The sequence below is a fragment of the Myotis yumanensis genome, unplaced genomic scaffold (assembly GCF_028538775.1).
Source record: "Myotis yumanensis isolate MYYU_CA2020_CCGP unplaced genomic scaffold, mMyoYum1.0.hap1 SCAF_4, whole genome shotgun sequence".
NCBI lineage: Eukaryota > Metazoa > Chordata > Mammalia > Chiroptera > Vespertilionidae > Myotis > Myotis yumanensis.
Window position 1 is genome coordinate 68,208,079 of NW_027223755.1, and position 288,358 is coordinate 68,496,436.

The following is a 288,358-nucleotide window of genomic DNA, read 5'->3' on the forward strand; positions in this document are numbered from 1 at the left end:
AAACCCATGGCTTGAAGCACAGGTGGGAAATCAGTGTTGGGGAATTCATTCTTTTGACAAATATTTATTCAGCACCAACTATCCTAATACTGGATCCACACACTTCTGTGTCCCGTGTTGTTCTTCCTAAAGCGTCCTAGCCAATCTAAAACTCGAAGCTAAGGATTCACAGCCATAGCCAGGGCACTATCTGATACCATTATCTTATTTCTCCCATACTTACCTTCTGCGTTAACACATGATAAGTCAAAAGCAAGAAGACAATTTAAAAATGTAAAAATCTGAACTTTTTAGGTAGAACTTTAAAATAGTTCCTGATCCCATTATCACATAGATTTCAGGGCAATATCGTCCGACCCAGGTGAGCTCACATGCCTGCAATGGTGCTGGGAGCAGGAGCACCCCAGCGCATCTGCCGTCCAATGATGGAGGACTCAGGGCATCAGACTCCAGTGATTGTTTCCAGCATAATGTCCAAGCGTTGGGCACTCTGGGAGAGGCCTGTGTTTGAAAAGATCACAGTTTGTTTACCTCTTTCCTGGCTCAATGTCCACCGGCAGCTCTGAAGGTCTCTGTCTCCGGCTCCATATCCGTTGGCAGAGTCTGGAGTCTGTGGGCCCATGTGTGAGTCCTGGCTCAGTTGCTCACCAGCTTTCCCAGATTTCCATTTTCCATCTATAATAAAAGGTTCCTGAGAGGATTAAATTAAGTGCTGAGCCTGAAACACAGAGTAGAGTACCTGGCACCAGACAGATTTCTGAAAACAATACCTCTTTTGCAGTCCTTGCCTTTTCCCTTCCTCCCTGTGGAAGGTAGATGGCTTATTATTCTCTACTCTTCGGCCCTCGCAGTGTGCTGTTTGCTCTATGACACTGATGTTCCTTTCACTAGAGGCAGAATATATTTTTCTGCTCCACTGATGTTGGGCTTGGCTACTTGGTTTGATTCGGGCTTGGCCATGTGGCTTGCTTTGGCCATTGGGATATTAGCAGATAGGACATGGGTGGAGGCTCGGAATGTGTTTTTGTGGTTGAGCTCATTCACTTGCACTCCCACTTTTTACCATGAGAACAACATGCCTCAAAAAGCTGCTGGGCCGCGGAGAGTGAGCGATGTGGAGGAGCCCTGGGCCCAGCCTGCAGCTCGGCGTGGAGGCCAGCTGAGCCCAGCCTCGTGCAGCTGAACCCCAGCTGATCTTCCGATGCAAGAGGGAGAGATAAATGCTTATGACTGCATGCCTCTGAGTTTATGTAACATCGTTGTGGCAATAGCTAACAGATAACTGCATTATAGTTTTCACACTCCATAAAAATGCCGCATATATTAAATAGCAGAGAAAGTAACTGTTCCGGGGAAGCAGCAGAACAAAGTGAGTCACTGGTGCACGGAAGGGACCAGAGTGTGATTCTTTTGCCGAGCCCTGAAACCGTTCTGTGGTGTCACGTCCTGAGACTTCCCCTCCATCTCAATTTGTGGGTGGGAGATTTCATGTCCAAATGAAACTACTTGGAGGCGGCACTGTTTCCTTTAAGAGAGTCATGCTAGGATTATGGTTTCTCTGAGAGTAGGGCCAAACTATTTATTGAAAAAAATAAGCACACTTCGTGCAAAACCAGGATGTATGGATTTTAGAAGAAAACCGATTCTTATTGGGTGAGGTTATTAGCTCTTCCAGGATCATAAAGTAGCCTGAGCCATCAATGGTGGAGAAACTAAGGTGTACCCCTATTGTGCATGGGACAGACTCCTTCCTGTCCCTCCACTTTGCAGCCAGCAGCGGAAAGGGGGCACCGCCTTGCACAGCTCTGGGAGACAGTAAGACAGCATTCGCATTGCACCTGCGGACTAGTTTCCCAGGAGGAGGGTTGTGTCCAAGCAGACGGAGGGGGGTGGGCGCGAGACACTGGAAGAAGCAGAGAGAAGAACAGGGCTACAGGACAAGAGGGATGGAGGAGTTCAGGAGGTAGCGTTAGGGGACCTCAGGGCTCCCAGAACAGGCTGGCAGTTTATGTCTGAGCATTTGTGAGCTGATGGGGTGAGTGAGGCCTAGAATTCCAGCCATGCTCCACTCACCAAGCCAGGTGTCCAGGCATGAGGCCGTGTCTGCCTCAAGCACCGTGGAGATGGAGGAGGAGTTTTCTTTATTTCTCTAGTTCCCACAGGAGCACAGCATGAACCAACAGCTGCTCTCGGAGAACAAAGCACTGCCTATGTGGGAAGCTCCTGAAGGCCTACACTCTGAATCTTGTTCTCCCACCCCCAACCTTGTATGGGGCCAGGAACAATGTTAGTTAAATAAAGCCACGCCTTCCGGCTCATCTACTGTGTCTGCCATAGGATACCTTCTTGATCCTTCAGTTAAGTGTCCTGCTGAGTTCAGAGCTGGCTTCTGCTGGGAAGCCAGGGCGGCGGTTCTCACAAAGAGGAAGCACCTGCTTCCTGATCACCTGGCAGCACCCAGCCCGCCCTCCTTGGACTGCTAGAAGGAGTCGACTGCAGAGCACAGACAGTTCCTCAGGCCCGAGGGACTAGGGCGTGCATCTCCGAGTGCCCAGGGCCCCCACTAAGGAGTGAGGGACATCCCCTGTGGGACAGAAGGAAGGGAGGTTCCTGACACTCCCTGGTTACAATTCTACTTCAAAAGCAAAAATAATACTTAGCTTTTAATTTTGTTCAGAGAGCGCCTACCTCTGAGTTTCCTAGCTTTATTTCTCTTTCCTGTGTATTACATTCAGGATAGAGCCAACTTTTGTGCGGCCCTGTGCTTACACAATTTGGAGGGCCTGCTTAATGAAAAAAAATATATATACACTGACAATATGGAGTTAGATGAAATAAAGAAGTGAGTCTTTACTTAGTATGAGACTGGACGAGGTCCTGAAGCTTGGGTTTTATTAGTATCACAGTATTTCTGCCTCAGACCCCAGTTGACTTAATTGTTCCCCCTTTCGTCTAGGAGGGTGATAGGCAGCAGCCAGAGGCTTGCTGACTGGGGGGCGGGGCGGGGGGGGGCAGTGAAAGCCCCCTCCTCTGTTCCCTGTGGGGGATGGCTCCCACTTTATGCTCTGCTGTGCCCAGGCAGGCCGGGCCCTGAGGACGAGGTCACCAGTCCTCAGAGGACACCAGCAAGGGTGTGGGCAGGCTGCTTGGGTGGAGTCATTTTTCTGGACCATAAAAAAGTGGGGTACTCATGCAGAGGTCTCTGCGTGTGTCCAATGTTACCCTCGGGCCTTTGATCCTCCCCTGGAGCGTATTGGTAGAACCACAGGGAGACTGAGATGGTCTGGAAGCACCTACTACCAACTCCTTTTTCTCAAGGAACAGTCCCCCTGCAAGCCTTCCTTTTCTTAAAATGTCCACAGTTTCCATTCTTTTCGGTAAGAAATGGTATTGGGGGGTTTTGTTCTGCTAACTAGTCTAAGAGAATAAAGGGGAGCCCTTCACTGGGCACTGACTCAGCCCTCAGAAAGCACCCGGCACAGCCCAGGGTGGAGAACACAGCCAGCGCTCCTTTTCCAGAGCCCTCGTTTCAGCAAAGGTTGGAGCGGTTGGTCATCCTCTGGTCACGTTTCTCCAGAAGAGCCCGACTGGCCTGGCTGGAGCCATGTGTCCACCTCTTGCTCATGACAGACCGGTCACTTCGATAGCCGTGTCAGGATGGAATAAAATGAGGAGGTGACGTTCTGCAAAGGTTAGAGGAGAGCTGCTGCAGGGTGGGGAAGCGGTGAGGGCGGCACACACACGGAACCTGGACTTGAGGAGTGCAAGCACCTTCTTTAGCAGTGCGTGGCCTGAGGGGGTGCACCGTTTGATTAATTAACAGTGCAAGGAGCGAGGAGACCGGGCAGGGGGTGACTGGTGGAAGGTTGGGCTTCAGGAAAGGCCTGGAACATGGGAAGTGACCAGAGGCAAACCTGGGAGGAGGAGGAGGAGGAGGAGGAGGAGGAGGAGGAGGAGGAGGAGAGGCTGAGCCCCAGAGAGGCATAGAGAGCTTGGGGGGTGAGCGCCAAATGAGACGGGAGAGCTAACAGGAGGAGGATGGGCCCTGATCAGGAAGTGTATGGAGGTCACCGGTGTGTGTAGGGAGAACTCTGACTTTCAGCCTGGAGTTTTTCCTATAACTGAGCACTTGTATATTAGCCATTTTCAAAACTTTACCCAGGCATCCCGGTCCAAAAGGCGTCAGAGAACAAGTACCGAGGAGAGAGCAATTTCATATTTAACAGGGGAGTTTAAAGCTCCGAGGAACATCCCCGCAAGGGGTTGGGGAGAGCTGAGGTGTTGGATGGTCAGAGGCAAAGCTTGCCTGAGCGGTATTTGTGGGGAAGGCCACAGCCAGCTATGAGAGATGGGGTCTCAGGAAGAGCAAAGGGAAAATAAATCACTTCCGGATTTTAGAGGCAAACAAACTCGTGACATCACGCAGCCCTGTGGAAGGACTTATGTACCAAACGGCCGGTCACAGTGAAGGTCAGGATCTGCATGGCCCCAGCCTTGAAGTGAGAGAGGGATTGCAGCCCTCTCTTCCTGCAGGGTTTCTGGCATCATGAATCACTTGTACGTCCAAACTATGGAAAGAGTTCCTTTTCCTATCAGATTCTTCAGGCCCCAAACACATGTAAAGAGCAAATGGAGGACCTCGGGATTCAAAAGGGAGGCTGCTGAGGCTGGTCAGTGAGGGCAGGGATTTGCTTATTGTCAGGGGTGGAGCAGAGGCGAGTGGCCACATCTTTCTTCCTGCAGACGGCATGCGCTGTGGCCTCCAAGCTCCCTCTCTCCCTCACAGTCAGAACAGGTCTGTTCCTGGTCCACACCCCCACAAACCACTGGGCTCTGCCTGAACCTCTGCCCTTGGTCCCAAATCCATTTTGAGCTTCTGAGCCTCGTTCAGCGGTGCTGCCCTTGGCTTTTTATCCCACTAGAAACCTGCTGCACTCATGGGAGAAGGCCAGTTTTATTTTTATTTTTTGCTCTTTTTAACTACACAGAGAAGTAGAAAGTACCTGTGTGTCCTTCACCAAGGATGATATTTTTAGATCGCTCCCACATGCCTCTCTTCTTTTTTTACTTCCCAAACTCCTGTGTTTATTCTTGGAAGCAGCCCCCTGCTGCTGACTTCTCGGTTGTACCTAAGTAGGATCACTGAGCCAGAGTCCCTCGTTACCTGTTTTATGAGGGGGAAGGACACGCAGTTCTGCTTTGCAAAAGGACATTGAGCTCTTATGGAATGCCCTTGTTTCAGCTCTTGGCTGCTCCAGGTGAGGGTTTGTTGACCAATTTTAGACTCTTCATGAGCCCTCTGGGCATGGATTTGAGGATCTTAAGCAAACACACAAAACCCACAGTGATCGGAGTGCATCAGATCTGCTTAGACATCTTTGGTGGTTCTCATGCTAGAGCCCAGATTCTTTAGGCTTATGTAAAAGGCCTTCACGATTTAACTGCAGCCAGATTTTCAGGTCTCTACCTGTTCCACTGTGACTGCATTCTACGCTGCATGCATGCCACCTCACCAAAACCAGCTGGCCAGTTCTCTGCTTTCTTCCCCCATGTTTGGCCCTCAGCTGGGAGTGCTCTTTCCCGCTCCCCCCCCCCGCCCCCCCCCCATCCTCGTCTCTTAGGCACTGGCATCCCTCCCAGCAAAGTTCATGGCTTGATGTTCATCCATCTGGGACACTTACCCAGGTTCATTGTAATTATTTGCTCATGTCTATCTTCCTTGACTGTGAGTTCCCTGAAGAAAGGTGCAGGTTCTTATTCTCTCTTTAAATCCTTAGTATGGAGTCTGGCCAGTAAATATTTGATGAACAAAATGGATAGTTCAGCAAGGGCAACTTTCCCTTAGACACCAGAAAATCAGCACTTTTTTTAATGGACACGTGTCCCTACAGGGCCCAGATGTTTGGGGAGGGACTCACACCTTTTTTCTTTCCCTTGCCTGGCCCCAAAAGGGCCAGAATTCCCAGGAGGTCCCTAATGCCTCTCCTGGTGATCTATTTCCTGTTACCAGCTACAGGGAGCTGTATACCATTGTGTTTTCTTTCTTTTTTTTTTCTCTCTTGGAGGAAGTTTGGTTCTAAGTCAATGCTTTCTGATATAATTATCCTACCAAACCTCCCCCCCCCCCCCTCCGCCTTCTTCTGACATTAGATTTAGAGGTTGTATGGTTCTTTCATATCTGTGCTTTTTATTGACAGCTGTGTCACCTCCTTTTGGAAGCAGGTAGGGTATAAATAATAAATGAGAGATGAACGTATGTTCCATAACAGCCTTGACCGATAAAGCAAGAGGTTTCCCACCCTGTATATGGGGTGTGTGCTTCTGGACCCCCTGGTTTCTCTGTCACAGCATAAGGCAATGACGTCACTGTCCCTGTTTATGTCATTCCTAGCTGGACACAGGAGAGAGCCCTCTGGTTATGTCCTTCTCCAGAGCATCTCTCACAAATTTCAGAGAAGTTTCTGTGCATGCAATGAATTTATTTACCTTTATTGCGGATGGACCACCCTACCAGGTTCTTTGTAGAAGATCCTGACAAAAGGAGGGTGATTAGAAAAATGTTACAACTCAGAGTGACCACCTTTCATAGATCACTAGACACACACACATACACACACACAATTTTGCATACAATTTCAAGGGGGTCCAGAACCCCAGTTTAAAAACCCATTCTCTATAGGATGACTTGGAACGCTCTTCTGGGTCAGGGATGGCTACAACCTAGTCATGGCTATATAATGTGTGGATGAATAAATATGTGATAAATATCAAGGAGGTGTTAAAACAGAATCTTGTGATAATTTTGCTTTATGTGCTTTAAAACCGCCCAACTAAAGAAGCATAGTCCTGATACAAATTAACCAATGGAAGAGAATAAGGAAAAGAATCCAAGTAAACTTGGAAACAATGTGGATGATATCACTCAGGGTTCAATCACAGAAGCAGAACAACTCTCAATGATATAGATGGCAGTTGCCAATACAGGTGATTTGGGCCCAAGAAACATTCAGCAATGTGTGGAGACATTTTTTGTAGCCAAAACTGAGGGGCAGGTGTTACTAATATCTAATGGGTAGAGGCCAGGATGCTGCCAAGAATTCTACAATGCATAGGAGAGCCTCACATGACAAAGAACTATCCAACCCAGATGTTAACAGAGATGAGGTTGAGAAACACTTCTATAAAGTATTTGTTATAGGAAATAGATCTTAAGCAACAGTGGGAGCTTATCGAGAAGTCCGAGCAAGGCTATTGCCTCTGCTGTTAGGGCCTGAGTTGCCACAGAGCAGTCAGGAAAAAAAGCTGACCTGGAGCTGGTGAGGAAAAGGACAAACTGGAAACCATGAAGACAAACTGGAACCTGAGTCTGTCTGTCACCATCTTGACCCGTGGGTGACCTGCGGGAGAAGCTGGTGCCCTGTCCCACAGAGCTGCACCTGGCCCAGGACTCAGAGAAGCTGATGGAGACTTGGTGGAAGCCAAGGAGCTACAGTCCTGGGTGATGCTGCAGCCAGCAATGCCCAAGAACACCTTGTACTGTACAGTGACCTTCCAAGCATAATCTCTGCTGTGTCACTTCCACCTTCTTAATTTTTCTTGTAGCTATTCTAATCTGGAGCATACAGGAAAGGGAGTTTTGGAAAATACAGTTCCAGCTTCGCTAGTTGACACCACACCAATATTATAAGACAGTGGGAAGAATGTCTTACATAGTAAATAGGGTTAGAACAACCTGCATCTGTTTGGAAGACAAGAAGCATAAAGCCTTCCCTAATGCACATATATAAATAAAATGAAGAAAATGGAGAAAATCCATGAAAAAAAGAGAAATAAATCTCTCATTATTTGCAGATGACAGGTACTGTATACTATAGAGAACCCAAAGGACTCCCATCAGAAACTCCTAGAACTGACAAATGAATTCAGTAAAGTAGCAAGATGCCCGGTGGTTTCAGGGAGAAGCTCAGGCATAAGCCAGACATCAGGGGAGTGCAGAGGGGCCCCTCAAAGGCTTCTGTGCTCCACAGGCTCCTGGTGGTGCTGGAGGGTGAGCCTTTCAAAGAGATACTCGCCCAGCCCAGCCGGGGGCCCGCCAGCCTGCGGAGATGAGTCAGGTGTCGCCCATCTTCTTGATGAGTTTCACCTCCTCACCCCGGAAGTGGTTCTCCAGGAAGTCACAGAGCTGAGGGTCAGCGAGGGGAGAACCCAGGGTCTGCAGCTCCAAAGGCCTGGTTCAGGTTCCTCTCCAAGGCCGTGGCGGCTTTCTTGGCCTCCTGCGTTTTGCCCACTCACCTTGGGAAGGCTTCAGCATGTCCTGGAAGAGAATGCGGCCACCTGCTGGTTTTGAATCTCTAAGAGAGGCTGGGCACCCTAAGGAGGGCTTCTCCTCGGCCAACTCAAGGAGGAAGTGGCCACGCCCTCCAGAGCCAGATGGTCGGGGCTGACATGAAGCCCAGAGCGAGGTAGGTGCAGGACGCCCTCCGAGGCAGGTTGGCCAGGCGGTTGACGGCAGCCTCCACTTCAGTGGAATAATTTTTTTTTCTTTTCTCAGTGGAATAATTTTGACAAATCTGGGAGCCCATGGTTGTTTGGCAATATACAGTTAAGGTTGAAAAGCAGTATTGCCTGGTCTCAGAGGCCGAGGATGGCTGAGGTGGTTCCAAGGTGGCGACTGAAGGGGTGTCCCTGGATCTGTTCCGTCGAAACACTGTTGAAGCAAGAGACAGATCCGGGGGACTGCTGGGGGCACCGCCTTTGCCCATTTTTTAATTGGATTGTTTGTTTGTTTTGGTGTTGAGTTATATACTAAATCAGCGGTTCTCAACCTGTGGGTCGCGACCCCTTTGGCGGTCGAACGACCCTTTCACAGGGGTCGCCTAAGACCATCCTGCATATCAGATATTTACATTACGATTCATAACAGTAGCAACATTACAGTTATGAAGTAGCAACGAAAATAATTTTATGGTTGGGTCACAACATGAGGAACTATATTTAAAGGGCCAGAAGGTTGAGAACCACTGTCTAAATTCTTTATAAATATTGGATATTAACCGCTTACCAAATGTAGCATTGGCAACTTTGTCCTCCCATTCAGTGGGTTGTCTTTTCATTTTGTTGATGGTTTCCTTTGCTGTGCAAAAACTTTTTAGTTTGACGTAGTCCCATTTGCTTATTTTTCTTGTTTCCCTTGCCTGAGGAAATAGATAAGAAAAAATATTGCTGTGAGAAATGTCAGAGATTTTACTGCCTGTGTTTTATTCTAGGAGTTCATTATTTCAAGTCTTACATTTAAGTCTTTAATCCATTCCGAGTTTATTCTTATATATGGTGTAAGAGGATGGTCTAGTTTCATTTTTTTTTTTTGCATGTATCTGATTTTCCCAGCACTATTTATTGAATAGACTGTTTTTAGCCCATTGTATGTTCTTATCTCCTTTGTTAAATATTAATTAACCAATAGGCATAGGTTTATTTCTGGGATCTCTATTCTGTTCTATTAATCAATGCTTTTTTTTATGCCAATATAATGCTGTGTTGATTAATATGGCCTTATAGCAGTGATGGCGAATCTATGACACGCGAGTCAGAGGTGACACGCAAACTCATTTTTTTGGTTGATTTTTCTTTGTTAAATGGCATTTAAATATATAAAATAAATATCAAAAATATAAATCTTTGTTTTACTATGGTTGCAAATATCAAAAAATTTCTATATGTGACACGGCACCAGAGTTAAGTTAGGGTTTTTCAAAATGCTGACACACCGAGCTCAAAAGGTTCGCCATCACTGCCTTATAGGATAGTTTGATATCAGGTAGCATGATACCTCCAACTTTGTTCTTCTTTGCCAAGATTGCTATGGATATACAGGTTCTTCTGTGGTTCCATATAAATGTTGGGATTATTTGTTTTAGTCCTGTGAAAAACACCATTGGAATTTTGATAGAAATTGCATTGAGTCTATAGATTGCTTTGGGTAGTATGGAATTTTAATGATGTTAGTATTTCCTACCTATGAACACTGTATATGCTTCCATTTATTTGTATCTTCTTTGCTTTTTTTTCTTCAGTGACCTATAGTTTTTCAAGTGCAAGTCTTTTACCACCTGGGTTAAATTTATTCCTAGGTTTATGTGTTTGTTTGTTTTTTGGTGAAATTGGAAATGGGATTGCTTTCTTAGTTTCCCTTTCTGATATTTCATTATTGGTATATAAAAATGCAACTGATTTATGAATATTAATTTTGTATCCTGTTGCTTTACTGAATTATCTTATCAGTTCTAGTAGTTTTTTGGTGGGGTCCCTAGGGTTCTTTATATACAGTATCACGTCATCTGTAAATAATGAGAGCTTTATTTCTTTTTTTCTAATTTAGACGCCTTTTATTTCTTCCTTTTGTGTAATAGCTGTAGCTAACTTCCAGTACTATGTTGAATAAAAGAGTGGTGAACTCAGACATCCCTATCTTGTTCCTGATCTTAAGCAAAATGCTTTTAGTTTTTCCCCAGTGAGTAAAATGTTAGCTGTGGGCACCTTTATTACGTTGAACTGTGTTCCCTCTATTCCCATTTGCTAAGAGTTTTTTGTGTGTTTTTCTTAAAATCATAAATGGGTGCTGGATTTTATCAAATGCTTTTTATGCATCTACTGTTATGATTTTTATCCTTATTTTGTTTATGTGGTGCATCACACTTACTGATTTGCAGATATTGTATCAACCTTGCATCCCAAGAACAAACCCCAATTGATTATAATGTATGACCTTTTTACTAGTAATGTACTTCTGGATCCAGTGTGCTAATATTTTGTTGAGTATTTTAGCATCCATGTAACTTTTATGTTCTTTCTAGTGTTTTTATCTGGTTTTGGAATTAGGATCATGCTGGCCTTGTAAATGAGCTTGAGAATCGTTCCTCCTTTTGAATTTTTTTGAAATAGTTTGAGGATAGGTGTTACTTTTTGGGGGAATGTTTGGTAAAATTCACCTGTACAGCCATTCTATCCATGACTGCAGTTTGTGGGGAGGATTTTGACCATATTACTGTCTCAATGTCATGGTTGTAATTGGTCTGTTCAGATTTTCTTCTTGATTCAGTCTTGGAAGATTATATGTTTCAAGGAATTTATTCATTTCTTCCAGAATGTCCAGTTTGTAGTGATATAATTGTTCATAATATTTTCTTACAATCCTTTGTATTTCTGTGGTGCCAGTTGTTACTTCTCTTTTAGTACTGATTTTATTTATTTGGATCCTCTCTCTTCTTTTCTTCATGAGTCTGCTTAAAGGTTTATCAATCTTGTTTATCTTTCAACAGACCCAGCTCTTGGTTTCATTGATCTTTTGTATTTTTTTAGACTCTATTTCATTTATTTTCACTCCGATCTTTATTTTCTTCCTTTTACTCACTTTGGGCTTTATTTGTAGTTACTTTTCTAGTTCCTAAGTGTAAGTTTAGATTGTTTATGTGAGATTTTTTTTTTTCTTGAGGTGGACCTGTAATTTTTTCTTTCTTAGGACTGCTTTCTCTGTGTCCCATAGATTTTAGGTTGCTGTGTATTGTCATTTGTCTCAAAGTATCTTGTGATTTCTTCCTTGATCTCATTGCTAACCCATTCATTGTTTTGTAACATATTATTTAGCCTCCAACTGTTTGTGTGTTTTTCAGTTTTTTATTGTGATTGATTTCTAGTTTTATACCATTATGGTCAGAGAAAATGCTTGATATGATTTCAATCTCCTTAAATTTATTGAGACTTGTCTTGTGTCCTAACGTGTGGTCTATTCTATTTTTCAATTTTAACATTAGAGAATGAAAATACATTGAGCACCTATTGAGTCCCATCAACCACGTAAAATGTCATGTTTGTTTAAACCCATTCAGGGCCCGGAGACTGCTTACAGCGCTGTCACTCAGCCTAATGGTCCCACACGCAGAGTGTGGATGTCAGAGCAAGCTTGGCGAACTTGTGTTTACAGTCAGAACGAGCCTTCAGAAAAGCTGAGAAAAATCCAGTACTGCATATGCATGTGTGAAACCTCGGGACCATGTGAGCACCACTGGCAGGGCCCCTGTCCTCATCCCCTGTGACCTTCTATGTGGCAGGCAAGACAGGAGAATGGCTGCCATTTCTTGAGAGCCTAGCTGTGCCAGTAGTTTTCCTTTTTTTTTTTTAAATATATTTTATTGATTTTTTTACAGAGAGGAAGGGAGAGAGATAGAGAGTCAGAAACATCGATGAGAGAGAAGCATCGATCAGCTGCCTCCTGCACATCTCCCACTGGGGATGTGTCCGCAACCCAGGTACATGCCCTTGACCAAAATCGAACCCGGGACCTTTCAGTCCGCAGGTCGACGCTCTATCCACTGAGCCAAACCGGTTTCGGCCAGTAGTTTTCTTAAATGATCTAATTTAAATCTCTCTCTCCAAAAAATTTTTTATATATATATATTTTTTTAATTGATATTTTACAGAGAGGAAGGGAGAAGGATAGAGAGCTAGAAACATCAATGAGAGAGAAACATCGATCAGCCACCTCCTGCACGCCCCCCACTGGGGATGTGCCCGCAACCAAGGTACATGCCCTTGACCGGAATCGAACCCGGGACCCTTGAGTCCGCAGGCCAACTGCTCTATCCACTGAGCCAAACTGGTTCTGGCTCAAAAAAAATTTTTAATGAGGGAGTTGGGGTTCAGAAAGGTTAAGTAATTTTCCTCAATTTAAAAGTGATAAGTATTAAACTCCAAAATCAGACTCTGCTTCCTCCTTCTGTTCTTAAATGACCCTTAAGAAATTCTCAAAAGGGCTGGTAATGCCTGTACCTCCTCTCCATCGGGCCCCTCAGTTACAGATTCCAAAGCTCGGGTTCCAATCCCGAGGCCCAAGGCTGACACGCAGAGAGGCGGGTCAGTCGCCGCCACGTATGAATCGGGAAGTGATGGTCTCTGCCAGGCCAGGCTGCCTTTCTGGAGTGGCCACTTTAGAAGCATGTGCACAGCGTCAGAGGAGTCCCTGGGACTAAACTAAGACTGCGCATCCGAGGCTCAGGGGCCCCTGAGACACAGAGCACCCAGCTTCTTGTCTTTCCTGTTCTGGGTTCCAGGCCCCCATGAGGCCCAGTGAACTCGTGCATCCAGTATATGAGATGACCCCATATCCTGATAACAAACTCCCATTTTACTTAATTCAATCTTGACTATGTGTCATGTTAGTTTGTTCTCAAGTTGTACCCTTTGTCTAGAACAGTGATGGCCAACCTATGACACGCGTGTTAGAGGTGACACGTGAACTCATTTTTTTGGTTGATTTTTCTTTGTTAAATGGCATTTAAATATATAAAATAAATACCAAAAATACAAATCTTTGTTTTACTATGGTTGCAAAGATAAAAAAATTTCTATATGTGACACGGCACCAGAGTTAAGTTAGGGTTTTTCAAAATGCTGACACGCCGAGCTCAAAGGTTCACCATCACTGGTCTAGAAGGACCAGTGCCTCCGCCCCATGATTCACCAATGCTGCGTGCAAACTGCCATTAACCACCATACCTTCTAGAACAGTGGTTCTCAACCTTGGCTGCACATTAGAATCACCTGGGAATCTTTTTAAAATCCTGATTTCTGGGCCTCATCCTCCGGAAATTCTGTTTCTTTGTTACTAATGTTATGGCCTCACCCCATAACAAAGAAACAGAATTTCCGGAGATGAGGCCCAGAAATCAGGATTTTAAAAAGATTCCAAAGTGATTCTAATGTGCAGCCAAGGTTGAGAACCACTGTTCTAGAAGGTCTTCCAGGTGACCCAGCTGAACGATGCCTCCTGGAGCTCCACCTGAGCCAGATGGAAGGCTCATACAGTAGCTTCTACTTCCTGTCTCACCTCTTTGTGTACCAATATGTGCATCCCCCTCAAACGGCACCTACCCAGTCCTTTGTGGATATGAGTATTTAATGTCACTACATCTAGAGCAGCTTCCAGAGCTACATCCTGGGCCTGGTCTTTCCAGAACACCTCCAGGGGACGTCACCTGGGGAAGCATGGGTGCCAACCACTGAGTACAGCCTTCTCCTTCAGACTCCTTTGCTCTAGCTTGGGTCACTTGTCCACTTCTTAGTTAAGGGAAGGGCAAGCAATCTTACTGTATGGGTCCATCAGCATCATAACAAAGGGGGCACTGGTTCTCCAGGAGGAAGATAGGATGCTGTCAAAAAAAGAAGCGAGCAAACATGGCCTTGGATCATTGGCTATTACCCGAGGCTTTTATGTATATCAGCTGTTTATTTTCGCCTATGTCCTTATTATACCAATAAAGCCAATTGCTTTGTTCCCTCTTCGAGTATCCAACAGGCTGCTTTAAAAATTGGAATTCTGCCTTCAAATAAGGTTCTTTATGTTTATTTTAATATAATTCAACCTGCACTAAAAAATGTATAGCATGGGTTGTAGTGTCCCCCCCAGGGCCTGCCATGTCCTTTGGCATCAGCCAGGTCCCACGAAGCCTACAGCTTACCGTCGTGTGCTGGGGTCCAATCCCAGCGGGTCCAGGGATCCCCAAAGGTGTGGACGGAGTCGGCGAAGAATGAATGACATGGAAACTGGTTTCAGTTCATCAGCATAGCGAGGTTCTCCCTCCAGGATCTCCAGCGAAGTTCTGGTTAGGAACTCCAACCAAGTTCTGGTCAGGATCTCCAACCAAGTTCTGGTGCCATGTTCTCTCGCTAGGTTCTCCAGCCAGGTTCTCCAGGTTCTCCAGCCAGGTTCAGTCACCAGGTTCTTTAGCCAGGTTCTATCCAGGTTCTTTTGCCATGTTCTGTCTAGGTTCTCCAGTGAAGTTCTGTAGCCAGGTTCTGTCCAGGATCTTTTGCCATGTTCTCTGGCTAGGTTCTGGTTAGGATCTGATGTTTATTGTCTTGTTACATCCGTATTTATACCAGCCGATTTTAATCCTGTCAATTTCTATTACAAAGGTTAGGGCGTTTCTCATCTCCATTCCAGGGAGTAAAGATTATGTAGCTTAACTACCCGCCTGGCACTTAATTAAGGGGTTGTATCCCCTCCCTAACCTCAGGGAAAGATCCCCACCTGGGGAAACAACCTTTCTCAGAGAGGTGACCTTGGTTAAAACACATGGCACTAAGGAGAGCAAACATATTAAGAACAATATGCTATATATGCCAGGTCCCTTGAAACATATGCTGTGCAGATGTTTCTTTTCTGCAGCGACTGTGTCAAGCAGCAAGGATGGACTGGCTCCCGGCAGTCGTGCATGTCTCTCTGCTTTCGCTGGTTTGGCTTCATAGTTCTTCATTTAGAGAAAAGGCTTCAAATTCTCAGTTCCTCCCCCTTCTTGGACAACTCGTACAGTGTCCCATCAAAAATGGTGGTTATTAAATGTGTTTTGATGACCCTGAAGACTCTTACAGGGATTCTCCTCCTCAAAGACCCCAAACGAGAAACAATGGTTTTGTTTTCAGCTTTAAGAGGTTTCCTCCCAGAATGTCACACTTCCCCAGACTCAGTGGTTGTGAGGAAAGGCAAGTGTATGTGGCCGGCAGGTGCTAGGGGGGTGTCTCCCCCCACTGTCCTTCTGGCCCCTCTGTTTCCTCTGGGGTCTCCCCAGTGCTTTGCACAGAGGTTGGATGAGAGTATCCACGAGTGAGGAACTTCACATGAGCCTGCAGCCCCCTCCCACCCTTGTCCACCCACCAGAAAGATCCCAAACTTCTTTAAACCAACATTTTAATTTTCATCTCCAATTTTTGAATAAAACTTGAAATTTTGACGCCTTATTTATTTAAAAATCAAATTTAACTTCTTCCCACACAGCCCAGATGTTCCTGCACTTTTCCTATTTTGATTTCTTCTTGACGTAAGTGATGAATGGTAGAAATGAGGGCCGGTGGAGGCGTCATTGCGACAACCTCCTGCTCTTTGGAAGGTACTGACCTGCAGATTCCCGACTCTTCCTCCAGATCTCCTTTGCCTCCTCTAGACCCTGGTGAGCGGCATTGAACTTGGGAAATGTGCACGTCTGCTAAATCAGGCACCCTCTGTCAGCCTGCATATGCTGGCACGTCACAGAGACGGATGAATAGCCAAAGTAAAAATAAACCTAGAATAAATGGCATTTGAAGGACTTGAAACAGATTATTTAGATGTGATTTGAAAAAGAGTAGGTTGGCCTTCTTTTTTCTAAATTTCTTAGTTGGGATTTGGGGATTTTTAAAAATAATAGAGCAAAAGATTAAAATTCTATTCTTTAAATTTCTTACTTCAAATTGGCGTAGAGTAGTAAAGGCTCAACTTGGCTCAAATGGCTTTCCTTTGTGTAGAGCGGGCACTCAGTTCACGAAAGGACACTCAGGTTCCTGGGTACATGAAGGCTTGTTCTACCCTCCTAACGCCCACTGCAGGGAGAGGGAGAGGCAGATATTAAACGCCATTAAAAAAAATTAAAAAATTAAAGAAGAGTCCTGGTCCTTACACTACCTCTAGGAGATACCATGTTACAATTTTTTAGTGTTTCCTAGGAAACCAGTTCAGTGTAAAAGCCTATTCTTTATCTTCTGCTCTTTGCAAAATTGTTTGAACCATATCTCATACAAGGTTGCTTCACAGGCAGTTCGAACACCATTTTAAAAACTTAATCTGCACTTTGCTGCACCCATGAAGAAGACGATACACCTTTGTTAGAAGCTTGAATGCTTCAGATTATATTTGCTGAAAACAGATAAGATTATGTCACTATTTCTGAAGCATCTATGAAATCAAATATTGTCTTTTCCCCTCCAAATCATGAGTATGCCCCTCCTCCTGCCCCCACAAAGGACCCAAGTTGCATTAAAAATATCTCCTAATGTCTCCTAAAATAGTTTTAGGAAATTCTTATCAGCACTTACACAACAGAGCATCAATGAAGAGAAAAGTAAATCCGCCCCCAGCCCGCGCCTCTCTCTCTCTCCTATTCTCTCTCCATGTACATGCTTGGTCTCCAGAGCTAATGTGCTTTGTGTCCTCATTGTCATCCCAAGTCAGAATCCCCTCAATGCCCGCTCTTCTCTCTGGGGTCATCTCTAGCTTATATCCCACTGCCATTTCATGTTCAGTTGCTATTGTGGTTTTGCAAATGATTGGGTACTTAAATGTGCACTGGGGTAGGGATCTCATGAAGGTCAAGGTTTGAGAATATTGGAAGGGTTGTTTGATTATTTTTAACACTTGCAGTTTCAGCTACTTTCTCATGTGCGCAAGCCCTTTGGAAAACAGGATGAGCATCTCCGCGGCACTGACGTGGGCGAGCACATATGGAGTATCTGCGGGGTGGGCTGCACACGGCCGTCTGTGTGGTTGGAAGAGTGTCGCTAAGGGATTAGTCTTACTCCTATCCCTTATGTCATTAATCACTTAGCCCCCTACAGTGTTGGCTGTCTCTTGATTTCTGATAGGCTCTCCTTATCATGTTACAAAAAGCATCCCCTATCCCACCTCACATATATGACACCAGATGATTAACAGCACTGGCTGTAGGGTCACCCCAGTGTGCACCCTGGATCCCCCCAGTACTAGCTCAGTGAGTATGGGAAAGTTCTTTAATTTCTCTGTGCTTCAGTGGCTTATCTGTCAAATGGAAATAACAAAGGGTAGGATGCTTGAGAAGATTAAATGAGCTAATGCCAAGGAAACACATGCCCAGTGCCTGGCACCTGGTGAGTGAGTGAGCAATGCTACAGTTACTGGGACAACTACGGCAACTACTGCAGTGGTTTTGTTTCTGTGTGGAGGTGTGTAGAGACTCGGCCTCTACTATCTTATGTTTGATGGCAACTTAGTTTAGCAAATGCTTTATTGTGAACTTACAACTTATCAGGCTCAGTGTAGACTGGACTTATAAAGGTAAAGAAGTACATTCCTGCCCGGGATGTGCCTACAGCCTAATGGAGAAGCAGATCTTTCCACCTGTGGTGCAGATGAGAACCTGTAAGGACTGGCTGCTTTGGGGGAGGATGGGAGGAGAGCACAACTGGCCTGGGAGCTCAGGGAAGGCTTGGTGAGCAAGTTGCATGAGCACTGGTTGATTACATCTTATTTTTGTAAAGTATGTACAGAGGCATATACATATACATACACTGTGTAATAAGATTTACATGTTCCTATGTGCACAGAATGTGGCAGACTGCTGACTTCCTAGAGTATCCATTCCTCCTCCCCTTTTATAAAAATATTTTTTAAATTGATTTCAGAGAAGAAGGGAGAGGGAGATAGAGATAGAAACATCATCAATAGCCGAGACCGGTTTGGCTCAGTGGATAGAGCGTCGGCCTGCGGACTGAAAGGTCCCAGGTTCGATTCCAGTTAAGGGCATGTACCTGGGTTGCGGGCACATCCCTAGTGGGGGATGTGCAGGAGGCAGCTGATCGATGTTTCTCTCTCATCGATGTTTCTGACTCTCTATCTCTCTCCCTTCCTCTCTGTAAAGAATTAATAAAATATATTTAAAAAAAAGAAACATCATCAATGATGAGAGACAATTATTGATCAGCTGCCTCCTGCACGCCCCCTACTGGGGATTGAACCCACAATCCAGGCACATGTCCTAAGAGGAATCAAACCATGACCTCCTGGTTCACAGATCCATGCTCAACCACTGAGCCACACTGGCAGTGCCAACTACGCCCCCCCTCCCTTTTTAAAGTACTAGCTCACTTCTGAGTTTTATAGAGCATGAGCCACTGACGTGTACATTTCCCAGCGTCCCTTGCTACCTGCTATGGCCCTGAGATGATGTTCCTGGTACTTGAGCTAAAGGTTCTGTGCAACAACTAGGATTAACTCTTAAAAATGACTGGGTTGCCCTAGCCGGTTTGGCTCACTGGTTAGAGCATCGGCCTGCAGACTGAAGGGTCCCAGGTTCGATTCCAAACAAGGGCATATGCCTGGTTTGTAAGCTTAATTCCCAGTAGGGGGCATGCAGGAGTTAGCCAATCAATGATTCTCTCTCATCATTGATGTTTCTAGCTCTCTCTCCCTCTCCTTTCCTCTCTGAAATCAATAAACATATAGAAAAAATGACTGGGTATGTTCTACCCACTCTCTCTTTTACTATTATTTTTGACTGAGTAATTGGCACACTTGGAAAAACTGCTTGTATCTGAAGATGGAAGCCATTGAAGATGGCAGACCTGTCCTGCCAACCCTAGGTCATGTGCTTTGGGGCTATTACATGAGAGTGAAATAAGTGCCTATTTTATTTTCAGGTGGCCCAGCTGGCATTACTTTTTCTTCAGAAGTTAGTCTATAGCTCATAGATTACGGTATCATGTAATGAATTAGGAGTCGGGACACCTGCTTCTTGCCCCTAGACCTGTCATGAACTAGAGGAGTGTTCTTGCACAACCTCTCATGTCTTGATTTATTCTTCTCCAAAAGGAAGGAGCTGAACTAGATCTCTTAGCACCATGAGACATATAATAATGACTGTCAGTTATATTTTTTGGTTTAATGCTTTACACTTGCAACAAAGTAGTTTTTCTCTTGGAAGAAACACCACAAACTCCTGGGACAGGAGATAGGGAGAAGATTGGGACTGAGTGGGCAGTCCCTCCTTCCAGGCCAACTGTGGCTGGGACTGGAAATGCTCTGGGCCGGGCCGGGGCAGCCCTGCAGGTGTGCTCTGGAAAATGGCCAGGAAGTCACCAAAGCAGACAGGCAAGCCAAGGGTACTGGGCATCATGTGCTAGTGCGTTGAGGATATGGACAAAGGCAGTGCATGAACTTACAGCTGTGTTCCTTGCAGTGCCTTCTCAGCCCATTCTGCAGGTCAGAGAGTCCTACCCAGAGGCAACGGTTCAGGCCAACCAGACAGGAGTCCTAGGTAGCAGGAGAGGTAGAATTCACAGAGGGCATGACCTCTTCTCCCCAGACTAGCCATCTGGGAATGGAGGAGGAGGGCAGTACTAGAATGTTAGAGCCGCCAGGCCTCCATGCAGGCCTCGTGGGGCTGAGATGGCCACACCAGTGCAAAGAGCCAGAACTCTATCGGGTCAAGCAGGGCTTTTGTTTAACCAGGTCCTACTGACTGCTTTTGTTGGCAGATGAAAGTATTTGGGGGAGAGAAAAAGAGACATGTTCATTATCAGCAGGTTGGGGACTCAAAGTCATTTATTTAACTTGAAGATGTGGAGAACTGGTATCTCTTTTTGATGCCAAGTTGGGATTTTGAGTTTTGCAAGTGCCAGTCAACACTCACCTTGTGTGACTTTTACCTGCTGCTGAGTCTATTTTGCAGACAGGGAAAATGAAGTGCCAGGAGTTGGAATGACTGTCCTACAAGTGGCAAGGCCAGCTCGGGTAGAACCCAACTCGCAAGGTGACAAGCTTCCTTTTAAACTACTTCCCCCCCACCTTTTTATTGAATTTATTGGGTGACACTAGTTAACAAAATTATATAGGTTGTAGGTGCACAATTCCACAAGCCATCGTCAATACACTGTATTGTGTGTTCACCACCCCAAATCAAGTCTTCTTCCATCACCATTAATCCCCTCTATCCCCTCCTCCACCCTCCCCTCCCCCAGTAATCACCACACTGTTGGCCATGTCCATGAGGTTTTTCTTGCTTTTTTTTTGCTCAATCCCTCTACCATCACCCCAACCTCATGAGAAGCAAAAACTCCAAGTCACAAAATTAGCCATGACTTTCTTGAAGAGCCTCTTTGTGGGGCTGGTCTTGGAGCACCTCACCCTCATGTCACCAGCCCCCCACCCCCGCCCCAGCTCTGTCTCTGCCCCACCCCTCCCCGTGCAGGCCCTGCTGCTCTGGCCAGGTAATTAGAGAGGATCTTTTTTGGGTCACTCTTTCCTGAGCATAAAACAAGCCCTTTGGTTTCTCGATGAGAAAGCTGAAAAGATTAAGTGACAAGGAAAAGTTTTTGATCTTGCCATTACAGCCACCTAATTAAAATGAGATGCAGATGCTCCAACACCTAGTAATTTTCACCTCACTTACTTTGGCTCCAATTACAGCCCTTCCCTACTGACTTGCACTGTTTAAATTACAAAGTCAGAAGGAAATATGACTTTTTACCTGCTTCTATTCATACATATAAGTCTAACACATTATCTTTTCTTCCCCCAGCAAGTAATGTGATCACAGGACTTCTCTTCACCCCGGAAATAGAGGGGCGGGGGTAACTCTTTAGTTCTCATATAAAATTAAACACTAATAAGAATTCAAATCACCCAACACCTCTATCAAACTTCAATAATTTTTTCATAAAAAGAAAAATGTATCCTTTCTCCAGAAATGGAAGAGTCGGTTTTCAGAACTATAGCATTTGGCCTTGTCCTGAAATGCACACTTTGGTATAGCAACCTTCCTTTTCAAAGTTAAGAGGTTACTCTTCCACTCTCTGTTCTCAGGAAAGATCTGATAAACTCATTCACTCTCCTGTGTAAGTGACTAACAAAACCTTGAAAACAGAAAAAAAGTTGATGGGTATTGACTCTGACGCCTTTACAGTTAATTGTTGTAAAGGGTGTTACCTTTATTGAGTACATAAGTAAATAGCACTGTGTGGCAGTTGAAATTACTAGTATATATATTTTCCCAAAGTTGGTGACAACTAAGCCTATGTCTTTACTAAAAAAGCATATTTGTATACTGAGGAAAGCAACCAACCAAACATTCTAAGAAGAAGGGCTATGTTTCTCGTCTTCTGAGTAAAATCTGTCTGAGGTTAACTGTCAAGGCAGCAAATGGCAGATGCTGGGTTCTTCCGAGTGCTGGGTGCCCTGTGCAGTGACTGGCCAGGCCACACTGCTCCCAGGCCAGGAGGGAGGCCAGGAGCCCAATCTACAGATGGCCCTGCCTCTCCTGCACCTCACGCACTCAACACCAAATAGCTTCTTAACTCCGGGAGAGCCCATCTGAGGAAGTAGCAACAAGGAACACGGGCAGTTATGTGGAATAGGAATATAGGTACCCACATGCAGACGATGGCTACCTTCTGTCTCCTCTTGGGAGATGGTTCCAGACAATCATCCCACCTTTGACATCAGGGATGAAGTCAAATTGTTTGGTACCCACAGTGCCAAGGTGGCTAATGGGGCTAACAAAGACAGCAGTGTTATTTTTTACCTCCTCCTTTCACGCTTACTTTACCTTGGTCTTCTATGAAGGGAAAGGTGGGCAAATTCTTCGCCCCTCTAGTTCTTCTCTGTCCCCAATTAATCCTGGGTTCTCTTAAATTCCTCTTGTGATCTGTGGCTTGAGTAGGATAAAGAAGCAATAAAAGCCAGGCTTTTCGCCCTTTTCCTTCCTCTGAGGCAGTGGGTGCCAGGGCCCCTGAAGCAGCGGCTGGGTGGGTGTGCCTCCAGGGGGAGGTCAGGCACTTGGCTTCAGCTCTCTCTGCTCCTGCTTTGTTGACAGTCCCTAATAACCCTGCCAGCATCGGGACTTTGCAGACACAGGAAGGAAGAGATGTGTTCTTTAATGATGGAAAAATATTAGAGCACAATACCCTTAAAATAGAACATGTGTGCCTAGCCTTTATTTTGGGGACTTTATTGTTGTAACCTTCTCCCCTGGGAAATGCTGGGGGAGGCCTTTCCCCGATGGTGGAGCAGAGTAATTGTGTAACCTGAGGTGTCCCCGAGAGAGCCTACGGGATGATGTCAACACACAGGGTTCTGAAACAGGACTACATTTTCATGTTGATCAGTGCTCCTTTAGAACCCTCCTCTCCAAACTCCAATTTCTGTAAAATGAGGATAATCCTCCATGTGCTGCCCACCTCACTAGGCAGCTCATATGAGGACCTACCAAAATAATGGACATGACTATGTCCGCAAACTGAAATCCCACTAATGTTGATTGTCATTGTTATTGACAGTGGCAAGCCCTGCCCCTCATGGGTGTACACTTTTCATTTTTTATGAAATAAACCTTAGCCCTGTGGTTGAGATTTATGCTTTTGTGCTGACATGGGCTAGGTGTGCAAAATGTTCAGCATCCACACCAGAGAACTGACACTGTTTGCGAGATCAGCTCACTTTCTCACCACCCTGTGCCATGGAAGGGCAGCTGTCATGAAGAGCAGGCAAAAAAGAGAGCCTTTGGCTCTCAGACGGATTTTCCATCATCTTCCTCATCCCCAGGAAACCCCAGGGAATCCTGCCCGAGTTTCTTTCGTGTGGGCTTCCTGGCATTTGATATCGTGTCCAATGTCCCCTTCAGCTGTCTTTTATTTTTTCTGAAAATCATCCATGAAAAATGCTTCTGATTTCATGGTTCCCCACTTCTTCCCTTCATTCGCATTGCTTTATTTGGACCATTATTGCAACCCGTTAGCAGGGCTGATGACTTGCTCTGGAGATGATGTTAAGGATTCTCAAGGGAGTCTTCATCTGAAGGTGATTAGGAAGAATAAAAACGTTGCTAGCCACCTCAGTCAGCATCGGTGGACTGTCAGGGACCCGTGCCCAGGCTTCCCTGCAGAGACCTTGGTTCCCCTAAAACTGTAGTTTAGGACGGTTCACATTTGATCAGAAAGTACTGACTGGAACACATGTTTTACCAGGAAAAGGGGTGAAAGACGTGGGTTCTGAACACTGTGACATTTTGGGTGTTAGGCACCCAGAGGAGAAAGGCTCCTGAAAGCATTTTTGTGCGTGTGTGTGTGCAGGGATGTTTGCAGAGGGAGATGGGGAACTCCCAGCTACTCAGCTGCCTCTCTTGATTTGCTCCAATTTCATTTCCATTTGCTAGAGGGACATCTGCACATTTTTCTGCCCAGCCAATGTTTAATGCACATCAGTTCAGCCCTAACCCTCTGCTGAGGTCACCCACCCTCCACCTCCAGGCATCCCAGGGGGTTAGAGCTAAGGAGACACAATACTCTAAATGGAATATTGAAGATCCCCATCTGTCTGGCAGTCCCAATCGATAAATGTGAGCCCTTCCTTTCCAATCCTGTATACGTGACACGTCACCACCTGGTTTGAAGACAAGCGTGAGATGTGGGTTTCTAAGGGTTACTGAGTCTAAGCGCCCAGCTGTCACAGTGCTCGGCCAGAACAGGGATTATGCTCTTAATTATGTTATTCTGTTACTAATGGGTTCTTTTAAATTCCCCTCACCCATTCCCCTTAAGCAAAAGCACCAGTGTCTGAAATTGTAGGTGCCTTTCTGACACTTCTACTTCACTTGCTGAACGACTGTTTTTGAAAGAGCTTTTGTTCAGGCAGTCAAACCTAGGCACCATGATTCTGGGGCATCTAATTTGGCTTCTGCCAACTTATGAGGCTGAACGAGACCAGTTTGTGTTTACGAACAGAGCGCTGAAGGAAAGCAAGCAGGTCTGATCCCATGAAACACCTCAACCGTTGGTTGCATTGAGTGGGACAGCTACTCCTTAAAGCCACTAGTTTAAAAACACCCTGCAGAAACCACCGACCCTGTAACAAGCAAGCAGGCAGGCACAATTAAAAAGCTGGGTTGTCTGAGGCACTTCAGCCTGAGCAGGACATCCCTGGGGACCCAACTAACACACAGGCTGCACCTGTTCAGCCTCTGTCACCTCTCCCCAGACCAGAACAAAGCTGACTGCAGCAGAAGCTACCCTACCAAGTATCAGGTTGCACTGCAGGGACTGTCTTCTTCCAGCCAGTGTGATCTGAGCTCCAGCCCACCCTCCCCTCGGCCCAGATGAAGGGATTTGGGATGCCTGAAAGGGGGAGGCGGTGGTGAGGTGGGTAGGAAGGGCTTCCTGTGAGAAAGGATGACTGAGTGAGACGGAGAAGCTGTCTGGGCTGAGGGGGTCTCAGCTTCCCAGCTAGTATTGCTCAAATGAGGTGAATGAATAGGGTGGGTGTCGGGGAGGGGTAAGAGACAGATGAATTGTCTTCGGAAGAGCTGTTCTACCACCAGGTTTAGGATTGTGGGCACATCCCTTCACTCAGAGGACCTCAGCTTCCTCATATTTTATTTACTTTTATTTTTAAAAAATATATTTTTATTGATTTCAGAGAGGAAGGGAGAGGGAGATAGAAACATCAATGATGAGAATCATTGATCAGCTGCCTCCTGCACACTTCCTACTGGGGATCGAGCTGGCAATGCAGGCATGTGTCCTGGCCTGAAACCGAACCATGATCTCCTGGTTCATAGGTCGATGCTCAACCACTGAGCCACACCAGTCGGGCAGCTTCCTCATTTTTTAAAAGAAAGGATTAGAGTAACTGTTGGTCATTCTCTGTTTTACATTTGGGTGTAAGTAGACAGGGCAAACCTTTCAGTTATAGGGACAAGATCTTTCTGGCAAAAGGGGATGATCACAGAGCTGTTTCCTAAAGAATCTTATGTTGGATGGGGAGTTTTCACTTGTGTCCTCCTAATAGCTTGGCATGCCATTGGCACATCACCCAGCAGCCTGCAGTCTCTCCCTGGACCAATCCGTTTTTCACATTGCTGCCAGGTAGCTTTCTAAAGCACAAACACACGTGTTCGCTGCTTCATACACTCCAGAGATGCTCCACTGCCCATCAGCCAAAATCCTAGCACAGGGTAACCAGGCCCCCCTGGTCTTGGCACCGACCCCCTTTCTCAGCCTTGTCCCAGCCAGGCACTCTCAGGCCCTGTTCAAAGCCAGCCAGAACGTTCATTTCCCAAACACAGCACACTTGGTGCTTTTGCACAGGTGATCCCTTCTACCTGGGCTAGCTGTCCAGAAAACTCATTCTGTAAGAACCAGCTCAACGGCAGCATTGTGCCCCAAACTTCTGGGCCACTTCCTCCCAAAGGCAACTACAGAGGCAAGTCAATCTGTCCTTATTCAGGAGGAAGAAGGAACCATATCCTAATCCAGTGGTCAGCAAACTCATTAGTCAACAGAGCCAAATATCAACAGTACAACGATTGAAATTTCTCTTGAGAGCCAAATTTTTTAAACTTAAACTATATAGGTAGGTACATTGTTATTAACTTAATTAGGGTACTCCTAAGGCTTAGGAAGAGCCACACTCAAGGGGCCAAAGAGCCGAATGTGGCTTGCGAGCCAGTTTGCTGACCACGGTCTAATCCATTTTGTACCTGACAGTGCCTGGCCCTATGGGTGGGATTTCAGAAACTCAATTGGAAATGACTTATCAAAGGCGACTAGATGACTACAGGTGTGAACTGAGGCACCATCCCAAAGCTTTCCACACTCAAACTGACCTAAAACATTAAACAAATTAGTTCAGAAGGTCAAAAGTAAACTATTGTAGCTGAGGACTTATTTAAATAACATTTAAAAATATCTCAGAGGGGAAAACCTGACCTAGGCATTTCATAATGCTATTCTGCAAAGTAAAAATCAGGTGCTGCATCCCAGATTACTTCCAACAGTGTCTTCTGGGTTACAAGAGATAAATGCTAACAAGGAGTGAAATCTGGCACCTTCCACCTTATTAATATGTAAAAAGGCTGAAGTCACATCTGTGCAAGGATCTATTTTTAGTGGACTCTACATACTAAAATCCTAGCTTTGATCTCTTAAACTATCAAGCCTACCATAAATGTTTGATGATGAACAAGCCCATAAAAAGAAAATGCATAAAATGAATAGAAGGAGTCAGTGCGTGCTCTGCCTTTTAATTACCGGTGGCTTCTGTACAATCCTGCTCCAGGCTGGGTGCAGGCAGAGAAAACACATCAACAATTTTTTTTTTCTAGAATGGGGAAGGGTATGCGTACTGCAAACAAATGGGTCTAACTGCATTGTTATTCATGCGTTGGAAGCCAAATAGAGATGAAGGAAAGAATGGACTGCTACCCCAAAAGTGTGAAATTTAAAAAGGGGAAAATTAGGAGATAAATAAAAGCATTCAGGACACAAAGGATAATGAACAGTCTTGTTTTATTACTTTAAAGTAATAAAGAGCCTTTTTGCTTGCTTTTTTGTTTTTTTCCCCTTTTTTTCTTTTCTTTTTTACAACATACATTAAGTTGTGAATCAGATGTTAAGGGATGTGGAGATGGAAGGAAAGTTGGTGACATCACAATATTTTTACAACTTTACAACAAATATAAATCTGAGTTTGTTGCATCTACCAGTGTCTAGCAAGGGTGGAAAGCAAAGGCACACTCAGGTTTATGGACCCTCCCCCCACACGGGGTGGGGAAAAAAGAAAAGGCGGAAAAATACTCAAATGCAGAAGACCAGCTCAATACACGTAGGCATAGTAGGGTCAACACTGCAAGTGATGAGTTGTGGGAAGTAGGGGTGTGGGTTGGAATTTTGACACAGGTCTCCATAACACAGCTGAGGCAATGACGTCCACACATGGGGATGAGACGGCGGGCACTGCCCCGTCAATACTCTTGGGAGTCAAGCTTGGGGAAGAAGGGAGCAGGGTAATATACACCCATCACTTTCCTAAGCTCCGCATTTCTAAAGAAAATCTAATGGATAAACCAATATCTTGGTTTCTATCTAAAAAAAGACTTCATGGTTTCAGGGTAGAGTTCACAGAATGTGAGCATTGACTCCACTAACAAAACAAAAATATAAGGACACAAAAACAACAAGGCTTACCCCAAACAACAGCAAAATGGCAAGAGATGTTTGGGACAAAAGGTTGTGCAGGCAACCTTGCCACACACCTAGGTCTCTCTCTGATTATGGAGGCACCGTGTTTTTACCAGCCAACTTGAGATTGCCCCAAATTGTCTTTTTAGAAAGTTTTTCTTTAAAGACAAAACTAACCCCAGATCAAACGGGAAATAAAAAGACAAAGAGACCACCAAATATGTTTAACTGTTTAAAAAACAACAACCAGAAATGCTCACGGTTTACAGTCTGTTGACAAGTCTTTTGTTCATGGTAAACAAAAGTCCCTTCGGTGTGCTTGCGCTAATGAAAACCAAGGGGAAAAACACCCACCCACCCCACCCCCTACAAACCATAACAACAAAAAGATAAAGAAATTTTAAAAAAATTAAAAATCTTTTGCCCCAGTCAAGGTTTTTGCAGCATCCATTGTAGTTGGCCTTGCACTTGGAGTTACTCAATCACAGCAGGGACCAGCCTGCCTGCATCTATTTCCATGTTATTTCTCTGTGTGCATCGCTTGCACGCGCTGAGCACACGGCCTGGAGACTCCTCCCAGATGCCTGCCCAACTGCACACAGCGTATTCTCCGGCCAGTGGACTTGGCAGAAATAAAGACTGGGGCTTTAGTCCTTTTTCTGCTGGCAAATGAGGGTATTACCATGTTGAAATGATCTGAGAATCTAAGGGAAGCGGGGAGCTCTAGAGGGAGAAGGGATTTGCCACCCACAACACTAAGGTCCATGTTTATCAACATGGCCAAAGGGTGGTTGGAGTTGGCACGACTAGAAGGAAGTGTGAACTGGAGGGTGTGCGCCCAGCTTTCCCAGGCTGTGAGATTCTAAGCATCACCACTGCATTCTTCTTCTATCTGCTGGACAGCTAATCCTCCAGAGGACTGGAGGAGGGTGAGGCAAGGGTTAAATAAATATCTGTATTTCAAAAGGAGGGAAAAGTTTATCATAAATGACAGTTTACAAGTGTACACAACTCAGGGTGTAAGGCACAAATTTACATGTGGAAAACAGGCTATTCACAGATGTAGCCCCATGAAAAACCTGTGTGATCAAACCATTAATTTATGCAAGGTAGCAGCCAGCGTATTAATTAGTTCACACCGTTTGTAGATTTTGTTTGCTGTCTCACATGCAAGGCGAAATGAGATGGCGTATCACAAGCTGGTGCCTTCGCAAGAAAGTAGGAACCACTGACAAAGCCATGTTGGCAGCAACGAGACATGGCTGTGCCATTCTAGAAGTTCCTCTCCTGGTTGCTTTAGAAGTTAGGCTCTGGAAGGACTTTTAAACCGATTACTTTTTTGCGTGTTATAGCACAGAGATTTCACCAGCAAATCAACTGGCAGATTTAAATAAATACTCCCCTCTTAACTTTCTCCTTTAGCTAGAGATCAGACAGTCCAAACACAAAGCTCAGATTCCAGCTCCAACTTATTTACTCAGTGAATTTATTGTAAAAATAAAGAAACTCAAATTATTCCAGTTAATGGATTTCACGTTAAATAGTGTAACTTCAAGGGGCTTTCTGAAGAGCTGTTCATAGGGTGGTGTGTGGAAGAGTCCATTCCTTAAGGAAAAACAAAGGGTGAACAATAAATAAAGTTACTTGCGTTAACGGTCACGTTATTTCATTAAAAGAGAGGAGCAGAAATCTATGACATAGGTGCCCAACATGGCATTAACCTGCTAGAACAGAAAGCTGTAACACTGGTGGGCATTTCACAGTATCTGCGCATAGTAAACTTCTGCCATTGTTAAAAGTCTGAGTTAGAATTATCAATGAATTCCTTTGTCTTTTTAACTTGCATGATTTAAAAAAAAAAATCTATTTGTGTTTTGCAAGTTGGAACGCTAGCCTACTTTGGCAGCGCCCTGTGCAGTCACGGACAAAATGCTGCAGTTGCTGTTCACCTCTGTGTGACTGTGTGAGTGTCTGTGTGTGAGTGTGAGTGTGTGTGTGTGTGTGTGTCTCTCTCTCTCTCTGTGTCCGTGCGCACATGTGCACACGTGTGGGGGTGGGTGGGTATGTGCTTTTGGCTCATGTTTGTGATGATAATTTAAGTCTTTCGTGAGTACGACCTGTAGCGGGGAGTGGGGGGAGAGTGAAGGAAGAGAATGGAGGTGAGTCCCGCGTCGCAAACCTTCACCAAACCACGTGGGCCACTTGGCGAGTCCCCCCGAATCCCAGAGGCCCAGCGTCCGGGCGCTGCGCAGCCCTCTTGGTCTGGTGCGCATAGGCAGCGGAGAACCGTGCGGGCGCAGCGCGCCTCGCCTTTCCTGACACCTGACCATCCCCTGGGATTATGTACACGCATCGTTGGGCTTCATGGAGGTGGAAAGGGGGGCAAAGGTAGGTTTGGGGGGTACGTCCGGCTTTAGCGAGGGGGTGCGCTTCAGCCCCGACCTGGTCAATGAATTGTAGGCGTTGAGGCTGGGCTGCCTCGAAACAGTCACTGCCGGACCGGCCGTCTGGGAGCCGTGCACCTGGATGGAGTCCACCCGCTGCGGGGCGGGGGGCGGGTTGTCTCCCCGGCCAAAGCTCTGGTTTCTGGAGAGGTGCGAGGAATTGGAGGAGTTAGTATTGTTTCTTTTGAGAGTGGTGGCCTGGTGGCTTCTGGTGAGCGAGTTCGTGGGGTAGCTCCTCTTATAGTCAAGCCCGTAGGAGGAGGAGTGGTGCATCTCCAGCCGCTTGCTCAGGCCGCTCTGCGACAGGGAGGCTCCCGGGGGGCCCAGGGAGGCCTCCCGCTGGGGCACCTTGGGGGGCAGGCTGTCCAGGTTCTCCACTAGGTTCACCCCGTGGTTGGGACTCTTGCTGCTGAGATGTTCCTTGATGGTCTTATACTCCAGGGTGGCCGCCTGGTCCTCCAGGGCCATCTGGGCCACCTCGCTCATTTTGGGCTGGTCCACGTACTCGTGCTGGTAGCCCTGCTGCGTGATGGGCAGGACCACCACGCTGGGGATGTGGCTGGGGGAGGCCCGGAGGGGCAGGTCCGTGGGGATCACGGGAGAGCCCATGGGGGGCATGTCCTTCGTGCAGGCGTTGATGAGGTTCTGGTTTCTCTCCCACTCGCGGCTGCCGCGGCTGGGCTTGCGCTTCTGCTGCAGCGTCGGCGTGGACTCGGGGGTGGGCAGCGCCGCCAGGTCCAGGTGGTGCTGGTCGGCCTTGATGAGCATCTTGGCCGTGCTGCCGGGCGCGGCGAGCTTGCCGTTGTGCATGAGCGGCGTGAGGATGGCCTCCGGCTTCGGCTCTTTGGACTGGGTGTCCCCGAAGAGGCCGCTGAGCTTGGTGACGCTGCTCATGGAGCCCCTGCGCGAGTGGCTGAGCTCCTCCTTGCGCTGCGCCGAGGACCCGTCCTTGCGCCGGTGATCGCACACGCAATAGACCACGATGCCGGAGAACACGGCCCCCATGACAAACGCCAGGATGACCGCGATGGCCAGGAGTGTGACGGGAACGAGCTGGTCCTGGCCTTTGAGGTAACTCTCGCGAATCACTCCTGCAATAGACATGGCACGTGGCGTTAGGAAAGGAAAGGACACCGCGGAGCTGACTTGTGTGAGGCAGTCACCCTGTTAATGAATAACAGTAATAAGTGACAATGGCACCTCAGCATAACTCGTCTTCCAGGCGCAGCTGCCAAACATGAACTAATCAATCCTTCCCCAAGGCGCCCCCCCCCCCCCCCCAGCATGTAAATAGACTTTATTTGTTGCCTTTGTGTTCTGAAAAGTGCTTCTCCCACTCAAGTACTCGCTGTTTCTACTTGGCTTCACTCCGTGGAATATGGCAGTTTTGTCATTTCCAAAATTCAGCCCTTTCCCCCTCTTCATCTTTTCTCAATCTTCCCCTCATAGAAGTGGGACAAGCGAGATATTTTGAGTCAGGGGTAGAGGCAACAATTCCACCCACGGTAAACGAACAAACTACACAATACTTCAGGCTTCCAGAGTGTTTTCTGATGACTTCCTGGTGGGCACGAGGGCCTCTATCTGGAGAAAAGCTACATTTGTCTGTCGTTCAAGCAACTGGAGGAAAGTGTGTCATTTACAGGGAAAGAAAATAGCTAAAGCCCACAGATTACAAACGTGTGCTGATTTTGCATCACCCCTTCAAACAAACAAACAAAAAACCCCCACGCACACCCAAATTCAGGTAAATATGCTAAATATTTGAGTTAAGCTCTTCCCTTACTTGAACTAAAAGGATAGTTAGAAAAGGAGGGACCATTTGGGGCCCTGAAGTGGGTTTGAGAAGTGTCATGTCTCATTATGAAGGCCGGAGTTTGCTGTCACGGTGAGATTCTTCAGCAGAGCTAATCTCTTCCATTTAATAAAAATTACGTCACTACACCCGTCAATAATCTTACACAACATTAACCAAGACTCTGTGTTTCTGACGAAAGTTGTTGTCCCTGTTCCTACTTAATCAGCCACCAAACAGAGTGATTCGAATCAAATGCAAACACTGAAGCTCTTATTATTTAATGCCAAGTGAGAATACACATCACCATCGTCAGATCTTAAGTGCTTGATGCGGTAGCTAAAAAATAAAACCTCAAATACTTCAATTCCTGCCTCTGGAGAGTGAAAGAACATGAATACATTACAGGCGCCGCTCGCTCCACTCCGGCTGAGGAAATGTAAACATTGTTCCTATTATGGAAACTGATAGTAAGACCGAAAATGTACCTTTCCTGGTCCCAGGAGACACATTTTTCATCTACTAAATCAACTCTTTCTGGAATATGTTTAATGTATTTTCCTGGCAGATATCAGTGGCACAGAATTAGAATGAAATGAAATAAAAATCTCCACTGTTTCCCAAACCCACAGCATGCAACCATTACACTTCTGCTGAAATGCTTTGTTATGTCACAGCTGGGACCGTGAAGAAACGCAGCTTTGTCTTGGGGCTTTTCTGTTAAAATATTTTGACTAGTGGAGTGATGGTTTTAAAACTCAGAAACCTTAGCCTGAGATGATACGTTCTCTTTTCTTTCTAAACCGTCCTCCTCCCCTCAATTTTGACATCACAGTTGGTTGCTGTGGATATGATGGTCCAGTGACAAAGGATTGTGACTTCAGGTGAGGAATACACAGAAGCAGCAAATACCTCTTGCGAAAGATTCTGAGATTAAACAAATGCCCTTGGTAACGAAGGGCAGGGGCGGCAATGCACCCCGGGGAAAGTGTATGTAAGATGGTAACACACTGAATAATTTCCAAATGTGACACTTTTCAAATACTTCTAGATTTAGCTGCATTAACTTTTAAGGGGTAGAAACGGAGAAGCAAAAAGCCAGCAGGAAATTCAGCTATTCCTCACACCTTTTATGTTGTGGAGCTCCCTGAACAGTGGGGTGTCTCTGTGTTCAAATATGTTTTAATACCTAGCCACCAAGGATCTGTGCTAATGAAAATTTCTTCCTTAAATTTGCATTTCCTTGTTGTAATGCTAAAACAGCACTGCTTTTCTTTCCATTTTGATTGTGTATGGGGTTCTGTGGAACATCATTTCTAACCACCTACATATAATGCTACAAAAATGAATAAAATGGACTTAAGTTCCCTCATGGACTTGGTGATGTCAGTGGGGCTAGACACCACTGATGGGGGCATCAGGTAAATTTTTTTTTTTCATAAAAGGGTATTTTATGAATCCCTTTCAGGCGAGCATATCTATGGGGGCTGTGTTTTCCCAATAAATGCATACTCATAATTGGTAGCTATCTACAGTTGCCTTTGGAATGAATATTACAATTTAAATTGCCCTCTCAGCTGAAGAGGAACATGAAAAGAATAAGGTAGAGCAGTCCATCTTTTTCATTCATTGTTTAATTGGGAACACTGCAAAAGTTTCAAGTTTGTTATTGCTTCTTTACTTTCAGCTCCCACTCTTCCTTTCATATCTGAAGGTCCACTTCTTAGACTCGTGGAAACCACTTGTTCTTTCACTGGGAAAAACTTTTTTGAGCGAGTGACTTTGGGTTCAGGTTTTTGGTTGTTAACAAATCAAGTAGGGTCTGACCTTTGAGAAAAATGATGTGTCAGACAGTTCCCCCGTGTCTCGTTTTGTTATGTAAATAGTGCCCTTAAAAACCTTTCTGTATCTCTTCAGCTTTGATATCTACCACGAAGCAGGTGGCTTCCCTCATCTGTTTGTGCAAATTCAGAAACTCCACGCCAAAGTTAGAAACAGTCAGAGATTAAGTTGAAAGTGCAGTCAAGAAGTTAAAAGTTATTTTTGGAAAATGCCTTCTAAACGTGAAGCTTTTTGCCTATATCATGAAAAGGGGCAAAGGGGCATTCATGGAAATGATTAAATTATCTCTGTGCCATTGGAATCTTAGGCCTCTGCTTACTGCTGGGTGACCTCTAGCGAGTGACTTAACGTCTCCGGGCCTCAGTTTTTTCATCTGTAATGTGGGGTTAGCACACCTAACTTTAATGCCTTAGTGGGTTGTTGCAAGATTCAAATGAAATAATGAATAAGAAAGAGCTTAGATGCGATAGTTTGCTGGACAAATCTAAAAGTCAAGCCACCAAAGAGGAGTGGTGGGTTAGTACCTCACGAACGGCTCAAGACCAATAGTCACAGGCTGCTCCATTTGGTTTCATTTGCTATGGATCTCATGGGGGAGAGGGGACAGGCATGTTCTTCCAGCCCCAAACCTTGTGCTGTCCAAATGTTGCCAAAGGATGACATGTTGAGACAACATAAGAAAACTGCCTATTGGTGCTGAATTTAGAAATAAGTAAAACAACAAAAGTGGGCAATGTTCAGCAAAATAGTGATTACAGTTAGATTCCTTGAGGGCAGGGACTGAATTTTATATGGATGTACCACCCTCACCATTCCCAGGGCTCTTAGGCACGTAATAAAGGATTATTAAATAAATAGGTTTGCAGTGCATTGTCGAGACATTTTAAAGTGGACTTCTACACTTGGTGGGTCATCTTTGGAGTGACTATAACCTTGCTTCTTAAGTCACAAAAACATATCTCCAATCATGTAACAGAATATTATCATACCAGCATCCATTAGACAAAAGAAATCTATAAAGCTGCACAGTATTTGTTCAAAATAATGACAAACTATTTTAAAAATGAAAAGAAAATTCATTCTGGGATAATTCCAAGAGATGAGGGTAAATGGGTTATTTGTAACAACTGAGTGTTCAGATAGAAGAATGGAATAATTCGAAACAAATTCATCTGTGCAACCGTCACGGGGCAGCCCTGGGGAAGTGGAAGGACCTTTGTATGGTGGGTGGTAGACTCCCTCCCCATAGAGGGACCCATCGGAGTTGGCTTCTATACCAGTCCCTGGGTTTTTTATGCTCACCCGTTGAAAATGGGACATTAGTAATGAAAACATTTTTTGAAAAATCCTTTGCATTGATTCATTAACCACAAGCTATTTCTCACCAGTCATGAGGTGCTAAATGGTTTATTCTTTCCACCTTCCTACTGCAGGAAGCAAGGCACACAATGGCTTAGTGATTTCTCTGAAATCATGCCTAAATTGGCAGAACTGAGAAAGAATAGAATCTCCACTGTTGGGTTTTTTTTCCTGAGGCGAGAGAGTTTTGAGATGCTGGAAGAAGGTCTCAGAGGAGCAGTTAAAGGGCTTTAGAGGTTGAAGTGATGAAAAGATTATGAACAACCCCACCCTCCAGGCCCTGCAATATGTAATTCAAAATAAGAACAATTATAAGCTGTAAAATAAGAGGCATCTAGCACAGTTCTGATTTTTCCTATGATGACCATGTCTATGCATTTTGAAATTTCAAACATCAAATTCTTTAAGAATGGCTTCTGGCAGCCCTGCTTGCAGGTTCTCTACAACTTCCTGGCCTGCTCGGGGAGCACAGCACCAGGCTCTGAACAGTAACCTCAGGGAAGGTGCACTCCTAACTCGGGACGGGATTGTGATGTTATTGGTGCCTTTACTGTCACTCTCCTGGTATAATCAGGTTTCGACTCCAAGCATCTTCGGAACTGTCTCCAGCAAACATTTGCTGAGCTTGGACTAAGGCACTGTGCTAGGTGCTGGGGAGACAAAGGTGAAGGAGACACAACCCTGAGATCCAGGAGGGGAGAAGGAGGCAGGTGCTCACACTGTAACTACATCCAAAGTGTGAAAGTATCATGAGATACATCGCTTCTACTTCAACATGGGCAAAGGCTTTATATAGGAGGTGGCATTCGAGCTAAGTCTTAAGAATGCATAGGATGTCATCCCGGCGGGGTGGCTCAGTTGGGTGGAGTGTCGTCCCATACATCAAGAGTTGTGGGTTCGATTCCTGGTTAGGGCACATACCTAGGTTGCGGATTTCAATCCCCAGCCCAGCCCATAGGAGAGGCAACTGATAGGTGTTTTTCTCACTCCTCTCTCCGTCTGTCTATCTTTCTCTCTATCTCTCCCTTCTTCTCTCTAAGACCAATGAACACATCCTCAGGTGAGGATTAAAAAAAATGCATAGGTTGTCAGCTGAAGAGAGAAGAATAAGAACAAGGCATGGAGGGAAAAGAGTAATGCTGTACTCATTAGTGGCAAAAGGTCTCAATCCCTTCTGGTCTCTTCTGCCCTAGGTAACCAGAACTGTGCTGCGCTGTGATTCTCCTGGGCTTTCGCACAGGCTGCTCTCTGTCCGGAATATCCTTGCTCACCTTCTCCAAATCCCTCAGACTAGGTCCGCTCTTCCTCCAACAAGTGTCCTGAACTCTTCACTTCTCAATCCTAAAATCATAACTCTATGCTACTTGCTTTATGTTTGTTTTTCTCACCTAGGCTGCTGTAGGAGTGAGAGATTTACCACTGAGTCCCAGGCATAAAAGTGCTCAGTAAATATCTGTTAAATAAGTAGTTTAAGTGAATGAGTATTGTAGAGGGAAAATAAGAGAACTGAACACCATTTGGAAGCAGGCTATGAAAGCCTTGAGTAACTAAAAAAGATATTTAGAAGACATGCCAGTTTTGGAAGGAAAGTTCTTGGTTAATTTGCCTGCAATTTCAAGGGTCTCCTTTCTAGCTTGAATCCATTATTGAAAAACTGGCTTCAAAATGTCAATACCTTTGCATTAAAAGCACAGCTAGTCTACCCGAATCTATTACTACTTTTATTAAAACGGTCTTCAACTATACTTATCCCTTGCATACGACAGAAATAGGTGTAAATGTTATCTGTCCTTTCAAAAAATGAAGCAAAACAAACAAAACCCCCCCCACATAAAATCAATTGCATCTACTACGCTAAACACCAGAAAAGAGCCCATCCATCTGTCCCCAATTACCTGGCTAAGTTTATGAGACCTAGGCAGCCAGTACCTTGAAATGGTTAAGTGCATACGCTCCCCTCAGTGTTCATGGGACGGCCTGATTCAGAGCTGCTGTGATATGATGGATGTGTCTGTCTCCATAGTGAAGTGATTAATAGGCATCTGTGTAAATCGGACTTGGTAGCCACAAAGACAACAAAGCCTCTCTGTATCCTTTAGAAAAATCTGCAAAGGCAGAGAGGAGGATGGACATTTCCTCCACTGCGAGCCAGAGTGGGGTTCCGTGTTGGGTCTGCGAGCTCAGAAAGATGGCAAAACACCAAGGAAAGCCCTGGGGTAGGATCCCCTAAAAATAGACTCTTGATTCTGCTTTATAGTAAGACAAACCTACAATTTCCTTGAAATCCTCATAACAACTTGGTTGAATGGAATCTAACAACCCAGTTTTCCTTGTTTGAAAATCTTATTGCAACAAAATGCCAGGCTTACAGTCCTGCAAGGCGGTATGAATGAACTAACCCTGGGCCAAGCATCATGGCCACTTACCACAGAGGGCCCGCTGTAATCCCCATTAAGGAGAGAAGAAAATACATAGGGGGAGAAACCCGAACTGGAGACAGTTCAGCCTCAAAGCCACACCCCGCCGATGGTGATGACCACACTGAAAGCGCAGTGGGAGCTCTCTGTGGTTATCTGGGCAGGAAGCAGCCTTCTTCTTGTCTTACGGGATAATGTGAACCAGATGGCTTAGGAATAAACTGAAACTCCAGCAGCCATGGAAATGGGCTCAGAGTTTTATAACTCAAACTTTCCCTTTCCTTTTATTTTTGATATTTTCCCCCCTCTGTGCCAACAGGAGGCTGAAGATTAGATGCCGGGAGGAGTCATGGTCTTCAGGTTGATCAAGTTAATGACTGACCGTGCCAACGTAAAAACAGCTTTCTGGCTGCTTAATAACCTCAGCTCAGAAGCTGTTTTTAAAACAATTTACATACTGCACTAGTGCTTACTGTGTGGTTGACTGCGGATGGACCTGCTTCTAGTTCTATCACCTTTGAAACGAATGCATTTTGTTGTTGTTCAAGAATGAGCATGAAACTCATTTGACTTCATATTTTTTTAGGGGAGAAACAGCTTCATTTCCCGCTCTGTGCCAACAGGAGTGCTCAGTTCACTGTTCCTCCTCCGCTCCAGTGTTTTAGGTTTGGCGCTGCCGATGGGCGTGCTACCCCCAGAGCTGGGACTGAGGCTGGACAGGGAGTCATGTTAAGTTAACTTTAAAAGCCAGGTCCTGGGATGTTGGTCTGTGGTGACGTGTTGGAACTGTCACTGTTTTTGTAAAGGTAACGGTTATTTCAGATGGGCAAAGTTTTAGTAATATTTGTATGGCTTAGTTCCCCTCTTTTAGAGGTTTTCTTTCTAATAACACTGGAAACCCAACATCTAACTCATTTCTGAAACCAGACAAAGCATTTCTATTGTCCAGCTTCCTGGTCCCATCTTTTTCCTTTGCTCTCTCACATGGCATCAAAGCTACAAGATGGGGCAGAGGATATCCTTAAAAAAGTGTGAAATTCAGGCAATTCTTTGTATAATTTTCAAGCTTTCTTTTGTTCTTGTTTTTTTTTTCCTTTACAAAGCAAAGATAAAATAAATATGGGGAAACAGATCTGTGGAAAACTCCTAAAACTGACAGCTTAAACTTGCTAGAGATATAGTTCTTAGGACCTAGGTCATAGATGAGGCTAACTGTTAATGGTTTAGAACATAAACTTTGAGGTCATAAAGACCTGGGTTTAAGTCTTGGCTCTATAACTAACTAGCTGCATGACCTTGGGTAAGTTACTGGATCTCTCTAAGTCCCAGTAGTGTTGGCTATGAGATAAGTGTTGTTGGAAGGATTAAATAGATTAAGTAAATGAATGCATATAAAGCACTTGGTGTTGGCAGGACACGTGTTAATGCTCAATTAATAATGTAAGGGAAGTGTTTCTAGAATTTGTGACAAGTTAACTTGCCTTTGACAGGGTCCAAGATAGACTATTTTAATGCAACACTTTGGGAGGGTTCGTGTTAGCCAAGAGTGGAAAATAAGGATTTAAAAATACAGCAAAATCTTGGAGAGTGACTGTAAATAAGATAGTCCATAGCAACTGGGAAATTGTTCTAAATCAGGGCTACTCAGCATCAGCATTACCTGTAACTTGCTAGAACACAATTTCCTAGGTCCTACCCAGAGACAGAATCTCTGGAGTTGGGATTCAGAAATTTGTGTTTTAACAAGGCCTCCAGATGACTCTTACGTTCACAAAAGCTTGAGAAACACGGACATGAATAGTATTTCAGAAAATGCAACTACATCTTTAGTTTTAAAGTCCAACCTCACACACCACTCAGGCAGTATATAAACAGATTTTACATGAATAAATGCAGTCTTGCTTGGTGTTGAAAGTATGAATCTTTGATGGTTCTCATGTATGACAATTTCTTCACTGTGGTTACCTTATTCTGGTAAAGAACACAAAAATTGATGTGGTTGTATTGGAAAGGCAAATCCCTAACACCTCCCCTTGGTACCTGACAGAAGCTTAACATACAGCCTAAAATACTGTGCCACTACTCCTGTAACAGAGCCCAATTCACTAGAGCCCAAAGCTGCTGGGAAAATGCCTGTGGTCTCTTTATCTGTCCTAGTGTGGAGACTCGCAGGGAAATTTTGGCTGCTCTCCATCTCTGTCACAGGGGCCATCAGAGAGGTCCTAAACTAGATCAGCCCTGTCAGGACTGCATCCCAGGGAGAGAAGCAGCAGAATCCCACTATTGAATAAACCAACCTTCTTTAAAGGCCTGCACCTCATCACCTCGAAATCAACTCCACTCAAGCAACACACAACCATCAAACAACATTTCTCCCTATCTCTGCACGATCGGGCAAGAGAATAAGAAACTCAGAAAGATTATTTTTCTTTATATTTCTGGATGGAAGGAGGGACCTGAGTTCATGGTTCATTCCCCACGTTAAGGTCCTGCTTTATAATAATAAAAATGCCTAGCAAAACAGTGCACTCATCGGAGCTCAGTGCCTACAGATCTGCTGAGTTGAACTGAATCTGCAAATCCATAGAATTATATAAGACATTTTAAATTACATTAAATTTCTGCTGTGTGCTTTTAAATCACAGAGTGCAAGACCCATCAGCACTTAGGGTATATTTATTACCTCAACAAATGTCAGATGATTGTGTCCAGTGTTATCTATTATTTATGAATAACAAGAAGCTGTAAGACTAGAAATGACAAGCTTTAATATGTCCAAAAGGTTAGGCATAATGCGGTTTGCTGCCCTATAAATTTCTTGACATCATTTTCCCTCCTAATAAAGCACTGTCAGTGGTGACTACACTGAATTTCCATTATTTCTATGCAGTTCATCATGACTGCCCTGTCTTCAGCGAAGACGTGTAATTGCAGGCACATCTTGGAAAAAGAATGCGTCCTTTAAAGAAATATGAAATTTAAAAATAATTGGAGTGGGAAATTCCTATTATCCCATTAAAAATGAATCTTTTTACAAGGACAGTTTTCAGGCGGTAGACTACCAAGAGCTGAAGAAATATTAATTAAGGATGACAAACCTTCACATTGCTCATAATGAGTTTCCTGACACCGATTAAGATCCCATCTACTGTGCATCCAATATGTTTGAATATCTTCAACTACACCTCATGAGCTTACTTCAGGGCCCCTCAGCGATTTAAGGTGCAGGGGAATTGACAACTGACGCGGTTCACGTGGATCCTGCCAGGCCTTAGGCACAGCCCCTTTGCTTTGCAGGACTTTCCCTATTACTTGCACAGCCTGTACTATCTCCCTGGGACCAGCACAAGAACACAGCTCCTCTGTCCTCTTTTTCTCTGTGGCAACCACATAAATTATGTATTCTGAGTGACTCTTGCAGCTTCCGAGGCCATTCTCATGTATAATGTCAAGACAAGAGAAAATGTCCTTAGGAAATGTCCTGGTTTCCGCTATTTTGCCTTGTTAGACTCCTTTGCCTATGGAGCAGGGAGGTGTGCAAAGTAAAACTTGTAACAAACCTTTTTTTTTTTTTAACTCCAGGAAGTGAGGCTATCAGAAAGTTTTATTACAAAGCTAATGTTATTTTTCCATTAGTATACATGATTCTGAATACGAATGACTTCACAGTTTTACTGTTAGGACAAAACAAATGTTAGATGAACACAGTGCAGTTGAACCAGTTAAAGAGCAAATTTTTAACTCCACCAGATGTTCAGTTAATAAGATCGTGCCTAACCTCGTCCCTGTAGTCCTTGAAAGTTCCATTAGGCTGTCAGAAAACTTTGTCATCGTGGTGTGTGTTTGTGCATAAGATGGGAGAGGATGGAAATAAAGAGCTTTTTCAGGAAAAGAGAGGGAAGGGGCAAAGTGAATTCAAGTCAGTGGTGATATGGCTTAAAAAGGTGGCTGTGGAGTAAAGGTAAAAAGCACCTCTAGAAGGTGAATTGATTTTTTAAAAATACCCTAAAGTTTAAGTTGCTGATTTTAAAAGAAAAAATTCCAACCACCATAATCATAATTTAAGTCCATTTTTTAAAAAAAGAAAAATGGGTGTTAGGTGAAAATAGGTTTAATTAGTTATCTCTAGAAAGAAAATTTAAATACCGGTGTGCAGATTCAGATAGACAGGGAGATGAAACCATTTTCTACATGGCTGACCACTTATTTTCTCTTTTACCCTTTCCACAATAATCTCATCAAGACCTTAGAGAAATTCAGCAAGTTGTCAAGAGGACACAAGATTAATTAGATCAAATCAGCGTCTCTGCCCCAGCTGCTGGAAGAACAATGCCAGCCTCTACATGGGCTTCTAGTCCTCGTCCCTCCTCCCAGCACACAGTCACAGGGAAATCCCCACGTCATCTGTTTGAGAGCCTAGCTCCTGACCTCAGAATATCATTCTCCCCAGTTTTTCAGAGAAAAGTCAGAGGCTGCCAATAAATTCCTTTCCCAGTAGGTGACAAAGAACTATTAATATGGAAAAAATAAATGGTGGCACCCTGGATTATATTACCATCACTTTCTCAGTCTCCTTAGTTTCAGAATCTGTTCTGGATGAAAGTCCGCCATGTGCCGTGCACCCCAGTGCTTTAAAGTGGCAGGGAAGCCCACGGGAAGCTTGCTGTGGCTTCCCCTAGCACAGAGCTTGGAGCTTGGCCAGAGCTCTCCTGGGAAAATGCCAGTGATGTGCAGACCCCTCAGATCCAAAACTGAAGCAAAATTTCATGTCCCACATTTATTGTGTATATGTAATTAGTAACCTAGAGCCTCATGAAATGGAATAATCAATTCAATAACTGTCACCTATCAGTCTCTGGATCTCTGTCTTTCCCTCTCTCCTACCTCCTTTTGTCCCTTTCTTTCCATCCATCTACCTGCCTACAGATAAAGCAAGGACCCCTTAGCACGGGGCTCCGTACTATCATTTCGACCTCAGTTCCCATTCTGGCCCTCTGTATACTTCATCATGTTCATCATAGCATGCTACTTGCCTCTTTATCATTATACTCTGTACTTTAATAGCTTTGTGTCTTGGTCATGTCCCTTATTTAACTTGGAATGTCCTTTCCCTTTTCCCTCAAAACTTTGCAAGACCTTACCTAGTCCTCAACTTGCAATGAGCTGCACCTCCATTTATCCTCTCTCAGCCCTTGGCCGGCCCTTCTTTCCTTTAATTCCTTTACTCTCAGACTTCACTCTGCCTCTTTGGCTAGCCAGGAGGTCATGTGTGTGTATCCCCTGCTACACTGCAAGCTTCCTGGGTGCAGGGCTTATGTGTTGACTTCAGATCAGTGTCCACTGTATCACTCAGCATAAGGCTTATATACAGCACAGACTTGTCGGATGTCTGCTGAGTGTATGAAGAAAGAAATGAAGGAAGGATGCTGTTTTGCTTTAAGTGTTATTGTCACTATTATTAAATTATTATTTTGTAGTGCCTTTTGGATTCCAGTTCATCCCCTTCAGAGCCATGGAAATGAGAAGTGGAAAAACAGAACAGCCACACAAAGAAGGAAAAAAAGATGATTAATATAATAGTTGATTAAAACCTGAGGTTAAATAAAATTAGGAAGAACTAAAAGTTTTAACCATGCCTTTGTTTAGGAATGGTTTGATTTCTGAGCCTCCCTTACTTAAAACTGGCATTTGAAAGCCTGCTTTCAGTGATAATTAAGTTATTATATTTCAAACTTTTAGTGAAAAATTAAATATTTTTCACAGAATTAAATTTTTACTTTAATTCCTCTTATATGGGTTATTCTAAGGGTTAAAGAGCAAGTGTAATCTAGAGATTAGCTCTTACGTTCTCACTGAATAAGTTAACAGGAACCTCTTCAATAGGATTGCCAGGCAGCAACTACATATAAAACACCTGGTTAAATTTCCACTTCAGACAAACAACAATATTTTAGTATAAGTATGTCCCATTTAATATGTGGGACATACTTACACTAAAAAATTATTCATGGTTTACTAAGATTCAAATTTAACTGGGCAGTCTGTATTTTACCTAGCAACCCTACTCTCCTACCCCCCAGTAATGTGCTTCTAATGATTCTTACAAATACTCTTTAGACCCACTCTAAACTTTTGGAGAGTAAAATAGTTTAACAGGTAGTAATAAAAATAATACTAAACCTTTATGGGCCAGGTATAGCATAATTTACAAATGAAAAAAAAATACTAATGAACTGAATTTCAAGAATTGTATTTTATTTTTTCATTATCAGCAACAATAGCCACTTAGATACCAAATTTCTTGTGAACTTTGAAGGCTACCTTTCCTCTAACCCTCAAGAACAGAAATAAATGAACTCTCATTCAAAAGGGTTGTTGGAACAATCGCCATTGATTTCCCATCTCTTGGTATCCTGGGCCCTAGCCATGCATTCGCCTAACTGGTTCAGTTAATGGTCAAATTGTTGGGTGGGAGTCCAGCTTCTTGCCCCTCCCACTAGGTAGTCCTTCTCATCAGACAGAGCCCTTTCTCTGAATTCTCTAAGACTGTCCTGTTCAACCATCACATTTAGAAATGGCTGTGATACGAAGTTTTACTTAAAAAAGCTATGCACACTATCATGGGCTTAGTTGTGTGCGTGCGTGTGTGTGTGTGTGGGTGTTTAAATATATTTTATTGATTTTTTTACAGAGATAAGAGGAGAGGGATAGTTAGAAACATTGATGAGAGAGAAACATCGATCAGCTTCCTCCTGCACACCCCCTACTGGGGATGTGCCTGCAACCAAGGTACATGCCCTTGACCGGAATTGAACCTGGGACCCTTCAGTCCGCAGGCCGGCGCTCTATCCACTGAGCCAAACCAGTTAAAGCTGTGTGTGTTTTTAATTCAAGTTCAGACTGTTAAAAAAAAAAAAAAGGCCTGAGTTTGCCAGCATTTCTACAGCAATTTTAAATATGAACCCTATCCCAAACACCCATCACTTTCTTCTTCCTGTCAAGTGATATATGATGGTTATAATACTGGTGCTACAGGGAAGGACTAAAGAGAAGGGGCTGAAAAACGGTTTCCAAGCCCTGTGTCCTTGATGTGTTTGGCCAAGTTGTCTAATATCTTTTTTTAAAATCTGCTGTGCACAGGTTTGCCTTGTTCACAAAGACAGTGGTGGTCGTAAAAGCTTTTTGGTGCGTTTCCTAGTCTGTGTGTGCTTCATCCGTCTGGCGGGCTGATAGTTCTTGGACAGGAACTATGTCTATCTCTAGTATGGCCTCTACCTCCTTACTGGCATCCAATGCTGTGCTATGGAGCCAGTAATACATTTTGTCTGAGAAGCTTCAGAAAACATTTCTTTTGTAATGGTGATCGTACTGAAGAAATGGCAGAGAAAATCGGATCCAAGTGAAGGAGTCAGGAAAAGAAGGGAAGCTTATGTTCCTTCCTTTATTACTGTCATCAGCAATAGTTTGTTCTGCACAGAAAATTACCTACACATGACTTGATGGGAGCTAAGAAATCACTTTCCTCATCGGGAGAACTGGGATGCTTTAAAATCCCCAACCCATAAGATTTTAAACATTGGAGTTTGTTAACATGGAAGAGCGCTCAGGGCTAGGTTCTATTATCCAATATACTCACTTAAAGGCGGGTTTCTAAGCTTGTTAATGAGGAAAGCTGGGCTCTAATGGTCTGGGACTCAGAATAGGTAAAGTTTGAATGAGAGAAATGGGAAAAAAGGGTCAAGTGTAGGTTATTGCCAGGCCGAGGGATGCACTGTAACACAGGAGTCCTTCCAGATATGGGGAAAGTAGCCCAAGCGCTAAAGGTAAACTCGCCCCCAGGCCACAGTTTGGGTAACAGCTAGCTGCAGTCTACACTTGGCTGCTCGCTGCTGTCTGGAGAAAAATCTCACCAGATGCTTAACAAGCCTGGAATGACTTTTTTTTTTTTTTTTTAGTTTAAATTCATTTTACTCTAAATTCCTCCTTGACCAAACTTTTCATTGCCAGTCACAAAAGCTTAGTAGTTGGAGGAGAAACTGGAAGAGCACTAGATAATGTAATTGGAACGTTTAGAGCCCAGCCAACAGAAGGTAGAGTAATTATTAAATTTTGTTCTTCCAAATGCCAGAAGGAAAGTTTTGGTAATAGTTTAATCCTTGGTGGAGTCTTTTAATTACTGCAGGCCAGAGTTACCCAAATCTGAGTCATTCAGCTGCCAATACTCCAATGTTAGTGCTACCAATGAGTCTCAGGGACTCTATGAATTACTTGTTATTTACTTAGTATTTTCTTTAAATTACCTTTAGAATGTATTTCAAATGGAAACTTTATATCATTATCAGCCATGGGAAAAAGTGTCACTTTTCATAGATAAAAGGTGGCTATAATAAAATCCACTGAAAGCAAAACAATGTTAATTCCAGCAGGCTCTAGCTGCAAATCACAGCCCACAACCTAAAGCCAATTCTTTCTTGTCAAAAGAGATAGGAGCAAGTTTAGGGACTTGCTAATGATAAAGCACCAAACTGAGACTTTTTCTTGACATCACCAATAAGATGGGAAGAGAAATGAAAGTGGTGTGGCTTTCCACCACATGATTCTTGAAAGCCACGATGCCCCAAGCCCCCTAAAGCATCTCATGTAAGGTGTTGCATGCCCGACCTGGAGGCAGTGCTGCTCTGGGCTAAGGTGCCTCTGAGGAATAAATAATCGACTGTAAAGAGGATTGTTACTAAACCCTGTGATTTATAAAATTCCATTCAGGATTGTTATGGAGTGTGGATAATATACTCATTATCCTTTATAGACCTTATGAATCTTACCGGGCTATTATTTCCCGGACTAAAAATTGCTTATACAAATAGCTCGTACATTGATTAGAATATATTCAACATTTACTGTACATTTTAGTTTAAATTATTCATTTGATTTCTTGTTTAAATTCTGTTTCTATATCTTTTCCATGTCTATAGCAAGCATATCTTGACTAAATGTGATAATGTGATAATATTTCACTTTAAAGATTTCCCAAAATAAATAAGCATACTACAATTCTGACATTTCCAATCAAATGGGCACATCGTATAGATCGACTGTGTCATCTATTTTCTGAGAGCTCACAAGAACTCTATCAAATAAAGTCTGAAGTAGGAGATTTTCTTCTGTTTCTGATTTATTCATCCCAATGGTCAGCATTTATATTTTACATTTATGCTACACAGCTCTCTAGGCAGATCTGTACATGGCTAATTCCCTCTCATATCTTGTAGTCTTCTTGGAAATCAGGTTTTATGGTATTGTTACTTTTGGTCAGAAACAAGAAACACAAGAGTAACTATTAATCCTCAGTATTGCTTACCCTAAGAAAAGAAGCTTTTATTTTATTTTTTTGCTGTGGGAAGGGTTGGTGGTGAGGGGAGACAAGCCAGATCTAAAAATACACTGGATTTTCTTTCTTATTTACATGTAATTAGAGCCCCTTTGTAACTACTGATTACTACCTCAATCGTTATAGGAAGAATAAATATAATATATATTTTTAAATGTGGCAAAACTAAGAAGGAAGTAGCCAGGGCTGCATCTAATTTATCAGCTTGGTGATTAAAGGGCTGGCTGTAGAGGCTCCAGACATCTAGGGACCCAGAGATAAAAACAGAGCAGTTGGCTGTGTTTTTACTAATGAATCCAGGGCTTGAAAGATATCAGGCAATTTTAAAGAAAAGCAGCAAGGACAAGAGACATTAGACAAGGCCAGTAGGGTAATGAAGGGCAAGGCCAGTTACTGAGCGAGAAAATTACTTCATTTTCTGTGATGATGCTTCTGTGTGCTTTGCAGGTCTCTTCTCACGCTTTGTTAATATGACTAGATATTCAGACAACAGCCGAGTGCTACTCACAGCAGAGAAGGAAAGAGCCTTGGAACATTCCACAGAGGGGCAGAGGGCTCGGGTCTATTATTTGGAAAGGGGGAGGCTAAGAACAATGGCAGCAGAAGGGGGTTAGATTGCAAGGCTGGGAACGATACTTTAACAGAATGTGAGGGACACACAGGATTAAATCGACACGAAAGACATAGCAAGGAAAAGAAAGAAAAGGCAAGCAAACATACTCTGGAAATGCAGACTTGTTTGGAGGAGGAGGTGGGTCAGAGCATGGGACCAGCCTGTGGTGGTCAGCATGTCTGCAGGGCAGAGCTGTGGGCTAGTCTGCTCACTGGTGTTTATTTTTTCCAGTGGCCAAAATAAAAAGGGCATTGGAAATGTGACTCTTCAGCTAGCTGGTCAGCGGACACATTTTCTGCTTAGTGGGGGAAATGTGCAGTATTTTAGAAACAATTCCAGAGTATATTTAGCTCCTAAAGCTGGCGCATACAAATGTCACATTCCCATGAGACAATCGACCCAGTGAAGGGAGCACCTGCCAGAGGCCCTCGGAAAACCCAGGAAACTCTTGCATCCCAGGAGATGCTGCACACACGGATGTGACGTCATTGAGGCACCCACGCCAGGGAATGAAAAGGGAAGCAGCCAGGGGATTACAGATTGGGTCAAGTTAAGGAACGTCATAATGAGTCAGAAAAGAAACAAGACTTTTCCAACAGAGTAACGCCACCACCAAGTCACAACACACAGTGCTTGGCAAAAGAAAACAAAAGATCAAAAGAAATCATGATCATTCAACAAAAACAAGTCAGAGCAAAATGGAAATTAAAATCATAAAAATCATGGTAAAAGGAACATCAAAGCTACATCTTCCAAAATTTTCTGCACAGCATCTCATTGTCTTTGCCCCACCAAATACACAATTGTCAAAAATCGAATTTGACAGGGCAAGGCAAGGAGTTAATAGCACAAGAACAGTGATCATGTTAAACACCCATGCAGTCACACCTCTGCCACCATTGTTTGACAAGTTGTAGACTGCTTCCAGCTTTGTCAATATTCACAATAAGACCCAAGAGAATGAACACTGCCGAATTTTAAAATGATGTCAAAGTGTTAATTGGACTCTTTGATAACCTCCATCCCTTCGGGGAGTTAGTAATTGGAGAAAATTCAAGCCATGGGTCTCGGGTGAAGTGAAGAGAAAACAATTGTAACCAACAGCTAGATTATTTGGTCGACATTTTTAATGCTTTACTGGAAAGGCTGTTTGGTTTTTTAGAAAGTCGCAGTGGGCAAACACAAAGTGTTTTTTTCTGAGTTGTCTCTTCTTGAGAACCTGGCCAAGATGAATACATCTGCGGTCTGGAGCCACACATAACAAATCATGGCACATGCTGGGGCTTGTGGCCTGTGTGATAGTCTGTCCCTTCACAGATCGGCCTGGTGCTTTCTTGGAAGGGGAAGGGCAAGGATCCCTCCAACTTAAAGAGGCCGCTGAGACAAAAGCCACTTTAAAAAGATTTGGGGCAGGGCACAGCAATAAGAAGTTACAGAAGAAGAATAAAATTGATTAAGGGGACACGGCCGGAGAACAAGTTAAAAGGGCTACATCTTCACAGGTTGGCTTGGCATGTAGAGAAGCAGCGTGCAGGGCACTCTCAGCAGATGAGATGCCAAAAGGATGGAAATTTCGCATGCAAGTCTGCCTGGGAAACCTCCTATCCGAGTGCACGGGAATAGGTCCACAGAAAACCCCGAGGGAGGACATGATGGGGACTGCCTTCACTGCGGCTGGTCTGCCCTCGAGACTCCAACCCCTGCTTGGGTGAGACTCTTGAAAACATATAGGAGTCAACAATTCTGAATGGGGGAAACAGCTCGCAACATAACCGGGCTTTTCAGTCTCTGATTTACAAGACTGGTGTTTTGGGACAAGTAGAGGCCTCTTTGGTTGCAGCTGCAACTAAAGTAGGCTGTGTTACCAGAGCAGCAAATGGCAAGAAAAAAAATGACATTTTCTGTCTCTAGTTGAGCAAAGAAAGCCAGGGAGAATTTAGCACAGTTCACAGTAGAGTCCCTTTCATTTAGGGCAGCTTCCTTCCCGTTTTCCATGCATAGCAATTCTGCTTGATTCAATAACATATTTTTGTTTTAGCTGTTGTCCTAGAGGCAATGGGAGTATGTCTCAGGACCCTGGCTCTATTCAAATGCAGTACCAGGCAAGAGTGAGAGATGCTACCAGCCAGAAAAGACCGTGCCCTGCTATTTCTCCATTCACTGATTAAGCGGGCTTTTCCTTTGCTTGCATGCACTTGCCAAAGCCCTCACTGCATTCACTCCAATGTGGTGGGAAGAGAGGACCCACAGATTACAGGAGAGGGGAGGCGAGGGAGCTCAGGAGCCAGCATCTGCGCTGGGCCAAGCCACACCTCATTTGGGTGGAGGAAGCTTAGAGTCTGTGTTATTTGTTTTGTGTGGTTTCTCCTTGCGTGGGCAATAATTGAGGATCAAGCTTAGCAAAGAGGATTGGGTTGCAGTCTTTTTTGAGATGCTTTCAATCATAGCGTGTTGGAGGTTTCTTACATCTTGCTATGATTCTGCTGGAAGCAGTTACAGAGTTCTCCCTACGTTCCCTCCCTCTCCCCCCAGAGGAAGAGGCAATTCCAAGGCCTTACCCTTCTTGTCTTGGTGATTATGGGAAGACACTGCCCCCATAGGGTCTGTGCTGCCGGGTGAATGGAGCAGATCTTTCCAGTCCAGCATTCCTCCCCTAGACTCATACCCCTCTCGAGCCGTCGAATCTGACGTGGTGGTGCTGGGCAAGAGGGAACTGGAGTGCCCTGTTTTCATCACAAATACAGTTAGGGAAAGCATCACCCGAGACACCCCCATCCCCTTAGCTCAGAGGCCAGGAGATTGGACTCCCAAGCTGGCTGTGAGACTGGAAGGAGATGGCCCTATACATAATAAACACGGGGGTGGGATTCATCAGAAGACCCTTTGAACTGAGAGGATAAAGGGTAAGATCCCATCTCTGCTTCTTGCTGAGTGAGCCTTGGGAAATCATTTAACTTCTCTGGGCCTTGGTTTCCCTTGTGCACAAAATGATGCCATTTAACCTCACAGTGTTGGGAGGATAAAGCGACATAATGGTGAAAATCTCTAGGAGTGTTTGACACATTGTAGGTGCTCAGGAGGTACTAGTGCCCTTGTTTGGTATTCCCATAGCAGCAGGAAAAGGCAGAAGGTGTCCACTCTGGGGACACTCTTTGTGACCGATGGGGGAGGTTTATGGTAGTGCATCAGCCTCTCCCCCATCACAAACAGCTCAGTGGTCCTAAGCCTTCTTCGTTGAGGGTGCATCTACGTTTCAGCTGCAACTCAACTTCGCAGGCACTCCTCTTTCTGGAAGAAGTGGTTGCTTTCTAAAAGGATCTGCCCCCACCTCCTTTCCCCTCAAATGCTCCATGTTGTTATGGCTTTGTCTTCTGTGTCTTATTCCAACAATGCTAGCTTCATGGTTTTATGAGTCACAATCGTGAGAGGTTGTTTTTATGCCACACCGACTAATTCTGTTCCGATTGGAAAGAAACAGCTTTTTGAGATCCAGAGTAGCCCGTGATGGATGTTAGAAGAATGGCTGGGTTTGGGAATTATGGCAGACACTGGACATTTCCTGTGAATACATGCCTAAGCTTTCCTTCCATCTTCCACAAAGTTAAATGCAGATCCTATGAGCTGATTTGATCTAAACTGGTGCAATGATTTGAAGAAGCCCCTTACCTGTTTTTTTTTTTTCTAGTAGAAATAAAGTATGACTTCTCTGGGATTTTTAAGTAGTCTTTGGGTATTCAGCCATTTTACCTGTAGCAACCTCTTGAGTAGTTTTTAGAAAGACATCGGGGCAACTATTGTGAATGTGTAATTGGTGCCTTTGGTAGAAAACAGGGCAGAATCCCAGGGGGTCTCAACCTTGGGCTGTCATCACCATGCATGTGATAAATAAAATACGGCCACCAGAAAGAAAGGCTGTAATGATCAATGCATTACATTCTTTCTTTTTACAATTATCATTGGAAGTTGGATTCCCAGGAGACTATAATACTGCCAATTGCAGAATATATATGTAAAAGAACCAGGAAAAGCAAGTCAGCCAAGTGGCCTGTCTAAGCTATAATGATTTTTATGAAAGCACCACACTTAGATGCTATGCAAAGCTTTGGTAACATTTAAGAGGCCGCTTTCTGTGTAGAACTTGTTTGGCTCCCACACAGCTTCAAACATCCACTTTGTTACAAATAGTCTGATTCATAACCAACTGCTTGAAGCACGTTCATTTAAAACTCAAGAAGGCTTGGATCCAGACTTTTTGTTTTTATATTTCGGGGTGTCACACCTCATCTCATGATACTGACAAGAGAACAAGGGTAGGAAAATCACCTGGAATTTGAAATACAGAATTGCTTTTGCTTCCTCTGGCTTTTATATTGAGCTCTAACATTTTCTACCCTTCAATTCAACACAGCTCTAATGAAATATATTGTTAACCTAAGAAAGAATTCAGCACCCAGCATAAGCAAACAATTAGAAATAGCTTTGTAGGTAGTTAAAAGGGGTGTGTGTGCGTGCGTGCGTGTGTGTGTGTGAAAAAGCCTCTCCTCCAAGTAGCAAAAGATTTCTTTTCCCTGACTTGATATGCATTTTGAGCACTTTCAATGTAACTGTGTCCAAGGGGCAATTTTATGATAATACCATAAGTATGGTTAAGGGAGAACATTTCTTAATACGGTAATCTAGGGGAAATATATGCCTAAGGGACACATTCTCTGTAGAAAGATTTCTAGGACCATATGCTGCAACTACGTGGAAAACTCATTGGTAATGGAAAGCTATGGCTATGAGAGGATATTAATGGGGACCAGATGGCAGTTAGGTAGGGAAATGTTTTACACAAATGTGAGAAACCAGCTCCTTCCTATCGCTGAAGTGTTAGTCTAATACCCACCACATCTCCATTTTCGGTATGTAAATCTAGAGAAACCATGCATCTGATGTACTCAAATGAAAAAAAAAATAGAGCAGCATGAGGTTTGTAATCTTTTAAACTTATGCTTGAGGACAGGCAACACGTGTCACTGGTGAATCAAGTAGTCACAGAAAGCAATACCTGATTCTCAAAAATTTTAGAAGCACCATGGAAAAGGACCATTAAGCAACAGTCCTTAGTTTGAAATCGAAGAGGCATATGATTATTACCTCTCCAAGCTTAAAAAAATGTTGAAAGAAAATCACTTTATTTTTTCTGAGAATCTGATTCTACAGACTATATTAGGTTGTGCATTCCCTAAGAGACTGTGTAACAAAAATAATGCTACAAAAAATAGGCAATCATTTGTGGATATAGTATTACATGTCAATAGAGTTCAAATCTATAATTTTGTCTTGCTAATCTAATTAGGGAGGCCATGTTTTAACTAATGGAGCTTATGATGTATTCTTATAATATACAAAGAGATAGATATTAAAAGTTAACTTTAATATGCATCATACCGTTTCTCTATATCTACAAATCTTTGTAATTCCAGAGGTTAGAGACCCTTCAAACTACTCTAACCTATTAACAATGATTATAGCTAATTAGACACAAAAAAAGAGATACTATATCAATACAAGAGAGAAGGAAAATAATCAGGGTCCAATTCACTAAAAAGGGTTTCTTGCTTATGAAACTGATGTTGCACAGATCTTTTGCCAAGCAGAGAGTGCATGGTTTATTGCAATGATCCTTTTTTAGGCAGTTGTGGTTTTGTTGTTCACTCTATGAGCCTGCACTCAGCCAATGAACTTTTTATGGAAACATTCAAAGGACACAGTGGGAAGCAGTGCGTACACTTTGGACTGTGAGGTTGGCTTCCTAATCTACATCCTTGCTCTTAAAAATAGCAATTTGGTATTTCCTTTGATGGTACCAATACAACACCTAGTGCAGTGCCTGGCACATAGTAGGCACTCAACAACTATTTGCTGAATGAATTAATTACATCTGTTCTATGTTTATTAATTCCTAAATAAGCATATCTTCAATAGCTTGTGAAAAGGAAGTCTCCTGTATTTTTCTAAGTACTGTCTGGAGCAGCCTCATTTTGATGGTCAGTTAGTCATCTAACCACTCCATCCTGGATAGATTTAGCCTGAAATGGACAGGATCATTCATTTAAAGGAATACAGTATTCCAACTCTTTAGTTTCATCACAGAAACTACTGGTCAAGAGCTGAGGGTGAAGAGGCATTGTCCTTTCAAAGTATTAATATGGAGATATTAATAAGTTCCTTTCCTTTTGAAAAGGAAAAAGAGATACATAGATTATTTCTGTTCATAAGAGGATCCCATAGTTTAATTGTTCTATCGATATGAGAAATTACCTGGGAGTTAAAACTGTACAAATTGCTGAATGCTAGGGAGATTCAAGACCTGAATTTCTCAATTTCTGATGAAGATTATTCAATTATCAGAAGTGATTTCAAAGTATGATATTGAGAAAGAGCAGAAGCTAAGTAGGTTCTCTTTCTGAAGGACAGGCTAAGTTAGAGGACATATGCCTCCTGAGAAATTTTTTTCCAGTAGTTGGTGTTTAATGTGTTGGTTGGAATCACAGAGGAGAGAATGTTAAAGGTTGGATGAATTCTGTGGGCTCCTCACCACACTACCTCACTTCATGTGGGAGACAGGAGAAACTAGGCATTGTTTTCCATATCTGCACAGCTCCAGTTTATAAGATAGTCTTTAGGACTTTCAAAGAGGCTTTTTATTTATACTAATATTCACGGGGAGTGAGATTTCACATAGAGCTATTAGAAACATTTTTAGCCATCTTGAACTATTTCTTTGAATCCGAAATCCACCTTGCTTTCTTTTCTTTACTGTTCCCCTTCATTTCTTATTTACCTCTACATTTAAAGACTGTCCTAGAACTGTTACTGTTCTTAAACACAAAATCTATAAAATTTGTGTACCAATGAAACCCATTATCCTATATAATAAAAGCCTAATATGCAAATTGTCCCCTCAACTGGCAGTTCAACTGGGAGTTCGACCAGGGGGCAGGACTGGCTGGCCAACCGCTGGCCCCTCCCTCTGGCCAGCCCCACCCTGACTGGCGGCAGTGGTGGCAGGTGGCCAGGGGAAGGGAGGCCCCGGCCAGCCGGCAGCTGCGAGGGACCCTACCCGAGCATGAATTTCGTGCACTGGGCCTCTAGTAATGCATAAGCTTAAGTTTGCCATCACACACATTTTTCATTTTATATTTAAAAAATACATGAATAGCTTACCCTAATAAATATTTGGTGTAACTTTGAGAAACAGAAATGGAATGTTTCAACTACATTTAAACTTTTCTTATAAAGAACTCAGAATAATCTGTTTATGGATTTAGTAGCTTTGTTTAATGTAGCGTCTGCATTTCAGAGCAGGAACAATGGGATAAGCCCTGTGTGCACATCATTACTTCCTTGTACACATTCTAAGGAAATCTCAATGAAAATATGTCTAAATAGTTGCACTCTTTGTGAACTTAAATTTAAATGGCCAATTGCATGCTATATTGGAAAGTTTTGCCTAGTAAGAAGCTGGTATGTTCACTCTGTATAGATTTTCCCCTGAAGAAGGTATGGTCCTGAGAGTCAGCATTTTGGGAATGTTACTCTCTATCAGTTGAAGAGTTATGGCCGCGTAGTTGTAGGCACTATTCTTTTATCTTGGATATACTTATGTCCAAAAGCAATTTCTTCTCCTTCAAGAACTCATTAAATATATTCACCAAATTCCCTAAGGTTGGCATATTTCATGCTATATGGATTAAACTGTAGGACTCAAGTCTCATACATCAAATAGAGGCAGAGTGATTTTTGAAGCATCATGAAATCTATAAATAATTTTAGTGAATTGGGGCCCTGAAGTAATAAAGAATCTGGTCCATGGTGTTTAGGGATGAAAACTATAAACTACCACAGGATGAGTGGCTTGAAGAATTAAAAAAAAAAAAAAAAAGAAATCCATCAACTGACCATATACTGTGTTGTAAGACATTTCATGATCTGGTAGAGGAGTTGAAATGTCTATAAAAAAAATAATGAGGACAAAAAAATTAATTTAGAGAGCAACCTAAAGTTTGAGAATACTGAAGAGGATTAGCAAAGCAGGTTTTCCTAAGCAGAGTTTCATCGATAATTAATCACGAGTAATGTCATCCTTACCATTCAGTGCCACGAAGGAATCTGAAAGACAAAAGGGAGGAGAGGTTACTTATGTCTAACACTACTTAGTGTGACTTACACAGTAAGTGGGAATGAACTAATACGGGACTAAAAGAACATGTGATACCCAACACTAAGTAAGTGCATTTCAATTCTAGCTTGTAACATAAGATGCTTTATATTCGGTCCAATTTCACACCCCCATGTCTTCCCCAAGTGAATTTCCTCAGAATCACTGCTTTTGTTGCCAAGAGGCAGAGAAAAAGCAAGAGTTAGTAAAGAAATGGTAACTGTGATTATATGTGTTTCAGAGAATTTAAGCCCTACCATATATGTGGATAAAATAAGTGACATATGGACCCACACTTACAAAGTACCCTTTTTTTACATTCTCTTATTTCATCTTCACAACCGTGCTGTGAGGAACTGCCCAGTATCACAATGTTCTGAACTCAGCAGGGGGATTACTTAGGTAATTAAAAACAAAAACAAAAGAAATTACATGCACACAGTGGCAGCATACACCTGTGTGTGCGTGCTGTGTCTGGGTCAGAACACTGGTTCACTCAGCCTGCTCCTCAGCCTCTGGCCCTGGCTCTGTATGATTTTCTCATCTCCCCTTAAAATCCTGATGCAGAGTCATTGTGCACCAATGACCTAACGCCTCTGAATGCCTGTCTGTGAAGAGGTAAGTCCCATGAAGTAGGTCACGCTCCAGCAGAGCACAGGAAGCTGAGAAGGCACTCGGATAGGCAGCCGAGGGTCTGCTCAGCCTTACCTCCTGCCCTGAGCAGGCCTCTAAGAGCCTCAGCAGGAATGAGGTTCAAGGGTGGAGAGTACAGGAAAACAGAGGCTTGATTGCTGAGGTTAAAGAGTAAGGCACGGGCTAAGAGAGAGCGTCTCCCCTGTGCTCAATACTGAGGCTTCCTTCAGCTTTTCTGCCAAGAATACAGGTGTGGTGTGAGCCCACTGGTGCCGTGGACACTTGGTGGAGATATTAACAACCATTTTCACGTTTTTCATAGATTTACCTATGAAATCCAAATTGACACCCCAATTTTCTATAGATGTCCACACCACCAGATCATAAAACTATGATGAAAATTAATCACTAAGTCAGCTAATTCAGTTCACATAGAAACACATAGAAACCAAAACCCGTTTCCTGAAAATGGCGCCTTAGGGCATCAATGTGACTAACATCCATGGATCAAATTGTTTCACTGCACAAAAGTAACGTAGATCTTTTGGCAATGACACTGTCTCCTATGCTGATTTCTTAACTCATTAAATTTTGTGTGTGAAGACATAATAAGCTTTTGCCAATATATCATATTTGCAAACAAAAAAATATATATGCAAAGAATTTGGAGATAAGGCTGCCATGTCTCTTTATTTGATTATATCTGATTTCTATAAAAGATAAGAAAGTTGAATGACACCTTAGCATTTTCAGGAGAGTTTTGATATTAATCAGAAATAGGAGAACCAGGATCCTTTACATCAAGTTCTAACTAAAATGTTACCATTTAATAACTTTTGAAATGAACTCAGATTCGCACAGTTTAATTTCTATGAAAAGGTTATTTTGAGTCACCTTGTACTTAGTGGGTTATATCTGAAACTTTTTCTACTGCAAATGTTAACAGACAAAAATCCAATTTAAAAATTATAATTACTTTTGTTAGTTTCTATGTTGAAGAAGAATAAAACAGTTCCATTCAATTAAAAAGCCAGAGTAAAATGTCCAACCTTTTTATCGTATTTGGTTAAAAATTACAGTGTAAATAGCACATTTTAAAAAACAACAAAACCGGGCTTTCAAAAAATGAAAATGCAGACATAACTTACTGCTCTGCATAATTAGTATCTTCTCAAGTGAATCTGTTCCTCACCATTGTAATAATGTACTAGGTGCCAGCATTTATAGCAACAGCATCGACAATAACATTGGCTCTAAAACACGCTATTTTCTTTATTTGATATTTAGAAGATGGTTTCTGTTATTTATGCATATTTTGGTGCCAGCTGTACTCAGTTCCACATGCAGGGTAATGTTTCCAGGCCATTCCAGAAAAACTTCTCTGCCCAAAGATAAACACGGATAAAAGCTTCACTTACTGTGACAGTCTCCAAGACCATCTGTATTGCCACGCTCTATGTCCTGTTCAAAAGTTAGTCTTTCAGAAAAAGAGGGGGGAGAAAAACAAACAAATTCAATCATGTGAGTCATTACTTGGGTTTCACTAAAGCAACTAACACAGTTTGATAAATTGAGTGACAGGTGCAAACAATATGTAGATAACAGCTTGAAATTTATATCTTTGAAATTTACAGAAATGAGTCTTATGTACAAGATTATCCAAAGAGTAGCCCTGGCTTACGCAGTTAATTCAGATATTATTCAGGAGGTAATTAGTGTGTGCATTACTTATACCTGTCTTTTACTCTGATTCCCTGAGCATGGCTTAAACATTTAAATGTTAAAATACACTGTTCTGAGCAATATAGAAGTCTATAAATCTCTCTCTATAAAAGCCTAATATGCTAAGAGTCCGACCTATCAGTCGACCATTTGACCAGTCGCTATGACACGCACTGACCACTAGGGGGCAGACACTCCAACCAGTAGGTTAGCTTGCTGCTGGGGTCCTGCTGATTGGGATTGGACGAGACGGGCTGGACACACCCTGGAGCCAACCTCCCGCAGTCCCTCCCCGGCCTCTAAAATATTTCTTCTAATTAATTTCTTTTCAATGTGCATGAATTCGTGCACTGGGCCTTTAGTTAAAAATAAGTCTTTCCCCCTCTACTTTCTCTTTCATCTTGACCCTTGCCTTCCTAGATTTTTATATATTTCTTTGCTTAGCAATAACTTATATAACAAAATGTTAAAAGATACAAATGGCCAGTGGCTAAGTGGAGCCCAACAAAAGAGGGCTTAGAGGTGCATTTTGCTGAGACCATTCAGGTATTGTCTTCACTCCTCCCATCCTCAGGAGTATACTTCTGGTTATGCCTTGAATATAGAAAGATCTTGCCTTAGCTTTTTTCACTGTGCTTTGTGATCCTTTCTCCTTCACTTCAAGAGTCCCAGGAAAAGATATAAAGTGCTACCACTGTAGCATGTCTATATTGCTATTTGTAAAGATGATGTAATAAAATATAGACGTCAACCCTTTATATTAGTCAAATATCCAGGTCAGACTTAGTTATCATTCGCCCTGTTTATGGGAATACTTTCCCTCATATGATGCAGGTGGTAGTCAGGAGGTGGCCTTCTGCCTGTTTGTCTAGCTGTTCTAAAATGGGAGAGCAGAGTCAGTGATGGGAGCCCTTCTGTTCCCCCTTTGGATCTGGGGAAGTTGAAGGAATTGGCTAAGTAAGAACTGTGCTGCCATATGGCACCTCTCTTGAGTTGCCATAACCTGTCAAGGACATGCATGGGATGTTTTTCCAATGTTATTTTGGATTTCACATCCAATGAAGTAAACACATAAAAGAAACCTTTTAACGAATGCCAGCTGAGCATTTAAAGACCGGGTCACAATTTTAAGCACTGAAATCACAGGCATGTTAGACGGCCCCGATCGAGCTGATCTCCTGGAGAACTGCCAAGAATTGACTACCTAATGAGTAATAGGGTCAACTGTTCTTCAGCGCAGGAGAAGATTTATTGGATGTATACAACATGCTCGCAGTACAAACGCATCGCTTAACAAATGCTCTGCAATTTCTTCCCAGCTTTGTATGGTCAATTAGAGGAGCCCGTTTTGCGATGGCTGGGCAAACTGCATCACTAATCTAATTGTTACCCAACTGCTCCTTTTCTCTGCTGTTCTCGAATTGTGATGATTAAGGCATGCACATCCCTGTCCCTCTCTCCAGGGAACACTCAGAAGCCCACTGCGTTTCTTCTCTTTGTGTTTTCAATCAGCCTGAGGATGCATGATTAATCAATTGGAAATCTGCCACCTGTGATATCGGGGTGTTCTGTGAAATGGGAAAAGGAAGGAGAATGGCTGGCCGTCCCATTGATGAGGCTGTGCACAGAAGGCTGAGTGGTGGTGGTATGTGCAAGCACAGTTAACTACTACATATGGAATGGATAGCACCTTATACTCCCCCACACCTGGGACGCCTTACCTGCTGCCGGGCAACAGATAGGCACAGGAACCTCCTTCTTTCACCCACCCGCAGTACGGATCTCTGGAGGCGATACAGGTCCTGCAGGAAGAGGATGACCGTGAGCTACCTAGGCCTCCTTTCTAAGCATTTCCTAATAGGCAATGAGGCAAAGTACATACTTTTTACACTTCCCATGTCGTTCACACCGACCAAGGGGAACCTTTATCACACAGGTGGAGAATGCAACATACAGAGAGTTGCTTGCTTTGTCCAGTTGCAATCCCATAATCCTCTTGTCTTCTACTCCATCATAGCTACACCTAATTGTATAAGGCAGGATAATATCATTAAAAGCTTCCCTCGGGCCAGTTCTCTTTTTCTTGCCACCATCCTCATACCCACCTCCCAGCCTACAAAGTGATCTCTTAATCTGATCTAAGTAAAGGTGAAATAGATCCTTGTACATGCATACACACATACACACACACACACACACCTATATGTGTTTCTCTATAAATACATACATTATTGGCAAGGAGAAAATGCCTTTTATACAAATAATGTTAAAAGCCACACCTAAAAATGTATAAAACCTATTGTCTGCCTTGACTTTTTCTGAATAACATAAGTAATTACTGAGAAAGAACCAAATATTCTACATACTTTTCAGGATTGTAAACGCTCATCTCCTCCAGGAAAAGGCTGTCATTTAGAAAACCACTGTTTCCTATTCTGGCCAAGAACTTCAAGATGAGTCCCTTCTCTGATCCCAGGAAAACCACAGTGTGATTCTGATAGGGCCCAGCCGCGGTGTCTACCGCAATTTTGGTGAGGCGGTATCTGAAATGACAAGATTGCATTCTTCATCTCTCTGTTGGTCTGTCATTCAAGTGTCCCCCTTCCCACTTTATACAATTGAATTGTGACAGAGCTTTCTAGCAATAACCTCCAGAGAAATATATGCATGTAAATAATGCTCTCAAGCTGTTCTGGTACGTTACTTCCATATGCAGAGCATTAGTATGGCTCCAAGGGGAGAACAGAGGTATGGGGTGTGGAGGCCAAGTTACATAATAAATAGCCAGCCATAACCATTCCATCTGAAACCATTCCACAATTATCTCTGCCCTGAGCAACAAGGAAAGGCTCATGTCTCCTCTGAAGAGGGGAGGAATAAGGGAACTCATTTGACATTTCATTTAACATTGGAAAGAAAAGCAATGGCTACCATTTTTTTTATACCATTCTTCTGCGATGTAAAGCCTCATCAACAAAATGCCAGATTAGAAAGCTTTTCAATTGTATGTAGAAGGACTGAGAGCTCTGAAGGATGTGCCAGCCAAGCAAGATACATTTAGAGCAAAGGTGAAGGGCATCAGCCTTGTCACATATCTAGGATAAGTCCTATTGGGCATCCTTTTTCTCTCAGCCATTCAATACTCCATAGACACCTATTTGTCCTAAGCACCATGGCAGGTTCCAGAAAATATGGACCTTCTTGCAAGTTATATTGTTTCCATCGTATGGACAAGAGCCATTATAAGACTTTAATATATTTCAATAAAGGCATAGTTTAAAAATGGTGGTAAATTTAATTAACCTTGTGTTTGATGACTGCCCAGACTGGATGGTACTCGGGAAAGCCTGTTGAATTGTTTGGAAATAAGCTCTAAATACATACAAGGAGGAGTACTTAATGCTTTCACAGATTTCACATCAGCTATCCCTTCTCGGTTGGCCACCACTTCAGATAACAAACGCTAAGTATGAACCTTCATGCTGGTATACTTGTGCAAATCCTCCTTTTGTTCGTGCTCCACTTTGAAAGTTAACAACCAAGGCACAAAGCTTGGATGGAATCTGCAGCTTGTTTTGCAACCATATCCAACCAAACAGGTATCCACATCCTCGACCGATTCTCCTTCACTGCTCCTCCACTTTTGCACAGACTGGACTAAAGGGCTACCCGGGAAGGAGATACTTTTGTTTCCTCTAATTGCTGGCATGTGCCCAGTTAGCCCCCAAATACCCAAACTCTTCTCCCTGGGAATGTGGGTGCAGGGTTTGGTGGCATCCACCCCACTCGCCAGCATTTCATAGTGGAACCAATGCATGTGATTACAGAAGATGTCTGTGCCGTTTCAAAACATGATCCACTGATATGAGCATGAGATGGAGTAGGGAAGATGCCTGTAGGACTCGGTGTGCTTGGCACCCACCTGACCATCGTCCTCAGGAACCAGGGCCTGTTGATGACAGAAGGCACGGCCTCGTCCATGAGCGGGTGCGTTTTGATGAAGTTCAGGGTATCATCAGGAAAGTCATTAGAGGTTGCGTATTTTTCTAAGGAGGATGAGCCAGCACAGCAACCGGGCCTAAAAAGAAAGGGAGGGAGTGTGTTTCATGCCTTATGGCTAATTCTTTGAATGAACTGCTTCTCTAAGCATCTGGCATGAGGGAAAATGTACCAGAGGCTGAGAGGAGGAAGTTGAACAATGCAGATGCCACCAAATAAATGTGCTTAGATTTCCTCCAGGCCGCCTCGCATGCCATAGAGGAGCCTCCGCCGGGGCAGTTCAACCTTGGCTGGGGGCAGCTTGGCTTCCCCCCAGCAGAACAAACAAATTCCATCAACAGTGATGGAGCTCGAAACAAGTGGGGGAGTGTGTGGTGTGCACATGTCCAGGGCTGCTCTATCGACCCTGAAACCCTGCTGGAAGTTCTCGAGGCATTTGCTCTACAAAAGGAGAGAATTAAGCTGACTTTTCCACAAATGTAGAAAACAAAGGCACTCAAAAGCCACAAGCCAGCATATGTACCAGCAACACTCCATGTAACCATCTCGCCCCGGGAATCAGAGAACATCTGTATTTTGTTTTTTACGGATGTTTTTGTTTTTGTTTGATTTGGGCAGGTATGAAAAGCCAATGACACCAAAGCTTCCCTCCTGAAAGGTCATGGCGTTATGACGTGAAAACTTTTTTCAACAAGAAATGCTATGGCGTCTCGAGTCAAGGGACATCTCAGCAAAGTCAGATTAGAGAAACACTGACACCAGGCCTATCCACACAGCTGGTTTGCCTGCTGGTGCAAGAGAGGAAACTGGACTCTGACAGCAATGGCATAGTCTGGCCCATGCGTGCACTGTGTCCTGGCACTGACACAGCCGGCCCTGTGGGCGTATCCCCATATCTGCAAGAGGGGCGAGGCAAGCATGCGGAATGATGAGGGTAAACACACTGCCAAATCTGGAACTGGCAGATCGCTTACAGTATGTTTCCTCGTCATGGCTTACACACCAAGGCGAACACATTAAGTATGTTCTCCCTGAAACCTGATCCCTCAGGCTGAATTCCCCCTCCTGCTTACCTAGAAAGTAGCTAACCGTTCCAGACATCGACTTAGAAGGTCTATCTGAGGTTTTGCCAGAGTGTGCTTTTTGCACCCAGTCTGCTCTCCATAAGTAACAGGGTATGCACATGCCAGACAATTCAGACAATGAAGACAGAACCACGAGGCTTTCTCTCCTGGGTTCAGGGTTCACATTATCTAAATTAGTTCCATTAAATGGCGTGGGCTAGGTATTTTCTGTGGGGGACTTGAGGTGGGAGGAGATGGTTGGAAACCAAAAAACTTAAAAGACATTGGGCTTCTTCCTTCCAGAGGCTCACAAATTCAGTGGAGGAAGCTGGGCACACAAGGATGTTTCCATGTAACTTGCAAATGCTGTAATGAAGGTATCCAGTGGGTACCACAGAGAGAGCAGGCACAGGGTTGGGGGACAGTTTTCTCCCATCCCAGTTAAAAAGGATGAATTCATTGCTTTAGTGTGAGGAATTGAAGGAGACTACAGAGGACCAAGAGGTCTCTGGACAGTAGGTTCCCAATGAAGGCAATTCTGGGGCACACTTTCGGGAGAGGGGAATTTAGGTTGCTTATGGACCCAAAATACACCAGAACCTGGCAGACCAGAGACATGTTAAGGTCCACTGCACCTCTGCTCTCTTCTTGCCCTTGGCCTGAGTCTTGACTCAGCTCTGATCCAGCCTGGTCAAGAAATCCAGGGAACACACACCATTTCTGTTCCACATTTTATTAGGATTTAAAGACAAGAGTTTCTGTAAAATTGAAGGGAAGCAGGGAAGGACAATGGAAACAATCTATCCAGCTATGTGAATGTACACAATACACTTTATACCCCTCTGGGCCCCAGTTTCCTTGACTATAGACATTGGAGCTAGCTGGATGAAATGGATCTATTCATCCTAGGATTAGATGGATAAACCACAGATATAGAGATTAAGCAAAAGACTAGAGTCATCGCCGGAACCGGTTTGGCTCAGTGGATGGAGCGTCGGCCTGCGGACTGAAGGGTCCCGGGTTCAATTCCGGTCAAGGGCATGTACCTTGGTTGCGGGCATATCCCCAATGAGGGGTGTGCGGGAGGCAGCTGATCGATGTTTCTCTCTCATCGATGTTTCTGACTCTCTATCTCTCTCCCTTCTTCTCTGTAAAAGATCAATAAAATATATTAAAAAAAAAAAAAAAGACTAGAGTCATTGTTTTAAATATAATATAAGTAACTCTGAATTTTGCTTAAGTGGATGAAGGTGAATGACCTCATAGGCCTTGCTGTTGTTCCAGCATCTTATCTATATGGCTGGCATGGGCATGGAAGACACTGGTACAATTCATTATCAGAGGAGCAAGCTGTACCATTTCTAGAAGTTCAATATAGCATATAGCCCTGGTTGGTGTGTTCAGTGGTTAGAGGGGGTCTCGGGTTTGATCCCTGGTCAAACATATACTTGGGTTGCAGGTTTGGTCCACAGCCCCGGTCGGGACAGGCCTGGGAGGCAACCAGTCCATGAATCTCTCTCACATCAATCTCTCTCTCTCTCTCTCTCTCTCTCTCTCTCTCTCTCTCTCTTCTCTCCTCCCCCCCGCCCTCCATTTCACCCTCTCTAAAAATCATTGGTAAAAACATCCTTGGGTTAGGATTAACAACAACAAAATAGCATATTTTGCATGTACCTGGGCTTAGGCACTCGTTCATCAGGAACTGGTGTCCAAGTGGAATCCGGAGACTTCTGTTCTTTGAATCTCCCAGTAAAAACATTGGCAATGTCAAGCATGTCATAGGCACAAACTGCAGACCCAGGGATGCTGCAACATGACATTTCACACACGTGTTACTCATGCCCAGGTGCACAGGCAGCTTGGAAAACATACTCCAAAGAAACTTTCCTATTACAGGCAATTGAAATGTAAAGTTCATATACTGAATACAATAAATGTAAGGAATCCTAGTGCATAAAGCGGATGTTCCTGGGAATCAAATTTTCATCAGTGGCCTTAAATAAAGGGCTAGTTAAAGCAACTCATAAAGAGAAAAAACCTCTTCATGTGTTCTGGGACTGCTTTTGTTTAGAAAGGAAGAGTGGTCGAACTGGTGATTTAGAAGTTTCATGAATTCGCTGATGTTAATTCTTAATCAATAACCCCATCCCCCAGTAAAAATTTTAGAAAATATTCTACATCTCCAATATTAGTAAAAATTTAAAGTAAAAGTGCCTCCACTGTCCAAATATTGCTTCTTTGGATTTGGTACCTCAAGCTAAGGACTGCGAGAGTGAGAATGTCTGTGTGCAGAACTAGGGAATATTTTGTTAGTTGGTGTACATTCCAGTTTTTACTCCTGTTTATTTGCATAGGACTGAACAATATAAGTCTCTAAAGCATCAACATTTTGCAAATAAAGTGCTCTATTAAGTGCTAAGTAATAATAATGGCAGTAATCTCTACCTATAATTACATTTTGGCCTGGAACTCCTGGAAGGGCTTTGGGATTTTTTTTTCATCAGTGGTGAGAGGCATGAATAATTCATTCACCTGGGTATACTGTTTGAACCCATGTTTGTTTTTGACTATGGTTGTTCTTTGGTTTTGATCAATTAAATTGCAGGCACCAGCTGGCCAATGTTTTAATCAGGCATTGAGGTTGTGGGCCAGTGCACGGCAGCATCAGGACAAGACTGCTCTGCAGTATGGGAACATCATTCAGCACAGAGACAGTGACTGGTCTGGATTTTGCAAATGTAGGAAGGATATGGAAATCACCTCATAATGATTAGGAAAACTTTATGCTATCTTTAATTTCATAACACAATTATTGAAGAATTACTAGTAAAGCAAGAAATAGGGAGAGGGTTAGAAAGCTTATTTAAAACAAGGTGGCAGAATGAACGTTAAAGTATTTTAAAGTTAAAAGTAGTAGTAAATTTTTAATAAAATTTAATAAAATTGAGTATACAAGACAGTGATCCCCATTTGTTTTGAAATTTTAGAACCCTGGCATTACTTAATTTTGTAAGATTCTTCTTATCTCCCTTTCCAAAAAGTAACAGGTATACATATTTACTTTAAATATTAAGAAAAATAGGATAAATATTGAATTATTTTATGAGGAACCTTGTAATAACCCTGGGATTTTATAATCTTCCCAAGGTTAGAATTACTTGTGACATCCTTTCTTCTTCTTTCCCTACTTTACTTCCTCCTCCTTTCAACTTTTCTTCATTCCTTTCTTTCTACCTGCTGTTCATTCAACCTATAATTATGGAATCCCTAATCTCAGGCAGTAAATGCTTAATAAATAACAGAGAGTACAGCTCTCAGTTGACTCACAGTTCAGTGTGGAGGCAAATAACAACAATGATGATACTAATTCATGCAGGACAACTTGCTAAGAGCAGTATTTAAAGAGGAATGCATAAGATCTCATGGGAAGCGACTCCAGCTGAGATTTGGAGCATCCTTAGGGTTACAACGGGCAAACAGACATTGGTTGGACCGGGGAACTTGGCAGAGAACAGGACATGAGCAAGCATGGCATGTTCGAGACAGATCTTAGTTCCAGAAAGCACGTGCTGCTGGCAGAGATGGGCCAGACCATGAGGGGGTTTGCACACCATTCTAAGGAGCATGAGCTTTATCCCCAGGGCAAAGAGGAGCACCCAAAGGGCTTGAAACCTAACAGTGACCAAGTTTGCATGAGTGGAGTATGGGGTGGAGAGGAATGAATCTAGAGGGAGTAAAACCAGAGAGGACAATAATTTATAGATAAATGGGTATGTGCATTTTTATCACTCTCTGATTTTACTGAGCAAATATGTCTCTGAGACTGCATAAGCATGCAATAATTGAATGTTTCTTGGGGGCCGTTAAAGAAAATACTTTAAATGGAGTATCTATAATATGCTAGAATCTACTGCTGTATTATAATCATAAAGTAACTCACTGACCTCAAAAATTAAACCAACAAACTGGAAGTGTACTCTGAAATTCTGCTAGCCCCTGCTTTCCCATGTACCATGACAGTATTCTTTTTCAACAGTCTAGATAGAATCTAGATCGATGCATTCGGAAGTATGAACAGTCGAAGTCTGAATTATTGAATCTTTTCTATTCTCAGGCTTACAAATCTCCACAGATGGTTAAAGCTTGCTTAAATCTCACTGAGTGCTTCTTGCTGTAGTATGGTTTCATATTTTCATGCATCTTCAGTGGGGAACTCTTGACTTCTATGTAATAAAGGAACATTATTTCATCCTTTAGCTTGTTCTGATCTGGGCTCTACCTAATTCTGAAACATTTCTTTCTAGATGCTGTCCTTCATTCTCAACATGTACATGCCTGTCATCTAGGTACTCACTGAGTTCTTAAAAGTCTTTTTTAAAAAGTGTAATCCAAAATAAAACAGTGCATTCCTAAAGGAAGACAATATAGAATATCCAAAATTCTACATAGAAATGAGAATACAGTACATTTAAATTGTAGGACCACGCCCAGAGTGATGACCATTTTCACAATCGTGCTAGGACTCTAAGGACTGGGAGAGCTGAGAACCAGAAAATCTAAATGCCTGTCTTCATTCTGCTCTTTAAACCCCACATATTTCCACTGCTCCAGGAACAGTTATTAGAATATTATTTAATTCCTCAAAGTCTCAGCTTAAAAACTACCAAAATAGGAATAAACAGGTTGGCACTCAGTATTTCGAGGTTTGACAATGTCTAAGTCCTCATTCGAGCCCTCCGGAGTCAGACAGTGGTGCTATGGTTGGGATGCAGGCTCCTCTGATGGGATAACAAAACCCAGGGTGTCTTATGTGGGGATGGACTCATCTGGATCCTAACTTTCACTCTGTAGCATTTTAATATCTTTCCAGGGTTTTTACTTCAAAAGATGTTACTATTAAAAGTCAAACAGAATGCTACATGGCCTAGAAGAGAAAGAACCATTTTGAGTTTGAAGCTGCCTCCTCCGTCTACTGACTGCCTGGACCAGGTACTATAATTGAGTTGTTTTGTCCAGTATAAAAAGAGGGCAACAGTATTCATTGCCAGGATTACAGAAGGCTTGAGAAACAGCACGTGAATAGTGTTTATATGACAGGCCTATAATTAGAAGCTATTGTTATAATTTACCTAATTACTTTCCCTAAAATCCCAATCTAATAACTCCTGTAAATGACCGTTAATTTGTTGATGAAAACTGAGTGTGAAGTGCTTTTTTAGCCACAAATAGTGAAGGGCAACTTTTCCACCAGTTGTGAATCTTGTGTATTAGAAGAGAGCCCCTGGGGAAAGGAAGCCGGAAGAACCAATTAGGTCCACACAGCCATGGCATGGTTACCTGTTATAAGGTGTGGAAAAGGTTGCCAGGACAACGTCACGGCCATTAATACGAATCACATCTGTAACCGCCTGTAGTATGTTGAAATAGAAGTGAGAGTCTCCGGGAACTGAGCAGTTGAGGCGAGCCTTAAGGAAAGATGTCCACTGTTTCTCCAGGACTCGCTGAGACCCTCCCATGTCATTCTTGCAAACCTGGGCCACTCGTGGGAAAACGACCTGCAGAGGAAAAACACACCAGGAGAATGAAATGCACTCACTTTTCGAGGCGATCTTATTAGAATTTTCCTTTCTTTGAAAATAGAAACAGAACAACAAGGTGCTTAAATTAATCTCATGTTTCTAAAAAAAAAAAAAAAAAAAAGGAAAACCTCAGCATTGGAACAGCATGTTTTAAAAGATAAGGCTGTGGCATTTAATACAGAGCCATAAATCCTTCAGGGGATCAGCTCCCAGCCACATACACTCATTTCCATATGGACTGCTTAGCTTTTTATTTCGTCAAACAAAAGCGCACTTTGTATGCACCATCTCTGGCATCCTCACTAGCTGCCTCTGGGCCTCGAATCTCATACCCTGAATTCCTCTAACTGTGCAAGCCACCCAGCACTGATTTTGTGCCCTCCAACTTACCAGGAGTGACCTTGATCCACTCTCTGGTAATCATAACTGAAAGGGACATCCCCTAAGTGTTCTCTTGCTTTATTCAATAAAGATAAAATTTAGGACCCTCAGTTTGCTTAAAGATACTGTATATCTACTCTCTCTGTGTGGAGCATCTCATTAAAAAGAGAAAACTGTTGAGTATACCTGGAAACCACATCTCCAGACACTTGAAACTCAGTATGAAATCACTGAACATCTGCTTATTACATTTTGAAAAGAAATATTTAAGACGTCCCCTGTACTCCGTTGCTTTTTTGCTAAAGCACCCAGAGCTTGGAGGCAGCACAGTGTTTCACTTCCACTAATCTGTGTATCTTCTCAAAATGATGACCTTGTCATTGGATTGATGGTTCCTATTTCAAGGTCATTCATAACCATATTGATCCAAAAGGGAGACCTCCTCCCCTCTTACCTTTCCCATGGTGTTGTACTCCACTGCTATTTCCCTGAAGAAGAAGTAGATATAGTCTCCATAGTCCACTGCTTGGACGAAATATGGTTCTGTGAACAAATTGGGAACTTTAATTGGGGACAAGTCACACAGTTGAAAGAATTTTAGTCAATTGCAACCAGTGACATGTTATTAATTAAAAGCACAGGGCCATTAGACATTTGGTTAACACCAGCCGTTTCTAATGACTGCACACATGTGAGTGCTGGTGATTTCAGAAAGCATTCGAGCCTACAAATTACATGTTTCAGAAGTGGTTGCAACCAACAATGAAGACTAAATGAGTGCTGCATATCCCTGTCTTTTATTTTCTACAATGGAATGCCCACGTTACAGAGAGGGTTTCGTACACATCTCCTGTCAACCTGACTCATGCAGAGTTATGAGAGCTCTCTTCCTGTTCCCCGCACCTCCAACCCCCGGCTCCCTGTTCTTTTCATGTGGGACTCTGAAATGAGAGTTTGAGGCAGGAAAGATGAATGTAATGTGCTCTATTGTAGTAGCATTGGTAGTTCTGTTAACGTTACAGAAACTCATGGGAAGTGAAAAAGGGAGGTAAATAAATCAGTTGAGGCAAAAGATGCAATTTGCACCTTCCCGTCTGTCAGAAGCCACTAATGAAATGAAACTAGTCTGGTCCCTTGGGACCTAAATGTCCCTCAAGACACCTAGCGCCCCCCCCCCACCCCTCTGTATTCTTTTGTTTTTTCACCTTTCAACCATTTTGAATCGTGCTTGACGGTCCGTAGGGTTGGTCTGTCTCCAAAACTCCGGTAAATAACTGCATCGATGGCAAGGAAGTCAGTCACTGTGGCCGAGTATAGTTTTCCATCTTAGAAGAAAGAGAAAAGAGGTGAATGGGGTGGGGAGCAAGACAGTGGGCATGGAGGGATAATAGAGACATACCCCAGATTGCTTTCCCATATCAGGCAAATTAGATAGGACAACTGGGAAAAATCCAAGAGTCACTGGGAAAATACTTGGCCCACATTCCTAACCATTTTAAATTGGGATCATGAGAGGAAACATTTTTCATTTTTAAATTGCACGGCAATTTCTAAGCAGCAGCAGCTCCAGGGACAGAGTGAATGAAAAATGCTGTTTGCTTCAATTGATTAGATGGTCCTTGACTGAACTCTCCAGGCCAAGGCCCCTTGGATGCTGCTGCTGCCACCGCACTGTGGTGGACTGGATCAGCCGGGGTCCCAGGGGAAGACAGAAGCTGGTTGTTACCACCTGAAGGTTTCCGTTCAGCAGCAGTAATGGAGACCTCAGACTGAACAGGGGAGGGGAGTTAAGAAAGGGGGTTCATAAACAAAAAGGAGCTGACTAAACTGCTACTTAGATCCTGAGAGGCACTGTTCCCCTTTACCCGAGTCAGGGCTCATACTAAACCCTGCCAACTTGGCTACATTAGAGATAGGCTTGAGAGTACATCCAAAGCAAAAGGGACTGAATTGGACTAAAGATTGATCCCTGAAAATTTTTATTCTTTTCCTGGATTAGCAAACGCTTGGCACACAAATAATTAAATGGAATGTTCTAGAATAGAAAAATCCATGTAGATGAAACAGAGACAGTAATTATATTCAAACTAAAAAATTACTTCCTTGGTTCTTTTTTAGTGGATTGCATATCTTCTTTAATTATATGTTGGCACTTATGTACAATATAGTATTCTTTAAGCTCTCCCACTTGTGGGAAAGCATAATGGTTTATAAAAAGCTTATGCAAACATACCTAAGTAAAGTTCTTAATGTCTGCCTTTGGACTTGAAATAACTGAAAGTGGTTCAGGTTCAGTTTAGAGCTGCCTTAATATCTGCACTATTAACAGCCATATATTAGCAAGTGTTGACTGTTTGGGTTAGATTGGAACTGCAGACAACAAACCTTTCTGTTGATAAACATTTCTACACAAATCACAACTTTAATTATAGAATCATAACCCTAGGTCACACAGATAGAACTGGGAAGTGGGGGGTAGAGGGAAGGTGTGTGTGTGTGTTCCTTCTGACCACTCCCCACTACTCTTTTTGTTTTACATTCAACACTGGGTATTTCACCAGACTTTTACTTGTAAAACAGAGCACTATTCTGGCATTCTTGATAGTATGACAACCATTCAGTTGCAGCAAGGATCTTCTGTTAATAAGGGCTGAACGTGTGTGAGGATTCAAATATTCCAGGGAACACCTATTGAAGGGGAGGGGCAGTCATAGGATTGTCTCATGTGGCTTGTTTTATTTAGCCTCTGGAAAGTTGGCTTTAGAAAATACTTTGCCATTCTCCTTTTACTACACCAGGCTAAAATAAGTTCTCTTTTTAATTTAAAATTAAATTTACATTCTCCATTGCAGCCCACATCCTCCGTGGTACCAACTAATGCAGGTTCAAGTGTCAGCAATGTGCTACAGTGGAAGTTACACATTTGGGAATGTACCCAGGCATCTCCTCTGCTGGGCTTGCTCCTGCCCATGCTGACATAGGTTTACAAGACCTCATGACCCTTACAATGCTGCTTTCCAGTAATACTGTGCTCTAAGTTTGGCAGGGGGCCCAAAGAAACAGTCCTTAACTGGCACAAGCTGTTTCTACATTCTGTGACTACAGATTTAGGACCACAAATGGATGACACTGAGGATGAGTGAGGTTCAAGGAGCTAATTTTATTTCACAATCAAAGGCCTAAAGCTCCTCATCTAGCTAGGATGTGCCAGTTTTTATCTTTTATAATGGAAATTATAACTAACTGCTTCATTGCTTGCTATAACAATCACTATTATGCCAACTCTTCTCCCTACACCCACCTCCACACACACAGCTGGCACTAAATTCCTAAACAAATTTCTAATTAAAGCACATACACTCATCCATAAAAATCTCAATCTGAAAATGATGGCTTATTTCCTGCTGCTTTATATCTTTTGCAATGGAAGGAAGGTGTAAGGATGGGGAGTATGGGTCAACCTAAGCTAACCAGCATCGTCCCCTTGGCTCCCACAACCTTTCCATCATAGATAGGCATGTAACCCAATCAGGTCAATGATATCTGAGAAGGTGTTTGCTGGAAACTGGGGGGTATGTAACCTCACTGCTCTGAGAGGGCTTCCAGAAACTTCCTAATTGGGGTTGGCAGGCATCTGTGACTGTGAGGTCAGCCAGGCTCTCTTAGAAGGAAATGAAAGTGAGCAGAAAAATGAAAAGGACCTTTGTCCTGGATGATATTAATAAATTATTGGATCAAACCAACTCTTACCCTAAATAATAAATCTATATCAGTGGTTTGAGGTGGGGTTTTCTATTATTGGAGCCCAAACAGGCCCTAACCAATATGCTATGTTCAGTGCAAAACTATTAGCCTTTCCTGAAGGCACAAAAGCATGGGTAAGTATAGCAAAGACTTCTTTTAAGAAGCAAAAGTACAACTTCCATACTAATTTCAAATGGAAAAGGCATTGTTAATTATAGTATTTACCAGAGAAGTAAAGTATGACTCTGACTCTGCAAATCCCACAGAGTAGGTTTGCAGCAGCCAGCAGAGCACGCGGAAGCAAATGCATTGAGAAGAAATCAGAGCATTTACCTGCAAACAATGCGATGTTGGCATGTTTGGCATCATAGGGGCATCTGGCCATTCCACTAAGTTCATCCCCAAAAGGTTCCAAAGTATCCATCTAAATGAAATAATAGGACTTCATTAGGAACAACAACTCGCAGTAGTAATAGCAACTAATATTTACAAAGCACTTAATGTGCTAAGTAATTCATATTCATGGTGCAAGGATCCTCAGATACCCTCTTAGGTAAGTTTATTGGTTTCAACTGAGGAAACTGAGGTTAGGAGAGATTAAGTCTCTCACTCGATCAAGGTTCTACAGCTAAAAGAGTCTGAAATTCAGTCATGTCTGCTTGACTCTTAACCATTACAATAAATTCCCATATTCTGCTAAAATTGCCCTAGAAATGAGTGTCTTCTCCTTGGAGCAGGAATTTCCGAGGCAATCACCAGGAAAACATATTTGCTTCCCTCCTTCATCCCCATCCCCCCAAATTATCTGTGCAGTCATGACCTCTACAGAGGAGGACCTAAGTTTTTGGTTTTGTTTTGCCTGAGGAAGTCTGCCTCTGTGGTTTAAATCCCAGGAGAAGACACCAAGTTCTTCCTTGGGTTACCTGGTAGACTAGTGTGACATCAGCAAAGGTGCTAAAACCTGGATGTAAGCAGAGCTCAGGTGGCCTTTTGCACCTACTTTAGAAACATGTCCCAGCCTCAGATCATGGAGGCTCAGAAACTGAGGGCTCACACTGGTGAAAGGCAGTGAGGGATGGGGCTGCTATTTGACTTCGGTCTCCTAGTGCCCAACCCAGGCCTTGTTACTGTATGCTAGAGGTTATCACTGGCTTGCCAGTGAATTTTGTTTGGCCATCTTAGTAGGTAAAAAAAAAGACTAAGGAAGGAAGAAAGGGTGGGAGGGAAGGAAGGAGGGAAACTGAGCACTATTTTAAAATGGGATTTTTCACATGAAAACCTGGATTTCTTGCTTTTGAACAAGTGGGAAAGTCAATTTAGGCCCTTCTTACCCAAGTGGCAGCCACAAGCTACTGTTGAGTAATGGACACCCTGCCATTTCCTTCAAACAAGCATGTGGTATCCAGTATCAAGGCCCCTTCACCCACAGAATGTATCAACAGCCTATATGCTTCACTCCTATGTTACCTGCCTGATCCTACAGGCATTTTCAGGTGTGGCAAAGCCTTACTAGCTATTCACCAAATACCATTTATCTTTCCTCAGTATCTCACTAACCTACATTTACCATCCTCCCTTGTGGTTAGGTGTGATCACATGACTGAGTGGAATGTGAGTGTAAGGCTATGCACCACCTCTAGCTCTGGCCCCTAAAAAACTTTCAGGGTCCTCTGCTCTTATTCTCCTTCCACATTCTCCCTCTAGACACAGAGGATCCAGTGGACTATTCTAAGACCCTAAGAGATGGCAGAGGTATGAGCATACATTGGAGCTTGGCCTCCTGAATAACCTTGTAGAACAAAATCTCTGTTGCTGACCAATGCTCAACTGTTAGGGTAGCAGGAAATGAAGTGCTATTGGTCAGCCACTAACAGTGGTCAGAGACTGGCCCACCTTGACCAGTATGTTCAGTAGTTTCAGCCTCTACCTCATGGTCTTCTTCCTTATACCATGGAATCTTCCTAGTGTTTAATCTCAGAACCACAGAGCCCATAATCTCCTCCACATCCTTAATGTTTTATTTTTTTTTTTTTAAAAAGATATACTTTTGATTTCAGAGGAGAGGGAGATAGTTACATCAATGATGAGAATCATTGATCGCCTGCCTCCTACACGCCCTTTACTGGGGATCAAGCCTGCAACTTGGGCATGTGCCCTGACCAGAATCGAACCTCCTGGTTCAGAGGTTACAGCTCAACCACTGAGCCACTCCAGCCAGGCAACATCATTATTTTATGCCCCTCTGTGATTCAGTCTTCTTTAGTTTTAGGGTACGTGGTTTATCATCTGGCAGTTGCATGGTTTGACTACAGATATGAAAACTGAAAGAAGATAAACCTAAGATAGCATTGCTGCTGAGGAAGGATCCATGGAAAAGCTTTCATCATTAAATCAGGGTGCTTGGAGTCATTGCCCAGAGGAAAGAGGTTTTACTAAGCAGCCGTTAGTGTTGTCCAGTCAATAGTGTCTTTTGCCCTGAACCTCCAGAAACCATTTCTGGAATATGACAGGCCTTTTCTATCTGTAACCATTTTGAGATAGCCACTATTGAAGCCATCCTATTTGTTTAAACTATAGTTGAGATTCACAAAGCAATTGTGTTAAAACCATATATTTTAAAGTCAGACACCCTTTAAAGCAAATGTACTCTTTTCCCCCCAGCACATTTTTTAAAAATATATTTGTATTGATTTTAGAGAGGAAGAGAGAGAGATAGAGAGATAGAAACATCAGTGATGAGAGAGAATCACTGATCAGCTGCCTCCTGAACGCCCCTTACTGGGGATCGAGCCCACAACCCAGGCATGTGCCCTTGGCCGGAATCGAACCCGGGACCTTTCAGTCCGCAGGCCGACGCCCTATCCACTGAGCCAAACCAGCTAGGGCCCCAGCACATCTTTTATTAAAGTCTTTTTCTGATATTTTATTCCAATGAGACCTTCCTGATGAACTGTGACAGACTTTGCCATTTATGGGTCTGGCAAGTATTCAGAAGAGATGCTTAGGCCCTGGCCAGTATTGCTAAGTGGTTAGAGTGTAATCTCTCTCACTCTCTCCCCCGCTTCCTCTCTCTTCGTCCCTTCCTCCCTTTCACTCGCTCTAAAAAGAATCAGTAGAGAAAAATGTCCTCGGGTGAAGATTAACAACAACAACAAAAAGATGCTTAGTACACAGTGATGCAACAGAAATGCCCTCCTCCCAAGCAGTGCACTGTGTAATCCTGGCATTGGGGAAACAATGTACAATGGGGAGATATTTTTTAAATGTACCTACTTCTAAAACAGTGGCCATAGCACAGCTATTCAAAGACAGGAAGCAGGGAAGAATTAATAGATTGGTTTGTGGGTATGGAAAGTGCAGAGACAAAACAATGCCACAGTGAAATCCTCTTTTCATGAAGCAGGAACTAATCTTTGCATTAGTCATCAAGTCTCGGACTTGACAGTAGCCCCTGGGAAATTAAATCACCGTAGGGTACAGATAAATATGCTAAGAACCAGCCTGACGTTTGCAAAAGTTCAGGAGCTTTAGAGCACAGGAGGGAAAAGGTATGGAGTGCAGTTTTAGATTTATAGTGGGTAGCCTTCAGAATTCTTCCCCAGATAATCTTATTTGGGGCCATAATCTTTCTAACACATTCAGCCTTTTTACATAAGTAAAGGCATGGAGCAGAAGCAGAGAGCAAACGTTGTCACCCTCCTGCCTCAAGTTATTCTAATCAACTTGCTGCCTCTGTATCAACTATGGGATTTGGCACTTTCAGTGGAAGACTGGTCAGTGTTTTTGCTTTAACCCTTTTCGGTCCAACCTCGAGGCTGACTCGACAGACCAGGCGCTAGGAGCAGGTCTAACGTCGAGCAATAAGAACATTAAAAAGTTCAACATTCAATCCCATCAACTAATTTGGACAAGACTGTTTGAATTCCCAAAATAACATTGGACCGCAAAGGGTTAAATCTTTGGCTCTGATCTGTTGATAAAAAGTGCTTAAGAGAGAGTCTGTCCATTCTCTCTGAAGCCAAATATAATATGTATTTGAATACTTTTCGTCCCTAGTTGGTTTGGCTCAGTGGATAGAGCCTTGTCCTGTGGGCCAAAGGGTCCTGGGTTCGATTCTGATCAAGGCTGTACCTCGGTTGCAGGCTCCTCCCTGGCCTGGGCCCTGGTCGGGGTTTGTGCAGGAGGCAACTAATCACTGTGTTTCTCTCACATCGATATTTCTCTGTCTTTCCCTCTCCCTTCCATTCTCTCTAAAAATCAGTGGAAAAATATCCCCAGGTAAGGATTAAAAATAATAAATAAATAAATACATAAATACATAAAAGAACACTTTTCTGAGCAATGCCAAGTGTTCTCACGACCATTCGCCATGCTAGGCATATAGATGGGGACTGCACAGGAAGTACATCTTGTCTGGTTTTTCAGATGCTCGTGCTCCTGGAACATGTCTCAGCAGGCGAGGCTAGCACAAGTGAGCGGAGAAGGTATCACCACAGGTGAGGCATCCTGGGAATGGAACATGTGCGGGAAGGATGAGGGAGATCACTCTCGGCCTGTATCTTGTCATAAAAGATAGCCCTCCAGCTAGGGAGTGTGTTGGGATTTGTTAGAAGCATTTGTCTTAATGAGTCCTAAACAATGACAAATGGAATATTAAGTGGTAGAATTAAAGTCAAAACTTCAGCTGTGTGCTCTTATTGGCTAGAGTAAATGGTCGACTGGATTGGTTGCCTTTATTATAAACTGTATGGATCCTGACATTATTTAAGTTTTTGATATTTTATGATAGTATTTTTTCATCTATTTAGGTTTTTAAAAATATTGCATTAAAAACATCATTTATCTTGCTTGATTACTGAATTTTTTGGTGCCCTTATATTTAGCACTTGAGTGCCTCACTTGCCTCACCCTAATCCTGGTGCCCATTTCCAAGTATCAGACTGAAGATGAGCATTAGGGTAAAACAGACCCTCCAATGTCTAAGGCAGAAAGTCTCTGAAAACTGTGAAAGCAAAGGCTGGTGCCCTCCTGGTTCTGATACCTTTTCTCATTTTCATACCTCAGGGTTTCACTGTATGCTGGTGAAACCCAAATCTTTAGTACTCCCCACCTCTCTCCCTAAATCAAGGCTTAGCCACCCAGCTTCTTGTTAGATATCTCTGTTCATGTCTCATAGGCATTGCCATCTGCAGTGCTATGCATACTCACATTGCACAAAACTGAACCCATCTCCTCACTACTCTGCTCAGCCCCAATGTTCTTCCATCATCCCTTGTCTAAACAAGGCAGCCCGCTTCATCCATTCACCCAAGAGACACCTAGTGGTAATTCTTAACTCTTCCCTCTCGTTATCCTGTGCTTCTTATCAGTTATTGAGTCCTATTGATTTTTGTCACTGAAGTATTTCCTGAATCTGTTCTCTTCCTTTCACCTATGAGGTCACCTACCTCCCCAGCCTCGTTTTTGTTACTACTTGTCACTTCACAGTCCATCACTCCAGAGCCAAATGAAGATTCCCAAGCTCAACTGACCGGGTTTACTCCATGCCCTTAGTTCACGCTGTCCCGCCTACCTGGATTGCCCTCCCCTTCATTTGGCTAACTTCTACTTCTTTAAGACAAAGGTTAGGCATTATCTCATTCACTATCTCACAAAAATCAATTGAGCAGCTGTTTGGAGGCACTATGTCAGGTTCTGGGCAATCACTGGTGTGGTTCCTGCACTCACAGAGTTTAGGGGTTTCTTCTAGGCAGCAGGTGTTTGTGTTCCATATGTAAGAACAGCAGGGTGGGGGATGATTGAAGAGAGGGGTCATCTACCTCTTTCATCTACCTGGAAGCTTTCCCAGACTCCTCATCTCAGGCTAAGTACTTTTCTGTTGTACTTCCATAATACTCTGCATTATGTTGCCATGGCAGCAACCCTTTGGAATTGTGGTTTCTTCTTCCAGTCTGGCTTCCCTAAGGATGGAGACCTCTTGTCTGTCCTTAAACTTGGCCTGGCCATTGGAGAAACTCAATATATGCTGAATGAAAGACTGTAGCAGAAAGAATGGACAGGGAGAACTAGTAACTGTGGAGCCTGGACCTCAGATCATTGCCACCTCGGCTTTGCAGCTGGTAGCTCCCACTTCTTCAGCAATAGCTCTGTCAGCTGCATGAGAACTATCCAGATTTATTAAGGCTTTGAGAGTTAATTTTTTCCCCTTGCATAAAGTCCGAGGTAGGTAAGGCCATGGTTAAGTAAGCAGAGTAGTAAATGGAATTAAATTACTGTGTTCTTGAAAATTTTACTTAGAGGAAAGTCTACAGGTTCCAATGGTCTGCTTTTGAGATACCTTTAAAAATAGGAATGACTCACAATACATATAAGTGTGTTTCTGTGCTCAGAGAGGTGGGAGGGAGAAAGAGAAAGGAAGAGAGAGAAAATCCACATGGTATGTGTGGTAAGTATGTTGGTGTTCTGAACAATAAAGAGTAGGGTCTTATAGAAACCAGCTTTGCTTGCTAAGGCTCTTTAAAGACCTGTCAATCAATCCTGAACTAACAGGAAGCTTAGAAGCTTGTTCAGGATCACTCATGTGGAACAATACATTAAGTCCAGCAAGAGAGAGGAGCCCAGGTAGTGTTGAATTACCCCTCTTAGGTTGCTGCCGGTACAATCACAGTGAATTATGAAATACCTCCAGGACATGTGGTTCCAACAGAGGAAATCACACTTACCTTATAGTTTCTGCAGGAAGGGTTGAAGGCATTAGTTCCACAGACAAACAAAGTATCATCGTTTTTCTTTAGAATAACTTTAATGAAGTTGTGACACTCATCCTGAAAAATAATCGAAACTCCTTTGTATTCAATCCATTCAACCCAGAAACCTGTTCTTCGCTGTGTACGGTGATCTAGACAGTCAGGTTAAAAGGAAGGTGGCCGAGGCGCCCGTCTGTTAAAAGTTTGAGCTCCTCCACATGTTTACCGGAAGATGATATTGACAACAACAATTGCCTTTAGAACAGCGAATAAAGACAGGGCGTTGAGCCTGTGTTTATGTCACAAAAAGAAGGCAAGCCTGGAATTGGCAACCTCCCATTGTGTTAATTTTAATGCCAGATGTCGTAGGGTTTCTTGATAGACAGGACGACTCTAAGCTGAAGTGTGGTTTTATGTGGTTCTGTGGCCAAAGGCACAACCCCTGTGTGCCTGCAGCAGCCTTTTCCAAGCTGTTCTCCAGAGTCCCTGGGGGCTTTGGCCTGTGAGGTGGGCTGCTAGAGAGTGCCCGTAGAAGAGTCAGGGCAGCCGGCTTTGTGTCCATAATCCCCAGGCCCCTAAGTAGTTCGTGATGCAGCCCTAGCTGATGTCCTGGTGTTTCATCACATTAAAAGCAAACTATTTTTGCAAATTAAAGCCTTCAATAAGTTGATGGAAAAAGCAGTTACTGGTGGTAAAGGGACTGCTAGCGCGATCCATTCCACATCACGGTCTATGGCTAGAGATAACAGTCCAAACCTTAACCCAAAGTGTCAGCTGCAGGAGAAATGAAAATTGCCTACCTTATGTTTTCCCTTCATTCTGCATGTGTCTACATCAGCCTGTTTAGATTTCCATGTCAGTTTCTGCAGGGACCAAGAAAGAAATCAACGAGAGCCCAGAGATTGTTGCATTTGATTTTAGAAGTTAAGAGTTCCCTTGGGGAGACTAGAGGCTGAACATATATTTATTGACAGCTTCCTACACCCTTTCTCCATGGTTAATTCACCATAACAAGAAAAGATTAAAGATGGAAATGTTCACTTAATTTTGAACTCCTGTGTATTCATTAAACTACAAAATGATCTTCTCTTTGAGATACAGATGGAGGAAAAAGAAGAATAAACAACTGTGGAACTTTCACATAAAATACCCAAATTAACTTGCTAAATTATGCTCATTTTGACAAAATACATGCCGTTGCCCTTTCCTTTCAGTTGATAAATCAATTTTCATAAAGCAGGCTTTTTCCTTAAAATATGGAAGTCATTTTCTTAAAAATAAAGGAGACATTCACTTTAGGTGGACAAAGCTTTAATTCAGGCTACACTCCACGTAAATTCATGCACTAAAGGGGTCGTCTACTTCTATGGCAGATTTTATTAACTAAAATACCTCCATGCGGAGATATCAGGGGAGCCCAGGCTATATTTTATGTCTGTCTGAAATGGATAATGATCAAATTCCTGAGCCACAACAGTCAAATCAAACTTAATACTGCAAGACCTGGAAACATAACATTTAAACATTCCTGGGACAAAGTTTTACACATGAAAACTGATATTTTCCTGGACAAACATGGCAATATTTTATTGAAGGAATATAGGGATTACCTAGACTCCAAAATGTGTATGCTCCCATATGTGATGAATAAAATATGACATATACAACTGTTTCTGAACACATATGAAGCCCTAACTTAGCCCCAAATTAAGATCTCACAAAATTATCTTAAATTATTATTAGCCATGTCCTCTCAATCCATGCATTTAAAATACAAATTCTCTTCAAGAATTATCCTAAAGTCCTTCATTTCAAAAAGATGGTTTTAAAACTACTTACTTTGCTACAATAAATTTCTTCTGTGTGTGATGTGTCTATATCAACAGTATAAATATGGTCCCTATAAACAAAGAAAAATGAATACAATGTCAAACATAAGCATCAAGACAGTTCATTTTCTCCTGAATGAGTATGTATCTCACCGAAGGCAGGTAAATCCATATCCCACTATAAAAAAACAAGCTACCCACGTGCAAGGAAGTGGGAAGAGCTTCCAGCACCTTTGGATATGGTGGCATCTATTATGAAAACTCCCCTGCAGTCTCTCTCCTATCAGAACTGTAACCTCTGCATATCGTAGTTCAGGAGAAAGGACTACGAAAGGTAAATTGGCCCCCAAACTGGAATACAGGTGGGTTCCCATTTCAGTATCTTCAAACCCAGGTACCAGACACTTGGTATTCAGCATGCCGCATCTGTTCATCAGCGGGGCGAACGAAAGCTAAGGTTTATCTCCGTCTCTCAGACTTCGCTTTGGTGATATGATTGGCAAGACGGAAGGTGATAAAGGGAAAATTATTTCCAGAAGTCACTCTCTTCTTCACACAAGGATGGCCAATTAAGGTCTAAAATGTACTTGAGCCTAAGTTTCCTTTTCTTGCTTCTGTTCACCTTCCTGTTTTGCTGAGAACTTGGGTTGTCTTTGTGACTCGCTGCCAATCTCCCCTAGGAAGGGGAGAAAGGAATCGGCAGCTCAGGTGTGGGGCTATATTTAAACATCCCCTTCTGTTTGAGCTGAGTACAAGGGTGTTTTTGTCTGGAATTCAGAAGAAAGAAAAGAAAAGAACTACACTCAACTGGGGAGATAGGGGGCTAGTGAGGGAAAGCAAAACAGCTCATTTTCCTTTGAAATAACATTGACTTTTTCTAAAATGCAGGAAGTCCTGAGGCTGGAAAATTACCCACAGCTTTAAACCAAGACCTCCAGGCTCCCATGCAGACTTTCAAGTCCCTCATTACTTAAAAGAAAGGCGGGGGTGGGGTTGGGAGGTGGGTGGGTGGGTGGGAGGGAGGGGGAGAGAAAGGAGAGGGGAAAGAAAGGAATTATCTGTCAGGATTTACTTCAATCTCCCCCTCCCCCAATTTTTCCTCCCAATATTTTTGAAATCTGTTTGCTACCATTTTAAGAGAAGGTACAATAGATAAAAAGAAAAAACAGGCTCTCTCATGTGAAAATAAAAGAAGAGGGCAAGGCAGTGGGCTTAGAAAATTTCCTTGCCTGCTATGGAAGAGAGAGAGAGAGGAAAAGAGAGAGTGAGAATGTGTGAGGGGGAGAACAGGGAGCCTGCTTTGTAAATTGCTGAATTGGGAAGTTCTTCAAACTTCAGTAGGGTGCCAGAATTTCACTGCCCTTTAATTTCCAGGCAGTTTTATTGCATTCTTTTATTACTTGTTTGACTTTATTGGTGGTGCTGTGGGTCAGGCTCATTATTGGAATGGAATTGCCTATTACTTTGGAATCAGGTTTGAGATGACTCCAGGTTTTCTTTGCCCTCCTCTCCTCAAAACTTTAAGTAGGAGCTGAATATATGAATTGTAAATTAACAGCTGATTAATATGCATTGGCAATTCCTCAGAAAGCTCTTGGATTGCCCCCTCCTGGCATGACCTGTTTATGTTAATTAGCAGTTTAGAGATTAAAAGGAAGAAAAGAATTTACAAAATGGATAATAATGAAGCAGCATTGAAAGGGGTTCTTGCCATCAAGCCTCAGTCAGTCCCTGGGTTCTGGATGGCGCTTCCGATTGCTGACACCCAACTGTCTAGAAGAATTGGGAAGCCTTTCAACAATACAATCTGTGAATGAAATCTCCTTTTGGACAATGCAATCTTTTTCAATATCCAAGAGATCACATTGCCCAGCAAAGAGAAGCAGTCCAGGGTCAAAGGTTATTCCCAAGCACCAACGAGTGCATCCTAGGATTCATACCCAGCTCTTGTTGAGTTAAGTTATTTGAACATAAACTGACTTAATCCTAGGCCTTCCTCTTTCCCATTCCAGTAAATACCACTGAATTGTGTTGCCCTAACTTGAGCCTGGTGGAAGGATTTAACTTGAAATGGTGTTATTTGCTGCCTAGGAACCTGGATCTCTCAGAGCAACGATGGGAAATGTGAAATTAAAGTGAGAGGAAAGACCCTAAACATGGCAGCCACGGAACTCCTTTAGGAATCTTCCAAGAGTGTGTATTGGAGGGCAGTGGCTGAGTATAGAGTGAAAACAGCTTGTCAGTGCTAGGGTTTTATAAATTTTACCTCTAACAAAAGGCGAGTCTGCTTCATAGTTTTAAAAAATTGAATGTGTTTCTCCTTTTTCCCCTTCCATTTCTTCTTTCTCCTTTTCTTGGTACAAGGGGTTAATTTAAAACGGTTTTAACCAGCTGGAATAATGGTCAGGATTAAGTGTGCATAGCACTTTGCTCCTAACTCAGGTACACCCTGGAACTGCAGCCCACAGCCATGCTAAATCATCAGGCATATCATCCAGAGATTCCATTGCAAAGTGAACAATCTATAGAACATTATTGAGTCAGCCTATTTCTCACAGACCCAATGTTTAATCATTTGTTTGGATACAAATGTAGTCTTCCCGCCCTGCTACATTTAGGAAACAAAAAATATTTAAGAAGAAGTTAATATTCTGCTACAGACATGTCTACTGAAGACCTTGTTGAAATGCTTTTTAATGAATGCATGCAATGACTATGTTCTTGGGCAATAGCTCTTAGAAGGTTATTCCCAGAACAAATATTACCACCTCTACTGCTCAGTAGGCTGTACAGTATAGGGAATAATGACCCAGATTCTAAAGCAAGACCATTTTGGTTCAAATCCTGCTCTGTCATTTGGACCTAATCATCTACCTCTTTGTACTTTGGTTTCCTCCCATAAGACATGGGGAATAATAATATCTCCTTTTCATAGAGTTTCTTTCAGGATTGAGTGAATTAAGATTTCTAAAGAACTTAAAATTATATTTGCAATTTATAGGGCACATACAACTAGTATGTACTATATAGTTTTTGTGAACTGAAATTTTAAAAAAGTGTTTTGACATTGCTCCCCGTGACCAAATGTGGGGTACTTGCAGGATATTTTAATCTCACCGATGGTTTTGTTGTTGTTTTTACTTTATGTCATACAGCTTGTCATTTCAGAAAATCTACGTGCTTTAAAAGAATCAACCACTGTTATTATTTACCTGTTCTTTACCTGTGCTCACAGCCAGACAAGAACCACAAACACAATCTCTATTTCTTTCTCCCTGTGTGAGATTATTAATCAGTCTAGACTCAGTAAGACCACAGTGGAATTTCACATGATGGTGTTCCTTATTGCTGTTCATTTAGAGATTATTTTGAATGTGCTACACACCTTCAAAAGGGGATCATACATTGTTAGAATCCCAAGAGACTTCATTAAGATAATCTATTCCAACCTCTCATTTGACAGAGAAATATTCCAGGTAAATCAAGAGCGAACTTAAAACAAAAGCCTAAATCCATGTGACGCCTGTTTAGGCAGTTTTCTGACCATGCCAGTCAGCTTTAAGATATAGTGTGTTTAAATGACATTTCCCCAGTGGGTGAATATTTTCTTTTTCTTTTTTTGTTTTTTTGTGTTTTTTTTAAAAATATATTTTATTGATTTTTCACAGCGAGGAAGGGAGAGAGACAGAGAGCCAGAAACATCGATGAGAGAGAAACATCGATCAGCTGCCTCCTGCACATCTCCCACTGGGGATGTGCCTGCAACCCAGTTACATGCCCCTGACCGGAATCGAACCTGGGACCCTTCAGTCCGCAGGCCGACGCTCTATCCACTGAGCCAAACCGGCTTCGGCGGGTGAATATTTTCTTACTAGATCCAAATCAAAGACTCTTTGGGTGCTACTACCAATCTGTTAAAGTAATGATATATACTATCCATTCACTGCAGAAATACAAACAGGTTTAATATACACAAACTATATAATAATACATGTTTACACATTCAACTTAATTGAACAAACAAGTATCAAGGAGAAAGGCACTCTACTCAGTGCTTGAGTAAATATTTGCATATATGTTCCAGAAAAACATTGGATTACTTGAGTCTAAAATCCAAAATAGGCAATTATCTAAAGCCGTATTACATCAGACAGACACAGAAAGTCTCAAAAGAATGATTGCTTGACACACTAAAGTAGCCTTTAATTAAATATCACTCTGTTTGGGAATGTCATGGTCTTTAACAAGATGCATAGCGGGTCCATTTATATCTTAGGACCTTCGGATGCTTGGAAAGCAGAGCTGTGGACCAGGCCACTCACCGGGCAGCGATGTAGAGGGTCCTGTTCATGATCATGATCATCTGGATGTCCAGTCGGTGCCTCTGCGTGCTGTTCCGTCCTGGCTTGTGGCCCACAAACACCGGATACTGTTTTGTATCTGTGAAAAGAGGAGATGGGGCAACAAAGGGAAAAGGAAATCAAGCCAAGAATTGACAGTGCAGGGAGAGAAAGGGGGCTGTCTACAAAACCAAACCATATTTAAGTCAGACCATGGCACCATTTTCCATCTTCAATGAGTCTGTTATTTTAGGAAAAATTATGATGGAAGAGTGCTCTTTAAAAGAACGATCATGTTACAGTTTCATTTTCAGATGGTAATAAGCCTGCATTTATATTTCCAAGTGTCACCATTTCTGACTGGTCCCTCTTCCTGGGGCTTAAACTTGCAAGTGAACCCTTTACATGAAGGTGCTCTTTTTCCCCGTTCTCTTTTCATCTTCTTTAGAGTGCTAAGCCTGGGGGGCAGTCTGCCAAAGATCTTGTCTCGGGACAAAACTGTTTCAAAGCGGCCTTCCCATCAATCACCACAAAGGCAATGTGGTCTGGAGGCGAGAGCCCTCGACCAGGAGCCAGAAGAAAAATACAGTCTCCACAGGCGTCCAGTTGGAATAATCTGCCATTGAAGGCGGCCCTGCTAGGTTGGTTGGCATTCTAGGAACTGTGGGAAGTTCGCTCTTGAGTGAAGCAATTGGTTGATCTCACAGTAACGGGCACTTTGACAGGACAGGGTCAAACTGAGTGTAGCCAGTCGGGTGATCTGGACTTTCCCTGGCTTGGAGAGTGAGTGAGCCTATTTCTCCTTTCTCACAGTTCTCTTTGGTTGACAGTGAGCAATTTGTAATAATGCCTGACCTTTAGACATACCTATATCTCAAAAACCTCTCTGCCTTTAATCCTACAAACTTCGGAGCACAAGCATTCCCCCAAAGAAACTAAGGAGGAAAGAAAGATGAGTCACATTTAAAAGGCGCTTGTTTTCAGGCGGTTGGGTGGGCATATAATGACTCGAAAACCATTCACAGATTTATGCTCAGACCCGTCACTATAAACTTCAGTAGTATCTGGGCATGACTCACAGTGGGTGTCTTATTCAGGAGCCACAGTTATTTTACTCACAATTAAGCTTTAGTATGGAATTATCTCGTGCCTTTCTCTCCACTGCTCTGAAATTTCATTTACCCATTCATTAAGGAGCTTGCTCAAACAGTAGCATGTCTCGGTACTATCAAGGTTCAAGTGCTCACTGGAGTATCCTTTTCAGCAGCGCATTTCGGCTGGGGTCTCTTCTGTATACCTATCTCAAATGGTGCTAAATAAGTGCTTACTAAGGTTTGGTACCTTGAATTAAGTGGACTCTGCCACTTCAAGAATGATGATCTTGAACTACATAATTGGCCTCAGTCATGCTCTGACTTCTGTTCTCTCATTGTTTTATGCATCAGTCTCGCCACCTCACCTTATAAAATTATCTTTTTCATCCCGGACCGTCCAGCAGAAAGCTGGGCATTAATGGATCTTATTAGTATTCCATACTAGTTTAAACACCTTTTGTATGGTTTATTCGATGTTTGTTTTGGGATAATTACTGGGAAAATATATATTAGGGGAAAATGCTCTCTTTCATTTTTACTGCGATAAAATATTTTGTCTTTTGGAGGGAAGGAAAAAAAGCAGTAAATTGGCTGCTCCATCCAATGTACAAGTAAATTTTCTTCATTTGAGGAGTCAACTAAATTCTCAGTCATGTTGCTTTCTATCCTTGACAATGAAGCAGACCAAAAGGAAAATTGTATAAACAGTTAAAATAGGCCCTCAGGATTAAAATTCACTCTACCTAAATCTAGCAATGATATAATCTCTAAGTCTAAAAAAAGTTAATTTTTGTCTCTAGAATGCTCCAAAGCAGTCTTACTATTTTCTGTCCTTATCTTCTAGGAAAATTCATATGTTAATTACATATGAAAATGTGCAATACTAGTAATACCCAAGGGATAGTGATATTTTTTCACAGCTGGTTTCCAGCTGGATCACAGCCTCCATGTGGTAACGGAGACTTCATTGAAAGTATTGAGGAACTTTTCAAATGCTCACACATATGTGTCATACAACAGCATTTAATGAAGTTATAGAATGGGCATTCCACCGACTTGACTTGAATTAACTTTGCCACCTGCACAAGTTCAAAGTGACCAACAAGTCTCCTATTCTATGAAACTTTTTAATGTTTTACTGGTTGATGCAGGCTACAGTGTCCACAAAGGGAGAGAGTGGGATTGTGGGTACTTACAGTTGCCATGCGAAATACTGATTGGCTCAGAATCTTCTGGGAAGCCAGCCCCAGCGCAGTGCAGCAGTGTGAGATATAGCAGCAAGGCTTCTGGCCTCATAGTAGTTCAGGGGGAGACTTTCTTTCTCTACTTCACCCTGCCAAAGAGCAAAGAAGGATTTTCTTTCTCTTTTTGCAAGTCAGCTTTATTCAGCTCCATAAAAATGAAATGGCCTTGAAGATAAGTTTAAGAGAAAAGAGGTCTCTGCTTCATATCTTTTCCATTGTGAATTCACTGATTATTGTGTTTCACATAAGGAACCTGTATCCATCCATTACCCCACGGCGCACCGCCTTCCCCAGGCACCAGCGCTTTCACAAAGCTTCTCCCAGACATGTGACAGAGAGCCTTAGTTCCTCCGTCCTCAGCCTATTATAGGCTATTATCGAAGGCTATTTCACAATTATGTAACAGCACCCCTCAAAATGTGAACAACTGAAGAAACATTTTTTTTAAAGGTGTAAATCCCTTTTCCTTCTCAGCATGTTTTTAGCAGCAAGACATTCCTCAGACGTGTTTTGTTTGGCCAGCCCAGGATCTTTCAAAAATTTGTAGTTGCCAATATTGAAAAATTAGGAGATTTCTAACCTTTAGACAAATCAGAATATCTTTCTTTCTTCTTTTCTTTTTTTTTTTTTAAATCCTCACCTGAGTATTTTTTTCTATTGATTTTTAGAGAGAGTGGAAGGGAGGGGGAGAAACATAGAGAAACACCATGCAAGAGAGACACATCAATTGGTTGCCTCCCACCAGCACCCCAACTGGGGCTGGGATCAAGCCTGCAACTGAGGTACGTGCCCTTGACAGGAATTCAACCCAAGACCCTTCAGTCTCAGGGTTGACGCTCTAAACACTGAGCTACCAGTTAGGGCCAGAATATCTTTCATATTGACCTAAATAATAGTTCCTCTCAGGCACCACACCCCTCCCTACCCCTCTCTCTCCCCCCGCCACCCATACACACTCCTATACCTATAACTGGTCCCATTCACTATTTCTATTACCTGCTTGACCCTTTAATTGAGATTTTAACCCTTGCTTTCTGGAATTCCATAGTAATTCTATAGTGACCTTAGACATACATAAAATTACAGAATCTGTGATTAAAAAGAAGTAAATGGCTCTTTTCAGACTCTGAAGAATACTCTAGGGAGAATTTGAAGCCACATCTTGAAATAGGAAGGTTGATTTTTTTTAAAAAGCATATCTCTGTATATTTTAGTCTCATATACCACCTTGCAATGAAATAGTCATGAATAAAAATGCCAGATATACTGTTCTACCCATCTGTATTTTCCTAAAGATGCTCTTTATGTGTAGAAAAAAATCTCTAAATCTTAGAAGTAACAACCATTCCATGTAGAGCAGCTGGATACAGTGAAAGAAGACTATTAAAACAGTAAATATCACATCATTCTGAGGCATATTTCAAATAAGTGTTGATCTATCAGGGAAGTTCATGTAAAATGAGGATATCTTTTCATCTCTCCAGAGTAGTAAAGCCTTAGAAGTAGCCTGCCAAAGATGATCTCTTTTGAACAAAGCTATTTTACATTATTCCATCAATCATTTAAGATTTGTGTGTAGAAAGGTCAAACTTAGTAACAAACTGCTAACTTATGCTTTTTAGAACACCACTTAATATAAGATACCTATGTCTTTCTTTTTCATGCCAAAAAAAGCATTAACAAGTCCGGAGTGTTGCATTACAACTTATAATTTTACAGTCACAGCTGGGTCTTAATCGTTTTTTCAGTTGAAAAGTGCACATTAATTAATTGGCTTTATCTTGAAAATCAAAGAGGGAGAGAGGCTGAAAGAATAGCCTAAGCAATTCCATATCTTCAGCTCTGATGTGTAGATTAAAACTAAACTTTAAATGATTACTTGTTCAAAGGGGTGACCTGTTACCAAGAGACATAAACATGTATTTATACACAGGTTAAACACAGCAGCCCATTCATCCATTCATTTGCCTGTTCTTCCGATTCTGGAGAAGCTCATCCCAAAGTGAAGAAGCTCTGAGGTACTCCTATTTGTTTCTCACAGTTTGCGTTCAGTATAACAATGAAGAGGTGAAATCAATAATAAGAGTTAAGTAAAACACAAACCAGACATCAGTTGGCTGTTATATTTTAGATGAGAAAGTATATGGGGAAGAGGAAGCGGCAACATTTACCAAGAGCTCAAGAGCAGTATTACAGTGTTATACAGGAGCATAGTAAGTACCTCAGAGAGTTTGCAGCATGTAATGGAAGAATAATGGCACTCAAAAGACTGAGTCTCATTTCTTTAGCAATCTTCGGGAATATATGTATACTTTTAAAGATTAATTTTTCCTGACATGACAAATGAATCTCTATCCTTCCACAACTGCATTCATTTTTGTGCAGATGTCCTACAAGCTAATAAAGTTCTGCTATTTCATTATATCTCCCGATTTTATCTTTTTCCATCTTAAAATTGGGTTAGATGCAACATTCTCAACCCAAGAGGCTCGCAGGAAGAGCGTTGTATGCAGAATAAATCTATGTATTATACATTTCAGTGGCTTCTTTTAATCCCTACACATAGCCAAGATCATGGCTGAGACGGGTTATTTAAATTTCTCCAGGTTTAACTCTGGCTGGTGTGGTTCAGTGGTAGAGCATCGGCCCAAGGACCAAAGGGTCTTGAGTTCTATTCCCAGTCAAGGGTACCTTCTTAGGCCCTGGTCAGGGTGCTAGTGGGAGGCAACCAATCGATGTGTCTCTCTCTCTCCCCCTCCCTCCTTTCCACTTTCTCTAAAAATCAATGGAAAAAATATGCTCGGTGAGGATTAACAAAAAAATTGAATATCTCCAGGTTTACAATAGGGCTCTATGCCAGGGGGAAAAAAAGCTGTTTTATGTGTCTTTCTATCATCACACCATCAAGTTGTTAGCATGTACATCATAAGGGTGAGGGTGTCCTGGCAATACTGGTTAATCTTGGCCAGTCCACATGAACACTTTACAATTTTCTTCAGCTGAGGCTTTGATGTATAGCTCCCTTCCTACACAATGTTGGGCTCTAAACCTTGTAAATATATAGTCAATATGTTTTCTTATTGAAGTGATTACTTGGTGGAGAGATCCCACTTCAATCACATTGTCATTTTCCATCCTGTAGAACATAGGTTGGGTATCCCCGCTAAGAGCAATTGGATTGGCTGGAGAACAAAAGCAAACAAGAACTTTCCACTGTGCTTCAAAATCTCGAGTTAGCTGGGCTGCCATGATTAAAGATATTGTTTAGGTAATCTTTGAAACTTGAAGTGTTACCTAAAAATGTTTTGGGGCACCTGCAGGCATTTGTTGGTTTCCCTCTCTGTAACCCTGCTTATAGAGGCTAACATGACAGACTAAAGCAGCTATCCAGAAAATTAGATAATGGGAAGACTGTCAATCTGAGGATTCTAAAAAAAAGTAAGTAATTTACTTCAGAAGGAAGCTTATTATGCCTGAGATTTCCATCTAATTGTCTCAACCTTCCATTATGCTTAGCCTGAAGAGAAATGCCCTTTGTAAAATACACCATTACTATACAGTTGTAGTCTTATCCTTTCATAACCCACAAAATTCATGGAAAACCTTAAGAAAGTTTAATAGGCTTCTGTTGGTGAATTTATTAGGTCTGTTTGGGTTAATCTCAAATTAATTATACAACTTTATTCTGAGTCAGATGGGCAAGAATTGTGTTGACTTTCTACACGCTGAGACCCGAGAAAAATTCTTTTTACTGTAATTTTCCCCTATAGTTTTTAAGGCCAAACTGATGCATAAATGGTGTTGTGACTGCAGGTTGCCGTGAGCTAAATGGACCTTGCAGAAGGCCAGGAAACTAGCCTTCAGGTATTCCAGATTGAGGACCAAACAAAAGAGGCTAAAAAGAGTCTGTTTGAAAATCCTGTGACTGTGTTTGTGTTGATAATTGTTTTAAAAATGATTAAATATTCCACCCCCTGCCCCCATACCGTTGTCATTCATATAGCAGGTCATTGATTCAGCAAAGCATTAATAAAGGGAATGTCACTAGAACTGTTAGAGTAGGTAGAGCTAGATAGACATGAGCCGGATAGATGGCTACCATCAAGGGGAACACAGGGGAGACGTAACAAACAAGAATTAACCAAGAGTTACAAGACACAAGAGTGAGGAAGGGAGAGACTTGAAACCTCCTCCAGGATGTGGTCTATAGCTTAAATCCTGGTGAGGCATCCTTGAAACCTGAGGAGGTTTTCAACTCAACTCCAGGGTATGAAATCTCAAATGCCCAAATGAGTTGGGCATTTGGTTCAGCTTTGGCCAGCTAAGCTTCCTGCTTAGACTATATCTGAGTGTATTTCCTCTTCTTACAAATAAACTCTTGCATGCTTTGCTTCTATTTGGTACTGTCTCTTGTTTGAATTCTTTCCTACAAGCAAGACAAGAACCGAGGGCACAGAGACCACCTCTGACAGAACTGGAAATGATTATGAAGTCCGAGAATGAGGTCACAGATTGCCACATCTTATTTCTGATTAATCAGGTTAACTTCATAAGAGCCACTAGGCCTGGGAAGCCCAGCCATAGAACCACTCACATTTACCCCAAGTCTAGGCCAATTCTTTGCCCATGTATTTCCCCAAATCCTGCCCCAGCAAAATCTACTTAGACTCACAAAACTGGTAGGACTTGGCCAAAGCTGGCTCACAGAGAACAAATAAATAAATGACTAAGTTGCTAGCATTCAGGAGGGGGAAAAAAGTGGGGGGGGAGATTTAATATACAACTCCAGATTTCTGGTTTCTTAAAAAAAGAAATCAGAGGTCTGGCTTTGTGGGCCAAAATTACACATGGCCTACATTCCGGAGCCGAGTAGTAGCTGCCCAAAGCAGAGGGGCTGGTCCTTTCCAGTTGGAAACATTCCCACCACTCTCCATTGTCTTATGAAGCCGTTCTCACCCCCCTAAAACTCTACTGTCTGACCCTGAAAACGCTGAGGGCAACCTTCACGCCACTCAGGAGCAGCACCTCACCACTGCTGCTCGAGTTACTGTGCTCGTCCTTACCATCATGTGCAAGTTGCTCTGTGTCAGTCAGTCTTAGCAAGTGAACCTGCTAAGTGGGACCCCATGTCTGTGCACACAGATGAATGGATGGATGTTGCTTGTTTTAAACACCCCTTTGGGCTGCTCCACACTGTTTACATGTCCAACTGCAGCAAACAGTTCATCAGTGCACTTGGACTTGGCTGTAGCAGTATATTTTGTGTCTGATTTGGAACAACAATAGCATCTTCCAGAACACTGGCATTCAAATGGACACGCTAATAATAAGCAGAAAAAAGATGAGAAAAATAATTTACCTAGAAACTAGCAAATACAAAACGTGCTTGATAATTGTGGCCTAGAGATAAAAAGGAAGTGATAGTAGTGGCACTTTTTCTAAAAGGCAAATTACTACCGTGTTTCAGTAATTCTCTTAAAAAGCACATTTTCTAGCCCTGTCTGGGTGGCTCAGTTGGTTGGAACGTCATCCTGTGCTCCAAAAGGTCGTTGATTCGATTCACGGTGAAGAAACATACCTAGGTTATGGGTTGGATCCCCGATAGGGCTGTGTATGGGAAGCAACCAAGGTGTTTTTCTGTCTCTCTCCCTTTCTCTCTCTAAGTTCAATAAAAACAAATCCTCAGGTGAAGATTTAAAACAGAAAAGCACGTTTTCTACTGCCATCATGGGAAGTTTTAAAGATAATCAATAATTCACACTGGTCTTAATAGAAAGAAGGGTAGGCTAACAGTGTGACTCTGGGTAAGTCACGTAGCCTTCTTGGCCCCTGGTTTCCTTACCTGTAAATGGAAAGAATACGAAATGTAAAAGCCTATGATACTCCTCCAGGCTCTGAGATTGTACAATTCTAGGTGACTGTGCCCCGATGAAGAAGGGAGTGGGCATGTGAGGTGATTAGGGAGGACAGTACATGGAGTGACCCTGGGCCGGGACACGTCCTGGTAACCCATTTCCAAGCCCAGGGACACCACCTGGAGGTGTGAGGGTGGGAGGAGGAGGAGGAGTTGAGGCGGGCGGCTGCTGGAGCTCTGCACGGTGGGCAGTGGGGCCCGGCCCTGGTGCTTGTCTTGGCACGAGCCAGGTTTATGGCTCTGGGATTATGGCAGCGGTTGGGCAGTAAAAGCCCCATGCACCTGGTGAGGGCTCTTTCCAAAGGGACACGGCTGGTTTTTCTGCACTCTTTCCTGGTTCCCCTCAACTGCACTTGGCTTGGGAACGCGAGAGGTAACCAGTGTGTCAGCGAGGGAGTGGCACTGTGTGTGGCAACGATGAGGGATGGAGCAGCCCAAGCTCACTTCACTGTCCCTGTCCTCGGACTGCTCTGGGACCCGCATGAAAGTTGCAGTTCCTCAAGCCAGAGCAAAGGAACCCCAGCAGGCGGCACTGCCTTCGTTGTAGGACCAAGTTCAAGTCCCATCAGTACAGAAATTCTAACCTGGCCAAAGAGACCACCGTTGTTACCGTGTAATCACATTCGGAGCTTCGTTGGGTTTTACATGAAGGATGACATTTTCATTTTCATTGCTTCGGCTGCCTGACCTCCGCATCTTTGCCTGTACAGTGGGACTGTCTTTGTAAATCTGAATCGAAATCATTTTAAGAGCTCCTACAGGGAATCAAACTACTGCTAATAAAGAGAGGGGAGCGGGAAGAGCAGAGGGCACAAACCTGGGGTCTGGCTTCCTCTGTCCCACGGACTTGCTGGGCCTGCTGGCGAAATGCTGGCACTTCCTGAGCCCCCGTTTCCATCTTTGGGTAAAACGACCTCAAGATTGGTTGTGAGATAATGCACATACATTTGCAGCCCTCGGAAAATGTTTGTCAGTGGAGATACACAAAATTACCTTTTAATACCTATTCCTGGAGTTCCTTAAGAAATTGTCAGGACGGCCCTAGACTAGTAACTGGTGTTTCATTCGTTGAAGGGAGAAGCAGCCCTCTCTCATCCTCCTTCTCCCCCTTCCTCCTCGAGGCCACCAGCTGGGGAAGGAGGAGAGTCTGCCACGGCGTGGCGTAACTCAGAGTGTGGGATTTTTTAAATGCAGATCACAGTATTCACACAAATGCAAAGGAAAAGAATGATTTGGGAAATGAAGAATGGATAGGCTGGAAATAGAGGTTTGCTGAGCACTTTGTGTGTGCGAGGTACATATGCATATTATTTACTGAACATCACAGCAACCCAGGGACACAGGCCTTATTATCTCCATTGTGCACACAAGGAAACTAAGGCTCAGAGTAGCTGGACAACATGTCCAGACAGCACACAGTCCACATTTGCAACACATCCGTGAAAAGGGAAAGCCAAGCTGCAAACCCGTCTCTGTGATGCCAACGTTTGTGTCTTCCCCAGTACAAAGAACGGGGACCAGAGGAAGGCTGGAAAGAGATGCTAGCATAAACGGAAACTGCACTTAAGATAATAGTTGACGTGGACAGAGTGGCTGAACATCCCTAATGACTTCAGTAATAAAAATCTATAAAAGGAGTACACAGTGGCTTGCAAACATGTCGGCATGCAAGGCTCATTCCACTTTATGGCCCTGTGATTGCAGACTCAGGTGATAGGAAAGATGCAAATGCTTCTCAACCACAGTTTTAGGAGGAAGTGATTATCTCGTGACACCACTATGTTAAGAGAAACCACTTGTCCGCTTACAGCCTCCTTAATAGTAATGTTTTAAAGTCAATATATCATAGAGAACAGGGTAAGGACAAGGCTGCCTGCTTCACTAGCTGACACGATAAACCGATTTGGACACCTCTCAAGTTAGAGTAAGAAACCTCTGCCCAGAGAGAGGAGGGAGAGCAGGTGTTGTGCAAAAAATCCAGTTTGCTGCATGCTGGGGACCTGTCTCTCAGAGATCTGAACTGCTGATTGTTCTTGCACCAAAGGAACACTTTGAGAATTACAGTGTTTCAACAGCAGGTGTCCTTCACCGACCTACACAGCCCTGTGTCCAGGACTGGAGCAGGAGGAGGATGCTGCTGTTTACAGGATGCATAGCTGGGCCCCCTGAAGACTACTTCCCAAATGGAATTAGGAACAACTTGGCCATTGATTTTGGTTGAAATCTTTACACCCAGTCTTCAGGAACCACACTGGCCACTGTTTGGTGATATTACATTAAGATATAAGGTTCATGCAAATGAGAAAAATAGCTCGAGCCTCTTAATAAAGCAGCTAGTCTTTCTCCCCTCCTCTCCTCAGCCATTAGCAGAGACATAAAAGGACCCATTTTGGAGGAAAGGGAAATACCACAGACCGAACTTCCACATGTTTTGGAGAATGATGATGGCATTCTATGGAGCATAATAATAAATATCGACTGTGTATAATTGATGTTCCATTTTAAGTCTAAAACCACTATCACAAAGGAACAGGAAACCAGCTATGAATTTAGAACATTTAGAAAAAAACATTTTTGGAAAAATTAAGGTTGGTTGTAAACCTGTTATCTTCTAAAGGGAGAAAGCAAGTCTTGTGACCCTTTGTTATGACAGTTTTCTTTCTCTCTACCAACACCCCTACACACTCCCACACTCCCATACTCTCTTGAGCCAGTGCGTTTAATGTGCTTTGCTTGGAGGTTTCAGATACAGCCTAATGACTCTTTAGGGCTCTGCAGTTATAGTCATGATCTTAGCAGGCCTGGTAATACTGTGGCAAACTATCTTGATCTCAAAGAGCTGCAACAATTCCCCTCATATTTACCGATGTCACACCCCAGCTTTTTGCCACCTCTGTCTTTTTCAACTTTTGTGATTTGCTGAACTCAAACATCTCCAGAAACAGAAACAAATGCCCACTTTGTTTTACTGTTAAGGAAACTGAGGCCCTGAGAAGTCAGCTCCCTTGCGAAACGCGGCCCAGTTCAAAAGTGGCAAAGCTAAGCAGCAATTGAGGACGCCTGACTCCTCCACCGAGCTCTGCCCCTACATTATGCTGCTTTCAGAAAGGAAGCCAAGACTCATTCATTTCTCCTTGGCTTGCTGCCTGATGTTCATTACTTCCATTGCGTGATTTCCATCTTACTGATTCCCTGCTTTTCTGCTGGGAGCCGGCTCTGTGCTAGATGCTGGTACAGACAGAGATGGGAAAAAAGGTCCCCTGTGCCCCCCACTCCCACAGGGCCTCACTCTTTAGTAGATGGGCCTGACCGCTCCTGGCCATTGTTCCCAAAATAGAACATGAACAGACAACAATAACTTTTCAAAGAGAAATTAAAATTCTGTCGGGAAGAATACTGCCTGGAGCATGAAGGGGTTGCAGAGGCATGTGGGTGGGATGATCGTGAAGGCCTCTGGTTGGAGAAAGCCTGGCAGGTTGCACGATGGTTCACTGTGGACGGAGGGGGTCAGAGGAGGGCCAGGTAGGAGCAAGGCATTTCAGGTAGAAAAACAAGGTCAAGAGAGTGGGATGTTAAAATAAACAACTCCATGCCAGCTGGACTTTCAGAAAGTCAAATTGGACCATTTCACTCTTTGTTTAAGGAGTTTCAAATGATTTGTCTAAATAGGTGGATTTTTTTCATTTCATCCAAAGTTCAGTCTAATAATCATAGCAAAATAAAGATCATGTCTGATTACTTTTTCCTTCTAAGAATATGGTAGAAGAAAAAGGGAGGGGGGAGGGAGTGGGGCATAGGTGTGAAGCAAAATCTCAGAAGATTGGTATTTACATTCATTCAGGTGCTATGTGAGTTACTGTCACAGTCCTCTCTCTGGGTGTCTGTACATTTCTAATTTCATTAAAAATGAAGTAAAGGGCAAAAGTAACATGCCTAGCCGGGGGGTAGGGGAGGCCGGGGGAAGGTCAATGCAGGGGGGTGGGGGGGGGGGGGACATATGTACTGCTATCTGTAATACTTTAAACAATAAAATAAAATTTAAAAAAAGTAACATGCCTAAATGGAGGGCACTTTCCCTAGCCCTTAGATAAATGTTTGTAGAGAGACTTTAGAGATATTAATGATCGGAGTTTTCCGTGAACTGTTGTCAAAACCCTAAGCTGATTTGAACCAAAATAGAGCAATCGCCGGCCTTTGACAGGATGCCTCTCCCTGGTAATTTCTCCTCTGTTCAGTGTGGTAAATAGAAAACAGAGTCTCCCAGCCATAACTCCCCCCTTCCTACTCCTTGCTTGGCCTGGGACTGCTCAGGCCTACATGGCTGCAGGGATGTGTTCTCTCCCACTTTGGAGTGGAAGTCAAGTCAAACTTGGCTCGGAGAGAAATAAAAACAACCTGCAAGCCTCCCTCTCTGAGCTCTGAGTAATGGCTTAAAATAACAATATCACCGATCACAGATGATTGGAACTTTGACTGAACCCTACAAAAACTCTTTTGCTTTTTTGGTAACAAGTCTCAAGATCAGGATGTGAAAAACATTCCCTCGAATTAGACTCGGATCAGGCTCTCGCGCTCGCTGCATGCCACTTTTCATTGTCTCCTTGTCTCCTTGAATGAGCCCTGATGCTCTCCCAGTCCCCCGAGAGCCAAAGACAGAGTTTAAATTTGACTACAAGCTTCTAATTGTATATCAAGAGACATCATGTCATGTTAGGATCTGCTCCACAAGGAAGCATGATACTGCTGAGTGGGCTTTTTCATCAGGAAAATATTATAAACATAGTGGGTTATCTGTATGTATATCTAGACACATCCAGAACAAAAATGAGATGGAAACATTATCTCTTGAATTTCCACAATGTTCTTATATTCTTTAGGAAATTCATTTTTTTTGTTTTATTTAAAAGGGTGGGCAGGGAGGGGAGGAAGGAGGGGTAGGGGAGAGAAGGAGGTCGGGGAGAGATGAGGTGGGGGGCGGGTGCGGTAGAACCTGCGCTATGTTCTGATAAACCAGATGAAAACTGCAAACCCATACATTCAAACCTATTTATAAATTTATTGTTGAATTTGGTAGATATTGCTAAGTTTTTCTGGAATTAGTGATATCTTTATTGGCTTTGCTCATGTTCTTTTCACATAAAGAGCTACTCATTAGGCTGGCTGGATTTACTTGGAGCAGGTATCAGTCTGAATTGGGGTGGAGAGAGCACCATTCACTAGTTGCCTCTTCCCAATCGGTCAAATCTAGTGATAATACTCCCTAAAATGTCCATCTGTTTTTAAAGTGAAATCCTACCCTCAAAATTAATAACTATTTCCAAACATCCTGAGAAAATATGCTTCCTTAAGGCCAATGAGAGTAAGTTCCAGGGAACTATGGGTTTGTTTCAATGTCTCTAGTACTTAACGACTTGATTCCTTATGTAGGTGACTTAAAGGTCACCATACAGAAACAGCTTTACAGACCTGTTCACAGAGATGAAGGGGGTCAGCATCTGGATGAACTATTATGTTGGTAGTAGTTAATTTTAATTAAATATACCTCGCTTCTCCTTAAGTTTATAAGAAAACCAAGGTTCATTTCTCTCTGTTCCTCTAAATGTGGATGAAACAAGTTGGTTTTAGAAATACAGGTTCACAATCCCTTATTTGCAATTACAAAACAAAAACACAAAAAGCAAAAACAAACCCCAAAACCTGAAAACCGAAAGTTTTCCTATTCATTCTGTGACTAAACTTTACCTGAACTGACATGAGACCATTTAAAGTCTTTTTTATCTAAGTCTTAGTATATATATATTAGAGGCCCGGCTGATGCACGAAATTCATGGCGGGCGGGGTGGGGGGGGGGGGGGTCCCTTCAGCTCGGCCTGCACCCTCTCCAATCAGGGATCCCTCTCACAATCCAAAACCACTGGCTCCTAACCACTCACCTGCCTGCCTGCTTGATGCCCCTAACTGCTCCTCTGCTGGCCTGATTGCCCTAACTGCCTATCTGCTCTCCCCTCCTTGCCTGATCCCCCTAACTGCCTATCTGCTCTCCCTTCCTCTCCGCACCTTTCGAACCCCTGGCTCAGAAGTGCTGAGATCTCTCCGCTGGGACCCCACCCCATCCTGATTGGTGGTTCAGTGACGGCATCCTGGCCAATTTGCATATTCGTCTATTATTAATATAGATTTCACTGCACAAACATTGATAGGTTTGATTACTGGATGCTGCCCCCACAGGCATATATGTCCCAGGTTACTTTTCTGAAATCTGAAAAATTTAAAACTCTGAAACACATCTGTTCCAAGAAGAGACTGTAGAACTTTATTCCTTCATCCCTGAGGAGATTAAAAAGAGGGAAAGGAGACCCTCCGAGCAGAATTTCCAGCACTGGTTCTCCTAAACCCAGGAACTCTCTGATGACCCCACAGTGAAGTGTGAGATTCCCATAGAATTTAAAAAATGTAATCGACTTCACTTATTTTTTAAAATCTCTATCATATTATACTTTACTTGCAAGAATAATTCAGAGATTGTGAATTGCTGACTGTGTTATCTAGGATTAATTTCCTATCTTGTGTTCATAACAGGGTTCCAGGCTCCTATCCAGACAAGCAACTTACAAGAACTGGTCTCCACAACATGAGTGATGCTCAGCACAGAGGTGATCTTGGTAGAGACGGTCTGTCCCATGCCTCTCGTGGGTGAGCAGTGACATCCCGCAGCGCACATGTGACTGCCTCACCCGGTGCAGCAACCCCAGCCTGGACAGCAACCCCAGCCTGGACGCACTTCATCTTCCTTCCATCTGACAGCCAACCACAGGTGGGTCAGCCCCCTTCTTCTCTCTGTGCTAACTGTGTCGCCATCGCAGGCTCTCTATGCGGTTGGTGGTGGTGTCTCCAAAGGAATATCCACAGTGTCTGCAGCCTGTAACCTTTCTCTCCCCAGAGGAATGACCCTGGGGATGGTTTTTCCAGGCCCCATAATCAGAGGGAATGGTCAGCTGGCAGTGACTGCTCTCTGCTTAATTTTCAAACACGTGCAACTTTCTTTTTATATAACACCAGTAAGTTGAAGGATTAAGTTTAAAAAATGAAGAATTTGTATTTCAAGACTAATTTGGGAGGGCAACTGTTATCTTGGGGAGTGACAAAGGAGGAAGACATACTCTCTGTCTCTCTCTTCCCTTCCTCTAGGAGGGCCCTCGCCACATACTGGCCCCTGCTTTCTTTCTCACTGAGTAGACACTGGGCATCAGGTACAGCGGTAATCAGTTCTAACTCTGCGATAAAGTGGAGGCACGTGGTTAATAGCAGCAATCCAAATTATCTGGAGGGAAAACAGCACATGGATATTACCAATTAACCCGTGAATCGAAAGAGAAATAAATAAATAAGTCTTGCAATCCCCATAATTAATAGCCCAGCAGACAATCACTGTAATTACAATCTCTGTGAGAGAGACCAGAATCAGGAGGGAAAGTGAAATTATCCAATAAGCCTGAGTGTGACAAGCGGAAACCAAATTAAAGTGCTGAGGGTAAGACAAATGAGAGGCGATAAATCAGAGAGAAAGCGAGCGTGAGCCCATGCCCAGTCTAGCAGTGGGGCCCAGGCAGCTGGTCACCCCAGGAGAGCACAAGGATCCCTGAATGCACGTGCTCCGAGGCACAGGAAATGCATAAATGGCTCTGAAAGCTACTCATTGCCTGGTTATTGGAAAGCCCAGAGGCCCATCTGGGTCAGGCAGGCTTTCACTGGTAAGGATTCGGAGGGCTGAGCAGTGAGATGGAAAAAGCACAGCTCTGGAACAGGTGGAAAAGGAATAATGCATGAACTTTTCTAACGGCACATTCCCCCAGCGATATTCTTCCTGTTCGGTTAACATAATCTTCATCGCTCCAAAGAGTAAAAAAAGAAAAGTCATTCTGAAGTGGTATGCAGGAATAAGCGGATGTGTTCTTCACAGACCTATTTATTCAGCCCTTCCAGCAACACTAAGGTATGAATGAAGGCTGAGACTCACCCAGAATCCTCAGTGAGGAGAGAGCAAGATGACCCAAGCTTGGGCCCTGCGTCACCATATGAAAGTGAGGGGTCTAAGAATGCCTCCTCCCTCACACAAAAAGTATATTTGAAGGTTAAGAATCAATAGTAATTTTTTTCATTTTTTTTGCAAGCAATTTTACTCCAAAGGAGCATTGCTTTTGTACATCATGAACTACTTCTTTAATGTTTTGGCAGAGAAAACATAGTACAAGTGTGTAGGCATTGAGACAGGACTTTATTTTCAATGTTCAGTAAAATAAGAAACCGCCTCTGTTAGTGGTTTGCCTTCACTCATCCATTCATTCACTCAAGAAGTGACTGAGTCTAACATGTGCATGCAGGGCACTGTGCTGGGATAGAGTGGGATAGTGAGGTCATGGGTTCTGTGCCTGTCAAGAGCCCCCAGACCACTGTGGGAGATAGTACCTGAGCAGCTAGCTGTACCAAAGTAGAAGGCAATGTAAATGTAAAAGGAAAAACTCTAGGAGTTCAGAGGACTGAGAGGGAACATCCAGATATTGATTCTACAACCCAAACACATGCCATATTTGTCCACTTCTCTACATGCTACCTGCCACCTAGGATCATCCAACCCACCATCAGCACCTGCTTGGCCAACTGCAGTAGCTTCGTAATCACTTTCCCTCCTTCCATTTGGCCGTCCTTCCATTTAATCTCCACAGAGAGGCTGATGGTCTTTTTAGATACATAGATCAGATCATGTCCTCTCCTGCATGAAACTCTTATAGTCACTTACTGTGTTTACAACAAAGTTGGAACCCACAATCCAGGATGCAAAATGTGCCACATGCTCCCTGCCCCCATCTTGTTCCCTCCCACCATTTCCCAACTCTGCTCCAGCCCGCAGCCTGGCTTCCCTCAAACACAGGCTCTCACTCCTGCCTGTGGACTTGCTGCTCCCTCCCCTTGGAAAGATATTCCCCTCCCCCACCCAGTTTTCATATAGCTGGCTCACTTTTCGGAATGCAGTTAAAATGTCACTTCCTTGAACAGGACTTCCCTGACCCCAAAACAACCCAATGCTTTCCCCCCGTCACTTTGTTCTCAATATCTGTAATGGATTTGTCCCTTGTTGACATTCCCACAAGTGTATTCTTGTTTACTTTTGTCTGTCCCTCCCCTCCGTTAGAATGTAAGCTTCGCAAGGGCAAGTTTGTCTTGTTAATCACTGTATCTCCATGTTCTGGAACAAAGCTTACTACACAGTGAACTCCCAGGAAATACTGGAGATGGAATAAGTGTTACTCCAAGAAACAACATCAGAACAACTTCTGACAAATCAATGTTAAAGAAGAGTGGATATGCAAGGGGCAAGGGCAGGCATTCTCATATATCTTAAGAGAAACCCGGAAGACAGTTATGATGGTAAAACTAAGATCAATGTGCAGAAACTATAAGGAGATAATGTCTGCTCAAAATAAGGAGGAACTTGTAATAGTTACAGGAGCACAAACATGGACTGGCCACCCTACAGGGGTGGGAGGCTGGATGAGTGCCGGGGTGGAAGGAACATTGCCCATGGGAGGCAGATATTGGATGGAGGGCTGGACTAGACAATGTTTAAGATTTCAGTGGAAAGCATTACTTATGATTCTTGGATCCTCCAACAAGTCCTTCTTCCCACAGAGTGAGGAAACACTGCTTAGTGGAGGAAGCCATAGATGGTCCAGCACAATCCTGCTGTTGACTCAAGCTCTTGCTGGAAGCTGCCCAGATAGCTGTTGATGAAATAACATGTCTGGAATCAAAAGACTAAAGAGAAAGTCCTCAGGCTTTGGCCATGTCTCATTCATTCAGGATCCCAGTTTGACCATCTTGGCTAGGTGATAGGTCAGTAGCCAAAAAGTATATGCAAGGAGAGAGATGGTCATAACCAAATGAGCACCAGAGGATTTCTGGAGTGGGAACATACACCATACACACTGCCCTACCTCTTCTCATCTCCGCAAAGCTCAGAGAAGGTGTTTGAGTGTGGGATACAAAGTGAAGCTCTGGTGTGTGGCCTTCCTGGGGATGAATGTCATCCACATTGGCTTGTTACTAAGGCTCAATTGCCAGTGACATACAGACCCCAAGAGATGATTTAACTCCGCTCTTGTCTCAAATCCCTTCCCAGTGACTCATAACTTTCTCCTGACACCACAACAGCTGGGCCGGCCAGCTGGAGAAAAGACACACAGATGTTGCTGGCTGGAGTTAGAGGGAGTTTGGGGGCCCTCATCTGTGCAATCAGCCCAGAATGCCTCGGTGGGCCACAGAGTGTGGGTGTTCCCTGCTTTGCAGACAAGAGACATGGGTGGGGATGTCTTCTTTGTCATGGACCATCTCTCATCCTTCTGTCTTCGAGCAAAGAGCACTACAGCTCCTCTCCTTATGAAACTCAGAGAAGTTTTATTTCTTTTGGGACTATCAAATCCTTGAGCCAGTCCATCTGGAAGAAGGTATGAGTGATAGTATTCTGGCCAAAACACACCACCCACCCAGAGATCTGGGCTCAACACGGATCTCAAATTAGAGAATGTGTGAGAGGCTGAGAAGTTAAAGGGGAGGGGGTGGTGGAGGTGAGGGCCAAGAAAGACATGCTCTTTGTTTCTGTGAAAAGGCTTTAACACAAAGACATAAATTGAGATTCTTTGATTATACACGGGAAAAAAATATGAAATATATACATATAAAGTCCTAATTAGAAGTGGCTTGCTTAGGCAACATCTTGTACATTGAAGGTACTTGTTAAAAATTTGTTGATTTTGATTCAAGTGGCTTTGAGTATTTTTAAGTACCAGCACATTGAGTTCTACAATGATTGTAAAAGGGGCAATTTTTTTAAACAAATGTTGAAATACAAACCACGACTGATTTTTTTTAAAGTATTGTGAATATTTTAATTATACAAGCAACTAGTAACAGTGGTTGTCTCTGAGGGAGGAGGACTGGAGGTCAGATGTAGAAAAGAAACTGACTTTTTTATAGTGTACTCTTTCATGTGTTTTTTTCTTGCGCATATGTTTAATTTTTGGAAGAAAACAAAATTCATTTTTTGGTGTTTTTAAAAAAAATCTGTGTCCCCAGAGGCAAACCTGGAGCTCAGGCCTACTCATCTCTGCCAATTCCCACAATTCTCCCCAGGATCCTGTCCCTTCACAAGATGTTCAGCCAGTGGTAATGTTCTGGAAGATGGGATGCGAGTAGTTTATAGCCATTGTAGTGTCAGTAGTGACAACTTTAGTTTACCTGTGATGCAGATGGATGTGTGTGTGTGTGGTAGCTGGTAGTTGGCACAACACCGTAAACCTGCCTGCATGCCATAGGAATGGCTGCCTAATTTACTGCCTGTCAAATAGAAATGTAGCAAACTCAGAAAGCCAAGGTGCAGTGAAGTCAAATACGAAGAATCAGATGCGCTCAAAGCACATACCCTTCCTATTTTTCATTTTCCTTTCCATAAACAAGGTTCCGGTGCTGTGCATGGGAGTGCTTTTCCCTCTGTTTGCATGTTCATTTCTGGTGTCTCCATGTTCTCTGGTGTCACTGCCCTTTCTTGGCCATCACCTCCCAAGGCAAAGAAAGGCCAAAGGCTGCTTCTCAAGCATCCCCAAAGGATGCCCCCACTTTTTAGAAGGTGAATGAGTGTCTCTTCTGGGACGGTCACCTTGGACTATCCCAGAATGACTGCTCCCTGAGAAGAGATGGCATTGACTAAGATAGAGACTTTATCAGAAAAGCAAAGAGCATTGAGTGGAGAGGCACCCGCTGTACCAGGATCTGATGGATGGAAAGTATCCTTCATCCTGTCCCAGCATCCTTTTCTAGAAAGTGAGCTACAAGTGACTGTCCCCTCCTTTCTCATCTTTTCACTTGTTTATGCAACAAACACCTAGCTACATGCTGCAGGGGTGCGGGGCGGCGGGGGGTGGGGGGGTATTTCTTACTTTCTCTGTTCCCCTTCTCCTCAAGTCCATCTCAGTCACTTTGAAGTTGCTTCTCTCACCAGGTGGGTCACAGTATGCTCCTCTCCTTTGGGCTCAAAGTCTCTCACTGGGGTGGGAGACAACGGTTTCTGATTCAGTTTCAACTCCAACTTGAACGTTGGCAGCAAGAACTGCCCATTGGAACACACATGTTCCCATTTCATCACTCCACCAGTATATGCTGCTCTGTCCATAGCTAAATGCAAAAATATATCATACTGTGAGTATAAACCAATGGTTTCCAAACTTGCACATTGGAATCGGCTGGAGAGCTTCAAAAATTAGGGATGCCTGTGTCCCACACCCAAAGACTGTGACTTAAGGCCACCAGGTGATTCCTGTGAGCAGACAAGCTTGGGAACCGCTGATATAAACACAAGTGGTATCCAAATTACAATCCTAATCCCTTCCATTTCAATGCCTGCCGCTATAGCCAGGGATAATTAATCATGATTCAAAAAACTTGTACTTGCGCCAGCTGCATGGAGTGGCTTTTAAAACATCTAAGTTTATTTCGTGCCCCCCTACCCTCATGCCAAACCACTAACAAAGTATGATTTAACACATTAAAAATTACAGGGAGCCATGCAGAAACTTTTCTAGCACAGCGCTTGTGAAGTATTTTTAATGTAAACAGACAATAGGTACGTTCTATTTAGTGACAGGATTGAAATAAAGCAGACCTAATTAACCCACGGAGATGCTACGGAGGACAGGCCCTGTGAATACTGCGCTAGGAAGCTTATCTCATAGCTTTATCAAAACGGTTTTCTCTTCTCGTGTGCCCTGGTAACCTGGGAAATATAAATTTTGATTACTGATTGCTGCATTGTTAGTAACTGACTATATATCATCAGTAGCTGGTCACCAGTGTCAGCCCAGACTTAATTATCTCGGCTGAAGAGAAAGTAACCCCATTAAAGAACCGTTTTCCAATTAAAGCAGCATAGAATATGTGATTTGTCTCTCGGGCGATATCCAGTTCATATTCCTTTTCATGCTGTTTGTATTGTGTTCTTTTCCTGATTACAAGCTCAGAGTTGTGAATCTTGGGCTCCCTAACAAGAAACACATAAATATCAGGAGGGCAGCTGTCAGACCATTAAAAAAATCATGAACAGTCACCACCAAAAACACAACAGTAATTACCGAGTTTCCACCAGAAAAATGCTCCTGTTAAGGTGAAAGACATCTTTCAACATAACCATTTATTTTCTCAGGTTCTTAACCTCCTATAGAATGTGTGTACAATTGCATGTACATTCAAACACACACACATACACACACACACACACAATTTTGAGAAGATATTCTTTAGGGGGTCAGATGTTCTATGCTTTGTCTTAGCTATTATTTCAATGACAAGGGGGACATTTTTCTACTAGTACAAGAAAAAAAATGTTTTGGGTAAAGACCTAGGCAATTCTCTTTCTTAACTCATCTTCCTTATCTTACTTGTTTTGACTGCTGTTAGTTCATTTATCCCAACTGAATGTCTGCCTATTTGCCTATCTAGGCACTTCTTTATCCCAGGAGCAAGTACAAAAGTTTGTCTTCTCTGTGACTAAGTTGACCCTGACTACTTTGTAAACACAGGCTTGGAAGTCTGGGTTGTTTCAGAAAATACTCACTGGGCACTCACTGTGTGTCAGACGTGTCCTAGGCACTGAGGATCCTCAGTGAACAAAACAAGTCTCTGCTTTCATGCTTATATTCTAGTGGGTCTCCATCCCATTCCTTCATTTCATAGCTGAGTGGCCCTGGTTAGTTATTCAAGCTCTGGCAGCCTCAGGTGTCTGACCGTGAAGTGGGATAGTGATGCTTTGTCTTCATTCAGTTGTTATGGTGCCTGGCCCATAAAGTCGTGTCTAATAAATATATGCTCCCATCTTCTTCTCCATGCCCTTTGTGCTTTCGGTGGGCATCTGGAAACTCTTTGTATCCTCATGTTTCAGCATCACTTGTTTCATAAAAATACTTCCTCGTAGTAATATCAATTTTCCTCTTTCCCCAAACTGACCAACCATAGCCTTCTGTGTCTTGCATGGGAGCTGCCCACATTTATTTCACTTATGCATAGCTACCATTCTGAGAAGATGGTAACTACCATTTGGTGTTTAACCAAAATTTCATGGACGTCTAAATGTTCCTTTTGGGTGAGAGAGGGTTGCACTTTTTAAAATGTATATATTTGTATTGACTGGAGAGAGAGAGAGGAAGGGAGAGGGAGAGAGAAACATTGATGTGAGAGAGAAACATCGATCGGTTGCCTTCTGTACGTGCCCTGACCTGGGATTGAACCCGCATATAGGTATGTGCCCTGACCGGGAATTAAACTGGCAATGTTTCAGTGCATAGTATGGTGCTCAACCAACTGAGCCACTCTGACCGGGCAGGAGGGTTGCACTTTTTATGATGCATTTTTTTAAGGACCATGTCAATGTAAAAAGGAGAAACAGTCTTTGGTCACTGATGTTAGTCATTATCTACTTGGTTCATATCTCTCTTCCCAACTACATGGAAAATATCTCAAAGAGGAGACCCTTTCACTTCTACTTATTTTCAGCAATTTACATTGAGCACTTGTTAGACTGTGTTGATGAGCAAGGCACTGTCTCAGGCATTGTGACCGGAGAAAGATGAGGAGTGGCTGATGTATAAGAATTTGGGAAGGAAGCAGCAAAGAACTTTTTTCTAATCTTCTCACCTACCAGTTCTAGGTGAGCAGCCTGCCCACGCATGTTGGTTTTCCTGCCTGCTACCCAGGATTCACAACATACACCATGGTTTCAGTGAACTGCCCCTAACAATAAGGTTGAGAATTCTCACAATCCAGTTGAATTGGTGAAGTTTACAAGAATGGCTCTTACTGGATTTTCTTCTGCTTTCTTCTCTTCTTCTGATCCTTTGTATCTTATACTACTCTGCCCTGGGCCATTTTTTCCCCAATACTATCCCCTACCCTCACCCAACTTCTCTGTCATATTCTTCTTTCTGCCTTGGGAATTCCTATTCTTCCCTTAAAGTCACTGTTCAAACATCACCTCCTCAGCAGGGTCTTCCCTGATCCTCACTGACAGTTAATCACTATTGTCTCTCCCTTCTTCCACATGAAGGAGCTCCATCATAACAACCAAATTGACATTATTTGTTTACTAATCTGCCCACACCACTAGACAGTGAACCTGGGAAAGACTAACAAATGTTTGATGGATAAATATATGGATCAATGAATGAATGATTGGATACACAATTTGTGTCTTCAATTTATGGGGAGACAGATGTCAATAACAAACTGCAAAATAAAGTTACAAATACATATAAACCACATGAAAAGTGCTACACATTCATAGTTTTAATTTTTCCAGAGAGGTGTAAATTTATTTACATAGTTCACTTCATAGCGGGTTGGAGTCTTGAAGCAGTTACTATAGATTGCACCAGACTTGCTTTTTTAAGGGCCTTAGTGCTAGCTGGCCTCAGCTACTCCATTGTGTACACACACCCTGGTAATACACCGCAGACTGACACAGCGTTTGCCTTTGTACTTGGGAACACAGGCTCTTGAAATATACATGAAATGTAAGACGCTAGTATTCCTACAATAACGTGAACACCTCCATATTCTATGAAATCCCTGACCTAGTTACATTGCTGAAAGCAGAGCTTAAGTGCATGTAATGCCCAGCACATGGAAGAAATTGTTATCTTGAGAAAAGTAAATTTGGCATTCCCCAAGTTCTGTGTTATTAAATCTGTGACCGTAATATTGCATTGGAGTCGATTTTTTATTCAATTATATGGACAATGAAATAAGAACTGAGAAAGATGTAGCTGGCCCAGGTTCCCCCGGGTGTGCAAAGATGATATTTATTTTATCAACTTCTGACAATGAAGTTAAAATTGTTACTTAAACCTCCTACCAGCAAAATATCAATTCAAACAGAGGTTAATTCTTCGCAGTCATACTTGGCTTTAAACGTTTTGTCATCAGAACTAAGTAATTGAACATTTCTGCCCTAAAAATGGGTGGAGTTGGATCTTGCAAAATGCTGGATAAAGAAAACTGAATGTGGCCAAAAGATGATGATTGCCAAATTAAACAAATGGATTTGGGGCTTGCTAAATAAAATAAACTTTTTTCTAATGACTTAATGCAAGGAAATATATGGTATTTTAATTACATGGAGGGAAATATTTCTTACTCAAGAAGTTTCAGAAAGTGATCTTTTATACCCAAAAGGCCATGAAAGGTAAAATTATAAATGAGGTCGGAGAAAGAATTCTTATCCATCTCCCTCCTAATAGCTGATGTTCTAGCTATGTGCTAGGAGAACAGGCTAGGTACCACATACTGTTCCGTGTCTCTTTGTCAAACCAGTTGGTTTAATGAATTCTAATTGTTAGTTTTAAGGCAGTCAGAGTTAACAGCATGGCACGAAAGTCAGTAAGAACTTTCAGTTAAAAGTAAACTCTGAGACCACAAATCCTTAGATAAGATTAAATTTTAACATCCAAACATCTCTCAACTAATTTATCTAACCCACTGAAGTCCAATTCAAGTGTCATTAATTTAATAAACACTCAAGTCTAAATACCACAAAGCAAAAGCTTATTAAAAATGAACAAAGAGGCAATTTAGAGAACCAAAAAAGGGATGGGGGAGGGAGGATGCAGATTTTTCCTTGGCAACTCCTTGCAGGATAGAGGTTGCAGGGATAATTTCCTTTAGTTCCTATCATTTAAGTGAATCTAGTTGTAAAGCAATTTACACTCTCCAGGATCACTACAGGTTAAACACCTCATCAACAATGTGTACCCCTTACTGCCGGCTTCCTTTTCCTTTTTTCATTTCCTTTCTTAACAATCGGATACTACTTTATGTGATTAACATAGCACATAGTCTCTTTCTCATTTTCCAACTTCATCTTTTGCAACCAAAAAGTGAGTAACAAGCCTTCGTAAACTTCCTGCCACGTTTCACACTTGCCTGTGGATATAATGCGGATTTCTAGAAGTGCCCAATGGAAGGGAAGCACCACCACATAGACCCCAGTACCTTGCTGGCCAATACCTCTTGTCCCCCACCCCCACCCCCATCCCCCAATCCTCATTTATCTTTACAGAGTGGAGCTGATACTGTAGAAGCAGCTGATTATCAGGAAAGCCAACTCAGGTAAATTAGCTTAATGAAAAAGATGACTTTGTATATGAGTATATCTTTGACTGGGCTCAAATATCCACTCAGCTAATGAGCCTGCGATAGGATCCTGGCAGAGGTGTCATCATTCTGCCACTAAAAGCCTTTCCGAAGACCTGCATCCTATCTTCCTCTCTGAAAACTAGGCAAAAGCTTAACAGCTGCCAAGCTTCCAAAATGCAAACAGCAGCAGTTGCCTATCTACGTTGTGATTGATAATCCACAAAAATGCATGACTACGTCCTCGATATTCTGGCCTGAAACAAATTAAGGATCTAAACCTTTGTGCTAGGCAGATAGCCAGTGTGTTGCGGGGACGGCTGTGGCTCTATAATTATATCCAGCCTGATAATCATCCATTCTACTGCCGCTAACGGCTGGTGCCCAGGGACTTTAATTTCACTGTCCCCCTCCACCAGATAATGCCTGACTCTGTGTCACATTGACTGTGAAACACACTGAAGGAGATAAATGAGTTTTCCTCTGACTGCGTTAAATTAACTAATGGATTCTGATTGTGAAACTGGCATCATAATAAGCCACGGCTCTGCCAGGACTGGGTGGACATGTAGGCAGTGTCTAAGGTGTTATTAACCTCAGGCAGTAAAACAACAACCAAAACAAAAAGAATCTGGCCAGTGCGAATAATGAACCTATTTAGAGTGAATAGGGATTAACCAAGTACTTTATATTTCAACCGGTTAGTTTAGTATCTTGAGATGCAGCTAGAAGGCAGCTGTTGTGTGGTCTAAAACCAGGGATTAAGTGAGCAATTTTCATCAGCATTTCCCCCTTTTCTTGGAGGGCTGCCTTTTGTTTTCCTAATCAGAAGGCTGTTATAATTCAATGTGGCTGCACATACATCCATTTGAATTAAATGTTGTAAATCTTAAGTATATTAGAATGAAAATAACCAATGTTTACATTACTTTCGTTCTAATATAAAAGGCAGTATTGCTTCCAATAATTGGTAAAGGACATTATAATCTGTACAATAGGCTGGTTGTACAAATTCCAATGTTGCAGCAACATAGACTCCCTGTTACACATGGCCTTAATTTTTCATATATACTTTTCTTTTATTCACTAAAATATAGTATGGGTTTTATTTTCATGCATCTGAAAAGATAAATGTCCTTTCCCATGTTCCCATCAGAAGTTTGTGTGTTATGGGAAGTTAAAAAATTATTATTCAGCTGTCCCATACTGTATTAAGACTGAAATTTGGCATCCCAGATGTGAATTGGTTTCCAAAAAGTAACAGAATCTGGGTTTGTTTGGGGTTCTTTTTGGAGAAAAAATATTTTAGAAGCTTAACTTACTTTACTTATTTTTTAAATATTTCACACTTTAAAAAATATGTTGTTGTTTTTTTTAATTTTAGAGAGAGAGGAAGGGAGAAAGAGATAGAAATATTGATCAGCTGCCTCTTGTACACCCCCTCTTGGGGATGGAGCCCACAACCTGGGCATGTGCCCTGACTGGGAATTGAACTGGTAAACTCTGAGTACATAGGTCGATGCTTAACCACTGAGTCACAACAGCCAGGCAAGCTTAACTTACTTTAAAAAAAAGATTTGTTCTGTTTTTTTTTTTTTAATAAAATAAAATTGCATAACACTTTATATAAAACCCACTAGACTTCTGAAAATTGCAAACCCATATTAATCTAAAAATTTTACCTTTAAAAACATGCTACTGAAGATGCAAAACTTGTAGAATCTTTCTTAATCAGTCACCAAAAAAAACCTTTATTTTAGGTGGAGTATTTTGAGAAGGGCTCCTCTGCCTAATAGTAATTTATTTTTGCAAAATAATAACATTTTGTGTGTTTTCCAAGCGCCAAGCGTGTAATGACTCATTTAATCTTCACAACACATTGAAATGCATCCTATTATTACCATCCCCATGTTACAGATGAGGAGGCTTCCTAAGGTCACACACTAGTAAGTGGGGCAGCACGGATTTGATCCCTGGGCAAGCTGGCTCCAAAGCCCACATTCTTAACTACTATGTACACTGCTCTCTAATCATAGTCATTTCCGAAATCGTAAATTCACTAACATTTAATCAGTGTCTGCATGCAGGGCATCTCACTAGAGGTTGGGGGCAAGGATGGGGAGGGTCTGGAGTAGAGAAAAGAGGGAACTGAGCTTTAAAAAAGCACCATTCCTACCACAGCTTTGTGGGCCAGATGGACACGACTTCAATACGATACACTAAAGCAGTGGTTCTCAACCTTCCTCATGCCTCGACCCTTTAATACAGTTCCTCATGTTGTGGTGAACCCCAATTTCATTGTTACAAACTGAACATAATCAAAGCATAGTGATCAATCACAAAAACAATATGTAATTATATCTGTGTTTTCCGATGGTCTTAGGCGACCCCTGTGAAAGGGTCGTTCGACCCCCAAAGGGGTTGCGACCCACAGGTTGAGAACCGCTGCACTAAAGCCTGCCTTTTCCAGTCGGCCCTTCTGGTTGGGGGAACCGTGGGACCCGGCCGTTAGTGTCTCTGAGGTATCTGAGTCCCGCTGGATGGTAGAACCGCATGCCTAAGGCCCCAACTGCTTGTGTAAAGGCCCTCTCGTTCCACTGGAGACATTTCCAAAGGCAAGCCTTCTAAAAACACCCACAGCCTGCTGGGAGCGGTCCTCCCTCACCTGTGTCACTGTGCTTGTTATTTCCCGCAGACGCCAGTGGACATCAATGGCAGTGCTTCGGATGTGTTTGCTTTGAAACCCTGGCTCTTGGCGCTCCGTCACACATAAGCCAATTGTTAAAGTGCCATTAGCCCAGACCCAGACAGAGATGACAGGTGTAAACAGTTTATAATTTACAAAGTGCAGGATCGGGTTTCTCCATGCCCTGTGCTAACAGCTCACAAACACACCTGAGCTTGGCCCTGTGTGTGCACTGTACACATTCGTACAGAATTGTTTTCAAATCCATCCTAGAAGGCACCTACTTGCTAACGTTGTGGGGCTGTGGGCGTTTGGGTCCCTTTAACTGTTCATTCAAGCCATGCAAAGCTATCGGTTCATTTCGAAGTTAACATTTCAAAATGCGGTGTTCACCTAAAGAACCACACTTTAGGAATACCTGCACGCCTTTCTGCCGGGCCGCAGACTCCCTTCTTTGTTTCTTCCTTTGTGTAACCCACGGAGCTGCCGTGCATTCGGGATGGCAGGTCTGAAATGCTTAGGCTCTGAGGAGGCCTGCCATTGTGGCTCTGTGCACAGACGTGGGGTCTCTGACACCTTTCTAGTCTGTCCTACTTAGCTGCCTTCTGCACTTTTCAGGGCTGACATGTTTCAGTAAAACTTTGACTGACTGGAATACTTGGGAGAGGGCGTTCTGGTTGAATGATGCCCTGGTTAAACTGAAAGTTATTTAGAAAGCCCTTGTTATTGAAAATCTTTCCAAAGTACATCAGCACATTTTTCTCTGAAGTGAGGCAGCAGTGCTGGAGAAAAAATGGTACCTAGCTGTTTGGAAGGGCTCCGAAACAATTCCGCCAAGCTGCTACCCACTCTTCAGTGCTTTCTCTTGCTTGAGAGCAGCCCCCCTCCCCCCTCCCCCCGGATTGATGAGGCAGCTGGAATTCCCAACCCTTGCTACTCTTTTTCTCTTCTCTGGACAGAGCCTAACTTCCTACCAGGCTGATAAAACAAAGGCCAGGAGGCCATCAGCTCTCACCTTTCCTTCCTCCACCTCCGAACTTCTCCCTCCAGTCTCCACATGACCCCTTCTTCACCCCTGTCTGCAACCATTCTCCCCACCTCCCAGAGGGTGCCCACCTCGCTGCCCTGCTCTAGTAGTTTCCTTTGCTCACCATCCAGTGACATGCCCACAGACATGCCTGCTCCCCTTCTCCCAGCAAACCTTTCGTCTCCTTCCCTTGAAGGCTACGTCCTTCCTCATTGCCAAACACCTTGCAAGGTCAGTACAGCTAAGACCTGCATTTGCTCCTTAACCCTCCATCCCCTCCACAGCTATGCCCCTGCCCCGCTTGTCCTGTGATTCCACCAACACGGCTCTCACAGAGGCCACTGATGATTAGCTACCAGATCCAAAGGCTTTATCTTGGCAAGCCTTGTTGATTCTTCCTAATGCAGCTGAAATCCCTTACCTTCTCTCCATCTCTACTGCCACCACTGTTCTGCTGAACTTCTTGTGTATAGAGTGTAAGTCAGAGCTCATCACTTCTCTTCACTGCTTCCCCGGGCACTCAGAACAGCATGTGGACATCCCTAAACTGGCTGCATGCTCAGCTCCCGAGAGCCCTGCCCCCGCCTTCACCACATCCCAGCCAGGCTTTGGGTCCTCACATACCCTAGAGCTCCTTCTTGCCCGGAGGTGCCCTCTCACTAGAAAGCTCTCTCCCCTGACTTCTCCTGGCTGGCTCCTCCTTCACATTACTTCCTTGAAGAGACCTTCTGTGGCCAGCCATCTGTGTGGGTTCCCGACACCACCCCTCCCCACAAGGCTCTTTTTCATGACACCCCATTCTTTCCCTTCATGCCGGTGACCACAGGCTGTCATGGGGAATAGACTTGAATGTTACTGACTGAATTATCTTCTGCCTCCATGAGGCTGTGAGCACCATGAATTTTGGCATCATGTCCTTTTTATTCGCCCCTGGACACCCAGTGCTGAACCCCGAATCAGACACGTAGTTACTGTGTGATTGAATGAACAAATGAAGACTTTATACTTTTACAACAGAAGGCCGTTCTAGAAGGACCACAGAAGCCTAACCAGAGGCATACCTCAATAAAGAACAACTGAGGGAATCCACATTAAGCTTTCTAGCATTTGAAATGCCTTACTCATGTTTACATATGTGCAAATCAGGCCACTCATTCTGGAGGAGAAAGGCACTTAGCATAATACAAATACACCTTTTACGGGGAAATGAGGGAACCACAGCCCTTGTGTTCATAGTGACTTAGGGTGGCCTGGAGGAGGGCTGCCCAGCATGGGTCAGCACTAGCACAATTGAGAGGAGTCCAGAGTGCAAAGGAGGGGTGAGCCCCACGGTGGGGGGTAATCCTACCCAGCCAGGGAAGCTAAAGTTAGACCCAGTCCTGAGGTCATTGACCTGGCTGGAAACAGGGAAGCTGGGTAGCAAGTGGGTGCAGAAGTGCAAGTCTGCATAAACACAAAGCTGGCTTTCCACCGGACGGTTCTGGGAAGGAGACAGGAAGGATTTGGGTGGAGATGAATAGGAATTGCAGCGATGAGCAAAAGGCCCGGTTGTATAAGGAAGTTGTTGTGAGCACATATGAATGAGCAGCAGGAGTTTCTTGATAGGCATGTGATCTTTGGATTTTGAACTATTTAGAAACTGTGATCAAGGTAACATCACAGTTATACGGACTTTGTGTCCAATCAGAAAGGCAGGGGAGTGAGGCTGATGACGTTCACAGGATCAGATGGGAATGCAAACCTCAGGGAAGAAGGCTGCTGTCAACCTCAGGGAGAGAATGAGTGACAGCTGATCCGCTGGGGTTCCACTGGAGGCCTCACTCTCCCCTTTGCTCGTGCCAGGGGGCTGGTGCTGAGCTGAGGGAGAAGTGGGATGAGGCTGCACTTTTCAACAATATTCAGCTTTTAAATAAGCCATGATCCAACTACAGGAACGGAGCTTCTGCTTAAGAGTTTCCTCCTAGAAATGATTTTGTAAAACATCACAGCCACTCCCTGAATTTTGCATCACTGCACGTTTTCCTAGACTGAGGCTGTTTAAAGCAGGGTCTTTTTACCACTCTAAAGCAAGAAGATACACAAGTCATTTTACACAGCTTTTTTTGTTTTTAGGCATTCTTAAAAACACTAAAAAAAATGCCCACCCCCAAATAACTCAATCCTATGTTCCCAAAAGGAAATGATTTCAGAAAAAGGTGCCCACCTGGCTTTTAGTTCACACAGTTCTGTCTACCTGTAAGGAACATAATAATCTCCTCTGCATAAGAAAGGTTTCTGGAATTATCCGTTAGAGAACACACTTTAAACAGAGAAGTGAAGCACCAGTGAATTTGCCTTCCACTCCGCCCGCCCCCCTGTTGCAATTAGATTAGTTCTTTGGTATTATTTTAAGAGTGATTGTAACTTAATTTTTGTTAGGAAGAGTGGAGTCCATTGTTTACTTACAAACAAACAAAAGAATCTTCTCCCCTGCACTAGGATTCCTGCTTGGCTGGTTCTAAATAGATGAGGCTGACCAGATATTTACCATCAGCTTGTGAAGAAAGAGACTTTGTCCCAGGGAGCCAGAGGCCTGGGAACTCAGTCCACAGTGAGGCATTGCTCACTCGGAGCGGACTATGACCAATCGAAGTCTCCCTGTCCACATCACGGACGTGGGACCCAAACAGGAGAAGAAAAAGCCCCTCCGTGCCAGCATGTTGGGAAGACGCCGCTGCAATAAAATTGTGAAACAAACGCTGGCAGGCGAACAACAAAACGCAACCACAAACTGCCATATGCTTATCAGGGTTTGAGGGGAAAAAAGGGCCCCCAGCTTCCAGAGGACCCTGGCAGGGATCCCAGGGCCCGCGGCTCCTGAATAAGCGCCCTGTGCTGCGCTTCCTCCAGGTACCGCATTGTCTGCCGCTGAGGGGCTCTCAGCAGAGTCAGAACAGCTGCACAATGCAGCGGCCTCTGAATGGTCCAGGAGCTTTTCATTCAGACCTCGTGTGATTTTTCTTAAAAAAAAAAAAAAAAAATCCACAAAGCTGGTGTTCTTTTGTGCTTTACAAAGGCAGTGCTTTTCTGGCTCCAAGTTTAAGACTCATGGGCTATTAGGAGAGGCAAGATGGACAATATATTAGCATTTTTGAAAAACAAAATAAAAAGAATAGGTGCTCCTTAAAAATCAAGTCTATGATGAGAGCAGCCCAGGATGTGGAATAGCCAGCTAGCCAGAAGCAGCCCCAACAGCAGTTAGAAGGTATTTTGACTCCTGTGGTTTTGATGAAAATCTTTTGGCAACAATCTCTCTCTCTCACACACAACAGGCACACACACACACACACACACACACACACACACGCTCACTCACAGAGATCTATCCATAGGAAACTACAGCATTTATTCATAATTCATCCACTTCTTGAAAAGGCGGGGGGGAGTAATACGAACCAGACTCACAGAGCCAGGACATCTCATCTAATACTTCTGTCTACGAGACGCGGCCTGTTCAGGAGAGGTGAAGTGACCTGTCCAAAAACACAGACCCTTCACAAATAAACAAGGAGGATGTGCTGGTGCTTCCGTACTGCCCTGCAAGGGAAAAGGTGTTTCGGGTCGGGGGGTGGGGGACCAGATCATGGGTGTTGCCATCGGCCCAGTCTGGCCTAGAGGCCCTAGCACTATTTTCCAGTTTTGTGATCTCGGGGAAAAAAATCCCTTTATCATTCAGAATCTCGACTAAACACTGTGGATAACTGTAACATGTGCCCCTGGGGTTGCTGCAGAGATTAAGTGAAAGTGTAGCAAGCACTGTATAAACAAACACTGGTTACTATGGCTGTTACTACTAGTAGCGGTGGTAGTGGCATTTTCACCTTCTCAGGAATCTTAATGTTTTTTGGGGGGAAAGAAAGGAAAAAAGATAACAGAATGGATATAAAAAAATAACCACAAAGGTATATGAGTAAGCATAAGGGGAATAAATTCAGGTAGGTCACACAAACAGAACGTTTAATTCTTTTATCTACTCTTAAAACTTGGGCCAAGAGGTTCATAGGACTTTAACAATATGTTGTCTTCACATGTGAATATTACACCTCTTATCCATCTACTTGGCTCAATGAGTTTGTTTTTTCCAGTATTAGTAATAGGCTTTGTTGGTTCTTTAAAAACATTTTATCTTCCCCAAATAACTTATTGCTGGTCTGTACCATGACTGGTGGGTGTCCTGACATAATTCAGGTGGATAGCCAAGATGCAATGCCAGCCCTGGCCAGGTGGCTTGTGGGTTTGATTCCCGGTCAGGGTATGTATGGGAGGCAACTGATCGATGTTTCTCTCTCTCTCCCTCTCTTTCTTCTCTCTATAAAATCAATAGAAACATTTCCTCAGGAGAGGGTTAAAGAAAAAGATGCAATGCCGCTTACTGTCCTGAGATCTCAACCTCACATGTGAGGAGCCACCCAGAGTGCTGGAATAATGAGTTACTCTCAGGCCCTTTGTATTCCATGTTTCTCAAAGCTCTGTGGCACTGTCACTTTACATGAGCTCTCAGGATAGTTCTGTTCAGAGGAGCAGAATTTCAGTTAGTGTTGTTAGATGCGCTTTTACTTGCAACAACAGTTTGTGATGTTTTTGTCTGTTATTTAACCTGTTATATAAGTTAGAATATACTACTTAATAGCTGTTTTTCATGTACTTATATTAATCTTGGAGTTGCCAGGATTTTTTTTTTATTGAAGTCATTCATAACATAATTGAAAATGTTACTTAAAAAGTAACATTTTCAATTATGTGTTCTGTAAGGCAAGCATATTTTTCTTCATTATATAATCATAAGCCTACTTTTCTTCATTATAAGCGACCGTTATGACTGGTCACTATGACGTGCACTGACCACCAGAGGGTAGACGGTCAATGCAGGAGCTGCCCCTTGGTGGTCAGTGCGCTCCCACAGCCAACCTCCTCCCGCGGTCCCTCCCCACCGACTGGGTGAGACAGCCCCAATCGGCCCGATCGCTGGCCAGGCTGAGGGACCCCACCCGAGCACGAATTTGTGTACCGGGCCTCTAGTGTAGTCATAATGACGTTTTGGTCAACGACAAACCACCTATACGATGGTGGTGCAACACGTAGCCTAGGTGTGTAGTTCCACCTAGGGTGTGTCCGTGTGCTCTGTGATGTTTGTTCAAGGATGAAATCAACTAAAGACACAGTTCTCAGAATGTATCCCTGATGTTAAGCAGCACATAACTATGCACCTTAGCCTTATGTACCACAAACCAATGAGCCCACCCCTGGAAGTGAGAACAAACAGCATTTCTTCCTTCAGCGTTTTGCAGTGGAGTTTAGCTGTGATGATCTGGGCACACATTACGTGGCAGGTCTGCTTCCTACAGCTGCAGGTGACGCTGGGTCGCTTCTGCAGTTTGTGTTTGCTTTTGGTTTCTCTCCTGGAATGTATGTCACATTCCTGATTCTCAGGCTGGTGAAGATCTGTCGACTATTGTGTAGGCACATAATCTGACATGCTACGAAAAGCATTCTCTCTGCTTTGCCATCTGAGAACAAAACAAATCAGTGCGAGTCGTTGCTGGTAAGAATCGTCTCACTCCTGCAGCTGTGCTGGGCAGCATGCAGAGTGCCTTCCATACTCGGAGGTTATACTCCAAAGAAATGGCTTCCAGGATAGTTACATGGTAACCGTGTGACTTTCATTGCAGTGCATCTCAACAGTTCCTCTAATGCTGACCCTTAATCACACATAAATGTTAAATAACTGATGGATTTCCTTCAATAACTTGATTTCACCTCTAGAATTAACACCATTTTCATCAGTGGTAGACGCTCATATGAAATGATTTACAGGTCTTTGAAGTCCATATACTTTGCTTTAGTTTTTATTTTACTTCTGTCTAACAAGTTCTTAACCCAGCCGTGGGCAAACTACGGCCCAGCGGGCCGGATCCGGCCCGTTTGAAATGTATAAAACTAAAAAAAAAAAGACCGTACCCTTTTATGTAATGATGTTTACTTTGAATTTATATTAGTTCACACAAACACTCCATCCATGCTTTTGTTCCGGCCCTCCGGTCCAGTTTAAGAACCCATTGTGGCCCTTGAGTCAAAAAGTTTGCCCACCCCTGTAATTAACCTCTTGATTTTTATATACAGTTTTAATTATTTTGGTCATCAGTCATATCAATTATTCTTTCCAAGCTACCTTAAACTAACACTAGATATAGAAGGCATTATGTTGCTTTGCCTGGTTAATTTTTTTAGTGTGGTAAGTGTTCTTGAGAATTTTCTGATCTCATTCATTGTTCTGTTAAGTCTTTCTTCCTGTCTAAAGTTCATTTCATCTTGTTCATTTTCTTATTCTAAACTGTGTATTTTTATAAAACCTTTTCTTACACTGTAACTTTTTGGTTAGATAAAAGATCGGTCTTTTTTATATGCTTACTCTGATATTTTCTTTAGATATGCAATAGTATTCAACTACTTGTTTTCAGGGCATGTGGTCATTATAATAGTAATACATGCATTAGGTGTATTTTTTATTTGGGAAAAGTATCCATTATCATGCTTCTGATTCACTTTTAAAGTAGGTGAGTAAAAAAATTATTATGGTAAAACTGGACTCCATAATCATTATAAACTCCAGCACAGAGGCCGTTTTCTGCCCCTGCCTGTGTGCAGTCACCACCATATCGGAGGTCTCTATCCCTGGATAAATTCCTGCTTTAGGTGTTAACAAAGATCCCCTGATTTGGGGCTATAGCTTCTGTTTCAACTCACTTCTACTGGGAGGGACTGGCCCCTTGTCATATACTCTGACATCGAGGAGAAAAACTCCCCCATCATTCCCACATGTCACTTTACTCTCTCTCTCTCTCTCTCTCTCTCTCTCACACACACACACACACACACACACACACACACACACAGAACCATGATTTGGCAAGATAAGGGGTGGGGCATGCAGCTGCACTAGACTCTTGCCCAAGATTCCCTCTTTGCTTGTAATCAGGCATCCCTCGTATTTCACATAGACTGATGTTGTGTATGCATGTGCTGCATAACTAATTTTAAGATCGAGAGAGAGAGAGAGAGAGAGAAAACTTGGCCCAAACTATCATTTTTGTTTCTGCCTTGGCAGTTTATCCTCATCAGACTGGCACCAGTACCAGCCAACAACTTCTACTTCAAATCAGCATCTTTTGGCACTGAGATGACAGTGTATTTATTTCTGTATGGCTGAATGCAGACAAGGAAAAGTCCTGTGCAAATAAAATTTTCCATAAGAAACACTGAACTTATGTACCACAAACTTCTCAAAGTTCTCGATCCATCCCCAAACAATAAAACTCACAATAATGATATTATTAATGATTATGTTGATGACAACATAAGCAACTTGTAGGGAAGATTCTTTTTCCCACTTGATACTAATTGGGGCCAAATGAAGGAGGCAGGTCTGGATCATGTCTTTCTCAGGCTGCAAATGCTTGGTAACATTCATATGGATCATTAATGATGGGTGGTGGGGATGGAGGGTAAACACATAAACAGTTGAATCACAAGGTGGCCTGGCTACACAAAATGCTAATTAGTGATGATCACTGTGTCCATACACTTTAAATATTCAAAATCAGAATTCAAATTAATACCACAGGCCTTTAATCTAAACCTGTTGTGTTTGCTTTCAGAAGTCCTATTATGTCTATTGTGTGGGTTGCAAGGGGGAAGGTACAGTCACCAAAATTATTATTATTTATTTTTAAATGATAACTAGCATCCAAGGACATTTGAAAGTAATATTCTTAAAAGGCATCAGACTAACATGACTAAATAAAGGGTTAATTACTGTGCATGTTCCTGTGCTAAGAGGCCACCCACACAAGTTCATCCCATCAGTACCAAACCCATCTTATTGTCATTACAAGTTCAAATGCTAATTAACAGAGTGAACTTGGTAACATCTTACACATGAATTGGTATCTAGGGCAGAAGAAAATCCTAAGTTCTTTAAGATGCTTTATTTACTGGTTAAGATGTCTCACATGCAGAAGCACATGTCATATCTTGGTAAATGCATTTTCTTCTCCATGTTTTCTGAGGATTCAGCCCCCGCTGCTGAGAGGGTAGCCTGGAGAGCCATCAAAAATTAAGAATCTCTTTCTAGCCCAGGGGTGGGCAAACTTTTTGACTCAAGGGCCACAATGGGTTCTTAAACTGGACAGGAGGGCTGGAACAAAAGCATGGATGGAGTGTTTGTGTGAACTAATATAAATTCAAAGTAAACATCATTACATAAAAGGGTACGGTCTTTTTTTTTTTAGTTTTATTCATTTCAAACGGGCCGGATCTGGCCTGCCGGGCCGTAGTTTGCCCACGGCTGTTCTAGCCCCTCTTCATTTGAGATGCAGGAATTGGTGTGGGATTTTTAAGACTTTGCATAGGGAGTTTGAGATCATCATTTCTCATATACTTTACAGTTGTTATTTGCTAACCAAATCATCTAGGAGCCACCCACTGAAGCTGCTACCATAATTGATTAATATGCTGGTATTTAATAAGTCAGAGATATGGACACTTCTTTGGGAAATAACCTATCTTTCAAAGGACACTCAGCATTTTCTCTTGCCTCTTCTTGTATTTTATTTCTTCCCCAGGAGACCCCTCCCCAACCTCTTTATATGCAGATATCATTTTTGGTAGCCTTTTTAAAGGACTCCGAGTATCCCTTTATCTTTCATTAATATGGTTCAGAAAAAACTTGTTTTCTCCCCTCTCATTTACCTTAGACTACAGGGAATTTAAAAAGCAAAGTGGGTTCATATATTTAATGTATCAAAGAAACTAAAAGTAAAACAAACAAAAACAAACAAAATTTAAAAAAGCAAATAAAGAGGCAAATATCGCACTACTAGGATTCCAAAATAATATGGATTTATTTGAAAATGAGTGACCATTTGCAGATACTAGTAGATTAGGGCAAAACTTGTGGGGGTTATCATCATTTTAAACTCTGAATAAAGCTGATGCCTGTGCCATGCTTGGAGGACCAGGAAGTGCCTGTGGCTGAATGGCATAGGGAGCAGGAGGGCGGTAGGGTCTCCTCTGTTCAGGCTACTTGTTCAGTCTCCATGTCTTCATTTCCCGGGACTGGCAACCACTTCTGCTGCCTCCAGCAGCTGCGGCTTTAGCACCACTTGACCCCTTTCCCTGTCAGTGTTTGTCCCTTTGGAGACAGCATCGTTTTCCATTTGGAAGCCTGAAATTCTGTGCCTGCAGTTGGGATGCTCACAGAGCCACGCAGCAAATCATGAAGAGGAAGAGTTTTCCCCCTATGTTCAGAAAATACTAGCTTTTCTGTGTCAAAAACATGTCAGTTTCATCTACAATGGGATGATGACTGGTTTTTCTGTTATGACTCGGAATTCCTTTAATTCATAGAGGTGCTGCTTTTCTATTTCATAACTACCTAAATTTTCCCTGATGTGTTTTGTAAATCTCTCACAAGACCCCTCAGCTCAGTAAAACCCCCTCCTTCTTCTGCTCCCTCCTATGTAGCAGCAGGTGAGCAAAATGACCCAGTTTGCGGGGTTTTTTCTATCACCTGACACCCCACTATTTTACCTCTCATGAGGGTAGTCTTCAAAACTGCAGAGATGTCTCAATTTTTTGTTTTTCTCTTGGTCTAGTTCCTCCTGAAAATACGATTTTCTTCCTGAATAATTCTCATTACTCTTGAAACATAACAGGCTATACAGAAATACCCACTAACATAAAAAACTTAACATCTAGACTTGTTACAGTTTTAAATAAGGCCAAGAATATCATTTTTTTAAAAATTCAGAGTGAGTGGTCCAGACTGATCAGCATGTGATAGTTGCAAGATCTTCTCCAGAGGTTTATAATCTGACTGGTTTCCTGGCTTTGCAGGGCTGCTTAGCCCAGATTAGGCAGCAGAAATACCACTCCCACATGCTGATAGGAGTTAGTGCTAGAAGAAGACAAAGTCAACGGGACCATATGATAAGACCAGTATGCATTTAGATAATGTGTCAAGCCTTCATGTTCTTGATCAGGTCCCCAATATGGTTCAATTTATGCCCAAACTAGCCCTCTTCACTCTCATGGCAGACTCCACAGCTTCTCCCTTCTGCTTTACTTCTTCATTACATTCTTCAATCTGTTGGGCAGCTCTTAAAATACATTTGACAGACCTTTGATTATATGGCAGATTAAATGAACCTTGATAGCAACAGGGAAAAAAGAATTCTCACTGCTCCCTGATGTTTCCAAGAAATAACCAGTACTGGGAAGGCTGGTCATAGACGTGTCTTTCTTTCAGCAACATGTTTACACTCCTGGTTTATTACTGTGGAAGGCACTCCTTCCAACTGCTATCACAATGGGTGTTCCTTTCACAGAGTTGGTTTCTGGGATTGCTAAGAAATCGCCTTCCCAGTCCTCCTTCCCAGCTCGGGGTCAGGCCCAGCCTAGTTGGCAGTTTCCTCCGATGCTTCTTAGCAGAGGCCTCCCGTGACTCTCAGATTGGATTCTGCCTGCCAAACAGGGCTGACATCATTAGATCAAAACGTTGTTACAAAGACAAAGACAGATTTGTAATTACCGTGATATCACCATTTCTGGTCAATGTTTCTCTAGGTTGGTATTTATTGCGTTTAGACTTTGGCATAAAAGGTCGAAGTGGCAGAGGGCTTACCTGCGGCCTCGCCCTTCACTGTTACAGGAAACTTGGTTGTTCTGAGAAATGGCAGCCCAAGGAGAGACAAGGACCCACCTACTCTCTCTATGTAGGCGTGGAGATGCCATTCAGGTGTGGCAGCAATCTGCCCTGAAGAGGGGCATCGATCCGTCCCGCCATCTTCATGGCCCCATCCAGGTCGGCCATCCATCCGAATGCAGGGGTGATGGCAGAAATCCTCATTTGCCTTTTAGAGTCAGGAGCTATCTGCTATCTCGTGAGGCTGTTATGATGAGTCAGATTGTTTTGAGAGGGCTGTAAAGCATTTCGAGAGCAGGAAGCTTTAATAAAATGGTGGCAAATTGTTTCACTAATAAGTACGTTCTAGGAACCAAGGGCAGAGTCTTGGTTTTGAAACTTGCCAACAGCCATAATCCTAAAGGCCACTGAGATTAGTGTCGCTCTTCTTGTCACCCAGATCTCGTCTCAGCTCCATTTGCCCACGTGGCCTTGGGGCTGTTAGGCAAATATTGGGCTTCCGTGACACCACAGGTTGCAAGCATGTCAGGGTGCAAGTTAACTTCCCGAGACACTGTGATTGCTTTACATCTTCAGAGATAAACTACCAACAGATATCACACCCCTACAGTGTTGTTAGCTAGCTTTCTAAAAATAGCTGTCCTCTTCCTAAGACAACCCATGTCTGCACCCCACACCCTAAGTGGGTCCTCATATCTCATGTCCATATGTATGCCAAGCACCAAGCCCCTTATTAAAATGCAGATTCACCTCCAGTCCTTCTCAAAACTCAGATGCTGGGGCCTGAGCGTCTGCATTTCCAATAAGTTCTCAGGTGATGCTGATGCTGTTGGTTGGTGGGCCACACTTCAGGGGCAAGGCTTTAGACACTTGTCAGCCGGATAAGGCTGTAACTAAGTAACTGCTGGGAACTCTTCCCTGGAGCCAGCTGACCTCCTGGACTGCCTGGAAAGCCCCGCATACTCATTATCCAGATCCTCATCTATCCCCCTTCCAGTGAACAGGGCAGCACCAGGGGGAATACAGACCTCTCAAAACTCAGATGCTGAACACTGTGCTGAGCCCGGCCATTTTCCCTGATGCCACCTCCTCGCACTTCAGCCATTCCCACCTCTTTTTATTACTCATTATTGCCAGTTTGAACAAACACAAGCTTCAGCCTGATAAGCAGTCAACCGACTTTTCCATAAATATAGATTCTCATGAAAAACAAAAAGGGAAAGGAACATAATGGAGAGGTGTTATATATTCAATTTATTTTCAGTTCCAAACCTATTTTTTCCCTTAGGCTAGTGGCCTGATTTCCATTTAGTCATCCTGTTTGCTCTTTGCATCAGTTTTTCCTGTGATTCTAGGAAAACTTTAAAAGGATTTTAAAAAATCTATTATCCTTAAGGGGAAAAAATCTGTTCTTTTATTCTAGTGCCTTAAAGAAATGGTAGGTGATTCTGGGCATGTGCACCAAGTGTCCTAAGAGGTGTAGCTCTGAAAAACCTCATTGTCAATGTTATGGAAAGATTAGCTTTGATCCTCTTCTTCCAGATCACCCTAAGTCCGTGGTCGGCATACTGCGGCTCGATAGCCACATGCGACTCTTTGGCCCCTTGAGTGTGGCTCTTCCTAAGCCTTAGGAGTACCCTAATTAAGTTAATAACAATGTACCTACCTATATAGTTTAAGTTTAAAAAATTTGGCTCTCAAAAGAAATTTCAATCGTTGTACTGTTTGATATTTGGCTCTGTTGACTAATGAGTTTGCCGACCACTGCCCTAAGTCAGTGGTTCTCAACCTTGGCTGCACATTGGGAATCTTTTTAAAATCCTGATTTTGGGGCCTCATCCTCTGGAAATTCTGTTTCTTTGTTATGGGGTGGGGCCACAACATTAGTAACAAAGAAACAGAATTTTCGGAGGATGAGGCCCAAAAATCAGGATTTTAAAAAGATTCCCAGGTGATTTTAATGTGCAGCCAAGGTTGAGAACCACTGCCCTAAGTGGACTCCAAGCCAAGGCAAGGGTGTGCTAATCCTTCTAAATGTATCTACACTACGTTTATTTTTGTTTACTTTTCAATGTTCAAAAAATGAAATTAACTCCTAAAATGCCAGCAAACTAGGTGTGTGTCTGTTGTTAGAACATTGTGGTTTTATATATTGTTAAGATGAAAAGGGCTTTGTTTTCCAAAGTATTTATCATTTTTTCTCATTACTTTACTATTTAATTAATGTCTCTTTAAGTAATGTGCTGATTAAGAAAAAATCATATCTATTAAGGAAGCTTCTAAAGCAGAAGCTTTATTTCATAACAGGATTACTAAGAAGTGAGCATTAAGGCTGGCTAATAATGTCTTTGGATCTAAACCAGGAGAAAATCCAATGATGTAAACTGCTATATGTCTGGTACTTAATAAAAGAAGCCGAATGATCCCTTGAGTCAACACCCGTGAAAGTAAAGCATTCTGCAAATAAGGAGGGAACATGATCAGCACGATTAATCCAGGTATATTATACCCAGAACCTTGCAATCTGTAAGCTACTCTTTGAGAGTGGCTCAAGTGCTTTTAGGGGCTACTAATGAATGCTGTCTCCTAAGTGCTGAGCCTTATCCCTGGACATGCCTCTGTTCGGGGAACTCTGGCTCCTGGCTATCATGGTAATTGTGGAAGACCATCCACCCTATCACTTACATTCACACCTGCAGACAGGGATGTCGGGAAGCCCTGGAATTTCATCGTCTAGTTGGGGTTTGACGTGTCTTGAATTGGTTTCAAAGCTCTGTGGGCCTCAACACAGCTGGGCACTACAGAATAGCAAGGGCCAGTTATAATGCCAGCACCCCCTTGACAGCTTTCTCTTTTCTTTCTTCTTTTCCATACTTGAGATTTGATTTATGGACCTTAATGCTTGCTTGCAGGGAGGACTGGCACACGCCCGACCCTGTCCATTTAGCTGCCACGTCCAAGTCAGCTCAACAGTAGTTCTCAAGGCCCATGGTGTGTTTCAGTGACTATCGCATTTCTTGTTACACTGGAGCAGAAAACTTGTTTTGGGGTGAATGGAGGGAAGTTTCAAGCTCTTGCCATGGAGGACAGAAAGCACGTGTTATTTTATATAGACAACTTTGCAGGTGGTTCTGGAAGACTGCAAGGGCTGTTAATACATCCCTGGGATTTTGGTGGTCAAGAATATAAAACAGGCCTCCTAGTATTTGCGTTACATTGAAAGCTCTTTTTAATTTATAGTCTATAAATATAATGGTGTATATCATGCAAAAGCTACTGTTGTGCTTAAGTAATACATTTTTCGTTGACATAACTTGTTCAGCTGGAGGGTTAAGATGTTTCTAAAAAATCTCCTTTTCAGTACAAAACTGAGGCCAGGAACAAACAGATCTTGCCCACAGATTATATCAAATCAGCAGAAGGTATAAGACAACTTTATTCTCTTTGTTTGTATGGCTTCAGTTCACCTTAAAACAGTATTGCTCTTCACAAGAGTTCCATTCTGTAAATCATAATGGATAATCAAAAAGGTTTTGTCATTATCCAGAAACATTTACACTCTGTTCCTACATGAATGCTGCCCTGGAAACTAAGAATTGTGGGCTAGGTCTGGCCTTCTCTGTCTGCAGTTTTTTACTTCTAGAAAGAAGTGTACAGTAACTGAAGTATGAACTTGTAGACACAGTAACCAAACCACTAATTTAAAAGTTCTCAGTGCTAGCTAATGGGAAGACTAAATAGGTGCTTTCCAGTTAAGGCTCTCGATGAATCAACTAAAAATCAAAATCATCATGAACAAACAACAAAATGGACCCAATAAATCATCTCGAAGGTATCTCTGAAAATTAGGGGGGAGAGGAGAGAATCACATACTAAATTCCCTTAATAAAGCCAAGAACCTACTAAGAGACTACTTTATAAAACTCTACCATTTGAAGGCTGAATCAAAAAATAAATTTCTCTTGGGCCTGGCTGATGTGGCTCAGTGGTTGAGCACCAACCCCATGGACCAGGAGGTCAGGGTTCAATTCCCCATCAGAGCACATGCCCAGGTTGTGGGCTTGATCCCCAGTAGGGGGCGTGCGGGAGGCAGCCGATTGATGATTCTCTCTCATCAACATTTCTATCTCTCTCTCCCTCTCTCTTTCTCTCTCTGAAATCAATGAAAACATACTTTTAAAAATTTCTCTTGGATTCTGAGAGGTTAGCCTTAATAATGGTTTAAGTTCTGCTTTGTACCTCCCATAGCATATGGAGATCTCAGATACTAGAACTGAATTCAGGCTAAAGCCTGGAGAGAAATAAGAAGCAGAAGGATTGGGATGATTATGTTTATCTCCTGGAAAAGACTGGAGTACCATGAACCCCTCAGGACACATGGGATGAGCAGGATAGGGAGATGGCATGGGGGCAGCCCCAGCCAGGCCCTCAGTGGCTCAGTGCTGCCCATCCTCTGATTGGGGGGTTAGGGAGACTCATTTTCTTTCACCTCTGCCAGCACTGACCAGTGAAACAAAAAGCAAACAGAAATGGAAACTGCAGATGTGGGAAAAAAAGATTTTATTTATAATGTTATTTATAATAGGTGAGAAACTACACCCTCCTCTTCTAATGAAGCATAAATATCCAATTATAGTTAACAGAATGCGCCACGTGAGTACTTTCCTCGTAATAACAGGAATGCAGTAAACCATTTATGCAAAATTCATGAGAGTTTTCCCCATATCATTACGTTATACATTTGCAGAGCTTTGAGTAGTATACAAACAATAATCAGAAGGCTCAACCAGTGTTCGTGCACCATCAAACACCTCTCCACCAAAGGCCAGTGCTCTTTTGGGGGCAGGTGACAGCACTTATTCAGTTGGCTGGAACGCGTTCCATTGCTCATAGGCCTTCTAAATGGGCATCTTAAGATCATGGTTGAGTCAGTGATGGGTCCTTACCTTGTACAGATGGAAAATAAGGGATGGTGTCCTTTCTGGGTTTGAATGAAACAGGGTTGGTGGGTAAAGAGTTTATTCTTTTTAGAGGCATTTTAAGCCATTGTCATTTTAAAATGTAAGTATTATAAATATTCCTCAATTATTTCAGGTCATTAATTTCCATAATATTTCATTTTATGGCTACTTCTAAGCCTCCTTGGTTTTATTTTAAAAGCAAAATAAACATATCTACCGAAGGTCACAAATTTCACGCTGTCAGCAATGTCTGGGTTATTTTAAGAAAGGAGAGATTACTAAGAGAATGATCCTCTCTGAGGTTATCTGACACCATTACTCCACCTTTTAGTTCTTGAACTTGAAACCAGCTCTGTGAAATAATACTCTAAATGTGCTAATGTTAACAATATCTACTGATACAGAGAACCCCATGTCAGTTAAAGGCTAGCTTGAAAGTTGGCCTTTAACTGGGATTACTGAATCACAGCAGAAGCAAAGGTGAGACGGAAGGAGAGATTTTCTCCAATGACCAGCTTCCCAAGGCCCTTTTAGCAGGTGCCCAGCAGGCACCTATGTGCCCTGTGGTCTGAAGACCTCCCACAGCAGCCCAGTGCTCTGCATCTAACAGTGAGAACAGTGCCTTAGGTTTACCTGGGGTTTTACAGTGCATAAAAGGCATCATTTGGTGTGCACCAAAACCCGGGGAGAAAAGCTTGGCTCTTTAATCATCTCGCACATGAAGAATGCTATTCTCAGAACCATTAATGAAAACAGAGGCTCCCAAAATTCACTGACTATCAGAGTCACCTGAAGGACATTTGATGCATGTAGATTCCCAGCCTCAACCCTGAAGATAGGTCTTTGGCAACCCATTATCCCAAATAGCTTCATGCCTACAATTCTCACCCTTAAGGACAGAAATCCAACATTGTCAAAAGAGGACTTGGGTTAGCAGGTCACACTGAGTGCAGAGGTAATTAGAGTATAGTATGTTCTTGGGGACCTGGAAGGTGAATGGCTTTGTGGAATTCATAAAACATCACTTCGATGAGATATAGGCCACGACCAAAGAGAACATGGGTAGAAAATATCTGAAGAGGTAGGTGGAGAAGGATGATAACCAGGAAATTTGGGTGTAGAGAAGGTGTCAGAATGATCAGGTAGGCAACAAAAGCCAAATCTGCCCGTGTTACAATTCAAGTGTAGAATCAATTCTAACGATATTCTACACACACACACACACACACACACACACACACACAAAACACACACACACACACACACACTTTGCAACTTATGCCTCATCGGCATGCTTACATGAACAAATGGTTTGGAGGAAAAGAGTGAAAACAGAAAATACATATCTAGTGTTTACTATGTAACAGGTCCTTAAGGCAATTTATACATATTGACTTATTTAATCCTCACAGCAACCCTATGAGGCTGACACTATAGCTATTTGGTTTTACAAACAAGGGAACTGAGGCACGGGAGGTTAGGTAGTTTGCCTGTGTCACAGGCGAGTGAGTGGTAAACTTTGGATTTGAATCCAGGCTCCCGCCTCTCTGCAGCGTGCACGTAGTTCTGTTGGCTAACGTTGTTCCGCTCCCACCCACCCCTAAGTTTTGACCTGATCATTGAATTCAGATAGAAGAGGCATCTCAGAGGATGTAATCACAACAAGCTTGCTCTATCAGTTTCCTGTTTGCAATTAAACGCAGACATGCTACAACAACAACATCAATAATCCCTCTAAGGAATGAGAATGCCGGGACTGACAACCTAAAGTACCAGGAGCCATCAACTTTCTGACAGCTAGGGGAAGGCTTTAAAGGTGCCTGCCCGATGTTTCCACAAGGACTCTGCAGAGGGTCAGTCACAGGAGCCTGTCTATAGATCCTGACTCAGTTTTCTGTGTTAACCTGAAGAAACAGTGACCGCAGAAAATGCGGGCATGCCAAGCACTGCCCACATGTCACTGGCCCCAGTCAGAGTTACCGATGAACCTGGAGAGCGCTGTGAGGCCTTTGTGCCTACTCTTCAGTACTTCCCAGAAAGTGTAAAATTATTGTGTCCATTGCCTAAGGCTTCCTCTGATGTTCACATTTCTTTTTAAAAAGGGATTTTGTAGCCAAGCATCCTTTCCAGGGTATTTTAGGTTTACCAAGCTGAACATTGCAAAGCACAACATTTGTGCAACATGATAAGAACACATAACTTTACACTGACTCTCTTTTCATTCAAGAGGAGAGTGTTTCTTTTCTTTTTTCCAAACCAGGGCACAGGTAGGTGCCGGGATGTAGCACATAAAACAGCTTTGAGGAGCCTTGCACTAATCACTTGGTCACCCTGTGGGTCAATTAATGATTTGGTACTAAATGAAATCCTCCAAGGTGGGCCCATTCGGATGATGCTCTGCACCATCTCTCAGCACAGCTGCTGGAAGCCCTGGAGTGAGTTGGGGAAGCCAGCCTCCTCTGAGGCAGAGCGGTAGGCCCCGTCCTCTCTACTGGGAGGAGCGTTTGCGATGCCAGTCAGCCTCTGAACCTGCAACTGCAGATCGGCTTCTCTCTCAAACCCTTAAATCAGTGGGAGACAATTACTCACACTTACACTTACTTACAGGAAGTGTTTTAATGGGGGTAATTTTACAAAAATCCAATAGAAAATTATTTCATAAGTGGTGCCACATGTTGCCAGATGTGATAGAAATGAAAATATTTTTATTCAACCATTGCCAAAATATGCTAGAAAGTTAAAAAAAGAATAAAACATTAATGTGGATTGGGTATAGAAGTAGATAGGCAATGATGGAGATCCTATCTACAGGGGAGAGCGGTCCCTGCATAGACACGGGTCCAGGAGGAGTCGGCTGTGCTCTAGAGAACATTCATTCATTCCCTAGAATCCCTGCCAATCACCCAAGAACACTTCTCACTTGGAAAATGGGGACAATATTACTAATTCGCAAAATGCTTTGAAAACTATAGATTAAAAAATTAAGTATATATCGTACATTCAAATAACATACAGGGCAGGGCAAAAAGCAGGTTTACAGCTGTGAGTGCACGAAACAGTTGATTCTTGTATTATGATTTATTAATTGTATTATTTTTCATAGGAACAACTGTAAACCTACTTTTGCCCCACCCTGTAGATATAACTTGGTACCAGGCCTAGTTTTGTGACTGTGTTGGGAAACTTCTATAAATAATGTTCACTTTAAATAGAGTCATCTTGTTTACCTTTAAGCGCTTGAAAATCCATCAAGTATAATTTTACCCGAATTTCTTATCAGCCTCAGTGTAACCCCTGTCGGAAGACCATTTCTGAACTCCAAGTTCAGTCCCTCAAAGGGATTCAAGCTCCAACACGCCGCCACGTCAGCTGCTTTGGCTGATCACGCTTGGTGTCATTAGCGTCCGTTTAATATGGCAGCTGATGCCTTGTGGTCCCTTGCAAATGAGGGAGAGCGGAGCCTGGGAGGGAAGTGAATTCTAATTGCCTGCCGCAGGACTGTGTGGCGCTGCCGGTGACAGAGGCCAGTAGGGAAAAGAGGAAAGCTTTAGAGAAGGTCTGTTGTCCTGATGAAGTGGAATTCCTAGAACACACTGTGCTATAAAATGAGATTTGGCTCCACAGTGCTGGGAGCGAACAATGGACTCAATAGTACCCAGCACTGGTTGCTGGGCATATTCTAGCTCTTTTAGTCGGGGCTGCCTTTCATTCATGGGAGCAGGAGCCACACTAGAGAATGGGAAGGCGAAATCCTGAGAGTAAAATGTTAGGGGAAAAAATCCAGGGACTTTCAATCAGGATGAATACCATGATTAAGATATCCTCTCACACTCAACGTGAGATAGCTTCAACCAAATCTATAATTTTTTTGGATAAATAACTATAGCAACGACTAGCAAAATATGTCTAGTCCTTCAACTGGGTTAGTATAGTAATGACTCTTTTTTTTTTTAAGGAAGGTCTGGGTGGAGATGGATTTTTTCCCCTTAGGTCTTTATTTCTTAGAAAAGGTGGGGAAAAGGAGGCTAAAATGAGTGTGGTTGGGAGTGGGGGCTACAGGAGTTTAGAGAGGGTCTCTGTTCTGTGCCCTAATCTGTATGTGATCTGAGTCCATGGCAAACAATGAACAATAACATCAGTAAAAATGTAGTAAATCACCCATTATAAAACTACTAGAGGCCCGGTGCCCAAAAATTTGTGCACTCAGGGGGGGTCCCTCAGCCCGGCCTATGGCCTCTCGCAGTCTAGGACCCCTTGGAGGATGTCCACCTGCTGGCTTAGGCCTGCTCCTTGGGGGGATCGGGCCTAAGCTGGCAGTCAGACATCCTCTGGCAGTTCGGCAGCCTTCGGGGGATGTCCACTTGCCAGCAGGAAGCAGGCCTAACGAGCAGTCGGACATCCTCAGCGCTGCTGACGAGGCGGGAGAGGCTCCCACCACCACCACTGTACTGGCAGCTGTCAGCCTGGCTTGTGGCTGAGCAGAGCTCCCCCTGTGGGAGCGCACTGACCACCAGGGGGAAGCTCCTGCATTGAGCATCTGCCCCCTGGTGGTCAGTGTGTGTCATAGTGACCAGTCATTCCCAGTTGTTCTGCTTTTCGGGTCAATTTGCATATTACCCTTTTATTATATAGAATAGAGGCCTGGTGCACTGGTGGGGGGCGACTGGTTTGCCCTGAAGGGTGTTCTGAATCAGGGTGGGGGTCCTGCTTGGGTGCCTGGCCAGCCTGGGTGAGGGGCTGATGGCTGTTTGCAGGCTGGTCACACCCCCTTCAGGGTGGGGGTCCCCACTGGGGTGCCTGGCCAGCCTGGGTGAGGGGCTGATGGCTGTTTTCAGACTGACCAAGCCCCCTGGCGACTGAAGCTCCCAGCCTTTCCTTTTTTTTTTTTTTTTAATTTGCTCCAGCTCCGTGGCAACGGCGACTGGAAGCGGTTATCTGGGGTTTATTTACCTTCTATATTCTTCCATCGCAGGGGCAAGCAAGCCTCCTGCTTGCTCCAGCTCCATGGCCACGGCCTGCTGAAAGCAGGTATCTGGGGTTTATTTACCTTCTATAATTGAAACTTTGTTGCTTTTTGAGTGGAGCTCAGAGCTGGCGGCAGGCTGGCTTCCTCCATCACTGGAGCAAGCAAGCTTCCTGCTTGCTCCAGCTCCATGGCTGCCAGCCACTATCTTTGTTGGCAGTTAATTTGCATATCTTGCTGATTAGCCAATGGGAGGCGTAGCGAAGGTATGGTCAATTACCATGTTTGTCTATTATTAGGTAAGATATCCTGCCTTGGAAAAGCATTATTTGTCAGTCTCTAAATGGGTAACAGATTCGATTAGTAATAGGCCAGGAGTTAAGCGTTCATTCCCAACTTGTAAAATTGAGAGAAAGAGGAGAACTCCTACTCCAAAAGTGCCCCAGGCACTAAAAAGACAGTTTAAATCAAAGACACTTAACTGTAGCCTTTACAAGTAGGAGCAAGTCCACCTAATTATGAATGGGGAATTGTCAAACCAGTTTGCCCCTGAAATACTCACTTTAATATAACTTTGGTTAAACCATTTGAACAAAATTATATTGCAGCTATTACTGATCAATTACAACTAAAAGTCTGAAATGGAGCTTATACATTCTGTTTAGGGTTTCACATGAAGGTAATATGTAATCATTTGTAGGATGTCTTTGTTCAAAAACTGCACAGAAACCAAATTCGTGGAGAAAATTCTGCACTTCAAGACTTGCGTTGGTGGAGGTTGGCCCTTGACTTGCCCACCTTCTTGAAAGGTTTCCGTGGTTAAGCACATGTGCACAAGCACACATACACACAAACACACACTGACCATCCCTTTGCAGGGTTTATGTCTGGGAGCCCAGGAACCAGAAGACCTGGAGGATGGGGAAAGCTCAGCTTCCCAACAAGGCCTCCTCCCTAGGCTGGAGGGTAGGCGTGGGCCTGGAGGTGGTGCAGGCAGATCCAGCCCATTCCCACCTTATTTGTTCAGATCATTAGGAAGGTGCCAATTAGCCCCTATTTTCATAAAGGTTTTTGTGTTGTGAACATCTGTCCACTAGCATCTGGCCAGGGCCCAAGTCCATTTCACAAGAAACACCAAACAGCTGTCAGATGGTCCTGAGTTTGGGTGAATTGACCAAATGAACACAATGCTCCCTGCTCCTGGGGAGGGGGCCCCACTTCCTATTATTCATCTCTAGATGTACAAGTTAGCACGTTGCCTAATTCCTAAGCAGCACCTTCCTCATTTTTATGAGTTACACTTTGCATTGGAGGAAATATTTGGGATGGATAAAGCCAGACTTAACTTGTTTGTTAGCTCAGAAGCGAATGATCCATTTGGCCTTTGCTTTTCTTTAATCACCCAACTTTTTTTCTGCCTTCTCATTAGAGCTTAGAGAAGTGGTTCTCAACCTTCCTAATGCCGCAACCCTCTAATACAGTTCCTCATGTTGTGGTACCCCCAACCATAAAATTATTTTCATTGCTACTTCATAACTGTAATTTTGCTACTGTTATGAATCGTAATGTAAATATCTGATATGCAGGATGTATTTTCATTGTTACAAATTGAACATAATTAAAGCATAGTGATTAATCACAAAAACAATATGTAATTATATATGTGTTTTCCGATGGTCTTAGGCGACCCCTGTGAAAGGGTCGTTCAACCCCCAAAGGGGTCTCGACCCACAGGTTGGCGACCCACAGGTTGAGAACCGCTGGCTTAGAGAGTAGGGGTGAGGGCAGGGTTGGAATAAGGTTTTACTTTCCAACCCATTCACCATGCTGTTTAGTGGCTCAACTCTCAGATGTTGTGAAAAATAAGTGTTTAAAGCCAATTAATCAATTCAACATTTTCAGTTTATTGGTATGAGTCGTTAATTCCCCCTATAACTTAAAAGTTTTGTTGTATAAAATACATTTTATGCATTGTTTCGAGTCAGATACTAAGTTAACAGAGATGTTGGGCCCTCTTTGTTAGTGAAAAATTTCTGAATATTATGATCCCAAATACAACACTAATTACAATCTAAGTTTTACATACAAAAGAGTGAGAAAACCCTTCAATATTCCCTCAGTCTCCACATCCTCTATTCCCAGAGTCTAGGAAGGCTGCAGTTCAGGGCATTGCCTAAACCTGATAAACACAAGGCTCGTCTGAGCACCAACCCAAAAAAGTCAAATTAAATCTGGAACAATATCTAGTCACCTCACTCAACACCTTACTTAGTATTTTGGAAATATCTAAAAGGATCCAATATAGCTCAATGCACATAGTACTATATACATACTAAATGTTCCTTAAATAAAGTGAAATGATGAATGATTGATCCACCGGTTATTTAAAATCACGCCCTGACCCACAAAAGAACACGGAGGAGACAGAAGCAGCAGAAAGACTTATCTGGACCATATTCATCTTTTCATCTTGTCTTTTCGGTTCTAACCTACATGCCAAGAACCATACAGCTGGTGACATAAGGCACTGAATGTAATCCATTCTATTAGGAGAACTTGGTGTCAAATTGCAACAACCGATTTTTTTTAAATCCTTACCTTGAGGATATTTTACCATTGATTTTTAGAGAGAGTGGAAGATAGAGAGAAATATCGATGTGAGAGAAACACATCAATTGGTTGCCTCCTGGACACGCTCCAACCAGGACCTGGGCCAGGGAGGAGCCTGCAATCAAGGCACGTGCCCTTGACTGAATAGAACCTGGGACCCTTCAGTTCACAGACCGATGTTCTATCCATGAGCCAAACCGGCTAGGGCGCAACACTGATTTTTATTGAGTGCTTACTGTGTACCAGACATCATTCTGGTACATAGGTTCTCACTTAGTCATAGGAATCACTTTATGAGGCAGGCACTGTCGGCATTCCCATTTTACAGTTGAGGAAAACCAGGCACAGAGAGATTCAGTAACTTTCCCAAGATCTCATGGCCATTAGAATAGGACACTCTGGAGCTCACACTTTTAACCACTACATCACATCACCCCCCAGAGGAAAAGCTGATTCTCAAGTGTAATTTTGACCATCGGTTTCATTCTCTGTGTCCTGCACTCACGTGCTCTTAGTTGTTCTTCCTGATCTTAGTCTCAAAACGTCAGAGAAATCATGTGGCCAGTGTTGCCCAGTGGTTGAGTGTCAACCTAGGAACAGGGATGCCAAGGTTCAATTCTCGGCCTAGGTTGTGGGCTCAATCCCCAGTGTGGGGCCTGCAGGAGGCAGCCCATCAATGATTCTCTCTCATCATTGATGTTTCTATCTCTCTCTCCCTTCCTCTCTGAAATCAATAAATATATATTTAAAAACAAAAACAGAAAAATCAGCAGCAGCAGTAGCCATTTTTATCAGTTGCTCTGCTGGGAGGAGCTGGATGTAGCTGGAATGTTGTAACGTTATCTGTGTAATCCATTGAGGATGCCAACATTATACGTGAAAAAAAACAGCGACTGAGTCTGAAAGTGACTCTCCACTATTGCAAACTCTGGAGCAAAAGCAGGATTGGCACCAGTGTTGGAAAGTACTTAATGCCCACAGTTTGGGCTGCAGTATGTGTTTCTCTTCTTAACAGCTTTGGGGAATTATCTATAAAGGGCGGGAATTTACTCTTTGAAGGTTTGGAATAGGATAGTGCATTGAAGTTTGAGACCTCTTCCCTGAGGGCTAATTATATGATAAACTTTGAGGTTGTCTGCTCAGAAATCTCCCACCTGATGGTGATTGAAATATGTTTCTTGACACTTGTAATTTTTATTTAAACTTACTAAACAAGGTCTTTTAGGCTTATTTAGAGAGAGCTTATTTTATCATATATCACTCTTCTGAACACACACAAAAGAAAGAAAGTGAAATTAATTGGACAATGTAGTCCTAAACCTTCTCGTCCGGTATTTGACTTTGTATTTGACTTTGTATTCGGAGTTTGACCTTAAATTGCAGTTGTCGCTATGTTTTTCCTCACACAGTGTAGCAGGTCCTTGAATAACATGGCTTCCTTATAATGTCGATGAGGTGTTTAAGAACTTAACTCTTGTTAACATCAATTAGTCTATGGTAAAACTGATTTCCTTATACTCATGTCGTTTCTCTTAAACGTCACAGAACCTATCCATGAAATTAAGTGAGGACTTACTGTACTATCTGCTGCTATCAGAGCTCTGGTGATGGGCACTCTTAAATTTGTGCACAGCCTTTCAAACCATGAATTATACACTTGTTAACACTGCATTTAGAGATAGAGTCTAGCTTGCCTGGGTTAGCTGCTGATGCCTTGGTAAAATGTTCTATTATGTTTTTTCACCTTTCATGGGATCAAAACAAAGTGGTTGTGTTGAGATTAAGTAACACTAGAGGGCAGCCTGCAAGTTAGAAAAACAAATGATACTACATCTGTGCAATAATTTGATATCACAACAAGTAATCTACAGTTTACTTTCTCAGCATTATGACACCAACTTAAATATGGCATCCCAACATAAAAGAATCAAATGATTCCTTAATGTTTAATTTTAGCGTGCCTTTAAAATAAGACATCAAAACAAACTATATCATAAAGGTTTTCTCCCTTCCAGAAACCCACTCAATTTGTGAAAGCTCCCTAAGGATACTTGATGTTTCTAATCCTGCTTTGTTTCACTTCTGTTTTCAACCTCTTTTAAAAATATGGCACAAAACCTTATTTTATTATAGAATAAGACTTTCCTGTTTCAAGTTTTATTTAGAACCCTCTGAAAGAAAACTGCAAAGTGAAGGGTAAATATATAATACCCATTTTTTTAGAATTCATTTTTATAGTACAAATGTTATATTTAACAATTAAAGACACAGGAGTATTCCTCGGGCCAACTGTACAACATCAATACTATCTAGGGGGTGGAACATAACAAAATCTGTGATACCTAGATCACCTGTGTAATGAAGATTGATTTCTTTCTGAATAAAATATTATTAAACACATTTTTTTCTTCAAAGTTAGCATAATGCAGCAAAAAAAAGGCTTAGCTATCTGCTAACACTGTCTTATTAAATAAACAACACAATTTAGGTGTTATTTGTATTTTGTGAATGACGTCATCTGATAAACACTTACATAAACATGCCCAGCGCGGGTGGGGGATGGGGAGGGGCAGGGAGAGACGAACACACATATATCTAATTTCAGAATTCAAAAACTTGCATAAAGTAAAATAGTTCAGAATGAAAAAAAAAAAAAAAGGAGACAGGTGGCTCAATGTATGCCCGGATTCTCACGAGTGAATCATTGGCCCTTGTTCCTCCTGCACTTTCGTAATCAGTTTTTATGGTGCTTGGCTCTTCCTCATCTTCTGCTCATCATGCTATGGTATTAACCTCCCTGATGTTGGAGAAAGTGGTCCCAGCTGCCAGACCAAATGTGACAGTTTAAATACTCTTAATTTCAAATCCTTAGCACTCCTTTCACAGAGCTGGGTGTGAGCACAATGGGATGAGATCCAAGGCTTTGGTGTTTGGCCTATTATGTGTCATGTAAATAAGGTTTATCATAGCTGTTAAATATTAACTATTTGGCCCAGCCAGTGTGGCTCAGTGGTTGAACATTGACCACTGAGAAGGTCATGGTTCAATTCCTGGTCAGGACACATGCCTGGGTTTTGGAGTTGAACCTCAGTAGGAGGCATGTAAGAGGCAGCTGATCATTGATTCTTTCTCATCGTTGATGTTTCTACTTTTCTCTCCCTCTCCCTCTCTGAAATCAATAAAAATATATTTAAAATATATATATTAACTATTGTTGTCTGTAAACCTGGGTCCTTGACCTGGCCAATGTCCCTACTCTCTGCTTAGTTCCCCAGATGGGACATCTTGGAACCATGTTTTACTCCTTCCACACCCTTATCCCACACATCCAACTGGTCCCTAAGTCTCTTTTTTTAAATATATTTTTTAAAATTTCAGAGAGGAAGGGTGAGGGAGAGAGAGATAGACACATCAGTGAGAAAGAATCATTAATCAGCTGCCTTCCACACGCCCCACACTGGGGACCAAGCCCTGACCGGGAATCCAACTGCAACCTTCTGGTTCATAGGTTGACACTCAACCCCTGAGCCACGTCGGCAGGGCAAGGTCCCTAAGTCCTGACAACTGTACCCTGCAAACACACCCAGAATGTTTCCCTTTTCCACTTGCAGTGCTAGCAGATTTGTATTTCTAACACAACTTTGATGATGTCATCAAAAGCATCACCTGCCTCCACCTCAAAGTCCCCTCTGTAGAACAGGGCAGAGTCCTCCACAGGCTGCTCTCAATGCCCCTTTCTGTCCTCAGGGCTTCCACACCACACTACCAGTCCCCGGGAGGCCCCTGGCTGCTCTGGGGCCAAGGCCTTCATTTCCTGCCTCTGGACCTTTGCACCTGCCTTCCCCTTAGGCCCACTGCTCTCCCTCCCCTAGCCTCCCACCTACTGAAACCTCTCTCATTCTTTAGATACAACTCAAATGCTTCCTCCTTCACAAAGGCCTGTCTGAGCTGCCATCTGGACAGAGCTGCTCCTTCCTGTCCTCCTTAGCATCCTCACCACTCTGCTTCTGGGATGGAAAATAGACCTGACACTACAGTGTTTTTTATGTACCCAGCCTTCTCGCCAGAATTGGGCCCATTTCAGGCCTATGGTGAGGACACAATTCATAAATTCTAAACTGGGTCATCACTGTGTCTCTTCAGTACCTAGAACTTGTCTGACGTAGATGCCAAATGTGTATCTGTTGAATTAAATTGAGTTGCTGCCTTCGCTAGACCTGGCAGCATGGACCCGAGAGTAAAATGACTTAGTCAGAGGGAAGGTCCACGTATGCTGTGCCACACCACGTTATTCCTCGCTAAACACGTGTTTCTGTTTTATAGGCATAAGTTGCAAGCCCCAGGAGGCTACTCCTGCCAGCGTATCTGGCTCAACCTTCTGTCCCTCCAGTTCTACCCTGCACCTCGGCCAAAGTTTCCATCCTCATGTTACTGTTTATTTTCATCCCTACTATAAAACAGGACTAGAATCCCAAATAAAAACAGCCTCCATTTTTCAACTGATCTCCTTTCAGATGACAGACTCAAGACCCTAAGAGCCTCCGGAGACAATGTTCAGAAACGGCTTATACTGAGAAGCAGAATTTAGGTCCCAGCTGCGCAGAAGCCGCAGGTGAAGTCCGTGGAAAGCTACTTTTGTTCAGTGTCAGTATTCAATCTGTATAATAGGCATAACGTAAGAACATTTATGGTTGGAAGACTGTAATGGTTTTTAAGTATTGAGTGAACAGTGACATAACATGGAGGAGCACAACACTCAGAGTCAGAAGGTTGGGAGCTTTGTCCCAAGCCCTTCCCTTACCAGGTGTTCTCTTAGGCAAATTATTTGACCTCTCTGAACCTCAGTTATCTCATCTTTAAATTGGGTAAATTAATACCTGCCTTGCCTAACCCAGGATGTAATGATATTAAATGAGGCAATGTTTATAGAGGCACTTTGAAAACTATAAACACTTTGGAAATGAGGTCTTTATTATTAATAATAACACTGTAAATACTGCTGATGTTGATCATCACCTGTAAGTAAGCCTGAATTCTAAATCTGATGTGGGGCTCAGCAAGACTCCTTCCAGGTGACCAGCCCTGTGCTGGCACCTCACTGTGGAAGCAGCCTCCTCTCCCTGAGCAGTGCCACCCAGGAAGGAGTATCTGCACTGTAGACAGAGGCACCGGAAAGCAATGAAATATGCAAATGAGTTATGATTACTTTTAATAGGACAAGCCCGGGAGTTAAGACCAGGTATAGTTGACAAGAAAAGATACTGCCCTGTCCTACATTTAAAACCTTTTCAAGTTCTGCTCCAAAGAATTTGCATTTCAATAACAATGTGAAAATGTCAAGCTATTCACAGCATTGCAAAGCCTTCTCTCACACACCTGGGTGTCGTAGGATCTGAGCAGGCAATTTTGTTGTCCTTTCATTCTTGGGAACAGATGTGTTTGGGCAATAGTAACAGGTCTTGTGTTCTGGACATGACAAAATATGAAAACGAAAGCTCCACCCTCCAAGATATCCCATGAGAATTAATTAATCAACATATTCGACATGTTGAACTTCCTCTCATCACAAATGAGAGGAAACACCTTGTAGATAAAAGTTGACTTTTTAATAGAAAACTTTTTCCTGTACTCCCGAACATCCCTTTAAAAGAAAAACAAATCCCAAAGATGTTTGTTGCCTTTTCTCTCGGCTACGTAAGAGACTACTCTGTTCTTTCTACTTTTGACACCAGTAGCATCTCCTCCTGGCTGGGCAAACATGGGATCATGACTCTGGGTTGACTTTATTAAAAAAGTAAAACCAGCCCTAGCCAGTTTGGCTCAGTGGATAGAGCATCGGCCTGTGGACTGAAGAATCCCAGGTTCGATTCTGGTCAGGGGCACATGCCAGGGTTGTGGGCCCAATCCCCAGTAGGGGGAATGCAGGAGGTAGCTGATCAATGATTCTCTCTCATCATTGATGTTTCTATCTCTCTCTCCCTCTCCCTTCCTCTCTGAAATCAGTAAAGATATATTAAAAAAAAAAAAAAAAAGTAAAACCATACTGCATGCACTGGGACAACCATCTTAGAAATTACTTTACATAATCACTACCCTAGAACACAGTACAGCAAACATTACAAATCAATTTAATTTAGGCACTTTCTCATTAAGATGCTTATAGATCGGTAAGCTTAGTTGTAAAAGCAAAGCAATGATAACAAGCACACGCTCTACTAAACTAGATGAGTTATATGCTATTAGTTTCATCATGTAAGCTACAAAATGATTAGTCACAGAAACTCAGTTCTTAAGTTGGACTTAATTTGTTATATCTAACTTTCATTAGAGCCTCTAGTTAAAAGTTGAATGTAAATAGTTCCCTAACAATATAATTCAGCTTCTTGATATCTGTTCTAAAACTCACGACACAGGACAAAAGCACTTCCAAGATGTGAGACCTATTTCCTTCCAGGGCCTACAACAGTCCCTGGTCTGTATCTGTCACACTTGGTAAATACTTTTGGGCAAAGGCAATACCACCTGGTCTACCATCCCCAGCGTATGGCAGCGTTCATTTGAAGGAACTGAGGCACCACTCCAAGTCCCATCCAGTCTTTGGGAGGAATGGCCTTCAATCCAGGTAGAAGCCAGAAAATGTCACCTATTTTGATAAGTAAATTGCTTTAAAATTAAAAATGGTTCACCTGCCATTCCAACATACTCTGCATCTGTATGACCACTTGGGGGACAGCACACTTTACCACACTCTAGGAAGGATGCAGCAAGACATTCCTCATACACTAAGAACCTAGTGTGGTGTGCATGGCAAGAAAATGCAAGCATGTTCAAGTCACTGCCGTTGGAAATGTTCCACCAAAATACATCTTGTGCCTTGGAGGCACAAGAGAAAATCTGTAATCAGAAATCATTAACTAAGGTTAATTAAAGTCCACATTGTATTGGACTGACATCCACACAAAAGTACTGCTTGCTTTTCTTAAGGCTCTATGTGTATGTAGCATCTTGCCTGACCTGACACCCAAGAATAATGCCAATCTGTGACTGTAGGGAGGACAGCAAACTGAATTCACACAAACTCTTCTTCTCACACCAAAAGCTTCTGATCAGAAATATTAGTCCCACTGTTCTCTCCCACTCCACCCCCCACCCCCACCCTAAAACAACTAACTTACGAGAATACTATAAAACATGCAGGACACATTTTCTTGCCCTGTCAAACAACTGGGGGTCCATAATGCTGAATTTAGAAATGCATGCTTGTTTCGCTTCACGGAGATATTTGAGGGGGACCTGGAGAAGGGCTGGGGGATAATTGCAGCCTATGGGTAAGCCGACCACATGATCAAAAACTGCTGCGACTCTTAAAAGTGTTTCTCCGCAAGGAATTCCCGTGCCCAGAAGCCTGGTGAAGCCAGTAGCAATTAAGGGCATGTTATCCTTTTAATTTACTTCAAATTATTGGCCTCTAAAATCAATCATTTAGTGTGGTTGGGTAAGGGAGGGGTCAATATAATAGGCACGTGCATTAAAATGCTTGTTGATCTGACACAAAAAATGTGACAGGCTGGATACGGGGAAATTTGAACCGGTTGCTTTAAAGCTCACCCTGAAATGAAAACTAGTCATTTTCTAGGAAAATAAATAAATAAAATAAAAATGACTATTTTCCTAGATGAGGCCCATTTGTAATGAATTAAAGGTTTTCTTCTTCTGAACCTGCCTGGATTTTCATCTGATGCCTTGCATGTCCTGAATTCAGTGCCATTTGCATCAAGTGTGAGATTGTTTTATTTTATGTTTTAGTCTATGAGGAATTTAATGGCTCAGCTTAGACTGGTAGGAGTCCTTGGAAGTCCACTTGAGGAATGGGGAAGGAAACATTAAGAAGTGCCCCGGTAGTTTCTGTTACACAGGCCACATTTACCTAACAAAGGAAGGCTGCGTTCCACATCACACAGGAAGCACATAAATCCAGCTAGTATGTGGGTCTCCCTCTTGCAACAATTTACTTCTCCAAATCTTTTCTTGACTCAGTCATTCAATATATGCACAACTGGAGAGCTTTTCCTAATCAACCCTTAAGTCACAAATCTAAACACAAAATAGCAAAATATTACAATTACAGAAATTAAAAAAAAAAATACTCTTATACTCAAGAGTTGACAAAGCAGCCGACCTATGGGCCAGTGTTGCAAATACAGCCAAATGGTCTCTAGTTCCTCAGTAATGTATGTCAAAACTAAAAAAAAAATAAAAATAAAAATAAAGGTGAAACCTGAAGGAAAGCACTAAATGTTTGCATTGCCATACCCAGGCAAGGGACACAACACTCCTGAGGTCATTTTATTTATTTAGCAATCTGCAGAGCCAACACCAATTTATGAAGCTGAAATGTTGAGCAAAGTCATGAATGCCCTCATTTACCTCCACATTTATAAATAGTCCTAACGAAGAGTTCGCACCCTTGTGCTTTCTCGTCGGAAGATGAAAGTGACATCAGCCTCTGGACTGTAATTTTTTGCCAGCAGCCCTGAGCTAGAGGCAAATCCTGGAGTAAATATCAGCTGGCTGTGCACATAACAAGGTCCAGGGAGACGCTCTCAGAAGTTGCCTCTTTGAATCCAGCACTGAATTAGAAGAGAAGTGGTTTTCAGTTCTTTCAAGAGCACCGCAACTGCCAACATAACTGCCAGTCTTGCAAGCCCTAGTATATCTCAAACCTTTCCCAAGACACCCCAACACTATCGGAGGCACTGAAACTATGGCAACCGAATAAGAAAGCAGCCTCCATGATTAATAGATGAAGATCCCAGCGACAGTGTCTAGCTGGGGCCATCATTCATGATGCGTGAAAAATTAGCACAGAATCCATCTTGAAAACCATTAATAAGTATTCTTATAAAAATCCACCCAACGGCCATTTGGCTACATATACTCCAGTTTAGGATGCTGTAAACTATTCGGTTTCCATGTATTGCTCACAATGCTGAGATGAGCATGTTTTTAGTAACTCTAATTCTCTCATTTTTAGAATAATTAAAGGCTTAATCTACTGGCTTTCTACCTGGGTATTTGAAGCCTCGGAACTAATGCATACAAACACCAAAATAAGTGAATGAAGTCACGTGGTTCTCGGGGTAAAAAGGAGGAGACACAGTTGGTGGATTGTTGGAATGTTTTTTTGTGGAATGCAGTTTTTCATAAAGCATTCCACTTTCGGGAAAGGAACATTCCCTCTCACCAGCTCAATCAGTATTCTCTCAGTTTCCTCATTCAAGGACAGCTGGAGTCACTGCAATATTAATGAAAAGATTGAATACTCTCCTTTAAAAAGGGTCAGGGATAAGAAAAAGGAAAGAAGAGTGGGTCCATCCCAGAAAGCTCGTCTGTAAAAGTCTCATGTAACATTAAACCATAACTAATATAGTGTTTCTTCTCAGTCCCCAAAATGGTTATTTTCCAATGGTGTGTTTTCATTGTGTTCAGTGCCAGCTCGTGCTATAAATGCTTCAAATCTAATCATGGCCAAAGGCTTGGTCTTGAACACGTGGGAGGGTAGAAAGGCTAAGAGAGGGGTAAATAGCATCTCCTGCTAAATTTTTTAATTGGCGGGGATTCTTTGAATTAAATTTTCTACAAATAGCAATTATAGGTTAGTGGGAAACCACAGAAGCGCTGAGTCATCGTAAATGAAAGCCTCAGGTCTGTGGGCTGTGTGTGGAAACACCGAATACTAACAATACTTTCAAAGCAGGTTATCTCACTCACTGCTCAGAAGACCTGGCCCTTCAGTCTTTGAGGCATGTTAATTGCTGATTTCTTTCTCTCTCTCTTTATATTATCTTTCTACTTACAACATTTAAGAGAAAAACAAATTTGTCTTTTAGACAAAAATAACTAATTCTAAGCCAGGAGAGATTCCTATTCCTCCTGGTGCAGCAGTCCTTCGGGAATGTGGTGATGATGCCCATTTACTGTACCTTCCGCCTCGCCTTTCAGAAGTCAGATTCTTCTCACTGATAAGAATTTGCATGGCTATCATTTGAATCAAATTTCATGGCAATATATCAGTCAGAGTAAATGCTATCTCTATTGGGGTCAGCTAACTATCTCCTCCGTTTGGTGGGGAAGGTGATGTTTTGCTTCTGAGTGGAGAAAGATTCATGCTCTCCCAAATGGATTGCAGGTCTGCCCGGGGAAGAGTGACCCGGCAAGTGTATGGCCAGCATGCAGACAGACCCTCTTGCAGAAGTTGGTGACAGCCTCCTAGGAGTCGTTGGGCAGCCAGTGTCTCCTATCACAGGTATGGTGCTCGGGGTCCATTCAGCTCATCACTGAACAGTCATTACCGGCTACTCTCAGATGCCAAATGTGGGCACTTTCAGATTCTTTGGTGGGTTCAGGTTGTGTGTTTTATCCTTAAAATGTTAGTAAGTGAAGGATATCATTTTTTTAAAACAACTCTCCTTTGGGTCTTATTTGGTGTGAGGCCCTATGCTACTTGCTATTGTTTTGTTTGTATAGTGTTTTTGTTTTTTTTCTTCTACGTTGGGTGTGATATTTCAACTTCCACGGTTAGAAAAAGGATCATGACTCCTCTTCCCATGCAAGTGACTCTTTCACATGCTTCTCAGCTTAAAACCTCTGACACTATTGCCAGCTGACTGTGTGAATGTTCCTCTCTAGCCCAAAGGTTGTTTCCTTTGCATCATCTCTTTCTGCTACAGACCTGTGGCCATTTCCTTCTGTACTCTCGCCATCTGGGCACTCTCCATGACTACTGTCACCCAAATAAAAATAACTCCTTCCCTGGCTGGGTAGCTCAGTGGGATGGAGCACTGTCTGGTACACTGAAGGGTTGCGGGTTTGATTCCTGATCAGGGCACATACCTAGGTGCACTGCATAAGGGAGGCAGCCATACGATGTTTTTTCTCTCTCTCCCTTCTTCTTTCTCTAAAAATCATTAAAAACATATCCTCAGGTGAGGATTTAAAAAAAATTAAAGCACCTTGTATTTAATGAATGTGTATAGTGTACCAGGTATTGTGCTACAAATTTACAGATACCATCATATTTACTCTTAACAACCATAACATCATCATACTAGCGTTTTACAAATGGAAACGGAGACAGACAAGTTAAGTAACTGGCTCAAAGTCACACTGTTTGTAAATGGCAAAAACTAGGATGCAAATCCAAGTGCGGTCTGTCCACCTAAGAAGCGTGTCCTCAGCGCTCCCTCCAGAACCCTCTCCTGCCTCCCCTGTGACAGTCCCTCCATGTTATCAGCTTCGCACCACAACATCTAATGAAGTTGCCCGTGTTACAGCGAAGATCAGAACTTCTACTACTCCTAGTTCACCCTGACAGGTCTGTTCCACATTCATGCACACGTTGACGTTACCCAGTTTAGAACTTACCTAAGCAAAAACAATGCCCTCGCTTTGTTTATAATGACTGGCAGAGTGCCCCTCCCATGACCTCGCTCTATTTAATGGTCACATTGAAAGCAATCTTTACTTGATGCAGTTGGCGTTCTGATTAATATGGCTACTATCCCAGTTGTATGTAGACTGTGTGTTTTCAATGAATTTGAGGATATTGTTTAATTTCACAATGTGGTTTACACTAAAATGACATCAACAGAGTCTAATCTTTCTTTTCTGATTTAGAAGACAATGAAGTAGGGTCTCTGCTAGGCCTAGGGCGTGGGGAGGGAGGAGCTAGCATCAAACTTCAAATTTCCAAAGTGCATTTCATAGTTTACCATATACATTCACATTCCTGATTTCATCTTATTCTTCCAGCAGTCCTACAAGGTAGGAAGCACAGGTTACTATTCACATTTTTTTTTGTTGTTTAAAATAATGCAGATCAGAAAGGTTAAGATAGTTAAAGTCTGGAGCCCAGTTCTTCTGACTCCAAGTACAGGACCTTCAACAAGTTACTGCTATACTTGTACGGGGCAGAAATGTGGGTGAACAAGCATATTATTTTCTCCTGGTAGGAAGTTCAATTTTGAAAATTACTGTTAGTAAACTCCAAAAAAGCAAGAAGGTTCTATGGCCAACGGTTAGAATGCAGAACAAATGAGGCCAAGGTCAAAAGCTCAATCCCCATAAGTGCTGGCTGTCTTCTTAGCTCGGTTTCTTGGCAAGTTGATTTTGCCTAACTCAGATTCCCTACAGCTTTAACCAGGTGTCCCACAGATGTGTGTTCTTGGCCACAGAAGGGAACTGGGTGAGAGTGTGGGAATGAGCAGGCTCCAATCTATCACCAAGACTGGGAAAACAACCCACAGTGAGTGTTCTACTAATGGTGCATGAGACATAGCACCTATGTACATGAAAGACATTGTTACACACACACACACACACACACACACACTCACACACACACACTCATGCAGGCAGATAACTCATTTGATGGAAACATGGTATAGATAAACGAGCAGACATTGCCTGGCTGGCATGGCTCAGTGGTTGAGCATTGACCTATGAACCAGGAGGTCACGGTTTGATTCTCGGTCAGGCCATGTCTGGGTTGCCAGCTCTATCCCCAGTGTGGGGCATACAGGAGGCAGCAAATCAATGATTCTCTCTTATCATTGATGTTTCTATTTCTTTCTCCCTCTCTGAAATCAAGAAAAAAAAAATATATATATATATATATATTTGAAAAAGAAAATGAGCAGACAAAAGAGATAAAGATTAGTTGTTTGCAAAAAGAGTCACCATTCATTCATTCATTCATTCAACAAGTACTTGTCCTAGAGGGCCTAGGATGTGCCAGGCACAGGTTTAGATGCTGGAGGTAAGGTAGTGAATAAAACATAAACATGTCTATCCTTATGGCATTATGTTCTAGTGGAGGGCAAAATAAACTAGGACAACATATAGTGTATTGGGCTGTGAAAGTGCTAAGGGAAAAAAATGAGGCAGGCCAGGGCGGTAGGAAGTGTTGAGGGAAAAAGGTGAAGTAAATAAGGTGATCAGAAAAGGTTTCACTGAGAAAGTGACATTTGAGCAGAGACCTAAGGAATGTGAGGAACAATCATGAAGCCATCCAGGGGCAAGACCCTTCCCAAGCCATAAAAGAGCCTGCAAGGGACCAAGGAGAGCACAACTGGCATTGAAGTAACCCCAAGGAGAGGTGGTTAGCGAGGTGGGGGCCCAAGTGCAGATCATGTGGGGCCACAAAGCCACAGGAAGGACTTGGGCTTTCACTGGGATGAAGTGGGAAAGCTGAGCAGAAGTGATCTGATCTAGCTCAGCCTTTTCGCTCTGGGGTTGGCATGGAGAAAAGACTGTAGGGGGCCCAGAGCAAAACAGGAAGACAGGCGGGGAGGCAGGCACAATAACCCAGCAGGGGCGCTCAGTGGCTTAGCCAGTGTGTGGGCCCCAGAAGTGGAAGGCCTGCAGGAAGTCCGAATGCCAATAGCATTGCAGCTGGAATGGGTGTGGGCAGAGAAAGAGTCACAGATTTTAGGATTGAGCAACTCAAAGGATGGAACATGCCATTTACCGAGATGGAGATTTTAAGAAAAGCATATTTGGGGGAGAAAGATCCAGAATTAGGTGTTTTGAATGTTGACTACCTGAGAAATGCACGTTATTGGGAAACATCAGAGTATTGATAGTTCTTTGTGACACTCTCCATTAGTGTAATTAGAATAATTCTAATAAAAAAGTTTTACAGTAAGTCAACTGCTTCACAAAGCAAGATACTCTAGTGTATATCCTATACTTTAATAGTCCCAGGCTGAGAAGTATCCTGAGCTCCCTTCTCCCCTTGAGGTTTGTGTGGTATGATATCTTATTTGCCCATTTCAAAGGGATTAAATGCCTCCCTCCCTTCCCTACCTTACCATATCCCCAAGAGGCAACCCTGTGGTTGCCAGCAGAGAATAGCTCAGTTGCTCTTGCAGCACATTTAAAGCAGATGAGAAAAGCCTTCACCCTGGAATAGAACTATCAGGGACAACTTGGCTCCAAAGGCACAGAGAGATTGATTGATATTGGGAGGTGAGGGGCACCGCAGGATGCTTCCAGGCTGCACCTCCCCCTGGAAGTGTGAACACCCAGGGAACACCCACTCTGGGAGCTGGACAATTGTCTAAACCTAACATGGGGTGTGATAGCTACAGGCTTTCCCAGGCTTTACAGTGCTAATTAAAGTATTTGCAATTACTTTGGCTTGTTCTGTGATTCCTTTCTGCAAACAAACAAACAAAAAAGATGGGAGAATATATTAGCTCTTGGCCATGTAATTGTAAAAAAAAAAGTTTTCCTCCCATAAACACTCTTTTGTTCTGCTTGGAAAAGAGCTGAACCCACTATGCACCCATAGTAAAGTATCTGACTTACTTCCTTGTTCAAAACAGTATTTTTCCTTCCATTTTATATGGGAGTGCAATTACCCATTTACTTTTAAAGCATGAGTATTTATTTTGAATTTAATAAAAGTTCTTAATTTAGGTGTCTCATTTTTATTGCATGAAGATAAGTCTCCCTAATTCTTGCTATTCTTTTCATTCAACACACTTGGCAATGTTATCTGCCTACTCAGAATGCAAATGTTATATTTTTCTAATGAGGAAAGCATTCACTAGACTTTGAAAGAACTTGAGGGGTGTAAGTTTGTGTCTCTGTGTGTATAAATAAAGAGTTGCACTTTTTGCTACTTTATAATAACCACATACTTGAAGGCATAGATTTTTTTCACTAGAAAAAAACAGGTCCACTGTAAGTGGAGAAATGTGAACCACGTGTGACTATTTCATTCACTCATTTATTCATTAGACAGTTAAGTTTATACACTGATTCTTATGAATTTTTAACCTCTTTAAACTTAGATGTTCTAGCCTATAAGTATATTCTGCAGGTGGCTCCTGAGATGAAGATTTTAGGTGTCTGCTGAACATTTACACAGGTGGATTACATGCATGATGGATAACGTTGGCCCATCTCTACCTGGTGGTAACAGCAAAACATAACACTGTGGGAAGATTGTCAGAAATAAGAAACATGAACACAAACATCGTAAATAAGAAACATGAACTAGAATGCTGCTTTATATCAAGTTGAAAAAAGACGTTAACACAAAAATGAAGTTTTATATCTGATTTCATTCCTGTTTGCTTTCAGGTTGGTTTGCAAGGTGCCTCATTCAAGAATGTCCTAAAACCAGAATATACATTGAGATTGGAGGTTACTCAAGATTTGAATAAGAGTTACCATGTAAACAAGCATGGGTAAACCAAATTCAAATAGTCAATGCAATTATTTTTTAACAGATAGTTTAGGTTAATAGGTGGAGACACGGTTCTGCCACTGTATTTAAGTTTAGGCTAATAATTAACTTTGGTGCCTGGAGTGGTTTAATCAAAGCTTACTGTAAATCATAAAACTGCTCCATGCAGACTAAACAGGGTCTGAAAAAACATACAAAATGTTCTTTTTATGACCCTGCTAGCCAATTGGATAAGGTGTAAACAAGTAGATATTTTCATTCAGAATTGAGCACAGGCATCTTTACTTTTGGGAAAGAATTAAAAAAAAAAATAAAGGAGTCATGTATCCCAAACCAACAGTCTGCCCCCTGCCATCAGTGGCAACCCCTGGACTTAACGCCAAAGATAAGATATATGTTGGAAGGAAAACTGACAATTAACAGGATTAGAGAAAGGCAAGAAAAGGCGCTCGACCTTTCTACTCGGAAAAGACTTTAAAAACCAGCGCTGGGGGGCATTAAATAGCTTTCCTGAGACCTACTGGCAGGACGCTGCAACTGGGTTAAAGATCTTTTCCGAGTGGAGACAAAAAAAAAAAAAAAGTTGTGCGAACAAGTGTGAGAAAGTGTGTGTCGTGCGCTTCTGTGTTTTTAGACCTTTCACGGATCACATTCGGTGGCAACTTGATTTCCATCCAGCATAAGCAGAGCGCGTTCCCACCCTGGCCGTGTCTGGCCACGGCCTCCCCAACGCAGCCACCTCTCTCCCAATGACAGACGGTGAAGGGCTGGAGGGGCTGCCCACTGCAAGACAGGCGGTGGCCGGCCCTGCGAGTGCTCGCTCTGGCTGTAAAGACCGAGGTTGCAGCCTCGCTCCATGCACACCAGGCTACCTGCTCTGTTCCTCCCTGGACTCCCGCTGACTGGAAACCTGCGGAGGCCTGGATGCTGCTCTTGGAACTGGTACCTGCATGGCAGCCAGCCCCGGCAATGCCCACACGCACCCTGCGACAGCCGATGGCCACAGTGGCCGCATCAGCATCCCGAGTCCTGACCCTGACCTTCCTCTCCTCCCATTGCTTGAGAGACTGGTACAGCAAGTGCAGCCGCTGGTCCAGGGTGGAGGGTGGAAAGTGGGGGCGCCACCGTCCCAAGAAGCCCGCACCTCGCTCCTAGTTGCACCCTGAGCCGTCCACCCGCTTCCCTTAGGGTTCAGTTTCTCACAGGCTGCACATGCTGAGTCCCAGTCCTGTCATGCCCGCCGCCCGTGGCTTTCAGAGAAACTTTCCAGAGGCGCCTGGTGTAGTGACCGGTGCTGGAAAAGAAGGAGGAGTCGCTGGGCGAAGGGGCGGAGAGGGAGCGGGAAAGGCAGCAGAGTCCTGTTTCCTTTCCCGACACCCGCACGCTCCCTGGCTCCCCCAGCGCCGCTCCTGTCGAGGGAAGAGGGAGCGGACATCAGGATCCTGCTTTGCACTGTGTACCACAGCGGAGCTGAGAAGAAACGGGAGAGTCTGGAGAATAGCCACCTCGCACCCCAGCAAGGCCAAGCAGGGTGGGTGGGCATAGCCGGGCTGCTCCCGAGCGCCGCTGCCCGGGAGGCAGAGCTCTAGAACGTCGCTAGTAGTTCGGAGACCCAGAACCTGGGGCAGGGGCAGAGCCCTTGCTTGGGTAGCAGCACTGGGCCATCTCTTGCCAGGTCTTCCCACCCTCCCACCCCGCTCCCACCTCCCGGGAACCTCCTTTCCAGAGATTCTGGAGGAGGGCGCGGCGGGCACCCGCCCCGGAGTGGCAGGCTCTGTCTGGAGAGGGACGACGCAGCCCCGACAGATGCTGTCCTCACTGCCCAGGAGCTGCGGCGAGGGATGGAGCCCAGGGCGGAGCGCCGCACACCCCAGGAGGAGATCGCTCCTGGGCGCTCGTTCGAGCAAACAAAGCCCGGAACCTCTGGTGCCAGCGGCCGCGGGAACCGGGCTATCACCAAGTGGCAGGGCGCGCGGGTGCCAGGGCTATTACAAGTTTACACACTCCACATAGAGCCCAGCCCAGACCCCGCGCGGACAACAAAAGATCCCCTTTTCTTTCCCACCGTCTCTGCGGAACCCATTCTCCCACTCCGAAATCCAAACCTGGTGATGGATGAAAACAGCGCTCTCCCACCCAGCCTCTTTCAGCCCTCGAGGGCAGAACCCCTTTCCTGGCTTTCGCACCAGGACACGGCGCTTCCGAGAATCCCACCCTCATGGGGCATCTCTGCTCCCCGCTGGCCCCAAAGTGAGGACGAGACGGTCCTGCACACACATCCCCGGGCCAGACGGCCATCCGCGCCGTCGCGATCGCGGTCGCGGTCCCGGGCGGCACCGGGCGTTGTGTGCGGCGCGGGTGGGGAAGCCCGCAGCATGGAGCCCGGCGGTCTCTGGGGCTCAGGGCAGAGAGGAGCGGCCGGCAGGGCTCACGACTGCGTCCCCAGGGCCGGCCAATGCTCAGGAGACAGAGATACGAGACAAAATAAAACGCAAGCACCACAAAGCAGCCAGAGCGTTCTGGCCGCGGCCCCAAGACCCGCAAGCTGGAGGCGAGCCGCCCGGGAGGTGGAGCGCACCGGGGCGTCCCAGACGTACCTTTTCGGTGCATCGACGGGTAGGCGGCCAGGGCTCGGAGCGGGCTGGTACAGCGTGGATCCCATTTAGTAATCCATTATCGAGACGATCTCTCCGGGCCGCGAGCTGCGCTCTCTCCTTCACCAGCCTTTGTCATTCCTACATGTGTGCTTGTCTCTTTGGGGATAACAGTCGCGGCGACTACTTTCTGGGATGCAAAAGCTCTGTGTTCATCTCCAATGAAAGGCGGAGAAGGGGATCAGAAAAAAGAAAGAAAAAAAAACAATAAGGAAGGAGTAAATGTTCAAGAAACTCTTCTCCAAATCCAAATTCCACTTGGATTCCACTCCAGCGAGTCCCTTCGGTAGTGTCTGCGCCGATTAACAAGTCATTTCAGGGTGGGGGGCGGGGTGGGGGCTGGGGCAGGGGTGCACCCTCTCGCCCCGTTCTGCGACCCGGAGCGGTGTGCCGCGGGTGTGGCGATGCTGGCCGCTGCCGCCGCTCCTAAGTGGACATCGCGGGCAGTCAGCCCAGGGGAAAGCGCCGCTGCTGTGTCCCGAGCGCCTGGGCAGCCGAGTGCGAGGGGAGCAGAGTTGGCTGCAGCCTCACCCGTTGCCGCTCACTACTCCTCTGTCACTGGAGAGGCCGCCGCTCCCGGGCTGAGCCAAGTCCCGGACTGGATTACGCACAGCGGACTCTCCTCCTGCAACCCCGCCTACTTTGGCTGGCTTCTCCTCCGACCCAAAGGAGAGCTGTGGTGTTTGTGTGTGCATGCGAGTGAGCGAGACAGAGAGAGGGAACCTACGCCGTGTGGCGGCAGGTGGAGATTTGGACCGACTGACCAGTAGAGCTTCCTTCCATCGCGATTCCTGGCCCCGCGATGCGCTCTGGGCAGAGGTCCCGGAGGGGGCGACTCCGGCGGAGCCCAGCCCTTGCCTCCCCCACCCTCGCATCTGCTCTAGCATGGGGGAAAAAAAAAAATCCAGGGCAGTATTGCTGAGTCCTGCCAAATGAGAAAAATAAATAAAAATAGATGTTAGCGCAGGAGCGAGTTACAAGAAAGGATTTGTCCATCGATTTTCTTAAGTGGAAAAGTTTTAAAGCATGAGGATAAGTGAACGGTGAGCCTTTCTAATTCTGATTACTGTATCAAGAGGTAGATTCCAGAAGTGATGGGCGCTCTACGCACCCAAATGAATTGGATAGAAGCCGGCGCGGTTAAAAATACACTTAGAAGATAGGAACACAGCTATGAGTGAACGCGTATACAACACGTTAATAAAGCATGTTAAGTAAGCAAATAAACCACAGTGCAAAGAATGGTGTTAATAACGACGATTTGTTTTAAAATTTAGAAGTGTGTAGACTGTTCTTAGAAATAAATAAACGTAAGAAATAAAACGCAAACAATTCCAATGAGAACCCAGTGGCTTCATGGAAGAAGTAAATCTCAACTTCTTCCAAGGCGCTATTTCGCTATTGTTATGTGATTTCACGAAGAATGGTAGATACAGCCATCCTCCATCGCTTGAAGTTTCATTCGCCAAAAAGCCTTGCTGTCAGAGACTTGTGCCAACTGGTCCGGGCATACCAATTCCCCCCAACCCCGCCATTGCGCGCTCCCTGCCGCGCCCGCTCGCGGTGCAAACAATTGCGCGCTTTGGCCGATGTTTCCCCAGTGGGCTTCGCAGATGGCGCGGCCGTACTCACGGCCTTTAAAGAAAGTAACACTGGGCGGCCAAGCCGTTCTCGAAGCAATATTTACTAGCCAGGGGTCGGGCGAGAAGAGCGCAGCGAGGAAGATTGGAGTCTGGTCATCCTTGGGCCGAGTGCCCTCAAATAAATGATTAGAAACTGTACCTGTGCCCAGCTGGGACTAGGGTCACTAATGGGCTGGGAACCCAGGTTATGTACAGACACCTGCTCGTGAGAACTCACGGAGAATAAGTGCACACGCGACAACACCATCCATGTATATGTAATAATTATTATTATTATTTCCTCAACCCACCTGGAAAAGGTGGGGAAATGGTAAAGGGGGGAAAGTCGATCTCTCTGCTGTTCGCCAGAGCTGCCAGCAGGGGCCGCTATCCCCACCTTTCCCAAACCAAAGCCGCTACAGATTCCGGGTGGTGGAGGGGGCGAGGAGGGCGACTCTAGGTGCGCGCGCAGCCCCGGGACCCCGGGAAGCGGGGGCGGGGGGGGGGGGGGCTGGCTCCGAGGGGGACGGGGGCTGGGGCGGGGTGGGGAGGGGTGGGGCGGCGGTGTTGGCTGTGCGCTCCGGCACCCTGGGTGTAGGCTGGCTCCCGGAGGTCCTTTTCGAATCCGGTTGGGATCGGGAGAAGGCGTTGGTGGGCCAGGACGGCTCCATCCTCGGCTGCACTATTTAACAGCCAGATTATTTAACAGCCAGATTTTGGCTGGTGACGGCAGGGCCAACGCGAGCTGGGTTCCTGAGCTCCTCCTTGCGCCCCTGGCGCGGGCCCGAGGCGGAGAGTCCTCGCGGTTCTCCTACAGGGACCTCAGTCCTGTCCGGGTCGCCGCCAGGGCCCCTTGCTCGCTCCGCCGCCGATTTACATGCTAATTGTATCTGGGAAAAGTTCTTTCATTGGCAGAATTAGGCAGAGCAACCGAATTGTTTCACAGGCTGAACCAAATTAATTCCGAGTTTAGCTTCTTCCCTTGGAGAAACAAACAATTAAGCTGTCTTGTTTGCTTTACGGGTATATTGGAAATGCCCCACATCGAGTTTCAGGATATATTTTTAAAGGGAAATTATTTTCATTAATAGTTGCATTTTAATTTGCTGAGCCAAGAAGGGAGAGATTAAATTTACCTAATTTAAAATTATAGAATACAGGAAGAAAAGAATTTGAGTGAATTTTACAAGGATAAGAAATACCACCCAGAATCTTCCTGGCAATTGTTAGATCCTGAAGTCTCACCATCCAATTAGGTGCCCATCGTCCTGACCAGGTGAGATTACATGTCCACCTGCCAGAGAGGAGATGGCTCTGGGAGCTGGGGAAAAAAAAAAATCCAGCTACTGTGTCACTCCCCGGAAGCCCTCAGGGGAGCACCTGCAGGGAATAGGCTGAGGAAACCCCATGATGTCATCTCCCCTCTGTGCACCTCAGATGACTTCAGGAGCCTGCCTTAACTTTTCAGAAAAACTGCTGCCCCTCCAAAGCTTTTGAAATCTGCAATCTACCCTGTCTCTTAGGGGAAAGAAAGCCCATGGGAGTTAAAGTATCACAGCGTTAGAACGAGGAGGAAAGGTAGACTGCTTTGCAATTAAGTAGCATGAAGTGGAGTAAGGAAGGCCTTGGTCCCTTGCGGCCAGCTGTGATTCTATAACTTACTAGTTGGTGACCTTGGCCAAGTCACTTGTCTCTCTGGAGCCCCAGTAGCCTCACCTGTAAATGGGGATTCATGTACTACTCACTCCCAGGGATTGTGTGGACTAAATGAGATGATGAATGTAACCACAAGTCTAGGGGCTGGCTCACACCGCACTGTAAAAGTTAACGAGCATCCTTGTCATCCTCCACCACGTTTTACAGGAGTCGGACGGAGGCACAGAGGAAAGAGGTGGCTTCTCTGTGTCAGTGCTGAGAGCTACCCATAACTCCTCGTCATAAGTGCTGGTTTGACCACACCTGCTTTCCCTCACATCACCTGGAAAGTATGGAGGCAGATTACATAGAAAGGTAAAGTCACACAGGATCCTCTTAAAGATCACCTCTAGCCATTTGATCAAAATCTCTGCTGTAAGACAAAAGGGAGGAGTGAACTTGGGAGAAGAAGGGTCTGTTGGTGCTTACCACTCAACTCCTGGCGAGTCTGAGTTCCTGGCAGATACTCTGGAAGTTCGGTTTGTACATCAGGCCATTATCAATCCTAATCAGGAAATCTCTCTGTATCTACAATTCCTTCTTCAAAGTCCCCTTTACCTCCTTGTCTTAAATCAGTGGTTATAAAAAAAAATCCACCTGCATGTTAGAATGACTGATGAGCAGTAAGTGGCACATAGCCTCACGCTCCAGAGATGCTGCTTGTTGGTCAGGGGTGCGACCTGGGCCTGTGTATTTGTGAAGCTCCGTGGATGAATCTCCGTGTGGAGCAGGGATGAGAACCACTGTCGCAATGAGCCCTGGCGGTGTTCTAGAACACTGCTTCCCCCAGCCTCTTCTGTGGGGCTGTTTATTTTCCCTCTTGCCCATTAATCCCAGTGTTGGGAAGTGAGGTCGGTGCCCCTGCTTCTCAGGCCATTTCTCCTCTCAAAAACTTTCAAACCTTTGTAGGCTCTGCCCTATGAATACATTGGTGGTGTATCCACAGACCTCATTTTTACCCCATTTTTCAAAGACTTAGGACCAGGCTTACAGTCCTTTTACCACACCATCCATGGAAGTGTTAGTGTCCACTGAAGTACCCACCCTCTGCTTCTCAGTTTCTCTTCTACCTCATGTACATGGTCCTTTTCCCTCACTCACCTCTGCTCCCCCCTCCCCCCACTGCTACCCCCACACCAGGGCTGGCTGCTGAGCCTTATTATCTGAAAGGGCTGCATCTTCTAAATCACTAAGGCTCTCATCACCTTCTCCAGTCACCACTTCCTCTCACCCCAGCTTGCTCCTCAGGCACCCCTCTGCGCTCACCCTGATTTCACAAAGACCTCCAAGCCCTGGGTCCTGCCACTCTCTCTCCATCCTTCCACTCCCTCCTCTCATTCCCCTCTCTACCTAGCACAGCTTCATAACAACAATCTCTCTCTAGTGAACGCTTTCAGCTCCCAGCTCCTCTATCTTTTGGTCACACCCACCTGACTAAACCGGTCCTGAATTACACAAATATCAGCCTTCTCTGCTCTTGCAATGGGCAGCTGACACCCACAGGAAACCAAGGTAAAGCACACATCCAGTGGGGGTACACTCAGGTATTGACCTCAGTTGGACCCTCACACTGCCTCATCATCATCTTCCCTTTCTCTCAGTCTCAACTGTTTCTCCTTTAACCAGATGTTTCACCCTCTGTGCCCCCTACTTCCCTGGAAAAACCACACCAGTCGATCAGAGAGAACTTTGCTTCTGTACTCATGTCCTACCTGTCTCTTCTGGTGGAGGCAGTGTCCCTCTTCCCATCCGAGGCCAGTTCCTCCACCTGTTCTCATTTACACATTCTCAGAAATTCTGATCTATTGTCTCCATGCCACGCCCTCCTACCTCCCCATCCCCATGTAAACAAGCTTCAGTCTCTCATGTCTTAGAAACAGCCCTTTTTGGATCTTCTGTTGCTTTCAAGCTACCCCTTCGCTCCTCCCTTCTCCGCCAAATAGCCCCACAGGTTGTTGACAATCACGATTGCTGCTTCCTTCTCTCCCATTTCCTAGTTTCCTGCTCCATTAACAAGGCTTTTGTTAAAGTCTTCAATGACATACATGACAGTAAATCTAGTGGATGTTTTTAAGTTTTTATTTTGTTTGCATTCTTTGCAATGATGAACACGACCATTCCTTCCTCTGTGAAGTACTCTTTGCTTTTGGCTTCTACAACACATCATTCTCCTGGTTTGCCTCCCACCTCTCTCCATTTTTTAACTTTTCTTTTGAGGAAATGGAAAGATTCAGACATTTCCAAAGAACAACATAACAACACAATTTTCACCCTCCCCCCAGAACTAGCAACTGTTAATATTTTGTCATATTTGTTTCCTGCCTTTATTTCAAGCAGTGAACTGTGATGTATAAAGCTTAACTTTCTTATAATCAACACCATCTTTCCCATTTCCATCTACTTCTTCACAGGTAACACGATCATGAGTTTTCTGTGCATCCTGGTCATTCATTTTCTATACTTTTACATCCACCATCTGTACTTAGAACCAATAGAGCAATGTGTTTGGTGGTTTTCCCCCTAAATTAAACATAAATAATGTTCTGTTTATTCTTGCCCTCCAATCCATTCTCCAAATTGTAGCTAAAGTGACCTTTGCAAGATGTATATCTGATCACATCACCCACCTGCTTGCATCCCCAGCCCTTCAAGGCGGTGCACCATTTGGTCCTTGCCTATCTCTCTGGTCTCATCTCTCTGCCATGCTCCCAGCACTACCTTCCCTCTGCAGCATCGCAGATCTGGGAAGTTCCACGCTGCTTTCTAACTACAGGCCTGCCCTCATGCTTCTGCCTGGGACACTATCACCTCTCTCCCTAGCTAATGCCTACTCATCCTTTCAATTTCAGCCTGAATGTCCCCTCCTCAAGAAAAACTTCCTTGTATTCCAGGATATGTCAGACCCCCTCCATATGTGTTCTCAAAGTACCTGCCAAATTAGTCCATATGTCATAGCTCGAGTTAATTTTCAGTGCAGTTATTTGTAGAAAGCTTCTCTTTCCTATTAGATCTGAATCTCCTTGAGTCTTGGGAATACATCTCTTTTGTTTCTCTTGTACTTGCAATACCTAGCAGAGAGAAAGAGCTTGGTAGATAAAAGAGGGGATGAGTTAGTGAAAGCAGTGAGTTCTTTTTCAAGGAAAAGTGCTTTTTCAAGTAGGAAAAAAAATAAAAGGTTGTTGGATGGGATAGGACCATTTATAAAAAGAAAGAAAGAATACCCTGGACCGTTATTTTGAGATTCCAGTTTGAAAGATGAACAAAACCTAGGCTTTCCCTCAACACAGGACTTCCCATGCATGGTGTCTAATTTGCTTATTGAATGAGGAAATGAGGATTTATGGATGCAAGTGATGAGTAAATACCACAATCACAAAACAGGATGCTGGAAAATAAGCTGCAGTGAGAATATAACATAACTCCAAAAGGCCAGTGGAAGGAGATAAAAGCGCAATTTGAATCCACTGGGGACAATCAGGAGCATCTCTCAGGACCACTCTCCCAGCGAGCTGGAGTGTGCGAACAGTGATTTACTGTCTGCCCTCCATGAATAGCTTCACGGGTGCTCTCTCCGTGTGGAACAATCGCTGCTCTGTGCCACAGTGCCGCTCGGGCTCCAGCCCCTTCTGATATCAAATTATTGTTTGGGAAATGAAGAGAATGCTCGATTAGAAATAAGGTAATGAATGAACAATCAATGCTAAGTAAACCAGAACTCCATTCCCGCCCCCCCCCCCCCCCCGCCACCCCACAAAAGCTCTTTACATTTAATTGAAGACTTCAGTTATGTAATAAGAGCAAAGGCTGTCTCTGACCTTATTTTCATCTTTCTCTTCCAACATGACTTCTTTTAATTGCCTTCCTACTAACATTTAGACTTAGAAGTATCTACTTGGATATGAATTTGTTTTAAAAATGCAGTTACCTAAATGTACTTTATACTTTTCATAACCAGATAAGCCAGATGATTAAACACCACTTTGGAATTTGTTATTTGGCCAAAGGAATGATGAAAAGTAAACTATAATTATTTTTTGAGAACTGTTTTTAAGGCTCTGCTCCCAGGTGGTAGAAGGCCTCCTGGTACAGGGAATTGTTCTGGCCATGCTTAAATATAAAACTTCAGTTCATATGAATTTCAGTTCATTCCAAATCCAGTGTTTAGACTATGTGAGAAAGCACTGCATTGATATCAACTGAAAGACTTTTTCCTTGCGGTTTATGCTGAATACATATTTAAGAGTAATTTTATAACCAAAGAAATAGAGAAAATTAAGGGTATTTTGTTTGCTTTAACACTGAAGTTTTAAAAGAACAGTGGCTTTAGACACCTAAATTTATGCTGGATCATTGTGGACAATGAAAGTACTAAAAAAAAAAAAAAAAAAGATATGCTTGGAAGGTTATAAAGCAAGTTTTAAAATTAAGTATAAAAAATAACATTGTTGAATATAAAATTATCCTCTGAACTACAAACAACTATAAAATATAAAGGTGAGTTCCTGGTGCCTTAGCCTGACTTTGGATTTTGTGCTGGGGCAAGTCTCTAGGTTTAATAGCACTATAAAACACTGTTGACACACAACTACCTATATTTAAGAATGTTTTCAGATTTTAGGTTGCAATGAGCTTAAATATCACATTTAAAAATAAATAACGTATTCTTTGGTATGTCCCAAAAGTTTCATATGATTCAGTAGTTACTAGTGCTTAATTTGTACTTCACCAAAATTTAAGACAAGTGCAACAATTGATGTCAGTTTCTCTGTGAAACCTCTTAAATACACCTTTATTCATAACCAGGTACTTATTAATATAAACTAGAATGTTACAGTTTTACATTTGAACTGAAAATCTACACATCTATTTTCTTAAGAAAAATTGTATCATGAACTATATTATTAAGACTCTTATAAAAACACACATTGATTTCCTCATAGTTCTCTCCTTTTTTTCCATGCCTCAAAGTGGTTGAGTCATTTCCTTTCTTCAAATACAGTAGTCTTCTAAAATCTTTTCTTGTTTAAGCAACTTTTGAAAGTCCCTAACCATCACCTCCTTCTCACCATCACTGTATCCTTTTCTACCCTCTGAACAAGATCTCAAGTATGGATTATTTTAGTTACTGCAACCCGACATTGACATTGTTTTGCTAGATCCCTTGTCTTAGGGAGTTTTCCCTTTTTGCTTAATTTCTTAATCATTACCTTTCTTTCTTTCTCTCTTTCTTTCTTTCTTTCTTTCTTTCTTTCTTTCTTTCTTTCTTTCTTTCTTTCCTTCTTTCTTCCTTTCTATCAATGGTTAGCTAGTTTTCTTACAAAATATGCCATATAAACTGTAATAAGAATGTTGTAAGGCAGTATGAATTCACTCATGGTGGAGTGAGAATTAGCCTTATGCTCTCTGGTTCTGTCAATGTGTTATTGGACTATGGTGACTCAGATGCAGTACATTTTACTTGTCAACATTGTGTCTCTTGATCACATGACAACGTCATGCTTCTCTAGCCGAACAATTTAGAGTCATCCTTGACTCCACTTGGTTTACCATTTGTCACAGCCAATTCATCAGCAAATCCTCTTGGCCCTACCTTCAAAATATATCCAGAATTTGACTACTTCTCATTTCCACCATTATCACACTGGTCCAAGCCACCAACCATTATTTTCATCGGGTGTCTTCCAGTAGCTTTGTCATAACTGGTCTTTCCTCATTTAACCTTATTGTATTCTGTACTGTAAAATCTAGTCCCAAAGTAGCAGCCAGAAAGATTCTTTTACTTTTTTAATTAAATCATGGCACTCCTCTGGTCTTTCCACCTCCCTCAGAGTGAAAGCCAAAGCCCACATCACGTGGTCTTCTCTCCCCTTATCTCCTGTCCTCCTGGCCACTGACTGCACTCCGGTCTCACTGCCTGTGCACATCCACCTCAGGCTTGTGTTTCTCCTCTTCCTAAACACCATGTCCTCAGCTGTCCATAGAGCTACTCCCTCACCTCCTTTAGGTCTCTTTTCAAAAGTCAGGATTCCCTGATCACCATACCTAAAACTTCTCAACCTATTGTACTTTCCCTACTCCCTTCCCCTACTTCATTTTTCCTCACAGCCCTTGGTGCCATGTGACCCTGTATATATAGTTGGCCCTCCCTATCCACGAATGTGGAACTGTGAGTATAGAGCAGTGATGGCGAACCTATGACACGCGTGTCAGAGGTGACACACGAACTCATTTTTTTGGTTGATTTTTCTTTGTTAAATGGCATTTAAATATACAAAATAAATATCAAAAATATAAGTCTTTATTTTACTATGGTTGCAAATATCAAAAAGTTTCTATATGTGACACGGCACCAGAGTTAAGTTAGGGTTTTTCAAAATGCTGACACGCCGAGCTCAAAAGGTTCGCCATCACTGGTATAGAGGGTCGGCTAAGGGACTGGAGCATCTGCAGATTTTGGTATCTGCAGGGGTTCCTGGAGCCAATCTGCTGTGGATACTGAGGGACAACTGTATTTACTTGTTTGTTTGTTTAGTGTCTGTCTCCTGCCACTCAGGCGTAAGCTTCATCATGGCAAGAACTGGTTTCACTTACCACTATATCCCCAGCACTTAGCATAGTGCTGGGCACATCTAGACATACAATGAACAGTTGTTGAGTGAATGAATAAATAACCGCATTTGATGTCAGCCATGTGAGGGCCAGTGGGTGCATGTCTTATACACCTGGTAATGTTTGGAGCAAAGTGAGTAGTTCTCTGTCAAGAAATGCTCTCAAGAACAGAGTTCTCTCTAACTGTTTCTATTTCTGTAGCAGTAGGCAGCATGTGGTGTGCTTTGTTTTTAGTACAATTTGCTTTTGTGTGGTACCTGCTGTGTAGTGGTGGGAATAGGAGTTAGGTATGCTGACCCAGGAGGTTCTGAAGGAGAAACGATGGTGTGGATGGATGATGAGGGCTTTTCCTGTTACTTGCTGGTTACTTCAGATGATCACTTCAAAGACCAAGAGGAAAGGAGCTGGCCTCACATCACCACCTCCATGTGGGTCCTGTGTGGGCTCAGGCTGCCATAATGAGATACCATAGACTCAGGGTCTGAAACAACAGACATTTACTTCTCATAGTCTGGAGGCTAGACATTTACCATCAAGCTTCTGATTGTTTCGGTTTCTGGTGTGCACTCTCTTCCTGGCTTGCAGACGTTGGCTTCTCCCTGTACACTCACACAATCTTTCCTCAGTACACATGAGCAGAGAGAGAGAGAGATAGAGAGTGAGCTCTCTGTGTCTTATCTTGTGAGGACACTAATCCTACCGGATTAGGGCCCCGCTCTTATGACCTCTTTTAACCTTAGTTACTTCCTATTCCAAATATAGCCCCACTGGGGTTAGGGCTTCAATATATGAACTTCAGGGGACACAACCACTCAGTCCCTAACAGCCTCCCTCCAGGAGAAATTAATCCTGAGAAATCACATGCCCACTGCCCTCCAGACAGACTCACATAGAACAGGGCCAGCAGGGCCCTTTGGTTTGGGTCTCACATCCAGGAAAGTTCTTAAATGATCTTCTTTAATTTTTTCTTCAAATAATGTTCATACATACACGCCCCACATACACACAATCTATTATATATAACATGTATGTGTACATAAGATATATAGAATATAATGTATATAAAATATACATAACACATATATAACCATTGCATTTTTTTTTTTTACAAAATAATTATTTGCGCAGTGCTTAGGAGCCTGTTTTAGGACTCCTTATCTGTTAGCATAGTGGACCGACTAGCCTTTTTCAGTGTTGGAGGGACCGCCTTGTAGATGTGGAGCCCTACGGCCACCATGCTTATCATCCTGGTTGCTCTCGCTTACCAAGCACCATGGCTCTCCTTCCAGTAGTTCTTCCCTGTGTTTTGCTGCTCACTCAGCTCTGGGCTTCTCCCTCAACTGGGTTTTCCACTCCTTTCGATCCTTCCAAACTTCCCTTTACTGTCCTCGTCCTTTAGGATTCTCCAGAATGAGCAATGCCCCCCTCTCTACCTCCCATTCTCAACATTTTCACTAATCTCCTCACCTCGGACTCTCCCATAACACGGCACCCACAGGGACCCAGGCCCTTCGTGGCCATTCTTGGGTGACAAGGACTTTATCCAGGTGGAGCCAAAAACATGCGAACTGCTCCCCAAACTGATCCTCTCCCAGGATGGGGATCACCGGGAAGCTTCCAAATGAGGACTAAGGCCTTGGCTCTATAAAACGGGGCCTCTGGTGAGGCAGTTTGGTGCATGGTGCGGCAGCCTGTGTGGCAAAAGAGCCATGCAGTGGGAGCCAGGGAACCTAGGGGAGCCGGCCATCCTGAGCCTTAGCTCTTTACCTGGAATCTCTTAGCAAAGTGCTGCTCACAACAAGGACCCCAATCAATAAAGGTGGCGGGCGCCTCTCAAAGCATCCTGGGAGTGCAGGAACGATGCCGGCGTGGGGCTGGCCTTCCAGGGCGACTGGGAAAGGGTCCATGACAGTATTCCCTTGGAGTCCAGCTGGGGTGTGGGGATCCGGTGCTCTGATACCCAGCTGTCCACAGAGTCAGTTTCCAACATCCTTTGACAATGAATTTGGGGCAAGGACTATTTTTGAAATGACATAAGAAAGAAGGTAGTGGTAACAGTAGAGAGAAGTGAATCTGAAAGCAGGCGAAGTTTTAAAAAGGACAAAAGTGGGACAAGATGAAAGCAGAACCCTGCGGGGCTGACAGCTTCCCTCGCACTGAATGCTGGTCATGCTGGAGACTTTTCTAAGAGCATTTTGTGGGCATTAGCCCATTGAGTCTTTTAATGATTCTAATATGTAAGTATTTTTATTATCCTCATTCAGCAGACAAGGCAAATGAGGTAGATATTCAGAAAATGTGGCCAAAGTCTGGTAGTTGTGACATGGCTGAGGCTGAATTCGAACCTAGGCCTCAGCACCCAGCTGCCAATTGCATTGCACAGTCAGACAAAGGAGTCATGCTTGCCACATGCAATTGGTTCCTTGTTTCAGCGCTTTTTGAGAAAAACATGGAAGTCCAAAACATCCTAGAGGCATGTGGTGTTTAATGCTGCTGCTAACTTAACAAAATAGAGTCTGGTTCAAAATGTGTATCACGCCGTGGCCAGTCTTCCCCCAATGCAATTTCAGCAAATTAAGTTTAAATGCATGCTCATTTAAAAAACCAAATTAGAAGAAAATCTTAAATATGAAAGAAATGCAGGGGTGGGTAATTGATTTATAGAAAAGAAAATTTGCTTTTGAGAGGCAAGATTGAGGTAAGCTCTCCATTGAGGTTTAGTGATTAGCTTTACTAAAATATCACTTATAACTGTGCCTGGCGCATGAAGAATGAATGCGTCCTGACTTCTGTGCTTCCACGTGTGTGTCCTGTGCATCTGGGGAGCTTGGGCACAGCTGTATACACCAGTGAATTTTCCTCTTGAGCCGGATCCAGAAATGGAGAGATACAAAAGGGTTTTCTCATCTTGCAGCTTGAGCTTCTAGCAAAAAAAAGTCAACTCCTTGCACCGGAGAAACTAGCTAATAGTTTGGAAAATAGTAAAGTTAGTTCCTACCTCACACCACTTTTGAAAGTGAATTCCAGATGGACTAAAAATCTAAAAGTAAAGTAAAAACAAAATATAAGAGAATTAAATGAGTATGCAAGAGAATACAATTATGATCTTGGAACAGAAAAGGCCTTCTTCTGACACTAAAAGCAAAACCCTCTGAAGAACAAAATCAGAAATTTTGACCATTCTGAAAATAAAAATTTTTTTTAAGGCAAACTACCATAAATAAAGTAAAAAGGAAGATGGCAGATTGGGAGAAAATATTTGTAACCTAACTAATGGATAAAGAATTAGCATATAGGACCTAGCCAGTGGATAGAGCATCAGCCTGTGGACCAAAGGGTCCCAGGTTTGATTCCAGTCTAGGGCAGCTGGGGCCCTGGTTGGGGTGTGTTCAGGAAGCAACCAATCGATGTCTTTCTCTCACTTCGCTATTTCTCTCTGTCTTCTCCTCTCTTCCACTCTCTGTAAAAATCAATGGAAAAAATCCTCCAGTGAGGATTCAAAAAAGAATTAGCATATAGAATATATGAAGGAGTATACAAATTGAAGAAGACAATGGTAAACAATTTGATAAGAAAAAATGGGCAAAACACATAAAAAGGAAATTCTTAGGAGGCAATGCAATTGGCCAATAAATATCCCAGAAGATGCTCAACATTAATCAAGGAAATCTAAATTTAAATAGGAAGATAAAATTATACTCATCAGGTTGGCAAAGAATATTAAAGTTTGATAATCTCAAAAGTTGTCAAGGATGTTCAAGCAGCCTTGTAAATAAGTGAGAATATAAATTGGGATAGGCACTTTGGAAGACAATTTGACACTATCTATTAAAATTGATAATGTGCATATTGTATGATTAGCAATTCATCATCTACCTGAGAGAAAACGTCACCTTTGTACACAAAGAAGCACATTTGTATAAAGATTTTCATAGCATGAGTGTCTTTAATCAGGAAAAAATATTAGGAATGACTTAAACACTTATCAATATGCCATTAGTTATTTAAAATAGTTAATAAGATCTGGTAAGCATATTTTATTTTTATTTATTTTAAAAAAATATATTTTATTGATTTTTTACAGAGAGGAAGGGAGAGAGATAGAGAGTTAGAAACATCAATCAGCTGCTTCCTGCACACCCCCTATTGGGGATGTGCCCACAACCAAGCTACATGCCCTTGACCGGAATCGAACCTGGGACCCTTCAGTCTGCAGGCTGACATGCTATCCACTGAGCCAAACCGGTTAGGGCTGGTCAGCATATTTTAGAATATTATGCAGCAGCTAAAAAATAATAAAGTAGCTACCTATATGCTACTCTTAAAATTTGCCAAGACATATTTTATTTAAAAAACAAATTGAAGAACTCTACACACAGGAAGATTTATAAAAACTGCACAGAATAAAATAACCTCATTATTTTGGATACATCCCTCTACCAGAGAATTGATAATGGAGGTCATAATTAGGGAAGAAGCATCTAAGTGGGCTGAATGTGTTGCCCCAAAATATATATGTTGGGGCCCTAACCCCCAGTATGGGTGTATTTGGCGTAAGGGAATAATTAAGATTAAATGAGATTATACAGCTGGGGCCCTGATCTGATGGGATTAGTGCCCTTGTAAGAAGAAAAAGCGTGTGAGGACACAGTGAGAAGGCAGCCTTCTGCAAGCCAGAAAGAGAGCTCTCCCCCAGAATCAACCCCTGTCTGTCAGAACCTTGACCTTGGATTTTCAGCCTCCAAAACTGAGTAAATAGGTGTCTTTCTAAAGTCCAGTCTGTGGTATTTCATCATGGCAGCCTGAGCTAAGATAACTGTAAAACAGGACTTTAGCCTTAGCTGACATGTTAGTTGTCATACTTAGAGTGAAAATGTGCTTACATATTACGTATGTGTTAAAACATTAGCTTTTTAAAATCAATTTCTCTTTCCTCCTCCCCTTGGACTACCCTTCCCCCATTTCCTCACCTTGGCTGAGCAATGTTAATCAGGCAGACATTTATGTTCTGAGCCTCCCTGACCATGAACCTCTGAGGAAATACCATGGAAGGCACTTGAGGTTTGGTTGGTAGAGTAGGGCCGCGTGAGATGGTAAGGGGAAACCACTCTCTTAGTGTTAGAAGAGAAGGCTCAAGTGAAAAAGTCACTTTCTGTCATCTTCTAATACCACGTAATGTGCACACGGTGTTTCAAATGTAATACCTTACTGTGGATGGCCAGCATTTATTTCACCCTCAGTCTGTGGCAGGCACTACCTAAACATTTCATCTGTAATATTCCATTTAACCCTCACGAATCCCCCTATGAGGAGCTTGAGATAATAATTCTTAAATCATAGAATTTTCTCAGTAAATTTTATTTACCATAAAGGGATATTTTGCCAACATTGCAATAAATTGAAAGACAAAACAATTTCCCATTACCCCTCCACTGTAAACACAAACAAGATTTCCAGTTTTTCGGGTGTTCCTTTCTAGGCTTCATCTAGATGCTTACATATTTTTCTGTTGTCATTGAAAGGGTTATATAATTTTCTGCATACCTTATTCCACTTAGCATACTTGTTATATATACTTTATAACTGTCGTTTTAATGGCTACTCAATATTTCATTCAGTTGTTATAATTTATCTGTTCCCCTGAGGTTGACATTGAGCCTATTTTCAACTTGTTATTATAGATAATGCTGAATAAACATTTTCACACACATGAATTTTAAAATTTGAATTAGTTCTCTAGGATACATTCTCAGGGCTATTACTAAGGGCTCCATGATCAAGCAATTTTTATTCCTATTGATAAAAATTGCTCAATAGCTTTTCAAAGCCAAGTGACTGTTAACAATGAGCCCAGCACCGTGCAGATGCACTGGGTATACCACAGGGTTGTTGGCACTGGCTGCATCATTTCACATTGTTTTGCTGATGTAAAAACTTGGGGGGTGCTACTCAGTTCTCCTAAGACTACTTGGCGAACTGATTGAAAACTGCAGAATCATATAAAAGGACAAGGATTATTTTCCCCAGATTAGTTGAATATTTCCCTTCCTCTGGGAACTCTGAGTTCCTCTGCTCTCTCAATTAGTATGTTGTAGGTGGTGGGAATGGCACCAGGTGTCTGACCTTGGCACTTGGGTTCTGGCTGGGAAAGAATTCAGAGTCCAGACCCAAACTGTAAGAGAACATTTATTGGGTAAATTACAGAGGTAGAAAAGGTAATTTCTAGAAGAAATGGGCTTAGAAAATGAGTTATGGAGGTAAAGGAAGGGCCCTTGGAGCTTGGGAGTGAGGAAGCTACTAGTAAAAGTAACGTGCCTGGGGGTGGGGAGGGAGAAGGGGACAGGAATGAGAAAGGCACCGGCTTGCTCCCGGGAGGGAGAGCTCACTGGGTCCTCCATCCTAAGGGTTTTAAGGGTGGAGCTTTTAAGGGAGGTCCCAGAGGAAGATCTCAACAGAATATTCAGTAGCTTTCCAGGATGACACCAGGACAGGGGGCCATTATTTCATGCAGCTGGTTCTGACGTCAGCATTGGCTGGTTTTGTTGCTTCTCTGGGCCTGGAGCTGAAATACAATTTGTGGCCTAGATGTTCTTTCTAGAGAGGAAAGGTCAGGGGGTCCAAACCTCATGAGCAGCGATATGCTAGGGGAGGAAAAGTTACCCAGGAGTCCCACCCTATAATTGATTGTCCCTTGCTAGGCACCTGGGGCTTTCCACTCTGGTGACCTTGTGTACCTGGCCCATCATCCTTGCTCTGCTCATGACTAACTGCCTACAACACATCTGGTTTGATGAGAACCCCAGGTCACTCTTAGATCCAAGAGGTCAGCATGTGACCCTGTGTGGTGCCTCTCTTTCTCTCTTTCTTTCTGCCTATCTGAAACATGCACAAATGGATTCAATAAAAGGCAAGCAGAGCCAGGAGGAAAGAGTGAGAGTAAGTTCTGGTGATGTTACCTGAAAGGGGACCCGCCCTGAGCTGGTCCTCCTCCGGCCTGCTGGTAGTGTGTGGGTTCTTGAGTTCATGCAGGAAAGATTTCACAATATGAGTCCAGGTGATATTGAGGGTACATTGATTAAAACTGGGGACAGTGAAACAAGGAAGGGCCTAGGACCGTGGTCAGCAAACTGCGCCTCTCGAGCCACATGTGGCTCTTTGGCCCCTTGAGTGTGGCTCTTCCTAAGCCTTAGGAGTACCCTAATTAAGTTAATAACAATATACCTACCTATATAGTTTAAGTTTAAAAAATTTGGCTCTCAAAAGAAATTTCAATCGTTGTACTGTTGATATTTGGCTCTGTTGACTAATGAGTTTGCCGACCACTGGCCTAGGATAAAGAGGCAACAGGAGAGCCTAGACTGGGCTGCTTTGGTTCACTAGGAAGTCAGAGAAAAGCGGGCCTTGGAGACAGGTTCAGGGCATTAGCCTGGGAGGAGCTGCCACTGCCCATTGCTCCCCTGGTTGCAAGTCTCAACGGGTCCCTTGGAGATTCATACCTGTGGGGGAAGAGGAGGGGGAAGGGAAAGGTTCCCAGGTGGGAGAAGGTGGTGGTCCTTTGTTTTGAGTGTTTTATCTGTCTCTTGCAGGCAGGAATCTTAGGGGAGGCCTCAGGGGAGGGTTTCAGGGAATATTCATCAGTTTTCAGGGTCATGGTCTCTACTGATTGGTCAGCACCAGGTCAGGGAGCCCACCTGGTTTTGCTGCTTTTCGAGGCCTGGAACTGAAATACAGCTGAGGCCTAGATGTTACCTCTAGGGAGGTGACCTTCTGTGTCTGGTATAAATTGCTGGGCCAGTTTGTTCTGCTAGCTGTCTCAGTTTCCCCACTCTATTTGCTAAGGAATTTTCCTAGCTTCTTACTATCCTGCCTCAGTGATTGTGTTTGAGTCCCTAGATAGATCCAGCTGGGCTTGATGCTAGACGACTTGGATTTAGGGCCACTATAGAGAGTTGAGCAATTTGTGAATTGAAGAGGGTTCTCAGCCAAAGGGGAAAATGGGGGCTGAAGTCCATGTTGTGCATCTGGGAGCAAGGCTGTATCTACCTAGAGCAGTGGTTCTCAACCTTCCTAATGATGCGACCCTTTAATACAGTTCTTCATGTTGTGGTGACCCCAACCATAAAATTATTTTCGTTCCTACTTCATAACTGTAATTTTGCTACTGTTATGAATCGTAATGTAAATATCTGATATGCAGGATGTATTTTCATTGTTACAAATTGAACATAATTAAAGCACAGTGATTAATCACAAAAACAATATGTAATTATATATGTGTTTTCCGATGGTCTTAGGCGACCCCTGTGAAAGGGTCGTTCGACCCCCAAAGGGGTCTCGACCCACAGGTTGGCGACCCACAGGTTGAGAACTACTGACCTAGAGGAAGGACATGTGTGATTTCTCTTAATTTTTTTCCACACAAAGGTTTCAATAGCTTGCCAAGCCACATGCTCACTCAGGGGTCCCTGTTTCCAGTTCTCAAAAGGGACTATGTGGGCTGCTAATAGCTTTGCACTTATATGAACCAATAAGTCTCCCCTTTTACTTAAATCAGTTTGAGGTCTGCTTTTGTCACAGGTACCAAACTAATCCTAATTAATGCATCAGTCAAGGGATTTAAAAACTAGGATGAACCTTAAAAATCCCTGAGTACCTGTGGATACTCTGGTATGTGCAATAACTTGGGGAGTTTAGTAACTTGCCCAAAGTCATACCATTATGTTACTCCTCTATTTACTAGCTGCGATGTATTTTATAGCGTGGGTTTGAGAGTCTAACCCTGCGGAGACGGCTTATTTCCTCTGAGTGTTCCGTTGACCATGTAGCTGCCCCCAGGTCAGCTACCTACACTCCTCAATGGCATAAAGATCTGAAATATAGAACATAGGATGCGATTCAATAAATGTATTACCACGTATAAGAAGTCAACGGAGAAAGTGCCAAAAGACTATGAACACTATGACTAGGAAAATTAAACATCTGTACTCTTTAGCCTAAGACTGAAAGAAACAAATCTGTTTAGATACATTTGCACCTCTCCTAGCTATTACTAAATGCTGTTTAATTTGTGTGTGGTCTTTGCCCAGGCCTGAGCAGGAAATTCATTACAGGTCCTCTTGGACTCATAGGTAAGGTCCCAGAGGGAGACGCACCCTGGCCTGCGCCCAACTAAATGCTGAACGGCGTTAGTGTGTCTCCTGATCACTACCCATGTGGTTTATCATTCCCCCTACTTATTTGGATTTTCCTGAATTTTATTTACCCTGGGGAATCTGTCTTCTGCTCTAAATGCCTCCTGAAGCTGGAAAAGGAGGGAGTTTCCAGCTCTTTGATAAACACAGAGGAAGATTTATCTGGGTTTCTGTCAAAGCCTATTATAGTCTTTTCCCAGAGAGAAAAGAGTAATTTTCTTCCACCAGACAACCTTCTTCCAACCCAAATTTGCCCTGTGATAATAAAAAATCAGATTCTCTGCCATGTTCCGTAGATATCTTCTTGTTTGGAGGTCTGGTTTCTTTCAGAGTGACCTTTGAACAAATTGCTTTTCAACGAGTTAGGCCCCTCTCCTTCTGCTCACTGCGAACCCATTTGAGCAGAGCTCGCACCCCAGCTCCTCCTCTTATCTCATTTTATCAGTGAAATAACATTCAGAGAAAGGTGCGGAGTGGGTGCTGTCACAGGGGCTGCTCCTCCTCTCACCAGCAGCCAGACCTGCCCCTGGGCTGGAGTTCATCTCCTTCTGCCTCTCAGGAACTTGCTACCACCCACTACCCCTGCACCTGTGTGTCACACTTGAATCATGCTCAAGTCTCTCACCCACTTAAACAAGTACTTTTTTTTAAAAAAAATCCAAAATTCCCTTCCAGTAATCACCCTGCTTTTAGTGCCCCCCTGCCCCTGCCCGCTTCCTCCTCATGTTCACTGAGGATTTGTCTGCACACACTGTCTCTACTTCCTTCCACTTGCTCTTTATACCATTCTATGTAGCGTCATTTCCCGTCTCTCTACACACAAAAAAGCTTTGGCTAAAGGTATTCCTTAGGGAAGCATGGAGGCCTCCAAGTGGCTCACACAGCCCACCTCCTAAGCTCTCCATGATCATTTCCCGCTGACTCCCTTCTCCATCAGCCTCTAAATGTTGGGATTCCTTTGGGCTCTCTCGTGTGCCCCCCGTTGGCCTCTGTCTACATTCTTATTCATCCCCATGATTTTAAAGGCCATCCATGTATGATGAGTCCTGAATATACATCTTCCATCCTCAGCTCTTCCCTGAGAATCAGGTCTATCTTCTCAACTGCCTGCTTGAGGCCTCCATTGAGATGCCACAAAGGCAGCAAGACCTAAACAGGACTTGGTTTTTTCCCTAAATGTGACCCAGGCTCAGTCTTCTCCAGCTCAGTTTTCAGATTAGGATCCTAGGGGTTCCGCCTCCTTCCTCACAATTAGTCCGTCAGCAAATTCTGACTGTTCTATCTCCGACTTTACCCTCGTTACGCTACCCTCTTTTTTCTTTTCTGTTCCACTGCCACCGTCCCCACCGAAGCCACTGTCATTTCTCAGCTGTTTCACTGCAGCAGCCCCTGACTGGCGTTCCTGACTCCCACTGTGCTCCCCTCTAATCCATGATTCCTCCTGCATCCGGAATAAAGACACAGATCTCACCATAGATTCTGTTGCAGGAACCATTTAATCATTTGCCTTTGACCTTACATTCTTACCATGATCTGCAAGACTTGTCTGGAATGTAAGCTTCATGAGGACCGGTCTCTCTTCTGTCTCCTTCTCTTTTTACCCCCAGGGCTAAACATCATACTTAACACATGGAAGGCATTTGATAAGTATTTGTTGAAAAAACAAATGATGGACATTTTACCATACTGCTTGTAGTTATTTGTTTAAAGTCTATTTTCTTTACTAAAATGTAAGCTCTGTCGAAACGGGGAAACAGTTCTCTTATTCGATGCTTTATACCTAATAGCTAGAAAAAGAATCCATCATTAATATGTAAGAATTATAAATAACAGACTGACTGCATATGATATAATTGTATCTAAAACATAGTGTTGAGTGAAAGCAGTATAAAAGAAAATTAGATATATATCATAATGTCATTGAAAAAATCTAAAAATACATGCATGCAGAACAGCAATATTTTGCAAGAGTGCAAACAAAAGGGTACCCATTAAACATATCAGAATGACAGCTTATAGAAGGGAGGAATTGACATGGAAAATAAGATAAAATAGAAAAATAACTAACCTAAGAGAGGACAAATGTTTGTCAAGTGAATGGTGAATGGATTCTGAAGATAGTATGAAACTCCAAGGGGAGAAAGCAGAATTTTTAAGGAGCAGCCAAAGAGAGAACAGAAGGAGTTTATAAAAATCCATTCATTCACTGGTGATTCCCTCCAAGGTTTTGAGAATAATGATGATGTGCAGCTGTAATGGCCCGCTATTTTATAAAGGACAAAATTCCTTAGCACAGACAAAATAGAAAAATCGTAATTTCCATTAGCATCAAACACTGCAAATGAGAGGGCAAAGTTGTCTTCTAATTCTTAAAGGAGAAAAGTCCTTGAGGGGAAACCCATTGTTCTTTCCTATGTGCCCGCTCACTAAGAATGTACTACTATTTGTAATACTTTAAACAATAAAATAAAATTAAAAAAAAAAAAAAAAAAGAATGGTCGAGCTGCTGCATCCTCCGAAAAGTGATTTCCAGATCTGATTTTGCTGAGCTCCGGGAAAGCTCCGTGCTTGCCACTTCAAACCAAATTTGCTTTAATTCACTTTAATTAGGACAAATAAATAAATGTTATGCAGCACTTTGGAGAGAAAAATGGATTATCACATCAAATTAACGAGGCTGGGCATGATAAGTGGGGCCCTATTGTCTTAGAATAAAACCTTGGGCTCTGTACATCATAATGTAAAGATTTCAGGCATTTAAAATTTTCCAAGGTCATTATATGATCTATTCCTGGCTTAGCCTGAGCCTGTAAAGCCTGCATTTTTCTGTTTGAGAAGCACAGGCTGGTAACTCCAGCACCTAAAGCACTGGGTGGGGCCAAAGCAAAATTTAAAAATCTAAACAGAGATTAATGAACAAAAGAAAAGGGAGAAGAAAAAATTGTAATAAATCTCATTATAATGAAATTTCAGTATTTTATCAAAGGCCAACCTTACTATCACAGACACACATACATATACACACAGACACACCACTCACACTTTGTATAGATTAGACAGATGTCATTCTGTAAACATTATACAGCTCCAACTTTTCTGATGAGGTTTACTATTTGGTAGCTGCAGCATTGCTGCCTAATTGATTAGGAAAAAAATATGAATTTGGGGGATTTGATTTCTAAATTTCACTAATGAATCTCACATATCACTTTAATTATAACATAAACTTGACTTTAGCATGTGGATGACCACATCCTAGGTTTCTTGGTTATCTGAATAGTTCTTCCATCTTCATTTCCAAACCGAGGAAGGAGCAGATATTCACTTGGGATCAGATTCCATTTATAAAATGTATTTTGTAATGAGGAATGGAAATAGCCAGGATTGTTTATGCTTGGTTGCATTAATTAGTTTGTCGCGAATGGTTTAACCTCTAATAGCTACCATTTCTTGTAGTCTTGTTATGTGCTGGATTGGGTTAGTCAGCATGGTCTATGCCAGTGGTTCTCAAATTTGACAGTACATCAGAGTCACCTGGGAGCTGGTTAACACGTGCATTCCTGGGCCCCATCGCCAGATTTTCCGAGTGTGCAGCTAAGGGGTGGGGCCTTTCTATCCACTTCCCAGGTGATGCTGTAGTAGAAAATAAACTCTAAAATCACAGTCGCTAAACACAACAAGGTTTGTTTCTTGCTTTCACAGAGTTCCATCGGTGTGGGACGCATCCTCCGGTTATACCATCTGCCCACACAGCCTCCAAGGACGGGAGAAGCCCTGAACGTCCTCAGTCCATCGGGGACATGGACCCCGGGGCTCTTCATCCATTGACTGGAACTGGACTCCAGGAGCCTCCTTTCTGCCACACAGGTACTTGACATTCAGGGTCCTTGCTCTGCACTGCAAAGGCAGGTGTGTGCACAACTAGATTCAGAGATAAGGAAATGGTGTCTAGAGAGACTAATTCTGCTTACAGGCCAGTACTAGCGAAGAGAGGGAGCCCGGATTTACTAGTAAATCCATGGCTATCTCACTACAGAGCTGGTGTGTTGTCCTCCAACATCCAGACACCTTCTGAATGTGCTGAGGTGGCTGATTCAGCCCGCAGGTTGGCATGGTTAGGTGGACTGCCTAAGAGGCTTACCCAACATCAATAGAACGGACCCACATTTGCGGGCTGTAGCAGACTCCTTCCACAACTTCCTCTCTTGACATGGTTTGCAACCTGAGAGTCCCTCAAAGGAGAATGGAATAGCTGTGTGTTTTTACAGTGGCTTATGCTCCTGTGCTGGCTAGATGTTTTGAGGAAAGGGATCCTGACGAAGAGAAAGAGAAAGGTATTTAGAGAAGAAACCTCTGGAAGATGGCAGAGGAAAGGTCTTCACGCATCTTTACAGATTCATTTCTCAGTTGGAAATACTGAGCAGTTGAGTCTGCTCAGGTGTTAGTCTAGTCTGTTGTTTTAAGAAACTTCCAGCCCTGGCTGGTGTGTTCAGTGGTTAGAGCAGTGATGGCGAACCTCTGACACGCGAACTCATTTTTTTGTTGATTTTTCTTTGTTAAATGGCATTTAAATATATAAAATAAATATCAAAAATATAAGTCTTTGTTTTACTATGGTTGCAAATATAAAAAAATTTCTATATGTGACACGGCATCAGAGTTAAGTTAGGGTTTTGCAAAATGCTGACTCGCCTAACTCAAAAGGTTCGCCATCACTGCGTTAGAGTGTCGGCCTATGCACCGAGGGTCTTGGGTTTGATTCCCTGTCAAGGGTACAAACCTGGATTGCAGGTTCGCTCTCCCCCTCTCTTTTTCCCTCCCACTCTCTCTAAAAATCAATGAAAAAAATGTCCTTCGGTGAGGATTTTAAAAAAAGAAACTTCCAGCCATGCCCTCTATTCTCTCCCCCTCTGTCCTCAGCTTTACCTCACCAGAATCCTTTGTTTTAAATATAAATCTTTATTGAGTGAATCAGAACACAATGATACCTGCATGTCCAACCCTCCCCCACGCTATTTACTCATTCTTTAATTCTAGATATAAGTGCAATTATTTTGTACTGCTTTTATTGACCCTCAAACTTGTTGGTTTGGAAGCTAATGATTTTATTTGTGGATTGTGCATTACTTACCTCTTGCATCATTTTACTTCTTTCATTTGGTTTGTTTTGCTCTTCCAAAGAACTTTGGAAAGCAGTTGGTATGTTAAAGAAGATAAAGCAAAACTCATTCCTCCCATCCATCTATCCATGCATATTTCCATCTGTCTAGTAGATCTTGCAAGATAATAAGTGGAAAAAAGATGTCTCAAATACTGGCTGAGAATTAAATTTTTCTGGACATATGCTCTACTCTTACATTGTGACTAATTGAGAGTTTATGATATCCATTTACCAATTCCACCAAACTTCTTTGAGGGAGGGTCTATAGAAATTTCTGATTAAAACTCTTTTAGTCTTTAGAAGCATTGTTTAAATGTTTCTGGAGAAATTTAAAGATATATGTAATCTATTGCATTTTATTTCCATGATAATAAATTTCTATCTTCAGGTCTATATACTAGTTAAATATTATTGAAGTGAACCCGATCCTGATATATGCCATTTAAAAAGAACCACTAACATGGTAAATTAAAAAAACAACAAAAACAAACAAACAAGCAACAAAAAACCTCAGTATGGGAACTTGTTGCGTTTATTCACAAAACTAGAATTAGCTATATCCTTACAAAAAATAAGAATTGTTATTTTAAGAAGATGTCACTAAACTGCTGAAAATGAACATACTAATGTAGAAAGAATATCAAATTACATTCTTAGCAAACAAAGCTGCTTCCCAGGCTCTTTGGTGAGTCAGGCAATGAAGGGAGCGGTAAGTTCTAACCAGAAAGGAAGAGTGAGCTGTCACCCATGTCGCCTCCCTGCTCTGAGGGACTGAACCCTGTGTTGAGGGCTGTGGTTAGGTGTTAAAGGTGTCTGGTGGGAAGGAGAGTTGAAAGTGATGCCTTTTTAATAGATATCTTAGTAGAAGAGCTGAGATGATCTTGGCTACTTTCCTTTTCCCCCCCAACACAGGTAAAAGATGAAATAATGTCTAAGGGCTGGAAATATAAGCTTTTTTGGTACAAACCTGAGAAAGTGTGTATTCCATAAAATAGTTTGTTATGTAGGTTTATTTTTAATTTAATTAAAAATCACTGTCATCTTGGTTTACCACTTCCTCCCCCAGGCATTAAGGCAATGTAGCTATACAGAGATATTTTTCTGATAGTATACTTTGTAATGTAATTTTACTGTGAATTAAATTTGTCTGGCATGATTTTCCTGACACACAACCATATTGGTTGCTATTTCATCATCACTACTGACATCCTTCTAGGATTTTTGTCTTTAATAATTTTATGATGTTGACTGGCATTTAAGTTAGGCTGACCAATCTAGTATTGGAAGCATATTCTTTTCCTCTTTGTTTATAAAGGATTTCAAGAAGAAGGTTGTTTTTTTAAATTAATTAATTTATTTTTAAAATATATTTTTATTGATTTTAGAGAGGAAGGAAGAGAGAGATAGAAACATCAGTGATGAGAGAGAATCATTGATCTTCTGCCTCCTGCATACCCCATACTGGGGATCAAGCCTGCAACCCAGAAATGTACCCTGACTAGGAATCGAACCATGACTTCCTGGTTCATAGGTCCATGGTCAACCACTGAGCCATGCAGGCTGGGTTTTTTGGGTTTTTTGTGTGTGTTTTTTTTGTTTGTTTTTTACTTTATTGATTTCAAAGAGGAAGGGAGAGGGAGAGAGAGATTGAAACATCAATGATGAAAGAGAATCATTGATCAGCTGCCTCCTGCACACACCCTACTGGGGTTGGAGGCTGCAACCTGGGTATGTGCCCTGGACCAGGAATCGAACCGTGACCTCCTGATTCATAAGTTGGCGCTCAACCACTGAGCCACACCAGCTGGGCAGTTTTGTGTTTTTTTGATAGTGATCTTTAAGCAAAAATGAAACCAAGTGTTTGTATGAACATAACATAGCTCACTACCTCCAGGAATCATGCAATAATTATTTTAACATCAAGATATTCTTTCTTTTCTTTCTGTAGCTCTTTCTTTTTAAATATGAAGTCAGCAGCTTAGGACCAAAGACAATAAAACTCATAGCTCTGCAGCTGCTATCCCCATTTATATGATCCAGGGCTACAGCTAACCCTGCAGTGTTGTTTGGAGAAGAACAGGCCCTCAGTGGGAATGTGCAAAAGACATCCTGACAGAAGCGTCATGGATTAAACGCTGTGTTCACAGCAAGACTTCATGAAGGCAGGACATCAATCAAGAATTTAGGGGAGCAGGGAGAGAGGAGTGAGTTTGTCTTGGCAAGGTCCATGTTATTACAAAAGAAGGCTGTGGACCAGCATAGACCATAATCATGCCTCCTGAAATAGCTGAAGTCAAGGAAAGGGTGTAATTGCCATAATTGTAAATAAGTGGCCCAGAGAAGTCTGTATTATATCATAGGGGTTTTACATATACTTACAACATTGAACAGATTGTTAACAATCAATTGAAAATAATAGAAAAAGTATGAGCAGGTAAAGCAAAGGCTGCCTCTGTGACCTTTCCCGTGAACTCTGCCCTGGATGCGGTGTGGTCAATTGCATGTAAGCAGCCTCCCAGCATTGGGAAGCCATTTACACCGTCAGTGGCTTGAACGTTGGGTTTAAGTGAGAATTTCAATTACTATGAAGCCAATTATTTTTCTTCTTGGGATAAAGGGAATTAGAAAGTAGAGGACACGCTTTAAAAACTTTACGGTAGAGATTGTGCTAGACAGAATAGTCAAGGCAAAAAAAAAAAAAAAAGATAAAGAAAGGAGGTAAGACCAGAAGAAGAAAGCAGTGCCTATACTGAAATAGAAGTAGAACCAGGAAGCTTATCTTGGAGAAGCTGGGAAGAAAGTGGTTCTCCCCCCCCCCCCCCCCCCCCCCCGCAGCGCGCCCCCCGCCCCCAGGTTAGTATTTTAAACACAGCTAATATTTGGCTGTTCTTATTAGCTAAAATAGGCTGACTGCCAAATCCAGATGAAAAGTGAAAAATGTAATCAATTATTCATATGTTTTCAAATACCTGAATTTTGGGCATCAAATTGATGAAACATCTTAAAAAAACCGACTGAATTGTTGCTTTGGTTGTATATATATTGACATCATGTGACAGCCAAATGTTTCTTGGCACCTGTCCATAGACAGTGTTTCCAACTTGAACCTGTTTAACATGTAGGAACACTTGGGGCAGCCTCTCTAGGCATGTGTTTGCTCTGGCTCTGGCACAGCGCCGTGCTGCCACAATCTTTGTAAATTAGAAGGAGAATTAATGTTAAGCACATTGTCATCGCCCATGAGAAGAGGTGACAGTGTTTTGAAAGATACTGCAGAATACTTGGAAGGAATCGGAATGCCTCCCTTTCAACAGCTTGTTGTTCACTGGTGCTCAGGAATGTCAAAAATCATTTTGATTCCATTCTAATCCTTTGGAGAAACCAAAGAGCACATCCTAGAACTAGTGAGACAGCACCTTAAAACAGGAATCACCAAACGCTTTTTGCAAAGGGCCAGATGGAAAATATCTGGGGCTGTATGGGCCATCCCACCTCTGCTGCTGCTTCTCTACTCCACTGTTTTGCTGTGAAAGCGGCCGCAGGCAATACACACGTGACTGATAGTAGCTGTGGTCTAATAAAACTTTACTGATGAACAATTCAATTTGCATTTCATATAATTTTCATGTCTCATAAAATATTTTTCTTTTTCTTTCAACCATTGAAAAATATAAAAGCAATTCTTACCTCTCAGGCTAAAAAAACAAACAAACAAACAAACAAAAAAACAGGTGGTGGGCTAGATTTTGCCTGTGGAACCTGGTTTGCTAATCTCTGCCCTAAAACATGAAAGGTTTAGATGAATAAAAACACTATAATAGTAGTAAATACTTAAAAAAAATAGTAAACATTTGCAGCATGTTTAAAGTGTGCCAAGTGCTATACTAAACACTTTGTGTTCTATGGCAATTGAATCCTCAAAATAGCCCCATGAGGTAGATGCTCTCATTTCCTTCACTACACAAAGAGGAAATGAAATCGCAGAGATTTGAAGGAATAGAGCCACTGTGTTCAGTTGTGTGGACTGCTTACTGCAGGTGGTGCTCAGCCACAGGGTGAGGGGGGTCCGAAACAAGGCCTACAGCCTCCTTGAGATTTTATCTCCCTCGAAGGGCACCTGTTTCTAATTTGCACGAGGTCGCCCAACCGGTGTGGCTTAGTGGTTGAGCATCGACCCTTGAACCAGGAGGTCACAGTTCGATTCCCGGTCAGGCCACATGCCCGGGTTGCGGGCTCGATCCCCAGTGGGGGATGTGTAGGAGGCAGCCTTTGGATGATTCTCATCATTGATGTTTCTATTTCCATCTCCCTTCCTTTCTGAAATAAATTTTAAAAAATCTATAATTTGCACGAGGTCCTAAGGGATAGTGTTGTAAGGAACTATATGCAAGGCTACATGGTCATTACATGTTAGGATTGGGATTTGAACCAAACACTCTCCCTCTTAAAGCTCTGCTATGCTGTTGAAGAAGTGCCTTGCAGCCTCTGGAATATATTTGATATTCCAGAGGCATTTTTTGCACAAATCTTATTTGTGTCTTTAAGTTTTCTCTTCCTTCCCCAGAACTAACAGATTCAAGTTCTCTAAGGTGGCTTCGTGCCTGCAATTAGGCATGTTTGTCTTCATAGTTGGTTTGTACAGCAGTGCGTCAACGTGTCAGGAGACATTAAACAGCAGTAGCACAAAACATTACAGGAATGAAAACATTCTGAGGGTGGAAACATTTGTTTTCTCTTTACTTCCGTAATTCTTCTCCAGCCCAAACCAAGGCACAGCATTTTCAAAGGGGCTAAGGTGAACAACAGCTTACAAAGCAAACTAAATATATATCACGTGATTTTTGCTTATAACATTATTTAGTTGGAAAGATCTATCTTGTGCCCAAAGTGATCAACTGATTGTGAGCTCAGCAAAACAGAATGCTAAAGTCATAGTTCCAACTTGCCAAATGAATCCCACTCTTCAAAACGTTTTCCTCCACTATTTTGTGTGCATTTCTTTCTCCCTCTACTTCTAATGCAGGCCTTTAATTCTCTTTTTTTCCTGGATTACTGAAATGGCACCCCATGTGCTCTACTTGGTTCCAATATCACTGGCTATTAATCAGTCACACCAACTTCACATTAACCTTAGACTATAAGTTTTATAAACCATTTCATAGTCCAGTTTAGACTCTCTGTTGGTGTCTCATTGTGTGTGGTATTCAATACACTCTCACAAGCCAGACACTCAGGACCCTTGAGGGGATAGCTCCCATTTATTTTTCTAATCATCTACTATTCCCTCAGATAAGTCTGTCAAGTGTGTCTCCTTCCTATCACCCTGGAATAAATTCGCTCACCATCAACTCTTGAACCCTCACTCATCCTGTTCCAGGGCCTGGAGAGCCCTGCCTCTTCCACTGTATGTCCTATCCTATGTAATAAAAAGCTAATATGCAAATTGACCGAATGGCAGAATGACTGGTCGCTATGATGACCACTAGGGGGCAGACACTCAAATGCAGGAGCTGCCCCCTGGTGGTCAGTGCATTCCCACAGGGGGAGCACAGCACAGAAGCCGGGCTCACGACTGGTGAGCACAGTAGCGGTGGTGGGAGCCTTTCCCACTTCCATGGCAGTCAGACATCCCCTGAGGGCTCCTGGACTGTGAGAGTGCTCCTGGACTGCGAGAGGGCTCCTGGACTGAGAGAGGGTACAGGCCTGGCTGAGGGGCACCCCTCCCCCCCCCCCCAATGCATGAATTTCGTGCACCAGGCCTCTAGTCTATATAAATAAAAGCCTAAGTGACCGTTATGACCGGTCGCTTGAACAACCAGTTGACCAGTTGCTATGATGTGCACTGACCACCAGGGGGTATATGCTCAACGTAGGAGCTGCCCCCTGGTGTCAGTGCAATCCCACAGCCAACCTCCCTCAGTCCCTCCCCACCGGCTGGCTGGCCCCGATCGGCCCAATTGCTGGCCAGGCTGAGGGAACCCCCCTGTGCATGAATTTGTGCACCAGGCCTATAGTTTTTACATATTCTGCTCAATTCCACCTCCTCCAGAGAGCTTCATTTGTGTCCATGGCTCACAATCATATCTCCTCTGCCACACAGTCTCTTACTTGGCTACTATCCATGTGTTGGTCTCAAGTTCATTTAGTCTTTGTACCCTGTGCACTAGAAAATTATAAACTCATGGCAGGACTCATGCACTCTCCTTTAGCGGCTAGGATTCACTCCCCAAACTCTGGTATAGGAGCAATACTTCAGCTTGTCACTTTCCACATCTCAACTTGAGACCGGACTATGAGTTGCCCATTCTATGGGGCCTATGGAAAAGCAAGCGAACAAACAAGACACAGCTACATTTTAGTTTTTCTTGGGGTACTCTAACCACTTCCCTGGAGCTGTGCCTTAGTTCTGGGATCTTCCACTGAGCTGAGTGCTGGGAGGCAGGAGACACCACATAGTCTTGTTAGTGCTCCAGACAGGGTGGTCCAGAGCGCTTGTCCTCTCCATCTTCCATCTACTGCTGTTCCCATGTCATGCTGGGAGCCAGGAATCTTCGTGAAGGCTGCTTATATTTCTCTCGATGTGCACAATGTAGCCACCCCTCTGGGGGCTGGCAGCCTTCCTAGTGGCTGCGAAATGCAGGGCATAACTGCGCTCTTGGGACTGGTCCCAGACCTCCGCCTCTTTCACACTCCCCAAGCCCAGGGAACCGGAGAGCACAGAGGAGCTTCTCCATTCCTGCTTCTTCAGGATGTGAATAGAGCATCTCTTTCCCCAGGGGTTTAGGCTTTGGTAAAACAAAGACACAAAAGCGTGTGGTTTGCCCTGCTTTCCACTCTATTGTGTGCCTCTGCCGAGTGAGTGGAGATCTGATCTTGTGCTGGAATGGGGTGGGGTGGGAGAGCTTGGGGGAGGAGGGAAAAAAATGAAAAATAGAAGTCGAGAAGTAAGCGAATATTTTACAATAATAACCATTTCCAGGCATTTTTCGTTGTTTTCCACAGAGCTGTACACAACATCGGTGATAATGGGCAAGGAGCTTATGGCAGTCTCCTTTAGCTCATTGAGCTCGCTCTTCACATTCACAGTGAAAACAGCAGGAGCCTCCATTGCTCGCATTAGAAGTTTAAAATGCCGCCTTTTGTTTTGTTTTCTCGTATGTTTGCTTTTACAGCTGGGCCTATTCAGCTGACATTGTTACACCTTCAGCGGAAGGGCTCCTCTCTCACATGGGTGCTTTTTCATCTTAATACAGCATCCCTGTCTGTAGGGGGGTGTGGGGGAGAAAGGTGGAATCTGTTTACAGGGAAGAAGCTCCGGCTCTCAATGACATCAGCAGGTGAGTGGGTGTCGGTGAAGTCTGTGCAGGTAACTGGCAGAGAACTCCCTCTGTTTGCCTAAGTCCTCGGCATGAGTCATTTGCAAACACTGCCCACTTAAGGCTCTGCCAGATACAGCCCAGTCTGAACGTCTTGCTTCATCCAGGTGCGTCCTAGGTATGTCCTCTGGGTTTCAAAGGGAACCACGCACAAAGAGTGCCCAGTATCGATAGTGGAATCCTCATCAGCCTTAAATTAAGGACCAAAAAGGCAAGAGCAGCAGAGAGGGATTCTGCCAGGCCTGGAGCCAGACCGTCTCGTTAGCTGTGGGACCTGGGGCAGGGGCACCGTGCTTACCCTTTAGTGCCTGTGTTTTCTTCTCTGAAAAATATGGGGATATGTATAACATTATTATAAGACATTATGAGGAGTAAATGAGTTAATATACCACCAGGCACTTAGTAAACACAATATAGTGTTAGCTATTATTATCATCACATCTGTGTTAGCCGTTTTTCTCTGCCATTCCCTTCCTGCTCACACTCTCCCCCATGCTCCCCCAAAATAAAAAAGAATTTATCCAAAATTTTTTATCATTCTGTTCAACATGACTAGAACTAGAGAGTGACTTAGTATGACCTGTCATTTTAGGAAGCTTAGACTCGTGCTCTGCTTAAAGCCATGGCTTTGAAATGGGCAGTGCTCTCTGATTTTCGTGTTCCAGCCAGGTCTTTAGGCAACTTGGGTTCCAGTCTGTCTGTACATGGATCACTTTAAGCAGGTCAGGTGCAAAGAAACAAAAACTGACTTAAACATTAAAAGTGTGTATATTGGTCTATCGAGCTGGCAGTCTACACGTAGGCCAGACCTCCGGATTACTTTAATTTAGTAGCTCAACATTGTCATCAAAGTTTCTTTCCATTTCCCCTCTTTGCCCAGATTTGGATTCATGGTGGCAACCTGGCTGCTCACGAATTCTCAGTATGCTAGCTTTCACATGTGTCATTGAGAGAGCAGGAGCGATGGTCCTTTCCAGAAACTCTCAGGAAAGAGCAGGGATGCTTCTTCTTGGAAGTAACAGAAAACATCTCCTCCTCCTTGGCATGAAAACAAACACATAGATCAATGGAACAGAATGGAGAGCACAAAAATAAACCCACGCATACATGGTTAATTAATTTACAATAAAGGAGCCAAGAATATACAATGGGGAAAGGACAGTCACATGCAAAACAATGAAACAGGATCATTATCTGACACCATACTCAAAAATTAACTCTGTTTTCTTTTACTCATGTAAACAAGTCCAAAAACAATACAGGGTGGTTCTGAAGGTACCACAAATATGCTTTATTTATGTATGACATGTGCTCTGAAATGTGCCTCGGTTTTAGAGAAATAAAAATTCTTGCAAGGCGGCCATTTATTTTACCCAGTTTTATAAGCCAGGATTTTTATACTCCCGCTCCCACCCCACCTTTCACCACCTCCTCACTCAAACCGTATTCTCCATTGTAGCAAGTCACTTGTGACCATTGGACCCTTGGCCGTGAGCCTCCTCTGAAGTACAGTCACATCCTTCTCTGCCTGGCAAGTCATTCTTTAACTCATTCAGACAATTTTATTGAGTGCGTAGTCTGTGCTGTGTGCTGGGTTTACACTAGTGAACAAGACTTATCCTGCCTTCCTGGTGCTAGGGTCTTGGGGGGAGATGGGCCCCTGTCCTTGCAATTGTTATTCCTTTGTGAAACCTCCACTGCCCTCCCTCTGTGCTGTGTTCGCCCACCACCATTGCCTGAGTCTCTTTTAGCAAGTTATGCATACCTTCCCCTTCACAAATGCCCTCCTGGTGTCACATTTCTTTTTATCCTTGTCTCCTCTGCTTAGCTAAGTTACCTGAAAATTTGGCTCTTCCTTATTCACCTCTGTATCCTGTATACCTAGAATACTGTGGGGCCAGGGTTGACACTCATTTAATATTCACTGAATGACTGAGTTGGGTGTAGGGTAGGAACATTAAGATTATAATGAAACTGCAGACTCTACCTAGATCATGGCACCTTCACATCTGTAAGTTACCGAGAAAAAGGGTAATTAATAGTCAAATAGGTAGAGAAAATGAGAAGGGCACTTTTAGAATTCTTCTTTATGATGGATTTATATTATTAATTAAACAGAGGTAGGTAGGAACTTATGAACATTTACTTCCTCCTCTAGAAATGGCTCCCTTTCTTATTAATTAAGTTGTATACGGTACAGTATAAATCTCCCAATGCTTACTCCACTCATTTCATACATACTAATGAGGACCAGCCTATGAGTGTGGTGGTGGTAGAGGAAATCATTTATTCAGCTGTGGGAAAATAACATCAGGACTCAGACCCCCTGTTGACTTTGCACACAGTGTTTAAAAGATTTATATTAGCGTGCTAATTAAGTGGCTGAGTGCATTAAATAAAGAGCACGCCATTGCAGATGTTATAAGCGATGCCTTGTGTTTCTCCACTTAGCATCTTGTAGGCGAAGATGGAGGGTGGCCCCATTCTCTACATCTCTTTTCTCCTCACGTTATCTACCATTTTCAAGTTTTCTGCTTTCATCAACAGTTCATGGCAGAGCGCTCAGAGAATTTTCAGAGTTCCCAGTAACTATAGAAAGACTAATTTTCATACCAGATGCCACAGTTATTCTCGTCTCCTTAACACTGTGCGGATTTAACATTTAAAAATGTGGGTGGTAGTCTCATTAGCTAAGAAAGAACGTATTCTGAAAACATATCTTCAGATTCGATGATTGTGCCTACATTATTTACTAACTTCTAGAAAGAGAGAAAAGGGCAAAAGTCCCCGAGTCCTTGTTTTATCTGCAGGAAATGATTTGTGCTTGTCCTGGAAGTAAAATAGCATTGTTTTCTACAAGCCCACATGCTTAGTCAGCTCTGTTTGTGCCCTGACTTACTACAGCTAATGACGGCAGAACAGAGATACAGCAAAATTCATTTCACAGTATATCGCCTACACTTTATTTTTGGAATGTCAGGACAAACTAATATTTTTTTTAAATCACAAGGCAAGCATTGTGTGTGTGTGTGTGTGTGTGTGTGTGTGTGTACATGTGTGTGGATATGTAAACATGACTTTTAAATTCTTTCCTAAGGATATGGAAATAAAAACAGTCTTCCTACAAAAAAGCAAGCAACTTAGTGTGACAGTTTTCTTCCTTCCCCTTTGGGTCTCTGTATGTGGGCATAAAAATGTAGGAACAATTTGTGACAGGCCAGTGCCAGTGGATTGATTAATTGGTTTGTTTAGATTGTGGCTGGACCAAAACCTGGAACGGAGGGGCAGAAATGGGCAGTGTCTTGGCCAGAGTCACATAGCCAGTGAGCAGCACAGCCAAGATCAGACCATCGGCTCTGACTGCCAATTGGATTGTCTTTCCGTTAGGGAAAGAGACATAGTTGCAAAAATATCCCCCTTTCTTTGCTTTTCTTATTTATTTCCCCCCACGTTTTCTCCAGTTGTGTCTTGATACTATGTATATTAGAAGTAATAAAAGAATTCACTTTTGTTTTCTTTTCTAATTTCTCCTGATGCATCCAGTTTTCTCCCCCACCCTGTCTTGTCAGTGTTCTGTTCCCAGGGAACTGGGTCTGTTTTCTGTGCTTTCCTGGCAGAATCAAGACAGCAGGAAGATTTGAAGTGCTGACTTTGTCTTGTTTTTTCTTCTACCACAAAAAGTAGAGAGAGAGGGGCTGGTGGAGAGGGAAATTTTAAATAATGGTAGGAATCTGTTCCCTCCCTTTCATAAAAGAGGGTCTTCTCATCGTGCCAGTGGCCTTGCAGCGCCAAGTCATGGATCAGATCACGTCTTTTCGCTGCTCACCCAGTGGCGCCCTTCCTGAGACCTTCACCTCTGCTGGAGGGAAGCGCCGAGAGGAGAGGGAGAGCATCCAGTGAGTCTTGGAAGAACTGTGATGGGCCACGTAGGAGCAGACTGTCCGGATATGACCCCTGGCTCTTCCGCTTTCTGGTGCAGGCCCTGGGTGAGCCATGACCCCTTTGTGCCTAGTGTTCTCATCTGCAAAATGGAGACAAAAATTCCTCCCTCTCAGCTGAGAGGGGAGGGTTAGTTGAGTGCTTGGCGCAGAGCTGGCCTGCAGTGGGTTGTGCTTTTTGTTGAGTGACATCAATAGGTAGGACGTGGTTTCCTGGGAACCACTCACAGATTCTCTCCAAACCAAGAAGTTGTGAAACAGAGCTGTTTCCTCTCTTCAGGTTTAGGGAAGGAGAAAGAATTCAGGCTCCGGGGAGGGTGAAGGAGGAAGATGGTAAGACTCAGATAAGGCGTCAGGGCTCAGCCAACTGGTCTGAGTCCCAGCTATGTTCTAACCCTTGGAAAGAACTGTAGGGCCAGCCTGGAAACCAAGGCAAAGCCCAGAGACCCAAGCGGAGGAGGCTCCTCCCGCTACTTCCACTGAGGCGGCGGGGGGGTTCCAGGCTGAGCTTTGCTAAGGACTGCTTCCCAGGAACGCCATCACCTAATCCTGCCAAGTCCCTCCACCACTTGGCTTGACGGGGTGTCTTCCTTCCACCTCCATGTGTGTCTTAACATGGGCCCCTCCCTTCACACGCACACATTACCTTCTCGAGCGCTCGAATTGCTGCTCTGCCTTATTACCTACACCACCCAATGCTCTAGGCTCCTCCCTCTAAGCACACAGGTTTTCACGCTCCCTAAACAGTCGTCCTCCGTCTCCACGTGGTCAGCACTGCACTTCCAAAGCCACTTCTATACATGCAATTCACACATGTCAGCGCGGGCCATTCCTGCCCTCTGTTTACACAGGTGCCCCACGTTGGTGTAGAGGTGGGCAGTATCACAGCAGGGAGGACCGAAGGCCTCCGTGGGTCCTCAGATGATCAGAAGGTCTCGCCTCTGAGGTGCATTTCCCTATTTCCCTGTGGCCCTGGGCTCAGACTCCCAGCCTCAAGCTGGTCCTTAAGTCTCCGTCAACCACCAAGATGGGACCTAAGTCCGCAGCTCTCACTGCGAAAGCCACACAGGCCTGAGACGCAGTCAGTGGTGCGTCTCTCGTTCCTAGCATCACTCTGCGTGGACCAGGCCCGTGGGGTTTCATTGAGTCTTCGCCCTTTCTCGTGGTCTTCCCACCGTGACAGAGGGAGAGTGAGGAAGGGGAACCTCGGGTAAAAATTCATTTTTCTTGTTGCCATATTTCTTTGCTTGTTAGAGTTTCTGTGCACCCTAGAGCTTTTGTCAGTGACCCATTTTGTGAATGGAGACATTTCTGCTTTGAAGTCATAATTTATCCCGCAAGAGCTGCTAAAAGAAGCACTTTTAAACTCAGATCTGAGCACAGGCTGGGAATTTTAAGTCACCTCCAAGCACTTGGGTAAATTGCAAAGAGTGGAGTCGTTTTACCTCAGGGAGTTAATTTCAACTTACTACTTTTTTTTTTTTCTCTGAAGATAGTTTTCACAAACATTTTCTCCCCCCTTGCTTGCGCTGCAAATTCTGACTTAGGTTATACAAATTGGTGTAGATTTACTTATGACATTTAGTTTGTTGTGAGTTAACTTGTGACTACCTTATTTACCATCTAGCCAAACAACAGTTTTAAAGATTAGCCTATGGAAAGCCTAAGGAAACACTATATTTTTTCCAACCTAGTCCAAGACAATTATAATCACTACCAGCCATGCCTCTTCTTAAGCCTCAGAGAGAGGATGTGGCAGAGAGGGTGAGAATGTGGACTCTAGCATTCCCATGCCTGTATACAAATTGTGGCTTTACCACTAATCAGCTCTGTGGCCTAGGGCAAGCTACTTAACCTCTCTGTGCTTCAGTTTCCTCATCTGTGAATGGAAGTAGAGCTAATACCTTCCTCACAGGGTTGTTGCAATGAGTTAAGATACCCAGAGATTTTAGAAGGGTGCTTGACACATAGCAAGCAAATGTAAGTATATTTTCTTCGTATTGAATTGTCTTATAAATGTGTGTTATTTGAATCCTTGAGGGAGAGAGACAGCCAAGATAGACCATGAAAGCATATGTTTGTAAAAACAGGTGTCTTTTGCTTTTATGGTTGGAGTAATTATAAAATGGCTTTTAGAGGCAGATCAGATTTAATAGGATGGTGTTCCTAGATTTAGTCACTGACAGTGTTTTGTTTTTTGTTAAATACAGTCAGACGCTTTATCTATTTAAATCTTCTGGGTCTTATAACAGTGCTATTTTGAATCATGTGGTTTAAAGGCTGAAGAGAAATGTCTTCAGTGTGTGCGTTTGCATAACACAACCCATCTGACTGAACAGGGCTATAGGATGTGGCCGGCCAGCCTCTCCCATGGCGCCCCCCAACCTTCCCTTCCTTCCCACACACTCTCAAGGGGAATATGTCGCACACGTTATGCAAGCCCTTCAGGAAAGAAAAGCAATAGAAACACATCTCTGTCTCCATATGTTATTGCTTTTTCTACACACTGAGCTCGCAGGGTAACTATCTTGTTGTTAAATTTGCCTGTTGCTGACAAAGCTATTCGGGGACAAACAATACCCGCTGCCATTTGATAGGCCGCCAAAGTTTCCTAAGAGGATCCCCTCCGAATCCCCTAAAAGTCCCTTCGTTGCAATCCACAGAAAGTCACCAGAGAGCAGCTGAACTGTGCAATTGAGCTTTATTTATTACACGCACACACACGCTCACACACATACATATGCGCACACGTAGAGTTGCTTGTCCCTCCTTTCTGCTCATTTTCTCTGGGCTTGGTTAGCAAAGAAATTTGGGGCTACGTTTCTGCTGGCTCCGGGCCATGACTGCTTTCCCTTTCCAGGAGTTCAAATGTGTGACAATCATTCCTCAATCTCCACAGCGTGTGTTTAGCAGGGCTCTATTATCATACCCACTTTAGCGCCAGAAAGTCCAGCGAGAATTCCAGGGATTTGGCCAATCTTGGGATAGAACAGATTCATCACCTGACAGTCACAACCCAGCCACGCGGACTGAAGCAGCTCTGTAATTGTGTGGGAGCCACAGAAGGGAAGGTCGTGCAATTTGAATTAAGTGAGGTGGATGGGGGAGAGGTTTGCAGTCTCAACCTGGAGGCTCAGAGTTCTGGCTCCAGCACAGTGCGCTTCTTTCCTTCTGATCCGAGGGGAAGGGAAGGTCCTCGTCTCTTGCTTTCAGAGCCCACCTATATCGGTCCTTTCTAATATGTGTCATGTTATCATCTTATATTCATTTTCATGGTCACCTGGATAATTGTCTCCAACAGAAGGGTGGGGACTCCATAAGGAAAGTGTTTTACTAATCACTGTATCTCAGTACCTAACCCAGTGTCTGGCTGGCATATAGTTGGTTAGTTGGTGCTTAATATGTAATGAATGGTTGAGTCCTCTTCTTTTTTTTTTTGTTTTGTTAATCCTTACCTGAGGATATTTTTCCATTGATTTTTAGAGAGAGTGGAAGGGAGGGGGAGAGACAGAGAGAGAAACATTGATGTGAGAGAGACACATCAATTTGTTAGCTCCTGCATATGCCCCACCTGGGGCCAGGGATTGAAGCTGCAACCGAAGTATGTGCCATTGACCAGAATTGAATCCAGGACCCTTCAGTCCAAGGGCCAATTCTCTAACTACTGAGAAAAACTGACTAGCGCAAGTACTCTCTACCTTTTGTGCATGTTTCTTGTGCCAATTTTCAATGTCCTCTGTAATACTGCTGACTCAGTTGGTGCTGACTGGGACAGAAATGATAGGAATGGTAGAAACTAGTGTAGGCAGGGAGGTGTTCCATCCATCAACACCTTAACAAGAATGTATTAGATTCCCACCTGATCCTCACTTTGCACTCAGTGCTAAACATTGTGGGAAATTTGCCTGGAGAGCTTTAAAATCTAGCTAGCAAGATGAATCTTACACAGATGTCATAATTAAGTGCTCATTAAAAATAAACAAACCCAAGATTGATTCTAAGGGAAGTAGAGTTTTAGAAAATGGAGAGATGAAGGTATTCCCAAATGGGCCGAAAAGGTTCATATGGAGTTGGGACTCAAGCAGGAAGGGTGTGTGGAATTGGGATGTATCAAGGAGTGGAGGTGAAACTTTCTGGGTGGGAGGAGGACACAGCACAAGCAAAGACATGGAGACTGGCATGATCATGGCCGTGTGAGAAGAGGGGCCACTGACCTGGCCCGAGTGGAGTGTGCTTGAGAGAGAGAGAGAGGAGGAGATCAAGGCCAAGTGATGGAGAACCAGTTGTGTGGTTTGTGTTCTTTTATTTATTTATTTATTTATTTATTTATTTATATTTTTTAAAATTGATTTTTAGAGAGAGAGGAAGGAAAAGGGAGAGAGAGGGACAGAGAGAGAGAGAGAGAGAGAGAGACATCGATGTGAGATAGAAACATTGATTGGCTGTCCTCCCCACATCCCCCACTGGGGATTGAGCCTACAATGCAACCCAGGCATGTGCCCTGATGGGGAATCAAACTGGCGACCTTTTGGTGCACAGGCGATGCTCAACCACCTGAGCCGCACAGGCCAGGGCCAGTTTGCCTTCTTGATACCACCCCTTGGTCCAGTCTAGTCGTGCTGGGAGATCTGTGCCCAGAGTGGAAGAACAGCAGTGGAGGTTGGAGGGAGATGCAGTGGTGGAGGCTGGAGGGAGAGACAGGGTTTGTACTAGCACTTCCACTGCATACTCTCCTCTTGATTTCAATTTCACCACATTCAGCACTCAGTTGTTTGACTTAGAAACCTCCTATAGATGAACCAAACTAATCTCTCTATGGGGCCGTGGTTCTCAAACTTGCGTGCACTGATGGGATCTTATTTTAAATGCTGATTCCTGGTACCCGTCTCCTACCCCATACCTACATTCTGATTCAGTAAATTGAACTGGGACCTAGAGCTCTACACTCCTGCAAGGGCCCGTGTGCTCCATGGACCACATTCTGTGGAGGTGGTCTAAGGAGCAGCAAAACACGCAGAGGGTGGGCAGCCAGAGAAAGGCATCTGTAATGGGCAAACTGCAGGGCAGCCACGGGGACGCTGCTCTGATGGAATTTGAACACTCCAGAAAACTCTTATTTTCCCCTTCACTTGGGAGTTTGTCTTAATTTGATGAGTAGGGTGATATGGAGATGATCCACTTTCCAGGAGCCCCGGAGTGAAAATCCTACAGCTCACCTTAATCCAAGGACATCCTAAAAGCAGCCACTTGAATTTATGCTTTGCTATCAGCTGGGCCCAGAGTAGCTCATTCCAAACTACAATTAGTAGCAAATTACAGTCAGACTGACTTTCAAAAGAGCTGGTTACATTCTGCTAGGAAACAATTTACAGGATCAGATTGGTGCTGCCACTAAATCAAAAAGCTCCTCTGGCTCCTGAGACTTGGGCCTCCCAACCCTGCAACCTCTGCAGTCGGCTTCTTAGCTCTGGGCTTTGGGATTCTAATCAGTGTTCCCTCTGACAACAGGCCGATCTGCCTGGGAGGGTGCAGAGCCCTCACCGGCCAAACTGCAAAATGGTCAAGACACATGTTCCTTTCGCATCTGCGGCTGGGAAAACTGCCAGTGACTCCTGGGCACCCGGCCCCTTCTCCAGTTGCGTGATGAAAGCCTTGCTGGGAGTAAGGAGGACCCCTCCTGAGAGGAGGGGAACTCTCCTCGGTCAGCATTCTCTCATCCATACATATTGAAGAGAGGCCCAAAGTGCAGAGCGAATCCATGCCATGGGGCTCTCCATAGAGTCACCGGTTTGAGATGGCGACGGAGCACTGTGGGCGGATCTGACCTGGTGCAGAGCTGGGATGTGGGGTGTGCAGTGCAGTGCAGTCCAGTTCTGAATGAGTCAAGTGAACCCCCTCAGAGTTAAAATTTGAGGAAATTGTAAAAAGTCTTTTATTTTTTATAGCTATGGGGTAGGGGAGTGGGGAGAGACAGGAGTCCGTGATACTTTATTTCACCAGAAAGCTTTATTTTCTTTGCGTCTTTCATTCTTCTAAGGTTTTATAATGAGAGCACAGCCATTTCACCTGCGATAAAAAACAAAGGAAAGAATTCTAATAGTGAGAGAAACAGGTTTTAGGACTAATCTCCCTCCTTTTTTTCTTTTCTTTCTTTAACCTGCCAGGAAAAAAGTGTTTGGGTTTATTTTCTGTGGTGCTGGCTGGATAGAGTCAAGCACTCATTAGGGGATGTGCAGAGCTGTCTGTCTTCAGTTTGAATGAGTTCAGCACAGAGACCAGGCCTTCTCTGCCCAAGCAAAAATACTTATAACACCCAGAGTTAGGAAAACAAAATCCCCCACTTTTGTTGAGTCCAATGCAAGGCACCAAAGCAACCCTCATCAGCTCGAGGACCGGCAGCCTTCACTCTCCCAAGGACAATACAAGACAGGGGAAGAGTGTTGTTGAATTAAACTGAATTTCAATCAAAAGCCAACAATTTAAAAAAAAATTTCTTTTACACACACACACACACACACACACACACACTTTTAAATTGATTTCAGAGAGGAAGGGAGAGGGAAAGAGAGATAGAAACATTAATGATGAGAGAGAATCATTAATTGGCTGCTTCCCGCATGCCCCACACTGGGGATCGAGGCCGCAACCCAGGCATGTGCCCTGTCCGGGAATAGAACTGTGACCTCCTAGTTCATAGATTGACGTTCAACCACTGAGCCATGCTGGCCGGGCAAGCCAACACCTTTTCAAAAAATGCAAAGTATTTTGCTTGCTTACTCTATCTACCAGGTTCTGACTGGGTGGGTCGCTGGTGGTTCTCCAGGACCACCCGGTTTCTGACTACCACCCAGCTCAGGGTAAGGCAGAAGCAGCTATCCTAAAAGACAGATTGCATGCTTTCTTCTTGTATTTTCTTTGACCATTGTCCATTCACAACTTACCACTGATGAGTTAGTGTCCTGAGGGTAGCTAGAGACAGATCCAGTGTCTTCATGTCCTATGTTATACACCAAGGAAGAAAGTGCCACACACCCTGGGCCCCAGGGCTCCTCAACAGCTCAGGGGCAGAGGGAGGAAGCTTGTCTTCCCCCTCCTAAGCTGAGCCCGATGAGAATGGGGTGTATATGCCCATTCTGAACAATACCTGGTATTTTTTCACTGCCTCATATATGCCATAATGAAATTTCTGACCCAACAGTTTCCTGGTTTCACTTGGGTCAGGTAAAAAAGATACGTGCTCAATATCGCTTGAGAATCTGTGTTTTGAAATTCCTGCTCCCTGCGGCATTCACAATCTACACTTTGATATGTTATCACAACTCCCAGTCCCGAGGCTTGTTTAAGGAATCTGGGCTCAGGAGCAACCCCGGGGGAAAGTGGGTGAGAGGGCCCTGCTTGGCCCTCTCCTCTGTGCTCCCCTTCCACCTGCCCACCTCTCCTCCTCTCGGCTCAGAGCAAGCAAGACAGGAACCAAGGAGGAAGCACTTCCAGCCTCAGTGCGGGCTGTTGGCCTGGTTACCCACCTGCCATTTGTGGAGTGGAGTTACTTGGTTGACGTCTGCGTCCTCCTGCATCCTCCCTCCGGGGTTGGGATCTGTAAGGGAGTCAGAGGAATGCCTTGATCCCCTCCAGGGCAGCCTTCTCGTTCTTCTAGAAATTCTGCAGACGGATCCCACCTGCCATCCTGCTTTGTTTCATTTACTTATTTTCTCTTTCTCATTTATGGATCAGTTCAGTTTTTCATGGAATTGACGAAGCCATGCAGCCCAAACTCCTGATTTTACAGATGAGAATGCAATGACCCTGGAAGCTTGAGTGACATATCTACACGGCTACGTGTGTTCCTTTCCTGACTCCTTTGTCCTTTCTGTCTGGTGTTGCTGTGTGTGTGTGTGTGTGTGTGTGTGTGTGTGTGTGTGTGAGAGAGAGAGAGAGAGAGAGAGAGAGAGAGAGAGAGAGAGAATGGATATTTATCTTATGTGAGCATCGTTATAAGCTGTGTGAATGAGGTGTTATTATCCACATGTACCGCAGGAAGAAATGAAGGCTCAAAGAGGTTAAGTAATTTGTTCAAGATCTCACATCTGGGAGAAGCTGGAGTCAGGATCCACCTCTTACTTGGCCGGGATTGTGCCATCATACCATGTCTGCAGGGCCCTGGGCGGAGCACTGCCCTCGTCTCAAATGATGGGCAGCTGCTCTGCACGTGGGGGATGAGGGGCTGCCCATGTCCTCAGAGGGCGTGCACCTCACCTCCGTGCTTGATGCAAGGGCAGGCCTGTATGTGTGTGTGGGATGTGACCCAAGAGATGGGGGAGGGAGAGATATTCTCCTGCTCAGCAGGGCACTGCTCCTAAATCACCTGCCCTACTTCTCTCCTCCTTTTCACTTTGAGGGTATTTTCCCCTCTGAAGTGACTTTGGGAGGAAAAGGGATCTTGCAGAGGCTTTGAGAACTAGTGTTATGGCCCCTTATATGCTGCCTGATTGCATAGATGCTACCAGGGACCAGGGTGAGGCTGGAGGGGGAGGGAAAGGGACTGAGCAGGCATCTTGTTCTCTTCAGGGGAGTGAAAGTCCCAGATCACCCTACCTGTTGGGTAAATACCAAACAAGAGAACTTTGTTTCCTGGGCCCTTTGGCAGAGAAAGGAAGCACTTTCATTAAATGTTTCTGGGCATCTCCTGTTTCCTTCCTCGGGGCCCTGTGAATGGAGGGGGACAGGAGAAAAGCGAGAACACAAGCACTGACCAGGTGTGGTGACCAGGCACAAGGCCCTCTGCTTCTCCTGCATTTTTTCAGAACCAGAGAAGAGGTGCCTCCTCTCTGCCAGGCAGAGCTGACTCGGGCCCTCCGCCTGTCTGCTAAGACTATTTCTGTGAGAAAAATGTTTTCCAACGGGGGCTTCTCTTGGAGGAAAACTCTGAAAAGGAAACCCTGCAATGTAGTTAGGACATAATTCCTTCTTTTCTTTTGCTTGCCTGGTGCCTTCATTCATTACTTTTGTCTTTTAAGACACGGGGACTGTAATTAATCTTACTTTTTCTTTGTCTCCAGGGATTTGACTTTAGCTCATTTTAAGATGTCAAATTGCCCAAACCTTTTTTTTTTCTCATCTTTCCAAAGAAGGCTTACAAACTGGTGGAGCTCCGTAAGTGCAGGTAATCTGGAGAAATGTTGGTGTATTCTATTCAGACATGGATTTATTTTTTTGGAAGAGTACACAGTGACTTTTAGGAGTTCAGAGGAAACTACCTAAAGTTATTTTACCCTGGGAAACAAAACCCCAAGAAAGAGCAGAGAATGATATGAGCATAACCTGGGGGTGGGGCGGGGAGGGGGAGCTTCTCTAGGTTCCCAGGGCTTCTCATTGTCCTGAATACCTGGTGCTCTTTTCCACACAAACCTGTTAGGAGCGCTCCCTTACTGCTGTGCTCTGAGAAGGGTGCACAAGTCAGTCCTCTGGCATGGGTCTGACTTGCAGGATCATTGCTGCAAGAAAACCTATCAAAGTGCACTCTTTCAGTGACCTGTGGGCCTTTTAATTTATTTGACAATTCCTTCGCTGTGCTCTGTGTCAGTACAGCTGGGACTGACCTACTTTGTTCCTTCCTTGCAGGGCTTTGCATAGGTGATAATAACAAGATGAGGAGGCTCTGTCTGATGTTAAAATGCACCCCTGAAACTCAGCAAGGCTTCCCAGCCTCAAATCCCTAGGCCAGCTTCATAAATGTTATTTATGTAATCATTTAGTTATGTGATGTTTGGTGCTGAGACAGTGAAAAATACTAAAACAGCCCAGCCAGCGTGGCTCAGTGGTTGAGCATCAACCTATGAACCAGGAGGTCACAGTTCAATTCCCGGTCAAGGCACATGCCCAGGTTGCTAGCTTGATCTCCAGTGGAGGGTATGCAGAAGGCAGCCAATCAACGATTCTCTCTCATTATTGATGTTTCTATTCTCCTTTCCTCTCTGAAATCAATAAAAATAAGTTTTAAAACATTAAAGCATAAATTCATCAGCAGGACCTACACTGGGGCTAGATTAAAATTTGAGCCTCTGAACTTCCTGCCACCTCCTGCTACAGAAATAACAAGATCATTGCTGAACCCCACTAACAAAGGAAACGCTTCTTTCTGCCCAACAACAGGCGAAAAGGCAGGCCTGAGAATACGTGCAGCTCCAAACACCATCACGACATCCCAAAACCAACACAAAAGTAACTGTGCCAAACGGCCAAATAAACAAAGGTGAAGTCAGCCTTCAGCAAGCCCTGGTGAGTTGCCAAATTTGACTTCTGGATGTTTGCTCTGCGGGGATTATGTAATTCCCAGACCAGAGCCCTTGACTGAGAAGTTCAGCCTCATTTTAGATTTTTACTCCTGAGAACTGGCAGCAGAAATAGGTGGGAATCTCACTTCCACTGATGCAATGAGGCTGTGGGGTTTTAGTAGATAATTGTGTTGTTCATGTCATTGGGATGATGTGGAAGGAAATGCCGTGTTTGTGAGATAATAGAATGAATATCACTTCACCCTCCCCAAAAGTAACTACATTGCCCTCTTAAGAAATCCATGCCCCAATTCCTTGAGGTAAAAAAAAAGGGGGGGAATATCCAGAGCAGGAAGCCCTGGTTGCTTCATTCTTCCACAGTGAGGACAGCGAGCTCAGATGTAAGAGCTGGCCTGATACGCTGGGGATTCGCTAAAGAAAAACTGGAAGAGTCATAGGAAGTTGAGGCTGGTGGCTGGTACCAGAAGATGTACTGATGAAATGAGACCTTACAGATGTCCTCTCATTTCACATCCACATTAGCCCTATCCCGTATTATTCTCATTGCACAGGAGAGAAAATTGGGTCTGAGAGAGCAAGCAGCTTGCTTGAAATCACACAGCTGCTGAGCAGTGGCCTGGGCCTCCATGCCTGCAAAGCTCATTTCCCTCTGTACGCCAACAGCATTGGTTCATCAAGGTCACGGGATTTAGCAGAAAGCATCCAGTGCCTTCATTATCCATGAGAACTGGTGTGATTGAACCTCTGAAGGTCTTATCTCTGGGATCAAGGTCTACATATTTCCCAGTCTTTGTGCTGTTCAGTGGCTACTTAAATTAATTAAAATAAGCAATTTAGGTCCTCTGTCATACTGTGGTAGAATTACCTCCCAAAATTCAGGTTTGTGTACTGATGAGCTAGTAGGTCAAAAGGTTGACATACTGGTGTTTGGAGAGAAAGCTTCATTCTATTTGACCAAGGCAAGAGGACGAGAGAGCAAGATTTCTCAAATCTGCCTCTACCAAAATGCAAAATTAGGGAGTTTTTGTGTGGCTAGGGAGTAAGGAGAGGGGGAATTCCAAGGAACTGAGAGATAAGTTTGTGTTGTTTGTTTGTTTGTTTTAAATCCTCACTGAGGATATGTTTTTATTGATTTTTAGAGAGAGAGAAGAAAGGAAGAGAGACAGAGAAAAATAACATTGATGTGAGAGAGAAAAATTGATTGGTTGCCTCCTGTATGTGTTCTGACTGGGAATTGAACCCACAACCTGTGTATGTACCCTGACCGGGAATAGAGTCCAAAACCTTTTGGTTTATAGGGACGTTGCTCCAACCACCTGGCCAGGGCAAGTCTGTGTTTTTTTAGTCGTAGATGATACTATTTCGTATCAGACTCCTGGGCGTCAGCAATTGGTCACAGCTACCTTGAAGACATTCTTTCTTTCTGCAAAACAAACTCATAAATTCGCCTTGAAACCCTGAAGTTATCTTCTCCTGCTACAGGGCATTGGCAACATAAAATTGTACCGTAAGAACAAGGAGTTCTGGGTTGAAGAACCAAGATTCTGCAAAATATCTCATAATTGTGCTACAGTGATGTTATCTTTAAAGCCCAAAGCAGAAACCAGACATCTTGTGACTACAACCATTGTTTAAGCTATCATTGTTTTGTGCTTAGTTAGCTATAATTTTCTATTATCTTAAACCGTCTTTTAAACATTTCTCCTGGAGTTTGCTTTATAGTCAGTCCTTTAGACATGACCAACATACTTTCGTAATCTTTGACTATAACCTACATGGCAACCAAAGCAATTGAAACATTTAGTTAAAGCCTATACCTGTATCCTAATTAGGAATTAAATTATTTATTTGTAGCTCCCCAAAATACAAGGGCATTAAAATCACAAGGGACTTGGCTACAACACAGGCAACACATCCCTGCTCAGTAACCACATGTGGCCAGTGGCTATCTTTCCAGATAGCAAAACCTTCTAGAACAGTGGTTCTCAACCTTCCTAATGCTGCGACCCTTTAATACAGTTCCTCATGTTGTGGTGACCCCCAACCATAAAATTATTTTCGTTGCTACTTCATAACTGTAATTTTGCTACTGTTATGAATCGTAATGTAAATATCTGATGTGCAGGATGTATTTTCATTGTTACAAATTGAACATAATTAAAGCATAGTGATTAATCACAAAAACAATATGTAATTATGTATGTGTTTTCCGATGGTCTTAGGCGACCCCTGTGAAAGGGTTGTTCGACCCCCAAAGGGGTCGCGACCCACAGGTTGAGAACCGCTGTTCTAGAACATTTTCATCTTTGCCAAGCGTTTGGGAGGACAGCACTGGAGATCGAACGTCCTTGCTGTTCATGGGGCCTCCCCTTAAGGCTGCACGTAGTCCTTCTGGGCCTGGAGAGTCCAGCTCATCCTACTTATCAGAGGAGACATGCTTGGTCCCACTCTGGGTTTCCACTGGGAGGAATTTTCCCTCAGCAGCAGTTTGTGGAGACGGTGGAGCGGATGCTGAAACTCATGCTGCTCAGAGAGGAAGGCAAGAGGCCAAGACTCAGGTTCAAGCAGCAGTCCTGACAGCACATTTATGACCTGTCTTTCTCTTTATTCATTCTGCTCCTGAGAGGTGGAGGTGTTTTACTGCTTGGATAATCTGGGAAGAAGAATTGGGAATGAGCTACCTACCAGGAACACAGTTCTGCAGTTCCCTCAGGGCTCTCTGCCCTGTGGTGGGCAGGGTTTGGAGGTGTCTTGAGTATCTTCTGTTGTCCTTTGAGTCCACTCTCCACCCATCTGCACCCTGCTCTAGGCTTCTGGAACATGGCCTGAATGATCTATGTCAATGACCTCCTTTGACCTCTGTCAGACCTACCATAAAATAACAGTAATATATGGTACAGCCCAGAGCTGCAAGAGGGTCAGGGGCACAAGGAAGCCACATGAGATAATTTCACCTACTGTTCTTCCACCAGTGTCTCTAGGACACAGTGAATACCTCACATCCACAACTGTTTTATGGGGTGTGTCCCTAGCAGGCAACAAGCCTGAGTCTGGAACCAAGGAGGGGAAGGAGGAGTAGTGGCTCAGCTTATACCACTGCTGTTGACCCCCTGAGGGGATTTTTGCTTCCTGTTACTGCACTTCCAGGCTTTTTGGAGTTTGGAGGTCTCTATTTCCAGAGGGAGAACATTCCATCTGGAAACTCAGCCGGGGTCCCATTAAGCTTTAAGCTCTACTTGCTGACTGACCCTTGTGCCTTCAAAGTGGATCAGGCGAGGGAAATAGGCTCCATCCTAAAGGAGTAATTGACCCCGATGATCAGGAGGAGGAAGGGCTGCCGTTGCACTGGATGTCTCTTTGAACTCCCTTCCCCAATTCTAACGAGAGGGGAACAAAGGCAGTACCTATGGAATGAACAGGATGTGGTGACCAGGGGCTCAGATCATCTTATTGATGAAGGTTAGGGTGACTCCACCAGGTAAGCCTCTTACAGCAACAGAGGTGCTAGCCCAGGGAGAGGGGAGTCTAAAATGAGTAGTAGAGTGGAGACAATGTGTATCAGTTCCCTGGAAACCAGCTGCAGCAATGGGGGCTGTCATTCATGTCATTAACCTTCCTCTTACAAGTTTACCCAGGAAAATAAGCCAGCCAGAATGCTGGAGAAGCTGTTCCCAGCCTTTACTATTAAAGAACATGGACCCTAGTGGCTGAACCCTGGTGAGGTCTAGGGGGCACTGCCCAGATCCTGCTTTCAGGCAGAGGAGATCATTCTCTCACCTTCTGAGAGTGCTAGTGGCATGAGGTAAGCCTCTTGGCTGAGGCTCTCCAGCAACTGCCTTCCTCGGAAGAGAGCCACCGGTGACACTGTCCCCAGAAGCAGCCGCCACCCAACTTCCTTGCATCGAGCAGGACATTTAGGAAGGTTCATCCCAGTCTTTGGAACGACTGAGGCCTTTGTTGCAACTTCTTCACAGTTCAACTTCTCCCTCTGCTCAATTCCACTGCTTTCACTCCATCACAGGTGTGGGTCTTGAATGGACTCCCCACACACTCCCTGCCTGCTAATCTGTGTCTCAGAGCCTTCTTCCTGCGGCACCAACTTAGGATAGTACTGTCTTCATCTTAGAGTACTTTTCCCTGCCCGTACTTTTGATGGAGTCTTCTTGAGTTATCCTAATTTGAGTGTGCCCTCTGACCACTGCTGGCACCCTCACTGATAGGGCTGGGAACATGGGGTCGTCCTTCTCCAGGGCCCTCATCCCATGACTGGTGGGTGACTCTGCCAAGTTCTAAGGTTGGTATTAGTAGGACCTCTTTACTCACAGATAGAATCAGCATCCTCAAACTTACAGGAATCAGGTTGATAAATATATTTGGCCTCTACATTAATTCTGTGTTTCAATTATTCAGAACATGAGTAAGGAAGCTACTCTTGATGACTCGACTCCCTCAGAAACCCTAACCCCATCAAGCGCAGCTTATACCAAGTTTGGAAGGAGCAGCCAAGTGTTTAGCCTGTTCAGGGGGGCCTTTTAGACAGTGTTTGTTTGGGGCCAAGAGTGGGGAAGGCCTCTAGCAAGCTCAGACTCTTCTAATTAGTTCAGCTATTTTCACTCCTAGACAGGGTCCCTGATAAGATAGACAGATTGATTGGATCTCTTTTATTCTCAAGGTTATTTAAACCATTGGTGTAGTCCATCTAAAATCTCTCTTAAAAAATGTTTTCAGTCCAGTCAGCATGGCTAGTGTCGACCATGAACCAGGAGTGCCGACTATGAACCAGGAAGTCACAGTTCAATTCAATTCCTGGTCAGGGCACATGCCTGGGTTGCGGGTTTGATCCCCAGTGTGGGGTGTCTGGAGGCAGTCAATCAATGATTCTCTCTCATCATTAATGTTTCTATCTCTCTCTCTTCTTCTCCCTTCCTCTCTGAAATCAATAAAAAGATATATATTTTAAAAATAACTTAGAATTATAAAAAATGTTTTCATTATATAATAAGTGAATTCATTATCTTAGTTTAAAAAATAATTAAAACATTGCAGATAAGGCTAAAGTCCCTCATGTCTGTCAGACCAATCCTCTCCCCAGAAGACAAAACATTATCCTCCAGACCTTTTCCATGTTGGCAGTACCTATTTAAACTAAAGTTCTGCATTTTCTTTGACCTGAAAATTCTACTTTTCAGAAGTTACACTTAAGAAAACCTCTTGATTGTGCATGAGAAAGAATGCACAAGGATATTTATTGTAGCATGGTTTATAATAGCAATAAAGGTAAACAACCTAATAGGGTCTAAACAAATGTGGTATATTTTTATACTGGCATTGTATGCAGTAATAAAAACAGGGAGTGGATCTAAAGTGCTGACAAGGAAAAAAATCTTCAGGAGATTTTGAGTGGAAAGGGGGGTTTGCAGAATGAGAAATGTACTATGATTCTATTTTATCAGAGCTATTTAGGAAAATGATCACCTCATACAAATGGCCTGGCATAGGGAGAGTGATTAATCCTCTCCCCTACTCTGCCTCCGTTAGCCACTTCTTCCTATTTTCCTTTACCATTTCTGCCTTCCTTTTCACTCCACATTATTCCCTCTCTTAATTACTTCTTCTCATGGGTTAAAATTAGAGCCAAATCTACATACCAGGAGCTGTTGTTGTTGCTGGTGTGTGTGTGTGTGTGTGTGTGTGTGTGTGTGTGTTTACTCTCATTATCAACCAGTTGAACTCAGTTGATTAGCAAAGAGGCCAAGCCAGACTGGTAGTTAAAGTGTCAAAATAAATGGATCCAGTGCCGGTGCCCCAGCTCACACAATCAAGTTGATGACTAATTAGTTGAGCTGTTATATGATCTGTTATATGGAGGCATGCCTGCTTTGGCTACTTATAAAAGTCTCAAAGATAAACCAGCAATTCAACAAAGTTACAAAATACATATGTACAAGAGAAATTTCACGCATGGTTTGAATAATAAAAGTCTAGTGTTTGCCTTAAAGAAAGTACAAGTAGCATTGTGTTTTGTGCTACTAGAGCATGTAGATTATTTGAATTGAAGAGTTCTAGTTTAATGGCTCCCTTTTGTATTGGAGAGAATAGTGGCCCAAGGAAGTGAGGTTGCACAGCAGGACTCCTGGTTCAGCGGTTTTCTGATGACACATTTTATAGACAGTCGAGATGGATATTCAGTTTCCTGCACTTTGGGAATAGTCCCCATCTCTCTCTAATCTAGTAGGATCCAAATGTGTGTGTTTTTACTCATAGATCTGTGTTTGGGGCACAATCTTTATGGGATGGATGGAAATGGCTGACTCATCCTGAATGAGTTAATGACAAGAAGGACCAGCTCTGGGCTTCTTTGGAACTCTATGTCCCAATGCTAGAGGGTTTGGCATAAAATCATACAAGATATGGTCACAGAAATTAGACATTTTTAGCTAGAAAAAGAAATCCAGGTGTAGGGTTATCAGATAAATACAGGGCACCAGTTAAATTCGAATTTAAGATAAACAAATTAATATTTTCACAGGATTATTATGCCCCAGATATTATGTGGTACAAACTCATACTACAAAATATTCTCTATTTATCTGAAATTCATATTTGATTGGTTCCTCGTATTTTTATTTGTTGAATTTTACCAAGCCTACCCAGGATACATGTTGAAATATTGACTGGGAATTTCTTAAAACTTGAGAATACATTATTCCACATGTTTTTTGTTCATTTGATTGTTTTGCTAACTCTAAAATTATAAATTATAACCAATACTTTGAACTCAAGGAGTGTTGGATGTTAAATCAGTTCAAGGACACATTTTCTAATCATAGGAGTATCCTGCAGTAGAACAAGTTGTCTCAAAAACAGTGCATCCCCGAGCCAAAGATAATACTATGTCAACATTTTAATATCAAATAACTGGGAGAAACATAAAAGGTTATGAATAAGAGACTGTTTAAAAATAGTTAGGGGACCCTGGCCGGGTAGTTTAGTTGGTTAGAGTGTCATCCCAATACACCAAGGCTGCAGGTTCTATATCTGGTTAGGGCGCATATAAGAATCAACCAATGAATGCATAAATAAGTTGAACAACAAAAAAGAGATGTTTCTCTCTCTCTCTCTCTCTTTGTCTCTAAAATCAATAAATTAAAAACATTTTTTTTTTAAAATTAGGGACACATCTTTGCAGTGGAGTTTCCCATAGGTAGATCTCTCTTCTTCTGGCCTCCGAAGCTTGTAGCTGCTATTATGATGGGACTGTCACTACTGTTATAACATGTGCAACCGTGGTTCCCCAACAGACAAACCAGTCTTTCTGACTCCTCAGGGACACTCCTCACACATGGTTTTCTATACCTACATAGTGGGCAGATTTAAGTCGATCTTTAAGTTTTAAAAAAAACACAGAAGAGCAGCATGCTTGTAAGATCACATTTGTGTAAATTTTAAAAGCATAAACATGAATTGAGGAAAAAGCATAACTTTTTTGTCTGTTTAAATACCTAAGAAATAGCTAAAAGTGTTTCTTTTAGGGAAGGGGATCAGTTACTGAGGGTAAGTGAGGAAGAGTTGGTGTTTGCTTTATACCTTTATGGATGGATTGAAGAAAACAACTCTGCACATTGGAACAGGCCGGATATTCCCGTTAGTAACTGTAGTGGCCGTCCCAGCGACGGGGCTGGGATTTGTGCCAGAGGGAGGCTAGCTCACATTCCTTTCAATTTAAAGATCGTATATACTTTTGTAAAAGTCCATCAGTTAGTTTGGGTGACACCATGATGCCTTCAGGCATTGGCGGTCTCCCCTGCCCACCTGAAAGCTCAGGTGAGAGGAAAGTGTTTCCCAGGGCATCCAGGGCCAGTGCCATGTTTGCCAATGTGTGTGTGTGTGTGTGTGTGTGTGTGTGTGTGCATGTGCGTGCGTGCGTGCGTGCGTGCGTGTGTGTGTGCGCGCGCGTGCGCACGCGCATCACATGGGGGTAAAGATTGTTTAATGGCTGAGCGCAGGGCCCTCAAATCCACATGCAATCCTTGACCTTAGCTTCAAGGCAGGCTCTGGTAGTTTAACATTCAGGAAAAGCAAAACATTTTATTCCTTTCTTCATAATAGCTCAAACCACATTGCATCAGAGAGAAAAAGTTTGCATATCAGCAATTTCACATGGTTCAGCTACTCTCTTCTGGACACCGTTGTTTGCATTCTCTCTTGATCAATTAGAAAAACAAATCAAAACAAGCCAAGTGTGCATGTTTCCAGGCTTCTAAATCTGCCTTACCTTTTTTATACCGCATGATCTAGTATACGTGACACTATAGTAATAGGAGTAAAAACTCACATAACTTTTTGTATATGCCAGGTATTTGAAATACTTTAAATGTTTATAGTCATTTACACTTTACAATAAACCTATGAGATAGTTATATTTATCCCATTTTGCAAATGAGGAGCCCGAGACACACAGAGTTGAAGCCCTTTGCCTGGGCTGGTGCATCTGGAGGTGCTGGAGCAGGTATCCGAGCCCAGGTAAGGAGCCGAGGCAGGGATGGCTCTGCGCACTGCATCACACTGTCTGGCCCCTGAGTTCCTGTCATGATAGGCCTGCCACCCCCTCTTCTAACCTGTCCAACCACTCTTTCCCCAGCAGAGAAGTTGCTCTTTCTGGATTCCCCCGGGCATACGGGCATACGGGCGTACGTCATACACGCCAGGATGGTCCCTCGGAGCAGTATGGGGTTGGAATGTAGGCCCTTAGGCCGGCGGCTTGATCCTTACTTACTTCTGGTGCCATTCAGCTATGAGGAAACCTGCTTGATAAGAATCATGTTGTCTTTCTAACCCGTGTTCCTGAGGGCCTTCTGGAGACAGCCTGATTGTGTCACCCCCAGCATTCCACACAACTCACCTACGTGCCTCTGCTACCTCTTCTCTTTCCTGAAATGCTCATGGCTAAGGTCACAGGAAGGCGGAGGCTGGCATGTCCTACAGGCAGGAGAGGACCCGCCGCTCAGGACCTGTGGGCACATATTTAACTTTTCTGCAAGCCAGTTATTTCACCTGCGGGGCGAGAATAATAATACTAACGTTTTGGGGTGGCTGGGTGCCTCACCTAGCTCATGGATGCAAAGCCCAACCTAACCCGGGACAGGCGGTAAATGACACAGAAAAGCAGCATCGGAGCGGCTTCCAAGTGTGTGAGACTGGGCCTGTGACGTGGGCTAGCACGGCTTTCTCTGCTAATAAAGTGTCCTTCTAGCAATGACCACTTCATTAAAGGCACCCGTTGACTTACTGGCTAAATCTTGCTCTCTTTAAGTGAGGAAGTTTAGACCCCACTCCTGATGTTTCCTTCTTTGAGGATGGAACTTCATAGTTTTGACATCTTGGCCCTCACTCTTCCCTTCCCAGGAGGAAAAGAGGAGGGTGTGAAAGTACCTCTTTGGTGAGTTTCTCCGGCCTTTCTTTTTTGTTTCCAGGGCTTGTCAGCTACACTGAGCACATGATCTCTTCTGTTCCCCAGGGGCAGCTTCCCATCCTCACTGGTTCAGAATCTGGGCAGGGAAGACATGTTCCATATCACAATTTATGTTGGAGTTTTATACTGTGGGATTCTGCTGAGAAATGTATCTCAGAAGAGCGATTAGAATTCCATTTCTCCTTTGCTCTCAGACCATGCTTTGGGTTTGCCAAAAATTTCAAATGCCAATTAAGCACATGCATTGCATATATTCAGTATTTTAGTAGGCCACGGATACCATATTAATGTGAACATTTGAGACTTGTTATTTGAGATATTTTTGAAAGATTTAATACTAGAACATTATAGGCATTCATGCTGATTTTAAAATATGTGATGGTGTAATAGATTTTTCATTTATTTTGGGAGCCGTTTTTTTTCTTTAGGCCATATACTCAATTTTGAAATGGAACTAACACAATATTCATTTTCGTGAGATTGAACTTTTGGCTTACTGATGAAATGGAGGAGTCCGTTCCCTCAAAAGCACTTCACAGTTTGTTTTTTAAATGAAGTAAAATAAACATCCAGAAAAATACATTATAATGTAACCAGCACCCAGATGAAGAGAGGGAACATCACTAGCACGCCCGAGCTCCCTGGCAGGTGCTCCCAATCACAGCCCCCACCTAGTTAACTATGACCTTGACCTCTCACATTATACTTTAGTTTTGCTGGTTTTTTAATTTCATGTAAATACAATCATCAATGCACTATAGACCCCTGATTCTGCAAGTAATGCTGTGATAGTTTCTAAAGCAATTCTTGGCGAGGAAAGAAAGTAGGCAGGAAAAAAAGAAGGCAGGGTGGGGAAGAGAGGGAGAAGGAGGGTGTGTTTGTGGGTAGCTACTCTGAAAGTAATGCAGGCATGAAAAATTCTGGGAGAGTATAAATAAGCTACATTAGCCAGTCTGTGGCTACCTTAGACCCTCTTCACTTGAGAAAGTGACGTAGATGTAAATGAATATCTTGCTGGACCGACTGGCTTTGGCTTTGCAGTGGGAATGTGGACACATGGTTCTGATGTCCGTAACCTGAAGAGGCCCCCAAAGGGTTGACCTCGTGGATTTTATAGCGCTGCTTCTGAGTCTCCCTTGCTTTAAAGTTATAGTCTTGGACCCCAGCTGTCTGCCCAGGGTCTAAAAGAAATCTCTGTTGGGACACGTTTTCTTCTAGGTTTTCATTGCTGTCCTAGATAATAAATGGATGAGAAGATAAGGGTATCTTAGCTCCTTTGCACATTATGCATCCCCTGTGGAACACTAGAGCATTTCAAAGATGAGGGACACTGTGCTTGTGATGCCATATTCCCACCACAGAGGCAGGCTTAATGATGGAGGCAGCCATGTTCGCCCTTCAGTGCCCCCCTAAGTCCTTCCACTTCTGTTCCCAAGGACACAGCCTGAGCATCCTCTTCCAGAGCCTGGGGGCCTTCGTGTTGTTCCCCGTTTCGGATGGAAGGGGAAGTTAGGTCATTTGCTGAGGCTAATGAGTAAGAAATGTAGAACTTGAGTCCAGCTATCTGATTTCCAATCCAATGATCATTCTCTCTTTCCTTTTTATGAAATGGTTTCCTTAAGTTATCACACCTCCTGCCACCATTCACAAAAGTCTCAACATATATTAGGGAGTTTCAAGACAAAAAAAAGTGCTCTGGAAAGGTGAGATTCAAGTCTTGGCTTTACCACCTACTAGTTGGATGGTCAAAACCTCAGTCTTTCTTACATGAGCCCTACTGGCCGGTTCCATCCCAGGGCTGATAATAGAATAAACACAGTGATAGCTATTTGGGGGGTTATAAAGCCAAGTGTCATAGATTTGTAAAGTGTTATCATTTTATGTATTCATGCTCTAAATTCTCCTTATAAGTGACATTATTGTTGACTAGTACAGCACATGGTCCTTCGGCGTGTGAGCATTGGCTGTACAAGGTGGGTTCCCTGTGCTTGGTCGGTGCAGAAGCAATCAGTGGATTCAGTTCTTCAGACTGGAGTCAGATTTTCTGCAATTTGTTCTTGCTACCTGTTGAGCATGCAGTAGAGAAGGTGCTTGATTTCCAAAGAATAATTACTCAAAGGACAGTGTGTCCTGTCTTGGATGAAATGCAGATTTTACATTAAAATCAGATCTTTCATTTTTAAAGATTGAATAGAATAGCATCTAAAAAAAATTCCCACTGGCTAAATTTAGGCTGCTGGGGGGAAAAAAGTTGAATGTAAGATATTCTTGGTATGGAAACATTTTCACTTGGCTGTGAATTGGATACATTTAAAAATCATTTTAGGCTCTTGCCTTCAGAATTGTGTGTAATCAGGGGATCATGAAACAAATGTCAATAGACTCATCCGATTCAGCAGCACTACCCCTCATTCTAATGAACTATTTCACATGGTAATGCCACATGAGGTGGTCTTCTGGCTGCAGTACAATTGCAGTGACTGGTCAGGAAGGACTGACGGTATTGGCTTTTCCATTAGGGCTTGGCTTGCATCAGTTCCTGAGACTTGTCCTGCTTACTTAAATTATTAGCCTTATGTAAACAGGCCTAGGCACTTAAGTACCATGTAGCAGATCTAGCCATTTGGAAAGACATACCAATTTATACACTCTGTTGCAGATCCTATGCATATAATTATAATAATAGATGGCACTTAGTGTACTTGTATTATGTACCAGGTACTACGCTGATAACTTTACATATTATTCTAACCTCATGCTGTGAACATATAAATTATTGAGGAAGAAAAAAAATGAAAAATGACTCACTTGGCCATGAAGTAGTCCAACTGTTTGGTACATCTAAACTTAACCATCACTGGCTGGGAAAGAGAAATAGAACATTGTGGGTCTTTCATCGAAATGAGAGATTTTTTATTTCTTGCTGCTTTACCAAAGAAAGACCTCGAAACAAAACAGAGGGATAGTTCTTTTTTTATCCTATTTCATTGCATTGTCATCTCCCAGGTGAATGAAGAGAGTGAAGACTCACACTAGACTCCTGACACCTCAGACCCTGCGCCCTCACAGACTCAGAAAAAAGTGATCCTACAGGACAGCAGCCCTCCCCGCCCGCCCCCCCGCCCCCCCCCCCCCCCTTCTGTCTATGCCCATCTAGGCAGGCTGCCATTTGTTCAGGACCCTTTTCTTTAGCCACTTGCAAAGCCTGGTCACACTGTCAGCCTTGGAGGACCTTTCTGGGGTGTGTGTGTGTGTGGGGGGGGGGGGGGGGGGTGTGTCAGGGCATAAAGCCATTGGCTGCTTTCCCTGCTGTGGGAAGCAGCAGCTTCAGTCATGAACCGTGACTGATGATGGGAGAGGGGCTGGGTTATAATAATACCTGTCCTGCCTCCCAGGGGTGTCATCAGTATGAGATGACATAATGGATGAAAAGCCCTTTGAAAAGTATAAAAACGTAAGTCATAATAATTAGAGAACAAAGAGCATTATGATTCCTATTATGTCAGAGCATTTCACCCAGGACAGTCAGAGCTGTCAGTCAGAGCAAGGACAAGCCAAGTTCTCTCTTAGGCAGCAGGGTATTCACCCAAACTTTTTACAGATTTGTCTAAAATTAGGCACTGTGTTAGCCAGGGAAAAAGAAGAATGAAAAAGAGCAGTGGGCTCATATGGCAGTCGGATACTACCCCAAATTTTCTCTCTCATACACACACAAACTCATACCTACACATACCTGAGACGTACATGTAAGAAATACATAAACGTCTGTAAATGTTGAAAGGGAAGAGGATAATCCAGACGTAGCTGGAACATCTCGCCTCTTATGGATCTAGATCAGATTGCCTCGGTCCCCAGCTCCATAGCAGCGCTACCACTAAACAGCCCGAGATTTCTGCAGGCTCCCCAGGTTTCTGTGGTTATGCGAGTTCCTATGGTTTCCACCCTTGAGTTTGTATATCTTTGCTGTATAACCTACGCAGCGCAGAGAGACTCAGCCCTTCTCTGATACCAACCACGAGCACTGTCCAAACACCATTAGATTGTGCTGGCATGGGTGAGAGTGCGGCGGGGGGACCGAGTGGACACGGCAATGGAGAAGGCAGCACCAATCAGTTCAGGAGGTATTATCCACAGTGGCCACCCCTTTCCAGAGGAGATTGAAACCGTATTTCCAAAGGCCTGTTCTTCTCCCTCCTTACTTCAGTCTACCTTTCTATACCCCACATCCCTAACCCCCAGGGGAGCCAAATAGCACATTCCTTTCCTTGTCTCAAGCAGGGCGACTCCTGTATCCTCCCCCCATCCCCTCCCCCATCCTGCACTCCAGGCCTTGATCCTGGATGGGGCTCCTCGTCTTCTACAGGGAGCCCTTTCAAGCCATGGAGTCTCCCCAGGTGAATCTAGAGACTGAATTGTCTTCACCTCCTTCCCAAAGCATGAAATAGTTACACAGTACCTACGTCCTGGGTCCCGTCAGGGTGAACCTTGACAGCAGGATCGTGTCCAGTACATTTAGACTGTAACTCAAATAGGCCACTTGGTGAAATCTTTCAGTTAGACCCGGCTGTCTCGAAGATCTAGCTAAGCTTAAACATTCTATGTTTCTCTGTTATTTTATTGAGAGAAAGGCAGGAGAGAAAACGACTTATTTCTGTCAGTAAAAATAAATAAATACATAAATAAATAAGCAAGTAAGTAAGTAAATAAATAAAGATCTGTCTAAAGAGAAGAGAAGGTGAACAGTGCTCTGCCTGCCCCTTCTCAGCTGTCACATCGCATTGATCTTGCTGAGCCAAGGAATCACTTAGTGCAGTGGTTCTCAACCTTCTGGCTCTTTAAATACAGTTCCTCATGTTGTGGTGACCCCAACCATAAAACTATTTTCATTGCTACTTCATAACTGTAATGTTGCTACTGTTATGAATCGTAATGTAAATATCTGATATGCAGGATGGTCTTAGGCGACCCCTGTGAAAGGGTCGTTTGACCACCAAAGGGGTCGCGACCCACAGGTTGAGAACTGCTGACTTAGTGCGTCCTTAAAAAAGCCACACTGTCCAGGGAAAGAGGGACACCTTCCTTCACCTCCGATCAGCCAACCCATTACTCCTTTCCTCCCTTTGTACGTTCACAGAGTAACTTAAAAGGCGTGAGTCATGTTCTGAAAGTCAGAATGCACATACAAAGGATATAAAATGAACCACAAAGAGAGTAGGAATTAGAGACACAATGTGGCCCTTTGTGAAACATGACAGCGCCGCTGGGGACCAGGGTTTGAGTGTTGTGGAACGCAGGAGGGTAATGACAGGGTTCAGGGTTCGCCCGAGAGTGTGTCATCATGCGGACATTTCAGGAGAAGTGCGGGGTGCCTTTAATCAGGCCTCGGAGTAGCATGTGAGGGCGCCCTGCTCCTCAGCTGTTTGTGTGGCGGGTGGGCTGCAATCAGAACGTTACCCTTTTTTTTTTTTTTGTTATGACAATTTGTAGAGTGTTTAATGCTTTTCTTCTCCAGGGAAACATTTGTCAAGTGTTAATTATAGATTCTAGGCCTTGCCTGAAAGATGAACTTTTACTGGGGGTCACCTCTGTTGACTGGGACTTGAGCTTCAGAGGCTTGGCATAGCACCCTCAGTGTCTGTGCCTCCAAAGGGACCCCTGTGGGCCCCGCCACTTGTGTAGGGGGAGGTATCATTTGAGGCTGTGGATTCTGGCTGCTGGACAGCAGCACCCTGGGAGGCTCCCAACCACACACAAGTGGAGGAATTTCTACTTGTTAAGCCTTGCCGTTTGCCAAGGTAGTTATTACCTTATTTCTGCGGTAATAGATGTTTGTTCAATCATGGAGTGTTATGGTCTAGTCTTTGATCTCACCTCCCAGAGGTAATTGTAAAGCTTTCGTATGATCTCCTGTATTCCTGGATTACAAAACAGCATCATCAGACCATTCTTATTGTCATGGATAATTGCCATGGAGAGGGGAAACAGGATGGAGGGCTAGAATTAAAGAATGAAACGAAACGCTTATGGGGAACATTATGCTTTAGAAGAAGGCATTGCAATGTGATAGCATAATGACTCCAATCCCAGATTCACAGTGATTTAATGAAACAAGCAGCACGCATTGGCTCTGAACAGATGTTGACAGAGGCAGATTGAATATCAGATATTTCTATTGTCAAGTAGTGATTTTTGTGTCCAAAATGTCATTATCTTTAAAGGATATATAGTCCTTCGAGGTCTGAAAATACCCAGAGCTTCCTTTTAATGCTTCTTGAGCTTAGCGCTTATTGTTTTATCTTGGAAGACACTTGCTATTTCCACACACAGGCATGGTAATAGGATTTCCATTCCCACAGTCAGCAGTCCCCAGACTGTTAGTTAGAAAGGCTGGGGAAGAGTGAGAAGACTTCTTATTCTGACTGTCACAGATGATGATTGGGTTTACAAAGGTTCTCAGGTATAATGACAAGGGAGAATGCATGACCCCATGCTTTCAAATCACTTTCACGTTCTCCTTTTAATTAGAACTAGCCCCCCCCCCCCCCACTTCTCTCTTTTTCATTTGCCAAATAACATACTTTTCCTTAATTTCTGAAGGGAAAAAACTCTGTCAAACCTGGGTGAAAAAAACATTGATTTAGAATCAGGTCATAAATTAGAACGAAAGAAAAGGGTTGAACCGGCTGCCTCGGCCTGAAACCGGTCCCACTGCACTGCTGATGGCAGAGAAAGGCAACACAAATGCAAAATTGTGCTAATCCGGCAACCAGCGCAATCTTAACTGCGACTATCTGCCAAAGCGGGATTCTCCCAGTTCACTTCACCCACCTAATGTTTGACCCCACTGACATAATTTGAGGTTTAGGGTCTTTTCCACACAGGACTAGGAATCCCTCTTTGGTTTGATTTTTAATATAATAATCACCTCATCATATAATCTACTGCTTCCTTTCAACCCTCACCTTCGGTCCCTAGCCTTCTCTCATAGGGCCTTGGCTTTCATGCATTGCAGGGTATTTAATGCTTCTAAATTATACCCATACCTCTTATGTGCCTTTGAATGTGGACCTAGGAAATTGCTACTGAATGGAATGAAGTCCGCGGGTCTTGAATTTTTCTGCTTACTACAGTCATCATAGACCCCCAACAAGAGCATACGAGGTTTCAGAGGCCACCTTTTCCTGTGAAATTCTCCATGTTTTTTGACTTAAAGCAAAACACTCATCTTTCATTAAAGAATCCATCCAAATTTGAAGAAGGGGATTAAAAAGTTCAGATGTCATTCCAAATGGATCTTAAAAAAAAAAAATAGCCCAGCTGGTGTGGTTCAGCATCAACCTAAGAACCAGGAGTTCACAGTTCGATTCCTGGTCAGGACACCTGCCCAGTGGGGGGCATGCAGGAGGCAGCCAATCATTGGTGTTTCTATTTCTTTCTCCCTTTCCCTTCCTCTCTCTGAAATAAATAAAATCATATCTTTAAGAAAAAAGAACTGTCAGAAATGAAGGTAATATAGAACTGAATAGGAAGCAAAATGCTTCCAACTTGAACAAATAAAATTCACTAGATATTTTTTCCTTTGATACTGGCGTTTTCAGGATTTTGAGTGCCTAGTCTTTGAAAAGCTTTGCTCATTTTCTATCATGGTAACATATATAGATTTTGTGGTAGCTAATTGCAATTATCCACCCTAGACAAAGACACACAAAAAAGAATCTTTCTTTTTCCAATTTCTCAGTTTGTGTGCAAAGTTGCTATTCCAGATGGGGCCCATTATGTGATATTGTATTTCAAAGGGACACATTTCTTAAAGTTGCTGGGGAAAAAAAGTCTATTAAGGAAATAAGAGCTGCTGAACAAAAGGCTGCGTTATCTATTTCTTCAATTATTGGCAAAATTCTGGTCACATTCCTGAAGAACTGTGGGGGTTCTAATGGAAGTATTTGGACCTCTCTCCTCAGTCTACCCAGGGCTATGGTGAAAGGGAGAAAGAATGATAGGATTCAATTCTGGGGAAAAACAATTTCTGATTTTGTAGCTGTGAAAACAGAGTTGCACTATTTTGCTTAATGTGTTGTTAATTAAAAGTTTTTCTCAGTAGGACAGCAAGCAATTATTTGAAACAGCTGGGTTACAGGAAGGACTGATCACATGTTATTACACGCAGAGGAATTATGGATTATGGAAAGATGAACAATGTAATTATGCTCATGGAGTGTCACTTATTAATTTTTAAGGTGAGATTTGTAATAATATTGTAATAGCTATAAAATCAGAGCAAATGTCTGGACTTCTAAGGATCTCTAAGGCTTAAAATTGGTACACGGCTTTAATTTTGTTAAAATGTGGTCCAGTGCCTGACAGTTTTCAGTGTTTCAAGGGGAATGAAATCATAGAAATGCTGAAGACAAAATCTAAAACTTTTCATCTAAAATCTCGTTTCATTAACTTTCATTTATCGCTACCCCCATTCCCTTCCTGGGTTATTGTAGAGCTGGACTCAGGATAGGATAGCCTACAACTGTCTTGCATTTCGCCTGAGTAATTATGCAAAGGTGAAAAGAGCTATCATCTTGGAAGTAATTGACTTCCATGTTAATTAACACCTTTTCTGGCTCCACCAAGGTAATTATTTGAAAAGCATCGCCTTTGAGAATCCTGACAATCACTCAAAAATCAGGACCATCTCTGTCTTTCTAGAAGCCCTTCCCTTAACTGTTTAAAATAATTTCTCTCTACAGGCATACCTCATTTTATTGTGCTTTGCTTTATTGCTTTGCACAGATGTTGCATTTTTTACAAATTGAAGGCAAGACCCTCCAACCAGCAAAAAAGATTATGACTTGATTTATTGAGATACTCATTTCATTGTTTTCGTCTGGAACTGAGCCTGTAATATCTTGGAAGTATGCTTGTATTTTTGTTTCCATTGCCTCTTCCACTCTCTTCCTTTTAGTTTCTTGTTAGCATTATTCCTAATCAGGCGGCGTTTCCAACAGGGTGAGGACAGACTCTTTTGCCAGGTAGGTGGGTGGTATTGGTAGTAAGCAATCAAAAGGCACTTTACTGAACTAAAAAAAGAAAAGGCTAATAATAACAATAGGAAAGCCAGGACAACAAATGAGGGTGAGAAACTGAAGTGACCCAGAAATTAAGCTAAGTCAGTGAGCCGTGAGAGGCCTGAAGACCCTGCAGGTGTAGACAAGCAAGTTGCCTGAGCAGTGGCCCTTTGACCGTCTAACATAGAATGAAAGAATAGAGGTCATCATTCCCCAAGTCTGGCATATTTTAAAATCTCCCTGCTGCTATCAAGTTATAGAGCTTTAATTTTTACCTTTGAGTCCTTTTTTCCCAAATGGTGAAAACCTCATTTTTTTTAAGCCTCTAAATGCAATGGATGCTCACTATTAAAAATTCAAATAAAGTAAAAATCCTCAGTGAAAGCTCTGCTAATATTTAGTGTCTATTCTTGCGGCACTTTTTTAAAATCTTTAAATTCTTTATTAGTTAAGGAATTACAAATGTGTCCTCATTACCCCCATTAACCCCCATCCTCCCCCACCCCGCTCATGCTCTCATCCCCCTGTTGTCCATGTCCATTGGTTTGGCTTATATGCATGCATACAAGTCCTTTGGTTGATCTCTTCCCCTTACCCCCACCCTCCCCTACTTTCCCTCTGGGGATTAATAGTCTGATTGCTGTTTCTCTGTCTTTGGATCTGTCCCTGTTCATCAGTCTATTTTGTTCTCTATAGTCCACAAATGAGTGAGATCATGTGGTATTTATCTTTCCCTGACTGGCTTATTTCACTTTTTATATGATACATAAATATAATTAAAAGAGACAAATATGTGTAAATACATTTTAAATAAATATTTATTTATTCAACATGATTTATTGAGCACCTATTACATTCCAGGCAAATAGACATAGTCCCTCCCCTCCTGGAGTTTAGCAGCCTACAGGAGAGAGATATTAATTAAAAAATCATACAAGTGAATATAATACTACAAATGTGGCAAGTGCAATAAAGGAGAGGTACATAGTATAAGACCTTGTATTAGGGGACAAGGTCTTAATCCAGGATTTCAGGGAAGGTTTCCCTGAAGAAGTGGAGATATAATGGGTTTGGATTTCAAGTTGGACTCAGAGGATAGATGGCACCTAGGAAAAGATGGGGAGAGGGAAAAGGAGGAATCTGGAGCAGCTGAGTTTTCCAGGTAACTTGCTTCAAGGATTTTCAATAGGAGGGAGCATGTGCATTTGAGAAAATAAGCAAGGCTAATATCCAGAGAATAAGTTTGTCACAGTGGGAGACAAGCCCAGTGTGGCAGGTAAGGAGCCAAAGTTTGTTGGGTCTTGTAGACCTTTGAAGGACTGGGGACTTGGTTCTGAGCCCTAAGAATAATGGAAGCATTGGTTCAGGCATGGGGGTGACATATGTTTCATCAAGCTAGCCTAGCTTCAGTGTGGAGGACTGATGAAGAGGGGCAAATTAGATGCAAGGAGATTAAATGGGAGGTTGTCATGGTAGAAGGGAAGGAGATGATGGTAGCATGAACTAGGGTAGTGATGGGGGAGCTGGAGAAAAAAGAACTTGGTGATGAATTGTATGTGTGGGGTGAGTAAGAGAGGAATCAAGGGAGGCTCTGTTTGCCAAGTTTCATCTGTGGTTGCCTTTCAACCTTATGCCCATTTGACGATAGTGTGCTCTTTCTTTTTCCTATTGATTTGTAGTATCTTTTTATATATTGTGGCTATTATTTCTTTTTCTGTTACATGTTCCAAATATTTTCTTGTGGTCTATTCCTTGTCTTTTATTTTTGTTTTATGTTATTTCTTTTGACAAGAGTTTGATTTGCATAGTTACATTTTCAACCTGTTTTTCTTTTCCTTCTAGATTTTGTGTTTCCAGTTCTAATGCTTTTGTGGTAATATTTAGTTTTTAAAAAATTATTCATTTGGCATGTCTTTGAGGTATGTTATAAGGTAGGGATTGACCTTTTATTTTCTAGATGGATAAAATATTATATTTATACCATTTATTCTCCTTTCCCCATTATTTTGAAATAAATTCTTACACACACACACACACACACACACCACATACATTTATAGCAGATATTTGGTACATTATTCTAATCTGTTGATCTGGTTGACTTTTCCTATGCTAATCATGCACTCCTTCATTTGTATAGCTTTAGTTAATTAATCACATTAATAAAGATAGTTGATTATTTTTTGTACATATTCTTTTCCACAGACATCTAGATAATCAGCGTGTCAGTTTCATGAGAGGTACTATTGGAATTTTACTTGAGATTGCACTGAATTTATAGATTAATTTGGAAAGAATTGATATTTTTAAAACATGAGTCTTCCTATCTAGCAATGTGGTATGTCTAATCGTTTATTCAAGTTTTCTTTTGTGACCTTCAGTAAGGTTTTATGTTTTATTCATATAGATCTTAAGGCAAAAGTATTTTGTTTAACTTGAATTATCTTATGGTTTCCTACTTCTTGACATCAGTTAAGTGTGTATAAACCTTCTCTGTTGAAAACATCTAGCCTGATATTTTCCAAAGTTTGTATGCCTTTGATAATGTATCCTCTCTGTCTAAAAAGTCTGATACTTGTTTCAGGCAGGAGGATGTGAGGAAGGTAAATTTTTCTTTTTTTAAAAAAATTAAAAATAGTTAATGTTGACACTATTGCAGGTGTCCGCATATCCTTCCCCTTTGCCCACCTCCTCCTTCCCCTGCCTCCTCCTCCCTTGGCCTTCACTGCACTATTGTCCATGTACATGGAGAATGCATATACATTCCTTAGCTAATCCCTTCACCTTCTTTTTCCAGTTACCCCCTACTCCCTCTCCCTGTCTGTTCTATGTATCCATGCTTCTGTCTCGATGTAGCTTATCAGTTTATTTAAATTTTTTATTTTCTTGGAACAAATACCTTTATGAAGAACTTCAAATCAGTCTTTCTCTGCAAGTGATGGCCTGCCTTCTCTGGTGCAAGGTTGAATGTGGCAGAGGACATGTATCTATGACTGTATATCTACATCTTTAGAAACATACTCTATAATGATTTAGAAACATTCCAGCACAATTCCTCTGTTGGTACCTGTTCAAACCCAGCTGAAGAATCATTTATCCTTATCCTTGTATGTTTATCTGCTTGCTGATCTCTCTCTTGCCTACTAGATCTTAGATTCCTTAAAGGGCCAAGGGAATCTAGCTATCAGCCCTTAAGGACTGACCCCGAAGTTAATCTTCTGTGTTTTTGAAAGGCATTGTCTTCTTGGCGCTCCTGCTCAGGCAAAGAAGGAGTTTGGATTAGATGTTATGGCGATGCACACTGTGGCATGCACACACACAAAAGATCAAAGACTTCAAACATATTTATCTGTTTGATGGCTCCAGCATTCTTTGTTCAAAACTGTTCTTTCAATGTCTAAGCTAAGCTTGTGTCTGGTAGCACAGACGTGATTTAAATTAGAGAGATAGTGAATTCCATGGGAGAGCTGGCAGGGACAAAGCTGGGTTTCCTCAATCTCTCTCTCTTTTGCCCTAAGCCTCTTCTGTTTTGCTTGCTTGCGAAACTCCATCAATGATACTTGTGTCTTCATTTTGTAGCCATAGCCTGGGCTCGGCAATGGTAATGGCTTGTGCTTACTATCAATTTCATTTGTGGTTAACACTTTCCTATTATACCCATTGTCTGGCCCTCACTCTCCTGCCTGGTACTGTAATACACTGCTTTCAGTATTCGAATGGGATTGCATGGGTCTGCCATCACCAGCTTGATTTTTAACAGGAAGCTAGGACAATAAAGGCCTTGAGAAAGCAAATGTGAGAAATGCATGCTTCTGTCTAGGGACCTTAGCGCGAACTGAAAACAGTACTGTCTTTTTTTTTTTCTCTTTTTCTGCCACCCCATTTTCACCAACGAACTAGAGTCCTTCCCTGTACCACAGGCATGAACAAATAAAAATGGCTCCAGCCATCAGGGGCTGTACTTTGAGACACAACATAACAATTTCCTTATAAATATGTAATTGTTACCTGTTGTGTACTTTCCTTATACCACTTAATATTCAACTCCAAGCAAACTCTTTCTTGTTTCAAAGAGCACACCTTGATTAATAATGATAATAATAATAACACATGGAATTTTAAAAGAAAAATTCAGAAAACCTAGTGGCAGGTAACTATTAATAACTCCTTTGAGCCCTAGCAGATTTGGTTCAGTGGATAGAGCATTGGCCTTCGGACTGAAGGGTCCTGGATTTGATTCCAGCCAAGGGCACATGCCCAGGTTGTGGGCTCCATCCCCAGTAGGGGATGTGCAAGAGGCAGCCAATCAATGATTCTCTCTCATCATTGATGTTTCTCTTCCTCTCCCTTCCTCTCTGAATTCAATAAAATATATATTTTTTAAAAAGACAGCTGCTTTGTGCATTAATTAAAACTAAGCAGACAAAATAGTATAGCTTCATGGAGTCCAGCTCCATACAAAGCTGGCTGGCCTTTGAGGAAGGGACTTCTAGTTCTTTACAGACCAAGGTAAGCATGCTCTATTTAGTAGTGACAAATTAATGAAACTTTAAACAAGATTTGGTGACTACTAGGAAAGAAGAACTTTCAAGAAAGGATAGTAAGTTTTCACTATTCTAAACAGAGAAAATGTGGAAAGTCAGAAATGGTCTCTATTTTAGCTATTAGACAATGTCAGCTGTCTAATTTCTTTGCAGGGTCCTTCTTATCCTTTTTCACTCAGTTACCCAGTTGTTCTTATTGACTCCTCTTTTCTTCATCTGGGTCTACCTTCAAATACCTTCTCCTTCAATTTTGTACTGAAAGGGATAGTCATTTAGTTGTTTCCAAAATTCTGTTCTCTTCTTTCATAATCAAGTTTTGGCTTGACACATGGTTGCCTACCTAGTAACGACATTGTCCAGGCTCCCTTGCAGCTAAGATTCTGGCTATAAATTAGGTTTCACTGATAAAAGTTCTCACAGGAGATTTAGAAGAAGAGAGATGGGGCTTCCTTTGTCTATTGACCATCAACTCTGTGGGTTTTCTGCATTGGCTCCCAGGCTTCTCTAGTTTCCTGGGTGCAAAGAAGCAGTGATGCTACATCTTGATCTGAGCTCTAATCTCTGAACAAAGCTTCTCATGTCCATATCCAAAGCTTCTCTTGCCTCTTGCTGCAGACTGCCATGTCTCTAGTTGTGCCTCTGAATTAGCCACTCCTCTAATAGGCTCGTTCTGGAGGTCATTCCAAGAAGCTCACTTCTCACCCTTGGGATATAATAAACCACTCATCCCTGTGTTAAATCTATTTTACTTAAAATACATGGGGTCAATTGTGGTTCCTGTACTGATCCTACTGCAAATAATGTTACTCATGTCCAGTCATATAGAATTTGAGGGCAGGGACTGTCCTCAGATAGTAGACCCTCACAGGGAATCAGTGAGTTGAGGCACTTTACACACATTCTTTCATTGACTCATGCCAACAGCACTAGAAGGTAGGCATCACCGCCATTTATTGAGGTCCCTATCTATAGAGTGAGGGTTAAAGAGGTCAGTAACTTGCCTACAGGCACAGAGCTAGGAAATAAAACCCCATTTTTCCTTTAAGCCTCTTTATCACCCCAGCTGTGAACAAAAACTGTTTAGAGTTTTAGAAATAAATACTTCTTACTAAGATTTCAAGATAATCTTCATTTTCAAATGGGAAAACTAAGACTGATAGAGGGACATGGCCTCATTTCTTTGACTCTTCAATGCATGAACTATATGCCCCATCATGGAGAATTAAACTAGTCCCCTGAATACACTGTGGAATTCTACGCCTCTGTGTTATGTGGGGGACATTTGTTCCTCACAGTCTTCCCCTCACCACCCTTATTCTGCTCCAAGGAGGACTAGGTGCTGTAGATTAGTCCCTTATAAGGACTGCTAGTGGCTGGAGATTTCATTATTCTTCATGTAAAAAAAATACTGGAAGAACAGCTGCAGGGCATGTGTTGTAAGAATTTCAAAGGATCCCCCAGGCAGGAGCGGAAATGAGGACCAAGGCCACTCGCTGGAGCGGCCGGATTCTACCTCTTGTTTTTTACCTTCAGTTCTACTTATTTAGCTGAGTTATATTTACTTACTTTTCTATTGATTTCAAAAGGGAGAGGGAGAGAAACAGTAATGATGAGAGAGAATCATCAATTGGCTGCCTCTTGCATGCCCCCCTCACTGAGATCAAGCCCTCAACCCAGATATGTGCTCTGACCAGGAATCAACCATGACCTCTTGGTTCATAGGTCGATGCTCAACCACTGAGCCACACTGGCTGGGCTGGGCTGAGTTGTTTAAGGCCTGGGGTGTGTTCCCTCAGGAGAGCCCTGGCTCCTCATTGGGAGGCTCCGTCTCTCTCACACTGCCAGTCCCTGCACCCTCACCCTCTAACTGGCTCCTCTTACTCTGGCACTATGCTCTGGCTTAGCTTTCCTTCGCCCCAGGAGTGGCGAGACATACACTTTGGGTTTAGGTTTTGGGTGACATAGTGCAAGCCTTCTTGGGATTCCAGGGCATTTCAACCATCCTAGCTTAGAAAAAGGCATTTTCCATGAGTCTAGTTTAGTTTCTCAGTTTACACTAGGGTTTGGGGTAGGGTGAGGGGTGGGAATCTGAAAAGAAAATATTAGCTGGCTTTGCTTTGTCTTTTTTTTGTGCACATACACCCCTCAGGGACCTTTGAGGAAAAGAACTGTAGAGGCCAAAGCAGAACTTAGGTACTATTACGTACTATTTTATTATCTCCTTATTAGCTCTCTACATAACCACCCCCTGGAAAGTCCTCTTTCCCAACCCTCCCTCTCCCTCCGCACACACCTGAGACTGCGTGCAGCTTATCTTCTGTCAAGGCTCAGTTCAGTGGTTACCAGCTCTGTGAAGCCTCCTGAAACTTGGCAGACAGAATTAATCCCTTTGTCTTTAGCAGCCCACAAGCTTTGTTGACACAATTGAAATAGTACCAAAGCACTTACCGCAGAGCACTGTAATGAGCTGTTTACTTATCTGTGTTTTCCACTACATATTGACCTCCTTGAGGAGAGTGACTGCATCTTATTCATTTCTTAATCCTCCACAGCTAAATAAATATTTGTTAAATCATATCAAATTCCCACTCCCAATTCAATGCACTGTATCAAGTACAGAGGCAACATACAGAGTTCCTTGATTTTAAGGAAGGAGCCCTTGATTGTAAGGTGTACCTTTGATTTCATAATTGTTTGGAGTTGGATATACTCAATGTATGTGCGTGAATATTCCCTTAAATTTGCTGCAGATGAACGTGGGTTCTAGAGCCCAGTTCCCTAGTTTGAAGGTTGGCTGCACCACTGACAGACTCTTTGGCCCTGGGCAAATGGCTTAACTACTCATAATGTGCCTCGGTTTCCTCATTTTTGCAATGGGGCTGATGATACTATCTGCCTCATTGGGTTGTTATAAAGAATAAATTAATTTACATTTGCACAATGTTCAGAATGAATTCTGGCACACAGCAAGTGCTATTTAAATATTTGTTATTATTATTAACCTGATGATCAGGTACAGTAAAATGTAAAATAAAAAAATACACTTTAAACCCATAAAAGATTGAATATTCTTAGAAGCGGGCTTGATAAACTGTATGCTGCCTCCAGAAATGGCTCGTCTTTCTCTGACACTTAAAGGGTTACTCTTTGTCCTACCCACAGGCACCTTGCTTACTTTTCCTACACTATCATTTTCCTTCCTTTCTGTCTTATTTTCACCTGAAGGACCAACCCAAGGTCTTATATGCTCTAACGTCAGCTGGCAGGGAATCTAACAAACAGTAAGTATCTAATAAAATTGTGTATGGACAAATGAATCACCAACAGAACCCACACACAACACCTGGAATCAATGAATAGGTGCTGTATATTCAGATACTTGGAGTTAGAATCAACAAATTAACAAACAAGCCCCCACTTTCCTGCTCCAACTCTGACAGGCACATACTCATCCTTTGGGGACAGATCTAAACAGGTAACAGATGTATATACATCTTGTGCCTTTTTCCTCTATTACTTGCTTTTACCCCTTCTCATGTCCAAGCTGGGGTGTGGACAATTTTCTCCATGCTCTTCTCATTATTCACCGAATGGTTCTCTGCCTGCCATCTCACTGCCCTAAAATCTACTCTCCTGCATGAGCCCTTAGCCTATACATGACAACTGTCTTGTCATTTTTATGTCCAGAATTTTCAATCGACCATTTGTACATTTTTAGTGCTGACTTTTTTACCTGTGTGCACTGCTCTGTGCAGGCATGAGTTTGCCTACATTATTACCACTCCAGGACTCCTCCAGGTGCTTACATTTGGGGACCACTTGTAAATGCTTTTGGATAAAATGTTGGCACTGGCTTGGTGACTTGTTATATGAGAGATAAAGAATATAAATGATGCCCTAGCCGGTTTGGCTCACTGGATAGAGCGTCGGCCTGGGGAATGAAGAGTCCCACGTTCGATTCTAGTCAAGGGCATGTACTTTGGTTGCAGGCACATCCCCAGTAGGGGGTGTGCAGGAGGCAGCTGATCGATGTTTCTCTCTCATCAATGTTTCTAACTCTCTACCCTTCTCCCTTTCTCTCTGTAAAAACTCAATAAAATATATATTTAAAAAAAAGAATATAAATGACATGGCCAGTGCAATCATTCATTCTTTTATTTATTAAAAGACCTATTGAGACTGTTTGACAGGTATAGCGCCAGGTATTGACAGTCTAACTGGAGAGATAAGATTAGAAGACATTAAAATGCACCATTACTTGCAAAATTGTTTGACATAGAATTATAGATATTTATTGAAGGGACCATCAACTGGAGAGAGCCAGAGTGGTCACAGCCCATTTTCCTGAAGAGAGGGGAGGTTTATTGACCTTGAAGGACTGAAAGATTCAAGCGACTGATGGGGAGGAATCATGTATTCAAGCAGAGAAGGTGGCAGAGGGGCAGGAATGAGCATGCCCCTGTGTAGGAGTGGAATGGAGAACAGGAAGCTTTGAATGGTAGGTCTGGTTTTCTTATGTAGATGGAATCAAGTCTCTGAGAGGGGAATGATGTGATGGAATCAGCTAGGAGAAGATAATCTCATTAAGTTCTGAAGGTAGTATTGAAGGACAGGAAACATAGCCTTGGGGAGGCCAGCTGGGAGCCCTGTTGTGAATGAGCCAAGATGGCAGCATGGGAGTGGCAGGAAAACATGGCCAGGAAGACATTCGGAAAGAAAAGCAGAGCCGGACAGGTCTTCCTTCTTGCCATTTGGTTAGATTTCCAACATAGTTTTGTTTTGCCTGTGGGAGTTGTGTCGTTGGTTTTACTTCACATTTCTCTAATTATTCTGGCCCCTGTCTCACCTCACCCCTCCTTATAAACTGTTCATATAGGGTACAACCATGTCATAGTGGATAGGTGGTGTCAACTTGCCTGGGCCACAGGCTGTCTAGATAGCAGATTAAACATTATTTCTGGGTGTGTCTATGAGGGTGATGCTGGGTGCGATTAGCATTATTTAAGACAATGAACTCAGTAAATAAGACTCCCCTCCCCAGTATAAGTGGCTATCATCCAATATTTTCAGGGGCTGAATAGAACAAAAGATGGAGGAAGGAGGAATTGGCCATTTTTTTTCTTTTTCTTTTCCTCACTGCTTGAGATGGGATCTCTCATCTCATCTTCTCCTGCCCTTCAACTGGGATTTACCCTGTTTCCTCCCCTGGTTCTTAGGCCTTCTAATTCAGACTGAATTGTGACACCAGCTTTTTTGGGACTTCTCACCCTCCATGATCATTTGAGCTAATTTCTCATAGTAAATCAATCTCTTCCTATCTACCTATTGAAACAAAATTGATTATATCCATTATATATATATGTATATGGAGCAATTTTTTTTGTTTTCCTGGAGAACTCTGACTAATGCAGGTGGGGAAAAACCCCATCATGTAAAGCACAGGTTCCGGGGCCATGTGGTGTGGCAATGGTGATGGGTGTTAATGAAATGACCAGAAAGACCTTGCACAGCTGGCTGGTCTGGTACTTCAATGGATCGTCCCTGCTACAGCTGCAGTTTGGCATAATGAATGACAGATGTCTGACACCCTTACCCTCTCTGCCTCACGACTCCTCACTTCTAGCAAGAAAATAAGAGCTGGGGCTGGATGGCACATAGAAGCCAACCAATCATCAATCCTCCCTCCCTCAATCCCTTTATGCTCATTTTAACTGTAGATCTTGGTGATATTGCTAATTCCCCAGAAAACAGCTTACTGAAGCTGCTCCGGTAAGGACTCAGTTTTCTCAGCCACATTTAGGAACCTGACAAACATCATTGCTGATACTTTTCCCCATTTCTCTGAACTTTATAAAGTATGTCAGCCTGCCATAATGGTTAGCCCTCATAGAAGCTGTTACGTATTCTCTGCTGTTGTTTCTTGGTAATCAATTATCCCTTCCCAATGAGGTTCAGCTTCCTTTGAGGACCTGCCATGTCTTGTATTTTTCTTTATGCCTGGCAAAGGTGCTCGCTGAGCAGTGGTTGAAAGGATGAATAAATAAATAAATTCCCTGGAGTGCTAGTAGCAATGAAAAACTCATAAAAACAACATAACCTTTTTGATTTATTATGATTTTTGAAGAACTAAAAATAAGTGTATTCATAAGTATGCAGGTAAGGTAACTTGTAATATGGGGGTAGGTGTTGGTTAAGCATCAAGAATAGTTATACAGACTTCATGTTGTAAAAGATGGAGGAATGGCAAAGCTGGCATTGTGTCCTGGTCTCAGAACTGTCGACTTTAGGGGTCGTCTACTCAGACCTTCTCACTTTTAAACTGAGGATTAGAGTAAAGAACTGACTTGTCCACGACACTGTATATGATGATAATGCCTGGAATAAAACCCAGAGTGGGCTATCCCTGAATCCGCCCTCTGGCTGCTGCAGTTGAGGCCACATCCATCAGACCCCTCTAGGAGACCGATGCTGCTAGAATGTTCAGTGCCAAATCTACTCTTACCAATGGAGTCTTTGCTCAACAACTCTTCCACAGGCTTTGCCCATTGGGGAGGCAGAGAAAAAAGAAGTGCCAGGCGCAGAAGGAAGATTAGAGGTGGAAGAAGGAAAGGGCCAGGAATTGAGGAACCAGGACTTCTTTGGGGGCACTGGTGGTGGTGGTGGTGGAGGAGTGGGCCTGTGAACCAAGACGGTGGTGACTCAAGTTGTTATGGACTGAATGTTTGTGTCCTCCTCACATCCATATGTCCATGCCCTAACCCCCAATGTGATGGTATTTGGGGATGGGGCCTTTGGGAGGTAATCATATTTATATGAGGTCATGAGAATGGCCCCCATAATGGGATTAGTGCCTTTATAATATGCTGAAGAAAACAGAGCTCTGTTTCTCTCTTCCATCTGAGGACACAGGAGAAGGCAGCTGTCTGCAAACAAGAAGAGAGCAGTTACCAGGAAATAAATCCACGGACACCTTTACCTTGGACTTCCCAGCTTGCAGAACTGTATGAAGTAAATGCCTGTTATTTAAGCCAAGCAGTCTACAGTATTTTCTAAAGCAGCCTGAGGTGACTAAGACTGTCTATGCTCTGAGAATTTGGAGAGCTCCCCCATCCCCTTCACTGTTGGCTGCTGGAGCAGAAAAGATATATAAGTTTCCAGTGAACCAGATATTCCAAAGATTATTTGCTAACCTATTCAGAGATTTTTTTTTCAGGCATGTATTTGAACTGGGACATCATATAAAGTGGGACATTCTTTGCCCTGAGTGTGGAGAGGCAGAGAAAATTATCTTCAGAGAGAGAATAAAGACGCAACCTCACAGAGCAGAACAAAGGCAAGAAGTGAACCCTCAGAGCTAGAGGATGAGTTATCCATTCCTGCCAGCTTTCAGGTCTTGGCCTCAGCCCCTCTTTCCTCCTATTTAACTTAAACTAATTTAAGTGAGCTTTGCTTCTTGCAAGCAGAAAGTATCCAGCTAATACCTGGAGAGTCATGAATTATAATTCCCCATCTTCCTTCTCCCACAAATTTAAACACCTAATCCAAGAAAAGAGAAGGAAAACAAAATAACCAGTGATTGTGCAACAACGATTAAGCACTCGGGGGGCGGAGGGGGGATTCTGGTTTTAATAGTCCTTTGCAAACTGGTCCATAAGTCTCTCATTTATAGTGTTATCTCTATATTTAAAATGCATATTGAGTTCTTAACACCCAGGTTAATAATTTTAAAAACTTGTTTAAAAGTTAATTTCTGTGTATATGTGTGAAACAATGTGGTCCATTTGTAGGTTAATGGTACAGTGAGTGCAAAGACCATGGACAAGGTCTGGGCTCTGTGGCTGAGTCACTAGGAGCTGTAGGACTCTGGCAGTTATTTAAGTTCTTTGAACATCAGTCTCTTTTTTCAGTCCTAAAATGGGAACAGTAATACTCTCAGTGCTGGATTGTTCTGAGGAGTAAATGACTTAGTCCACACAAATCACTACAGTTTGGCACATAATAGAGTCTCAAATAATGGCAAATCCTTCTCTCTCTCTCTCTCTCTCTCTCTCTCTCTCTCTCTCTCTTTTCTCTAAATCATGGCCAGATGAATTCCACTGATAGACATAAATTATAACCCTCCCATATGTGATAACTTCAAACACATCAATTATTTGGTTTATTTTTGCTAAGTTCAAAATAGATGAAAGTTAACTTTTGCATTACTGATATCCCTCTTTCAAAGCATATTGTCTCATATTATTTCAAAAAAGCCCTGTATGATTCCCTGCCCTTAGAATGAGAAGAGGGTTTTGTTTGTTTTTTTGTTTTTGTTTTTTGTTTGTCCCCTCCCCCATAGACAATTGGCTAAATGTAAATCCAAACTCAGAGTTAGCAGTACATAATTTCTGCATGTTATTGAATGATGACTATAGCACAGAGGAGTAATATCTTTAGGAAAGCAACAGGGATGGTACCCTCTTAGATTCCTTTTATAGTCAACTGGAGGGATGCTGATTTGATTTAGGTGCTGTTTGATTTGTACCTGGATTAAACTTTGCACTCCATTAAAAACCAATCAGCTGACTTGCCCTACAGGAATCTTGGTTTTATGAAGAGGACTTCATTTCAGAGCCTTTTTTCCCCCTGCCCCTTCTGGAAGAGTTTTTTTTTAGCCTACAGCTTTCTTGGGTTTTCTTTATTGGTGTCTCCATCTTTTAATTTGAATAAAGACATGAGTAAATTATAGAATCCCCGTTGGCTATGGTTTTGTTCGTTACAGTGGAGATGAATTTCTCAAAGTTCTTTTCATCACTTATCCTGTGAATTCTATCACTGAAGTTGAGAATACTATGCAGAGAATAAGAGTCTGGGTTTAAGGAAAGGTTGGAATATATTTTAATAGCAGATGCAAAATAATCATCATGCAGAATATTGGGAGGAACAGCTCAGTGACTCAAATGAGACAAGAGCGTACACATGATCAATTATTTTTTCAAAAATATATTTTTATTGATTTCAGAGAGGAAGGGAGAGAGAGATAGAAATGTCAATGATAAGAGAGAATCATAGATCGGCTGCCTCCTGCACACCTCCTACCTGGGAATCGAACCCACAACCCAGGCATGTGTCCTGACAGGGAATCTAAACATCATCTCCTGGTTCATGGGCCCATGCTCAACCAGCTGGGCACATTGCCTCTTAATTGTGGACAATAATCAAATTTACATGTGACTGTGCCTCTGGACATTTATTTTAGAAAGCCAGATCTCATTGTTTTGCAATAGCAATAATATTAACAACAAAAAATAAGACTAAAAAACCAGCACAAGACTAATGAGCACTAACACTTCCTGAGCACTAACCATATGCACAGCACTGGCCAAGCATGTGATATGTGCATTGTCTCTTTTGATACTCAGAGTGACATTAGGAAATGGGTGTTGTTATCTCCTCTCTACCGTGGCTGAAATCAGATTAAGTGACCGGCCCAGGGACACAACTAGTATTGGTACAGTAAGGTTGAAACCTGGGCCGTTCATTCTGCTGGGTAATATGCACTCAGTGTCCAATTGCACAGAAGAGTATTAGTTTAGCAAAGTCAGACTGAACTTACTAGCGATGTGGGAACTATTTAGCAGATAGGAAATTTAGAGCAGTTGGAAATATCTCTGTTAGTGACAGATGTTGTTGAACACCAAAGTTCTCATAGACTGCTTGCTTCATTGGTCAAACTCAATTTTATAAAGGTGCTGATTCACCAACACAGTTGTTTTGCATTATGGCCAGATGCTTATTCAATACTTGAGGATGTTTCCTCTTGATTCAGTCTAATGGGAAATTAACAAGAGACTTTTGGGGAAAGCAAAAAATATGAAAGGGCTGGGGTAGGATACAGATAATAATCTTGTTCATAAAGGAACTGCTACCCCCACCCTCACTCCCCAACAGCTCCCCCACCCCGTTCCTCTGCAGCAAGCATCTCAGCCATCATCAGTTGCTTTGTCTTCGTTGACACAAAACTCTGTTGTTTGTCCAACTGTTGCCAAGTGACACTTTGACATTTGCATAGCCAGGAAGTGCTGGAAAATAGGGCTTCAACATTTCCCTGTATTATTTTTATAGTAATTAGGAGTAAAAGTTATTTTTAGATTTCTGGCAGTAATTATTTATTGCAGCTTCTATTTTAACTTTGTAAATAAAGTTCTATTTCCTGGTTGTCTGGAATGAGATGTTAATGGCATGTACTGGTACTATCTCCTGGAAGACTAAGTAGTTTTGTGGTTTTTATGAGACAAATTTCAGTACTGAGTAGCAATTGATTCTTCATAGAAAAACATTTTCAGTGGAAACATACATGAAAAGAATTATTCACTATTACCCATTTTTACATAAAAAAGTATAACACTTTTCTTGTTATAATTATTTAAAATGTATGAAATTGGTCATTTCTATGGAATCAGAAAAACCCCTACTTTGTTCTGGCAGATTAGTAGAATGAGGGAATGCATGTTGCTTTGGATCTAAATCTTTCTTGGTTACAAATCAGTTCTTGTTCTACTTTAGTATATTGAGTATATTTCATCTTTGAATCAAGCAAGAATTCATTAGGAGGGTATGACAATGTGCCTATGTGTTACTTCTCTTGCTTTCTTGGAATGTTACTCACTCTTTATTTTACTGACTATTGTTCTCTTTCATAGGATCTCATTAGGTTTTGCCTGGGAAGAAAAGGCTTAGTAAAAATCAAACCATTTGACGGGTCTAGTGTAGGCTTGCCCTGTGATAAGCCCTGTGAGTGGGCATGAACTTAACATAGTCTGTTATCTCCAGAATATGGTAGCAGAAAAGTCAATGAGAGTCCTACATAGGAAGAAGAAAGAAAAAGAAAAGAGCAGCTTAAAATATGCATAGTCACTTGGAAGTCTACTCTGCTTCTTTCCAAAGTTTGGGGTTAGAAATATTGATTTCTTGTCTATACAATCTGCACTAGAAATATCAGTGAATTAGCAGCTATTGACCTCTAACTTGGGAACTTTCATAATTGAATGTTTCATATTCTATTCCCTGGTGGGTTAAAAAATGCTTTTCTTACTTGACATATTGCATAAGTTAACAGTTTCTGAAAAGCATTCATTGACTTATTGAAACAATCTCTGAATGCACAGCAAATGCAAAGTCATATTCAAAGAAACCTACTGCAGGAAATTCAGTGCACCGAGAAATTCATGCCTCTAAAATGTGGGGTTGAGTTTAAAGTTTTCTTCAGGGTTTGGAAGACATGATGAGCTTGAAGCTAAAATGTAACAGAACCATTGTTGATAGTTTCCTTTGGACTCTACCTCATTTTCATGGCCTCTAAATGCACTTATTTGTATTTTGGTGAACAAGGGAGATGCTTATTTCTTCAGCATGTGACCCTCTCATGTTCAAATACATACACAGGTTTTTCTTATTTTTATGAGGTCATTGAGATCTGCCCTCTACCAGTAGGTTACTGAAGTTAGGGGGTGTTGGGGATGGGATTACACCAGTCAAATCTCCCTCCACACAGGTGGATGTTGGAAGGCCTCTGTTACTTACTGGCTCTTGGCTGGAGGCTTTAGTATGTACCTCTCCATAGCACAGCTCACAGCTGGGCAGTTTGCTCCCTTCAGAGGAAGTAATGGGGCTAGGTGGGGTGGAGGTAATAGGTGAGGGGAGGGGTTAAATAAGTAAGAGAGTTCATAAGAAGCCACAGTCTTTTATAACATAATCTCAAGAGTGACATATCATCACTTCTGCTGTATTCTATTACCTGATACAAGGTGGGAGGAGCCTGTGAGACAGGTGGGAATCCTAGGAGGCAAGGATGGTTGGTGGCCATGGTGAAGACTGGCTATCATAGGATGCTGTTTGTAGGTTTTGTTATCTCGCTGGTAAAACTTTACTATTTATGAGGTGTTGGTAAAGATAGGGTAAGACTAGTATGTTTGGTGTTCACATTTAGTGTTGTCTTTGCTTGGGGACATTTGAAATAATGGAACTATGCTTTATTATGCTTGCAGTCTGATGCTTTTGAGCATAAGACTAAATTTTACTTTAATAATTGACAACAGATTTCTGAGCATGTGGGTTTACAACTGGGTAACTGACACATGGTTGCTGACACATGGCTAACATCAATGGTATAAAGTTTCCATATAATTATTGCATGTATGCTTAAAAGCATTTTCATACACCCAGAAACTTCTTGTCAGTTTTAATATGTGGGATTTAAGCTTGCCTATTCTCTAGTCTTTCAAAGTTATTAGGTGCTTTTTTATTGTCTCCAGTCTGCTATAGTTCTGTGTGAGAATACTATGCAAATAGGCTGCCTATACTGAACATACCTTACTTTAACCCCTTTGATGGACTTAAAATGCTTGGGACATCAGTGTCACAATTGTGCTTTGTACATCAAACAAAGCATGCGATCATAGATCCTGACACCGCACTGCATTCTATCAGCTACTTTCTTTTGTTAATTAACATCCTTTGGAGTATGGCTCATAGATGGGCTGTGAAAGAAGTAGAGAGGTTGAAAAATAATAAAATCATGTTAGGACATTAAGCAAAGCCTTGTATTTGTGCAAAAGAATACTTAAGCTCTAAGGAATGAAAGAAAGCATGTGTTAGAGTGATTAAGTAAACCATAGTGAGCTTGGTTTTCATTTCATATTTTATCCTGGAAGGAATGAGGAGCTTGGCATCCTGGAGGAGCACAGACGGGGATTGGAGGTGATAGGGAGGGGCTCCTAGATTTGAGTTTCAGTGATAATAGGAGTTTATCCGAGTGCATGTGATAGATGATCTCAGTTTCCTTAGTGGGTACCCTGTCCAGCCCTGGGAGGAGGAGGCAGTGGTGGGAAGGAGCATGGCATGTGACTTACGACCCCATGAGGAGTGCAGCTCCCCTTCAGGGCCCTCTGTCCTCCCTGGGAAGGGGTGTGTAGAGCGAAAGATCTTGTTTAAAATCCCTTCCCTTGATGAACTGGTCAGGCAGAATTGGTCAGGGCAGGTATATCTGGGGGTTGCATTGGCATCTCTGGGAATGTTGATCACAAACCTCTCTTAGCTTCTGGAATCTCAGGTTCCGGAAAGCTTTATTCCACTAACCCTTTGCCTGTTGTGTCTGATGCTATCTGGTTGGCTTCTTGGACCCCCACCTTGAATCACTGGCAGAAATGAATCCAGGCCTTTAGGGTTCGTTAGAAAAAAATGATACACCATTACACATAAGTTAGATGTGAAAATAAATATTAACTCAGAGTGAGAAAGAAAACACAAAGTTTACATTTAAAAAAGCTATGAGATACCACAAATGTCACAAATCCAGAAAACATTCCAGAAAAGCTTCTGGCCCCATGCATTGTGAAACGTGTTTCTCTTTTGCCACTCATAAACTTGTGGTTCAGGGCACTGTGAGACAGGTCACCCTCTCAGGGTCTGTGCAAAGTGAGGGGTCCTGAAGCTGTGTCATCAGCGTCACTGGAAACCCACCTCTGATGCTCAGACTGAGAACATTATTATGAACCGTGCTGGCTGGCACAGACAGACTGACCACATTTTGCCTTGACCTTAGGTCTCATCCCTTTATAGCTTGGATTGGCAACCTCAGAGCTGTGAATACTTCAGCTGTCCTGTCCCTGGCCAGCTGCCCCAAATTCAGTATACTTTTCTCTAATGAATTCAGCACTTGGGCCCCATGTTTTTGGAAAATGAAATGATGGCATTGATAGAATATGGCCAGGATGGGCTGTGACATCATTTTTTCTTTCTGCCTCTTCTCCAATGCACATTAAACCCTGAAAGGGGGTGAGAAATGCTAATTCAGAGCTTGCTGGCTATCACTTTACACCCAGGAAGATAACTTAAGGGTATTTTCATCCTCTGGAGACAGGATTGAAGCAACTGGCTTCTTTCCAATGTAGACAGGAACTAAGCATGATCAGAAAGTGAAATCATTAGCTCTCTAGACCTTGGGTAGCATAGTCATTAACATTATGAATTTTAAAAAGCAGGCTCGCCTCATCTCTGCCTCCCATCATAAATTTTCTACTCAGTCCAGCAGCATTGAGCATGCATGTTGCAATGTAATGGCTATCCCAGGTTAGATTTTAGTTTAATCCATCAAACATGTCCATAAGCATAAGGAATTTTGTGGTGCACCCCCTCTGGGGAAGATTGTGCAAGGATCAGCCAGTCATGACAGGACAGGCAGACCTCTGGGAACTCTGGTTTTTCAGGCTGTCAGATTCCTGTCTTTTCATTTTCCTAATTTCAACTAATGATCATCCTCACTAACCTAACGCACAGCACAAAAGCTTGGCTGTTCCCTCAGATGGGCAGTTCTAATTTCCTCCTGGGTTTTATTTCAGTTCCCGCCTCCTTTCCTTATTAATCGATTCCTAGGTGAACACAGGTCTAATCTTTCTAGCCCTGTTCTGAATTTTCACTCTATGCCAGCAAGATTTTCTTACCTATCGTGGTGGGAGGCTTGGGCCAGAGTCAAACCTCCTGCTGTATGGAACACCTGGCTGAACTCAGAAGGTAAACCAGGTAACATGTGACCAATTTAACCAGTAAACTGGCTGATGTTTCTGTTTTCCTTGCCTCTTGTCTTCTTTCAAGCTCTCATGTGCTATAGAACCCAAAATAAAATCATGCACGACTTATGTGTATGTTTAATTCAAAAGCATTCTGTGTAAAGATAAAACCGAAATTCCATCTTAAATAGATCTATTCATTCAGTGCCTTGGAGGCCAGCCAGGAATGAACTCCAAATGTGAGACTCCGCAACAGCAACCGAAAGCACATGCTCCCTGGGACGGAAACCTGTGTTTTTAAATGGCCAATGGAGCAAGCTTCAGATGCTCTCAAGCTGCAACGAGGCTCATATGCAGAGATAAACAGAGGCCCCAAACTGTGCACTGAATATATAAGTCATCAAAGCAAATTTAGAATCAACTCCACATTTGACAAGGAGCCAACAGGATTCCCTTGTGATTAGAATGACATGCTCAGGCTACTACTAGGGCTAAAATTCTGACAGTAGTGTTTTGTGCATGCTAGAGCCTATGCAGGACCCGCCCCCCCTCCCCATTACTCCCCCCGCTAAGGAAAACCATAATGAAGCATTACAATGGTGTATCTGTGAGATCACTAACACATGGGCGCCATTCAATTGTGAGGGTATTGGTGAAATTCTAGTGATTGGGCAAAAAAGCCCAGGACCCCATGTGTATGATATGGCCACAACCACATTTATAACAAGCAAAAGAAACACTTGTCTCTGAATCTAGAGACAATTGAAGACAGGCTTCTTCTATGGATGAGGAATTTTTTGAGGGAAGAGGGTCAGGACACAGGGAGAATGGCAGTGACCAAAACACCATTGCAGGCCCTCTTATTTTTAATCTTTTTAAAAAATTGAATTTGTTGGGGTGACATTGGTTAATAAAATCATACAGATTTCAGGTATACAATTCTACAATACATCATCTGTATACCGCATTGTGTGTTCACCATTCCAAGTCAAGTGTCCTTCTGTTGATATTTATTCCCTCTTTACCTTCTTCTACCTCCTCCCACCCCGCCCCCACCCCCTGCCTGCAATCACTATGCCATTGTCTGTGTCCATTAGTCCTTTTTTTTCCTTTGTTTAATCCCTTCACCCTTCCCATCCAGCCCCAACCCCCACCCCTCTGACAGCTGTCAGTCTGTTTTTAATCTTTATAAGAGAAAATAAAACAGCATTTGCTATCCAGAGGACCATTTGCCACTGATATTTTTCCTCTTTATGTGAATTTCAGTTCTAAGTCTGTTTTCTTATTCTAAAAATTCTCTGGCCTCTTTAAGGTATCGAGAAGACTTGATGTGAAAACGGAGTGGGGAGGGAGGAATAGGAGGGACTCGTAACATCTAGCTTCTTGTTCTAGTTTAACTTCTTTCTTTGGTTATTTCATTTTTTTTCCTCATTGAAACTTCAGAAATAATTAAGTCTGTTTCTTCTTCGGGCAACTTGAAGAGACAAGTGTCCCACAGTTGTTACTTTGATGTGAACCGCTATCTCATTGTAAGAGGCTCAAAGCCCAATTTTCTCCTCAGCCTTCCTTTCCCCGTTCTTTCAGCCTCAATCTCGTCACTTGCAACTGTGGCTTCTGCTCTCTCGCCACCATCTGGCATCGCCAGTGCGCCAGCCTCCCTCTCTCCCCTTGCGTTGGCCATACAGCGCTCCAGTTACAGCAGGCCTCTGGCTCGGTCCTGCTCCACCACCACTGTGTGCTCAGGCTCCAGGGAGAGGCAGGTATCAGAAGTAAAGCCTGCTTACACAGCAGGCTCACAATAAAGACTCTGGCCCTTGCTAGGCTCAGCGCCCCCTGTTGGGCCAAGTGCTGTGTACATTCTTGTAACTGGCTGAAGAATACATGATACTATTACTAAAGACGCTGGAGCAAAGCCCAGGTGAGATTGTACGAAGTGAAGGTCACACATATGATTTGGCTGGCTCCCTGTGGAATATCCCCAGGAAAGGCAACAGTCATGGGAAAGTGTTCTGCTTTTCTCCAAGGATATAGTTTTTGACAACCTCTAAGGGGAAAAATATACATCTTCCTGGTCAGATCATCTCTTGCTGAACATCCACACTCTTCTTCAGGATCTATGAGGCCATTCATGAGCTTCCTGCCTTTCTGAACTCATCTCCAGGCCCTTTCCTCCCCTGCCTCTTACGTCCCTAGGTACAAGCTCTCTGCATGTTGCTCTCTCCTCCGCCTAGAACACTCTTCTCACATATCTTTGCCACCTTCTTGTCATCCAGTTATTATTATTATTACTCCTCGGTCGGTTTTCACTTCCTACTCAATTTTTTTTTCTCCTTGCAATTATTCCTATGTGAATTTAGATTTTAATTTTATTTACTTATTTTTGTCTTTCCTGATTGAATAATCTCTGTCAAGGCAGGAAGCTTATTGTCATATTTGCCATTTTAATCCCAGCACCGAAAATGATGCCTGCATGGGAGAGACACTGAGTAAATAGCTGTGGAATGAAAAATGGGTGGTTGAACATGGAATGACCCAACTGCAGCCTTTCTCAAAGTGATGTTCCTATAGAAGGATTCCTTTGAAAATACTGTGCCCTGCTTGACATTATTATACATTAAATTGCCTACCAAAACTTAGGTGTTTTGGGAAAGTTGGCAAAAGCTTGTTTAGACCCTACCTGTGCAAGACACCACTGAAGGCCACGCAGAGGCTTAGAGCTGATTGAGAGATTGTGCCTCTTATCAGGGACTTTAAGCTTTGTTGAAGGCATTTTATATATAAAAAAAAAGACAAAATAAACAGAGACCCAGCTAAATAGAGACCCAGCATCTATCCTTCTTCTTTCTGTTCACATTCACGTTCACTGTTTGAAGTTCCTACTTCTTAATATTTTTTTAGTCTGTTTACCGATCTTTGGACCCACTGCCATATCTGTAGTTTTGCTCTAGCCTCATAACAGGCCTCCTCATCTCTATTACAAAGTGGTCTATTCTCCACACTGTTGCGAAAATGGAATTTCTAAGCTCACAATCTCAGCAGCTCACTCCCTGCTTAAACCCTTCAGTGACTCCCCACACTAAAGCACAGCCTTCGAGGTCCTGTCTGAACCGACCGTGGCCAGTCTTGCAGCTTGGTCTTCATCACACCCTATCCTCATGCTACAAAGCAGCCACAAGGTTACAAATTTATTTCTCTAAATGGCCCATGATCTCACTTGTCATGTGGCTTTTCACTGATAAGGCTCTCTGTCTGGAATTCCCAGTCACGTTGGACTCAGTTTTGATGTTCTGGTCTCCGTGAAATGTCCCAGACCCCATAGTCTGCCTGGTTAGACACACCATAGCCCTGTAGAGCACTCAGAATTCTGTTCCTTTTTGCTTGTCTAGTTCTCTCATTAGATTGGAACCTGCTTGAGTACAGGGTGTAGAGGATAATAAGGCCAAGACAATAGCTTAAAGCAGGATCACTGAGGGTTTTGGTTGCTATACAATGAGTTAAGCCTTATTCATAAGGCCATTGGAGTTGTGATTGTTTCTGTGTAAGGGTGTGATGTGAACTGATCTAAAATCAGAAAGAATCAGCTAGCAACAAGGTGAAAGATGGATTGCAGAGGCGAGAGGCCAGAGGTAGGTAAGCCATCAGAGACCATTTCAATAATCCAGATGAGCATTGATGAAGCCCAGGGTGAGGCAGGGGTGGAGAGGCGTTGTGAGGAGATATGGGAGACACTGTGGAAGGGAAACAGACAGTATTTACCAAGGGAGAAGGGGAGGGAGGGTTGATCAGCTGGGAGGATGGTGTGGTGGACGTGCCATGGGGCTGCTAAGCTGTGCCTCCCAAACAATAGTCCACTTTACTGGACACTGCCCAGCACATGTCAGGAGGAGGATGTTCCACACTGTGCATTGTGATTTGAAAGGACATTTAAAAAATGTAGCAGATTCCATGAAGGGCAAGGAAGGCGCCTGGAGACATTGACTAATGAGAAGTAGTAGACTAAAGACTAAAGAAACCAAAGTTATTGCTCTCTCTCTCTCTGTCTCTCTCTCTCTGTCTGTCTGTGTCTCTCTCTCTCTCTCTCTCACACACACACACACACACACACACACACACACACACCCCAAGACACCTAAGGGCTGCCTTTGTGTATTTGAAGACTGGTCTGTGGAGGAAATATTATGCATGTCCAGAGGGCAAAACTAAGGCCAAGAGTGAGATGATGCAACTTAAAGCAAAAGCACACCTGGCTCCAAGTGGGGAGAGAGGATCGTTCTCACATATAGAACTGTAAGCTACATTGTCAACTAAAGAGCTTACTTGTACAAATGGCTGAGCATAGAATAAGAGCCTTCAGGAACTTATAAGAAAGGAGTGTTGGCGGGGATAGATAGGAGATTGGGCTAAGTTCCTACAATGTCAGAGACTTTGTGTTTTCCTCCGTTGATTTTTATCACATAGTATTGAAAACAGATCCTGAGATGAGGAGATCCTGACAGGGAAGAGGCAGATGTGTTCTGCTGCCAGGGAGCAGGAGCTTGGACTGTAACTGCTTTCATATTGACTGGGTAGGCCTCTGCTCTCCTTGCTCACTTCCTTCTCTTCTCCATAGACCATGAGACTGAGTTTAATGGGCCACTCTGTTCCTTATGTCACAGCCATATGGCAGTTCGGAAATGTCCCCACTTATTAAACCCAGAATTGATTCATTCGTCAGTGTTTTCAGATACAGAACAGAACAAATCCAGGGAATTCCTGTTTCCCTATGTTGGTGTTCTATTTCCCATTACCACTATATCTTTTTCCACTCAACCAGCTGGCTGGCTGGCTGACTGGCTACCTACCTAGTTATCGCTCTCTCTTTCACATCATAGGGCTTTGTCATTCATTGGTAAATTAGAAATCTTCCTTTCCAGGGATCTGAGGATGAGAGAATATGCCAGGTTCTTACTAAAAATATCGATGATAATAAAGATTTTATAATGTATAGTATTATACCTAATAGTTCCTTTGTGTGGGCCAGGCCTCAAAAATAATCCTATGAGATCAAGAAACTGAAGCTTGGAGAAGTTAAGTAGATTGTCCAAAGTCACATCATTAGTAAGAGGTAGAATTGAGGTTCTAGTTCTTTAAACTTTCATCTCTAGTCACTAAACTATACCACATCCTTATTTCTGGAATAAGCTTTCAGGTAACTCTAACTCACACCCGGATGGTCTTCAAAATTTTTCCATTTTCTCTTCAGAATGGAAAGTCCCTGGGAAGAAGGACTGATCTCTCCACAAGGCTAATTCCATAACTGCATTGCTTAATACATAGTATGGACAAAATTAATGAAATTTGTATTGTATATATGTTGAAATGATGTTATTTTGGATATATGGGATGAAAATATTTTAAATTTAATTTTGCCCGCTTCTTTTTACTGTTTAAACTTGGCTATTAGAAAAGTTAAAATTACATTATGGGGCTCTTATTAGTTTCTATTGGACAGCAATGCGTTAGGATGGAGCTCATGTCTTTTCTCTGAGACACCTCAAGTGTTCTATGAAGGAGCTCGCAAAGACAAAATTGGAAACTAGATCCTCATACATTTCATGAGTGATATTCCATATGACCAAAGCTGGCACTTACACCATGACTTCCCATTCTTGGTCACTTTCATCCATATATTCTTTAAATTTTTGTTTTGCTTTGTTTTATTTCAAATATATATATTATTTCAGAAAAGAAGGGAGAGAGATAGAAACATCAATGATGAGAGAGAATCATAGATCGGCTGCCTCCTGCACGCCCCCTACTGGGAACCCACAACCCAGAATTGAACCATGACCTCCTGGTTCATATTTCGACACTCAACCACTGAGCCATGCTTGTCGGGCTGTTTTGCTTTGTTTTAGAAAATGTTTTAGTCCCCTGCCTGCCCTCCTTACCAGAAAGCCTGCCTGGAGGTTGAGGGTGCAGCTGCTCTCCCACCCCTGCTTCTTTCCATCTAGTTTCCCTTCTGCACTGGCCATGGCTGTCTGGGCATTATATATAATAAAGAGCTAATGTGCTAATTAGACTGAATAGCAGAATGACTGTTCAGACATCCTTCCAGACAACGGTCGTCCGGACGACCTTCCAGATGAAGCCTGGGCTGCGAGGGCCGGCTGAGGCTGTGAGGGGTCGCAAGGGGCTACGAGGCCCACCGAGGCTGCCGGGGGGTGGGGGGTAAGGGTGGGGGGTTAGCCAAGGCTGCGAGGGCAGGCTTTCTGGTAAGGAGGGCAGGCAGGGGACTAATTTTGTGCATTGGGCCTCGAGTCAATATATAAAAGGCATAAAGGCATCCCTGGAAATGCAATGACATGGGGAAATTTATATTGACAGAATTCCTTTCTGGGTGACAATTGTTTTGGTTGCATTGTTGGAATAATTTGGTATGGTGCTCTGAGTGGAGGAGAGGTGTAATGAACCCAAAGGCTTTAAGTGGGCCCTAAAGTTACTAAACTGCTTTCTAAAGAGCATAGATTCGGTTAATGGGCTGTTGTTTTGCTGAGGTGGGTGTGCGAGTTGGAGGCAAGAGGTGAATTGCTGGGCAGCAGAGAAGTGGAAAGCTGCCATAGGGATTCTATCCCCTCTTAATTCATCCAGCAGGTGTTCTTTTGTCAATATTTTAATGAATATCCATTGGCTGAGAAAGCAGATTATTAGTCTCTAGGGCACCCACCTGTCTTAGCCTGGTTCTGGCAAACTCTGATGAAATGCATTTACCTTAGAGCTGCTTTTACTGTCTCACCTTGTTTGGTTAGGATTGCATGTGTCCCCTGATGGTCATAGAAATGACAGAGCTGTGTGTGTGTGTACACGATGCGACCCCATACTTTGAGAGACCATCTCTAGGAAGGCAAGGCGGAGGCCACACCTTCAAACTAGACTGTTGATTTCTAGGATTTAGTAAATAGACCTGTTGCAAGATTGAGTCATGCAAACAAATGCATCCTTAAATGAGGCTGTGAGGCTAAAGTAACAATGCAAGAGGGAGGGGGAAGACCAGGGAAAAATTTACACGAACTATAATCCATCCAGTCAATATGAAATGAAGGGGGAAAACCCATTCATCAGTCTGCTGTATTTTTGCACTTCCAGCCCAAGAACCATAAGCAGATTCTATTCTTTTCTATAAGCCAAGAGTCACACCACCTTCATCTTCTTTCTAATAGTCCCTCCCCACCCTCCACAAGCACTTAAGCTGGCATTCTGCATCCAGTGAATTCTGGCTAAATAAAGATAAGGGACTGGAAAGAGACTTCTTGGCAGGGCCTTGGCAGTATGGATGCCTTCACAATCAATCCTAGTCAGCCTGGACCCCCAGGACTGACTAAGAGATGTTCTCTCTCTATCTAGAAGCTGAGTATGACTTGAACAGGCCTATGGCCATTTGCCATTTGCAGAGCCTAAAACTGCAGTACCTGATCCTGCACACGGTCCTGGCAGCAGCAGGCTGTCTGAGCGGCGGGGCCTGGGGAGTGTGAGACACGGCAGCTCTGCCCTTACGGGCCACTTGATTCTCAAAGCAGATGTGGGCTGATGAGTTTGCCGAGCTGGAGAGGGTTGTTTTGGATTTTCTTAAGAGATCTGAAGGACACAGAGGCGCACTTCTCCTGGGGGCACCTGGGCACCAGCCCAATAGTCTGACAGTGACTTGTCATCTCCACACCATTTGTGTGGTCTGCTCTGTAGCATTGCTCTTCTCATAGTCTCCATGTGGATTTTGAAAGAGGAATGCACTCTCTCCAAAAATAGAGGCCCAAATTAGTCTGTTCTTCTGAGCATGGTAGCAGCAATAGCCAGTAATGTTAGCAGATACTTATATGGGGCTTGCTGTGTGCCAGGTACTGTTCTAGACACTTGGTCTACACTGTGTTATTTAATCTTCATAGTAATTCTCAGAATTAGGTACTATTATTGTCCCCATTTTATAGATGTGGAAACTAAGGCACAGAGAGTTTAAGTCATTTGGCTAAGAACACACATTTGATAAATAGAAGAATCTGAATTCAACCAGAGTCTGGGCACTTAATCATTATACTAAATTGTCTTTCACTATGTATTTAGTCACTGATATATTTTGTTTGTTTGCTTCTTTGCTCATATTACAGTGGGGGAAAATATGTGACAGGATTTAGCAACCACAAGCAGATTTACCTCAGAAACCAAAGAAAGGTTCAGTCCACAGCACAAGCATCTATGTCACTGCACATAACTTACTAACACCCCTCAGACATTTTCTCTGAAAGGTTGACTGATGTGAAATGCATACACCTGTCTTGGTGATGTGCACGTGGTGGTAAATTGAGTGAACCACATTTTTATATTCTGTTCTGTTGGTGCTGGGTGTGTAGTTGTGGCCTCTGATACAGGGTCCATGTAACTTCATCTAAATGCAAATTCCAAAGTTTGGATTTAGAGAAAGGAAAGGAGTCTGAAAACATACTGAACTTGGAATCCCATGATCATCCTATGCAGGCTGTGAGGGCTCCACGGGCTGGCCGAGGCAGAGAAGAAAAGAAGTGGACAAAGTAACAAAGAGCTGTCGAACCAAGAAGCAGCATCTCCTTATCAGGTCATCTAAGCCTCCTTTCTAAATGAGGGAGAAAAATAAATTCAGGGAACTGCTTTTTGGTAGAGGATTGTTAAGAAAGTTGCTGATTCCAAGTATGTCATAGAAATAGTGTGTTTTACCATTTGTGAAAGTGAGCAAAGCAGACCTAGTACTTTATTTAGATTTAGCATTAAACTATGGAGGGTGTATATGTGTGTGTGATGTGTGATGTGCATGTGTGTGTGTGACTTTAAAAAATGTCAGCAAGATTGGGGATTAGGCTAAAGGGATGAATTGAGCAGATTCACATTTTTTTCCTCCCACCCCTCAAGGCCTTAGAATGAACAGACAAGAATTTTAACTACATATAAAGAGATAGCATCAAGGGATCAGTATTTATGAGGAATTTCTGAAACTTTGAGTTTAGATGAGATTAGATTGAAGGAGGAACCCATAGCCCAAAAAAGGTGCAGGAGAGGGTGATGAATAATCGCAGGTGGCCCCAGGGGAACACGAGGCTGAGAGTCAGTGGATAGAAATAGGAGGGGCCTGCTTGAGAGTTGCTGGGAAAGCATCATAAACGTGAGCGGCACCCTCTCCTCCTCTAGGTAATAGCTGCAAATCTGGGAGGAAGGGCAACACCCAGAATGGTTGGTGAAGCCCACAAGGAATGAGGAGTCCTTGTGCCCGGGACTGCAGTTTATTCACTGGAGGCAAGCTGTGATCACAGACAGGCTATAAGGAAAGGGGTAATAAATGACAACCTCACAACTCCGAATCAGGAATGTTAGAGGACATCATGAAAGACAGCTATCACATTTTACAAAAAAAGAAATATCTGAAGATACATAATGAATAGAGCAATCAAGAGGATTCTTCAGACTGTGTATAATTAGTATATTCAGAGAGGTGTGAGACAACAGCATTCCAAACCATATCAACCTATCATTCAAGTATGAAGGTAAAATAGGATGTTTTTAAACGACAAAACACTTAAAAATATATCACTTGTGAATGTTACATGGAATAATTAATAGAAAATATTCTTCAGTGATATTAATAATGAACTCAAAAGGAAGATATGGAAGCAATATTGAGCACAATATAAGCATAATTTATAATTGATTATTAATTATTTGAGTATTTATTAACTATATATATAAAAAGCCAGTGTACCTAATGACCAGAATGACCAAATCACTGGTCGCCATGAGGTGGCATTGACCACTTCTCGGTCCCTCCCCGCCGCCTGCGAGTGGGGGTGGGGTGGGACTGGTGACTGGCAAGCGGGCTGAACTGCTGACGTCTTGGTCCCTCCCCCTATAGGCTCCGATGGATCAGCAATGGTGAATGGGGGAATCGGGGTGGGTGGCAGGAGGACGGGGCTGGCTGTCAGGCCATTGGGATCACCAGCTCATTCCCAGCTGCTTGGGGGCTCAGGCCTGCAGGAAAGTGGGCGTCGGCAACTTCACCTCCATTAGTGTACGCCAGGCTGGCTGCTGATGGAATGCGCTGCTCTCTTGGGGCCACTCACTCCGGGGTGGGTAGGTTGTGGGTGTGCCCTGCAGCCTCCATCAGTGCCTCAAGCCCCAGCAGCAGTGGCAGCGGCAGCAGCAGCGGGCAGCGGCGGCGCCCGCGTGAGCAGCCCGAGAAGGCAGCGTGTTCCATCAGCGGCCGGCCCAGTGCATGTGCATGGAGGTGAAGTCTCCGGCACCCGCTTTTCCACAGGCCTGAGCCCTGGAGCAGCCGGCGATGGGCTGGTGATCCCAATGGCCTGACAGCCCGGCGGCGGAGGCGGTGTTTGGCCTGGGGACTGGTGAACGGGCAGAAGATGGCCCTGATAACAGGAGTCTAGGCCTAGGGACCCTACCAGCACGATTTAATCATGCGCTGGGCCTCTAGTTTAGTATATACAATTTAGAATTAAAATCCCACATAATTTCAACATTGTGGCACTTTAGGGGGATGGGGAGAGGACAGGAGGTTATAGGTATTTATTAAAGCTAGACTTTGGGGTTCCAGGCAGGATGGCAGTGTAGGTAAATGTGGTATTCGAATTCTCCACAACCACATCAAAACTACAACTAAACTATAAAACAACCATCATTTAGAATTGCTTGAAGTCTACCTGAATGAAAGTCCTAAAACTAAAGGTACAAAGAAGAGGTTTCATCAAGATTGGTAGGGAGGGTGGAGATGTAGAATGGGTTGATCTCACACCCACATGTGGTGGATAAAAATTGGGAGGAATATCTTGGTCACAGAGGACCCCCCTCAGGAGAGAGGGTCCCGGCCCTACACCAGGCCAACCAACCCAGGGTTGCAGTGCTGGGAAGAGAAGTCCCCATAACTTTGGGCTGTGAAACCAGTGGGAATTGAGGCTGAGTGAGATTGAGGGCTTCTGGGGTCCCAGGCATTCCTCTTAAAGGGCCCAAACACGACTTTTTTTCAGATTCATTCCCTCTGAGCTCCAGCACTGGGGCAGGAGTTCAAAAGGCACCAGGGACATGTGGGGAGAAACTGAATTATCTGGCATCAGGGCAAGAGCTGGAGGGGCAACTTTCTGTCAGACAAAAATGCTGGTAGAGGCCAGTGTTCCTTTTCTTTCTTTTTTTAAAAAAAATGTATTTTATTGTTGAGAGTCCCCCATTTTTTCTTTTCTGAGCCTTTCCCTCACAGAGCTGACAGGAAGAGGCCATATCTGAGTTTCCATCAATCAGGCTAACACTGTTCACTTGCCCTGGTGATTCCCTGAGACCATGTCCCACCCAACTATTGGGCCCACCCAAGCCAATTCCAGTGGTTTTTCCATACAATGGCCTCCTTTAGCTCATGCTGAAGACTTTCCTAAAATATCTAAAACAAGCAGCATCTGGGCTCATTGTGCCCCATACCTCTTGCTTAGTGGCCCCAGGCATAGCACTAGTAGCAGCTGGCTTTGGTTTGCAGCTTGGCCTCTCTTGGGTAGCTCCAAGCCCAGCACAAATAGCAGCCATCTGAAGATCACTGTATAGCTCATCCTAGTGGCCCCAGGCAGGGCACAGGTAGCATATGATATTGGCTTGTGCATCCTGGGAGGCCCCAGAGCCAGCACACCCAGTGGACAGCTTCAGATCAGGTTGAAGTACCACCAGCCACCTCCTTGAGACACACTCAAGGGGCAGTCTCAGTGGGCATCAGAACTCCACTTCAGTAAGTCCTGCTCCATGGAGTTGGCTCCTGCACAGCTGATTCTCCCCACAGTGGTTATAGTCAATTCTCATAGCTGATGGGCCTGGGGATAAACCCCTACCATTGATGTTCTAACAGCAATCAAGGATCTATATATATAAAAGCCTACTATGCAAAGTGTCCCCTCGAGAGTTCGACCAGGAGACAGGGAGTTCAATCGCTCGCTATGATGTGTGCTGACCACCAGGGGGCAGCGTGGAACGAAGGAAGGCTCTGGACAGCAGCCAGCAGCTAGGGAAGGAAAGCCCTGGCCAGCAGCCAGAAGGCCCCAATTGGCCTTGATCGCCAGCCAGCCCTAGGGACCCTACCCGTGCACGAATTTTGTGCACAGGGCCTCTAGTCAATTATAACAGAAAGGTGCACACAGCCCACATAGGGATGCACCTGGAGTACCCAGCTTCAATGATTGGTGAGGCTGTGTCACTGGACCCTATAGAACACCTACTACATTAGGCCACTGTATCAATCCTGGGAGATGAAGCAATTCTACCTAATACATAAAAACAAACAAACAAACAAAAAAACCACAGGGAGGCAGCCAAAATAAGAAGATAAAGAAACATGTTTCAAATGAAAGAACAGAACAAAACTCCAGATAAAGAATTAAACAAAATGGAGACAAGCAATTTACAAGATGCAGAGTTCAAAATACTGGTTATACAAATGCTCAATGAACTTAGGAGAAGAATAGGTGAACTTAGTTAGAATTCCAATAAAGAGACAGGGCACATAAAGATGGAAGTAGAAAACACAAACAAGAACTAGTAACTGAAATGAAGACTATGTTATAGGGAATCAATAGTGGAGTAGATGAAGCTGATGATCAAATCAGAGATTTCGAAGAGAAGGAAGCAGAAAACATCCAATCAGAACAGCAAAAATAACAAATGCAATGAAATAAAAAAAAAAAGTCAGAGTAGTATAAGGAGCCTCTGGAACTACATAATGCTCAATAAATAGTGATCCTATATAATAAAAAACTAAAATGCAAATTGTCCCCTTGACCGGGTACCGGGAGTTCAACCAGGGGATGGGGCTGGCCAACCGCCCACAGCCCCTCCCCCCCACCAGCCCCGTCCCCAATCAGTCCCCCTCCCCGATCAGGGGCGGAGCCAGCAGAACAGCCCATGTCCTCTCCCCCTGGCCAGCCTGGCTGGATCAGCCTCGATTGGGATGGGCCGGCCAGATCCCACCTGTGCACAAATTCATGCACTGGGCCTCTAGAAATACTAATAAAGCAAACCCTTGCTAAGCATTTCACGACAATGCTTTAAGTGTGATTATCTATGAATATATTCAATCCTTGTTGCAGTCCTAAATTGACATTACTCTTATCCTCATTTTACAGATAAGAAAACCAAAGCATAGAAATGGTTAAGCCACATGTCCAGAGTCTGGTAGTGGCAGAAGTGGGACTTGAATATAAGTAGTCTGGCTCCAGCATCTGTGCTCTTAACCACCACAGTAGTGTCTCAGTATTTTCAATAGGAGAGCTTTAATACATGTTAATAAAAAACACCCTTGAATATAAAATGCAGCAACTGCCAATGCCTATTAGTGTAAGGTATATTTGGGCATTTTTTTGAGATATTTTATCACTAATCATTAACTTCATCATGTTTAATAAATGTACAACAGTAAAAATGTTAAAAAATAATATGGGTCTATTCATTATGGGGAAAAGTTTGAGTTTAAAAATTTAAAAGATCTAAGAAAATGATTATTTGTAGAATCACTTTGGACTGCCAAATTTCCCTCCTAAAAGGTTATACTGATATCTTAAATTCTTCACAGTTTATCAAAGTGCCCTCTCTCCACATTCTCCCAATCTAGTAACATATGCATTTTTGTCTTTTGCATTTTTGTTACCCTGTATGTTTCAAATGAAGATGACAGTCTTTGGTTAAATAAAAATTGAGCACGTGTGTTTACTTGGTAAGTGCTCTTTTGGTAAGAGCTTGCTATTTAACAAACTTTGTATAAATCATCTCATTTAGGGTTTTCAATGTTTTTGTATATTGTGGGTGGCTAAGTGGCACATTGAGCAATTCTAAGGCTCTATTCTCCCAGCACTTGCTGTGTTCTTAGTTACATGTTAGTTGCAGTGTTTGATAATAAAGAAGTATACCCTTGGTTTCTTCCCTTAAAGATCCTGTAATTCAGTTAAATATGCTAGACATACACCTATGACTTAAAGGTGAAACAAATAATTCAGTCCTAAACTTTGTACTACAGACCACAAATGATATATTAACAATGTGTTTTGATGATATATGCAGCCCACTGAGAGAGGCTTTGAGAGAGAGGAGGAGAGAGTTAAGGTAGAAGTCAGTGATGGTTGCAGATGCCAAATCTAATTAGGCCTTGAAAAATGATTAGAATTTAAATAGATTAGGGTATGGTTTTTCCAGCAAGGGCCATAACATGAGTGAAGGTATATGGTTAAGAATGAATGAACCTATTTTTGAGACTGGCTTTCTTTTTTTAATTATGAAAAATGATCCCACAAATAAAATTACCTTGCTCTATCAGGAAATTTAATAGATAGCTGGAACTAATTAATGGAACACCATGTAATCGCTACGTGGTAGAGCAATCAGAAATCATATAGCAATATTCACTAATAAGGTAATTTAAACTCGTTTTCAGGGGTGAGAAGAATTAAACTTTGAAGGACTCTCTGATATGATTCCACTTGGCATTGACAACATCCTGAGTGTTGTGCTACCCCAAGGTATATGGCACATATTTGTAGGGCTTCATATGAGGGCTTACATAAATTAAACCTATATATTTGTCCTTAAGAAAGTTATATAATCCCTAACTGGTTTGGCTCAGTGGATAGAGCGTCAGCCTGCGGACTCAAGGGTCCCAGGTTTGATTCCGGTCAAGGGCATGTACCTTGGTTGCGTACATACCCCCAGTAAGGGGTGTGCAGGAGGCAGCTGATCGATGTTTCTCTCTTATCAGTGGTTCTAACTCTCACTCTCCCTTCCTCTCTGTAAAAAATCAATAAAATATATTTAAAAAAAAGAAAGTTATATAAGTTCTAGCCAGTTGGTTGAAGTGTTGTCCCATACACAAAAAGGTTGCAGATTCGATTCCTAGTCAGGTACATACCTAGGTTGCAGGTTCAATCCCCGGTTAGGGTGCATATGGGAGGCAACCAATCAATGTTTGTCTCTCATATTGATGTCTCTTTCTCTCTCTCTCTCTCTCTCTCTCTCTCTCTCTCTCTCTCATCAATAAACATATCCTCAAGTAAGTATTAAATATTTATATAAATAATAAACATATGATGTACAGAAAATAAAATAAGCAGCTTGCTCTGAAAACCAAAAGAAGTTTCCAGACTCTACCTGTGTGCGTCTAGTTATATACTCAACACAGAATCCTGAAAGAAGAATTCTGTATTGAGAAAAAACAGCTAACAAGTCTTCTTTAATAACAGTTCTTATTTTTTCAGGGCTTTCGTTTGGGAGTGGAGATGGCCCTCCGTTTAAAAACTTGCTATTCAAATGGTGGGCAATTTTCTTAACCTCTATGTACAATGAGGATATCAATACAATTCACCTTGTAGAATTATATAAATTAGAGAGTATTTAATGTATAAGGGTTTGCACATAGACACCAACTGAAAGATACTTGTTGTTGTCACTATTTTTCTTCTTCAGACTGGATTAAGTAAATTTTCCAAGAAAGTCTTCAGGGAAAAGGGAAGTCAACTACCATTCATTGGGTGCCTATTATGTGCTCGGTGTACTAAGTGGTTTGCAGATAGTGGCTCACTTTGTTGGCAGTGGAGAGAACGGCACAAGGTGTTAGACCAGTGGAGTCAGACCGGATCTTGGTTCTGCTACCTCTGTACTTGAGTTCTGGCTAAGAAAGAATTTAGAGCCAAGACTCAAACTATAAGAGAAAGTTTATTTAGAAAGTCACAGAAATAGAAGAAGTGAGTGGTAGAAGAAATAGGCTCTGGTAACAAGTTACAGAGGCAAAAGAAGGGGCCCTTGGAGATTAGGAGAGAGAAGGGTAAAGGTAACTCTGGCTAGGGGGAGGAGAAGGAGGATGCGAAATGTGTGGCTGTGCTCTCTCTCAGGAGGGAAAGTGCCCTGGGTCCATCCAGACTAAGGACTTTTATGGGTGGAGATTTGAGGGGAGGTCCCAGGGGAGGATCTCAATTGAATATTCATCAGCTTTCCAGGTGTGTCCTTTCAGGGTTGTGCTCTCCACTGATTGGTGGGTGCCAGGGCAGGAGGTCATTGATCAATGCCGCTGATCCTGAGGTCAGCCTAGGTGTTGCTAGTCTGCTTTTGCTGCTTTTCTGGGTCTGGAGGTGAGACATAACTGAGGCCTACAGTTATCCCCAGGGGTTAATGCTTAGGGAGTGGTCTTTGGAAGGCTGGAATGGGGGTCATTGAGGCCACTCTTTGGCCCAGCAGTCCTCAAACTACGGCCCGCGGGCTACATGCGGCCCACCAAAAACATTTATGCGGCCCGCCCGGTGTTTTTGCTGCCGCTGCCTGTTGCTTAGCAGCTGACTAGTTTTTTTTTTTAAACTATAGTCCGGCCCTCCAACGGTCTGAGGGACAGTGAACTGGCCCCCTGTTTAAAAAGTTTGAGGACCTTTGGTTGTTCCTCCTCCAAGGGGAATTACTCCATGACCAGCAACATTCCAGGAGAGGAAAGGTCAAGGGAGGGTCCCAGCTGCATGACCAGCAATATGAAAGGTCAAACCTCGTGACCAGCAATATGCTGGGGTAGGAAAGGTTACCCTGGGAGTGAGGTTCTTGTTTTTCCAGTTTTGCCCTTTGCTAGGCATCTGGGGCTTTCCGCCCTGGTGACCTTCTTTACCTGGCTTATTGTCCTTGCTCTGCTCTTTTCTGTCTAACTGCCTACCACAACTTTTGGCAGAAAAGAAGTGTCACACCCATATGCAAAGGCTGAGCCTATGTATTACTTATAAAAGTTATAGCATTTTTAATAAAATGTGATATCTTGTTAATGTTAAATGTGCACCTTAATTTCTGCTATCAGTTCAATTTGAAATAATAGGCTTCGGCGTAGTGTTACAGATTTAAGACAGTAATAAAAAAAACTCCAGTTTTTTCAAATCTCTCAGGCTAGTGGCAAACTGTAAGATCAAGTGGTTATCGTGACCTTTGCTGGAGTTAAAAATAGGCAAGTTATTTTGGAAGTCTCTATTAAGCAAGTCTTTAGGCATTGTCCTGGAGGGAGGGACTTGCTCTCAGCTTGTTTTTAGAAATTACTGCTCTCTGATGGATTTCTGTGATTAGCACTTGTTGGACACTCCAAGTATTTCTTATTGGGAAGAGTTTGTTGGGTCTCCTACATTTGGGTCTTCAAATCTATCTCTGAATGACCGCCTGAGAAAGCATTTAGCAAAAACACTTGCTAATGGATTTTCTCTTTTCCTAGGTTTGCTTCTAATGCAACAATAATCACATAGATTTCCAAAGTGCTTTTCATTCCCCAATACAGCAGAGCTCGATACAAACTAAGTGTAATGCTAAGATCACTTGCTCCATCTCAACTCTGCAGCCCTCTGAGGTGAAGAACAGGGGCAGATGCAAGGGAGGGGAGGAATTCTGGAGGGTCCAGGATGAGGCAGGACTTGGGGGGCTGTGGGATGAACCAGTCTGCCCTGAGCCACAGTTCATGCTTTACTCCTACTCTCTTTTGTTCCACACTCATGGAGGTACATTTGCAATCAAGCCAGCAGACAGTTTTCATTATTGAGACGTGTTAAAGTTGAGATGAAGAAAAATCAGTGGAATTAGTTGCTTCACTATAGAAGCAAATATTACTTCATTAGTTTCCTCTTGGTTTCCTGATTTCCAAAACCATAAATTGATTTGGCTTGTTTTGAAATTTTTGTAAAAATTGAACCACATACTATTCACTATTTTGTGTCATCTTCTTTTGCTAAAAATTGTTTTTGAGATTTACCCAGGTTTATTCATTGACACTTGTTGGTAGTATTATATTGTATGAATATTTATTTATTACACACACACACACACACACACACACACACACCCTCTCCATTCACCGAAGGGTGTATGTGAACTATGATGTCATTTAACTTAAAAACTTAAAATAATTTTCATGTTAACCAAAAGATAGTAAAGTTAATGATGCCGGTTTTTAAAATGGATGTCATATATTGCAGACTCTCTGCAAACTTGGCACTTCATAATCAGATTGGGCAGGGGATTCTATCAGGGAGGATTTTTCTCTCCATGTTTGATTTTATGGTGTAGAAGAAAAGAGAGAGAGGCACTAGGCTGCCAACAGGTAAAAATCCAATTGTGCATATTTCTTATGTATAACTACTTCACATAAGTTGTCCCTCATTTTTCCTATTGACTATACCTGTGTATGCAAAGTATGTGAGATGTGTAATAAATGTAAAAATAGCAATAACACACACATAGCAGAATAGTGTACCAAGCAACTATTTGCCTTGGGAACAAAGCAGTGAACAAGATACTGATTTATCACTGACATGCTTAAAAACACATTGAAAATACTAACTAAATAGTATAGTATTTGGCTGAGAAATGTCAGCAAAAATCAAACAACAAAAAAAACCTAAGTGTATTTTGAGTGATCAAGGTATATTTTTACTTTAAAAACATATTTATTTTTATTCAATGAGACTTTCTCTGATGTGGTTTAAAGAAGCTTTATTTTATTTTCTGCACCGCTAAACTGCTGCCATTTGTCAATTTTGCTTCTATAGTTGTCATCTGAATGTTCATTTGAATTCATCCCATGGTCATTCAGTCAGGAAAATGGGGATGCTGAGATTTACATATATAAGGCTAATAAAATAACAGGATGAAACAAGTTTATAGATATTTTTGAATAAAATGTCTAATGTAAATAAACATATCAAAAATGAATAAATCAATAGGGTATCACTATGAACACATCTGCATAACTACAAATGAAATCAAGAAGTAGAATATTACCAGCACCCCAGAAGCCACTCTCACACCTGTCTCCCCAAGTCATCCCCTTTCCTGTTCCTCTCCTGATTGTTAATAACATGAATTACTTTTGCTTGTTTTAAAAAAATTTATAAAAAGGGAGTTATGTACTATGTATTATTTTGAATTAGGTTTCAGATAGAGTTGTAGTTAATTTGATTACACCAGTGAATAGCAGTACATTGTATGAATATACCACAGTTTATTTACCTCTTCTAACTGTTGATAGATATTTAGTTTGTTTCTAGTTTTTGCTATTACAAATATTGTTACTATAAATACTTTTATACATATCTTTTCATATACACATAGCTGACTTTCTCTTGGTTATGTACCTTGGAATACAATTGTTGGAAATGAAATGAAAAAAATATTTGTAAAAGAAGAGAGCAGGCAGCTGAGTCAAATGTTGATGAGAGGTTGAGTACAATGAGACTGAAAACTGAGCATGGTGTTTGGAGAGATGGAGATCCTAGGTGACATCCATCAGTGAAGTGGTGAGGATCAAATTGGTGTTGGAATGGGTTGATGTTAAGAGAGGTGAAAAAAATGAGGGAATAGCTGTAAGGGTTCGTGGGGTCTGCGCAGTTTCTTTAATAACAAAAGAAATAACAAAATGTTTGTTTCACTGATGGAAATGTATGGCAGAGAAGGAGGAGATGATAATTCCAGGAAAGATAAGAAAAGAAAATATAGATTTTTTAAGAGAAACAGAATTAAGAAATTTTGCTACAGTGAATCTTGGCCAAAAGAAAATGATGCATAAACTTTACTATTGGAAATTAAGAAAATACATACATTTTTTTCTCTTTCAGAAACATTATTTCCAAAAGAATAAGTCATGGATCTTGTGTGTTTTTTTTAATGGCCATGTTTGTACATGCATAGAAAAGTACCAAACATTTAGACATTTGTGATCAAGAGATTTTATATCCTAGTCTAAACATTTACTCACAGTGTTCATGGCTTATTTTTCACAATAGTTATCCATAAAACCAAAGATTTTCTAAGCAGCAGGGTCACTATAAGGAATATTCCATCAAACAAATCCGTGAAGAAAGCAGTTTCAACTAATTTTGGTATTACCTCAACTTCTTTACAAAGCAGTTGTGTCACTGGCTAACTATCTCAGCTGTTTAAAGAACTGTGAAAGTTTACTAATATTCTTTCCCAGTTGCTTTGTCAGACATGCTAGAAAGAGTTTGTGTAAAGTGTGTGGATCCTCCTCTTTTTCTTTCTCTTTACTTCTACAATCCTTTATGTTTGGGCATAGAACAGTGTAAGAGATGTGTTTTCTGGGTTTCTTAAATTCTCCATTTACATATTTCATGCATTCTCTGGGCTCTGTTGACAAGATAGGAAAGAAACAATGTAAGCAGTGGAGCTATTTCTTGTTCTATAAATAAAGGCAAGTAATAAGTTTATTTTTTGTACAAAAATGAAGAGGAGAAAGTATACAAAACAAAATAGCTTTCCCAGCAATGAATACAACATACATGATTAGATGTTCTTTTCAAATATCAAGCAATGACATCAGCTATGTAGACACACTTTTTGGACTTTTCTTTTAAGAAAATTGTTTTGCTGAATGTTTATATTTTTTTGCAATTTTCCATTTATGACTCATCTTATTCCTATGTGCTTGGTGTGATGAATACAGCCCTTATACTTTACACTTTCGAAGGCTCATTTGTATTGTGGAGTGCTTTCTAGGTTTCAAGGCCTTTTAATCCTTGGTTTCATTTGAACTTTTCTGTGACATAAGCACAGGGACTGCTGCTTTACAAACTAGGAAACTGAGGCTTAGGGAGAGTCAGTAATTTGCCTGGAAGCTCAACTGGTCTGGAACCCAAGTGTTCTAACTCCCCACCTGTGGGCTTTCCCTTATGCACACTGCCTCTCTCGGCCTGTTAATCTCCATTTGTGACTGCGAGGCTGATTTTGGCAGGATGATATGAACATTTTATTTCTTTATAAACTTTGAAGAATTAAAAATGTACTTTTCTTTCATTATCAGTATCCTTTTCAATAAAGTGTTTAAAAATATGTATTGGTAATGGATGCTAATTAGACTTATTGTAGTGATCATTTCACCACAAATACCAATATTCAGTCATTATGTTGTACACCTGAAACAAATACAATGTTATTTGTCAATTACATTTCCATAAAAATTAATTGTACATGTACTATAGGCCAGGCATTGTTCTAGCTCCTGGATACCACATGGAAAAAAAAAAGGATCTTGCTCTCATGGAATTATAGTCTAATCGAAGAGCTTCTCCAGTGTAGGGTAAGTTACCACATGGCATCCTGCTGGGTCCGTTGGAGGAAGATTTTCGGTGAGCAGCCTTGTTGGCAGAAGCCATTTGCACTATGTGCTTAAGGTCGTTGCATTGACCTTGTCAGTGCTTCAAAGGTGAAGCGCTTTCATAATTTTCTAGAGTGGTAACATTGCCATAATTGGAACATGACACTATTGATCTTTGGAATCGATTTGAGTTGTTCACTAGTAAAAGCCATGGATGGTTTGGCTTTTGTAAAGCTTGAGGACAGGTATGTTGAAGTGCTTTAAAGAAACCATGTGAAGCCCCAGCTGATTTGGCTCAGTGGATAGAGAGCATCGGCCTGTGGACTGGGGGGTCCCGGGTTCGATTGAGGTCAAGGGCACATGCCCATTTTGCTGGCTTGATCCCCAGTGGGTGGTGTGCAGGAGGCAGCCAATCATTGCTTCTCTCTCATCATTCATGTTTCTATCTCTCTCTCCCTTCCTCTCTGAAATCAATAAAAATATATTTTTAGAAAAGAAACCATGTGAAAACCGTTTCTATTTACAGATTTTGCTAAGTCAAGATATGATGCTTATAAAATACTATCTAACAATATGTAATATTACTGAGTGTCAGGTTTGTGGAGAGAGGCATTATCATCCTCTCTATTTTAAAATGGAGAACCTGAGCCTGAGGGAGCGAGATTACATGCTTTATCTAGGAGGTGTCAGAGCTAGAATTTGAAAATAGGAGGTCTAATTTTTTAGCCTTTGCTGTAACCACTATGCTGTAATCCTCATAGAAAAAGACCTGCCTCCTAGTGTTTGTATAATTGAATTATCATTCCATAGCCCAGGCATTTCATGGAGTATGCCCAAAGATAGTGCAATCTGCTGAAAAGCTCAGAAAAATGGAAAAACTCCACATTTTGAAATTCCAGTCTATTTCACAAAAATCTGTGATTGATACATCTGAAAACTGAAAACCATTCCATTTGGAAGTTTTCACAATTACATGTAGATGCAGCTCTCACTCTTCCTTTCATTTTGTGATCCACTGGTTAGCATTAGCGGCATCCAAGCTCTAGTTTTTTTGTTGTCTCTTTCCCCAACTTGTTGGGAGAGGGTAAAATTATGATTTTACCTTTCCAGACTTTTACTTTGGAGGTTAAATTAAAATCTTACAAAAATCTCCCTTAGTCTTCTCTATATCCCTTCAAGCAATGCATTGATGGAAACATTGACTATCATGCCTTTTATGTGGAAGAATGCGCAAGTTTGGCTTTGGTGAGTGTATAAAGCACTTTGTCTGTGTAACCTCATGGTTTTGGCTTCTACTATCTTCTGAACAGGGACTAATTGGCTTTCAGTGATACATTTTCTAACAAATCCCTGTAAAAGGACGCTTATTTTTAAAATATATTTTATTGATTTTTTTACAAAGAGGAAGGGAGAGGGATAGAGAGTTAGAAACATCGATGAGAGAGAAACATCCATCAGCTGCCTCCTGCATACCTCCCACTGGGGATGTGCCTGCAACCAAGGTACATGCCCTTGACCGGAATTGACCTTTCAGTATGCAGGCCAACGCTCTATCCACTGAGCAAAACCTGTTTGGGCAAAGGAAACATTTTTTATAGACAGTCAGTCATGTTTAAAAATGCTTCATAAAACATGGAGAGAAAAGTTTGTTGTATTTGCCAGTCTTGAGCAAAAGTTCAGTATGGTTTCTATTTGTTATGATCTTGTTCAAGGTGAACTGTGCCAAAAACAAGGACAAATTTGAAGGATTTAAATAACAGGATTAACCAATGTTGTTGTATTCAACTATTCAAAATTAGTAAAGAGGAAATACATATTTTTCTAATATGCTATATGAAGTATGCACAAAACTTAATTATATACTTGGTCTGCAAGAAGATGTAACATTTTCCCCCAAACTAGGATACTTCTGGGACACATTCTGACTATAAAACTAAAATATTATATTCCAATAGTAAAACAAAATAATAAAAACCCGCTTAGAATTTTGTGGAAAAACTTTCCTAAATGACTCTTGAATCAAGAGGAAATAACAGAAATTGCAAATGCTTTAGCAATTAATGCAAATGATGCAAATGAGCCCTCTTCATTGAGACGTCTCCATCATGGGAACAGAGCTGCCCTGAGCCAAATTCATGACTTCAAACTCCTAAATTATTTTAATCCAAGTGAACCAAACACTTAACTTAGGAAACTAGGAAAAAAAAATAACAAAATAAATCACAAGTGAAAGCAAGAGAGCAAGAAATTAATAAATATAAGGCAGAAAGTGCTGTATTTTATAAAACCTACCCCCAAAACATAGAAAGGCAGTGGTCTTAATTAATAAAACATAAGATTTAAAAACAAACAAACAAACAAACAAGGATGCCTAATGAATAGGCTTGCCAGATAAAATGCCCTACACTCAGTTAAATTTGATTTTCAGATAAACATCCAACATTCTTCTAGTATATGGGTCATACTCATAATAGAAGTATGTCCCATTACTTACACAAAAATTATTATTCATTGCTTATCTGAAGTGTCCTATATTGTTATTTGCTAAATCTGGCAGTGCTATAAATGGAAGAGAATAATTATTTAAATTTGAGAACCTAGATGAACTAGATCATTTTGTAAGGAAATTAAAATTACACGGATTGCTTCAAGAGAAAAAAGGCAAAAACAAAAATTGAACAAAGAGTTAAGCACTGAGAAATGAAGAGTTTTAAATATCTACCATGAAAAAGGCACTAGGATTCTGCTCTCATCCTTGAAGGATTAACAATGACCAGACTTAAGCTGCTGCACTAAAACTGGACAAAATATAACGACCGCCTACTTTTAGATATTGGACAACTTTTAGATATGGACAGAGACAACATTATTGTGATTGGGGGCTGTTGGGGGGTATAGGGGAGATAAATGTTAATGGGCAGAGACTTGACTTAGGGTGGTGAACACACAATACAGTGTACAGATGATGTGCTGTAGAATTGTGCACCTGAAACCTATACAATTTTGTTAACCGGTGTCACCCCAATGAATTCAATAAACAGGAAAAATACATATTTATTTTTTTAACATTCAATATTATTTTGTATTAGTTTCAGGTGTATTAGTTTCAGCATAGCAGTTAGACAAACATATATTTTACGATGTTCCCCTGATATTTCCAGTATCCACCTGGTACCGTACATATTTACATAATACAATCTTATTGACTATCTTCTCCATGCTTTACTTAATAACCCCATATAAATGTATTTTTATCATTTACATCTTGCCTGTTATCTTCCATATATTGCAGAAATTCTCATAACCAAAAGCTGTTAGATTTTTATCTACATTGTCATTGTTTTCAAAATCTGAGCCAGGGGCAGCTTTGGCATGCTGAAGGATGTGAGTGCTACCTTGTAGGCAAGAGGGAGCTCTTTATTAAAGGGTTTGAAGCAAGTCAGTGATAAGCTCAAACAGATGTTATGTTGTCAATGTTATCTCATTTCACTGAGGTAGAAACAACAAAAACATTGGTTACTTTGTGGCATAAGAAACGTAACTGAGGTACAAAGGAATATTTACTGACAGTAACATTGGCTAAATGTTGGGATGAGTTCCTGAGAGAGGCTGGAAAGTCACCTCAGGAGGTCTTTAAGAATAGACTAAATTTTAACTTGTCTTAGATGCTGCTTCAGATATGATTACCTGTTAGGACAAGGGAATTGACTCTGAGTCACTTCCAGATTATACAGCTCTTTTGTTCACAAAATATTGTCGTGAATAGAGCTCTGCGTGGTTAGCAATTTGGACTTAATCCTATGGTTGCAGACTAATTACAAAATTACAGAAAAAGAATGTTTACTTGAGAAATATGCATAGAATGAATATTATAGGCATGGGAAGTAGCTGATCTATTGAAGTCAGAGCAACCTGGTTTAAGAGAAGTAAATTTTCCACATACTTTCTCATAGGTCATGATCTATCCTTGCTGTACTCTATTTTTCTTAAGGTTATCTGAACATTAGAGCAGGTGCCATTGAGGATGAGAAGACACAATAATGAGCTATAAGTGAAAGAACTCACCCTAGATTAACTCAATATGTGGGGGTGCCTTGCGTCATTGCTCAGGACATTAGTTACAACTAGCTATTGTTGAAGGTGACCTCTGAGGTTATTAATAATCTCCAGAAATTTTATAGTTGTAGAGTTCAGAAAATAAGTCCATGTGTATTACCTGAGCAGTTCTTCCCAAGAAAGACTGAAGTGAACAGGCTTTTACGAATGAGGACACTGAGGCTGAGAAAATGGCAATAACCTGCCGTCTATACAGTTTCTCACTGGCATAACCTGGATTTAACCACCCTACGAAACACTCCCTCAGAAATACTTTATCTGAATCTTAGTTCCTGTAAATCTTTCCAAAGTAAGGGAACAACAGTTGGAAAGGCAGAAGACAAAAAAAGAAGCCACATTCTAAATAAAATAAAGCTAAATAAAATGATACCAGAACTCAGTTTCATTTCAGGGTCATGAACAGTACCAAGCCGATTATCAATTTGCAAATACTTATTCTAGGTAAACAACAGCCTTCAAATTAAGAAAAATCTCCTAAAACACTGATGAGATAACAGATTAAGAAAAGGCTAATAATAATCATTTCACCATAGTAATAAGATCCAGTATAGCTCCATGTAACTTATCTCATTACCAAAATAAAATATCATTGAATTGATTCATTAAACTATGTATAACTGAATTTTTTAAAACTAAAATACCACTGATTATAAGATGCACTATTACCTTATGTTATATTAAGAAAAGAACAGACACTGCCACTTAAACTGCAAAATGCAGTTTGGCTCTGGTTCCGAAGCGGATTGGAGCCTGGCGCCACTGGTGGGCAGGCGGCCTGATGTACCAGTTTCTATGGCGCAGAGAGTGCAGGCCCAGCTCGTCCATGATCTCGGCCATGTTCATGGCGATGGGGTGTTTCTGCTTGTTTCCCTGAGCTCTTCTCCTGCCAGCGCGAGCAGGAGCTCCTCTCGGGCCTCGTTCACCATTCTGGGTCACTGCTGTTAATGACAAAGATGAGACCTTGTGTGTTCTGGCAATAGTGGTGCCACAGAGGCCAGATCTTGTCCTGGCTGCCCATGTCCCACATGGGGAAGCTGATGTCCTTATCCTCCATGGTCTCCACGTTGAAACCTGTGGTGGGGCTGGTGGTCATGATTTCACCCAACTTCAGTGTGTGCAGGATGGTGGTCCTCCGTGCAGTGGCCACGCCCACCATCAGAATGTGCATCCCTTTTTTGCCCAAATGGCCCTGGAAGAGCTTGGCAAAGACTTCCCCATGCTGTAAACCGGAGTGAGAGACACTGGCCAGAGAAACCCTCTGGGCCACGGTTCTGCTGCTGCTGCTGCTGCTCCTCTCCTATTACTCAGAGACCCAAAAGTCTGTCTTTGCCATAAATTAGGAGGAATGTGTATATATAAACCTCAAAAGAGCTGCCAAAAGCAGCCACAAGCTAAGTATCTATAAAGGTAACCTCATCTAAGGTACCATTATCAAAACATCGTTGAAGGACAATTACAAGTATGCATATCTCTCTCTGAGAAACGTCATGATAGGTCCCCATTTGCCATCCCTAATGTGAAAAAACTTTACTAAGCCAGAAAGTCAAGCATTGATGTTTTATTATCAAAGAGTGATTTTTCCATTAGCTTTTCCGTACCCATCAGCAGGACATTTTGCAAAAGCATATGGATATTGGCAACCAGTAATGTATCTGATGCACGCCATTAGAGATGCTCAGGCAGCCTACCCGTACCATTAGAGATCCCAATGGCCAGAGATGAAAGCTCCCCCTATACAAAATGCACTGACATTTTGTGATGGGAATAACCTGTATGACTTCGTGAGGATCTTCTGATTTTATTAACATATAAAAATATAACTTCCCAGTAAGCCTGTCGTAGGGAAGATAAAGTGAATCCGAACTAGGAAGGAACCTGAGATTGTATATTCTTTTTTGTTGCCAATGTAGGGGAAACTTCCTTAAACTGCCCTTTATAAACACTTGCAATTTTATTTCCTCACCATAATCTTTTCTTCATAATATACTGGGTTGTTGCTATTTCTGGATGGTTTTTAAAGCTCTTTGTATCTTACCTGCTTCCAAAAAGGATGTATTTTTGATGTTTAGTTGGAGTTCATGGGAGCAAAAGAAAAAACAGAGGGCTTATGTAATGTACACACTGGGAAATCTATTTTCTCTCCACCCCCATTACTATTGCTATCGATAACATATATTATACAGCTGTAGGATGTCCCTTTCTGGGATCATACATCAGCATTTAGGACATCTGTTGAGACTCAAATTAGCTATTAAGGGAAGAGATGAGATACAGGTCTTTTTAATAATGGAGACTACAGAGTCTCTTGTATGTAACCTTTAAAATAAATGAGCAACAGTTTTTTTTTTTTTTCTCTGAAAATTGGCTTCTGAGGGGTTAAAAACTGTTTCCAGCTCTCTCTGATACCCATTTTTATTTTTAGGAATGCTATTGCTTTGCTTATTTTCCCTTGTGAGGAGTGTTATTCTGTCTGATTCTCTAATGATATTATCAGTGAAGTTCAATTATTGATTTCATGCATCAATCATGACACTATCTGTCAAATTTGTATTTGGAGGGGTTAAGAGTCTAGGATGTGCCCTGTTGTCTGACCTTGAGAAAAGTGTTCAAACTCTTTAAACTCTATATTCCTAATCTGTAATAAGAGACATAGCAATTGTAACTACTTCATTGCTTAGTAGTACTACTCCATAGAGTTATTATGAAGATTTGATGAGACAATAGCACAAATACAGAATATATAATGTATCTATATCTATATCCATATTTATCCATGTATCCATATATCTCCATACACCTGATCTTTAGCATTATTTTTACATTCTGGGACTAGAAGATAGGTTGTAAGTCAGAAGGTATAGAATAGAACCTGACTCCATTTTTCTCAGCTTGGCTATCCTGGAAGAAAACTGTAAATGTGTATATCATCTCTCTAGGTGAGTCTTACGTGCAAACATGTTTGAGAACCATTTGTCTATATTATAGACTCTAACATTTTCTTGCCTTAAAACATAGTTGGTTTTAACCTGTAAGAATTCCCATTATAAAGCCCTTTACTGTAGCCTTGTGAAGATGAGGCTATTTGACATGAAATTCTTCAATATGTGGATGTTTGTGTATGTCTGTTACTGCTTTATTGACTGTGTGGATTCCAATCTGAGTCACAGGAAATGCCCTACATCGAAGTATTTATCTGCATCAAAGTAAAATGAATGTACAAGTATCTTATTGACATTTATGGGGAGGAAAATCCCAAAAAAGTTTCTAGTGGGAGATTGCAAATGTAAATTAATGGCAAATTGCTCATTATTGTTAAACTAGAGGCCTGGTGCACGAATTCGTGCACCAGTGGGGTCCCTTGTCCTGGCCTGTGGAATCAGCCAAAACTGGCTCTCTGACATCCCCCAAGGGGTCCCTGATTGTGAGAGGGCTCAGGCCAGGTCGAGGGACTCCACCTGTGCATGACTGGGGCTGGGGAGGGACTGCCGGAGGGCTCCAGGGCATGTCCTGCCTGTCTTGCTCAGTCCCGATTGGCTGGACCCCAGCAGCAAGCTAACCTACCAGTCAGAGCGTCTGCCCCTTGGTCAGTGCACATCATAGCAGCAGTCTTAGCATATCATTAGAATATTACGCTTTGATTGGTTGAACAGTCAACCGGTCAACTGGACACTTAGCATATTAGGCTTTTTTATTATATAGGATTAGATTCTATAAAACATCAAAGATATTCTTGGGCTTAATATGTTGTCTTGATTGTTTGATGTGGGAATATATTTATGAAGTCTTTCATAGGTTCACTCATGAACAGTTTCCCAATTCTTCTAAGTTATTTAGGACTCAAGTGGTTGTAACTCACAGAAACCCAATTCAAACTAAATTTTAAAAAGGGGGTGAGATTTTTTTGTGTGGTTCTTACAGCAGTTCAGGAATGACTCTGTTGCCATGTCTCTGGCATAGCGAGATTTAGGGGTTCATATCATGTCCTTAGGACTCAATAACTCCCATATATCACTTAGCCTGACTGTCCTCTCAGTTGGTTTCATCCTCAAGCAGGTCCTTAACTGCATTTCTCTCAGCTTAGCTATCCCAGCAGAGAGAGCACTGCTCTTTCCCAGCAGTTCCAATAAAACTCTCAGGGCTACGTCTCATTGAATGTGGTTTGGGTCCCTTATCCATTCCTGACCTAATGATCACAGATAAGGAATGGAAATCAGTGATTTACTAGGCCTAAAAAACATGCCAGTGCTTCTAGGGATGAGGTTTGAGAACATCCCCCAAACTCACAGAAATTTCAGGTGATTCATTCAAGGAATGGTGAGGGGCTATTATCAGAACAGGAAGCATGCTGAACAGGCAAAGGTCAACAAATGCTCACTACCTTTTGTAAGGTCCTGAGTCCCTTGACTAGGAAACTCCCTTGGAGATTTTTACCACTGAGTTTTAGGAAGGGAAACTGGGACTTGTTCTTTGGGGGAAATCTAGAAATTTCAGAAAGTATTAAATATGATTTTACCCCCAGCCTCTTTCTCTACCAATTTATACAATTATTGTCTATTTGCTTGCCAGTATAATAGGAAAGAGGGTTGAATTCACAAGAAGGCTTTTGCATTATGCTAAAGTACCATATTTAATTATTTTAAAATTATTTTTCATTTGAGGGGAATAAATTAAACTTATATATAAGTCCCTGGAGAGAAGATCACAGGAGAGAGATTTGTTTTCTGAGAGTCTCTCTGTGCCAGTAGGTTTATATTTAATACTATTTAATGACATTCCATACTCTATATGCAAAAATAGACATCCTATTTAGGTGTTCAGCATGCTTTCAGCAGGCAGTGGTCTCTCTTTGCTTTCTCTACTCTTTCCCAGGAATCCAACCTTCAGGAATCAATGCAGCTCCCTGTGTTTCCTGGAGTCACCCCAATTTTACCCATTCATATCACCTCAATAAAGGAGATTTGTAATATGCAATTAAAAGGTTGTTTTACTATTATGCTTTGAAAATCTTTATGTGTAAATAAATTAACAAATCCCAAAATAATTAGACCATGATTCCTAACTTGTGTTTCAGAAAAACATGGTCTCAGATACCAAGAAACCCACCTTCCTAGAGCCACTTGCTGTGGTTGGGGTGGCAAGCGGAGATGTGACATGGCCATCCCTTCTTGGTCAGAAATAATTCCCAATGAAAAAGAAAAGCTACTGATTGTCCTTCATGGACATAGTCCTTATACTTAGTACCATGACTTAAAATACACAGAAGACACAGTCTTTGCTGGCAAGGATGTTAAAATTTACAGAGGAATGGACAGTTAATAAGAGATAAGCCACAGGTATTTTGAAGAGTAAACATACAATGCCCTTGGAGTGTAGGTTGGTATAATCTCTTTGCAGGGTAATTTATCAATATCTATTAAAATTTGAAGTACTAAATCTATAAAAATGTAAGCGAGTGCCCCAAAAAGATATGAAAAATTAAAACAATAATCTCCAGAAGGCATTTTTAAGTATGATGTAAACCCCTTAATATCAGAGACTGATGGACTATACAAAAGTTAATTTTTCTGTATGACAAAAAAATAGACAAATAGCAAATTATAATTTATAATTGACAAAAAGAGCTGCTTTCCTTAGTATATAAAAATCTTCTACAAATCAAAAAGAATGAGAACACTAACTCAATAGGAAAAATGGACAAAGATTATGAATACTCAGAACACAGAAAAGGAAAAATAAATGGCTTTAAAACATATTAAAAAATGCATATTCATAAGAAGAGATACTCAGATCAATACCATAATGATCTGAGTGTGGCAAAGATCAAAAAGTTCCTTAATACATTACGTGTTTTCAGATAAGGTGAGAATACAGGGAAACAGTACTCCTCTAGATTTCTGTTGGGGATGTAAATTGCTACAATCTCTGTAGGGCAATTTGGCAGTAGTTATATTTGAGAATATAGCTACCCTTTGACCCAACAGTTTTATTTCTAGAAATTTATCCTCCTTTGGAAATATTTGTCTGTTTGTCAAATGATGTGTATAGAAGATTATTTATTGCAGCATTGTTTGAACAAGCAAAAAAACCCCTGAAAATAACCTACAAATCCATCAAAAGGGGACTGGCTAAATTAAATTATGGCACACCCCTCCATATTATACAACTCAACTGTAAAAAAAGAGTGAGCTGCTATACAGTCATATAGCCAAGATAGATGGTTAGGGAGAAAAAGGAAGGTGTAGAACATTGCATTTCTTGGCATATATAAAAAAAGCTGGTAACAGAAGTTGCTCCTGTGGTGGGAACTGAATGGCTTTTAAACAGTGGTGTTCGAGAAGCTTACTTTTTCCTAAATACACTTTTATATTATAGTTGTATCATGTGAATATACTCAATCTTCAGAATTAATGTACTTTAAAAATACAATAAACTGCACATATGAATTTACAAAGCAATTCTACCACTAGAAATTAATCTAACAACATAGTTTATAATAGCAAAATGCAGTCCATCAGTAGCAGCTGTGAAAAAGAATCCCAGGAGTGGTGGTATGGAATGCTCTCCAAGATATAGTATTCAATTAAAAAAAAAAAAAAAAAAAAAAAAGCAAAAGCAAGTTGCAGAAAAATATATACTACTAGAGGCCTGGTGCGCGGATTCGTGCACCAGTGGGGTCCCTCGGCCTGGCCTGCAGGGATCAGTGGACCTCTGTGCCACCGCAGCCTGGCCTTACCCACCAGCTCGTGGGGCTCCAGACCCCTGTCCCTGTCAATCCCACCCAGTACGAAGTAGTGTGGGAAGTGGCAGGTGGCCAGGGAGGAGCCCAAGCCCGAGCTGGGTGCTGCAGCGCTCCAGCTCATCTCAGCCCCGCTGAGCCTGGGGCCACCTCCACTGCTGGGGCGCGCATGGGGAGTGTCTGTGGGAGAGGCTGGCACCACTGCAACTGCGCTCGCCAGCTATGAGCCTGGCATCTGGTGCCCGTCTGCCAGATGAGCAGCACTCCCGCTGTGGGAGCACACTGACCACCAGGGGGCAGCTCCTGCATTGAGTGTCTGCCCCCTGGTGGTCAGTGTGCATCATAGCTACCGTCCAGTCGTCCAGTCGCTTAGGCTTTTATATATATACTAGAGGCCCACTGCACAAAAATTTGTGCACTGGGGGGGTGGGGGGGGGTCCCTCAGCCCGGCCTGTGCCCTCTCACAGTCTGGGAGCCCTTGGAAGATGACCACCTGCTGGCTTAGGCCTGCTCCCCAGGGGATTGGGCCTAAGATGGCAATCAGACATCCCTCTGGCAGCCCGGCAGCCCGGCAGCCCTCAGGAGATGTCCACTTGCCAGCGGGGAGCAGACCTAAGCTGCACTCAGACATCCTTAGTGCTGCTGAGGAGGCAGGAGAGGCTCCCACCACCACCGCTGTACTGGCAGCCATCAGCCTGGCTTGTGGCTGAGCAGAGCTCCCCCATGTGGGAGCGCACTGACCACCAGGGGACAGCTCCTGCATTGAGCGTCTGCCCCCTGGTGGTCAGTGTGTGTCATAGTGACCAGTCATTCCCAGTCTTTCTGCTGTTAGGGTCAGTTTGCATATTACCCTTTTACTATATAGGATAGAGGCCTGGTGCACAGGTGGGGGCCAGCTGGTTTGCCTTGAAGGATGTCCCAGATCAGGGTGGGGGTCCTGCTGGGGCGCCTGGCCAGCCTGGGTGAGGGGCTGATGGCTTTTTGCAGGCTGCCCAAACCCCCTTCAGGGTGGGGGTCCCCACTGGGGTGCCTGGCCAGCCTGGATGAGGGGCTGATGGCTGTTTTCAGGCTGGCCACACCCCCTTTAGGGTGGGGGCCCCCACTGGGGTACCTGGCCAGTCTGGGTGAGGGGCTGAGGGCCGTTTTCAGGCTGGCCAGCGACTGAAGCTCCCAGCCTCTCCTTTTTTTCTTTTGGGATTTATTTACCTTCTATAATTGAAACATTGTTGCTGTCACTGGAGCTGAGAGCTGGCTCCAGCTCTGAGGCCATGGCCTGCTGAAATCAGGTATCTGGAGTTTGTTTAGCTTCTATAATTGAAACTCTGTTGCTTTTGGAGCTCAGAGCTGGGCCGCGGCAGGCGGGGAACCTTGGCTTCCTCCATCACTGGAGCAAGCAAGCCTCATGCTCGCTTCAGCTGCGTGGCTGCCAGCCGCCATCTTTGTTGGCAGTTAATTTGCATATAGCTCTGATTAGCCAATGGGAAGCATAGCAGAGGTATGGTTAATTACCCTTTTTGTCTTTTATTAAATAGGATAGATTGCCCTTTATGGGGGAATATAATATATATATATATATTTCCAATAACTTAAAATGCACAGAAGAAACAGCCTTCATATATATATATATATATATATATATATATATATATATATATTACACACACTGAGTGGCTAGATTATTATGACCACCTGATGTTTGTAGGCAAATTAGCCATACACTGGATCATATGGGATATGGAAGTAGAAGGCCTGTTCAAACACCTTTGCTGTCTGCAGTTACCAAGATAAAATGTCTCCAATTCACACAGGAACACAAGGATTGGGCAGTCAAGCATTGGAAAAAAGTCGTGTAGTCCGATGAATCACGTTTCCAGTTGCATCATGCAGATGGCAGAGTGAGAATTTGGTGGAAACAGCATGAAAGAATGCACCCCACATGCATGAGTACAACCCTTCAAACTGGTGGGGGCAGTGTTATGGTTTGGGGCATGTTTTCCTGGCATGATTTGGGCCATTTAATTTGTGTGGAACAAGGTCTGAATAGCACAACATACCTAAGTATCATTGCTGATCAAGTTCATGATATACCTATCATGTTGATGGTGTATCCCAATGGAGATGGCTTCTTCCAACAAGACAATGCTCCATGCCACGGTGCTTGTATTGTGCAGGAGTGCTTTCAAGAACATTAGGGAGACTTTACCTTGTTTAGGTGGCCCCCAAAATCACCAGATCTCAATCTAATTGAGCATTTGTGAGATGAAGTTAAAAGAACCATCAGGCAGCTGGTTCCACAACCATCAAATCTCACAGAACTGAACAGTGCTATTCATCAGGCATGATGTCAGATTCCTCGCATCACCTTTCAACATCTCGTGGAGTCAATGCCAAGAAGAATCACTGCAATATTGAAGGCAAATGTGGCCCAACGAAGTACTGATGGGGTGGTCATAATAATCTGGCCACTCAGTGTGTATGTATGTATACATACATACATACATACATACATACATATATCCTATATAATAAAGAGGGAATATGCAAATTGACCATCACTCCACCACAAATATGGCAGCGCCCACAGCGGAGGTGGGGTGGGGGGTTTCCGTAACACAAGATGGCTGCACCCACAGCAGAGGCCAAGTTTCTGTAACGAGCCTTAATGAGCAATCAGCAGGGACCTGAGGCTGCAACCCCCCCAACAAACCCCCCATGGGGCTTGACAAGGGACCTCACGCCGTGCCCCCCACCCTGGTGCCAGGCCAGGAGACCTCAGGCCATGCTACCTGCCTGGCGGGGCTTGATGGGGGACTTCAGGCTGCGCCCCCCACCCCGGCAGGCCTTGATGAGGGAACTGAGAACGTGTCCCCCGCCCCTGCACGGGCCAGGGGACCTGAGGCAGCAACCTCTGCCTCGGCGCTGGGCCAGGGGACCTCAGGCTGCATCCCTCACCCAGTGGGGCTTGACGGGGGACCTCGGGCCATGCCCCACCGCCCGGGCACCAGGCCAGGGGACCTGAGGCCACAACCCCATCCCGGTGCTGGGCCAGGGGACCTGAAGCTGTGCCCCCCACCTCCGTCCAGCAGGGATTGACGGGGGACCTCAAGGTGCACCCCCTGCCCTGGTGCTGGGCTGGGGGACCTCAGACCGTGCCCCCCTGCCCAGCAGGGCTTGACATGGGACCTGAGGCTGCACCCCCTCCTGGCAGGGCTTGATGGGGGATCTGAGGCTGCGCCCCCCTCCTGGTGCTGGGCTGGGGTACCTGAGGCTGCACCCCCCACCCAGGGGGCTTGATGGGGGATCTCAGGCCATGACCCCCACCTGGTGGGGCTTGACAGGGGACGTCAAGGTGCACCCCTCCACCCCGGCCCAGGCTGGGGGACCTCAGGCCATGCCCCCACCGCCCCGGTGCTGGGCCAGTGGACCTCAGCCGTGTTCCCCACCTGAAGGGGCTTGACAGGGGACCTCAGGCTGCACCCCTTGCCCAGTTCTGTGCCAGGGGACCTGAGGCTGCGACCCTGCCTGGCTGGGCTTGACAAGGGTGGGACCAGCCAGGTCTGGATCTAGCCCAATGGGGGTGGGGCTGTCCAGGTCTGGGTCTCACGCAATTTTGAGGCGCACGTGGGTGGGCGGAGACTTGACTCTGCATCCCGTGGTGCGCCCCAGACTCTGACAGGAGGAAGATTTTCATATACATTTTACTAATTTTCTCTCATCTCTGACACTTCTATTATAGAGAAAGGGCAAATAGCAATATTAAAATATTTCCTCTAATTAATCCCCTTTTAATGTGCACAAATTTTGTGCACCGGGACACTAGTGTGTGTGTGTATATATATACATATATATCTTTACTCATTTTATAGGCATGGGACATCTGCAGGTGTGAAAATACACACAGGTATTTAACAGTGAGAGACTCTGGGCTGGAGGCCTGGGGGCACTGGCTTTGCAATGGATCTCTTTACATACCCAATGAATTTTAAAGTCCTCTGTCCAGATAATAATTAGTCAAACAAAAAGGAAAACGTAAAGCCAAGGACAAACACGTGGCTTGTTGGTTTGTGAACAGCTGAGCTGACCTTCTGGATCAGGAGAATCACGCTGAGTTAAAATTAGTGTTAAAGGAAGAGCCAAGCTCATCACATGTCGAGCCGAAATCCTGGAGGTCCATTTGGGTTCTCTTGAATTCCAAAATGACCTACCAGAAAAGGCAATCTAGGAAGACAGATGACTTTATGTTTTGGGCAATAGTAGGCTTCGTTTTAAAATCTACTCAGCTGTAACAATTTCCTTTTCAGAGAAAATGTTGCGTTTTTAAATTCATCCATGGAATTTGGCAGACGAGAAGGGGAAAATGTTGACTTTTTCACGTTGCCCATTATGCAGAACTCTGAAATATTCAGAACACAAGAGACAGATGCAACAAGCACAGTGACCTTAAAAAATTTCCAGGCAGATCTATCAGAATCCGTTTCACATTGCCGATGTCCTTGGCCAGCAGGCGAGCATACAGCTGGCTCAATGCCACCTCGATAGCAGCCGGGCTAGGATGTGCATTAGCTTTCGATTTAAAGAGAAGCGAGGGAGCATGATGGTGGAAAGCGAAGCATCTTATTTGGGGTCAGGCGGCAGGCAGAGGAGGGCCAGAGAACACTCTGATGGTGTTTACCGCAGGAGCGCTCACAGTGGGAGAAGCACTGGCAGAAATGGGGTCCCGACAGTGTGAAAGCAAAGGTCACGTCACCCTAAGCTACACACTGAAAGTCTTTTGATCCTCTGGGTAAAGTTTCTATCAGTGGTTGCTCTTGCTGCCTTTTGGGCAGGAGAACGGACCAGTCTGGAGTTCCAAACCTGCGTGAAGTGGGGACACCACATTATCTGCCGTATTTCCTTTCCTTTTTTTTTTTTTAAGTCACAGGATGGAAGCCCCTTTGTGCATTACAGAAAGATAAAATCCCTGGGTGAGGACTGAAGGATTCTCTGCACATTCATGGCTGTCCTTGAGGCACGGGGATTCAAGACCTCAGACACCAACCTCATTTAAGGAGCTGGGGTAGAGAGCGAAGAGGAAGCAGCGCCATTTAGCATGTTCTGTAGCTAAGTGGTTTTTCTTTTCTTTTAGAGGATCGCCCCCACTGCCTGCAAAAGTGATTTCCACTGGGTCAGGATATTGCGGGTTCCTGGGGAAGGGTGAGGTCCGCCGTGAGCTCCCTTGTCCCTCCCTCCTGCGCCTAACCTCTGTCGACCCCTCCGCCAGCTCAGGTTTTTCTTGTCAGGCTTTGGCAGGTAGTTTGTCACACTGATCCTAATCAGATCACTTGTAATTACAGAGGGACTGTCAGGGTATTTTTGGTTGTCATCTTCTAACGAAATGCAGAGTGCGTGGCATGTCTACATAGAATTACTCTGTAATTCAAAGTAAATTGACATTTAATTTCAATTTCATTACACAGGAATTACAGGCATGACAGATAACAGTCTAATTAGGAAGCAAAAGTATAAGAGTATGTTTATGGAATGAAAATCCATATCATGTCCCACTTTTAACAGAATCAAAATGATTTCTCTTCCTTTTTGCAGAGACTGTGTAATAGCAACAGGGATACTTAAAGATACAATTCAGGCCCATCGACCACGTGCACATATTTTATCTCATTTAATACGAGCAGTAACTCTCTGAAGCTGGGCTGATCACTCCCACGCTGCAGAGAGAAGACATTTGGGGACGTAAGTAACCTGCCCCGTGTCACACACTAGCAAGTGGTCAAGGTGAAGAAAGTCAGTTCCTCTGGACTCAGACCTGCGCGCAGGAACCCTGCTGCGTTTGCTGTCACCTCCAGGGAGAGGAGCAGGGCGCCTGGGATGGAATGCTGCCTCAGCCTCTGCAGCCTGGGCTGTGGCCTGGAAACGGAGCTTTTTCCCTCTTCCTTTCCCTGTCTCTCTTCCCCTTCCCCGCTCCCTTTCTTCTCCCTTTTACTCGCTTAACAAATGCTTCCTGGGCACCCACTCTGTCAGGCACTGTTCCCACATGTATGCTAAGCACCAAGGGAAACTGACACCATTGTTGCCTCGTGGGGTTTGCAGTGTCTGTCCCTTTCTATCTAGGACCCGTGGGGCAGCCCATTCAGCAGCTGGGTGTGTAAGGGGGCCACGCTGCTGAGCTGCAGGTGTGGGGACCTGTCAGTGTGCAGTCTCCTGTGGATGGACAGGAGCAGGTGGAAGGTGAAGCACTTTATCCTCAGGAGAGCTGCACCCAGGCTCAGGGGCTCCTAAGCTTTCTCGTCCCTCCTGCTGGGTCCTCCAATTGAAGCCAGTTTTTTCTGTTTGTTTGATTTTGATATTTTTATTCTTCTGATACCTACCCTTCTGCAAGACAAGTCACATTTTGGGCCTCTTCCTGCTTTTCCAAGAACCAGGCCCACTTACTCACAGCGATAGCAGAATTTTCTTTCTAGCTAATGAACTAGTTTCCTTCAACTGAACTTCCTTTTCTCTTTCTTACCCCTCCCCCACCACTCATTTATTGTTGGAGTGCCTTACATGGGTATAATACTTCACAATGTGTGATAAGCCGGTCTCTTACAATATCTCATTTGATCCTAAACCACCCATCAGTGAAAAGTTGATATTTTGATCATATTCAGCTTATCCGTGGGGAAGCCAATAGGCAGGTGTGTTCATCGCCTCCCGTGGCTTCTCAGAGGAGCACTGGTCTCAGGTTCAGCTCTGCTGGCGTCAATGCGGACTCTCTTCTCAGGACATAGCGGCTTGTCTTTCCTTGGAGGCCCTTTGTCTTATTCCTCCCGTTACCCAGATGTCATCATTTACTTGCCACCTATCTATTCACTTAATTTTTTCTTTAAATTTATTTTTAAAAATACTTGAATATATTTATTTCAGAAGATGTCTTTATATCACTCCTCAAATGGACGACTGGCATCACCTGGTAGAAAGGGTGAACATGAGTCCAAATACAAAAAAAAAAAGTGAAACACTAGACTAGCTAACTACTGTTTCTTACCCACAGCTTTATTATTTTTTATTATTTTTTTTTAATTTTAGAGAGAGGAAGGGACAAAGAGAGAAACAGCAATTAGCTGTCTCCCACATGTGCCCTGACCAGGGATCAAACCTGCAACCTGGGGATGTGCCCTGACCAGGAACCGAACCACCACTTTCGGTGTATGGGACAATGTTCAATCAGTTCAGCCACACCAGCCAGGGCTCACACAGGTTTTTATCCAATGCCGCTCTTTGTTGACAATGAATTCAGCAGGAGTGAGAGGGGTGTGACATGTCCACTAAACGCTGAGGGGAGACTTTCTCCTTAAGGTCATTGGAAGTATTGAAAGAGAAATGAAAATGACAGCAGAGAATGATTTTTTTCACAATGACTTCAAACATCTTTTGATGTTCTGCCCGTGTCCTACTAAAATCATCTCAAATACCACTAGTTCCACATGAACATGACTCAGCTTGGACCTGCAAAGGATGCCCAGCCACACCCTGACTTCGAGGTTCCGCAGGACACGCAGCTTTCTTCACCGGGTGCAAAACAGGCCCTGTGCCTGGGTCCTGAGGCTTTCTGGGCATTTCCTCAGCCTGCTGGGGTAGATGGCTATTGGTCACCCCTAGATTTCTTTTAGAGATTGTATAGACTTATGTACTTTAGAGAGAAATGATCCTCATAGGACAAACATAGGCATAGAAAAAGTGGGCTCCTCCAGGTTTGAGAAACCTTGGTGAGATTACTTTCCCTCTCCTGACTTAGATGCCAGCCAGACTTCCAAGGTTCAGCTTTGTTTTGCTTATGGAAAATAAAAGGCCTTCATGCTGAGAAATGGAGTACTTTGAGTAGGACCTCAAGTGTTTCCTTGAAAACACATCTTGACGAAATGTAAATGATGATGTAAATGAATCAAACCCAATGTATTCATTAAATCATTAACATGCCAATCATTAACAAGTGGACTTGATTTTTAAAAAATCAAATAGAACTGCTCCTGAACATAGACCAGAAATTCAAACATTATGCTGCCTTAAATGGTTACTAGACTAATGTAGATATAAATAAATAAACACAAGTTAATAAGAAAATACTAACATATGCTCCCCTCATAATTTCAGATTTGAAAGTGAAGAAAATAAGTACATAGAAAGATATTCTGTTTGATGCATGCCATCAGCACAATCTAATACAGAGTCATATTTGTAGTCCCTGCAACCCTCACTCCTTGTTCAATTGCTTTCTTAGCCTCACAAAAATGAAATCTAGGAGGAAGCAAGGCACTTCTGAAAACACACTTAGAATTCATTTTCAATCTGCAGGAGATAAAAATCAAAGAGTGCATTGCTTTTCCTTTGCCTTTTTATCCGTTTAAAAAAGACTATGTACAAACAACAAACCTGAGCATGCAAACGGATTAACTAATCAGAAAGAGATCAAAAGCAGTAAGACTCTCCATGCGGTACAGGGTAGCACAGGAACAGGGACTCTATAAAGAAATAGTTTGTCGTGAGGCAGGGAGGGTAGAGAACAAGCAAATGAGAGAGCATTTCCACAAAGTAGGAAGCTATTCACCAGGCCACATGCTCCCTGCATTTAGGATTAGGAGAGAAATCTACCCTCCTGCCCGTGCTGCTGCCAATCCTGCCCACCTTTGGTGCAAGGCGTGGGGGTGGGGGAGGAGACCCCTTTTTCTGATGGTATTTGATGCTGAAGGTTCAGCTTGTTTGCAAACTGTCAGCTGGCAGCGATGAGAACTCCAAAAGCTCACTGTGGTGGTTCAATGATAAGCAAAACTGTCTGGTGTATTTTTATTGTATCTCAGTAACCCCTCTCACTTGGCAGCCTCCCTTTTTCAATCTTGCCCTATTGCCTGGGTACTCCAAAATGCAGGTGCCCCGTTCTCTCTGGAGCCAAGCCTCTTGCCTCTCTGTGTCCCATGCCATGTCCTGTGCCTATGAAACGGAAAGCCAGGGGCCTGCACGGATAGGCAGGTAAGCAGTGGGTGTAGTCCATAGGAAGTAGGGAGCCTGCAGTGCACAGAGGAACAAATGCTGTCTAGAGCAGTCAAGTTGAAGGCACTGCTAACCTCAGAACTTGCTCAAGGAAACACTGAGGGGAGACTTCCAGTTGGAAAGCCTTGCAGGTCTCATAAAGAATCTGATAAAGGCAGTACTAGATTTAAGATTTTAATGAGTAAAGGTTTACACAGTGTGCTACCTTTCCCCTCCCACCTACATTCCCCAAAAGGAAAAAAGGATCTGTACTCTGAAGGGATCCCAGTCATCTGAAGCCACAATTATGTGTGGCACAAGTATTCAGGACGGGCTTGTAAGAAAATGCTCACCTTCAGGTCAGAATTATGCCATGTAAAGCCAAGCCCCACATCATTGACCCTCAAGTCATACTCCCATTTCCTGCCCTTGTCCACTGGCCAATGTTCATGGTGTTTTTGCTCACTGATCCTGGAATAATCAGCCAAAGATGCCTTCTCAACACAGCACTCCTGGCAGTCACACTGATGAGTAGGCATCGGCAGACGAGATCAGCACTAAAGGCAGGTCCTGTGTACTCAGGGCAGGTGAGGGATGAGCTTGGGGGTGCACTCAGAATTCTTCAGAAGGCCTCGGGAACTCTCAGCACCACCATAAATGTACTTTGTTAAGAAATCTCTTTACCAACACAGGAGTTCATGTTGCCAATGGCCACCAGACTCTACTGGAAAATTCAGATAGAACGTGTGATAAAAAGGAGCGATCTGGGAGTTAGAGAGTCTGAGTTCTAGTTCCAGTTCCTCCATGATTAGTTAAATTGCCTAACTTGGTCAAATTGCCTAACTTCTCTAGAATTTTTCCTCCTGTGAAATGATTTTTTTAACTCCATCGTTGTGGTAGAGTCAGAAAAGAGTAATTTGTATCACAGGGTTACAGGAGGCTCAGAATGAGATGCTGTGTATAAATGTCTTTGGCAAACACAACAGCTCTTCACCTACATATAGTTATTCTTCTCTGGCCATTTCCATATGTTAAACCATGGAAAATTAGAGAAGCCAATTTTTGTGAATTCCTAATAGCCAATTGAATCCAGTGGAAAAACATCTGGCCAATCGTAAACCTGTATATTTCATACAGTGGAGGTCTTTTAATGCCAAAATAAAAATTTTACTTACTTCAGAACTTGGTGGAAATAAAACGAAGACTGTAAGAACAGTAAATGTCTAACCTATCATTTTCTTGCTCTTGGAAAAAAAAAAACCCTGAAAAAAACAAAACAACCCAATACATTGTGTTCTGTTGTTCTTTGTCTATACATAATTAAAGATCTCTTTTAACATCCAAGATAATTTCAAGTTCAGCAGGAATGAATATCACCACTTTGGCAAATGTGCTAAATTCATGTTTAATAAACTGAATTTACACTGCCCGGTTCTTGCAAAATTAGGAATTATAAACATATGCTTTCCAGAAAAAGTAGTCACTTGTTTTGCTTTCATGTGGACTAAAATATGATCATTTCCGCAGCACAGAGAAAAAGAAAGAAGGCTGGCCTATATTTAGCACTGCTTGGTGACTCTGGGACCAGCTGGCAGCAAGGCAGGACAAAGGGTTGGGGGATTGGGTGCAGAGGTAGCATCCAGACTGCAACTCTCAGGGAGGCCTCCAGGGCTGTCCCACCTCTGGAGGTCTGCACACTACGTCTATTTTTTTTCTCCTTGAGAATTTCTGAATATCTTCAGAAGTAACTTTCCTTTTTTAAGCAGTTAATGCCACTCAACACGTTTTTAATGTTTGCTTTCAAATCAAGAGTTTTCCTTCTCATAATTTTTGTTTATTCAGAAAAACCTTACCTTTTAATTATCTGTGAGCCCTGTAGTGATTGTTCTCCAGAACTTTATGTGACAAGGTCAGACTGACAAGCCAAGTGTATTGGTACATTGTATCAGTGGAGTCATGTGTTGTATGCACTAAGAGATTTCTTTCAAAGCATGGTGAATTCTTTATAAAGGAAATCAGCACTTCTAAGTAAGAATTTTTATTTTTTACAATAAAGAATTATATAGCTCCCAAAAGTCAACGGAAGTTCAGTGAATTTTTCTTTGGAGTGCTTAGTAAGGAATACTGCTGATTAATTTATTTAAAAAAATTTTTGGTACTCAATAGCTTGTTCTCTATATCTCTATATGAGTCTGTTTTTCTTTTGTTTATTTATTTATTTTGGTTCATTTCAGATTTCATATACATAAGATCATACAGTATTTATCTTTCCCTGCCTAACTTATTTTACTTAGCATAATACCCTCTCGGAGTCTAGATCCATCCATGTTGTCACAAATACCAAAATTTCATTATATTTTATTAATGAATAATATTCCATTATATGTATACTAGAGGCCCGGTGCACAAAAATTTATGCACTCGGGGGGAAAGGGGGTTCCTCAGCCCATCCTGTGCCCTCTCCCAGTCTGGGACCCCTCGGGAGATAACGACCTGCTGGCTTAGGCCTGCTCCTGGGTGGCAGAGGGCAGGCCCAATCCCTGGATGCAGCCCCTGGTCGGGAGTTGGGGCGCCGCCCCCTGACACGCACAGAGCAGGGCCCATCCGGGGGGTTGGGGCTCCATACCCTGTCACACACAGAGCAGGGCCCAACAGGGGGTTGAGGAGCTCCCCCTCTCACTCACAGAGTAGGGCCAATAGGGGAGTTGGGGCACCGCCACCTGTCACACACAGAGCAGGGTGGATCAGAGGGTTGGGGCGCTGCCCCCTGTCATGCACAGAGCAGGGCCCATCAGGGGGGTTGGGGCTCCATACCCTATCACCCACAGAGCAGGGACCATCAGGGGGTTGAGGAGCTCCCCTCTGTCACTCACAGAGTAGGGCCGATAGGGGAGTTGGGGCACCGCCCCCTGTCACACACACAGCAGGGCGGATCAGGGGGTTGGGACGCCGCCCTCTATCACCCACAGAGCAGGGCCGATCAGGGGGTTGGGGCGCCGCCACTGTCACACTCAGGGCAGGGCCGATGGGGAGGTTATGGCTTTACCCTGTCACACACAGAGCAGGGCCCGTGGGGGGGGGGGGGGGGGCGGTTGGGGCGCCACCCTGTCACACACACAGCAGGGCCGATCAGGGGGTTTGGGCGCTGCCCCCCGTCACGCTGATCCGGTGCCAGGAGCCTCGCTGCTCCGCTGATCCCGGTGCTGGGAGGCATATTACCCTTTTACTATATAGGATAGAGGCCTGGGGGCTGGCTGGTTTGCCCTGAAGGGTGTCCTGGATCAGGGTGGGGGTCCCCACTGGGGTGCCTGGCCAGCCTGGATGAGGGGATGATGGCTGTTTGCAGCTGGTCACACACCCTTCAGGGTGGGGGTCCCCACTGGGGTGCCTGGCCAGTCTGGGTGAGGGGCTGAGGGCTGCTTTCAGGGTGATGGTTGTTGATTGAAGCTCCCAACGGCTCCTTTTTTAAATTTTATTCTGGGCCAGCTTTAGCTCTGGCTCTAGCTCTGAGAGCAGGTATCTGATTTGTTTCGGTTCTATAATCGAAACAATGTATAACTTCAGCTCTGAGATCCCGGGCCTATATTTGTTAGAATGTTTCAAACTGCCAGCTCAGAGCCCGGCAAGGCAGGCGGGGAACGTTGGAATCTGCAGTCCCTGGAGCAAGCAAGCCTCATGTTCGCTTCCAGCTGCCTGGCTGCCGGCCGCCATCTTGGCTGACAGTTAATTTGCATAAAGATACGCTGATTAGCCAATGGGAAGGGTAGCGGTGGTACGCCAATTACCATGTTTCTCTTTTATTAGTGTAGATCACTGTTTCTGTACCATTCATCTACTCTCAGGCTTGGTGAGAATCCTCATGACTATTTCTTTGAATTCTTTATTTCTGTTTACTTAGGGTTTTTTTTTTCTGAGGATTTTTCAGAAGATGCTCTTCTGTCTTTTCATTTGGTTTTGCTTTCTGTATTTGTTTATATGAATGAGACAGAATAGCTGTCTCTCCCAGTCTTGGGAAGGCGGCATTATGTAGACGCAGGCTCTGTGTAGACTGTGTGTGCAGGGTGGTTAGGCAGCAGCTGGGAGCTGAGCAGGGGCTTCAGGCATTCGGGCCCGGCCTCCCCAGCCGGAGCACCTGGGAGGCCAGGGCCGGTGTGTGTATTGTGGCCGGTTAACCCTGCCTGCCCGCTTGGCTCGGGCCACAAGGGGCTTGCGCGTGTGTCCGGAACTTGCTGCAGTCCTCCTGCAGGTAGGCCAGAGCCTCCGTCTGGAGACCGAGGGCGCCGCGAACCATGGCACCTGCCAGCCCCTCTGGCCTCCGAGAACTGCTCCGCACAGTGTCTCCTTGTTTGTGGTACCGGCAGTGCTTCCCTTAGAAGGGGCTTCGGTGCGGGCGGCAGGTGCTGGTGGTTTGGGGAAGCGCTTGGAGTCACGCAGCCGCGGAGGCACCTGGGACAGGAGCCTGCCCTGACCTCCCAGGCCCCGGGGCTGTGGTGAGGGGCTGAGTTCCTGCTGGCTCTTCCCACTTCCCCGGGCAGAATGCGCAGGCGGGGAGCTGTGACCTTCCTGCAGGGACATGGCAGGTCAGAGCCCTGGAGCAGCGACCCCCACCCTCCACCCCCCACGCAGGCTGGAGCGGTCCCGTAGCTCCCCAGGCTCCTCCGTTCCCTCTCTTTGTCTTGTTTGTTGTCAGAAGTTACTCCTTCAGCCCCTAGTTGTCTCGCCGGTTGCACCTGAAACCTGTGCATTTGATTTGCTCCCCGGAGCGTCCTGTGCAGCCACCATCTTGGACTTCGGGAGGAGGGAGAATTGTTATAATCCTAATTACATATCTAGGTTAAAGCTAGAAAAGTGCCCCATGGATAGAACGGTGTTGCCCACCAATTGAAAATTCTGCAGACAGTGGGGAGTCACGTTGCTGTCATTGTTGGGAAGTGACAGTAGCCTTTGTTAATTGAATATATGGGGTGAGTCCCAAGGCTGGCTTCCGGCTAAGAGGGAGTGTGTCTAAGAGGAGAGGGAAAAAGCGCTTCTCAGAACAGGACACTGTTTACCTGGACGATCTGCTTTCTAAGAACCTCTGCACCCAGTCAGTGAGTCCTGGGGAGTGAGCAAATCTGTGTGTGTGTGTGTGGGCGGGGGGGCTGGGTGTGTGTGCATGTAGGTATGTGTACTCTGGGCTTGCCTGTGATTGTGTGAACGTGTATGAGTGTGTGTGAGTGCATGTGTGTGTGTGCGTGCCTAGGTGCTTACATCTGTATGGTGGTGGTGAGGGCACAGAGGGAGGGGGAAAGCTCTCCTTTTATGGGTTCCTTCAGTTCACAGTAACCTCTACAGCTGCAAGTTAATGACATCTGGTGTGATGCTTTTTCTCAAGAATGACTCCTTTCCTGCCCTTACAGAATTAAAGGGAAGAAGAGGGAGAAAAAGAAAATGAAAAGCTTCAGTAGACGGTAAGTTGCTATTACTATATTCTGTAGACATGAAATTGTCCCATCAGATAAATCTGAATTAGTATTGCCGAAACCGGTTTGGCTCAGTGGATAGAGCGTCGGCCTGCGGACTGAAAGGTCCCAGGTTCGATTCCGGTCAAGGGCATGTACCTGGGTTGCGGGCACATCCCCAGTAGGAGATGTGCAGGAGGCAGCTGATCGGTGTTTCTCTCTCATCGATGTTTCTAACTCTCTATCTCTCTCCCTTCCTCTCTGTAAAAAATCAAATAAATAAATAAATAAATAAGTAAAATATATTAAAAAAAAAAAATCTGAATCAGTATGATATAGTCCTAAGGAAAAGTTTTGCTAAGAACCTCTTCGGATGTGAGAAAACATCAGTGAGAATCCAGTATTGATTAGGAAACCATGGTGTGGAGGCTTAGAGGCTGTACATGACCTTGGCAGCAGAGTTCATGCTGAGAGGTAAGATGCTACACAGTTCCATGTGAGAGGGTGGGCTGGTGCTGGGCTTCATTACACAGTAGTTGGAGAGGTTATGTCGGCTTAGACCCTGGGTTTCATTTTAGCTCTGTGAAATTTGAATCCTTATCTCACTTACTTGCAGTGGGACTTTGGACAAGATTCTAAACTTGCTTGAACCCTTGCTTTCCCATCTGTATAATGGAGATTATGATACCTTCCTCTCAGGGGTGCAGTGAGAAATTAAAGGAGATATATCAGGGTTCATGAAATGTGTTCTTCACTCACTTAGAAAAACTATTCTTTGGTGAGTGGTTTTACGAGAAGTAACTGTCAAGAACAAGGTTCCCTCAGATTACGTAGCTATCACTCCCTTGTAGGTATAGTAAGGGAATTGAGGAAGATTAGATTCTTGAGTTATGGACATATCTAAAATGTAACCCAGGTCAATAAAGAACCATTAAGCCCCTGGGGCTGGCCTAAGAGGTCTCATTCCCAGTGAACAAGCATTCAGCCAGTGTTAGGTGAAAAGGGGGAGGTCAGAGAGAAAGGGCATGTGGTTCCAGGATCAAGAAACCCACCGGCCCTCCCGCTCTTTGTTATTCATCTCTCTAGATGTCTGTCCTCAGCACAGTGCCTTTGACAGGGGACACGCAGCTTTCATACAGCGTAGGGCTGAGGAGCATTGTTCTTGCCCTAGACTGCCTTAATTCAAAACCTGGCTCTGAGAGTTACCAGCTAAGGGACCATACCACATTGCTTCATCTCTCTGGGCCTCAGTTTCCTCACCTGTAAAATACAATGAAAATGCTTACCTCTCATGGCTGTTGTGGAGATTAAATAAGTTTATACTTGTAAACTGGCTCATAACAATGAATAAACATTGCCTCTGATTATGAGATGATGGTGGTTTATCATACCAGTGGTCAGCAAACTCATTAATCAACAGAGCCAAATATCAATAGTACTTCTTCAAAATAGACTCGCCCAGGCCGAAAACCGACTTCTGCGCATGGGCCACGAAGTTTCAATTGCACTGTACATGCGCGCCCGCATGTATTTTGTGGAAGAGCCACACTCAAGGGGCCAAAGAGCCGCAGTTTGCCGACCACGGTCATAGACGATTCCCTGATTCTGGGCATATCCTTGGTCTGCTGAAAGCATTTGAGAAGATAGAGGGCTGGGAGGGCTGGGATCCGAATCCCCCAGTCCTAGAGCCAAAGCTCTCACAGCTACTCATGCCAACAGACTTAAATGAAATGCCCAGACCAACGTGAACAGGAAAAGCTACAGGAGATTCCTGTTTCTTCATGGCACTCTGGCATTATCAGTGTAGAGTCTCCTGTGTACTCAGTGGGAAAAAATGTTTTGCCATTACTTTTTCCTTCCATCCAATCTTCATCTCCAAACTCATAATCAGTCAACACATCAATCACGAATCTTACCGCCAATGAAATGGAGAACATATTTTCCTTTTATAATCAAGCTGTATGGTCTAGTGGTTAAAATGACTTGGTTTGGAGTTAACTGCATCTGAGTTTGATTTGAGGCAAATTACTTGGACTCTCTGAGAGTCCATTTCCTCATCTTTCAAATGGGGCAATGATGGTGCCTGCCTCACAATGCTATTGTAAGGATTATAGGATAAAATGCACGAAAGTGTTTAGAACAGGGTCTGGGATTTACTAATCATTTGGTAAGTATTAATTTCTACAGTGTTTCAAAAATATTGCCAAGGAGGCTTTGACAATAAAGAACTATATCACCATGAAGTTGTGAGAACCTGGCCAGCCCCCATATTGGAAACTCTGCAGCCTCATGTCAAAAAAACAAACCCCAGGAGGTGTTTCAGCAGAGGTTTTCCTCCCAGCAGGTCCTTCTCTGGGTCAGGATCCAT

At 43.1% G+C, this 288,358-nt stretch overlaps 1 protein-coding gene and 1 long non-coding RNA gene across 5 annotated transcripts; both read right to left on the reverse strand.

Moving 5' to 3' along the window:
- Window positions 1-8,476: 8,476 nt before the first annotated feature.
- LOC139008145 (uncharacterized) lies at window positions 8,477-16,347 on the reverse strand. 2 transcript variants are annotated; one of them, XR_011471106.1, is made up of 3 exons: window positions 16,276-16,347; window positions 9,062-9,194; window positions 8,477-8,707 (listed from the first exon to the last, which is right to left on the reverse strand). It is a non-coding gene; the product is annotated as an uncharacterized lncRNA (long non-coding RNA). The 2 variants fall into 2 exon arrangements; XR_011471107.1 differs by lacking the exon at window positions 16,276-16,347 and adding an exon at window positions 15,950-16,038.
- A 12,692-nt stretch (window positions 16,348-29,039) lies between these two features.
- On the reverse strand, window positions 29,040-156,595 carry SEMA6A (semaphorin 6A). 3 transcript variants are annotated; one of them, XM_070412502.1, is made up of 20 exons: window positions 155,994-156,595; window positions 87,962-88,098; window positions 85,654-85,771; window positions 81,342-81,402; window positions 80,303-80,365; window positions 79,479-79,580; window positions 73,090-73,180; window positions 70,218-70,337; window positions 69,467-69,555; window positions 68,390-68,607; window positions 64,727-64,858; window positions 61,912-62,067; window positions 60,356-60,532; window positions 59,872-60,012; window positions 59,711-59,791; window positions 57,686-57,744; window positions 55,565-55,585; window positions 55,376-55,426; window positions 49,987-50,151; window positions 29,040-31,105 (listed from the first exon to the last, which is right to left on the reverse strand). In XM_070412502.1, the coding sequence occupies exons 2-20, from the start codon at window positions 88,059-88,061 to the stop codon at window positions 29,910-29,912; spliced, it is 3,141 nt and encodes a 1,046-aa protein (XP_070268603.1). In that variant the 5' UTR covers window positions 88,062-88,098; window positions 155,994-156,595; the 3' UTR covers window positions 29,040-29,909. The 3 variants fall into 3 exon arrangements, with proteins under 3 accessions (XP_070268603.1, XP_070268605.1, XP_070268606.1); XM_070412504.1 differs by lacking the exon at window positions 55,376-55,426; XM_070412505.1 differs by lacking the exons at window positions 49,987-50,151; window positions 55,376-55,426.
- Window positions 156,596-288,358: the final 131,763 nt, after the last annotated feature.

Coding starts and splice junctions, on each gene's coding strand:
- SEMA6A (XM_070412502.1), bottom strand. CDS start 88,061: ATGAGGCCAGAAGCCTTGCTGCTATATCTCACACTGCTGCACTGCGCT. Junction 85,772..87,961: donor CAGTATTTCGCATGGCAACT/GTAAGTACCCAC, acceptor CTCTTTTCACAG/ATACAAAACAGTATCCGGTG. Junction 57,745..59,710: donor TATCTGTTGCCCGGCAGCAG/GTAAGGCGTCCC, acceptor TTTTTCTGAAAG/ACTAACTTTTGAACAGGACA.